The 267,159-nt window shown below is 41.9% G+C and overlaps 5 protein-coding genes and 1 long non-coding RNA gene across 13 annotated transcripts; 2 read left to right on the forward strand and 4 right to left on the reverse strand.

Moving 5' to 3' along the window:
• Positions 1–122,275: 122,275 nt before the first annotated feature.
• On the reverse strand, positions 122,276–130,033 carry TDP2 (tyrosyl-DNA phosphodiesterase 2). The gene is made up of 7 exons (XM_072852851.1): positions 129,416–130,033; positions 129,241–129,335; positions 126,330–126,497; positions 124,897–124,988; positions 124,297–124,415; positions 123,746–123,916; positions 122,276–122,907 (listed from the first exon to the last, which is right to left on the reverse strand). The coding sequence occupies exons 1-7, from the start codon at positions 130,016–130,018 to the stop codon at positions 122,626–122,628; spliced, it is 1,530 nt and encodes a 509-aa protein (XP_072708952.1). The 5' UTR covers positions 130,019–130,033; the 3' UTR covers positions 122,276–122,625.
• ACOT13 (acyl-CoA thioesterase 13) lies at positions 129,741–136,173 on the forward strand. 3 transcript variants are annotated; one of them, XM_072852853.1, is made up of 4 exons: positions 129,741–129,815; positions 132,709–132,771; positions 133,029–133,213; positions 135,445–136,173. In XM_072852853.1, exons 3-4 carry the CDS (start codon positions 133,029–133,031, stop codon positions 135,599–135,601), a joined length of 342 nt encoding a protein of 113 aa, XP_072708954.1. In that variant the 5' UTR covers positions 129,741–129,815; positions 132,709–132,771; the 3' UTR covers positions 135,602–136,173. The 3 variants fall into 3 exon arrangements, with proteins under 3 accessions (XP_072708954.1, XP_072708955.1, XP_072708956.1); XM_072852854.1 differs by lacking the exons at positions 129,741–129,815; positions 132,709–132,771 and adding an exon at positions 130,171–131,991; XM_072852855.1 differs by lacking the exons at positions 129,741–129,815; positions 132,709–132,771 and adding an exon at positions 132,029–132,522.
• Positions 136,174–143,584: 7,411 nt separating this feature from the next.
• Positions 143,585–150,689, reverse strand: C2H6orf62 (chromosome 2 C6orf62 homolog). The gene is made up of 5 exons (XM_072852852.1): positions 149,283–150,689; positions 147,138–147,314; positions 146,436–146,558; positions 145,425–145,559; positions 143,585–144,870 (listed from the first exon to the last, which is right to left on the reverse strand). Exons 1-5 carry the CDS (start codon positions 149,409–149,411, stop codon positions 144,745–144,747), a joined length of 690 nt encoding a protein of 229 aa, XP_072708953.1. The 5' UTR covers positions 149,412–150,689; the 3' UTR covers positions 143,585–144,744.
• A 3,540-nt stretch (positions 150,690–154,229) lies between these two features.
• Positions 154,230–161,276, reverse strand: LOC140647808 (uncharacterized). Its single transcript, XR_012040963.1, has 3 exons — positions 161,182–161,276; positions 156,965–157,038; positions 154,230–154,909 (listed from the first exon to the last, which is right to left on the reverse strand). It is a non-coding gene; the product is annotated as an uncharacterized lncRNA (long non-coding RNA).
• Positions 161,277–161,395: 119 nt separating this feature from the next.
• Positions 161,396–170,310, forward strand: GMNN (geminin DNA replication inhibitor). 3 transcript variants are annotated; one of them, XM_072852859.1, is made up of 7 exons: positions 161,396–161,529; positions 162,063–162,126; positions 163,932–164,030; positions 164,413–164,548; positions 165,258–165,340; positions 165,416–165,526; positions 167,157–170,310. In XM_072852859.1, the coding sequence occupies exons 2-7, from the start codon at positions 162,070–162,072 to the stop codon at positions 167,358–167,360; spliced, it is 690 nt and encodes a 229-aa protein (XP_072708960.1). In that variant the 5' UTR covers positions 161,396–161,529; positions 162,063–162,069; the 3' UTR covers positions 167,361–170,310. The 3 variants fall into 3 exon arrangements, with proteins under 3 accessions (XP_072708960.1, XP_072708958.1, XP_072708959.1); XM_072852857.1 differs by having other exon boundaries at positions 164,410–164,548; positions 167,157–170,304; XM_072852858.1 differs by lacking the exon at positions 161,396–161,529 and adding an exon at positions 161,706–161,985 and having other exon boundaries at positions 164,410–164,548; positions 167,157–170,306.
• Positions 170,311–173,359: 3,049 nt separating this feature from the next.
• RIPOR2 (RHO family interacting cell polarization regulator 2) lies at positions 173,360–242,938 on the reverse strand. Of its 4 annotated transcripts, XM_072852860.1 has the most exons (22): positions 242,829–242,938; positions 208,394–208,520; positions 206,990–207,145; positions 206,281–206,359; positions 206,039–206,062; positions 204,943–204,996; positions 201,863–202,012; positions 200,833–200,896; positions 196,442–196,485; positions 194,916–195,041; positions 193,512–193,660; positions 192,207–192,336; positions 189,494–190,180; positions 186,659–186,843; positions 184,656–184,824; positions 183,055–183,190; positions 182,026–182,187; positions 180,883–181,041; positions 179,638–179,840; positions 178,019–178,102; positions 176,425–176,515; positions 173,360–174,954 (listed from the first exon to the last, which is right to left on the reverse strand). In XM_072852860.1, the coding sequence occupies exons 1-22, from the start codon at positions 242,887–242,889 to the stop codon at positions 174,854–174,856; spliced, it is 3,141 nt and encodes a 1,046-aa protein (XP_072708961.1). In that variant the 5' UTR covers positions 242,890–242,938; the 3' UTR covers positions 173,360–174,853. The 4 variants fall into 4 exon arrangements, with proteins under 4 accessions (XP_072708961.1, XP_072708962.1, XP_072708963.1 ...); XM_072852861.1 differs by lacking the exons at positions 173,360–174,954; positions 176,425–176,515; positions 178,019–178,102; ... (4 more) ...; positions 184,656–184,824; positions 186,659–186,843 and adding an exon at positions 187,073–188,356; XM_072852862.1 differs by lacking the exons at positions 173,360–174,954; positions 176,425–176,515; positions 178,019–178,102; ... (4 more) ...; positions 184,656–184,824; positions 186,659–186,843 and adding an exon at positions 187,073–188,429.
• Positions 242,939–267,159: the final 24,221 nt, after the last annotated feature.

The following is a 267,159-nucleotide window of genomic DNA, read 5'->3' on the forward strand; positions in this document are numbered from 1 at the left end:
TTACCACCAAGACTTAAGCACTTCCGAGATTAAGCAGGTGCCTGTGTATCTTTTAAAGAGTATGGCAGCATTTGACTTTTTCACTGTGATCTATGGGAGCTGAAGTAAAGAGCCTGACCTCATCTTCCATGTTTATGCCAGGCACACAAATCTCTAGTCTTTTGAGGATTTTAGTAGCTAGCAGACATTTCAACAGGATAAGATAGTTCTTTTGAATTGATTTGAGGCAGTGGAGAAATGAAAGGAAGGATTGCACTTTACTGCATGTACCAGAGTCTACAGATCTGGGATTTTTGGAAGCCACAGAACAGGGATTTGTAGGAATGAAAAAATCAGAAGTGTTGATGTGGGGAATGATTTTATCACAGTGAAATCTGGACAGTGATAGGCACAATAATATGGAGACTGGCAGGTAAGCTCACAATAGAGGAAATATGGGTAGTGAAAGAAAAGTATAAACTCTGAATGAAGTGTAAGAAGAAAGTAAAATGTTATTATTCATAGAAATGATTGACATTGCATAAAGGATAACAGCAGATTTAATGATGTATATGCAGGTATTGCATCTGATCTGTGAAAACTCAAGATACAATTCTTAGAATTTCAGGGGCAATGTTATTTATGTACTCATAATCTTCATTGGTAATATCTTAGGGCCAAATGGAAACATTCAGAAACGTAGAAAGTGGAAGAAAACGTTTTTGTTGGATGCTACTAGTTGGAGTGAACTGAATAGAGATCACTATATACTCAAAGTTTAAAAATTTTTGTTGTCCAAATACATGGACACATATTACCTTGCTACTCATTAAAAAAAAAAAAAAAAAAAAAAAGGGGGTAATTTAATCAGAGAAAATCTGTGTCCATGATCATTTGAAATTGTTTTTCCTGGCAAAATTCCTCATGTAGTGGGATTTCTCTCCAACAAGAATAAACTGATATCTTTAAAGCCAACATTACAAAAAAACCTAGTGCCTCTTATGCTCTTGCTTGCTCACTCATTTGATGGTTATCAAACTCCTGCTAAAAATGAATTATTTCCATTTTAAGGTGATGTAGTGTTCTGAACACATGCATCTGAAAGTCTTGATGCTCAAATCACTTCTTGGACAAAATGACATACAGCTGTGAAGCACAATAAACTTTTTTATTCAAATCATGGATTCTGGCAAGAGACAACCTGCCTGAAACCAGTAGGGCATCACATAGCATAATCAAGCTATACTCCCACTACTGGATTGCTCCCTGCGTTTTAACGTTGTTTCACAGAAGATTTATAACATCTTCTCAGAAAACTCTTTCACAGAAAAAACAGAACTCACCATTACTATATTTTTTCTGTGTACATGAGAGTAAGCTTGCCATTCCTGCACTTGGTAACTATGTAACTCAAGTTACCTCTGTCTAACATCTTTTCCTCAACTTAATTTATTATTCTTTTGTTTATAGGAAGTCCGAAAGTGCAAATATCTGTGGTATGTTTGCACTGTGAAGGATGATTAAAAACATTGATGAATGTCACAGCAACTCAGCTATAGCTGAGCTGTCATGGTGCTTCAGCATCTATGGAAAGAAAGCAAGAACTAGGTGTGCTGCTTCTGAATGCTGCTTGCCAGCTAGTTTACTCACTGTAGGATGAGGTATTGGCATCCCCTAAATCTAGCCTAATTTCATTGTAGCCTGGAATATCAGGAGGGCTTTCAACAGGGGACAAAATATTCTCAGAATGTTGCTGCATGCTACTCCCCCTGTGAGGGGATTTATCAAATTGGTTGTATTAGGTCATTTCATATAGTCAAAAGCAAAATACATGCAGTGTCATGACATAAAACTGCATGATTGTCAAGTCATTATGTCCATCTTGTACAACCATGATAAATTGGAAATGAGCTGATAAGGTTTGAACAGGAGCAGTAAATTGTATAATCTTTTGTTGAAAATTATTTTTTACTCATTATCTTCCAAGGTTGTTATCTCACTCTGCAACTAATCCTTATTTTATATTTCTGCCAAAGCCAACAGTTAGAACCTTTAAATGTATCCTGTATACTCTAAAATAGGTTTTATGTCTTGAAAGTAAAGGATAATAATAATATGCATAAAAGGCGTGACCAATAACCTCTTTTAGGACTATTCCTTAAATATGGGCTTTTCAAAGAAACATGTGAGTTCAGTCAATTCACCAGAACTTTTTTGCTAGACACTGACCATGATGCTTTCATTGTGAATGACATTTGATTGGGATACAGAGACATATATGAAGGGATACATATATTCTATTAAGCATTCAAATGAATATTCAAACAGAAATGAAGAACTTCCTTCGTGCTGCTAGATGAACGCCATTAGCCACCTTTTTGACAGTATGTTCTTATTTATTAACTACCACTCTATATCTCTGTGGAACTATAAGAGACTTTCTGTCAAAGTCAAAAAGACTTAAATTAATTTGGAGTGGCTACAAAACACCCTAAGGATTAGATCCTGACTGGGACACTAAGGGAATATTAATCCAGTTGGGGACACCTGCTGTGGTATTTACCATGTTAAGTTCAGAAACTACAACACATGCTTCCTCATTTGAATTAGGTGTGCTGGGCTCCCTTCATATCCAGAGGAGGAAAAATGGGCTGTTTTATGGCATTCATCTGATTAATTCTAAACGTTAAACTTAAGATTACATGAACTGTGTTCTAATGTTCCTCTTTCTGTCCTCCCCTATAGAAGAAGCATAAAGTAGGTAGTTTAGAAGTAGGTGATCATATCTATAGATAATGACAGCTGGTCAGATAAATAAAACCCCTTTTGCCTGGTTGTGGACAATACCTATCTCTGAAAAATATCAAGATAGATCAATTTTTATGAAAAAAATATTTAAAAAAAAAAGATTCTGCTGGGACAGGGGAAAATATGTCTATGATTATGTTATTAGAGCAGTACCATTATAGAATGTTAGCTTTAATTATTTGTAATTAAAATAAAATTAATGTAAATCTGTCCTCCTTTCCTTTCTACTGACTGATTAAACAGGTCAGCTAAACTGAACACAGTCATTGGAAAGGAAAGGCAAATGGTCATTCTTTCATATAAGAGATTTGATGAGCAGAAATAATTGCAATATTTCTCTATTATTCCAATGATATGTTTTACCTCAACATTGTTATACACATAAAATCTAACTTTCTTGCCCGCTGCAGGTGATTTACTATTAAGGTACAAATTTTTTTGCACAGCAGCTGATAAAGTGAATGCAATCAAATTTTGTATGCATAAATAACACAACCTCCTTTTTCTTGATACCATTCAAAAGAAATTGCTCAATAGCCTTTTCACTGTAGAACTATTTTTCTACTGTGATCCACTTCATGGATTAAGGGGTGCTCATGGAATAGAATAGATCCTCATGAAACAAATTGTCTCATTATTAGTTTTTCTTGAAAAGTGTCCGTATCTGTCTATTTATCTGTCTCTCTCTCACACTTACTCCAGAAAAAAGCTCCTTTCTTAGAAATGTTTCTTGGGCATCAAGGATGGACTTAGACGAAAGTGAGGCTTTCAGCTTCATTTCAAGAAAAGCTAGAAGTGTAAATGTCTGTGTGTGTATGTGTCCGTAGTCTGTACTCTTTCTGTGTGTTTTGTCTTCATGTTCAGATCCCAAGAGAGTCAAAGTGCTACTTCCCTTGAATAATAAAATCATGACCTGAGTTAGAAGAGTTACAAGAGAAACACTTGAAATTGGTTAACTCTGTATGCATTTTGCATTATTTTCTGTGGTTAAAAACACTTAGACTAGAAAAAATAGTAATATGCATATCAATCTAAATATTTAAATATTTTCCCATGCACTTATAAATGCACTGTGGGTATACAATATGAGATCATTAAAGCTGGAGAGTGACTTCCAATGATATTTGTTCCTAAACTAGCAGATACTCTCTAAACTACTACAGTGGGAAAACAGAGTGAGGAAATTCTGTCTAGACTTGGATGTGCAACACCATCACTCTCTGGAGGACCAGATTCAGTACAACTAAAATCCTGTAATTATTTTCCTGCAGAGTGATATTAAGTACCTCACAGAAGGCATCACTGCTGCTGGTAGTAACAAGCATGTAGCAAGTACCGTGGCAGGGACCATTTTTCAGGGACAAGTTCCTACCTCTGCACAGTCAGGTGTAACTGCTTCCCGGAGTTCTAAAATTAAAAAGAGAGTATATGGGATACTTTCAGCACTGAGTCAGCCTGAGAAATTAGCAAGCTGGTTCAACTTCCACGTTGTTTCGCATTCTTTGGAAAAGTGAAAATTTCCTTTATTCTTTAGGGAACTACAGCTAGTACCTCCCAGGACTCTTAGAATTGTCCCAATAATGTGACATTGTATGAACAGGCAGAAAAAAACCAGTAACAGGAAAGGGCTTCTGCTGCTTTCCACTGAGGAAACTAATCTTTTTCCAACTGCACTGTAGGAGAAATGTTAGGAAGTAGAAAAAAGAAAATTCCATGGTAACTGCTGTCAGAGCTGCAAGGATTGAGAAAGAGTAAGAAATAGTCTCAAGAATGAATCTCGTTTGCCTCCATTAGCCTTTCTGAAGGCCTGGTCTTGGTTTCCCAGGCAGAAGCTACTCAGGTAACACCACCAGTGATGAGAGAGGCACTAACAGCTTTCAGCCTCTTTGGCTTAAGAACCCATTTCTCTTCACTTTCTTCATCCTCCTACCTTACCACCATAAGGCAATTGGCCAACTGTATGGTGCGTATTTGCTCTGCCCTTACTGAATGAGAACTCCACGTCAGAGCTTCCTGACTCTGCCTCCAGATGTGTTTACTCTTGACTGTCTACCCAAATGTTGAAAGGCTGGGTTTGTCTGCCAAGTAAGCCAGTACTTCTTTGAATATAAATATATATGGACACAAAAAAACCTTACCTCTTTTGCTTTATTCTTAAGGAAACTGACAGCCTACAGGTTAAAAATATCTCTTTCCTTCAATGGTTTTATCTTCGATGTCACAAACTTGTAAATATTTTTCAGCAATAGAGTATCTACCAGGATCTGTTTTATCATACTTTAATTATTATTATTTTATGGACAGTCATACTTTTTGTTTTTCTTATAACCACAGCATGGTTCACTTGCTTTTATAGGACTAGCCTTTGGGTGGCTGTAAGCAGTTCAGATTTCTCTTAATTCAATGTTTTAATTTGTCCTGTTTCCAATTACATTTGGAACTATTTTATTGACTAAAGTGTAATTCCTTTAAAGTGTTTTTTTCTAATTAATATAAATAGAGGGTAAGTAATTCAATAAGTAATTCAATTTTTTAGAGATTTCTTATTTTCACTTGTGGCTGTAAACTGAGCACTGAGGGTAACAGATTCTAATTTTGAAAATAAAGAAAAATAAAACTCCTATTCAGATTTTAGTTTTTAATCTAACTGGAACCACAGCTATTACAAAATCTCAGTTTACTAAACGAAATAGTCTATGCTTGTCTTTATTTCTTTTATTTTAATTTTTAAGTAAGATTGACTCAATTAACTTTGACCCTGTCTGGTGGTTTGTATCTTTCTTTATGGGCAGCCTAAACTCATCCTAGGGTAACTTACTGATTGAAATGGAGTTCTGACAGAGATTAATGTAGTCCAGTACTTCTCACATGAAATTATCTTTTTAGTGCTGACGGATTTTCAATAAGCTCTTGAATATCAGAGTTTCTTGCCTTTAAAAAAATCCTCAACTTGCCTTCTGATGCTACGCAGCCTGTTTTTATTTCTTAGGCGGCGGGAGCAAACCTGATTGTTTGACGGATATCATCAGCTGCCTTGAAGAGTGGTCCTGCTGCCCCACTCCTAACTGTATTCCTTCGGGTGCTAAAAGACATGGGAATAGTGACTTTTTCTTACAGTGTGCTAATTTGTTTTTGTGAACTTAAGCATGTAAAATCTTTCTTTCCTTCTCTAGTCAACCATGCACACACAATAACTCCTGCAATCATTTGAGGTCCAGATTTCCATAAGTGTTCCTGATACTTAAGTATGCCAATCACTTAAGTATTTTTTAAAGTCACTAAACAGGTTACATCCAGTGGGATTTAGGCAGCAGATTTTGCCCTCAGTGGGATTTAGGGTCCTAACTTTCTGACAAGAATTTACAAATCCAGAAGGAAACATAGTTTTATTTTGAACCAAAAGCCTTCGGGTATTTGATCTTTAATGTCTGTGTGTCTTTTTCTAATGTTTATACCTTTTCTTCAAGACTTCATCCTACTGATCAAAGTCTTGTGGCTGCTACTGTGGCTGCAAGTCAGCCTTTAGATTTTACCTTTTACCTTTGTGGCACTTGAGAATAGTGGTGTTTCTGTGTGAGTCTAGTTTGAGAAAAATATTCATGTTCTAAAAAAAACCCCAGAGGATGTTTTGCAGAACCAAGTCTTGAACCAGTTGACTAATCAGGACGATAACAGATTAACCATTCCGAAGTGCTCATTACTGAAAAAGTCATATGATCAATGTGATAGCTACAAATTACTTTATCCTTTAGTCTGACTAAATAATTCTGACACATATTTTCCTTGAAAATGTTGCATTTAATTTCCCCATCAAAGTACATATATATATATTTTATATATCTATGTATATATATGTATAAATAAAATTATTGAGTTAAATGAAGACATAAGCATGAGTTGGGGTCAAGTCGAGAACCAAAGTTCACTTCTATAGTAGTCACTCCTAGTAAGGAATAGCTAATGACCAGCTTGGTAGTCAGAATCAAGTGGATGTCTCCTAATATCTAATACAAATATGATGTGTTTCATAAACATTTTGATCCTCGGAGCCTGAAAATAAAAGGCCGTATTTAACATGAGAAATACATAAGAAAATGCTGAAATATATGATATATACTCAAACTAGTCAGAGGTATGAAGGTAGGTATGGGTGGCTATGCAAAAAAAATCTGCTTCACATTCTGTCTCTGGATTCACATTTGTTCTAACAAAGAGTAAAAATTACAAGCTGGATAGACTACCGGATCTGTTGACATCTCATATCTTACAGTTATTAATGCTTTCATCTATGATAGTGATTTTAAAATTTATACAGAAATGTAAGTAGAATGGATTTTGAAACTTAGCCAGAAGTCTTCTCTTATATGGCAAAGCTGAGAAGTTTTTCGTTTTTCTTTCCTGAGGAATACATAGATCTGGTGAATCTTAAGCTGTATGTTTATACATGAAGTGGAAATCTGAGGAATTATTGTTGTCTCAGTAGAATACTTTGATACTCTAGGTTTTTTTAAATTTAAATTCATAGTAGAATATAAGCCTCTCAGATGTTTATATAAATATTCAACAAGTGATACTAAATGCAAGCATTATATTTAAATAGGCTTACTTTCAAGATTAAAGAGATTTTCTTCGGTATTAATTTTTCCCCATGGTATTTTATTTTATATGCAAAGTCTTAATGAGTGAGGTTGAAATGGTAGGATATCACTGGGAAAGGAGATTCACAAATTCTTGCAGATTTTCTTGCCAATATTCTAATCATTTCAGAATCCAAATTTTCTAGTCTTCTTTCAGAACTCCATGTCAGTAAATGAAAAATTATTTTTAAAGTTTAAAAAGAATTTTAAAAATACAATAAAGTAGATCCTTTTATGATTGAGATGTGCTTAACTCCTTAGAAAATGAAAAATGTACTGTGGTCTATTATTCTTCCTGTCCAAACAGAGTGGCTTTACATGAAGTAGTAAATAATAATAGCATAATTATTTAATAATGGCATAATGATATTATATGTACCAGTAAATAGCTATTAATAATAGGGTAACTATTTTGTTATTGCCAAGGAAGTTATCAGGCAATCTCAGGTAACAGGGATAAGTAATGGAGGAAAATAATTCATTTTATCAGTAGAAGTTAAGCAGTTCTACTGCAAGGAAAACTTAACGTCATTTATAAAATGCATTTTAGAGGAGCGAAATATGAATGAAGGGTAGTATAGCTCACTGCTTTGTAAATCTCTTCACTAAGTGCAACTCATGATTTATTATATACTCGTGACATACTCATGATATACTCATGACTTATTTATACTCATGACAACATATCTTAAAAAAGAAGGTCAGTTTTTAACTCAAATAATTGTATGTTCATACATGGACCTCACTTATTGGTATACTGTGACATAACTACAATGATAATTATGTCCTCTAAATTGTGCCTACACAAATGAAAGCTATAAGAAAGCAACTTGAAAAATGTGGCTGCAACTAATCCTGTGTGTAGCTCCCCCGTTACTCAGTGACAGCTCAGAGGTTCACTCCGGTTCTTTTGGTGGGGAAACTCAAACGCAGAGAAATGGCTGCTGAGAAGTTGTATTCTGCCATCTGATGGATGCTCATCATAGTCCTCTGAAGGTATCCCATCAACCCTATACTTCTGTAGCTTCCCTTGAAATCAAAACCCAAGCAATCCCTGCTTTGCCATCCCCTATCTAAAAAGCATCAAAGTAGCCCACCCATTATTTGTATAAATCCTCTACCGGTCTGTGTGCTGGTGGTCCAGCTGGGCCTTTGCTAAGGAAATCTTATCAGTATATTTAAAGGGTAGTTTAGGGGTAAATTTGTGGTAATGCATGGTTATCTCACCAGAGGTGGCTTCACTGATTTTGGAAAGAAGTTCAAGTTATAGTTGAAAAACTTGATGGTGGCCCACTAGAACTGTAAAATGCTTTGCTAATGTAAAGATTGCAGTGAGATTTATAGAGGCTGTCACCTATGTTCTGGTAATCCATGACAGTTTCTGGTCAGAATTGGCAGTCTGTCCTCACCCTTTGACATTGTTGTGTTAAGCCTCATTATCCACAGCCTCAGCCAGGGGAAGCTGAGGAAATAAGAGAAGGACTTTTCTCACAGGTCACACCACTGGTAACATGAAAGGCCCACCCTATGCTGTTGTACAGCTGCCAGCATCTCAGGATCCATTGAAGGGGCTTTTTATGTCTGATATTACACCAGCAACTGCAGGAGCAGAAATCTGTTGGGAACCTGGGAATCAAAGTTTAGGGGTTGGGAGCACACAAGCTCTGCTTGCGGGGCGCATGGGGAAGGGTAGAGGTGTGTGGGAAGTCCTAGGTACACCCTCTTTCCCTCCTCCTGCTCTGTCCCTCTCACAGAGAGACATGGGAATCTCATCCTCACCACAAACATCATCAGATGTGCTGTGTAGGCACAGCAACAGCCAGATACGTCAGGCTAGAAACTCAGCAGGACAGCAAAGCATATCCCAGCCTGGGCCAGCACAGCCTGAGCACAGCACGTACGACCTCCTCACTGTGCAGCCTACCTGCCTCTTGAAGAAATTACACTTTGACAGATATCTGACACAAGACACCATTCCCAGCCAGAGCCACGCAGACCAGCTGTTGAGGTGGCTATGATAAAGTAAGAGCTGAGCTGCATTTGAGAAGGAACAGAAGAGGAACTGACCTGGGTCTGATATCAAAAGCTGGCCAGTAAAGTATGACTAGGAATGAGATAAATCCCTATTTCTCTGGGACTTTCTGAGGCGTAAGGGGAATCTTTGCTTTTATACAAGAGTTGAGGGGGTTTTGTTTGTTTATTTGTTGTTTTTTTGTTTAATTTTGGCTGTATGTGAATTCTTCCTATTTCTCTAGCAAAAAATCTGGCTGTTTAATTACAGATTATAGCAAGAAATATCATTGCTACAGGCCATTTTACTCCATCATAAATATCCAGCCTCTCAGACAGGCTAGCTAAAATGCCTTGTATTACAGGACTGCACTAGGCATCAAGGAAACACATGGTCTAGTTGGTCTAATTGTCTTACAGAGGATGTAGGTAGAGCTTGGGCATCTCACTAACTGTAGTCATCACCTCTGAATGTAGGTGACAGCTAAAGCTGAGAAACTGTGACAAAAACCTGCTGAGCAGCTTGGTTGCATAGAGAAGAGGGTGGCAAAAAGGGAATGATAGGAGGCTGTTGGACAAGGCTTCTGGGCAGCCAGATGTGTGGGACAGTTAGGTCAACCCGAACCATCCACCTAGGCCCTGGGTGCTGTTGTCTGGAGACAGGTGTGTGTGTTCTGTGGGAATAGTGACTTCCCATTTGTGGACACTGAAACTGTTAGGGACCAGCTGTATCAGCTGAATGTTCACAGTCCATGGGGCCTGATGGGATTTATCCCAGAGTACTGAAGGAACTAGCAGATGTTATGGCAGGACCCATCTCAAACATCTACCAAAGGTCTTGGGAGTCTGGAGAGGTTCCCACTGATGGGAAGCTAGCCAACGTTATTCCAATTTACAAGAAGGGCATGAGGGAAGACCCAGGAAACTACAGACTAACTGAAGTTAATCTAACCTCAGTTCCTGGAAAAATTATGGAGAAGATTATACCGGGTACTATTGAAAGGCATTTAAAGGACAACGCAACCATCAGGCACAGTCAACATGGGTTCACAAAGGGAAAGTCCCGTTTAAATTATTTGATAGCCTTCTAAGATAAGGTCACCCGCCTTGTGGATGAAGGGAAGGTAGTGGATATAGTTTTTCTGGATTTTAGTAAGGCTTTTGATACTGTTCCTCACAGCATCCTTCTGGACAAGTTGTCCAACTGTGGGATGAGTGGGTTCATACTGCGCTGGGTGAAGAACTGGCTGAAGGGCAGAGCTCAAAGGGTTGTAGTGAATGGGGCTACATATGGCTGGTGGCTGGTCACCAGTGGTGTTCCTCAGGGTTCAATTCTAGGGCCAGTTCTGCACAATATATTTATCAATGATCTGGATGCAGGAGTTGAATGCACCTTTAGCAAATTTGCTGATGAGACCAAACTGGGAGGTGCTGTTGACTGTCTTAAGGGACAAAATGCCTCGCAGAGGGATCTAGATAGATTGGAGCACTGGGCAATGATTAATGGGATGAAATTTAACAAGTCCAAATGCTGGATCCTGCACCTAGGACAGAGTAATACTGGGCACAAGTACAAATTGGGAGAGGAGTGACTGGAGAGCAGCCCTGCAGAAAGGGATCTGGGGGTGCTGGTCGGCAGCAGGCTCAGTGTGAGTCAGCAGTGTGCCCTGGCAGCCAAGAGGGCAAACCGCATCCTGGGGTGCATCAAACACAGCATAACCAGCCCGTCAAAAAAGGTGATTATCCAGCTGTATTCAGCATTGGTGTGGCCTCACCTTGAGCACTGTGTGCAGTTCTGGGCCCCACGATTTAAGAAGGATGTGAAGGTACTTGAACGCATCCAGAGGAGGGCAACAAAGCTGGTGACAGGGCTGGAAGGCATGTCCTATTAGGAGCAGCTAATGACTCTGGGCTTGTCTAGTTTGGAGAAAAGGAGGCTGAGGGGCGACCTCATTGCTCTCTACAGCTTCCTGAGGAGGGGAAGTGGAGAGGGAGGTGCTGAGCTCTTCTCCCTGGTATCCAGTGACAGGACACGTGGGAATGGTTCAAAGGTGCACCAGGGGAGGTTTAGACTGGACATTAGGTAGCATTTCTTTACTGAGAGGGTGGTCAAACACTGGAACAGGCATCCTAGAGAGATGGTCAATGCCCCAAACCTGTCAGTGTTGAAGAGACATTTGCACAATGCTCCTAATAACGTGCTTTAATTTTTGTTCAGCCCTGAAGTGGTCAGGGAGTTGGACTAGGTGATTGTTGTAGGTCCCTTTCAACTGAAAATATTCTGTTCTGTTATTCTATTCTATTCTATTCTATTCTATTCTATTCTATTCTATTCTATTCTATTCTTGGCTGGGGCATCTGGAGCGTACCTCAGTGCTGCAACTGTAGAAGCTGGGGGTGTCATTGCAGTTTCTCAGGAATATGTGATGTCTCTTTTCCTTCGTTGCTCATTCTTGTACTGGCATAAAGAAGATTCCAGTCTCTGCTTAAAGCAACAATAATAAGAATGATGTAAAATATCATTAGAAGAAAAGCATGGCTAAGCTGGTCATATCTTCAAAGGCAATTCATGCTCAGCTGGTGCAGGCAATTTCCTGTCAACTTGATCTTCAGCAATATGGCTGTCATTAATTATGCTTATAATGAAAGTTAACGTATGACAGACTTTAATACTAGGACACTGTCTTCAACATAAAAATCGAAGAATATGAATAATTTGCTAGATTTTTAAGGTCAGAGTTGTAATTACGCTGCATTAATGTAATTACTCAAATTTAATCTTTTAGACCTGCTTCTTATCGTGTTTTAGTCTGTGTGACTCATGAACCATGAGCACGCTAGAACACTGAAAAAGTTATGCCATACACTGTAAGTGGAGGCAAATTAAATTTTGGGGAATTATTTGAAAGTAAATGATGTGTGGGCATGTAAAAGTAACTCATTCCTCTGATAACCTGCTATGCAGTAGAATTTACTGCATTTATCCTTAACAGATAGAAAAAGTTTTACAGTTATGGAAAAGTAAAATAATTTATTTCAGGTTACATATAAAAAAATAACCTTTGTATTGTATTTTAAGTTTTGTCTAGTTGGGATATTATTTTTGCCCTTTGCTTTTTTTTCCCCTGTACTTTCTAAATTCACTTCCTAAGTTTTTTTGCTGTATTTGGTTTCTCCTTTAATTTGTTAGTGTAAATTACAAACTTTCTGTTCTGAGATCAGGAAAGATTCAAAACAATGAGCATGATCCAAAGATAGACTTTCCATACAAAGTCCCGGTCCCCATAAAGGGAAATAAAGGGTAAAATTCCCTTGAAAGAGGCCACAGTTTCATGATCAGCTATTACCTTCTGTCGCATACTCTGATCTTTTTTTTTCTTTCAACCCTTTCAGTCCTTGAGAAGCTTGTAACTGAAAACTGAGCAGACTGCCCGCCCCCTCCCCCCCCCCCCAGGTACATCATTATCGAGCCAGTCTCAGCAAGCTGATCTGACCTAGTACGCATGTAAAGGACTTCACAGGACAACTGAGAAAGAAAAGGAGACCGAGCAGACCTCAGTGTTGGTTGAGCTCATCATGAAATGACAGTCTCATTAACTTCACAAACATACAGGCAGCTTTTGGATTGTATGATCCTGTGAGAAATTGTGCTGGTTTTGGCTGGGGTAGAGTTAATTTTCTTCACAGTAGCTAGTATGGGGCTGTGTTTTGGATTTGTGCTGGGAACAGTGTTGATAACACAGGGCTGTTTTCGTTACTGCTGAGCAGCGCTTACACAGAGTCAAGGCCTTTTCTGCTTCTCACCCCACCCCACCAGCGAGTAGGCTGGGGGTGCACAAGAGGCTGGGAGGGGACACGGCTGGGACAGCTGACCCCAAGTGACCAAAGGGCTATTCCATACCATATGGTGTCATGCTCAGCATATAGAGCTGGGGGAAAGAGAAGGAAGGGGGGGACGTTCAGAGCGATGGCATTTGTCTTCCCAAGTAACCATTACGCGTGATGGAGCCCTGCTTTCCTGGAGATGGCTGAACACCTGCCTGCCCATGGGAAGCAGTGAATGAATTCCTTGTTTTGCTTTACTTGTGCGCACGGCTTTTGCTTTCCCTATTAAACTGTCTTTATCGCAACTCACGAGTTTTCTCACTTTTAGCCTTCCAATTCTCTCCCCCATCCCACCGGGGGGGGAGTGAGCGAGCAGCTGTGTGGGGCTTAGTTGCCAGCTGGGGTTAAACTATGACAGCAATGAAAGTAGGACTTCTAAATAAAATCCTGAAAAGTAATCAAAATGTTAATGCCCCCCAAACCTGTTTGTTTACTAAAATATGTAATTAAAGCCAGATTGAGCAGGTAGGAAAAAAGTGCTTAATGTAATGACAAAAGTATTTGGATAGTTATCAAAGCTTTTTTTTTAATGGATAACCTCTTCAATTAAAACATTTCCTTTTAAAAAACATATACATTTAGAATTAATACAGTTTTACCCTATCATTGTCTGATGTTATGCATGAATCTTTCCAGAAGCAAATTAAGGTCTTTTATTCTGATATATATCTTCCCCTGGAATTACCACTGTGTATCATTTTTTAAGACATTATAACCTTTTTTTGAGGGACATTTTACAAAAGTCAGGCAATTAGTTACAGAAAAAAGTTGACTTGATCTTCCTTGACAACGGTCTAGATGATTGAATACAAGTGTATCCCATGATCTTCCTCACTGCCCCAGGAGATTTCATATCATTATTCTGTTACTTGCTCTGAAGCTAACTGAATGTAACATAAGGACACTGGAGATATTACAAATCCACAATGCATTATCTCTAATTTATTAAAGTTAATCCACTACGGAGATATTCTGCTGAATGTCTTGGTGATTTTTATCAAGGAGAACATTGAAGTTTCTAGGTCTGTAAGTATGCCAGTAAATAATTTGCACGTATGACTATTCAGCCCTTCTTATCCCAGACTAATAGGCTCCTCAGTTCAGTGGAAGAGAGCATATGGCTAATGTCAGAAGTTCCATAATCCTATCAAATGAAATGCATCTCTCTTCTGGTCCTTTCAGTGGATGTCACTCTGTGGAAGGAAGTTACTACTGGTTTCATGCAGAACAATTATACATTTTAAAGGGCTTCAGCACTGGTTTGGTTTTTAATCTATTTTTTCACAAAATAACATTTGATTACTTTGGCTGTAATTATGGGAAAATAAATGAGCATAAATTTTAAAGGTTTTGGAATAATAGATGACATGTAGAAGTATCTAACTGTTGCCTGTTGTGCATCTTCCAAGCCAGCCTGATCAATCATGTTAGAAGTTTGAAAATGCTTTTATAAGGGCTATAATGTAATAAGCTTTCATATTACTTAAGAAGGGAAAATTGGTTTTGTTTCTTTAGATAAGGTTTGCTGGATTTACCTTCTTATCAGTTATGAAACTTACCTAGAAAATCACATCCAAAAGCATTGTTTCAGAGCTTTGTGGGTAATAATTTTTTAGGCAGCAACGCAATTATTATTTGGAATGTTTAACATGTTTTATACCTGGAGAAAACAGACCAACGAATTTTCCCTTCACTACAGATTGTCATCAAGGATTTGAATTTTTCCCATGGTTTCTTCAGGCTATTCCTAATAATGTGTTCTTATTGTGTAGTAACATCCCAAACAGGTTTCTTTTGCATGGAATGAGCAAAGCACCCTGCTAATCTTTTTCTTACAGGCAATGGACAATATTTATTTTCCTTATGATAATTCCTCATGCACCTAAAAATTTAGAATTTTTAAAATATCATATTTATACTGCTTTTGTAGTCTTCAGTAAGTCTTCCTTGAATCTTTCCTTGAGGATGTGGTCAAATGTGACATCCCTTGACAAAACACTAGGTAACTACCCAACTCCAGTACCCCTTACTTTTCTAAAATTGTAGCTCAGTGTATATAAAAGAAAGACTATACAGCCAATGTCATTAAAGAAGAAATACCCATCCCTTTTACACAGAGAAAGCCAACCCCAGCAAGTTAGGGAAGGATAATAAAGGAGTATCCATATCACAGTGAATTGGGGAATTATTCTTTTTCCATTTCCCCGTGAAAATCCCTAGATAACCTGAATTTTACCATGAAATGGAATAATAATGATCTAGCTATGTGTGGCAGACTTGGATGCTCCAATAATCCTATGTTCTGCTGTTAAATTTTTGTTCCAAAATTGAAGTCAGAAGTCACTTAAGTAAGGAAATGTGACATAACAATGTACATATGTATAACAACTCTTCTATAGATATAGTTTGTAGTACAAAAAATTGCATACCTATAAAGGGCATGGTTAACAACATTCATTTTACTTGTAAACTAGATTCTTGATTTTTGAAACTAGAAAAACTCATACCCAGTCCTGCACAAGGGTCTTCATAGCATATTCCTGTTCTTCTAAGGATTTACAGGTCTGCCTAGAGAAGAGTCCATTAATGAATGGGGGCCTTAATAACAAATTAGTATGTATAGTTTTACAGTTGAAGTTACTTCTTTCTAAGGGTTACAATTCCTTTAGTAACCTGCGAGTAAGCAGTAAGAGAAAGATGATGCAGCAAGTGATCTAAGGCATCTTAATAATTTAAAGGCATGCAGCAATGAGGAAGTCTTCGATGATAAAAACATTTTGATTTTAAAGTTCCCAAATTCTTCACGCCAGAGTGAAAATTTTCTGGGGCATTTTCTCTGTTGCTTCTGCCCTTTCATGCACAAGTTTGCTTGAACTCACTTAGGTGAGTTCCTCCCTTATCACCTTAGGAAAGACAGACTGACAAACATTTGAGTGCAAGATGTGAACATAGCAGGCTCTACTCCTTAGCTGACACAAAACTCATAGGAGACACTGCATAACATAAATGAGAACAGTGAGGTTTAGGACAGCCTTAAAAATCAGGTGCCAAATCTAAGATGAGAAAATGAGCCAATATTCATTGACGGGACCACTTGTTTGAGTTTAGTGATAAGGTAATAATTACAGCGTTTACAAAATTACATATTGCTGATCTTTAGCATCTTCCAAGCACTACTAAGCCTTAAGAAAATTCATTGGCAAGGTCAAACCTTTGACATGAAGTTGCTAAGTACTAAAACAAAGCAATAACAAGCTGAATATTTTGACTGTGCTACTCAAAACTAACTCCCGCTATAAAAATGTAAAGCTGTCCCAAACTGGGTTAGAGCATATGTTTTTTCTAACATGTAAAAGATCATCAGCATCCTCTGATGTGTAGGGGAATGGCATATTACCAGTGAGCTTATCATTCTAAGCCATTCCTACATCTATTTTCAAAAGAAAAACAACAAATGCCTAGTTCACCCTGTATATGTAAAGTAAATTTCCATTATTGTTGTTGCAGTTTCAGCTGCTGCTATGCAAAGTAAAAAAAAAGTATTTTATTAGACAAAACCAGTACATAAAAAATGAATATTCTTTCCGGAGGGTTGTTGATTTATAGTGAGTGAGAATTAGTGTCCACAAAGGATTTTAATTCAGCTAAAAATGTTTCAAATCTATTGTGAAGGAGAACTAATACTGAGTAAAATCTTCCCAGCACAACTGCAATGATGCATGCATTTAGAGATTTCCCAAACTTACCGATTGTTATGATTTTCTATCTTATTACTGACTTACCTAATAACAGCTATATAAATAATGGCATTGATTCATTCTTTTTTTTTATTCAGCAAGTATGTTGCTTCAGGGGATTATTGCTTTTCTGGATTTGTGATTCATGAAAAATTTTTATGATTCATTTTTATGCCGTAGTATTTACTCACATACTAAGGTGATTATTAACAAGTGATTCTAAAGTTATACCTTAATAGCATTTATATTTGCTGTAAGAGGAAATTACGTCTTTAAATGCTTGTCACTCAAAGTTTCTTGAATATATCTCATGAGAAAATAGCAATTTAAACTGAAGATTGCTGTATGAAATATTTTGGTCTTCCCAAAACAAACTTTTGCTTCCATGCGATGACATTGAAAGCAAACTGGATAAACTGGCTGTGATGTCCCCTGTGATTTGCCTAAGCCAGCCAACAGGAAGCAACGTATATTTTGTGTGGCAGAGGGCAAGTGTTGGCATACCATCAGAACAAGACTTCATGTTCTGAAACATTTTGCGCCTTCCTGTTCACTTGCTTCTGGAAGCATGATACAATAGGAGGAAAAATTGTGCCTTTTTTTGGTGGTGTTTTTATGCTTTTCTTTTGGTGGTGTTTTAGCAATTTAAGTTGCTTGTAATTTTTTATTATTATTTGGAAAATAACATAAAACAGTTCTTCAGCTGCTTGCCACTTACGTCTGTGCTAGCAAAGTTGTTTAAGTGGTGTTTTGCTAAATGATGCAAAAAACATTAGTAATGGTGTTAATTTAAACTACTCTTCAGCAATTAAATGTAATTTTGTGTCTGCGAAATGAAATACATAGCTTTTAGATGAATAGCAAAACTGACCTGATACATCACCAACTGTATTAGCACACACAGTTCCATGAGGGAAACCGTTTGAGAATTAGCAATATGATATGCATTTTTTCTCAGGTACAAACAAAATATTTGAAATAATTTTTTTTTATGACACTGATATGAGAAAGCTTTCCAAAATGTTTCCCCTTCATCAGATTCTCACTGTAGTTAAAGCATTCTCCAAATCCCATGATTTTTCATAACTGGTGTTCAGTGAAGTTATCAAAGCCTACAGATACCTTTTAGTAATGAATATTGTAACTTAATTTCATGTCCTTAGTTGTTTAGCTACACTTGCAGGCTGTAGCAGCACAGATAAGATAAATGGTATGTCCATTTCCTACAAGAAGAGTTAGAAAAGTTTCCCGTGTACTAAAGCTTACACTCACAGAAGGTGATTGCTGTACAAAACTATTGCTCTGGTGGATTGAAGCCACATAAGTCATCATTTGGAAGAGTGATTTTTGATCATGCTTTATACACATTAAAATTGATGGGAAATAAATGAGTGTAACAGAGAATGTAGTTTGCCCTAAGTAGTACTCCGCAGTAACTGTAGTTACTGACAACTTAAAACCAAATGATAGCAAGGCTTCAAATTACTCGAAATTCACCAAGATTACAAAGGCCAGCTATGAGAATTAAGACTGCTGAGGAGGAATTACAAAGTCTTTTTAACCATCAGACAGCAATTCAATAGGCAATTTACATGGTCCTTGAAATTTGAAAGTATTAAGCTCTTAAAGTAACCACTTGCAATTAAATAACCATGGTTGTACAGCACTTTACAAGACTTGCTAGCATTTCAGTGTTTTCACAGTAGAAAAATATTCCCTATATAAGGATAAAGACTTTGTCAGAAAATTCTGGTGAAATGTTTTTCATTTGCTTGATGACTCATAAGACAATCATACTTTTAAAATAGAAATTATTTTATTATTCCTTGAATCTACCTTTTCATTTCAGGGCAAAAAGCTTCTAGTTTCTCTTGCTAGGGTTAAATCCCTTCATTTGGTGTCTTAGTATTAGATTTTCAATTTTCAATATATAGTAAACCTTTCCAGTGTAAACAAATACATTAATTAACAATTTAGAGTCTATTCAGTTAAGAAATTCTCTTGACTTAGGTAAAGGGAGAATGATTATGCCAAGCCCCTGTGCACTCCTAAATTGCAGTTGTGGCAGGGAATACGATAATATCATATAGTAAGTAAAACAACGGAAGCAGAAAGCAAGGCAACCTAAGGCAAGGGAAACCAAAACGGCAGAAATATTTTTTCAGGAAAGAAATCCTATTCTGTAATCTGGCATCCTGGCAACATGTAAGAAAAATTATTGAAAATTGTCTGCAAGAGAGGTCTAGGAGAAGAAACTGGGTACAACTACACAGTTTGTAATGGTTAGACATGAAGTTAATTACACACCATTTTGAAAACTACACACAACGTAACTTATTTAATAAGGGTTGAATAAAATGGAGTTTTACATCTCTTATGTCTTAATGGAAACATTGTGTGTTCTATCAGTTAATACACTTAGGGTGTCCAAGCAATTATAGCAGCAATAACAGCAGATGTTGTTCTAAACTAAAAACATTGATGCCCAAAATGTATTTTCGTACCAGTAAAATGGAGATATACATGTTTCATGTATGCGTTACCTGCTTAACAGGCCTTTTGCCTTCAGTTTAGTACAATGTATTTTTTTATGATAGATATCATATAAACACAACTCTAAGAATTTTAAAGCTGCAAACAGGTTCAATGGTACCAATCCCATCTTGGTGCTTATATGCAAGCTGACATACATGTCTTGAATTATGTTATTATTTAGTATTTTTTTCCTAAGAATTGTTGCCTTATTCAATGTATGGAATAGATCATAATATTCCATATCTTGTTTTTATTTGTTTTTAACAATTTCTTCTTTTTTTTCAGCTTATTCAAGCCTTACTCTAAAGGGATAATTATTCACTTCTCCATAGGCATTATTCTGCCTTTTATCAGATGTCTAGGGACATCTTACTTCATGGGCATCTTATCTTATTGTATCAAAACCCCCAAAATCATGCCTAGGGTGGCTGTGGAGCGCTCATCATTGGAATTTTTTAAGAACAGCGTGTACCATGTCTGCCAGGAATGGTTCAGATACAGTGATCCTGCTTTGGGGGCATGGGCTGAAAATCTTGAGCCTGTTCCAAAGCTAATTTCTCTGGTTTCTCTTGTTAAAAAAACAACTCTGAAAAATGCTTGGGAAGAGATAAGCAGATGTGATCCAATGAAGACACAGTTGAGAAGACCTCAAGTTTCTCAGTATTTAGTATTTGCACGTGGTCAAGTTGCACAGACACATTCTGACCTTGTTCTAGTTTCCTGTTGTGACAGTTATGTCTTGTACCTCCACATGGGTTTTTGTTCCTATTTTCATTTTCAACTCATAATCTACTGTCTAAAACTGTCCTGCTGAAAATCAGCCTCGTAACCCAGCTGGACTCTGTTTTCCCTTGGGGCTGCTTGTCTTTTCTCTCTGCTTCCAGTCCTTTTTCTCCTCTGGTTCAAAAATCTTAATCTTGCAACCAGAGCCTAATCTTATAATGGATTGTGCTGGGAACTTTAACTAGGAGAGAAACCTGAGCTCTACTTGTGAGAAATTAGACCACACTGTGGAATTTTTATTTCTCTGCCTGATAATTCCATGGAAAAATAATTATTTTCTTTTATGATTTACTGGGGCTCGTATCCTGTAAGTATTTTAATTACTGAAGTAGCTTATTGTCCATTTGCAATGCTTTTACTACCCTTGACATTAAGTGATTGTTGGGAAGGGGACAACACTGTCCTACTCTCAGAGGAAGCATGACAGGCAAAAAAATAATTGAAATATTTTTCCTTGCTTTAGCACCTTATTTCAGTCAGCTTTGTAATTCTCAAGGTCTCTCAGTTCAGAGGTCCCCATTCTATGTAGTGCCCATCAGTAAAAAGCTGGGATGAATTACTAAGGGGTGTCAAGTTAGAACAGTCAACACAGATGTTGTTATTCAGAAGTACAGTGATCTGTGCTTCAGCTCAGCAGACTACACATGAAGCTTAGTCTTACATTATGTTAGTTCACTCCTATTATAACATTGATTTTATTTAAAAACAAACAGTGGTCTTTCAAGTAACAAGCTACTGCAGTTCTCCCCAGGAGCCTTACTTCTAGTTGCTACTCTGTTGTTTTAGGCTTCGCTACTGAAGAACCCAATTACACTTTCAGCAGGTCACTCCCACAAGGGAGCTACAGTGTGCGGCTGCTGCCTCTTTTCCATCTTATCCACAGTTGATCATTAGATCTTCTCTAATGTGCTTGTCTGTCTATAATAATCCATTTTGTACTAGGTAGCAGAGCCTGGTTTAAGTAACTGTAGTGTATACCAGGGCACCGCAGGGATGGTGGCTCCCCGGGGCTGGAATGCCCCTAGAAGTGGGGGGTCCCCGTGGGGCTGCGGCCCAGCCAGGGCCCATCCCACTGCCCCAGCCAGGAGCTGGCAGCCGGGGGGCACTGGGCCAGCCCCAGCCCCGGGCATCATGCACCTCCCTGGGGATGGGGATGGGCTGAGGCTGGGCCAGGACGTGAGCCCGCAGGTGGGCCTGGCTCGGCGGGGCCCATGGCCGGGCAGGGCAGGGCTGTGGGGAGCTGGAGATGGGCCCTGCTGCAGCGTCACTGGGGCAGGGGCTGATGGCCCTGGGGGGCTGAGATGGGGTCCTGGGCCCTGGGCAGGAGCAGGAAGTGCTCGCCTGGGAGTCCCTGGCTCTCCCACAGCTGGGAGAGCCAGATGTGCCCAGCACCCTGCCTGGCCCTGCAAGAGGCAGTCATGGCTCCAGCACTAGCAGGGAGCCAGTGGGCACAGCCAGACCCCCCGGGAGACAGGCCCCAAACACAGCCAGGAGCTGCCCCAGAAGCCCGGGGAAGCAGGGCAGGGCAAGGCAGAGGGACACCAGCAAGCCCGAAAGAAACCCAAGAGACTCTCAGAGACCTCACAACACTGGCAACAGTGGTCAGTGGGTCCCAAGGCCATAGCAAGGGCCACAGCATGAGAAGAGGGGATGAGGAGGAGGAGGCACCAGCATTGCTCATCTGGAGGTGACAGGGCCCCCAGCCCAGGAAGTGGGAGGGAGGCAAATTTTTTCTTCAGGTGATGCCTGAGTTTTAATAAAGCTGTTTCGCCTTGAGAACAAACTGTCATTATTATTCACGTGGCCAGGAGTGCTTCATGCAGGGCTGGTGAATGGGGTGTAACTGGCGGGGCTTTGGGAGTGGGAATGGGTTGCAGGGTGGCCTGTGCCGGAGGAAGACACGGACTGCCCTGTGCTGCTCACAGATGGTTCTGGCAGTGGACAAAACAGACCCACCACATGCCAAAACTGAATCAATGAGAAGAGCATATAGCACCTCTGAGATAACAGGTGAGGGAAAAAAAAAAAAAAAAAACAGAAAAAAAAATCCCAGATCACCAGCTGTTGTAATTCTGGAGCATGAGGACAAAAACATGCACACACGCCAGAGGTCCTGCTCTCTGATCAGTAAATTCGAATACAGTGAGAGAGACTGGGCATTTTCAACCTTTCCCTTTCAGACAATCCTCCTGTCGCCCACACCAGCATCACTGCAGCTGTCAAGGGTGCACACCCAGCAGAAGACACCAGCCTGTGCTCCACGCAGCATCAAGGGGGAGGAAGAGGCACCTCCCAGTGGTGTCGGGCACCTCTGCCAGAGCCCTGTTTCCCACAGTCCAGGCCCAGCCAGATGGCTTTTACGTTGGAGAATCGCACTCATGGTTACGGCTTGGGGAGGGAATGAGAAGAGGAGAGTGAAACGAGCCCTGCAACCTGTGGGTCATGTACGAAACAGGGGACTGCCATAGCTAGGGGTCAGAAAGGCCTCCCCTTTGGAAATGTTCTTCTGCACCTCTGTTAACCATGACATGTTGTGAATAAGTCCTGAGATGCACGTACAGTATGACTAACAGCAGTAAGATGGATAAAATATTATACAATATCTTTTTACCAAACAACCCTAAATTTTCAAATATGTTTTCAAACCAGCTCCACGAATGCCAATTATCGGGCTGTTTTGCTTTGGCTGCCTCTTTTTTAATGTGCTCACTCCAAACATAAATAATTTCAGAATTGTCTGGGATATGGGTACAACATTCTTTTCCAAATAAGGCACAAACTCTATCCTTATAGGTAAATATAAAGCCAAGTGCTAACCTGTTTTGAGGCGTGACTGTACGGATAGCAGTCATTTCAGTCGCTAATTAGTCAAAAGAATCTGCAATGTCATTACTAATTTGCTCTAAAATAATAGCTAATAAAATAATTTCTTTCATGGGGAACATAGCAGCCACAAATCTTTCACGCTCCGAGATAGCTCGCCTTTCCCGATAACATTCGGCAGGAAGAGACGACAAATGTCAGATAGCTGGGATTATACGTGACCCAAACCAATCCCATGGGAGTCACGGGTGTGCAAATGCACCACAAATTAAATATGCTCCTAAGGAAGTATGTGGAGAAGATGATGTGAACTCACAATTTTGTGAGTTATCAAAGAAACATCTAGTATTATTCTGACAATTAATGGTTTTGGTACAGTTACAGTGCCCCAAAGTTCCATTTGCTGTCAAGTAACAAGTGTTCCCAGGGGCCCCCAATCCCAGATGGAGAGCAGGAGCTGGAGCTTCACATATATCGGTATCAGATGAACTTGGATCAGTTCCAATTTATTGTCATCAGGGATAATCTTGAATTTCTGCCCTCTGGGGATTTTCTGCCCTCTGGGGACTGGTCTTTTTACCTACCAATTATATGCCATAGGATGCATGGGGACACCTTTACTAGAGTGAGGAGGTAGATGGGAACACACACAACATTGTGAACCATTTAAGGCTTCAGCATAACGGTAGGCCAATTAAGTAAAGGTATTTTTATGGTTTATGTGATGATATAAAGACCTTTGACTTTTGGAGGACACGGTGTCTTTATGTGTTCTGTTTTGTTGATCTGGTGTTATCTGTGTATTACTTGGCCAGAACAAAATGACCCAGACTAGTGCCGTTGAAAATAACTAGAGAACGACTAAGCCATGCCCATCTTAGAAACCAGGAGTTAGTTTCTTTTCTGGAGGGCATAGCAACTTTGTTGTGGCATGTTTTCTTTGTTCTGTTCACTGGTAAGTGCTTAATCTTCTACTGGACTCAAATCTTGTTTTTCAAGAATTGACTGATTTTTTTTCTGGATTGGAGTTTTCAGTCAGGGCAAACAGCAGTGGGTTGGAGTTTAATGGAGTCGGCAAAGTTCTATAGTGGGAAGCAGGTATCCAAGTTAAAAGGTCTTGACATGTAACAGCTGTGTGAGTAGTCATAGTGATTTGATAAGGTCATTTGGTCCGTTCCATCTAGGCTGGAGTGCTCTTTTTTCTGCTTCCCGCCCCCCGCCCCAGTTGCACCTTGATACAGACCCAGTCTGCAGGTTCCCAAGAGCGGCACAGTTCAGAGGCAGGTTCTGGAGAAGCCTTTTCTACCTGTGAGTGAATAGTGCTCAGACATCTTATTAGAGCCTTGCAATAATTTAACATATCATCATAAGTTATACATAAATTGGATTGATGCAGAAGCTTTGGTGGGGTATTCAGTAACTTTATGGGTCTATCCATTAGAATTTCATATGGGGATGGTCTGTGTTTTTTATTCGCAGTGCTCTTGATATACATGAGGACCAATGGTAAAGTATCTGGCCATTTAGGGCCATTTTTGTCACAAATTTTGGCTAGTTGAGTTTTTAAATCAGAATTCTTCCTTCCAACAGCTCTGCTGGACTGTGGATGCTATGCACAGTCTAAATGCTGTTGGATTGTCCTGGAACCAGACAATAAAAACTAAAACCCTGTGCCTTCTCTTTAAGTGAAATAAAGCTATTATAATTCTGCAGAAAAGTATGCACATGATGCTTTAATGCATGTCAGCTTTGCACCTCTAACATTTGCTATTTGTAAGTTTGAATTCTAAATGCAGTCCTTTGCACATTTAATAAACCTCTGTTTTTTATGTGACAATTCCCACTTGATTTTAATTTGTCCAAACTGCTTGAAAATCAACTTTGTCTTTTTCAGATGTAAGAGAATGTGAGAGTGAAGAAGGTGCAAAAATGGTATTTTACTTTTATAACAAGTATTTATTTGTTAAATATTTTTAAATATTTGTGTAAAAAGCTTTGCTGCAATTACATGAAGAATCTTCAGCTTTAGTGTGTTTCCTATACTGTATTAACAGTCTTAACTGTCTCAACTAAATGAATTGATTATTGGCTTACAGCTTGAACGGAGCTACATCCACTTACATGAAAGATCCTTTCGAACTTATTTCTGGGAAGACTAATAGGAGATAAAATTCATCAAGGAGTATTTGTCTTCTGCTCAAAATGCAGAAACTTCACTTTGTGTTAAAACATGAGGCAATCTCATCTTCTTCTCTGGGATTACTTTCTTCAGACCAACTTCTGAGGATTTTTTTTTATCTTGCACTGTTTTTTTTTTTTCCCTTAGAGAACTCTTTTCCTTTGCTAGGGCTTAGTCCAGAAGGCCATTCCCTTGGGCCTTCTTGATTTTGGCAGGAAAGTTTATTTATTGCTCACTGTATCTGATCTGTCTTACAGGCATGTTTCATTTTTATAAAATTGTGACTCTTTTTCACATGAAATAAATACTTAGAAAACACAGCGTACTCATAACTGTACATGCCACAAGCTAGCATAAATATAGATACTAGCATATATCAATATCATTATTTCAGTGTATCCTAGAGTTGTGAATTCCATGATCTTTCATAGAAGATTATGATCTTTCTGCTTCTCATATATGCTCCTTCATCTGTGCTTAACTTCAAGCCACTGAGCAGGCAAATTAATTGATGAATGCTGTAGTAGTACCTTGGTGGGCAGAGGTATTTGTGTGACTGAAGAAAAATTATTATTTTTCATGAATGATATGAAAAAGTGTGATGAGAAGATGTGAAGTCTGAACTTTATTTATGTTCACTGGGAGTTTGAGCTGGTACAGATTCAATCAATTTAATTTTATCATTAACTTCAATGGGAAGAAAATTGAACCCTAGCAGAAAAGAGAAAATAGGGAAAGGGGAAAAAAGGCAATTAAAGAAAATAAATCTAAATCACTAAAGTATTAATTCAACTCTTTTTTGGCTTTTGATTGGCAACAAGAAGGGCCAGGTTCAAATTTTAGGAATCCCTATAAAACAACTGCTCAGCCAGCTACTTGGGGGACATTATCCAACCCTCCCAACTTGCGGACATGTTGGTTAGATACGCAAGGGGGAAAAAGCAAAACCAGCAGGGTAGATAAACAGGCAGTACAATACCTGTGCACCTGTCTCGGCTTGGGTGCCCTAGGGAGGCGAGAGCTGAGCCAGGTCTGAGCAATGCCTCTTTCACAGTTTGGGGTTAACCCACCACGGATATTTATACGCATCTCCAGCTGGTCTTCATATTGGAGGTGTTAGAATACTTACTATTTTCGGATGTTCATGGTATGTAATGATACCTCCCGCTTAACAAAGTACAGTAATGTGTGTGCAGAGGGTCAAATGTGTCTGCTGAGAAACTGCTTCTGCAGTCTTTTTGTTTTCCAGAAGATGTCATGGGGTCTTCCAGCATGAGTGCTTCATTTCACTGAGGACCAAAAATGAAATTGGTATATGTCCATTTTCAAGAAGGTGAAAAAAGGACAGCCTGTTTCTTCCTGAAAATTGGAGAGATTTTGCTTTAATTTGTTCAAAGCAATGGATTACTTCATACATGTTGCGGAAGACTATGGTAATACAGGAAGATAAGGACTATGAAAAAGGCCATAGTGGATCTCACAGAAGGTGTAACCTAATGGCCTCTCACTGATAACTGGAAAAATAAGGAGCCTAGTGAAGGAAGTTCTTTAAAAAAAAGGGGAAAAGCAGTGTTTTAAAAAATAATTACTTGAATACTTTTCCAGCTGTCCTGGTTTCAGCTGAGATAAGAGTTAATTTTCTTTATAGTGGCTGGTATGGGGCTATGTTTTGGATTTGTGCTGAAAACAGTGTTGATGATAATACAGAGATGTTTTAGTTGTTGCTGCACTGGTCAAGGACTTTTCAGCTTCCCATGCTCTGCCAGGTGCAGAAGAAGCTGGGAGGGGACACAGCCAGAATAGTTGACCCAAACTGGCCAAAGGGCTATTCCATACCACATGATGTCATGCTCAGTATATAAAGCTGGGGAAGAAGAAGGAAGGGGGGGACATTTGGAGTGATGGCGTTTGTCTTCCCAAGTAACCATTACGCGTGATGGAGCCCTGCTTTCCTGGAGATGGCTGAACACCTGCCTGCCCATGGGAAGCAGTGAATGAATTCCTTGCTTTGCTTCGCTTGTGTGCACGGATTTTGCTTTACCTATTAAACTGTTTTTATCTCAGCCCTCGAGTTTTCTTACTTTTGCTCTTCCGATTCTCTCTCCCATCCCACCGGGGGGGAGTGAGCGAGTGGCTGCGTGGTGCTTAGTTGCCGGCTGGGGCTAAACCACGGCACCAGCCTTCACCCCTCTGTGGCTAAAGAGAGGCTTTTACTTAGACAAAAGTGTCTGTTTAAGGACATAAAGTGAAAAGCTGTTACTTACGTAAGGGGAGAAATAAACATTTTGGCTTTTGGAAAGCTGGAAATGGTAAACAAACAAAAAGATGCACAGTTTCGTTCTGGATTAAGTTTTGCTTCAATATTGTATTCCTCTTCAAGCCTGAACTGGGGTTAATGGTTTTGTTCAGATTCATGCTGCTATCATGTCCAGGCAGATAATTCTAGATTACATGCTCAAGTGGTAGTGCTTGACAAAGATTAGCTGAGGTTGTGAGATCCTGACACATTGATTGGAAAAAAACCTCATAAAAGAAAAGCTGTTCCCTTGAGATTTCTGCTCTTTCAATGCACACTTTGCCAGGACTGGGAAAGACATGCACCTCAATTTTTTTTTTAAGTCCATGATGCTCTTCTCTCAAAAAAATGAGGCAGAGAAGACAGTACTTCTCTTTCAGAACTATCTATCTGGTTATATCTATGTTCAATTATAAACAATAATTTTTGTCTCTGATTTATACAGATTCTTTCACCTCTATAGTGATTCTTTTCCAAGAAGTGATATTTTAAATTCCTCATATTTAAAACCTATTTCTGTGTTTTACTTTAGCACGAAAATTAAAAGAGCATATATACACATTCAGAAGCAAGTAATTAATGTTATCTTATTTTAAAATGGCAAGTAGCACTATCTCTATAGCTTATATTTTTCCATAATTACATGCCAAAAGATCTACTAGAAAATAATGTAATTAATTTCTGAGAAAGATCAGTATCAGTGCTGATGTGGAATATGATGTTTCTCAGCACTCTAGCTGCAAAAAGGGGGTTTCATTTTTTTTTTCTCCTATGTTGTGGATAGTTGATTCAAGCAACCTTAGTCTTAAAATCTCTAGTAGGGAAACATGGCTTTTTCAATGTAATTTAATCCAAATCCAATTTAAAAGGCAATTATTTAATTTAAAAATACTAAAAAAAATCATTCCTTGTTTGATTTAATTCTGTAAAACCTAACAGGACCCTCTAAAATTCAGAAATTTTCCCAAAATGGACAACTTCAGGAAAAAAATGCACCAAGATTGCCAGCAGAAAGATTAATTACTTCTTGAAAGCCTTCTTTATGTATTGCATGTTGTACAAAGAGTAGAAATGTATAGCTTTGGGAATTAATGTATACATACTTTATAGTCTGGGGGACAGAGAAGACTCCAAACATTATCTTTAAAAGCTGTATTTCCATTTAAATTGTGAATACTGCTGTAGGGTAGTTCATAACAAGTTAATATCCTCTAAATACCATTGTGGTGAAGGAGAACTGCTTATGAGTGCATCTGATTGCACAAAGATTGTCTTCATGTACTCAGTGTTCTGAAATGCCTGAAAAAAAAAAATCTGGTAATTTTATTTGCATAATTAACAAAATGTTAAATAACGTAAGGGATTTGGAGGGGATGACTCCAAAGCGAAGACCTTGAGGTTTCAAAATTGTGAAGTAGTAGTAACTGACACAATGTTACAAATGTACAAATAATCATTTTTTAGAAAGCACTTTTTTTCTGCCCTGACATTAGAAAGAACAGAGGAACTGTTTATTCTTGCAAAGAAAAGGGACTACAAATAGCTCCAATGAGATAATGCTTACTTGAAAAATGAAGAGACAATCAGAGTTCCCAGAGAAAAACAGCATTGCAGTCTGTGAAAGGAAATGCTAGAGGCAACATCCAAATGTGAGACATGATGAATGCATGATGTAACAGTATCTGAAATACATTGGCTTTCGGTTTTCCTTAAAAAAAAAGCCATAACCCCTCCAAAAAAACAATTCTGTGACATTCCTAAAAAGCCCTTCAACCTCCCCTCCTTCCTCAAAGCTCCAAAACATTAAATGTTATAGACAAAACTTCCTGCAACAAAATATGTTTAAGTTGCAAATGCAAATTATCAACATTTTTATGTTAATTATTTATGCATTTGCAGGGACTGTGTGACCTTACCTGTATCTGTATTGTCCTTTGATAGTGTTTGACATTTTAACCCAGTCTATTTTATTGCTTTACTCTATATCACTCCTGACTTATTTTGTGCAGCATCTAGGCTCTGTCTCATGGGATTCATGCTCTGATTGGAAATAGATACAAACCAGAATCAGGACGTAAAATAGATGGAATATATTTTAGAAAACATATCTGCAATGTGCTCTGTTGGTAAACAAAGTTCCCATCAGATTTATCTTTGCAAGATCTTACTAGTGGTTATTGTCAGTGGGAAAAACAGTCAAAAAATATGTTATAGATAAATACCTAAACAGCCCTATTTCATTGTGACATAAGCAATGTTCACAGTACCAAGATAAAGAGATGCCAGTAAGTAATATCCTTATTTTTATTTTTTTGAAGATGGATCTGATATTAAAAACTCTCTGCAGTTCTGTTAGGGTACCCTTGATGTTACTGAGAAATAGAAATTTTTATAGCAGGTCATTCATTCCATGATTCAACTCTATCAAGGTTTCAGAGTGCATAAGGCAATATGGTTCATTTCACGTGTACTGTTTCCTCTTTATCTGAAGATTGAACTTCTTGTAATTCTCTCAGTAACTCATCTTACCACCTGAGAATAATAAGTTCATAGAAAACTAGGGTTGTATTCTGAAACATTATTTATTCAGTAACATCAGTGTCAGCCAGTGTCCATATGTCTTGTCTCTTCACTGAGAAACTAAGGGTTTTCAAATGCAACAACTTGCCGGATTAGTATACATGCCTTCTGAATCACTAGCTTCAAATTAATGTAAGTTGGAATAGCTTGACTGTTTCTCATCACCATGCTATGCCAGCATAGCATAACCCAGTGACTTAAGGAGTCGGAACTCTAGTAGTCTTGTGGTTTACCTTCCCAGTCAAGTCTCAAGATTTGGTAAGGCTTAGTTGTTTCCCAATGGATACTGCAGTTTACTTTCTGGTATTTTGTACAAGACTTTTTGTCTGGTAGTTGTTTCAGTATTTACAGGAAAATGCTGAAGTATTGTATTTTTAAAAGAAAAGTAAGAAGTACATGATCTTTATAATTACTTATTTTATTCTACCAGTGCCATGGTTCTTGCATTTTCAAGCAAAGGAAAATTTTGACTGTCCACTGAAATTCTTAATTTTGGTTCTGAAAACGAGATGCGTTGAAGAAATCTCTGTTACATCGCCCAGCTCTGCCAAGCATTCTCTACTTGAAGAACCCCAAGAATCAAGAATGAAGTTTGTTTCTCTTTTCCTAAGATATATATTGGCTTCAAATGCATAAATTTTGCTCAGCATGGAAACCTACATCTTGTTAATCCAATAAAGTAAGTAACCAAAGAAGTATAAACAGTAGTACAAATTAAGTAAATGGCTGATTTAAAGCATTTATATGTACACTACTGTTGCTCTTAAAAATACTGTAAAAATTGGCTGAGTTTTTTGTTGTAGAGATTAGCACTAATATAGTTTGAAAAAGTGTGAAAATGTATTAAGCTGGTTAAAAAATTAAAATAATAATAGTTTTCCTCAGTATCATTATTATTATTAAATCATATAATTGAATTTAAGAGAATGCATTTCTAAATACATCTGGATGAAAGCCACTGGCTTGCTGGAGCATACTTATATTTATCCTGTGATTCAGCCTTAGCATATCTGTGTTCACTTTATTATGCAAGGTAAAGATATTTTAAAAAATCTGAAATCTAGCTAGTTCAGGCCAATAATTATGAAATTCATGTTCATAGCTCACCAAGAATGGTATGGTATTGATGTAGATACTCACACAAAAAATGTGTGTAGATAATAAATGTGTGTAGATGTGTGTAAAAATGTGTGTAGATAAATGTGTGTAGATTTTTGTGTAGATAAGACACAAAAAATCCTACTGTCAGTGCAATTGCCTCATATAATAAGATTCACAAACTTACTGAAATCCTTTCTAAGAGTAAGGAGGAAATGTGTTTCTCTCCTCCTACTGGGAAACTGTTTTAGGCCCTCACTGCATGATGATTGGAAAGTATTTTCTAATCTCTAGCCTAAATTCAGTCGCAGCCAGTTTCTGCCCATTGTTCTGCTGCTAGCATCATCTTTTAGTTTAAACATCCCTTTTCTATCTCTTTGGAAAATATAATGACAAAAAAGCAGCAAGATAAAAAAGCAAAACCTTCCTCTGGTTTTGGGAGAGCATCGTGAAAATCAACATTGGAGATCTTTAATCTCTACTGTGAGGGGAGAAATCTTCTGAAAACCCTGTTAGGAAACTGCAGTTTAGAAGGGAAATGAATATTGGAGTGACTGGACACTAAGGTGTTTTAATATCTCGCTTTGCTGGGATAGAAGATTGCTGGATCTGGTTGTTCTTCCTTTGGAATAAGCTTCTCAATTGCTGTAAAGCTGTACTACCTTACTAGAGCTGTAGGCAGAGGCCTTCTGACCAAATCTTGTGCTGTGCCTCCGATCAGCACTGCTCAGTTTTAGAAGCAGAAAAGACATTCGTGCTTTTAATGTACTACCTTAAAAATGTAAACATGTATATCTCAGTAGAGAATTCAGTTAGATACAAGAAACATTAAGTCCTAAAGACAAGACTGAAAAGCCGGTTAAGGGGTTTGGCATCAGCCAGCAAAAAATGCTCATGAGGTTGCGGAGAGGCTCAAAGTAGCTGGTGTTGATTAGGTGAAACGTGGGCATGGGAGGAGGCTAGCATCCTCTGGGAATAGTTGCCTCTACAAGTGCACCTGCATCAACAATTTAGTGCACAGATAGGTTCCTTTGGGCTCTGCAGTCTTCTTGTGTCTGTACTTGATGTGCTGTGCAGCCCACGTCTTTGCACCACCGATGCTGAGATAAGGGTTTTCATGTTTCTCATTAGAGCAAATGCCGGTCAGTATGTGCTGAGAGACTGGTAGAGAGAGGCAATGTTTCTAGAAGGTTATAAAGAGCTTGATTCAGACAAACCTGGATTAATGAGGTCCTTCTGTATAAATTCTTCAAACAAGGCAATTAGACTGAAAAATTTCTTAACTAAAACTCATTAGCCTGCCCAGTCTGCGTTGTCAAGCAGCTGAGCCATGTACCCGCTGCTCTGAAACTATGTATAGCTGGTGGGGGGAGGAGGCGTGGGGAGGAACGCTTTGTCTTTTGTTTCAAAATCGCCTCATCAGGGTTTAACTAATTGCACCATGTTATCTGCAATTTCAGGCTGTGTAGCCTAAATTGGTTTCGCATTGGAGAAGGAAAACAGGCTCATGAAAATAATCTGCCTGTGGTGTTGAACTACTTTTTTTCTAACTTATTAAAAATATCCACCTTCTTTATACATATATTCATATGTCAAAGTAGAGGATTTGAAGTTAATAATAAATCGTATTATTACAGCATAGCATTAAGTTTTACTCAAGTCATTTCAGGTCCTTTTGTCTAACTTGTTATTAGAAACTGCTTGACCTCACAGTCTATGCAGTCAACTCTGGTGCTAAAAATTCTCAATATTATAAAACTTTTCTTAGTGTCTAACCTAAGTATCCCATCTCCAAATTTAATTCCTTTGCTTCTTTCTTTTGTACTTTGGACATGGGGGGGATTTTTCTAACAAACAAGCCTTCCACTTAGTTGTCAAATTCTGGAGCGTCTTTCAGTTTTTCAGCTCTGAAGAGTCTCAATTGTGTTTCAGCCTTCTTTTGTGGATCCTTCTTATGGGCCTGTAATTATTCTTTTTGCTGTCGTTTTGCAATCTCTTCACTATCAATTACTTGAAATGTGGTACTCACAGCTGGATATAATGCACCATCTTCTTGGTGCTATCTGCTTTATATCAGGAGTCCATTGGATGGCCTAAAGCTCTGCCACTTCTTCCACTTGACAGTATGATCATGGAGGGACACGATGATGTCGACGCATGTTCAGCTTGCAAGTTACTAGAATCAACAACCCCTCTGCCACAGAACACCCCCCATGGCCAGCCGTTCTCCATTCTGCCTTTGTGCAGATGATTGTTCCTTCTTTAATGCAGAAGCCTGTACATGTCCTAAGTCGAAGCTAATTCCTTCAGTTCATAAAAATCCACTTGACGCTGTTCATCAGTGGAATTGCAGCACCTCCCAGTTCAGAGTTTTGCACCCACCCTGTATTCCTACCTTCGTGAGATCTAAAAGCTTACTTATGAGACACTGTCAGAGAAGATCTGATTAAATGTTAAAGGCCTGATTCAGAGTTTGGATATGCATATCTGCAGCTTTTAATCCATCCTCAGGAGGAGATTTGATTGATTTGATGTTATTAGGAGAGTTTTTTGTCAAGTACCTTCTTTTTGATACTACTCTCTATTTTTTCTTCCATACCTTTACAAATAGTGCATCGGGTAATTTTTGCAGATATTGTAGCATAATATATAGCATCTTCTGGATCTCCCTTATTCCCTTTTAAAGACAGACATTATTTTCAGCTCTGCAAACCCTATACTTCACAAGTTCTCTGAGGTCACTTCAGCTAATTCTTTAAGCTTACTCGCATCAACTTTATCAACTCTATTCTTTACCTTCTTACCATCTTTCCCCTTCTCTAACATATTTTGATGGGTTTAATTCTCTTAACTCTGCTTATTCCTTTCAGTGAAGAATGAAATGAAAGAAGTGCTGCAGTTATCACAGTCATTTCTCATGACCTGTCACTTCTCAGGTCATTTTCCAGTAGATTTTCATCTTACAAAATCAGCAGAGTAAGTCTTTTCTTGGTTCTTTCCCTATCCTAACATGCAGGGAGAACAAATTGTGCCTCCTCAAGTTTGTTGAAGACAGGCCATGAATCAGTAGTTCTCGGACAATTAGAATCCCTCCAGGGTGAAAATTTTGTTATCTATGTGATGCGGGTTTCATTGCTGTCTCATCAAGAAGCATTGCTATGTAACAGTGCTAACCAACAATGCTGCAAAGAAAAAAGCTTTCTTCTGTGCCATTTTTTATAATAAGAACTTCTGAAATTCCATCATGTGAAAGCTAAACAAATACATTCTCAAAATGAGAAAGATTACAATCACTACTAAAGTTATTGATTGCTATTCTACATGGTGGAACTGATGAAACCTACTATTCATGTAAAAGATTAGAGGAAAAACAGACGACTAATAATTCTAACCAATAACACACGTTTAATAAAAACAAACTAAACAAATTACTAGGCAAAAAACTCCTAAACCCACAAAGTTGCAGTAGAGTATGAGTGCAGTTCACGCTGAAACAAGCAGGAAAAACATCCTGAATTACAAAAGTATGGCACAGAGTGTGAAAGCAGCATGACGGCATATAGTTGCCAAGAACCCTCTTGGTCCACAGGCAAGTGTACCCTCACTGACCTCTTAATGTAGTGCCTATTCACGGGAACCTGTGAACTTTACAACAGGATCTCACACAACCATTATAACCAATAAGTTACTGTTGTGGGAAACCCATTCTACATGGCAACGGCCATAATATGATGCAGAATGAGCAAGTAGTAGCTTTTTATATGACGTAATAGTACATAGGAGCAAAATGCTTCTAATGCTTTCCTTCCTTTTTTGTTTACTGAGCTGTTTTGTGGAAGACAAATTTCTCTATGACAAAATTTTCTTATTGCCTCACAGTTACATTTTTTTCTTGGGTGTTCTGCATGGTTTTGTTGTTATTATTAGATTTAGGTGGAAAATGAAACCAAAATCTCATTTCCAAAGAGATGTGAATTTGGGGAAAGGTCACATCCATGCTTCACAACTCAGACCCATCTGTAAATTCATAATCAATAGCATGCTTTCTTCATTTCTGATCTTTCCTACTTTTTGGATTATATTAGTGTTCATCTTGTCTCCTTTCTTCAACATTGTCTTCCATTAAGACTGCCCTAGTGAGTCCTCAGATTGGTTCTATAACTAGGGCTGAAGCAAGAATTTACATCTTTTTCTGAATTTTTCATATTGTAGGACCATGCATTAATTTTACCTGCTACAGAACTTAGACCTATCAGAATATTATTTGGCAAACTCCAGAAGAAGTATTGGAAAATAAGATCAATATTTTTATAACATCTCTTATTAATTTTTATGTTGGCTTCTATGAATCATTATAAATAAATTTACGCACAAAGCAACATAATGGGATTAGGTTGTTAGTGAACCTATGTATATCCAGATTTCAAATGTAGCCCTCAGATACACAAAGGTTGTGTATGCAATGTAAAAGAGCTGCAAATGTAAATGCAAAGAGCTGCAATGTAATTTATAACTACATTTTTCAGAACAATGAAGGCTTATTTCAAACCATTTATTTATGTGCTATATAATACATATATATTTACAATGTGTACGTTAAAAATAATATAAATATGCCTGAATTATGATGTGTTGTATATTTTTGTTTATGTTTATGTTTATTTATTAAGGTTTTTACAAAATTCCTTCCCACCACAGCATAGTTCCTGTATTTATACTGTGCAACAGTTTCTTACAGTATTTTTGTTGCTGCCAGTGTAGATTCAGAATAGAATACAGTGAATATAGTATCTATGTGCATTGTTTTGCATAACAATGAATAAATTAAAATTAGCTTAGCTATGACTTTAAAGAAAAAGGGCTCTATCTTCAAACCAGAACAGTTTTTTCTGATGGGATTATCATCTCCTTTTATTAATTCTTATGATAATTAAATCATAATGTTCTTGTGCATCAACATTTTAAAATTCTTTTTTAGGACATGAGGAGGTTTTCATGAGTAGCTTTTTTTCTCTGTTGTGACTTCACTGAGCCAACCAAAGGGAGCTGGTTTTAATTGTTGCATTCTCAAAAGCTATAGAAATACCATCCCTTTTATGTTTAAACACAACTGCACTGTTGAAATAAACAGCTCTATTACTGACAGCTGTTTTTCAAATATCACTCAGGGACTTAGTGAAACGTTTGCAAAGTGCTGTGTTACATAGAGGGCATTTTGTGAAAACAGCATGGGACTGTAGTGTTTCTTGGTCTCATATAAATACAGCTGCACTTGGTAGAATACAATCCAAACTATATGCAGTGTTTTAGACCCTATAGTCATACTTGGGTTCTCCTCCTATTTGCTGTTTCAGACTGGGCACTTGAAATCCATGCCAGAAGATGACAGTGACATGAGTCTGGTTGTGTGATCAGTCAGATATATTTCAGGCCTTCACTGTGAACAACACTGTCTGCAGTTACGGCTCCATTAAAAAACCCCAGAGAATTAGCAGTAAAATTGTTTTTAAGCAAGAATTGGATTTTTAAGCCTAGATGTGGTGGGAGTTGTTTTATGTTCTAAAGCGATAAAAAGCATATGGCCAGCAACTCGCAGATTTGTTTATCCCTGTTTCTTATGTTGAGGCCAATTGCATGATTTGAGTTATCCTGTATTAACAAAAAATTGCTTTGTAGCACAGAAGGATCAGGCATTCCCTCAGCCTGGTTTGTGTGAATTCTACTAAAATTCTATGGCTGATTTGCAGTTTGTGTAGAAATACATCAAAAGACATGCAGGAAGAATACGTAGCTTATCAAATACTTTACGGTATTTTTTAGACCATCGTGGGGCAGATCCTAATACAAACTTCCAAAAGAGTTTCACACCAATTCAAAAATTACTGCACACTGTGTGGTATCTCAGGGCAATTTATTTGCCTTCATATACAATCATGATATAAATTTTGGGAATGTTACTAGAAGTGGTTACATGATTTCAGGAATCTCTCAGCAGCAGAAGAATAAAATGCAAAACTTCCTATTACAAAGTAATAGTGCCTATGCAAAGTTGGTTTGCATCATGAGATACATTTGCTATAGCTTATATAAATGCAATTGAAAAAAAAGAGAAAAAAATAAATGTCCTGGAATTTGTACATGTAACTGAAGTACTTTATGTTGAGCAACCCAATAGTCTTATGACTCTCTTACATCATACATAGTTGTCATTCTTCAAAAATGATTTTGCCATCTATGTTGTATGTCTTAATTAGTCATTATAATCCTAGTGCTAACTACCTTTTCTGTAACATTATCTGAATATCCCCTTTTTAATGCAGGGATAGCTTAGGCAATTTCAGAGATATATTCTACTTGTGATAACTTTCTCTATTAATTATTAAAATTTAATCAAATAAGTTTTTATTTGAAAATTGAATGTCAGCATTTTTCTGCCTATAGAATACTGCAACAAAATAATCTGAGAACAATGTTTTGAACTTAACTATAGAGGATGTGAAATGAGCCACACAATAATGCTACTATTCACTATAGCGTTATACATGTGCTCTGCTTGCAAAGATTTTTAGCATCTCACAATTTTAATTTTGTGTGTTCATGTCTTTACTGTCAAAACACAGATTGCAATATATGGAAAAAACATATTAAAGTCAAAATTGTATTCACATTCAGTATAAAACCATCTTTGCTTTTAAAACATGACCTCCTGGAGGAAACCACCAGCCTTACTGCTTCTCCCTGTATTAAAATTATCCACTGCTAAACAGGCTAGACAAATAAATAAATAGTATAAGGAAAAAAGGCTGGTTTTCCAAATGTAGGAAAAAAAATCAGAATAAACGATGATAAGAAGCTGGAAACAACATGTCAAATTACAGAAATGTAAAAGGAAGAAGGTACAATTTAGAACTGTGGAAAAAAGAAGAGGAATAGCAAAGACAAGAGCTAAATAATTCACTTTCAAAAACAATCTTACAAGTACTTCCAAGATCATGCAGAGAGAGAATGAAACTCAATTTGTAAATACTTTCCCTGGCTAGAGGAAGTTGTTCAAGCATACAAATCTCTCAGGCAATTTTTGGTTCCTACGAAGTTTTCCTACAGCCAAGAAGAGCTTCCATTTTGTTCTTATCTTATTGAATATTTCAAATATTGTCTCATCTTTATTTAAAAAAAAAATACTTTAAACAGGCAAACAATATAAACCTTAATATTCTTTATAGCCATTTATGTGTTTGATTAAATCTCGTGTGACTCCAGTGCTTTGGCTTTCTAGAGGAGTCAACAGGAAGCTTCCTTAGCTCACGGTGTCACAGCTGAAGAGAAACATGGCATACAGTGCAGAAATAATTCACTGGGCAGGTCAGTGTAAGCAATGGCTGGTACTTTTCATAAGTGAGATGATAGAGTCAGTACATTCTTGCGTGGAAAGCATAGATAATAAAGTGAAGAGGGAGTCTGAGAGATCACCTACTTTACCCCACCTCATCTAATACGCCCATCATTTCTCGTAGCATTCTAACCTCCACGTACAGCACTTAACCTTTCTTATCATTGAAACATACTACATCAGATTGTGATACAACATGTTCTTCAGATTCATTTTTGTAGAAATACTGTCTGCTTGATCATTCCCCAATTTATACCTGTGTTGCTGATTATTTCTACTTATTTGTGGGAATCATGCTAGTTCCTATTGAGTTGAAAGGATATTCAGGTGATTCCAACTCTAATCTTATCCTCAAAAATACTAATCTGTCACTTTTTTGTGACATCTGTAGGTTTATAAGCATGTCTTTTATCATCCAATTTTGACGCAGAGAAAGTACTAGGGAAGAAAGAACATAGTACAATTGAGGAAAGACAAAAAAATCCCAGCAACCTTTGTCCTAGTCTGCCTTGCTAAGAGAATGACAAACTTTAAATCCTTTTTTTTTCATGAAGAAGAAGATCTATTTTTTTGTTGAGGGAAACAAATAACTTGTTTGAAAAACCTAGTGAGATGTAGACCTGGATAGCTCAGGCTGGGCCCAGATTTATGTGTAGATACAGAAATCCTACTAACCTCAGTTCCTTTACAGACTGAACCCTGGGTGCCAGTGCGCCTCAGATAAGCACTACACCTGCAGTAAGAGAGTTTCTTTAAATCTCTGCCATACCCAGACTTCCTTTTCTGTGTCTTTGGAATAGAATAACAGAATCTTTAGGTGTCTCTCAGCTTCACAAGAGCATATTTAATACAGAGGATTCGTTTATTCTTCTGTAGGAGTTTCAGGCAGTGAAGGATGAGAAATATCTATTTAGGTAGTAGTATATTTTACTTTTCCAATGGTGCAACAGAAAAGTTTCCACTAAGCCTTCTGGCTTAGAAAATAAGATGTTAAAAACTGTGGCCCTTTTTCATCAAAGTGAAATACAGTTTTATATAAGGTTCATTTCTAAAAAACTGATACAGGGAAAAGACAGTAGAGCTGTCTCTCTCAGTAGTCTTCCATTAATTCTAAGTCATCTGAATTCACTTAAATTTTGTATCAAAGTTTTATATCAATAAATTCTAAATCCTCTCTTTTTGATTTATCAGTATTAGAGCTTTGGAAACTCATTTATTCGCTCAGTTAAACACATGAATATACACATACATGTGCAGTGTCACTCGGCCTTAAGGAAAATAAGGAACTTATTTTCTTTATTACAGTCAGCAGTGTGTGACTACACAGAGAAGCAAGTCACATGAAAAAGACAGCATTTTTACATGATTATTGAAGTAAAATTCCTCTTTAGGTATCCAATCCAAAGCTCTCCACAGTCCTTATTCACTTTACAAGGTTTCAGATCTGGCCTAAGAACGCAAAGGAGACTTTCTCTTCACTTTTTTTTTAAGAAGAATATATAACTTACCCTTTTTAATACAACATTTTATGTGAATTAACCTTTCGCAGCTACATTCCTTAACAGATTCAACAATAAGACTTTTATTAATGATGAATTTAGCAATTTTTATAATACATGTTTTCATAATCTGGTACACTTTATGGTATTATATCTTTTGAAATCTTTAAAATATGCCAAAATTCTGAGGTGTTTCATCAATTTTTGAACCCTCTGTGCTTTTATAACAGATATGTTTTATGACACACAGCAAAAAGGACTCTAGAGTTTCAGAGTTTAGTTATGCGAATTTATCTTAAAATTGAAAAGAGAAAAGGGTATTAAAATTAACATAACCATCAGGTTCTTGCTCTTCAAAAACTCTACTTTTAGGAGTAAGCCATGCATTAGACGGATAACAGGAAATTTCTTTGGTCTCCTTAATTCTAAAAAATTGGTCATTATATTTACAAACATGACAGGCATAAATACTGCTAAAGGATAATGAAAGGCAAAAGATTTTATGCTGCAGTGTTTTGTGTGATACAGAGAAAGGCTCATTGGTTTTGAAGAGATGAGGATCTGGGCCCAAACAAAAATCCATCAAAATGCCAGTGGACCTCAAAGGGAGGGAATAACAGGCTGTCAAATTAGAAACATGATGAAAATGCTGTTGTCACACCTGCTTCACTTCTGGCTATTGCACTGCATATTCTTCTACCACTTTTTGAAGACTGAACAAAACCACAAAAGGAAGGAAGGTACCCCAAAGTGTTTGCAGTAGCAAGGTCTAATAGGCTTGGGATTTCGTAAGAAGATTCATTTCGTACAGAGTACCCAGAGGTTTTGGTTGAATAACCCTCCATTTTTGGAGGATTGAAGTTGGTAAGCTTTGCAGAAGCATGCCAGCTCCCCAAAGAAAGATGTATTCAAAGGAAAGCAAGCTTTTTATTTCCAAAGAACCAGGAGTGACATCTTTGTCTCTACTTCCAGCAAACCTTCCCATATGAAATTAACTCTGGACAAACAAAAATAAGCACATTTCTGTGACAGCTTCTTATAGTTATATACAATCTTATGATTGAGTTTTCACCCAAGACTGAAAATTAACACCTGCAATGTGGTTTTAAGAGCCTCACAAAAGTAAGAAGACAGACATGGATGTGGTTTTGGAGCAACGTTCTTCCAAGTCATTAACCCTAAGCATCTCCTAACCCACCTGTGTTTGCAGATAGTAATTTCCCGACTGAGGGATGGTCTTTCTGTGGTCCTTGTACAATGCTGAGCATATGGCCAGGCAAAGACATTCCCTTAAGTGCATAAAAAATTTCTTTGATGTTAAAACTAAGCTGGGTTTCCTGCCATTAGGTAATTTATGGAAAAAATGGACAACTCACATTATCTTTTGAGGGAAAAAGATGAAACATTTCAGTTCCTTTAAGGGAAGAAGCTAAAATGATTTTGCAGTAAAGAAAAACTTGTGCTACTTACAAGGCACAATCAAATTACTTACACTGAAGCAAAAATTTGAAGTAAACTTTAGTATTTATGTGAGTCTCTTACTATAATCATATCCTTTTTTGCTATCTGTGGCATTGGCATGTAGTTTATTATTCTGATAAAATCTGTTGTGAAGAGATTTCATTGCCAAAAATGATGGAAATACCAGGGAAAATGTTTTTATTTTGTATCAATAAGATTGTGCTCTTGCTCTTTTTGAAACCGTATCAGAGAACGCTGAGATTGATGCATCACTGTAACAACACTCAGAAAAAGTCAGTGGAAACACAGAGGCAAAGGTTGAATCCCATTATTCATTTTTACCTACATGAATTCCTATAAGCCTTGTCTATGGCTCTGTGCAAGTCATGAGACAATACATTGCTTGATGTGATACATGACCTTGGTATCCTGCAAGGAAGACTGTAAAGGTTATGCAAGAATATCTTTCCATGCTGGTACAAAGCAACAAATGGGAAAAAATACATTTTAACCAAGAACTTTTAAATATCTATATAACATTTCATAAAAGGGATAGGTCTGAGGGAGGGATGAGAAACTTCAATTTTTTTCTGCTAAACATACTCCAAGATAAATTTATATTTAATAGGTGCAATGGTAACACACTGAATTTATGTTAAGAGATTTTGAGGGTCGTATCTCTTAATGGTTATTTTGTAGTGGATAATTATGGGGACCAAAGTTAAGCATGAAAGACTGCAAATCCAAAATGACAAATTTTGGCAGAGAAGATGATGTATCAGATCTTTGATGGACTTGTGAATGTCAACAGGAAAAAAATAATGCATCTTCTACTAATACGTAACCATGTTGGAATGTCACCAAGAAGACTATGGGGGAATATAAACATTCAAGGTTAATAATATGGAGCCAGTACTAGTCTTCTGCCTTAGTTACAGTGCTGATTGAAGAAAGTAGAAAGAAATAAGCCTTGACTTAGTGGAGCTGTGCTTGGGATCAGAGCCTGGCATGAATCCTGCTTCGGACTTGCCAGGAGACCCCGTGACTTCCAGAGGAGAGCGCAAGGCAAGCCCAGGCCACAGGGACCTCTCAGCATGTCTCGTGCCCTGTCAGGTTGCTGTGAGCCCTGAACTGTGCAATTGCTCTCTTTCCAAAGAGAGGTCATACCAAGGCCTATTTTCTTCTTGCTTGAGGATGTTTTTCCTTGGTATTTGGTATTAATAAAAACATTCCAACTGTGTGGGCTTCTCTTGTGGTTTTAATTTCCTTTTGTTTTCTCCTGTTCCTAAACCCAGTACTTTGAAGCGATTGTTTTACTCTCACTTATCTGAAACTCATTCTTGGGTGAAATAGAGCATATTTTAGATGTAAGGTTAGATTAGAAAATGTACTTTTAGATGAAAATTTCTATGTTAATCACAGTCTTTATTTCACTGCCTAAATGCTTGTCAGTGCGGCTTATCTCCCAGGACAGCTATCTCCCTCTCGTGTTAACTTGTGTTTGGTTTGATTTGGGTAGAGACTTCTCTCCTGCCAGGACAGTAGTGAAGACCAGATCACTGGCAAGGCAGTGTCTTGCCAAAAGCAGGTTGCAGAGGTAGAACCAGGGGCCTTGAAACAGAGCTTGATCTAGTATATGCAAGCAAAGAAACCTGGCACTTAAAGGCTGTAGTAGTTACTGGTTAAAATGTAAAATAAAGCTGGTGTGACACTGCTCCCATTTGATTTTAAAGGAATGTAGAAATTTTGACCACCGATGCACCTCTGTTTACCAGTGCTGTCACTTAATTTTTCACGTTTATTTTAAATAAATAAATCCACGTTTTGGATAATATGCCATCGTAACACCTAGCAACGTCTTATCATAGAAACAATGTGGTTGTGTTGATGCTATAATTAATAGGAGTGGAGCAGCCTCAGTTAAACTTGCTATATAGAAAGCAAGAAAACTCTTACAGACCCGATTTAAACCTAAAGGGCATATTAGAATATGCTAGAAGTTCTTTGAAAATATATATGATCTCCTTCAGTACGTTATGTCTCAATACCTTTCTTCTGCGTTTCCTTTCTTTCTTCTTTTTTTCTCCTTCAGTTCAAAGTATTTCAGAGCATCGGAGGATTGTCTTGTATCTCACTAGCTGAAGCTTTTAAGCAGGCTGTGCACTGCGTGTGTTGGGGCTAGAGGGCACCTGGGGGTGCTTGGAGGTGCGCAGGCTGCCAGGGTAGTAGTGGAGGGTGCAGTCACATCCACCATGCTCTAGGTAAGCACTTGCTGCAGTAAATTGTGTCTCCAAAACTGTTTCCAGGCTTTTCTGGAGAGAAAGGTTGTAGGAACATTACAAAGCAGAGCCAGGGAACAAGTGGCATGTCTAACCAGGACCTAGTCCTCACGTTTGTTCCCTGGCCCTCTCCAGTTAAGTGTAGCATACCCAGTAAGACTTACTATATAGCGAGTTCAGTGATAGTCTGAAGACTCTAAGACTAAAAAATCACCTTCAAACTTGATTCAGCATAATGGCTATGAGTCTGCGCACTCACGTGTGTATGTGTATGTGCAATCTGACCTGAAGCCAAAAGAAAACATTAATGTCTTGGAACAGGCTCATAAATCACCTGGAAATTGAATCATTTATTCCACCTCTACTCTTTTCTATACATGGGAGAACATTAGAAAAAATAGTGATTGAGCCTTCAGGGTGAATTCAAGGTATAACATCTCAATTCTTTCATTTAACTAGTTGTGTCTCTCTCATAACAGACCAGTGGGGACTTTCAGTTACAAGAAGTGAATCTGTACTTTCTTTTGTGCAGCCTGTTTTGTGGCAATGTTACCGAAATACCTACTGATGTTTCGGGATGCCTGTCAGGTCTTTTTTTTTTTTCATTACGCTGCCCCTCAAACACTGGTTTATCACAAAGTTGAATTATCTTGTCTCCAATATTTGTATATTAGGTAAAGGAAATAACTGAAAACGAGCCCCAGGCTGGTATACGTCAGCAGAACAGCAAGTATACGTCAGTGCAAGCAGTGCAGTGCGGAGACGACAGTGGGACTACACATCCAAACCTCTTGTTTCCTGTACGTGACCAGAATCAAGAGCATTCAGAACCCTGTAGGTTTGCCATCTGCGTTAGAAAAGTTATGAGAAGCACATTCTTTGTGTCCCAAAATGTACTTTGTGGTATGAGAAATTCCTCTCATGCATTTTCTTCCTCTGTCACAATATTGCATGAGACATGTGCGTGTAATGAATCAGCGGGAAGACAAAAACTTTTTAAAGCTTTGCCAGGTATGTCCTGAGCTCCTTTTTCTCTGGATGGGATAAGTGGCCCTGCTGTGAAACACTAGGAAAGGAATAAAAGGAAAACAAATTTTTTAAAAATGCCATTTTTTAGACTACTAGAAAGGTATTTGTACTATAGCAACAAAGGGCATAGCTCTAGTCAACATCTGGAAATTAAAACAAAAAATCGCTTTGAGACAGCAACACCAATTTTACTACTGTTGACATTAAATATGTAATTTAATTTTCACGTATTGTGTCATTTTGTTGATCTCCTGATTTCTCTTCATCGTCCAGTAGTCAATGCTTTAAAGTGGTGTTTCTCAAGTAGCTTATTGAGTCAGCTTACTTAACGTGTTGTACAAAGTTGTACAAAAATGTACAACATTCCAATAATGTTACATTTCATGATTGCATTTCAAATAAAAATAATATTCTTAACTACTTTTGCTTCTATTTATTTGGTGACAGTCGGAAAAAATATACTCATTTGTACATTTTCCTGTATTTCTTTGCTTCAGATCAGCAGGGTGTATATAAAGGCATTAGGAATGAAAGGGAAACTTGGGGAAATTCAAGCTTGCATAATTTGAGAATTTGAGAATTCCAAATTATTTAGGATTTTTTTTATTCGTTTATAACCTTCTAACTACCTAAGAGAAAAAAAGTCTATTATTAAATTGATTCCTTTTGTTTCAAAGCAAATCTGCTTTTCTGCCTTATAACACTTAGCCAATTAAGTTCTCCCTTTCCTCTGTGAGAGTCTGAGGCTTCTTCAATTGAAATTCTCATTTCAGTTCCTACTCCTTTTTCTTGCCCTCCATTAATCAAGATAATAACCATTAATGATAGCAGGGGAAAAAAAATAGACCTATTTCTTCGATAGAATTTTTTATTACTGTTATTCAATCAAAAATCATCAAAACACTGTTTCTGTTACAGTATAAAGATATTTAAACTTTTCATTTACATAATCAAGCTTATCAAGTTTCTGCTAAATCTTCTAAGGAAAAATATTCCAAAAAGTAACCAAATTAAAAGACAGGTGACATCTTTTCAGAAATACAAGACACACACACAGGCAAGCAAATCTCAGTCATCACTGTATAGTAATTTGGAAAAAAAAATCCTAACAAGTTTACATTTGCTGCTGTTGTTGTCCAGGTTAGTTACACATGATAGTTCTTTGAGGCCTTCTGCATTTCTGCATATATTACTGTGTATGCCAAGGAAAAGAAATAATAGATCCTCCCTAAGAGGAGACTCCATGCTAACAATAAGATGCTATAAATAAGAAAAATGGACAGTAAACATTGAAAAATCACAGTAACAGTCAAAAGAAATCACCATTCATTTCAGGGAGGTGGATATCACTGACTTTTCGGAAAAAATGTTTTTATATTCACAAGTGGCAATGGTGTCTTTGGTTCTGACCATGTAGTTCTAAGAGAAACGTTTACTTGCTTTCATCAGAGTACCATAAATGTTCTGAAATCAAGACAGAGCTGTGAGGAGAAATAATATCTTGCGTTAGACCAACAAATAGAGCTGGAAAAATCAAAGATCTTTAGAGCATGCAAAACATTGATCAAGCTTAAATCTCAGAAACACTGAAATTTAAAAGGTTTTTGCTTGAAAAGGGGATCTCCATGCCAATCAGGGCAAATCCTGTTTGTTCAGAAACAGGCAGAAGACTAAATGGTAACTATGCAATTTTTACTTACCTGCTGAAATCCAGGGTTTTCTTCCCATTATTCTATACTGGTTATGTGCTGGAGTAATCTGTGGTTCACATACAGCCTGAATGCTCAGGATTTCATACAATGGAAAGCAAATAGCAAGAGGGTTGCTGGGTGGCTGAATCTTCCTCCAAGATATAGATTACACTGGGGCATACATCCCAGGCCTTTTTTTTTTTCCCCTAAATATGCTGATGAGAATATAACAGGGAGTTCTGCCTGAGCCTGTAAAGTCAGAAGCACTGCCACGCTCATCAGTGTAACTGTGCAGTAGGAGAGAAATCTTATGTGAATCAACAGCCCTTCGATTCCCTCGTGTAAAATTTCCCTGTAGTATTTCAGTAGACAAAGGTGATGCAGTACAACCACTTCTGGTCCTGGTGTTGCCTGCCTGGGCTTCACTTCAGACATTTTGAGGTTGGTCGGATCATCAAAGGAGAGAACTGAGATTGTTCTCCTACCTTACTGAAGCAGGCATAACTCCTGTTGACTTAAATAACCATTATATTCCTTGATGGATGCTAAAATATAGTATAATGAATTTAAAACCTATTTAAAAGATTAGAACCTCAGAGTCAATATATACATGTTATATGCCACTAAATAAGAAAAAATTATAAAAAAAGGAACTATTCATTTTGCTCAGTTGTTTGGTGAACAGTTTTCCATCACTCTATGGCAAGGTGCCTTCAGTTTTAAATCACAGCAACACTGTTTAAACAATGTCCATCTGACAGCTTAAGTGAACAGCTAAATTTGCAGATAACCTGAAAAAAAGAGACAGACAGACAGACAGAAAACAAGCAAGCAAGCAAGCAAGCAAGAAATGTTTGAAAGCACAATAGAGAATTAAATTTATTTTGCCACATGAAAGATTAAAATCCCACTGGAAAGAAATATGATAAACTACTCAGACATTTATGAGTTTTCAACAGGCTACATCCATTAGCAAAAACAAATATGGCATTTACTTTTGACAGCTCAATAAAACAACCCAAAGAATGAAGCAAACAGAACTATATCTTTAAGGAAAGAATAAAAGGAGCACCAAAAATGTTAGAGTGACATATAGGTCAAGTTCTTAATTCTCATTGCCTGTTTCCAGAAAGATATCATAAAATTATTAGAGATGTAGGAAAGGCAAATTTCTAAATATCATCACGTCTCAGTTTTGAGAGAACAAAGATCTGAGATGGAAATGGCACGAGGTCACTGCAGAGAAGATAAAGACATTTCCACATCAGAGCCCTTCTTTGCAGGGCACTCTTTAGAGGCTTTATCTCAACTTAAACTGATGTAAGAAGAGGTTATGGAGCAATTTAACAAAACCAGTGGTAAAAAATTGCCTGGGCCAAACTGATTTTACCTGGGAGTCTGAGGACAACTCAAGGATGAAGAACCTGAATTGCTAATGCAGGTGGCTTATCTCTTCTTAGAGCTGCCTTAGTACCTGCAGCCTGAAGGGTGCTCTGTGCACCCTTGTACATTGCCAAAACAGCTTCCAGTGCTCATCTAAGAAATTACAATCCCACAAGCCTGATATCTGTACTAGGAAAATTAGAAGAAACTATAGTGGAAAGTAAGATTAATAGATACCTGAAAAACACGATCCTAAACGCGAGCCACTGGAAGAGTCAACATGGGGGTTTTGTTGTTTTTTGAGTGTGTGTGGTGTTTTGTTTTGTGGGTTTTGGTTTGGTTTGGTTTTTTTGTAAGCAGTCCTGTAAGTCTGTTGGATATATTTGCGATTCAGAGTAAAGAACCACATGGGTTAAGAGTGAGTTTGGTTGAGGCAGGTTTATAAAAAAGTTCCGGGCAAAGACTGGCCACAACAGCTTTAAGGAAACTGAGTATCCATAGCAGAAAAGGGAGAGCTCTTGCACAGATAAATAGTTGGCTAAAAGTTAAGTCACAGAGAGTGATATGGAAGGGACAGCACTCCCAAGAGTTTATCAGTGAAATGTCACAGACATCCCTCCTGAGATATCTGCTGCTTAACAGCTGTGAAAACAGCAGTGAAAGACTTGGGGAATGGGATGAGCAGTGAAGTAAAAACATTTTATTATGATGCACAGTTATCCAGGATCATAAGGGCAATAAAGAATTTGAGATGGACTTTAGAAGACTAAATCACGGGGCAATAAAATGGCTTAAAATTCATTGCGGATAAATGTGAAGTATATGAGAAAGAAAAAACAACCTTCCCAACTCTGTGTGCCAAACAACGGGCTCTGAGTTGACTATTAATTTTTTGGAGTAAGGATTTGCAAGAAAAGGTCAGCTCAGTGTTTGACAGGGGTCAAAGAGGCAAATAAAATATCAGTAATTCTCAGGTAGAGAAAAGATAACAAAACAAGGGCATGATGCCACCGTTTGGATCCACGGTTTGCCCACATCTTGAGAGTGCAGTTCTGGTCCCCTCAGTCGGTGTAGCAAAACTGAGAAGAGTTGAAAGAAAAGCAACCTGAAATAACCTGCCGACATTGACCCTGGCGCTTGTCTGACCACTGAGGGAGCCCGCTCAACTTGCCAACCCAGCCGGAGAACTAACCCAGCAAAACTAAATGAATGTCATTGAGCCATGTAGGAGGGAAGGGGCAGGAGACTCATGCTTTCAATACAATTAATGGGTGGTCTATGTAGAATTTAAGGAATAAATTAGACATCCCTCTTTATTTTCACAAAGACATTTAAAACTAATAAAAACATATGAAAATTTAAAATAACACTACTTACCTACAGTAGTCTTTCCTACAAGATAGCTGAGGCTAGGTAGCATCAAATTTTCATATAACATAGATTATTTTACACCCCTACAGCAGTGTAAAAGGGATTGAAAAGCAGATGTAAATTATATTGGCACACACATTAAGGTACTGTTGGGGTAATGTCAAGTGCCTTCAATGTAAATGAAATATTTGTTTCTGCTGTGGCTAATAAGTGTGTCCAATTACATTAGTCAGTACCACATTAAATGGACACGGAATATAAACTTTCAGACCTCATGGAATAAGCCAATCACTCATTAAGGAGGCTTGAAAAAAATTGGTTTGAACAATTGACTGTTGGCTGTGTTTTGAAGGCTATACATTTCTTCTGATTTCTTTTTTTTGTTACATTTTTAGATAAACTTATGGGTTTTTTCTGGGATACTGGACTAGGTGTAATGATTCTGTAGGGCAATTCTGCAATTCTGTGTGGTAGAATTTGGTGAACAATCATTAAGTAGAGTAATATTTTTCAAATTTTGGAGAAAGTCATTAACTCTTTTTTCCACTTTAGGAAACCTTTCACTGAATCCTATCTTGCTCATGTTGACAGACTCTTATCAAGCCATAAATTGAGTAGGAATTAAGTTGCTTCAAATTATTTTTTCTGAAACTTTGCTTTCCTCTTTTCTGTATAATTCATTAACCTGCTTAGGAAAAATATTAATCAGACATTTTACTTATGAGTTAAATTTATAAGACTTTAAACTTTCCAGAATTAATTATTTGCATAATAAAGTAATTAGAAAATACACTGTTTGCTGATCAATGTGCTATCTCAAACAATAATAATATCTGGGTAGTATAGATGAACAAATCACAGCAAGATATATAACAGTAAAAATAATACATAGCTAGGCATCAAATGAATTCTTGGTACCGTACAAGCAAATCAACTAAAATGTATCCATAAATCTTTTTAGTGCTCTAAGCCATTATATTTTTCAAAAGGAAACCCTGAAGTGGCCCTAGAAGGCAAAAATCCCACAGCAAAAATCCCATTTTATTATAAGTGGGAACTACAATAATTGGTTTCCTGGCTTTACAGAAGGAAATACTTTTTTTCTGGACATGACCCAGCTAGCTCATTATTACTACATGCCCAGTTCTGAATGACTGCTCCCCTATATACATGCATACTTATATATATACACAAGGGTGCTGCTACTATACTATATACTGCATATATAGTGCTTGTCTATGGTCAAGGGTAGGTAAAATCTGACAGCCTGTATGCTCTGACCCATATATTTTTTTTCTGGTCAAGAACAGATTGGATCAAGCTATGCCCTTGACATATATAATGGAATTATTTTTTTTCATTATGGAAGGTACTGTAGAGAGGCAGGAACTATAGCAGTTTCCATTGGTTTTTGTTCTCTGGTGTCTATAGTGCTTGTTTCCAGTCTTAACTCCTGCCTGGATCCCATAGTCAAAGCAAGGTGTATTGTATATTACAGTTTATGGTAGAGCACTACCGTGCATGCTAGGGTCTTTTTCTTTATTTTTGTATGGAGGTTCTCTGCATACCGATAAGAGTTAAGGTTATGGGACTGATCTGTAAGACTTCATAAATCCTGGAGGGGATTCCAGGATTTATGGACTTCATAAATCATGCTGTTAGATTCAAGCCTAAATTTAACAATTATTAAGCTAGTAAACCTAATGTTAGTAGAGGGGGGGAAAGGACGGCAGATAACGCATCAGTCTGTCTTAGGACTCTGACAGTTTTGTCATTAAGCTAAAACAAGCAGACACATACAGCAGACCTTGCAGTGACCCAGTCCAGGCCTTTTGCCCAGATTCATCTCACTAATTTTAGATGTCTAAAAATTAGGTGTCTGATCTAAGCTAGCTGTCTAAGCTTCCTCAGTATTCAGCAGAGAGAAAGGCACTTCTTGAGGGTGATTCATCTGGCTTATTTTACAGAAGTGTTTATTACACGCATATGTTGGTTTAGCTTAATAACCGAGCTGCTAGGGTTTAAATAAGCAACTTCCTAGTAAACATGGCAGGGGGTCATTCAAATTCTCAGTGCTTTTCATGGCCAATTCACAATATTGAAAGCAATTACGATCAAATCAAGTAGAAGTAATTTTTGAACAAACTATGTAGTTTTCATGCATGACTACAGAAATAAGGAAGCCTAGTTTCCCACAGATCTCTGTCTGACGATGCACGAACGCTGGCTGGAGCGCTGCTCACAGCTGTGGCAAGTGTAGTGCCATATAGATCTTCTGGGGCAGGAGATTATAATGGCAGTCACCCCTGCAGTTAGCTTTTCTTGGCTGTTGATTTTTTCATTAATTTATTGGCAATCTGGGGGTATCTTACCCCTGGCAAACTGAGGAGAAACTGAACTATACGTTCAAATATTAGTGGGGATATGGAGGAAGGAAAGCTAGATGCACACGCACACAAATAAATGCTTGTCATGATCACGTAAACCTCATTTTCATAAGAGCCCATGCTAAAAAACCAAACAATACTTCTCCAAGAAAAATGAGGTGCTCTAAAACCACAGCCTCATGTTTAATCTTCTCACTCCACCATGCTATTTAAAAATGCTTTGGCTGGCCTACTTTCAACTTCAAGTAAGGCTGATGTTAAATAGCAGCTGTCATAATCTTATCCACAAGATCACCAACACTATTCAAATGGAAAAATTTGTACACTGATACCAAAAGCTGTGAGTTATATGCAGAGGATGACAGAAAATTGATAAGAGAAGTAAAAAAAATTACAAATCAGAAGCATTAAGGACAGTACAAAGAAACTTTTAATGATTAAGAAAAAAACAGTGGACTGGTAGTGTTGGCTGTTCATTAGGTAGGCATTGTGGAGATCTCAAGAATAATTCAGAGATGCTCAGATTTTTCAGTGGAGTTTATGTTCTGCATTTGGGAAAAAACGAACAAACAGATGATGTATTCCTGTCGAAGAAAAATGATGAATAAATACGTGCTAACTAAACTGTCACTCAGAACAGGGTAATCAATGAAAATAGAGGCTTCTAAACCAGCAGCTCCAGAGGGCTTCATCCAGCAGCTGGCCAAGAAGCTCCCTGAGCTGGCAGAACACTAGCATTGCACCGCTAATCAACAAAATTGAATAAGATAACGTAAAAGGTGATTAGTCTATCAGCTGTGGCATTGATCCTGGACAAAGTGATAGAATTGCTTCTGCAGGAGTCAGGAAAGATGGGGCTGAGAGGTCTGAGGAGCAGCAACTTCACAAGCTGACTTTGCTGGCAAAGGAAACATGATAAAAGAACAGTCTCTATGTGCTTTCACAGTTTTGAAGACTTTTTTTCTCTGCTGCTAGTGGAGTCATTTCTTGATGAGATTGCAAGTTTGGTTGATAAAGAAAACATTTTTGATGTAGCAGACTTGTTCCTGTAAGGAATTTGACCTAGTGTTGCATGACATCTTGATCAATTATCCAGAGTGGTACAGTATCTACATGGCACTAATGAATTTAGGACAGATTAAATGACAAGTCCCAACAGTAATTATAAATAAGGAATCATTACTGAGTGATTGTGTTTCTTGTGAGACTCTGCAGAGATCAGTTCTTCGGCCTCTGATGCTTAATGATTTTATCCATGTTCTGAAAGAAAGTTGAGTATCAGTGATGAAGTTTGCAGTTAAGCTGGAAAATTAAATGTTGAATTAGAGGGGTTTTGGTTATGAAGGGAACATGTATTCACAACAGGTCTGTTTCTGCAAGTGCTGTGGAATGCAGCTAAAAACAGCTAAAATCAGAGCAGTGGGTTGCTCTCTGCAGATCTATAAAGGACGGTTTAAAATTAGATTTCTGGTATGGTTGAGACGAAACTGTGGGTATTGTGCTTGAAGCTCTGAAGCTCATTTCAATTCTTTTTCCAACTCTAAGCACTGTTAAGTCTAGCTACAAAGAATAATGAATTGCTTTCTGATTAGTTAATGATCTGATATGGCTCACTGCAGGCTGATGAGTGCTGGAGCCAGCATGAAGAGGGCAGGGGTTCTGGCAGGTTTTCTGTGAAATAATGGCAGAGAAAAGGGGCTCTGGGGAGGGCAAAAACCACAGCAGCTCCTGTGAAACTGTCTCTCTCCAGAAGGTTCCTCAAAACCATATCCACAATATAAAACTTATAACCTCATGATTCCATTTTGTTTACTTGTGGGAATGAATGCATGCAATAAATGCATGCAGAACTAACCCAGCTCTCACTTGAAAGCAAAGTCGAGACCATGGGCTCAGTCTGGAGTGCAAGTGCAAATATGGCACAGCGGCCTCCTACACAGTCTATCAGAGGATGCTAGCAAGGTTTCAAGAGGTGTCTTCAGTGCCTAGAAATTTCTGTTTGTTCCCCCTTTTGCAGCTGAGTAGCTCTGCTAGCTGGCGTTGGCGGGGGGCAGAGACCTGTCGCGTTGAATCAAGGCACGCACGGTCACAACCTGCTTACACGACATTCCTCAGGGCACCTGTTTTTTCCCTTGTACAGGGCTACAGTTGAGCATATGGCCTGAGATAAAGCTAAAGGAGCTTGATTACGATCCCGTTTAGAAGGCAATCTCACTTAATTTTTTTAAATTGTTCCATTTTCACACCAATTCAACTATGTTGGCTTCATTGGAGCTATTCCCTGAGAAAAGAGACTGTGTGAAAGGTGGTTCTATCCCTCACTGATAAGGTAATATGGCCTATTAGTTAGAGCTACATGGCATGCTTTCTTTTGCAGAAAAGTCATTTTTAGAGATTCCTAATTTTCCTGCTGTACCTGCTGTTATACTCTTTTGCTGTTCTTCATTTGCACCAGTTCTACTGGTTTTTGTACTGAAGACTGGTGAAAAGACTGGGTGAAAATATCCCTTTTCCTTTTGAGGATTGATTACTTTAATGGAGATCATCGCAATGACAGTGTGTTCCACAAAAGGTTGTACTGGCACGTCTGATAGGGAAAGGGCTTCTGCAGGAGTCAGGAAAGATGGGGCTGAGAGGACTGAGGAGCAGCAACTTCATAAGCTGACTTTGCTGGCAAAGGAAACATGATAAAAGGACAGTCTCTATGTGTTTTCACAGTTTTAAAGACATTTTGTCCATTACTTTCATGACATGTCTGGTTAGTAATAGTGTAAGGGCTTTTGTGTGTTAAGATTAATATTTTAGCTGTTATAAATGGTCTGCATGCTTATCATATCCTTCTGCTTTAAAGTAGAAACGTTACCCGCTTCAAAGCAGGAACATGCTCTCTCTTAGATAAATCACTTGCAAGGTACTTTCAATATAGACTTAATTTCAGACTAGATCAGTACAGAATACACGTACTGATCTGTGTGACTTTCAGTTGGAGAATACACAACTAATTTAGCGCACAGAGACATTTCAAACTAAGCCCCCTCACTATGATATTTTAATTATACCAATTAGTGAAGTAAAACTTCAATGTATCAGGATGACAACATTTCTAAGTGATAAATAAGTAAGATCGCTATGATCTAACTGGCAAATAGTTCTCTGTGTGGAGAATGTATCTAATGCTATGTGGTTTCACAAAGAGGTATGGAAATTTTTTCTGACTGCTTATAATATGGCAAAATATTTACACTTTCTGAATGAGAAAGACTGAAGATAAATGGCATGTGTCTTCTTCAAAGATAAATAACGTGTATTAATAAAGTTGAATCTATCTCGGCAACGGATAGAAGATGATAATTTCCTTTTTTTCTTCTTGCCACTTGTCCTTTGGACTTGCCTTAGTAACTTAGTAGTGACTGGGGAGATAAGGGACAATTGTTAAAATCAATATTTAGTATGTTCAAAAAGTAAAAAGTGTCATAGCAGAGCAAAGACTTAGAGCAATTTTCAGTATCACGGAACATAAGTTTTCCCTGCTTCCTTTTATATATATATCTCTTTATTCACAAAGAAACAACAATATGGATATTCTGTCATCTAGATTTTAAAACAATATGAGAAAGATCAGGTTTACAGACTCTTAAAACACCCTGGATAGGTAACAACAACTACAAACACATTTTTGTAACTAAAGCACAAACAGAAATCACAACATTTATATTTGTATCGTCGCACTTTTACTGAATTACAGGTGTGCAGGTGGAAGCCTGAGCTTAGGAATCATTATGTATTTCTAGGGCAAGATTCTCACAGTATTGGACCTTTTGATATATTGTTTATTTTTGTTTATTTTGCTTTCATTTTATATTTCAGCTGTGCCAAATACATTGCCAAATGAAAATCTTTCTTTACTCGGAACTGATCCTAAAGGGTGTAGGACAGTCCTTTCAAAGGTAGGAAATATTAACCAGAAGACTCATAGGCTAAAGTCCTGCACTGTGCAACCACATCTCAACCATGAGCTAGGCTGGTCTAAGCTTCCAGCTTGCTCCTTTTGAAAGAGGTGGTTCTGCCCACTCCTCTCCGTCTCCTTCTCCTTCTCCTTCTCCTTCTCCTTCTCCTTCTCCTTCTCCTTCTCCTTCTCCTTCTCCTTCTCCTTCTCCTTCTCCTTCTCCTTCTCCTCTCCTTTCTATTTCTCCATTTGTCCCAGGTGTGCAGTCCCATCCTTTCCTAAAAGGTATCCGGTGGGCAGGGAGCAGATCCAGCTTGCCACCCTGGCAGGTGTGTTTATTTTCTGGCATCCTTGAACTAAGCACAAAACTTCTTGCTTGTATTTTATGTTTGAGACGTAAGATGGTAAGGGTCCAGCCATGCTTTACAACACTTCTTTATCTGGTGTGAATAATCCTTTGATGCTTAATGAGCTAATTTGAAATAAAGTGATAAGACAATGGAGAAATATTTATTCTCAGAGGAATGTTCACAGAAGTCCGTGACTATAAATCTGTACCAAATAAAGTCTATAATTTCTGATATTAAAAATGAAAGCAAAGAACCGAAAGCAAGCACGTGATGGTTATACAAGCAGTAAACATGCCCCACTGGGATTACAAATGCCTAGTACAGCCAGCTTGCTCTTTTGTTTTGCAGTGACAAAAAGGGAACTGAAGCTTTAGAACTTGATTTCAAATAACAACACTTTGTGGTGACTAATATGTCACTATAATAGAAGTAATTAAACGGTATTTCCAAGCCCAAATATGTATAAATTACTTTATTATTAACGTAAAAAATGAGTAAGAAATCTAGTTAGTTTTTATAGAAAGCATTAATCAGCATTATTATAGACAAATTACTCAAAGTATGAATCTATGACTTTTTTTGTCATTGGAACAATAAAAGTTGCCAATGGTAACCTAGTATTTGTTTATTCCCTACTAACTTAACTCCTAATGTAACTCGTTACATCCATGCCTTCTTCTCCTACAATCATGCTTAAGCAAACATAGATACAACTAATGGAAAGCTGTTTTAATTCAAGAACTAGCTATGCATTAGCCCTGAAAGAGGAAATACTGAACCTGATCTTGCATTGCTTGCTTCTTTTATCTGTGTGGGCACTTGCACAGACTATAGCTAGATGTCCTCACAACTATTAAAATGGCTACACAGAAGGCAGGACTCTCCTGACTCTGTATCCAGTGCCGTCAGATTGACATAAATTCAGGCGTAATCTTCCTTGATGCTATTTACTGTCTTTGTTTCTTGGTCTGGCATGTAATTGCAAGAATGGCCAGTTTCCAAATGTTCCACAAATAGCTATCCAAATGATACTGTAATTCTTTGTAGGTAAATGTACAATTACCTACTCTTCCTATAAGCTAACCATACCAATGCTTATGGATGTTGCTATGTCAGAGGTGTCTTTTTTTTTTTTTTTCCCAACGTAATTTCTGAAGTTCTTAAACTCTGCAAATAAAAAATATCAGCAGGGATACACTTACCAAAATTGACATAAAATAAACATACTGTTGTTTTTCCCACCCATCAGTAGTCACATATCTACTGTCCCACTAGTTCCCATTTCTGGCAATAACAGACCATGCTGGAGAAATCAACATGCGTAATACATAACTGAAAAATATCCTAGCCCTGTGATAACTGCACATGTACGATGTGTTTGTATGACTCAAATGGACTTTCAGACTTGGCCCCAAAGTTGCCTGCATCTAACCAAGTGATAACAGCATATCTGGTTATTTGAATTGCAGCCAAAGACAGCCGGAGTTTCTCTTGAGTTGTTAGCTACAAAAAAACCCTTTAATGCCATCGAACAAATAACTGGCCTTGGCTTGAAAAAGGTGGTTTCTGCAAAAAGGGAGAATGGCAAATTTGAAACTCACTCCTGGACTTCGCTGCTAAAAACTTATTCAGATTACGTGCAGGAGAATAACACATTGTGCCATTGCAGCTCTCCTAATGCTTTCACATTTCACATTTTGAATGCTGTTCTCTTAGGAGTTAGACACGTGAAGAAAAAACCCATAGCAGGAATCAAAATAAAAAGGTTAGAGAGCAAATTAAGTAGTCCTAGCCTCTAAACATCTTAAAACAAAATTATAGAGAACTACAGCGTGTGGCCAAGAGAAAGGCAAGGGCTGTTACCCTGCCCCGAGGATTAGCTGGTGGGGAAGCAGAAAGAAAGGGCTGCATGCAGGCTGCCTCATTAAAAAGAGCTGGGGCAATACAGAAGAATAATACCAGCCGCTAATTTTGTTCACATCTATTGGCAGAGATAGGCAAAACGACATGGATGGGGCCAGCTTAGTCCTTAACATCAATCATACGCTCCCCCAGTAATCAGAAGAAATTCTGGTGAAGTCAGCCAGGAGTCCTGCTGCAACCCTCGTGGCTCACACGACTCGTCTCAAACAGCCGTCTGCACTTAGACCTTCTCTGCTTGCCCTCACATCCTTTCCCCAATAACACGCTTCACGTCTTGTAAGTGTTCATCCAGAAGCAACTACCTGCCATGCCCACAACGGACTTTATCAGGGACAGCCTTTTCCCTGCTCTTTTTGATCTCCTTTAAGACAGCATCCAGAGGAGTCCCTTTCCCAATTCTTTTTGATCTCTTTGAAGACAGCATCCGGAGGGGTTCCATGGGTCTGAGGACAGATATGCACAGAGCTTTTAGCTGTTGTCCTCTGGTTCACAGAAGGTACGTGGTGACCCTCTCCAGAAGGCTCTCTGTTTCTCAGCTGGAGTGGGTGGGAATGACCAACACACTTGGCAGGACCAGTCTGGGGGAGAATTTACTGGCATTACAGCAGCAGTAACAGAATTTGCCCTCCAAAGATCTGTCAAATTATGTTCTTATGAAAGACATTTGTCCTGATGTGTGGCGCAGGCACTGCAGCTGAATGATTGGCCCATGGGACGGGTTTGTTTTTTGTTTTCAGCTTGGTTGTATGCTTTCTCCATCTATTATTGTGATATTCCTGAGCACAGGTTCTTCCTACAACTGCCTTCGGTTTCCAGTTTCTGCAGTCTTCTGCCACATTTTCCAGGATAATTTGCACTGCAAAACCAGAACCACATGAGACCTGAATTTCAATTCACAGTCTGTTCAATACTCCTAAATTATTTTAGGGGAAACCTAAGGTGATTTCACTGATGAAATCCAGGGTGGAAGGAATTTGAGGGGTGGAAGAGATGAAAAGGCAGTTTTGCATGGCAAGAAAAAAAAGAATTAAATTTGATGCAGCGAACTGCTGGGAGGAAGAGCAAATATGTAAAAGTGAAGTGTTTGAACCAAACATCAGACTTTGAGTTTCATTTTACATAGTTTAAATGCTAGCTGCAGTTGAAAACCACCAGGTAGTAACCCTTTTACTAAACGAACCAGAACTGGAGGTAGCAATCTAGTCCCACTATCCCTTCCAGCCAGCCTAAGGGCATGGTACCACCAAAAGGGGGGAAGGAGATGCTGGTGTCCCCACCCACACTTCATCCTGTGTTCCCTCACTTAGTCTTCTATCCATTAAAGAACTCAACGTAGCTGAGCAATAACTGGAAGCAAACTTTATATAAAAAAAAAGGATTTGTGTTCAGTCAGATTAATAAACTGGTCAAACTCATGAGACTGGGCCATTATATGGGAATATACAGTCATGGCAGGGGAAGTGTGAGATCTTTGGCAGCAACATGGTTTTAGACCAGCTTAGATTGGCTGAAAAACATGTCTCATGCTCATACGCAGAGTGTGATGCATAGAGGACATAGAAAGAAACTTAAATTTCACAGTGATGGTGATTTTCATCTGAAAAGGAGTATTACCACATTATTTTCCAAAGCACATGAGTAATCTGCAGCAGAGCAATGTCTCCGCTGGGTCACTGATCATTAGCGCATCCTTCTTCTGAACTGCAGCCTGGGAGAGTTGCTTTCATCACCGAGCCTGGGAAGAAGAGCCTCCCGGTCCAGCACCTCACTCCGTACACCAGGACAAGTGGAACTGGTTGGGAGTGAAAACTGGGGAAAGGGACTGGCTTTTTTTGCTGGGGCAGGCAACCAGCAAATCTTTATTTCCACGGGATAATAGGAATAGATAGCAGTGTAAGACCCAAGTCTCCAGTATATAAAGTCACTGAATCTATTTATTTATTCAAAACTTTATGCAAATAGCTGTTCCTTATTTGTCTCTTTGATTGTAACTTCAAAGTGAATAAATCTGGGTCTCTGGGATAACAGATGAATGAGGGCAAATTTCTTATCTCCTCTGTGTATTTTAAAAACTTGTAGTATGAATATTAAATTCAGCAATTACGTATATGGAATCTTATTGTCCTTTTTATATTCACCATAGAATTGGAATAGCGAAAGCAGCTTCAGCAGTGTGACAGGGTAACAATCCCTGTTCCCAGATGTGTGTCTCCAAATTTATGAAAAATAAATGACAAGCTGGAACAGGCAAGACTGAACATGGGGAAAGCCCCAATCCAATGGCTTTATTTTTATTAAAACAAATGCTTTGTGAAAAGTAACTCGCTCTGACTTATGCATCTCATCGATTAACTTTATGACTAGTTTTTTATTTGATTCTTGTTGGTCATTATGATTCGTTTTGGATGTGTTTTGAGCTTGGATATGCTCTGATTCTGTTTTTCTGTTTGTTTCTGTTTCGTTTAGGCAGAGACCAAAGTCCCTACAAATTAATTTTCCTTCTTGTTCCTTTTGTGGGTTTGTTATTCAATTTTGAGTTACCTTTTAGAGCTCTTTATCTTTTTATGTATTTTTACTTGTATATTTACTTTACAAACATTTTGCTTGTACAAAAATATTTTCCTAAGGCTAGCACTACCTCATGTTAACTTTTATTGAGTTTTGGGCTCCTTTTTTGCAATAACTATACATAGACTTGGTATTTAAGGCCTACGAGGAGAAAGAAACTGTCCAGGAAAGCCCAGGCAAGGAGGAGCATTGTGCTGATATACAGAGGAAAGAAAAAGGAGGGACAAAAGAAGGAGTGCTGCACTCTGTGCTTTTTCATATAGGATGGTATTTCTGTAGAAAGGTAGTGAGCGTACCATAGAGGGAAAGAAGTGCAGAGTTAAGATCATGTAGGGAAGTCCGGGTAAACAGAGGTGAACATTTGAAGCAGACGGTCACCCTAACCTAAGGCAAGAGCTTACAACCTTGCACAAATCAGGAGCGTAGGAGACAAAAAGGAAAAGAGAATTTGTATAAAAAGTTTTATTTAGGCAGCAAAGAGTTTGATGGTTCTCTGTACTGCACACTCTTTCTAAATAGTGGAAATCACAAGCAGAAAAGAAGGGGTAACTGGAGAGGAGCAGCTATCTACATGTGAGCTAGCAGAGCCAGCTGGGCAACTTTTTTTTTGCTTAAAACTAGTTTGTAGGAGTAGATGGTGGTAGTTCACTCTTCTATGTCAGAGGAAGGTCTTCAGGAGGTTGTTCCCATTGCCTGGTGCCTGATTTCAGACATCTAAATCAGCATTTTCAAACTTAATTTTAGAAGTTCATGGAAAGAATTAGAATTTTTGAGATACTGAGAAAGAGAAGGGATTTTCAGAAGAGTTGGTTCCCACCACTACTAGTTATTTTTTAAGTTCTGAATGTTGAAAAGAATCAAGCCTTTAGATATTTCTTGTTTGACTCCCAAAAAAAGGAGACCTCCCTTCTGTCAGTTTGTCTTAGGTTTACCCCCCTCCCAACTCCATTCTGTGCATGTCATTACTGTGTTTGAATTTGAGTAAAATAACCTAAGGAGGAATAAAGTCTCTGGAAAACCGAGGAGAGCGAGGAGATTATTTTAATCCCATTCTCAGCAGCAGCTGCATTTGGGTTGCTATCATTCACAAAACTGGGAAAGAAAGCCTGGCTTCTGCCTCCATCGTTGTCAGTTTGTTTCTGCTGGAGGACTCAAAGGTTTGAAATTATGAACAGAGTTCAAGGAAGTGATGTGGAAATGGCTGAAGACTGTGTAACTACTTATAAATACCATGCCTAACACCTTTGGCATTTATATGAGATGTGAGTTTCTTGGCTCAGATGCCTCCCAGGGGCAGCTTTGTAAAATGGACTCATCTATGTTTTGATCCAACCCTGGATTATCTGTCATTTTAGGAGAGATACTGGAACTGGAATTTTATGGCTCACCTTTATCATTTACTGGCTGAGAAAGATCCAAGTTTGATGTCTGTGACAATTCATAGTCACCCCTTTCCTTCATTTGCTCCAAAAATCATAAACACCAAACAACTGGGACTGATGTTGCTTAATCTTGTTGACATCATCTACAAAAAGAGGTCCAGGAAAGGCAAACAAGCGCCGTATGTAGCCCCTGTGTTTCTGACTGCACTCAGCAAGGAGGATCTGGGAAAACCAGCAGCAGCAGCCACCACGAGAAGCAGGTCAAGTTTCACTGGAGTGTCGCAGTGTGTTGAAAACAGCAGTGAACCATGAAGGCATTTTGAGATTTTAGTCCCACGTCAGCTGTATCCAGATAGCAGAAGTGCTCTTACCAGAGTTAGTCATCGTGAGGCACCTGGCAACCACCTACATGTGAAATTATTGCATGAGAGAAACCTTTATTTGCTAAAGAGTGGTGAACATCAAAAGGTGAGGTTAGCCCGCCAAAGATATTTCCCCATGGTGCTGCTGCAGCTGCCAATGCCAAGACACGAAGGTGGCAGCAGCAGCACCATCGCCCCGCTAGCCCCATAGGGCATCCTTCCTGGAGAACACTCAACACTAACAGGGACACTGGTAATGTGAAGAGCTCAGCTGGGTGAATGGTAACCTGCTGCCACCGTTGTGGAGCCTGCTGCTATCACCATGACAAGCGACCGCGTGCTTTTGCTGTAGTTCCGTTTTCTTTCCTCTTGCACCACCACGTTCATTCGCAGCTAGTAAAGCACAAGGCTGTGTTTGAAAATCCCATTCCCGCACTGATGATGTGGTCCCAGCGTAATCAGATTAGCGATCCACACATTACTATTTCCCAAGAAGTGCTCAGCATGCTACATGCTGAGGGGTAAAATGATGGTCTTTTTCCTGAGCAGGTTATATATTGACTTTAGGCTGCCCAGAGGCTGTAAATTCCTGCTGAGGGTGACATCTATTTGGGAGTTTTCAAAGCTCTCAGGCATTGCCATGTGTCACACATGCCTGTCTCTCTTGGATAGCCAGCTGGACTTGCTTCTGCTCTTACAGTGCTTCCTCCTACTCTGATTACCTCTACGGTCAAATTCAGTCATTAGTCCTAACTAAGGGTGGTCCTTAGTCCCTATATTCACCTGCAGCTTGACTAAAATATTTGTTATCAAGTATGCATTAATAAGGGGAATTATCCACGTCATGGGAAATATAAAAATTTATGATGCGGTGCTTTGCTTATGCCTAAAGTCTTACTATCATCAGTATCATCCATGTCCTGGTTTGGCTGGGATAGAGTTAATTTTCTTCCTAGTAGCTGGTATAGTGCGGTGCTTTGGATTTTAGTATGAGAATGATATTGATAACACGCTGATGTTTTGGCTGTCGCTAAGCGGTATTTACATTGGTCAAGGACTTTTTTTTTTTCTTCAGCTCCCCATGCTCTGCCAGGTGCCCAAGAAATGGGAGGGGGCACAGCCAGGATAGTTGATCCAAACTGACCAAAGGGCTATTCCATACCATATGATGTCATGCCCAGTATATAAACTGGGGGAGTTGGCCGGGGGGTAGCGATCGCTGCTCGGGGACTGGCTGGGCGTCAGTCGGCGGGTGGTGAGCAGTTGTATAATTATTTTTTTTTCCTCCCTTGGGTTTTGTTCCTCTCTCTCTCTCTCGCTCTCGTTGTTTTCCTTCTCATTATAATTCATTATTATTATTATTATTATTATTATTATTATTATTTTGTTCCAATTATTAAACTGTTCTTATCTCAACCCACGAGTTTTCTTACTTTTGCTCTTCCGATTCTCTCCCCCATCCCACCGGGGGGGAGTGAGAGAGCAGCTGCGTGGTGCTTAGTTGCCGGCTGGGGCTAAACCACGACAATCCAGAACAAGAATCCTAATTTGTGGTATAGTGGGCACACTAAATAGGGTCAGTTCTCCTCCTATTTTACATTTTGGTGTTTTTTCTTTCAATAACTACAACTAATCTATTGAATCCTACTGCTTGTTTTAACAATGAAAATAAGAAAATTCTTTGGCTTGTCCTTTGTGTTCCTGGACATTTTTACACCTGGATGACGCAGCTAACCACTGTCAATTCCAATTATATGGATATTTCATAGCAGCACCTGCTACAGAAATGAGCATAAACTGAAATGCCACGTTTTGTTGCCATACCAGCTGATCAAGCAAATGTTGGCTATTTATCAGATAGCTGGAGAATGACAGAGATAAAGCTAATCAACCAGCAGTGAGGATCCTGCATATGCTCTATCATGCTGCTCAAGGACTATAAAATTTCTGTGAATTCTCCCCTGTTATCAATTATATATATATATACATTATAATTTATAAATTATCTCCTTCAGTGTCTATAACAGAACTCCAAAGTTAATTTCCTGGAACCGGGAAAGAAAAACCTGGATGAGGTCCTGACTTTTCTTGGCTCTTCAGTGTTCGGCTCTATAAAGCTTAACAGTGTCAAAGTGCTCTCTTAACAGTGTCAAAGTGGTGCTCTGCAATGCTACGTCACATCCTGACGTGCTGCATCGTGTCTGAAGTGACAGTCTGTGCCACGTGATGGATCTAACAACGCACCAGCAAAACAACCTGAAGACATTAAGAGCTTGCACTAGGGTTGTTTTTACGTACTGGGTGTGTTTTTTAGAATTTGTTGTGATAGTGATTGTTTCCTCCCCTCTCCAAATGATGCTCAATTTTCAGTCATTTCTGTCAAGGCAGGTATTCCGTTTTCCTTTCTTATACAGCTCCAACATGTAAAACAATGTTTAGGAATGATAGATATCTGCAGTTTTGCAGTGCTGCTTCCTGTTTAAAGAAAGCAACAGGAGGAAGGGGAGGGGGGAGACTTCCAGAAGAGAGAAAGGAGGTTAACAGAAGTAAACATATTGCATATGTTTTCAATCATTTATGTTTCACTGAAAATCCATCCACTAACCACTAAACTAAAGCCAGCTTCCCTTTTTCCCAGCATAGCACTTCTGCTTTAAGCCTGCAGTAAGAAGGGTGCAACTATTTGCTGGTTTGTTCAGAAGCAAGAAGCAGAGGCATGACTGGGTACAACTTAGCAGTGCTTAGGCTTTTTCCTCTACCTAATGGAAGATAATGGCCTGTGAAGTGAATTAAGAGCACTCTGAAAGGCCTGTCTCACACAGGGGATACTGAAATGTGCTCTGGGCTCAGAAAGCATGCTGTAAAAATATGAGCTACTTACAGGCTGTTCAGAGGTGTGAGCTATTTGATCAATCCAGATATGGTTAATATTTTTTTCATATGCTTTGCCTATTTCTTAGTCATATGCTTTGTTAATAATCTGTTATCATATCTACAAAGAGCATAGTATTTTATTTCGTCTCCAAGGAGTATGTAGACCTTCCAGCATTCCTGAAAGCCTCCGAGTTTATCTTGCTGATAGAGTTGTGGGTGGTGAATAGAGTCGCAGCAAAATGTTCAACGTCTGACTGTACTCACATCGACAAAAGGTATATTCCATTGCAATGGTAATAGCGAGACATCCAGCGATGCCACAAGGGAAATTATTTACATGCTTTGCTCTGTTATCTCACAGAGTAGCTTTTGGAGCAGAACAATGCGCATAGTTGTTGTTTGATATGAACACGGTATCTGTTTTCCTCTTCTAGCGATGGAGAAGTCAGACTCCCACCCAGCCACAGCGCTGAGGCTCTGCCTCCGGCCACAGCTCCCTAACCGGCCTCGCACAGAGAAGAGCCCCTCACGCTGCTCCGGCTTTGCTACTGCTTCTCGTCTGTGTGAGACACACTCCATCAGCACCATTGCTACAGATTGATTTATTGACAAAATTCCTTCAAAATACTGCCTCCTTTTTGATGCAAACCTTAGCCCTTGCATCAGAGCCTTTTACACCTTCACCTGGAGCTGCATTGCTGTCATGGCAGTGACTATACGTCTCGGAGAAGAAGATCCCAAAGAGCTCCCTATGCTATACCCCCCCGGAAAGGTGTTGCCCGAAGAGGGATCACACTGGTGCTCCCACAGCCCCGGTGGTCTCAGCCTGGTCAGGGCAGGTGAGTGTCAGAGAGGGAGTTCACAGAGAAGGGGCTGGGAAATTTCTGAAGTATGAGCTGATTGCCGGGGAAGCTGCGGAGGGATGCTCCTGCTGGCCACAAGTTACACCAGCTGTTTAATCAGCCAGTCCTTAATTAGGTTCATCTTTCGAAGCAGTCACATGAAACTGGGCAAAATCATTTCAGGAATTACTGTACAGTAAAAACAGCAAGATACATTTTAACATTGCTTCTTACAACACTGCAGCTATAGGTTTGTTAGAACTTTATGGTGATAAGGTTATCCTAACAGTTGCATACCATGCTTAGAGTCTACCTAGCTTTGTGGAAAATGGACCAAATGGACAACAGCTACCTGCTCTTAGCAAAAGAGCCATTCCTTCATCAGAATAAACTGCTCCAAGTTGCAGTTTTTAACCCATAAACCATCCAATTCACTTATCTATGTACAAAGAATTGTTTTTTACCAAATGAAACACAGAACATATCTTATTCTATTGAAAAAATTGCACGTAAATCTTCCTTATAATGTCATCAGGATCACAGCATCATTGAATATTAACTTTGAAGGCACCTTTAAATGTCTATAAGGACCCTCGGTGTTGAAACAGGTTCATTACCTGGTTTGCATGTATTTCAAACCTAACACAAATACCCAGCAGTGTAATGCTGTTGTTATGCTATTAACATGAATCATATAACCTTTCTCTTTATATACCTAATCTACATACGTAATATATTGATAGAGACTTACCTCTTTCTCACATTCAAGATTCCAAATACTCTTATATCTGTTATTACAAGCCACCAAGCTAATCCTCTCAAATCCTAAAATCTATTTCCATATCCATTGTGACAAAAGGCTTTGAAAATGACAACAAATGTCATAGTACTGTCATCTGTATTATTTTAACTTCCATGTTGTCTGCACTTTAAGAACTGACATGTGACAACTTCAGAAAGTAGAAAAGCCAGAGCTTCTTTCCCAGGGATATGTTAATAAAGTTTCTGGCTGCTGTTTAAATCCATTCCCATGCCTATTTTCATGCACCAATGTAATCAGTCTCTACACAGCGTGCAGGCTGAAGCAGTGTTAGTCAACATGCTGCTGGCTGTTGTTGTTATGGCATGATTAAACATATTATTCAGGATGGAGGATGAATTTTTATAGCAGCAGGCAGTTAGCATCCACTTGCGTCTGTGGAGTCTTTCTAGAATGTAAATTCTAAGTAAACCTCCGTATTAACCCTCATCTATTTTAAACAGTGAACTTTTCTATTAAAATAAATGCTAGGAGGAATATATATGTGTGTGTGTATACATATACACACACGCCATGAACTAGAAAAAGCAGATGGGGAGGGCCATAAATTTTAGGCAAATATTGTCACAGGCTAAAGACATCCCACCTTGTGCTGCAAGTGAAACAGGGAAGACTGGAGACCTTCCTGATGAAGGGAAGACCCATCTTTCTTGGTGCAGTTTATGTTTTTTAAGCAGTAGCTTAGTGGCAAGATCTGGTGTCTGCTTTCTGGGTTTTCAAATGGACAGCATAAACTGAAATTTAAATTTCTTGGTGAAAAACTTAAAAATGGAGCAGATATGGCAGCTGCAAGTAGCTGTTGTGAAGTGTCCTCAGAAGAAAAGGTGGTTTCCCATCAGACTCTCGTAATCTTCTGAATCCACAGAGATGACCAGCCAGAGGAGTGAGCTTCAGATCTTTTTCAGATGGACCACAATCTGTAGACACACACCACCCCCTGTACATGCATAAGCAGAAACATTTAATTTTACTGAAATGGAAGATCAAATTCACATAGGTATGGGATGGAAAAATGTGCAACTATATATTCTAATAATATTAACCAGGGAATACCTAGTCTACACACAGGGTCAGGCAGTAATGAAAGGGAGAAGTCCAGGTCAGATTAAACTGAATAAACAGTATGAGAAGACCAGAAGGGCAGGTTTGTTGGATGAGCTCTCCAAACCGTGGCAGGAGTCTGGAAGGAGTAGCAGACTCTGGACAAGTAATGATCTACTGAACAAGACTGAGAAACACAGCAGGTGCCTATCTGAATGGGGTGTGCATTATTGCTCCTTTGCTGCACTGAAGGTTTGCTGTGGAGCTCCCACAAAATTTTGAGACCCATAAAACCAGATACTTGCATATGGGGAAATATTAGTAAGCTCTGGGATGAACATTAGAAAATGAGAAAAAGTCTGGATCTTATTTTGTATACAAGCGGGAAACATAGTTTGAACTCTTTCTCTTGGAGAGTGCACTTACAAGACTACCTATCCATGACCAAAGATTCACATTTGCCCTGTTCCCTGAAAAATTGTCTTATAGTCACAGGAATTATAAAGAGAACAATAACTTCACTACCACTAAAAATTGGACATCCATGTAAATAAACATCACATTAAAGAGAATTAGTTGTAGTAAGTCTTATTAACCTGAAATGCACTGGGGAGAAACAAGAACAGTGTCAAACTTGTTTTCCTGCCAATCTTTCTTTTGTGGTTTTGTTCATATTGTAAAAAGCTACCAGCTGTTGATGAATGCCACTGTATTGTAACATATCATAACAAAGCATAAACAAAATAGGTACTTACAGAACACACAACCTATTCCACCTATTTAGAATCTGAAAAATTTAATGCAATATAGATATGTACTTTTTCAACAAATAATGTATCACAAAATTCTCCCATATTTGTTCTTGGCAATACATGCTGAACTTGTTTATCAAAGCCGTGTGTTATTTACATATAAAATATGATTTTGGATTGTCAAGGGACATTGGTATTCCCTGGCACTGTGGGGTTCAAATGACGAGTTAATACTGCCCTCTGCAGCTATTCCAGATTCAAAAATCTCCTTCTACTGCTCTTACAGCGTTGGTAGCAATGCTGTGGTTACTATGATGGTCTAAGGATATAGGGAAAACATTTTTTTGATTAAATTATTGTAGCTTGGGAAAAAAACACAGATGAGGTCTGGGGAGGGGAGTACAAGTTGTTCTGGTCTAAAACAGAAGCAGAAAACGTCTTTTTCAGGCTGGGAGAAAGGCTGATATGCTGAAAGCTCCTCTGTTTCTTCCAACCCATATGACTAAAATTTATTAAAGATATCACCACTCCCTACAAACATTTCTTACCTAAGCAACTGGAAGCATACACAGATTGTGTATAAGGTAAATGTGCAAGGACGTCCAGCTCTGCTGTGTAGTTTTTTGAGAGAGCTCTGAGACCGTCTGAATAGCTCGCCTAAAATCTCTCTTCTTAATGTGAAAACTGGAAATGGAGGAGAATTTACTATATCCCCATGGTCATTTACCCTCACTGCACAAACGTACATCTTCTTATCTACAGTTGGGCAGAGGAAAAATGCTTCTAGGTTTATCTAACTTCTGTTTTCTCTTACCTGTCAGCCTCCCCTGACTTCAGGGCCATAGAATTCACCTACAGCATAAGAAAGCCAGTCGCAGGACAGCAGTTGAAACCCTGCTCACCTCTAGCAGAAAACCTTTGACGTGCTTATTGTCCAGGCTGCACTGTATGCTTTAACGATTTGGTAACAAGGAGTCCTCATCCCTTGCTTTCTTACCTTTCCACGGCACTTAATTTTAAGATTTGGCCTAGACCATTATTGTTCCCTGCTGAGTTTAAAGATCTGGTGAAAGGATATTGCCTTGTAAAATGCATGTGATAACTTGGAGCAGTTGGTTGTTTCCACCTGTTGGGTAGGAGGCATTGCAAGGATAAAGAGTAACTCAGACATGGAAGACTGAACTCTCTCCTCCAAGAAAAAAAATAAAAATTAAGGGGGAAAAGTAAACTTTAAGATCATTTTACAAGGAAGATGCATGTTTTACAAAGTGGAGGAAGAAAAAGACAAAGGCAGGCATGTTGATGTTAATTTGACCGCAAAAGGAACTATTGCTCCTCACCCCTGTCACTTAGATCTGCAGCCTTCTACAAATGTAGATTTATAACCATACATCTATTGATTGAAATTAAATCTTAGGCAATATTTGAAGCAGAAATCGTGTTTTCAGTTGGGCTACTAAGAAGCATTGCTACAAAGAGATTTCTGGAGACCACATTGCCCTTGTTTGATGTGACCCCTTTTTGAGTGTCCTTTATTTTCCATGCCAGTTTTCCTGCACTTCATAAATGGAGCCAAACTGCGTCTCCTCTTTGTTACTTACTATGACCATTTTCTTTCCGTTTTGTTTTTCCTAACTCATTACCATGACTGGGCACAATGAATCCAAATACACATTTCATTACATTTCTATTTCCACATTCCAGGTTTATATTTTGTTATTCATGATGCATTAAAACCCTGTTAACAATTTTCATTCTACTACTCTGAAGACACTGCTGGATCTGTTAGGAGGACGTAACAAGAAGATATTAAAAACGGTAAATGTAGGCAGCCTTCAACATAGCATGCAGCTAGTAAGCCAAATTCTACTCTGATTAATAGTGATAAATCCCTAATAATTCTACTGAAATCCCACTTTCTACACCCTCTTGCCCTGGTCAATGAAAGTAGAATTCAGTCTGTTGGTTTTGAAACACAACCAGAACTTCGCCATTGTCTCAGATAAGGGCAGGCATTTACCCAATTTCAGTTTTACTTCCATCATAATAGGTAGACTCCCTTTCTGATATCAAATTCACTTGATTTATTCCTTAATGAATCCAGTCATTCATTTTAATATTAATTTTATTCTTTACCTTTCTTTGCAACAAATGCAGACAACATTATGATGAAACACCTAATGAAAAGATTTCATTAAACCCATAATGAATCACAGAATATTTAAGACAAGAGCAATCTAGGCTATATTACATCATTCCAGTGCACTGCGGCAATGATATCGTGCATCTTTCCATTAAAGGTTTTGCATCCTTCATTGTTAAGATGTGGCTTTACTGATACAGCTAGTTGGAGCTCTTTCTATCTGATACTTTAGTCATCCTAATATAATGCCTAAAGTCTATTACATGAAGGTAAATATTCCTAACGGAGATAAATAGAAGCATTAAAGTTTCTAAAATCAATATTAGAGAAATTTAAAAAGATAACCATATGATCTAATAACTTTTGAATTATTTGCAATGTACAATACCAAAAAATACTCTGTAAACTTTATCTAAATGAAATATATTCACTCTCCCAACAAGACTAAAAATGAATGCTTCTTTTGTGCACTATCTTGTTAACACGTGCAGAACACTAAATCATACCTTGCCTCTTGCAAAAACTGATTCTCTGATTTCTGTTCAGCTTATAGCTTCAGGACAGCTCTAGATAACGTTGCTGTGATCATTTTTTTATTACTCTTTGCATTGTTTCTAAGCTGTGAGAAGGAAGTCCTGGCATACCTGTAGCACATCCCATTCTTGAAGAAAAGACTAGGGCCACCATTTGCTTTATACAACCCTGAATGCAGGCCCATGCAGGAACACTTAAGAACATGTCTGTTCTGTGTAAGGCACTTTGAAATTAAATTCTTTTCCCACATAGCAGAGATAGTGCAAAACAGTGGTTAAAAGGATTTGTCATTTTTTGAGATCATTAATCAGGAAATATTTAATCCAAATTTGCTGTCTTTCATGCTCATTTTTCTAGTCTGTTTGATTCTAGTATCTTAGCGAGTTAGCTAGAACTTACTTTAATAGCTTGTAAACATTTTCTAAAGTGGCCACATTCACATCTATAATGCTATACTGGATAATAGGTTTTAATAGTGAATATTTGGTATCCAAATAATGTATTGACCTGTTTTGCAAAAGTACATCATATGGAGAGAACTACCTATCATGAAGCAGATGTAAATTTACAGATATATAACATATCATTTCACTGCTAGTTTTTGGAAATGGACGTATATTTATGCTGTTAATGGTATGAGTAAGAAAAAGTGAATTAAAGTGTGTAAACAAAAAGCTGTTCTCCTTATTTGGATGTTCAGTGACTCCCAAGTTCTTGGGAAGAAATGTCCTTCTTAACAAAATACAGAATAATTGAGAGAGATGTTATTAGACATAATTTAAGACTATAGATATGGTGATATGACTATTATCCAATTTTTCTGAGTGACTGTCACTTAGAAAATCAAACAAAGAAGAGGCCAGACAGCAGCACATGCATAACAATGCTTGAAGTAGAAAAATTACACAGATGCTTTTTCAACATAATGAAAGCTGATAGAGCTCTGAATTCAAGTAATAGTACATGAATTAGCCTGGGCTAGGCTGAAACCTTGCATTTGAGAAAAAGTAATCTTCAAAAAAATAACTTCCAAACTTAAAGCAAAGCATAAAACATTGCTGTCTCTTGCCTCTCCTTGGCCTCTTAATTGTTAAGAAAACTTCTTTCTTTGCCAAGAAAGCTCTTCCCACAAGCAGAAATACCTGTGCAGTGGGTACTGTTTGACTAGTGTCATGCCCCTGCAAACCCACTGATTCATATCCTACTTTGTTGCTTTCAAATGAGGCTTTCAGCTTCAGTTTATATGCTGAATCAAAATAAATCTAATTTCTCTTCTCTTGCACGAACCACCCCCTAATACAGACAATCTTTTCAAGATACTAAAATCTACAGAGCTACAAGTCAAACTTTAAGTAAGCCTGAGGATGCAGAGGCTTTTTGTAAGTAATAATAAATAATTGCTCACTAAAGGCAGAGCTTAAGCCAGGCCTCCCGCTTTTGAGGGGAGCTCAAGCCCCTGAGCCGGGGCTGGGGCTGGGAGGCTTACTAAGTCCTTCAGGACGAAAAAAGCCTTGGCTTGAGGCTGGGCTCTGCCGAGGGTCCCAGTCATCACCTGGCTTTTGAGGGTACATGCCACCAAGCTTCAAATTCCCTGGAGAGCTGCTGGATGAGTGCAGCATCAGCCTTGTGAGCATTGGCCACAGCAAGATTCAGGGAGGGCCAGAAGGGCTGGTCCCCTGCTTTAACTGGGGTTTGCTGCATTTGGGATAAATTTGACGTGAATCACGTGGAGGAAGGACTGGATCTGCAGCGCACACCTAGCTCAGCCGCAGCTAACTCAGGAGCTGAAGTGAAGAAATGCTGACGGTACCTGGTGCCACACACAGCTGAGACATCTGAGGGATCCTTTCAGAATGGGGGACGTTAGAAAAATCCAGCCTCGCAAACTTTAACTGAGCAGCATCCAGTTTTATACCCACACCCTCTCCCCCTTGCCAAACTCTACCATTTAGTGTATTAGATTTAAATTGCTGGGTGTGCACAAAATTACTGAAATTTTGCAACCTTATCATAAGCTTTCATCACCTTTTCATATAGTTGACTTATTTAGCTATCGTTACTCTTCAGAACTAAAATGCAAGCATCTGTTGGATTATAATGTAATAGAATTACACTTTTTGTATTTTATTCTTCTAACATTCAAGAGTAATTATGATAATGCACTATAATATTACCTGAAGTTAAGTGTCTTTTATTTTTACCATTTGATAATAATCTTCAGGTATCATTTTCCTTTTACCTAAGCTCAAGCCAGGCAACACAGGCATTTGGTCCACTTTCTAGCCAGCAATTTTTGCTACTTACAATCTATTATCATTGTGTCATTCTACGGTACTCACAGTGATGTCAAAAGTATTTAAGTGCCTCAGATCTGACAGTATGTCAGAAGTGAGCCAGTAAATGTGCACTGAACACCATGCAAACTTCATCCTTACGTTTGGTCTACCCGTATATGTATCTCTAGGAGATACCTTTTTCTCTATTTTCTATGAGGAATAATGCAATTTTAAGCAAGAAAGTCATTGATGCTGGTATAAAAATTCACACCAAAGGTCTAGAAAAGAACTGCGTGGTTTTTAGGCACTTCAAATTACACCTCAGTGGTAACACAAAACTTACAGCTGCCTTTCTGCCAATCCACCACGCTGTCACGGTACCCAGCCACATGGGAAGCAGGATGATGGTGGAGCAGTCATGGGACCAAAGGAGGCAAGAGTTCTAAAGCAGAGACCTTCATCTGTGGGGTGCAGGCACTTTTCCTTCAGAAACACGTCCCACATCTGTACTCCTCCTTTCAGGTAGAAGGCAGAGGATTATTTAAATTATGCCTGATGGTTATTTCATTTCTATTTGTTCTGCAAAATTACTGTTTCATGAAGTATTTCTGTGTGGTTGCACTCTCCAGTATACCTGCTCTCTTGTGTTTCAGCGAGTGCTGCATATGTATTTGGGAACAGTAATTGGTTGTGAGTTTCCATTTGGTGAAGGAATTGCAATAACCGAATATAAAAAATTATTTTTTGAAATACAGAACTCATCAGAAATCCTGACAGCAGTAATCTGGTCTGGCATGCAGTTTCAGCAACAGTCTTCAATTTCTCTGAAATGAAAAGTGGATGTGACCAGGGGCGGGGGATGCGGGGAGGGTTTAACCAGCACAGGGTAGTGTTGTTCCTAAGTTGGTGGTCCTGTTAGTGAGAGGGATAGAATGGCTCCTGATGCTATGGCACACAATGAAGCACACAGGAGACAAACCCATTAAGAGATTTGGGTGTAATTCTTGATAAAAGCGTCTATTTGTCACAATGCAGAGCCAGACAGAGATAATACAGCTCTTACAGACTGCCTAGTGTAAGGGTCCGATGTACCCTGACTCTCTGACTTATTTCCAAATCTGGGACTTGTCCTTAAGGAAGGCATAAAGGCAATCAAGGTCTGGATTGGGTTTTCACTCTGACTTGGGAGCTGAGAACTGCTGCTGCATCTAATTGGTCCTAAAATATTATAAAGTTGTATGTGATGTGTGATCTAGCCATCGAGTATTTATTATAAACTCTGAATTTATTTTTACTACAAAACTTTTTTAAACATCTACTTTTGCTGAAGCAACACTTTGCAACTTTTTCAATGTCATATTTTTATCTGTAGTAAATGAGTTGTGATGGTTGTGCCTAAGCTTAGCTAGTGATGCGTAAGCAAGACCTGAAATGTTAGGTACCGCTCTAGAAATTCTCAAGCTTCAAAGTCCATGAGCACTAAAAGTAGGGTTTAACAGGCTCTCTTTGAAGGTTGAGAATACTGCTGGAGTTGTACCTAGCATACCAACAGCTGCTTGGTTGTCATACCAATTACACCCACTTGGTGGCTTTCTCTTTTTAACTTAATTTGAAATAAAACCCATTTATTTATGAGTAAAAGCATCTTACATCTTCCTAGGAAGAAGCAAGTTAGGGTTACTTTAGCATGCACCTGTGGCATTAGTAGCTTGGAAAAGGTGTATATCTCATATGGGTTTAGTCAGCCTGCTGGCCAGCTCTCTGCATGCTGGGATTGCCTTGGTTTACTTCTGCCTGAGTCTGTGATAGAAGATCCTTCCTTGTCCCAGCTTCATCAAGGAACCTATGTTCATATTGGTACATTCATTTAAACAACAAAACTGTTTATTTGTTTGGCTTATTTGAAATCTGTTGTCCTGGGAGCTTGCTGTATTTTACACAGTTTAAAAGTGGTCTTTCTAAAGACTTAACTTGGACCAGTTCAGGAGAGAATATTAGCATTGCATTGTTGAAATACCCAAATCCAGAGAAATTACTGAAAGATTTGTTTCCACAGTTGTACATGCAGGTAAAATGAGAGACTTTATTGCTTAATAGAAAACAATTGGGATAAAAGAATGAAAATAAAAGATAACAAAAATAAGTGTGTCTGAGGATTCTGGTTACAAGCCCAGGATTCCCATTTGTATTACTTGCAAGCTAGAAGACAGTCAGAAGGAGCAGAGTTGATGACAAGGAAAAAGGACTGCAGTTAGCCTTGATGGACAGCACGCTCCTAGAGTGGCGATGGACACCAGCTCCCATCATTTTCCTGTGTTTTGATCAACACTGCTCAGTAACTGATCCAGCCTGAAACAGAAGCGTCATTGCCATAGAAGTGTACCTTGAAATAGAAGCTTGTAAGCAGTCTCATAAAATCAAAGGCATGATGTCAAATATAAAACGCTTGTCGTCCCTTTCGGGTCTTCTCTTGGCTCTGTTCTCACTTCACCCTCTCTGTTGTTTGTCATCATAAAATAGTTAATTCCCATCAGTGGTGACAGCTTCATCAGCTACTTGTCTTTCTATAAAAATTTACAGAAAAAGTACATCTTCCTTCTAATAAGCTCCTTCACTTAAAAGAAAATTTACAACCTCTGTAGGTGATGTAGACAAAGTGGGGGAAATGGAAGTGAAATGATTTATGAAGAGCCATGCAGTCAGGTCAGGATTAGAAGGAGATGACAATTCAGGTTTGAGGCCCTGTGCCCTGCTGTGTTTGCATTGCTTTCACAACAAGCACTGTTCTGCAGCAGGCTTGCGTGGCACTTTATGATGTATTCTTTAGGGGACATTTTGTTTCCTAGTCTGACAAATTCCAAGTATCAGTTGACTATTAATACTTATATTTTTGCTTTGAGCATATATTATACAGCTAATATAACCTCACGAGTTTCTGAAAACATCAGTCTGCTTTGATGTCACTTCACAGAAAAAAAATATTGCAAGATTTACTGTGCCAGATCCAGTCCTACACTGTGCTTTCCTTGAACCACAGATGCAACGCTAAGAAAATTGAAAGCCACAGGTGGCATTAAGGTGGTAAAAAAGGAAAGGCTGCCTCAAAGTTATTAAAAATCCTTTTCGCATGTCCTAGATGCTATTTGATAACTTGCCTTGTCTGAAGTCCCAGATAATCCCCCCTCTTTCCTTACCTCTAAACCTGCTTTGCTGCTTTAATTAGGTAGGCAAATGTGGAGAACAAATTCTTTGCTTGGGAGAGTGTAGATGATATGAGTCAGCTTTACTTCAATTTCTTGAGCAGAGTGAAAGCAAAGATAAAAATGAAGTGGCTCAAGAGAAATATTTATCTGCAGCAATTTAGCATGCACTGTGAAAATTGCTTTCAGAAAAGGAAAATGGAAATCGTTTTGAAGGACATACATCAATGAGTTTCAGACCCACTTGCTTGTACTTTCCTTAATAAAAATCTTCTTCCAGTACAAGCACCCATGCACCAAGTGTGCAAATGGCTGGTTTGGATGAACTGTTAAGCAGAAACCTTCAATCCCTTCAGATTTCTGGCCAATCTAACTCTGATTTCTACACCTGACATGACTTCCCACATAATTTTTGTGTCATTGTTATAAATATTTATTTCATCTGGGAGTGTGAGGGGAAGGATGAGAAAGAAGCATTCCCTTGGCAGGTTCTTGTTTATGAATATCAAAATACTGTAATTGTTAACTCCAGTATGTATGAAATGTAAAAAAGCTACACATGCTCATAACCAGAAAATAAGTGTGAATTAAACTCTTCTCACCTCATTATCTTAGTTCACTGCTTTATGAACACGACTCTGCAAGGTCAAAGAAAGCATCCAAGGCAAGATGGGAAAACATGATTATTTAAATTGGGCTTTTTCACCTCTAAATTAACTACAGATTGCTAAAAGTGAAAGTGGAAAAGAGTTTTCCTAACTTTCTGTAGCACTACTGTGAATGTGGTTTAAGGGGAATATGTTTTGTCACTTATCACTGATGCAAGGTCATTTAAGGGAAAGAATAGAGTGCTAGGAAGGTAATAACATCGATATTTAGTGTTCCTCACATCTAGTATAGATTTCAGGAATCGGCGCTCTAAAAAAAACCCTAGGGGGTATTTTGGAAAGTTATTAAATTAAGGGAGAAGCTGAAAGCTTATGTTAAAACCTCTTAGATTTTGATAGGTTGTTTCTTATTCACTCCAACTTCTTTAAATGAAGGTCAGTCAAAGAAAAATGAGGTAAGCACCGTAAGATTAAAATCCGAAGTTCTGGGTTCAGTCCCAAACACTAATTCAGATTGCTTCATTTGGTGCTGCCAAGTTCAAGCTTCAAAATAACTAGTCAGACCCACAATATCACAAGTCACCTAAAAATGCTGAGATGCCAGAATATAGCAGAGGCATATTCTAGCTATATTCTATAGCAGAATATAGCTATTAATAGCCAGAATATTGCCTTTTAGCTTTACTTAAACCTTTCTTTGGGAGACGTTTTTCAAACCCTTCTCTGCACTCCCCTAGGTCAGAACCTTCTTTAAACAATCAAAAGTGTGTTGCTCTAAAATATTTGATCTGTACAAAGAAAACGTGAGAATCTGTTTTTAAACACTAAAAATGGCAACCATCACTACCTGACTTCTTTCTAACTGGTTGTGAGTAAGGACTGAGTTTTCAGGTACATAAACTGTCTGTTTCTACCTTTCTCTTCACTTTTTTAGTTTCATTCAGTTCTTACACATAATCTTCAGAGCATGCTAGGAGGCTCCCTCAGTCTTGAGTTTGTGTCCAGAGCCTTCCAAGGTGGGTTTGAGGCTCCTTATGAAACCAAGGAACAGATTTTTAGAAGAGATCCTAGACATGACCCTGGAATTGATATAGGAATATGAAATTAGGAGTTGGCATTCCAGTCTCTAACACTAAATCCGTATACAACCCTGGGCTCCATCCGTTTCTGTGGTCAGTCTGGCCTCTCAGCTAGGCATTTCAGGACATCAGACTGTCATGAGACTGTACTTCTCTTCTATAGCATTCAGTGTGTCCCATTTAGCACTGACAAAATATAAGTAGTGCTAAAACCATCATAATTACTTACAGGTTATACATGGTACGAACATTTTATTCCTGCTGTCATCATATGAAAAGTGTTATTGTTTTAATATATGTTGAGCGTTAATCTAAACTATTCCTCCTTAAAGTAAAAAAAAGAGCTTTGTTTAAACAAAGTACATGCTCTTTCACTGCAAATCTGAGAAAATGGTTTCTTTATTAGGAAAATGTTTTCTTTATTTCTATTTCTTCATAGTTCTCTTAGGATTCTGTTAAAGCTCGATGGAATAGCTGGGGAAACAGAATGTAAATTGCTTAAGATGAGCAAATAGCACTAAGGTACCAGCATGTGCAAGCAAGAAGATTAGTTTGCCCATGGGAGTTTCACAAAGCCTGTATCAGCCCTCCTCAGCTTCAAGAGCCAAGGCAGTACAAGTGGAACCATTTAACCAAAATGCCACATTTACAAAACACAACGCTGTATTCTTGTAGGCATGCTTGAGGAATTTGATTTGATGTGTACTAGAGCATTTAATAAGAGCCATCACCATAAATATCTGTAATTTCTTCCCAAGTGTGTACCGCAAACGCTTTGCTTTCAGTTATGACTCTGCCATTGCATTACTCTTCAGGCAATGATGCGGTGCTTGATTCTGCCTAACAGGCACGGCATGCCCTCCAGCTTGCTGTTGCTGAAAGCATCTCGCTTTCATGATGTGCCTCTCTTTCCCCCTACCCTTGTGCTGTGCTCATATTACTGTGTGGGTCTTCACCTTCAAACCCTAAACTCCGGCTCTGAAGGAGGAACTAAGAGTCTGCCTATTTCCTTACTGACTGGGCTGGTGTATTCTTGACTATACTTGAATTTCCAATAAAAATAATAATACCTAGGTGTTTAATAGAGAAGGCTGGAGTTTCTATGTGTTACAAGATGGTTAAAAACATCTGAGAATACTTCCCTTATTATAGAACTAGATTCAAAGGTAGGTGTTAGCTGTTAATTCCCACAGGGTTTCAAGGTGACCTCTGCTGCCCTTCCACATAATCCATTTTTTTAGATAAAAATGAAATTGTATAGGAGTCATATCAAATGCATAGGAGTCATACCAAATGCACCTACCAGTGGACTTGCTCCACTATATCAATGTTTTTCTTGGTCTGGGGAGCTGAAACTGGAGACAGTACTTCAGAGGTGGCCTCAAATGCCTAATACAGAGGAAGAACCACTTTCCCTCTTAGGAAGTGATAGCAAAGGCTAGAAGCAAGCTAGCAAGCAACAAGGGCTATGCTCTTGCTGACATAGCCCAGGATGCAGCCAGCTTTCATTGCTGCACGGGCACACTTGGCTCATGTTCAACTTGCTGTCAGCCAGGACCTCTCCTGTGAAATTGCTTTCCAGCCAGCTGCCCCCAGCCTGTTCTGTTGCATGGGATTAGTCTATCCCAGATGCAGGACCATGCATTAGCTTTTGAGATTTCTCACTAAATTTGTCTCTTTATACATCAGCCTTGCTCTCTTGCCTATCAACTGCTGCCTGCAGTTTGGTATCCGTGAATATGCTGAGGTTGTGCTACATGCCATTGTCCAGGTTCTTAATAAAGATTTTTAAAGTACTGGTGCCAGTATTAACCCCTGAGGGATGCCACTAGGGACTCGCTGCCGGTGGGACTTCACACCACTGGCTGCAACGCTTGGAGCCTGGCAGGCCAGCCAATTGTCCATCCACCTAGCAAAACTGTATTTCAGCGATTTGGTTGTAAGGTTACTGTGTGAATCTGTAAAAAGCATTGGTATAGTCAAGGGGAGAAAACAGCCACTCCTGTCCTCTAGTCAACAGAACCAGTCACATCTTCATAGAAGGTCATCAGGTTGGTTAGATCCAACTTACCTTTAGTAAATGCAAGCTGGATATTCCCAATTATTTTATTTTTCTTCTTGTGTTTGTACATGGCTTCCAGGAGGATTTTCTCCATAACCTTCCTGGGAACCAGAACTGGTCTGTAGGTCCCTGCATCCTCACAAAAGGAGAGCTTCCTTTTCCTGTTCATAAGGCACTAAAGGAAACTTCAGCTATTATTCACCTGTTACATTAGCAGCAAACGCATAAGAAACCATATTGTTTTACTACGTGCTCCAGCCACTCTGCATGGAGGCACACTGCAGTGGATAACATATGTATATGTTCACCCCTGGGAACAAGGGCTTAACGCTCTGGCTCTGTATTTGCCGAGATTGCGGCCTGACTCTGTCCTTTCCTGATGCCAGGTCTGCTGGAGCTGAACTTCGCTCTGCCTGAAAACAGCCCAACAGGTCTGAATCTGGACTTCAGCGGTCTCTTCTGTTGTAGAGCAGTGCTATATGTAAATTATTAGACCAAGATCTTGTGCTGCTGTAGAGCTTACATTAGTTCTTCTAAATACGTGGGTGAACACTTAATTTTTTTTCCCTTGCTGCAATCTTGTTGTACTCATTTCTTTCTTAAGCAGCTGTGTAAGAGGGGGCAATGCCCTCACTGTCATCTAAGCTGCCACCTTACACATGGAGCAGCTCTCTTCGTGCCAGAGCCACAGGGCCACACGCAGTTGCATTGCAGGTGGTTTCAAGTTAAACCAGTCACCATCATCTTCTGACCCTGAATCATTTAAATTTGGGCTTACTTTAAAAATTGTGATTAATTAATTACAGATTGTCATAGGCATAGGGTGCACACTCATCTTCCACCAGATCATCCTCACCCGTTGGTAACAGTTTTGGGACCTGAAGCTTTTAAACTTTTGAAATTGGGCTCTCCAGGGGCTCCTCATGATTTTGCACAAGTCTCTAATGCCTTGTATCATCCTCATTGCAGTTCAGTACTGTGGTAGGCATTCAAGAGGATTTGGAGAGGGAAATTGGGCCTTTCAGTCATTTTTCCAAAGATGATGAAGATGTATTCAGCTCCTGGCAGCTGAAGTACAGGGGAAGGATTTGGAATTATTCTGAATACATTTTTCTTTTTCCCTCAGAAACAAGGTCAAGAGAGATTATTGTTTTATTAAATTGTTCCTAACTCATCCTTGAAGTAATCTCAAGTCATCACAACGGGAACTCGACTGAGTTCAGAGAACAGAGAAAGAGGAGGAGAAGCAATCAGGGAAGAACTTGCTAGGATTTCACCATGGTAATTTCACAAATGCTGCTTTACAATTCATCTATTGTCCTCAAAATAGCTCTAATGTACTCTATAGTTCGCACAGCAAGCAGGGGAAAAATGTATTAATCGCAATGCAATGAATTGCTGGCTCCTAGATTAAAAAAATAGAAACTAGAGACTTTGAAAGACGATCAGGCAGAAACTGACCTTCAGAAATACTGAAAGTGGTATTAAAATAATGTATTACTTTTAATCAAGTAAGATCCGAAAGTCCCAATCGAACTCAATTCTTTCTTGTGTAAAGCACTGAGAAGATGCACACAAGGAGACAGGCCATAGTGTCAGTGAAACACACAGAGGCAGGTGCCATTGACGTTTTGACACACCAGATACAGTATTTTGAACTTAGTAATGCATATGCGACTCAGGAACTTCTACAGTAAGCAAGAGGCCATAAATACAGCAGGCAGTGTCTGCTGGAAAGAATCTGTCCATGTTCCTGTGCTCTCTCATATGGGATTTGTAGTCACACTAAACCTCAAGCCATACCAGTGATCTCCAAAATGTGATGCTGCTGCCTACATAGATACACAGATACCGTCTTTGCAGTTGCCATCTGGTGTCAAGTTCTGAAGCTTCGTATCTTCAATTTTCTCTGCAACCACAGTATGATAGACTTTTTTCAAAAGGAGAAGCTAACACTTTTACTGTGTTACAGTTCCACTTTATGGGGTCCGAGAGAATGCCAAATACAAGATTTCTAATGAAATGGAGAATTAGCAACACAAACATGAAAATAGAAAAGCTTTCCTCTGTACCTCAGTTTATGCAACTGCAGACACAGATAACATTTGCTCAAATGGTTAAGTTTCCTCATTGCTCTGGGCTGCAATTAAACTAGCTTTAACTAGCATTGGCTTAAAAATGCCTTAGCTCAAGCTTGAACTGACAGCACAAATATCTGCTCTCCAGTCTGAGACAGAACAGATTTTAATATCTCCTTAGTCAAGTAGTAAATACATAGCATTGCATGTCTTTTTAGATGGCCTTTAATAAGGCATTTAAATACAAATCTTTTTATTTGCATTTTAGTTTCATTTAGGATTTAAAAAAACAAACAAACAACCTGTGAATAGGTGCTAAAAAAAAGGTCAGGTACAAGCTGTATATTAGCATCAAAGTGATGTTAATGAATGTTTACTCCTTAAGTGGTAAAATAGTGAAAGGTAGCTGTAGGAAAACCACAGCCAGTCTGGAGAGGAAACAGCGGCTCTCTATCCATGAAAAACTGTGAGACTACTGCCATCTTCTGGGACATGAAACAAAGGCACTGTGTCAATATGAAACTAAATACTTTCACTTGCAAGAACAGAAGAGGTTTAGGTTTTGAGATATAGAATAAGCAGAATTCTTGAGGGCTGACTCATTTCCCCATGGTTCCTTGTACATATTGTATTCCAGTTCCTCACCATTTATGTTTGACTCCTAAAAATTAGGTTAACGTCATTTCATAAGCACAGCAAAATTATACTCCTTTAAGTTGTGGGGAAGATAGCTGTAATCACTTGTTGCATTCTACTTCTGAGAAGGTTCTCACAGTGATTGCATGGGAATAGTGTAATTTTTTTCATTTATATCATACTGATTGGAATGGCTTGTCATGGTTCATGATCAAGGCTTACTGAAGTACTGTTATATGTTATACAAGCATATAATTCAGTAGATGTATGTGTGTGTGTGATGCATTTTGCAGGAACGTTATTGCATATTTCAGGCTTTTTCTGCTTTGGGAAGGACTCCAAGCAGTGAGAGAGTTGGATTCATTTATTCTTTTTTTTTTTTTTAACTTACAGTGTGTTCCATGTGCTTATTTATCCCGTAGACTGATTGTGAGGAGAAAAGTTTGTCATAGGAGTTCAACACTCAGTATATAAACTATGAGTGGTTTTGTTATGGCTGAGAACAAAGAACTGTTTGGTATTTCATCATAGGAGCATAGTTCATGATCAGGAGGCAGGTAAAAAGAAATCGCATAGCACCAGGCTCCTCAGGGACAGGTTAGACTTTAGAACCACAGATAATAAACGCTTAATAATAAATAGATAATAAATAAATAATACATGATACATAATTACATACATACATAATACTTAATATAAAAACAAATAAATAAACAGGGCTCTCAATTCTCCCTGAGTGGTACATCACTCCCTTTCGAAACAAACAGCAACTCCTGCCCAACCTTAAGGTCTTGAACAGCCACCTACTAGATGAGGCTGTTGAATGCATACCCCTGATATTGAAGGAATATAACACTTCTACCTACCATCTTAAATATTGGCCTGTGGCATAACTAAACTTGGGATGTTTTTAGTTGTTTTACCAGTTTCTCCCCAGTCTCTCTCCAATTCATGTTGGATGTCTCCCAGCCTGAAATTACAATTGACTCCTGGGCTTTTATTTGCAGGACAACACAAGCAAATGAAGACAAAATGTTACCTGTTCAAAAACTCTGCCCTCTTGGGGTGTGTGGCAGGAGGAAAACTGCAGCTGTCTGCCCATAGCCCAGCAAGACATGGGATCTCGGGTGGTCTTTGGGATGGGGCTACCAAATGTCTGTCATGCAAGTTGTATAATATTTGGCACCCTGCCTTGGGTTTACCTTTGCTGTTAATACTGGCCATCAACCCTGTTCCTCCTGAGGCTGACTGCTCCTATACGAAACCGCTTCACTTCTGCCCACTCATTGCCTCTCACTCGTAAAAGACAATTTTATACTCTCGGTGCAGCTAAGAGTATCAGCCTGTTGGCTCAGCAGAAATAACCCCATGTCTTGAAGAAGTCCCCCATGTTCAGGTGACACAGCAGAGGAAAGCTGTAACACAGTCTACAAGTAATCTGGGGGTAAGTTTATGATAATTGGCAAGTGAAATACACCACTCTAATAAAAATTAAAAAAAAAAACATCTGGGACAAGATCTGTGCAACATTTAACTGTTAAAAATCCCAGTACATTTCTTCACTTTATGATACCAACTAAAATGAGACACAACCTGGCCGTTCTGAGCGAGGTAGTTTATTAGTTACATTATGTAGGTTCTCTAATATAAAAGTCTTTTTTGTGATATCCCTTACTACGACAATCCACAGAAAACAAAATCTGTGTTCCGTGCTTGTCCTTTTGGCACGTAATTGAGTAGAAATTTTGTTTAATATTTATAATACTACATTTATACTACTTGCTCCATTTTTAACTATGTTGAACTGGATGGATGGGAGAATGGATATAATAGGGTTTTTCAGACTTGCATATGTGATAAGTTTCCAACCAAGATATTTGTTTTGAACAAGGTATTTTGAAATAAGCTAAATACTCCATTTAGGAGATGTGGAATACTTTAACTAAAGTTCTTTTTTATTATTAATAAATTCAACATAAACTTTTATTTGACTCTAAATGTAGATTTTTTTTAAAAGTGAGGGAAATTCTAACAATATCTATTTTGATACTTCTGGAAAAAAACATTAATGAGGCATTATATTCACAAGCCATTCTAAATATAGAATCATAGAATACTTTGGGTTGGAAGGCACCTTTAAAGGACATCCAGTCCAACTCCCCTGCAATGAGCTGGGACATCTTCAACTAGATCAGGTTGCTCAGAGCCCCGTCCAGCCTGACCTTGAATGTTTCCAGGGATGGGGCATCTACCACCTCTCTGGGCAACCCGTGCCAGTGTTTCACCACCCTCAAAGTAAAAAATTTCTTCCTTATATCTAGTCTGAATCTACCCTCTTTCAGTTTAAAACCATTACCCCTTGTCCTATCACAACAGGCCCTACTAAAAAGTTTGTCCCCATCTTTCTTATAAGCCCCCTTTAAGTACTGAAAGGCTGCAATAAGGTCTCCCAGGAGCCTTCTCATCTCCAGGCTCAACAACCCCAACTCTCTCAGCCTGTCCTCATAGAAGAGGCGTTCCATCCCTCTGATCATTTTCGTGGCCCTCCTCTGCACCCACTCCAACAGGTCCATGTCTTTCCTGTGCTGAGGGCTCCAGAGCTGGACGCAGTACTGCAGGTGGGGTCTCACCAGAGCAGAGCAGAGGGGCAGAATCACCTCCCTCGACCTGCTGGCCACGCTTCTTTTGATGCAGCCCAGGATACGGTTGGCTTTCTGGGCTGTGAGTGCACATTGCCGGGTCATGTCCAGCTTTTCATCCACCAGTACCGTCAAGTCCTTCTCCGCATATGAAGCTATTCTCTTTCAAGTTATGTGACAAAAGCTCCTGTGCATACCCACAAAGGAGTACGGAGACACAATGTCAGGTGGGAAAGCCTGAATAATACCTTGCCCTGGCTGCTCCCAGGCCCATCATAGGAGCCATCACCCACCTCCACAAGCCCAGAGGAGCACAGGGACACAAGGCAGGCAGGAACCCAAATCAAGGACTCGGAGGACTCGCAGGGCTGTCGCAGGACAGCCTCAGCCCCAGGGGTGACACCCATCACCGTGGGGCAAACCTGGAGCACCTTCTGGATGAAGGGGGCTGCTGCCTAGGGGTGTGGGACACTTGATGGGATGCAGGGGAAGAGCATTTTGGAAGAGCATAAGCATAGGACTTATTATGGGATGTTTAGGGAAGAAACCAAAGGGGGGAGAAAGGAGTGATTTAGGTGATTTGTGGAGGGAAAAATAGAGGGGCAAGGGGATTAAAAGGGCTGGTCATGTGTCAATAGTTGGCCGGTCAGTACACTTGTGCGGCCATGCCCTGTGCCTGATCAGCGCAGTCTGCCCTGTCTTTTCCTTCACTGCTCTCTTGACCACATTACATGAAAAAGCAGTGATCTGTTTAGAGTGCTGAAGGATTACCAGATCGGTTAAAAAAATTAAATTAGATTTTGTGGTTTCCAAAGAAATTGAAGCCCTCTGATCTTTCTCCACTAGAGGTGGAGGGAGGTGCAGGGAGGACCAAGAAACTTCTCACTCTAAGAACACGTCCTTTATCCTCAGCAGATCCTGATTGCACTACTTTTTAACCCTGTTAATTTTAGCGAAGTTACTGGTGACTTGAATGGGATTTACTGGGGAATCTCCCTTTCTCAGACCTGTGCAGCTGCATTTGTTTGTGTGAAGTCTCTGAAGGCTTGCTATGTGTGACAAATACCTGACGTACACGCTCTGACTTCATGCACACATATTCAGATAACTAAGCCTTAAGGTCTGCTTAAAAGAGATCGTTATAAGGTCAAATATGGGCAATGAACAGCAACGAGCTCCTGCAGACTCCAGGAAGATGGAATTACCTTTTATTGCAGAACTGTAATTTAGATTTCCTATTTATTATTGTATGCAAATATTCCATTTCTGTTTTAATTTCCAGAACTTCAAATTTTACCAAATTCTCTAGTCTGTCTCTCAAATTCAAGACTGCTAAGTAAGCAGCAGAAACATGTTCTACATAAGTGGGACATATCAATGCTTTAAGCATAAACAGAGGAAAAAGTACTTGAGCAAATTTTCTGAGGGATAAGTCATTTGCAAAAACTCTTTGGCTCTGTTTAAACCAGAATACCGTTGTGCTGACTTTGCACATGGCTAAAGCCTGTGTGCATGTGAACTACCCCGTGCCATCTCTCTGCTGTCTTGGTTTCCACTGGAGGGAAGGCTGGATGTCTAGGCTGAGGATGGATGGACCTTGGGAGCCCTGAGGGAGACGGTGGAGCTGGAGTATATCCAGTGATGAGGTCTGATGTAGCTTTTGACACTTCTGAGGCAACTGCAGAGAAGAGAAGAAGAAAAAATCCTTTCTAATATAGCATCAGTCTAATTACTGTTGTGGAGGATTTGGGTAGCAAGTGAAGAGGCTAGGTACGGGGACACAACCTCCTGTGGAGTTTGTGACTACAGAACAGCTCAAAAATAAACAAGTCCTCACGCAGATGCTTTTTTTGAACCTCAAGAGCTGGTACTTTATGAGCAGGGTCTTCTGGAAGAGAGAATGTGACCAGAATACAGTGATACAAGACCTGGGGCTGAAGGGTTTCTGAGCACTGTAAATGAGCTATATTCTTCTAACCCAGGGAAGAATGAAAAGATACTTTTCTAGCTGGCCAGACTTCTCTGCTACCTCTGTTTCAGAGCTTGCAGTTTCAGGTTTCAAATCAGTAGGATATTTTGAATTACCGTGAAGCACTTGTTCTACCATGACAGTAGGTGTTCAAGGTGCTTGATGACTTCCAGCATCCCTTCAGTTTTGTACAGAAGAAATCCATCGCGTTTCACTTGCCAACAAGGACTGTAAAAGTGCATATACGTATGAAGTATATGCATAAATGAAGTATATGCAGAAATGAAGACATATACTTCATTTCTGTAGTTGCAGAAGTCTTACCTTTACCAAATGTCTAAATGCTACTTATACATTCTGGAAAGTTTAGGTATAATTTGTTCTCACTAGAGTTGGGAAATGTAACTTGGGTCTCGTGCCAGCAAGGCTTTTTTGGATTGCAGGGGAACTCATCCTGAGTGTAAACTAATAATGTCCCTCAGGACATCAGCTGGGTTAAAAGAGCTCCATGGAATATGTAGTTGTAGGGTCCTGGGTGCTTCCAGTGACCTCTACTGTATCCCCAGATCAGTCTGACTAGCAAAAGCCTAGGCTGAAGGCTAGGCATAAATCAAAATTTGCCTGAGGTAGGTTCCTCCAGTTTTATTATTGTCATAACTCCAAGTGAAATGGTAATTATGAGTATTTTACAGTGATCATCAAGAGAAATCTGACCATCTCTTACTGTCAGTACATTTATTAATATATTGCCTAAAACAATAAATGACAGCCATTGCTGTCCTCAAAATCAAGCTGAGCCACACTGAATTTAATACAATTGCAAAGACAATTAAAAGTGTAAGTTGTGTTACTATTAAATGATGAAGTGTTTTATGCTCTGATTCAGCAAGGTATTTAAACCTAATTCTAACTAAAGGTGATTGCTTTGTTCTATTGCATACCCACAGGTTTAAAGTAAACAGTTATCCTGAAATGAAGCCACTGAGCTGTATCCATGCACTTGAAAATGTAGCCGTTTTTGCAAATAATAGCAAATTGCTCTGAAGATATAGAAGTTGTGTTACATCGCTATATCTGCTAATTTTGAAATATCTTATTTAGAAGAATTATGCAATATCTGATGTAGAGAAAAAATCTTCCTGTGGCAATATGCAGCATTTCTCCATTTTAAACATGTATATTCATATTACCCTTTATATGTGCATGCACCACATCTTTCTTCTCATTAATGAAGTTTGACAATTTGTGACAGCAAGGAAAGGGAATTCATTATATTTAGCAAGAGAAAACTCATTTCTCATTTTTCTAGTGCCAAGCAGCTGCAATGAAATTGCCTAAACCAGTATATCACAATTCCTTACCATTGTGGTTCTTCAGGTCACCCTCAAGGGTCTTCAATTTCCTTATGTTCACAGCTTGGCACCTGGTAATTTTCAGAATTAGGAAATATAAGGAAGCTATATATTTTTATTCTGAGAAGGATTTTTCTTTATTTAAGAAGAAAGAAATGTCAGGTTGAAAATATTAAAAATCAGAAGCTTGACTGTAATAATCACAGCAATGTCAATGCCAATTTTGTTTAGCAAACTTTGGAATGAAAATTTTCTGCATGACAAAGAAACCTCCCCTCTCCCTGAAAGAAATTGTCCATGTGCAGGGGAAATTGAATTTTTAGTTCAATAATCAATGGAGTTTAAGAAGAAGTTATGGTAATAAGGCTGAAAGGCACCCAGCATTATTTTTCCTTAAAAAGTTACTCAGTATTCTTGCTGCTGCCAACTTCAGGGGGCTATGTTGGCTAAAATAAAATAAGATTAAGTAATTTTCTCTATATATAAAATGGTCATATTATATTTTATTAATAATTGAGGAAATGCTACAATAAGCAATAGTACAGAATTCATTCTATTTCCCTAAGAATGACTTCAGATTCTTGCTTTGGGCTCTGCAATGAGGTGAAAGAAGGGTTTCCTTTTTATCTAACTTTATTTCCACTGAACATATATTTCCCAATTCTTTTTCAATGTATGACCTGAAATAAAGTACAACAATTTTTTTCTGTGCCAGTTAGAATTTTGCTATTAGTGGAAATAGAAGGTTTCTGAATATGAAGACAGGAATTACAAGCAGTAAAAACATTAGATAAAGAGCATGTTGAAAATCAAACTACTTCATATTTATTCACTTTACTACCCAAACCCTCCAAAGTTTGCCACAACCATATGTTCTCAAATGAATTTGTTTTATCATCATGGTAAATGTAGGCAATGCAAATCCACAAATGTAGCTGTTAGTACTGCCATGGTGTCATAAGAGCATCGGTTTTGTGCTCTGCTGTGTCCTTTCCTGGGCAGCCTAACCAGCTCAGCCCTGCTGGGACTTGCCTTCCCCCAAATTTTCTGGCTCTGGCTCTGGGTCAGCACCTTCAGAGCCTCAAAGCTCTTGCAGGGGAGGGCAGGAGAGGATCTCTGCTCCTCCTTCCACCCCTCAATGACACGTTTCAGCAGGGAGAGCAGTGGCTTTACAGAGGATGTTATACACCTTAGGATTACTTCATTAATGAGGAAGACAGCAAGACCAAAAGGCGAACTGCCTTGAGTAGGGCTTTGTGCTGTCATCCATCATCTGCTGTTACTTTCCCAGAAAAATCAGATCTTCTGAGGAATATTTGTATCAGTGAGGGAGGTGAGAGGACGCCACCTAAAAGCATCACACAGCATAACAAGTCTAAGATTACGTAGGGCAGGACTGATCCCTGTCGAAGTCAAAGCAGATTTAGAATTTCCATACTATATTGGATTTACCATTATAAGCTATTCTTTAAAAAGCCCTTTCTGAGTTTGGGTTTTGTTCTAGTATGAATGGGTGGGTTTCAGTCCAGAACTGGGGATGCGATTTCTTAACATGGTTTGAACAGATTTTTTAACCCCTCTGGATGTGCCCTGTGACTCTGAGAATTGCTTATATTGGTGTTTGCCTGTAACGTACACACAGAGCTTCAGCCCAGACAGTTACCAGTTCGGTGCAAACACAGTCATGAAAAGCTGTATGTTATCAGCAGGCTTTTTTCCAAGTTGAAGTTGAGCAGGAGAAATCCAGTCTGCCAGGGGCTAATAATATGAACTACAGAGATATCCTCCCATGCACACACATACAAAAGCCTAAATCAGAAGCTACATGCACGTGGGGGTTTTCTTTGTTATACATCTCATTGAAGGGAGCAACCTCATTGATCAACTCCTATTTCCCCCACAATGCAAGTGCATTTTTGACCATATCCTTCTGAGATAATCCTTCTGGATCAATCATGGAACAAGATTTTACGGGACACGTTAATCATACTGCTAGTACAGCAGGAAAGTGTATGCTCACCTACAGATTTACTAGTGCATCTGGTTTTAGCCCCTGCATTACAAAACAACAGACAAGTGTATATAAGCAAATGTATGTCTTCTTGAACTTTCTCTATGGCTATGAAAATATATAGGTCCTTTTTAAACCAACATCTTTTATAATATATTTTTTGTTGTAAGTGTTTAACTGGTTGACTGTTTTCCTTAATTATTTTAATATTTTAACATCTATTTTATATAACTTTATTTTATTTTTAAAAATATGAATGTGATATTTTGATATGTCTGAAAATGGTATAAACTGAGGTGTTAATGGTTTCACGTCTTTGTTACTGATATTTGTTTTATATTAGCGAAATCTGGCATTTTTGTCTCTGAGTGACATGGAGTTCAAGAACAAAGACTATTGCATGTCATGGATCATTACTGTATTTGAGGTTTTTATAGTTACAGATTTCCAGTGTTTCTCTGATAGAACCTAGTTCAGGGGAGTTACAATGCTGAATAACAGATTTTCATCAGTCTGAGGCATAATAAATCATGCTTTCAGAAGAATATTTTGAAAAGTATTTTAAAAACAATTTTAAAAGAACTATCACTGTATTTCAGAGATGCTGCTATGCTGAGCAGTTGTGTAGTTCAATGGAAAGCTCTTGAGATTAAATGTATCAGGATTTTAATGGCTACTCTGCAAGAGTTGTGTAAGTGGTCATTAATGTCAGTAAAATACAGACTGGGAGATGGCATAGCTATAGATGGGAAGTGTAGCAAAAATCACTAATTCTATGTACCATTTAATTTCAAAAAGCTTGATTTGAATATTAAGTGGTTAAATGGCTGCTGTTGTTTTGGATGTTGTCTTAGCAAAACCCCAAGACTACTACTTTATAGCAAAGCATACCTGCCATGCTGTCCTGGTTTCAGCTGGGATAGAGTTAATTTTCTTCTTAGGAGCTGGTATAGCACTGTGGTTTGGGTTTAGGATGAGAATAATGTTGATAACACACTGATGTTTTGGCTGTTGCTAAGTAGTGCTTACACTGGTCAAGGACTTTTCAGCTTCCCATGCTCTGCCAGGCGCACAAGAAGCTGGGAGGGGGCACAGCCAGGACAGCTGACCCCAACTGGCCAAAGGGCTATTCCATACCATATGGTGCCATGCTCAGTACAGAAACTGGGGGAGTTGGCCGGGGGGTAGCGATCACTGCTTGGGGACTGACTGGGCATTGGTCCAGCGGGTGGTGAGCAGTTGCATCATTTGCTTTTTTCCTGGGTTTTATTCCTCTCTGTCTCTCGTTGCTTTTCTTTTCATTTTTATATTATTATTATTATTATTATTATTATTATTATTATTATTATTATTATTATTATTATATTTCAATTATTAAACTGTTCTTCTCTCAACCCATGAGTTTTCTTACTTTTGCTCTTCAGATTCTCTCCCCATCCCACCGGAGGGGAGGGTGAGCCATCTGTGTGGTGCTTCATTGCCAGCTGGGGTTAAACCAGGACACCCCCTCTTCACTACTCTTCAAAAAAATCCTGTAACTTGCATGCTGGCTGGCTCAGCTGTGCGAGGAAACAGCTAAGCATGTAAATACATATCAGATCACTAGATGTCCTCCTCCCACAAATTTTCTTCTCATTCTCAGTTAACAAACTGATAATATTCTCCTAAAAAAGAACTACAACCATGTACAGCACTAAAAGATTGCCAGCGCAAATTTGTGGAGTCACAAATGACCTGCGCCCAGAAAACAGCCTCAAGGTAGGTCAGAGCTCTGCACTTAGGAAATGTTTTTTATTACGCTCAGATTAGGACCTTAAGGGATACAGAGGAATTTTCTGTCGCAGCAAGTGTTGCAAAAGGAGGGCTCCTGGGAAGCTATCCCCTTGTTGGTGACGTATAAAAATCTGGAGGGCATAGATATCCAAGACTGACTGAGAGCAATATTTTTCATTACCTCTGTGCATTGGTTATATGGTGGTTTCTGTGCACAGATGCATAAACTCTCAAGATAATTCTTTACTTGAGTGTTACATGGCCACTTTCCCTTCTGTTTTTTTTCTTGCCGAGGAAATGCAGGCTTTTGGTTTATTAAAATTTCCCAGAATGTACTGTCTGAATACAGCCATATTCCTATAGAATACGAATCCCCGCCACTAGAAACGGATAAATATCCATAGTTAGCTAATGAAGGCAATCTATAGGCCCTGCTGCAGGCACAGTAGCTGGGACAGCTTTCCTGCTGCAATCCAGCAAGCCCAGTTGGGACTGGTGGCTGGAGGCACCTCTGGTAACTGGAAGGGGTAAGGCGTAGAACGGGGAAGGGAGTGATGCCTGAGGGAAGCCAGTGAGGGGGAAAGGAGGATGAATATTCATTTTCTTTTTCCCAGGACCTACAACAGTTCTTGACTCACTTCTCATGAGTCATTGAAATTATGCATGCTTCTTGCACACTGTATTACTCACAAATGGTTTTAAATGCTGATGGTACTAAAGAGTACCAACGTAATAATTGTGGTATGTACTAGTAGTTGAAAAGTATAACTTGAGAAATTGAGGCGTGCCATGGAGCTGGAAGAACAATATTTTAAATGTTTTTTTGTTATTTCTGGAACGCTGTTATTTCTGGTACCAAGGGCTGGGACCCTGCGCTGGGGCACCGTGTAAACAGGGTGTCCCAAGAGTTTACAGCTTAGGCTGAGAAGCAAGGAAAGTCAAGATGGAAGGAAGATAGCTACAGTTTAAAATAGGCTACAGGCTTTTTGAGTGTCACTGATAAAAAGATACAGTAGGGAGATTTTTTTATGGCAATGAGACCCATATAATTATCTAGCTGTAGTGGCTCTTTTTAAGATTTCAGGAAGTTTCAGTTGACGTTGAGTTTCCTATAAAAACCATAAGATTTTACAGGGATTTGCTGGGTTGTGATTTTCAGATGGCTATGTATAGTTTCATTAAACATCTTAACATACATCTTCATAGTTCATAACTGTCTGCAACAGGTACGTAGGCAATATCCAGGTTTATTTTAGGATGAGACTTATTCTGAACAGATTAAACAGCTTAGGGTCTATAAAAGAATGAAACAAGATAAAAACATCAGCCGTGATTCAGGAATTTCAGGAAAAAGTAACAACCAGTGTTGAGAGAGTATAAACTGTTATAGAATTGCAGAACCTGAAGGTGGCTTTTATTCAAGGATCACTCTACTGATCTAAGAATAAAAGGGAATAGAGATGCTCGACAGGAAAATGTCCCACAAGAATCTTGAAAAGACAAACCAGTAGAAAAGCCAGGTGGGCAAGCAACAGGAATTGATCCTAGAAGGAAAGGGAAAGAATGGGAAGAAATCTGTGTAAATTTGGGGATGAGAGATAAAATTAATTTGAAGAATCACAAAGCTTTTAGTTAAAGAAATTAGAATTTTGGTGATTCATCTTTTGGGGCATAGGCTTTTAAGAGACGGTCTATGAAGTCTGACCTTAAGTAAACTCTATAAAAATGAGTCTTCTTACCCCAAATATAGTACTAGTTCCTGAATTGTTACTTGCTAATATCCTATGAAATCCATGCAATGAAATGTAGCTCCTGCAGTGTATATGAAAATCTCCCCAGCCAATCCAATGAACCTGCTATGGAGTGGAGATGAGCCATGAGAAGGTCTATTCAAAAGCACATTGTAATAAATCTGTGTACTGTCACAGATTTTAGTTTTGAATCACTTTTTTTTAAATTATATTTTTATTATTTCAATCAATTCAACAGCTTGTATCTTACCATGTCCTTCATGGACAGATTTAGGGATTCACACGCTGATGTTTTGTCAACACTGAATGTTGGTCATTGCTCTGCAGCATTAATCACTCATTTATTTGTTATAATTAGAGTGAGGAATAAAATCTACAATAAAAAAGTACTTTAGCTTCTTCATCCACTTGTGTCTTTTCAGCCTTTATGAGTAATTAATCACACAGTAGCCATGGTCTTAGCATGGCCTCTAGTTTCTTTGCTTTTCCCGATAGCTGCCAGGTTCTTAGATATTTCTTAACGCTCCCTAACAGCTCTTAATGCTCTTAATGCTCTTAACGCTCCCTAACAGCTAAAACAAGAACTTGGTTTCCACCTGCCTGCTCTTTATGTTTTAGAACAAAGTTTGTTACCAGAATGAAATTGTTTCTAGCACTAAAGTCTTCCAACTACGTCATCTCAGCCACCATTTCTAAACCGGCCAGGTAATTTTCTTGGCTTCTATTTGTTCCTGTTTAGCAGAATCATGGAGCAGAATTACAAAATGTCACGTCTGTAGTGCAATGGTTCTCAACAGCCAGTTTACTGAAAATACACAGCACCACTGAGAAACACATCGCTAAATCATGTATGTGGTTGTGTGATTTGTTTCACTGGTTTTATCCTGTTGTGGTATGACAGGATATTTAGAAAGTCAAGGTTCATTTTCTTTGCAAGGAAGTAGAGCATTCTTTGCATTAAAATCCTTTAAGTGAAACACTGCACTGTTTTTTATATCAAAGATGACTTTTATTTTCTGATCATGTTTCTTATTTGAATTCATTAGTGTTCTAAGAATAAAACTACCTGCATATTTGTTACTTGGGTTGGTGGTACAGCTTGGAGTTGGGCAGAAATGTGTGGATAACAGTTTCTTTACCAAAAGAAATAAATATTTTGAGGAAATGGAAAACTGTTGAAAAATTTTTATCAAAGTGGAAATACTTCCAGCTGAAGTAGAAAATATTTTGTTTGACTTTTAAATATAACTTTAAAAAAATTACATTGTATATCTTTGTTGCTAAAATAAGTGAAGGGAATAAGTCAAAACCAACTAAAACTTTTCATATTGGGTTGAATAACATACATTGGCTGACAGACTTTTCTTGCTCCAAAAGGATAAATATTATCTGATAATTGATTTAAATTGACTCTCCCCTTCTGTGTTTTGATTTTTTAATTTGGTCTACTACACAGGCAGTACTAATTAATGCTAGATACTGTGCTATGCTGGGACCTCATAGGAGCCTCAGTGTTGTATTTCATATTTCCTAGACTTTACTGGTCTGATGTTCATGCTTTTATTCAGGCGAGAGTTCCCTCTGAAGTCAAAAGAGATATTTCTCAAAGTAAAGGATGCATGGTAGGTACCAGTCTGTCACAAATGACCTAAAGCTTCCCTGAATGGGAAGGTGACCAACATAATCTTGTAGCCAAAGAGTGTGCACTGGAATACAGGTGCTGGTGTAACGCCTCCAGGTAAATACTCTGTTTTCAGATAAGCATGAGAGGGGTTGTTTGCTTGTTTTAGAATGCAAACTTCCCCTTAGAGGGATAATATCTGTACTTAGATATAATTCATGTGTGGAAACCATACATATGAACTCATTTAACGAAGGGGAGATCCAGCAGATAGTGACTTGAAAGTATAAAAGATAATAAATCAAAATGGTATTGATGCAGTGGGGATCCAGAATGTGCTTTACATTTCATGTGAATGTTTGGGTGGAAAACACGACATTCTGATGGGTAAGTAAAGCCTTGTCTTAAATAAAGCAAGCTTCTGATTTCTAAGATTCATTTCAAAGTTAGATTTATTTTTGCTGACTTCAAGCCTCCAGGGTACCCATGCAGTAGTACCGTACTGGCTGAGAACAGGCAGATGGTGTTCACCAGCCCTTCCAGGCAGACTCATGTTTTATCATGCCAGTTTTGTCATCAATTATTTCAGTGTATTAAAATAGTGATGGATCTCATTTGACTGACTAAGGCCTAAGACTGGAATCATCTGTGTGCTAGCTATTTAGTGACGAGAATTTTTTAATTGGGAAATGATGAACAGATCATAAACTTCAATGTGGAAAGTGAGGTTACTACATTCATGCACCAAAAGCTTACCAAAAGTATCAAGTTGCGCCAGCATACCAACAATCAAAGCTTGCATGGTCAAAATGATCAAGTGTAGCAGAGCTTTATGACTTTTCTTACCTGGAAAATTATGCAAGACATCATGCAGAGTGAAGGGTATACTTTGACCGTAACTGACTACATGCTTCACTTTATTGGCTTTCTAGAAGAAAAGCTGTTGTACAGACAGGTCAAAGTCTGCCCTTGATTTTTCCTTCTATCACTCTGTCTACTTCCGTGGATGATCATACCTATGGCAAAATTTTACTCCTCACTTTGCATAAAGGGTTTCTTTTAGTAAAATGATGTTGGGGAAAAGAAAAATATGAACGTAAGACTTTTTTTTTTCTAGAAACAATGTTTCCCATATTTACACAACTGAGACATTAATGGATGTTAGATATGTGGACAAAAATATTTGAATACATTTTTATTGTAATTTCGCAAAGGCATGCTTTGCAGAATCAAAGAAACTTTGCAAGCTCACAGATACTTGTAGCATAGATTTTTCTTCTTATTTCAAGCTAACAGAAATGCAAAATCTCAGATTTTTTCAACCATACCTATTACCATTACCATTCTAACCATTAGCTGACAAGTAAAACTCTGTCTTGAAGCCACTGGGAAGATCCTGTTTTGCAGTTACTGCTACCACAAACCACATTATCATTAAATGCCAAAGTCTACCTATAGGTCAAGGCCAGGCCACGATGATGACTGGGGAAGAAGGGAACTTTCATGAGCAGTCAGAGTACTCATTTGCATTATATCATCAGAGAAATCAAGTTGAAGGAAGGAACTAAAAAAACCCCATAAACTGTAATGGTCATGTGTAACGAAGGACTCTCACTTCTAATCAAGTGAACTTTCTATTAATGCTTAATAATTGGAAAAATTGCAATCCGGTCTTCTCTCCATTCACTGGGACGTATCTTACACAGCAGCACCACTTTGATGAAATTGCACCTCTTGTACCGGACCTTGTGTAAGCAGAAGACGTTTCACAAAACAGACTGCATATGGTGTTTTATAGATGGCATAAAGCCTGCTCCGTTTTCACTTCAGAAGACAGCAATTCAGGATGTAATTGTCCCTAGGCATAGTGTTCACCCATAAAGAAGAACCATTTGAGATAATAGGAAAGGGATCAAGGAACTCAGTGACTCCAAGTCCATGGTTGTATGGTTAGTGTACTTTTTCCAGATATTGGTGTCCTGATGTTAACTCTGACCTTGTTCAGTGCGAACAAACATTGGTGGACAAACAGAAATGCTTCCATGTAGCATCTTTCCATAACAAAGCCCTGTGCTATAAATGTTTGTGGAACCACAAGAAACTTAAGCTGTGGGAGTAGCACTTGCAGAGGGGCTATCAGCAAATGACTCATTGAAAATTTAATTCTTTGAATGCATCATGTGGTTTAGGAGGGCAACATATTCTAGAGCAATCCCCCTTCCTTATGTCATTTCTCCTGGAAGACAGCACTTCAAGCTCTAGGGCTGCCTTTGTTCTGAATGCTGCTGAGCCTAAGGTTATGAGGATGGTGTTACGAGGACAAGAGCCCTTGGCAGGAGTAAGATGTACAAAAAAAGTGGAATGATTGGCAGGTACTTTAAGCTTGTAAGGATAAGAAGCAGCAAAACTGGCTTATATGTAAAAGCACAAATAACATGAAACTTTACTTCACATGTACAAAATAGGTAGGTGTTTTAATATTATACCAGAAATCCCAATTAATGTTCTACAAAACTGTCACACAAAGCACAGATGTGGGTCCATATTAATAAACACAACCAAAAAGGCAAAAAACTCAACACTGTTAAAAAGCAGCACTGTTATGTAAGTCATACACTTCTGTAAGTAACCAAATTGACACTTGCGAAAAGTAAGGAGCCAGAGTAGCAAAACCAGCAGAAGTACAAGGAGCATGGAGTAGTAGCTTAGGTTTAACCCATGCAAAGAACCTGTGGTTTGGAAAGTAGCTGGGATTTATATCCAGTGGGCACTTCTCGTGTTTAAAATTGTCATCAACACTGTTCACTAGTGGAACTTGACATGACAGGTTTCATGATATCCCACTTTCCTGCTAGGAATGTGGTTGGTGCCACCACATAAAAATCAGGTAATAATTTTCTGATTGTTATCAACAACATGAGGTTTCTTTCTGTTTTTTCTTTTAAGTCTTTCTGAATCTTGTTGTGTCTCCTCTTTAGCGGAGCTCCTTGTGACAGACACTAGGATTTATGATCAGTGGCTACTAATGCAAATTAGGACTTGGGAATTGTAGAACAATGAGGGAGGATAATAACGTGGGTTCATAAAGTCTGTATTATAAACAACCCAGTTTTTTAATGTTGGCAATTATTTCTGAATGAGCAGGGAGAGGAGAGAACATTATTTAGAGAGTGGACAGCTGTATACCAAAACTGAGCAGTTTGGAGCAAGAGCTGTAAGGGACAATGCCTTTACAAAATAGAGAAGTTATGCAGTGTATTAAGTATTGTCAGACTAGGTATCTTGTGTTTCTTTTAAAATGTGTTTTCTCTGCAATTGCAAGTTCTTGTAGGCATTTTTGAAATTAAACTTCTCATCTCTGCTTGAAGCATACAAATTTAAACCAAAATGGATCTGAAAGAGCATCAGCAGTCAAGCCATCATAAAACCAGGGACAACTCAAGATTTAAACCTTTGATTGGGTCATGTAGAGAAACAGAATTTGAATTTTGTTGTCATGTCATATCTTTTGTACTACAAAAGTTAAATGGAAGCATTGTCCTTATGCTTACTACTTCTGCACTTTTTTTTTCAATTAATAGGTTCCCCTTCTAATTATAGTAACATTCATGTGCAGATCACAATTCGGCAATATAGGGGTTTTTAGGTAGCTATTCTGGGGACAGTAACGCTTCAGATAGATACAAGCAATCAGCTCATGAAGCATCTCACAGCGTCATGGTTTTTTCTTATCCTAGCCACTAGAGGGCAAAAGACATAGAAATAACTCGGACGTGGTATTCTTTTATATGGTTTTATGTCATAGGTATTGCAAGCAATAGGAAGAAGGCCGAGCTGAAGTAGTATCTACAAATTTTCTTTCCTAGATGGACTTAGACGGACTTCAGATGTCTTGTATGGGACACAAGTTTGCTATCTTCTCACAAACTGAAAAGAGAAAGAAATAAAACATTTTGGGCACGCTGAACTACGTTTATAGATGATTATGCGTTCAACATTGTGGGTGAAAGTGAAGTTGTCATTAACTCAAGAGTAATCTCCTTCAGGGACGTGAACAGGTTTTTCAGACTCTTCTTTGCTAACTGCCTTGTGAGGGGTGTGTGATACCGACCAGCTCCACGTGGCTGCCCTGCTGCCATGAGAAACCTGAAAAGCAACTGCAACAACCCCAGCTAATTTTGAGCAATTGATTAGCAAACAGGTTTTGAGTTCAGCTTATCCAGTGATAACACATAAAGACTCTGCAGGTCACTAAATACAGCAGTGGAGAATATGGCTTTGAACTCTCCAAGCAGTTTAGAACAATCTTTCATCTGCTAATATAACCAACTTGATGATGAAACATTTGCTTCCTATGCAGCCCATTATTTATTCTCTTGTAGGTATGCAAACTTCAGGTGACAGCTTTCCATTCAAGCTTTAAAGTACTCCCCTTTAGTTTTCTCGAATTACAGTGGAGCCTTTGGAAGAGAGAAACCTTGAGGTTCTGCAGAAAATCTGCATTACAATGATCTGCTCCCTAAAGTCAGGAGAGGAGACTCCAGAATATTTTTTTTTTGGAAGAACAATGCTCCTTTAGTCATTGCTACTGTGCATCAGCATCACCTCCCGAATTTCATTTTGCTCTCTTTTCAATCATGGTGTAGTGGTGGTCTTGGTAGTGTTAGGTTTATGGTTGGACTTGATGATCTTAAAGGTCTTTTCCAACCTATACGATTAAATATCACTGAAAGATCAAAGAACCACAACTACCCAAATAGAGAAGTCCTGAGGTACCTTGTGTTCAGTTTAAAAAGACCACTGTGAGGTATCATTCTTACAAGGATACTTCTAATGAATGGGTCTTCTTTCTCTTCTTCTGCCCAGTAGACAGGACTTTACTTTGTGAACAAAATCATTTTTCTATTTACTATCTAATATATTGTTTAAAAGATTCAGCAATAAAGCTTCATATTTACATTCCTGATTAATAGTTAAAGCCTTTGAAAGTTTCTGTAAGTTTGTGAAAACCAGAACGTAGCTACACACCCTGGAGGCAGCGCTCCGAGACCCAAGGAAACTTTATATACGTTGGGAAATGGAGAAGACCAGAGTGCTCGTTCACTGTGTAAACTCACACACTTTGTCCATTATGTGAATGAGATGTGAATAATACTTTCCTGCATCTCCAAGGCCCTAAACCCTGGAAAACAGTAGTAGTGATGTTGCCCACCTCCTGACTTTCAGTGTGGCTTGTCCTGAGCCATTGCACTGTAAGCATGCAGAGAAGACAGAGTAGTTGAATATCAATTAAAAAAATGTATATATCTATCTGACTGGCAGACTTTAACAAGCCTTTGTTGTATATTACATTTTAAGCTATATCTTCTAGTCTTCAAAATTATAATGACTAATTAGAGGTATGTGAACAGTGTAATTAACTTCTGGCAATAAATTGCAATACATATTCATAGTTACATGGATTTCATCTTCTGTGAAATGGTCCTTATAAAAACAGTAACAGTTGGTATGTCCTTAAAGCATATCAGCAATTAAGCCTCAAAATGCTCAATGGAGAGAATGTCCTTTTCCCTCTGTCTCTGGTTTATTTATGTGTTCCCATTAATTATGCCTCATTTTCTGTTGGCACTTTTCTTCTTAATGCAATTCAGTTTTAGCAGATGTTTCCAAAGACTTCCTAGTAGGTAGGATCATTTATATTGTATAGCACAAATGTTTTATAATCCACTAATCTTGATAAAAAGGCAATGCCTTACCAATAAAAAAATACATGAGGACTAATGATTCCCTGCTAGTAACTTATTAGGTCAGATCACTCAGTTTGAAGCCTCTGTCACACTTTAATTTTATCAGGTTTCTTCCTTTGGAAGCTGCTACTCTCTATCTTTTACTGAGACTATTTTTATCCCGACAACTGGATCCCTTGCCAAAACCAGCTGTGCAGTGGTAGGACAAAGAACGGACACAAGTTGCAGCAAGAGAAATTCCACCTGGATTAAGCTAGAATTTATCCATGTTAAGAGTGATTACACAGTAGAACAATTTGCCCAGGGAGACTGGAAGCTCAGTCCTATTCAAAACAGCTGGAGAAGTCTCTGATCCAGCTCTGAAGAGAGCCCTGCTTGTGTGGCTGATAATGAGCCAAGTTTGCTCAGAAAAAGAGGTGATGCAGGGCAGGTATGAGGAGACAAGGCTATGGTCAGAATATGAAAGTACTTTAAGCAAAAAGCTCTAATTCTCCTGCCTTTTACACCGTTGTCATACCAGTTCCCCCCAGCACATTCCAGTGCATTTACACATAGCCAAAAGGAGCTCCAGCTGAGACCATAGCGGTGTCACATAATTTGTAAGTGTTTAATTTTCAAATTTGCAGAGCTTGTGCTAGGAAACTGGTAACGTTGCTGTACCTTACACAAGCAGTGTTTAATCAAATTTAAGAACAAAACAAGCAGTGATCATAATCAGATGGTAGAAAATGAAAAGATAAAGTTAAACTTACTTCTACTCACCCTCAATTCTTGTCTGGTTAATCATTGATCTTAAGATAAATTTGGGTCAAGATTGTAGCAACAGGTAAATTGTTGATTTCTAGATAATGCTGTGATAAAAATTCTTAGATTTTGCTTTCTGGTTGGAGCAGGTCAGATAAAAACTGATGTGGGCAGACACTCCTGCTGCACCCTAGGTGAAGTAAAAGCCCTTTTTTCGTGTTTGCAGCATCAGCAGCTTCAGGCTGAGGTAATTGCTTTTCTGTTAAATAGAAGCTGTGGTATAAAAATAGACACTGGTATTTATTGGAAGCTTAAGCCTGCTGAAGTTTTACAGATTTAGAAAGTTTGCTAATTGCTATCAATTAAAAAGGCTGCCTCATTCTTGCATAAATTAATCAGAATGATGCACTCCACTGCAGAGCCTGCTCAAAATATTTATTTTGAAAAAGCGTTACCAGATTTAGTCCAAGAGTGGTACTTATAGTAACAGTCAAAGCTTTTAAACTGCTACAATTACAAGCATTTTTCTAAATATCTTATAAACCTGGCAAGACCGTTTTACCAGTGTCTTAGCATCTGGTAACTATTGAGCAGGTTCTGAAAGGCAAGAATGGAAAAACAATACTTAAAACTTACTTTGAATGCCTGGAAGACTGGAAGTATACGACGTTCCCATGAGACTTTCTTACATTAAAGATTATGACCGAGAACAAAAGTATTCATTCCACATTTCTGTGAGAGAGAGTAACACAGCTCTTACCCAGTATCCTGTTCCTGCAATTGCTTGGACATAAAGACAATCTCCTGGATTTGAATCTCCGTGTAGATTTATGCCAATGGCAAGGCTTCTGTTAAGTTATGTATTATCAGGTTTTCATATTTTGCACTCCTAACATCCAGAATATTTTCAAGAAGAGAAGCTGCATGCTTTAGTTCTGTACAGGTGACAGTGATTTCATACAGAGCGCTACAGAGATGCGTATAACTTCCTCTTCAAATCTGTAATGTCTGACTTTGTGGGTTCCCATAACTTATTGCAAAGGCTTCTTAAAAACTGTTGAAGACAGGTGGTCTATGCGTTCGTCTTAGTGCACTGTGTTAAAGCAGAGACAGCGCACAAAGGCTTACAAGCTGATTTAGTGAAAGTCAGAACTGATTGACTTTTCTTGGAGATTTATTTAAAGCAATCCTTTGAGGATGGATGTCATGGTGTACCAAGGTGAAAGTGGTGCTACCTTTGGTTACAGCGCTGAGTCGAGCTAGGGAATTTGGATACTGCTGTTTCCTTACTCTTCAACTACAAATATCCTGACCCCTCTAAAATGGCTCTTTGAGGGGAAATAGAATTGATAGATGCATTCAGCAAAGATAGTTAAAGGCTGATGAAGGCTTTCTATTAGAAAATATTCTGCAATATATACATAAAGATAAAAAGTTATTTTTATGACACAAAACCACACAAGAGAGTGTTTCAAGAATTTTCTTCATAGAAGGTATGATAGAAATATCTTATTACCTCTTCCATTTCCATACTGTCTTATATCAGACACTTTTCCCTGAGTAACTGAGAAGTTATCCTCTGTAAAGTACATTTAGAAATACATGTATCGAATTTACCTGTCCTTTAATGAACATAACTTAAAGTTTTCTTACTTCCATCACTATTTCCTTACTTGTGTTACGAGCACAAAAAGAGTCTTTTGTGGTAACTGTATCTGTAGCAGGAAAGGAAAGGAAAGTTAACAGACATGAAGCATCAAGTAAGAACATTTCACCGTCTCTTTATGTGCTTTGTAATTAGTTTTTGTAAATAAAAAATTTTTTTCTTTCTTTTCTCAACACACAGTCGAGAATGAGCTCCTGGGATCAGCACAAACAGATGTAACACGGAGTTGTTTTATTCAATGCGAAATAATACAAACAAATGAAAATATCTGAGATACCGTGAATAGAGAGAGCATGGGCTTACTATTAAGATAAAGTTGATATTTTGATTTAATGAAAAATATCTTTCCTAGTGATTGTGATAATAAAGCGCATGTGGTATATGTGAATTTCTAGCTCAGAATACCGGTGTTAAAATATGCCTTTCACTAATAGGCATTTATTAAGTTATAAGTATGTTGTTTTCACTGTTGAAATAACCAGTAACCAATCAGAATTTGGATAGACTTTCAAGTGGAAGCATCTCAAATCTCTAAGGGCTTCAGCTTTTCTGATATCTCCAAGGTGTTTTAAGGAGCAGACAGTACTAGTAACCTTTGGCACATGGTAGTGACCAAGCAATAACTTCTTAAAAAAATTCAAGTTTCAATGCTGTTTTCTTGTAAGTAGTAAAATAAAAAACATATTGAATAGTTCCAGTTTATATGTTTACACTATGCTTAACATAACTATGCTGGTAAGTGATGTAAAAATTCCTCTCTTTCACTCAAACCAGCTTCTCTCTCCATTCTCTGAAGAGAGTGTAAAAGTGCTATCAAATCAAACCAGCAATGTTTATACCTGCACTGCCCTCCTTTGTAGGGAGGGCAATGGAAAATCAACGCCTGAGCTTGCTAGTGAAAAAGGTAGGATTGAAACTCTCACTATGCCTCAATCTTAGCAAAATGCACATGCGAGGCAAACCTCCTGCTTGCTGACTGTGAGTCTGGAGCCAAGAACCTGCAGTCTTCATCAGAATGAGCATTCCTCGGTATCAGCTCCACAGCATGTGCCGTCACTTGCCTGTGGTTTTAAACACATGGAAAGTCTTGCAGGGCTGTACTTAATAGGGCTCTATAAGAAATGATCTAAACATATATAACACTAAAAGTGAAATCTCCATGTATTTGTAATTAACCCATGTGTATATCCAAATTAAAATCTATTAGATTTACAGAAAAATGTGCTTTCTATGAAATTGTATGGGATTTGTCTGTGAAGAAGCAAGAGGCAGATCCTACTATCCTTGCATTAGAAGTGTTTCTTTGTTTTTCAGTTTCAGGTAAAGTATGGCTTGGAGACACACGTAGGGGAATATCATGTTTACTGTCAAATGTTTTTATATTCTGGGAAGCTCATGGGTAGCTGATTTGTGTATTCAAAATAACTTTTTTCAGTGAGGCTCAAAGAAAGCATGTTATTCTCCCATATTTTTTAAATGTCTTCCTTGAAATCAGTAGGCTACACTGCTTTTAAATTTTTTTCATCACCACCATAAACCAAGTGTTAACCTTAGCAATTGTGCCACATTAGTAGTGAAGAGAAATATTTTGTAATTTTTACCTGAACAGTGTAGTATTAAAGTACTTGCATGGGAGTGTTATTCCACACATTCCACAAATATTATTCCACACGTAAATGAAATTGTGGTCTGCCCTATTGCACTGTATGTTGTATTTTATCAAGAGGAACAGAACAAGTAAGACAGGAGATGATAAGACTGCAGCAATTCATTCTTGAGTTACATCAACATATACCTCTCTGAGACAGAAATATGGGTTACTGCTCGCATGGTGTTTCATATCTGCAATAAGATTAATAAATACTGACAGTTGTACTCAACTGGAATTTTGTTCAAAGCTACTGGATTCTTTCACTGGAAATATTCTAGCTGGGGAGTTGTGTCTTCCAATGGAGTGCAAATTAGAGTGTCTCTGTGTGGCCAGAGGCTCCTTCCCAATGATCCTACCACAGAATTGTTTTTCATTTTCAAATGAGCTGAAGAATACCGGATTTGTTAATGTATTGGATCTGGCTGAGATGGAGCTAATTTTCCCCATAGCAGCCCTCATAGTGCTGTGCTTATTGGTAGCTAGAAACGTGTTGTTAACACACCAGTGTTTTGGCTACTGCTGAGCAGTGCTTGCACAGCATCAAGGCTGTCTCTCCAACATTCCCCCCCACACCCAGTAGTCTGGGGGTGGGCAAGATCTTGGGAGGGGACATAGCCAGGACAGCTGACCCAAACTGACCAAAGGGATTTTCCATACCATAGGACATCTGCTCAGCAATAAAAGCTAAGAGAAAGGGGAGGGGGCATTCATTATTACGTTCGTCTTCCAGAGCAACCGCTACGTGTACTGAAGCCCTGCTTCCCGGGAAGTGGCTGGACATTGCCTGCTGATGGGAAGTAGAGAAGAAATCTTTTGTTTTCTTTTGCTTCTGCGTGCGGCCTTTGCTTTTGCTTTATTAAACTGCTTTTATCTTGACCCACAAGCTCTTTTCTGTCTTATTTTCTGCCCCCTTGTCCTGCTGAGGAGGGGAGTGATAGAGCAGCTTGGTGGGCACCTGGCGTCCAGCCAAGGTCAACCCACCACAGTTAAGAATGATATTCTTCAAATTGTCACTGGTAATGATCTGAAAAGTCTACCCAGCATAATTTACTCTGTAGAAATCATCCTTCAGTGTACTCTGGTGTCGTAATCTCCCCTTACTCTTACTCTTCAGTTCCAGAGACTTCAGCTTTAAATCAAACTAGCTTGGCACATTGTGGTGCACTGTATCACTAATAGTCGTCTTTCACCATTATACACATAAGAGACGTAATTCTGAACTTGTCAAAGAAATGTTAAAAACACAACATTACTGTAATCTTGTATAGGCAAATGGAATGAATTAAAAACATTGATTTTGTGAGTTGATTAACCAAAAATATGTTGATTTATAGGTTTTATGACTCTCTGGAAATACACTAAAAGCATTGTATGATCCCTTGTATAACTGATTTATGAAGTCTTTCATTCAATACAAGATATTAGGCACATACTATTGATAGCTCCTAGCATAAAACAGTGCATATTGGTGCTTTCATTCAATATAACAAACGACATACCCACTAAGTGCAAAAAGGGATGGTTTCTTCCTAGCAAAAGGAGCCGGAAACTAATTTATATAGAGAGTAAAGGGTAGTAAATATTTATATTTTAATATTTTTACTTAGAATGTTTATTTGTAAAATCAGTGATATAAAAGACAGTCATCCTACACTGTATCTGAAGTATCGTGGGCTTATACAGATAATGCATGCAATTAATATAATTATCAAAGTGGGTGCTATACTGTTTGTTTATCTTACTGCAGAAAATAATATTTTAGAACAAATATTTAGTGGAACACTACTAAATTCTCCAACCACCTGGAAAATATTCATAAAAGCTGTACCACATTAACTGTGCCTTAAAACGATACTCATCTGTGTCTTAGCTGTGCATTGAATACGTCCATGGCAGTGGTTTAGTATTCTCAAAGCTCACCATCCAGTTCTTCTTTTACCATCCACTTTTTCACAAGTTAGTGAAAGCATCACCCATTACGATAAAAGAAGAAGGACGTGCCTGTATTTCTGTAGTCTAATGATAAAGTAGTAACCTAACATTAATTATAAGCCATATAGCAAATTATGAAAAATAGCAATGCCCTGAAGTATTTATCACAGAATAACATCCCACAAAGGAATAATATACTATCTAATTGCATCTGGCAGACCCCCCACCCTCACCCCAAACTTGTTGCAACCTCTCTGCTCCTTGGATCCTCTGTCCTACTTCCTCTTTGCTTTTTGTCAGCGGCCCTTTTTCAAGTTCTGACTTTTCATTTTTTTAGGACTATAAAAAAACCCTGTCTGGTGGCTCTGTTTGGAGCTTATACCTAGTTTCATAACAATGAACACAACAACTTCTCTTTCTGAGTGCCATCTTTTCTCAAGAATGCATTTCGGTTACCTAAACAGATAATTCTTATTCACTAAAAGTGAAATATTAACATATTAAAAAAGGCCATTGATGCCTGTTTATTCTCAACATTTTTTTCTCATTTCAGACATAGTTTTTGATTGTCATAAGTTTTCAATTTGTAGTAATTTAAAACCTTGTCCCTCTTTGCAGCAGAATAAAATTCGGCTTTAATGATTGTCTCACTGTGATCAGTGCTGCCCAGATTTTTCTTTCCAAATGCCACACCCTGCTGGTGCTTTTTTATTTGCCCTGTGCTTAGACTAATAAAACAAAATTAAACTGAAAGGTTCAGGCTAAAATTATTCCATATTTTTTTGAAGTTGAATTGCATATTTCTTGAAAGTGACTAATTTGCTGGCAAAGCACAATAGTGCTAAAGAGCCACAAACAACTTTACTGAATCATCAGGTTGCTTGGAAGTCTTTACAATATTGTCAAAATTAAACTCAGGGAAATGAAAAACATTCCTTTTAAAAAAATCTGAGTGTTTGTGGAAAAATATTCTGATTGCTAGAAAAGGTAGACTGTGCATTTCCTCTGGCTGATATATTTCTTAACTGATAGGAAGGGCAAATAGGCCCCAGTGGTAGCCTTACTGAAAAGGGCTGGCTAAGCAAGATGGCCTCATCTAATATTTTTACAACCGTCTTGTACAGGTTGCCAAGGACAGTACCTGTCCCATTGTTGCCATAAAGCTGATTGAACAAATCCTTAGAGATTAATCTCAAAGGATTTTTTTTTTCCAGAAAACTGTGGTCGTGTGGGAGACAACATAATATAAAATATAACCTTTTAATCTATTTTCCCTCCCCTGAGAAGGATGAATAAGAAAATTCTCCAAATGTCACTTTCAGACTTTTTGTGATGTATGTATGCATTTTAGAGATAGACATTAAACCAGATATGTGCGCATTTTCTGGTTTGTTCAAGGAAACCAACATAGTTTTCTGACTTCCATCATTTTTTTATAATATATGTCCCCATTTCTGTTCTGGAGTTCACTGCTGAGATTTGGACAGAAAGTGAAATACTATCTTTAAAAAGTTCATTTTGTAGGAGTCTTCAGCTACAGCCAAATGTGTTAATACATCTATGAACTTTTTTTCCAGTCTGGAATTTTGCTCAAAATATTATCTCTTTATCAGTGTAAGCGTATACAAAAAGCAGTCCTTTTGCTATACGTTAGACTACATAATTCTCTGCGGTAGTGTTATCACAGATAATTTCAGCTGGGTGGACATTCTTCAACCAAATCTCCACATTATGTAAGGGAAAACTTAAACTTCACTAGGTTGAAAGCACTGCAGTAATAATAATACATGGGAAGATCTACATAATTTAAAACTTATGGGGCTATAATGATATTAAAATATTTATAACATTCTAGTAAGATGAAAATATTTGTTTTCTGCAATTTTAAAATTGTAAATAGTTCATAGTTAGACATCTTTTCCACCTTCCAATGTGTGACTCCTTCAGCTGCCATAAAATGTACCTTTGTTTAATCTGAAGACAACATCCTTGTAATTTCTAAAGAGATACATTCTGCAAAACCAGTTTTGTAGTAGCTAATTGATGGAGTTCTGAATAAGTGTAAAAATAACATGGTTACTTTTAGGATTAGGCTAGAGGATTTGATAATGTAATTTATGTTATCATTGCGTGAAGAAGTGATTTTTTTCCTCCTACTTCAGATTTGTAAGCAGTAACATTTTTAAAATCTGTGCTGTGCTCTGAAAACCTATTCTTCCAAGAACCACCAACGAAGCCAAAATTGCTGTCATGTGTATACAGATGCTCACCTCACATACACTAAGGTGAAGCTATATGAATTGCAGAACACTGAAAAGAAATAAAATATCTCTGCTCTGCAGGTCTAGGGTGGGGAAAAATACGAGATCACTGTGTTTTATGTACCGTTTGCCACACGTACAGGCTGCTGCCTGGAAAGCTAACAGCTCGTAGAGAATGTTTGTTTTTCCTTCACAGCCAGCAGTTGCCTTTGATCAAATAAGCCCAGAAATGTTTGTAATAAAGTAGAAATACCCTCCAAGAACTTACTGAGGGATACGCAGTAAATCTTTCAGTCAAGCTTCAACAGCAGCCACAAAAGGTGCTAGCAGATTCTTCTTCAGCAGGAAGAAATGTAAGTTTTGATACAGCCCTTTCTTAAAAAATTCTGAGTAAAGCAGTCTTAAGAGAAGATTCACGGTTATGGATTACCTATAAAAAGAATATGAGAGATTAACACTGAAGGTGTTTCATGGCTATAAACAAATAATTTGTGAGCACATTGTGCTCAGAGCACAAATAGGACCAGGAATTCAAAGTGCCCCTAGCAGACCAGCACATACATTTATCATTGGTCTGGTGTAATGAAGATAACCTGATAAAGGTCACGTTATGACAGTTTTTCTTTTGCATTGGCTGCTGAATGGACAGAAAGTGTTTTCTGCAGCCAGCCAACTATTGATCCAACTCCCTTCTGCCAGCGGTACAGTTAATGGGAATTCCACAGGCAAATCAAAGCTACATTTTGTCTTCATTTTCATCTGAAATACGAGTTGGTCTTTTGTACTCTAGACAGTCATTTACTACTTATGTTCCTTTATTGATGTTTATGAACTGAAGCATAAAATAATTCTCACATGTAGTTTAGCTGAGGCAACAGTTGACATTGTGACCATGACTACCGCTGCACCATCAGCTGCCTTAAGTCCATGAATCAAGGTTTGCTTTTCATTCATCTTTGAGGCAGCATACGGTAGAAAGTATCTTTAAAATGCAACTGTGCTGTAGTTGAAGAAAGGTGTCAATTTGCCTGCATAGGGACTGAGGGGGAAAAAAGTGCCCAAAGTCCTTAGCAAACAGCAACAGAGCAGTAAAGTATTTCTTATTACTTTACATTCAAAGGCTTTTCCCCACACCGTGTCTTAGAAATAATTTGTAAAATGGTTTTTCTTATATGCTTTTTAATATTTTTCTCATTGAATTATTAGTAACAAAATGCATAGAAGGAAGAGCTGCTATACCCAGCAAGAAGGAAAGCCAAGGCACTCGATTAATTTGTAAAATGGTAAAGGACAATCAATACTGTGGGCAAGTATTTTTTTATATGCAGCTATTAACTCATAAGGTACAGTATATCTCATCTCATTTCAACAAGAGCTTATGTCTCTATTTCCCCCTGGAAACACCTGCAGGTCCCGTTATAAGAATCATAAATAATATGTGCCAATGACATACGGATTGATTACATTGGAAAAGTTGACATTTTCATCCATCATTCTAACTGATGTTTAACAATGGATTACCAGCCAGTAATTCGTCTGATATGAGATTAAATAAAATAGCAGGCTGTTTCAGCAGGCTAGTCCAAGGAGATGGCAATAAATCTGCTCAATTATTGTACTACCAATCTGGTTTTCACTGCTAAGGGTATTATTATTTCATTTAGACTTGTTCATGCATCATAGATTATTTTATTTCAGTCAGTCAATGGGAGAAACTGCAGTATTTTATTCTCAGAGCTGCAAAGAACAGAGCTTTGGGAGAGTACAGTACATGCAGCTCAGTAGGCCTCAAGCAAAAAGCTACCAAGCTCCTATCAGACCAAAAATACATTGTGAAATCCACATTTTAGAAAGTAGCATTTTGTTTTCAACCTAGTTTACTTATCTGAAAAGTCTCAACCAAAGGATACTGTCTGAGAAGCTGATCCATTGAAACAGAATTATTGGATCCTGTACAATGATTTGTACTTCACCTTGGTCCTGTAGTATATCAAGAATTAGGTCATTCAGCCAATTGTTTGGCCTGGCAAATTAGATTGCAAATAACTGTAACAAAAAGGATCCCTTTTTTTCTCTCCCTCACGCTCAGGAGAGGAGAAAGCATGCAAAGTTTATTAACAGAAGGCTGTCACAGAAAGTTATTTTCTTTGCCAGTCTGATCTTACAGTCCTGATAAACTCCCCTTCCTTGCAATGAAATCAAAAACGTTGCACTTCGCTCATTGTCCATGTTCTCCTCAGAATGTTTCGTAACAGCAGATAATATTACATTATGAAGCATGTCTAGTGCCCAGCTAAGCCACCCCGACGCAAGGGAACTTTCAGATAGATGGGTAAGCTTTAACCATCTATCCCAGACTGCAAATCAGTGGAGCAGGTGGTCTGTGGAAAACATATCGCACATGTAGTGTGAATGATCCCTGTTACTTTACCAGTTAGTTTTCTGTAAAAGAAGGAAAGATGAGAATAATGGTTCCTCCACTTTCCAAACACCAGAAAAGCAACAGCCTTGCAGTGGCAAGTTGTAATCCATTCCTTGCAGAAGGGCATTTGTCCAACCCCGATGCAAAAGCTGTTTCCCGGGTTTTCACAGACCTAACCCTTTCCCTGTGCTTATGGGCATCCCCAAAAGAAAGATGTCAATAAGGCAGGATTTTCCTCAAAAGCAAAAGCACAAGATCACTTATACTCTAGTTGTGGAAACTCTGTACTGAAATGCAGTAGCTAGATGAAGAGGAGAGATGTGTGGAACACAGATTTTATTTCTTTCCCATTTTTATCACTCAGGTGTCAGCCAAGAAGTGAAAGCTGCTGAGGTGCAGTGGAAAATATACTCCAGTAAAAAGTTTCCTCCCTGACTTGTTCTTGTTTCTCAGCCCGTCAGATAAGCTTTTATCTGATAGACCGAGGCAAGGACACGTTGCAGAATAGTGTCCCCATGGAATCATGACCTAAGTATGCAGTGCTGGACTAACTTAGCACTAAGGAAGGCGACATGGGAGTCAGTGTGGATAGGTCTTCGAAAAAAAATCAGTTTGATTCTCATCATTAGTCAAAAAGGCAAAGAGAATTGTTAGGAGTTATTGGGACAGGAGTGGAAGTAAAATAAAAATGTCGTTATGTCACTGCATCGGCTAACATCACCCGTTCAAAAAGGGTATAGCAGAATTAAGGAATGCAATGAAATCAAGCGTTGAGCTAGGCCTAACCTATTGAATAAATATTTCAAAAATTTTATCACCAGCACAGCCAGATTCCAGCTGCTGCTAAGACTTGAAAAACCTCATCCTGTTAACAGACCAGCAGCTAACTGCTAATTTTAAAAAGACAATAAATACGTCAGTGATGTCTCACTTAAAGGATGCACAGCACCGCAGATTTTCATTTTGGGCACCTTGACAGTGTTTACTCTGTACAGATTTCTAAATGTATTCATGTTATTGATCTCCTAGATGTTGACAGTCAAAACAATCACTCCGAACTCTGAAGACAATCCCAAAAGCCAGATAACTCAGTTAAAGGACAAATTCCACACGCCATATCCAAAGCCATGTACAGAAACCACCCACACCTGGGCACGCTTCTGACAAGGATGCTGCTGGGGCACAGACTCGCGAGGCTGGTCTCGCGGTTTAACGTCTCTTTCCAGGCCCTGGCACAAGGAGCACAGCACCCAAGGACGATGCATCCTGCTGACTACCGTGAAGGGAGGGTACAGGATTTTTGCCACCATGCTCTGTCTTGCTTGTCAGAACAGCTTTGTCTGGAAGGTGCATAACGGAGTACGTCAGCACAGACCTAGGAGCAGAGCCATGTAATTGCTGTGACAGAACAAGTGGAGGGTATAAAAATATTATAATACTTGCAATAAACAGTGGGTATTTCATTAAAGTTATTAGCAAAAATGGTTTAAAGACGTTCATATTTTCCTAACCTATACAACAATATATACCTATATATATTCAAAGTGTTATTGGTACCACACTGACCAAACCAATCCCAGAATTGGGGTCAGTCTCAATCCCTCCCTTAAGTGGCCCCAGAGAGAGTCTCACTTCAACGATGATCTGCACCACGGAGTCTGGAGTCAGCCCGATGTCCCCAGCGAGGCTCCAGTCTGTCTGGGAGATTTTGTAGACAAGAGTTCATGCATGGGAAGTTCTCAGAAAGAGAAGCTCCATTTTGAGTTTAAAATAAGTCATTTTTATATTGCAGGGACATAAGAGCATGTAGGACAACACCACAGGACACCACCACTTTGAGCAGGCAATAGATGCTGTTAATTTCTGGTTTTCACCTGAGGCAGCTAATAGATGATGATGGTTTCTATTCTCTCAGACCCATTTTCACTTTTCCAGACTGTTTTCCTGTTCTTCCAGGTAGAACAGCCAATAGCAGTTGCCAATTCCTATATTCTCAGGATTATTTCCCCCTTTTCCAGACTCTTTTTCACCTTTCTAGACAATAAATTGCCATTACAGTTCCTTGGTTTTGCACTTATTGGTAGCTCAGGATGTCTCCAGTTTCCCAGTACCCAGCCACACTTCAAAGATGCCAGCTGCGCTTCTCAAGGATGCTCCTGGTTCCCAGGCTGGCAGGCATTTTCTCTGTCAGTATTTCAGCAGGCATCTTCTTCTGTTCTGTATTTTTCCCTTTATAACCAGGTTGCCTTTATGGTTGTTCCCATCAGTTGCTGAGTTCTGCTTAGTCTCTAATAAATTGACAATGCTTGACGCAGGAAAATGGTATTTTGCAGGTGCTACAGGATGACTGGAAAAAAAGGTCTTCTGAAGATATAAAAATGCCATCTCTTCAGCATACAAGTTTTTACCTCCTCTTTTTACTTTTCTTCTGATTCCCACCTTACCAATTCTTTTAACAATAGGCTGTATGACATTTCCTGAAGCTACTCAAATCTCCCTTGGTACAAGGAGCCAGTAACTCATGTACTTGGTCTGTAAAGCAAGGAATTCAATCTCTGAACTGTAATACTGGATTTCTTGGGGACATATATGAAGGAGCCTAAAGGAATTGTCTGTTTACATTTTTTAAAATATTTTTTCATGCTATATTGTTATGTCAGTTTTGATTCCTCAGTTTCTGTGATGTCCATGTTTAGGCCAGACTTACGGAGGCTGAAGTCTGCTTATTTGATGTAAAAACAATTCTTCTAATAACGACACAAAAGGATCAATGAGAAGACTGTTCTATTTTTTCTGATGTTGACCAAGACTGCTTGGCTTTGAAAAGGAAGTGTGTGCAGAAAGAGGAAGCCTGGCTATCTTCCCTTTGCAAGGCAGCCCCATTTCTCATGCCTTGGAGCCTTCCTGGCAGCCCCGAGGGTTGATTTACAGACCCAGTGGGGGAAGATGATTGTCCTCCCATGCTTTGCATGGTTGTGAGTTCCTAATTTTACTGACTGTAAAAGCACCAGATATAGCTGCACAATTTTTTTTATTTCTTCTGCAGGAAAGAATATTCACTTGTAAACTCAATGCTAGCACTTTTTGAACCATCTGTGCGAGTATGCAAAAGGCTCTTCAGTGCAGCACAGGCTTAGGGAGATAAGCCCTCTGCTCGTGCTGTTAGGAGGTACCTCCCACCGTCTTAGTGAAAGCAGGGGGGAAAGGATGAGAGCAGCAACTGTCCCTGTTTGCTTTCTCTGCACGGCAGGAGCTAGTCCCGTGCCCTTGACTTTCTTGCACGCAGACTTCCTTCTCCGTTGCGCAAACAGGATACAGCTAGTCCCATGCAAACACAAAGGCGTCAGAGCCAACAGCTCCCACTTGAGAAACCCAGCAGCAGCACCTATTGCCTACTCACTGTCTGCGAACTCCAGAAACGCTATGAAATGGAGGAACAGACCGAGAAAGCAGGATTATTGCAGATGGCTGAGGCTAAGATGGTATTTTCTTGCTGAGCCAGTTCTTGCCTTTCATAACATTGATGAGCTACTAGGCTTCACACTGATGAAATAATAGGCTGAGTGTGCTGTAATGCTACCTAAAGACAACTAAAGCTTCAAAATGTAGTCTACTAGGTAAATGTTGATTTACCTAGTAGGTCCTTTCCACAGTACGTGCATTCAGTTGGTCAAACAAAAGCCCTGTGAAGCTGTCATCAGCCAGGACAGCTAACGCACTGCCAGACAACCAGAGGTAGTTTGGATACCTCTGACAAGCAGCCTCCCCATCACCACCAAATGGCCCTTCTGCCACCCACTTGGTGCTGGTGGCAGCAAAGCCCTGACTCGAGGCATGGCATTACTGCAGCCTGCAGGGAGGTTCCTCCCATTGCAGAGGGGTGGCACAGCCGCCCGGGCACCCTGCACCCTGCTCTCCCTCCCCCTCTCACCTAGCTTGCTCACAGCTAAACTAGCTGCTTTGAAGTTTTTCACATGACATCTATTCCAAAGAGGTCTGGGAGATGCACTGGTTTGGTTACCAATACTTACCTTTGTTAGACTGTGTTGTGCTTTTTCAAAAATACCCTTTTTCCCCACTTCCCATCTTAAATGTGCAAAAAACTTTATTTGTTTCTGTTCAAGGAAGTCTCTGCCAACACTGAAAAAGAGGGTAGTATTCACCTTCAAGGCATCTGAGACAGATTTTTTTCTGATTCTTCAATAATTGGGAGAATTTTTGAAAGCCACAGAGAGGTGAGTTCCCTTTCTCGGCCGTATTTGTCCAGCATTGTCAGCTGTACTCGCATGTAGTATCTACTACCACGTCCAGGTAAAGCTTCTGCCTCAACAAGTTATTTCTGAGTAGATTTTCATTATCTTCTCTGCCCCACCAGTAACAGTCTCAGGAAATCTAATAGTGCAAAAGGTTAGAATGACCTTCTGTAATCCTTCCTTTCTTTCTTTCATTTAAGTATGTTATCCTTCTTCAAGGCAGACAAATACTCTCATCTTTTTCCTTGGTCAAAACTGTAGATCTACTATATCTCCTTGTGTTAGTAGGTCAATTTCTTGTCAGATGTGCATGAATACATAAATAAAGATAACACTAGTGATTTTACCTGTGTCTCCTGTTTAAGCCTCCTGTTTTCTCAGCTGTTACCGAAATGGCGGCATTACACTGATGGCTTCTCAGTTGCTGGGATTCTCTTTTCCCTGAGCTGATGTTACACAACAAGCCTTATCTCCAAGAAATAAAAAGATGCTATTTATGAATCTTAATTAATGAGTCTTTATTATACTCTTAGTTAACACAAAACCTGGGAAATTTACCCTAATTAAGTTAACCCCTGTAACTCCTGTGTGGGGTTTACCTGCACTAGGTATTTCAAGACAGCATCCACATGCAGGTCGAGGGAGGTGATTCTGCCCCTCTGCTCTGCTCTGGTGAGACCCCACCTGCAGTACTGCGTCCAGCTCTGGAGCCCTCAGCACAGGAGAGACATGGACCTGTTGGAGTAGGTCCAGAGGAGGGCCACGAAAATGATCTGAGGGATGGAACGCCTCTTCTATGAGGACAGGCTGAGAGAGTTGGGGTTGTTGAGCCTGGAGACAAGAAGGCTCTGGGAACAACTTATTGTGGCCTTTCAGTACTTAAAGGGGGCTTATAAGAAAGACGGAGACAGATGTTTTAGTAGGGCCTGGGTAATGGTTTTAAAGAAGAAATTTTTTACAATGAGGGTGGTGAAACACTGGCACAGGTTGCCCAGAGAGGTGGTAGATGCCCCATCCCTGGAAACATTCAAGGTCAGGTTGGACGGGGCTCTGAGCAACCTGATCTAGTTGAAGACATCCCTGCTCTTTGCAGGGGGGTTGGACTGGATGACCTGTAAAGGTCCCTTCCAAACCAAACTATTCTATGATTCTACGCACTGTGTCTGCAGGATGATTTTGTACCGGATTGCCTGCCACAGTAAAACCACACTAAGATATGCAGAAGTGATAACACAACCTTTGTGGAGTTTTTCAACCATGCTGAGCTGATACAACTGAAAATCATGCCATCTGCTCATCAAAACACAGCCCATCTGTTTCTGTGTAATTATTCTCATCTTTTATTTTGTACAGCAACCATAACAATTGGCTCTGCAGGTGTTGCCATAATACAGGTTATCATGTTTGTATTTTGATCTAGTAATTTTGGATATGCCTTGTCTGTTCTTGTATCAAATTGACTTCCAAACCTGTATATGATGTGTGATGTTTATAGCTTTAATCTTCCATGCACTTCCTCTTTGTAAAACAAATTTTTACTAGTTATGGTTTCAGATTACTCCCTACAGTCAAGAGCACACATATTCTTTAGGTATATACTTTTAATCATGACAACATTGTTTTCTGCTGTTACTGTGGTTTTGCCAGCTACTATTTTTTTCCATTTTTTTTAATCCATCTATTTATTATTTACCTCCCTAGATGTTTAACATTTCTTTATTTTGTTCTATGGATATCTCTTCTCTTTTAGTAAGTTCAAGCTCTTTTGATGTAGAAATGTTTAAAACTGGCTGGATCCTCAGAAGAAATTGCTTCTCTTGATATCTGAATCAAATTATTAATAAAATAATGCCTCCAATAGTACATTATTTCCACAAGGTCCATTGTTGCTGTTGATTATTAATAGGAGAGAACTATTGCATTTTCTCACATTCATATGTTTGTATAAGTCCTTTGGGATGTATGCCATATTATGTTACTGAATCAGGAAAAGAAATCAAATTACAAGCTGTAGCCCAATAAATCTTTTGCTTAGTTTAACTGTTGTTTCTATCCCTTTAAGTTTTAATTGCCATATTCAGCAGATATTTTACCTTTTACATCACTGATTAAATTAAGAGGCAAATTAATTGAAGGGCTCTGACTGCTCTTGATTGTCAGCAATTTGGATGCTTATTAAGTGGTGTAAAGTATATTTAATTAAAGATGTATTGCTTCACATCCACTAGTCAGTAAAACATTTAGCATTTATGTCTTCTTAAATTTATTTAAGTATTATCACTTTTTCTGTAGTTCAAGAAGAGTTTTAAAGGCTGTATGCATAATTTCCTCATTCTGAAAGAATGACTAACCACTAATTGCACTGAATATAACCTTCCTCTTGCCTATCTTTTATAATTAGAAAAATGAATTGGCCCTTACAAAGTGTTATGTCTTTGCTTGTTCCTAATAAAAAATATTATGTTGCCACTCCCTATCTGTGTCAAAGATTAAGAGAGACTGTGGATCTGAGGAGGGATCAGTTAGTAAATGCTACAAATGCGTCTGGAGTTTAGGCATTGAGTTGCACACTGCTCCGAACCCTTTTTTCTCTCTTCTTTCTTCCCCAAATTAAAAACCTATCCTAGAACAACAGCAGTCAGCCTTTTGCATACCTTCCAAAATAGCCCAGAAGGTGTAGCCCCATAAACAAAAATACCCATAATACAGGAGGCCACGTAAAGTGGTGTTTCTTGTGATGAAGCATGAGTTTATTGTGCTTTCCCCTTCTCCAGCGTCTTTAGGAAAGCTAAACCATCATCCCCTGCCTTCACCTTCCCCACAAATCCTTTGGCTGTAACTACCGGGGGTGGGGGGAAGGCATAAGTGGTGAAAGCAAACCCCAGGACATTGCTTCGAAGGGTCTTGGTGAGGAAGAAGAGAGCATGCAGCAAGTCAGAAGGTGTGACTGTGCCAGCCCCATTTAAAACCCGGGAGGAAAATCCTGGCAGTTGTAGGTATTTTTCACTTTTTTTATAGGACTATTTATGTGGGAATAGAAGGAAGAGATCACAGGCCCAACATGAGTTAAGAAAAGTACTAGTGACCTCCCTGCTCGTTTCTGAAGCTGAGTAATTACAAAATAATGGGATATGCTGAGTGTGATCAGGACACAAGGATTTGGACATCCTTCCCAAAACAGGCCAGCCTCTTTTACCTTTAGTAAAAGGAATTCAGGGTTTAATGTCTAAAGAAGCAAAAGCAGAACTGGAGATTTCTGCAGCTGATTTCTATGGAGATGAATTAACCTCCTGGGGTTTATTTGCTTGTTTAGTAAGGTCACCTAGGCCTCCTGTTGAATCAACAGAAAACCACATTTACCTCAGGCCTCCCTGTTCGCGGGACGAGGAGGAGCTGGTCGAGGATCCTGACTATTTCAGGGTAGGGATGAACAAATTTGTCTTCTGCTGCCTGGTATCGCACCAAGCCCCACTCACTGTGTTTTCAGGGTGCAAGACAGAGGCGGGAAGGGCAATGTTTGGACATACTTCTTCCCCTGCGCTTGGCTGGTCGGAGCATGCAGGCAGATGTTAGGCTAAGCAATAATGGAGTCAGTGGGGTTTTCCTTGCTGGGCAGGAAGGGCTGCAGGGGGGTGCCACCACCGTTGGCCTGTGTGAGAAGATGCTTTTCTTTTTTTTAAGGTTGCAGTGGGTGCAGGTGCGGGCAGTGGGGGCTGCAGGGTGGCCTCTGTGAGGAGAGGCCGGGGCTGCCCTGTGCCAGACACAGCTGGTGCCAGCCAGCTCCAGTGGAGCCACCGCAGGGCAGGGATGGGCCCCTCAGCCAAGATGGTGGTGCCCCTGGGAAAGCGTGTAGGAAAGGGTAGAAAATGCTGGGCAGGCAGAGGAGGTGAAAAAGAAGAGTTGAGAAACAGCAGAGGAAACACCAAGGTCAGAGGAGGAGGAGGTGCTCCATGGCAGAGCACATACTGCCTGAGCCTGTGCCACCCTGGAGCAGAGGAAAAGTGGGAGAGGGAGGGCAGGGCCAAGAGGCATGGTTGTGTGCCGACCGTAACCCCCTCCTGTGCCGCTCCTTACCTTGCTGAAGGGACAGAGTGTGACCTGCGGAGATAACAAGGGGGAGGAGAGGAGCCTGGAGTGACACTGAGCCAGGGAAAGGGGAGAGAAAAGGTGTGTTTTAATAGTCACCTTCTTGCTTCCCAATACCCAAATCGGTAACTAAGTATCTATATTAATTGGCCATAAATTACTTTCCCCAAATCAAGTCTGTTTTGCCCATGAGGGTAATTAGTAAGCAATCTCCCCGTCTTTACCTCGACCCATGAGCTTTCTTGTTCCTATTTTTCCTATTTCCTCCTCCCATATCACTGAGGAAGGGGGGACTGAGCAAGCAGCTGGCTGGGAGCTTGGCTACCAGCCAGGCCCAACCCACCACAGAAGTCCAGCAAAACGTAAGTTGTTTGTAAGCTTTGGACTTAAGACCAAAGACAAACAACAACAACAAAAAGAAGTAAAGGAATTTAGGCTGTCAGTCTCTGTGTTCATTCTGCATCATTGACATGGGTTGTCTGTGTTTCCTCTCCATGCCTGTGCACTGATCTTTATGTCAGAAAGTCAGGAGATTTCCTGTTTTAAATCAGCTTAGTACTTTGCACATCTATAAAACAACAGCTTCTATGAGATTGATTACACAGTTATTTGAGTAAGAAAGCCTGTTTGATCTTTTGCAAAGTCAGTGAGACCTTCAGCTGCTCAGGCTTTGCACAGCAGTTGAGAGCATTGTTTCCAGAAGCTCACTGGAAAGATAATGCATTTTAATCTGCAACTCGTATCTGGGTTAATAAACATAAAGTAAGGCATACACCATCCCAAGTGAACAACTTCCATGCATCTGCCTATATCCTTTTCTTGTCAAATAGAAGGCATATCATTCTTAAATCTGTTCAATACTAGTTTAATTCTTACTTAAGAAACCCTTATTCTGTGAGAATCTAGTCATTCTTTCCTCAACTCCTTCATTGTCTTGCCTGAAGGCGTACATATGTACAACACAAACTTCAGAAGCTAATACAAAACACCCTACAAAAGACAGTTGTAAAGGATGATGGAAATGATTACAAAAGAACAAAGCAGGCATAACAAAAGTATTCTTAAAATAAAAAAGCATCATTTATTACGAGATTATAATACATGCCAAAATAAAAGTATATTTTAAACCACCAAGTATGTTTATGAATTGTATTTACAGATTTTTCCTCCCATTTTAAAACTAGAATTTGTTTTTTTATTTGCATACACTGTTAAAAATAAATATTTAAAAAAACGTGATTCAAGGACAGATGCATATAATGAGGAAAAGGGAACCCCAGCTTGAAATGAAACCATTCCAGCATACGTCAAGAGCAGAGAACGTGTTAAGGTTGAAAATTTAAATACCTCCTACTTAAACTGAGAGGGTAAAATTTTGTAAAAAGAAGAACAGATCACCTAAAAACTAACAATGCAAGCCTTTTTTCCATTTTACAATATCACATCAAAGTTACACAGAAGACCCCAGTGATCACTAGGGAATCTGCCACAGTCTAGTTTTTCCAATCCAATTAAGTCCATACTTCGTGGAATAATATGTCCCCCGTCTGCTGCAGGCCGAAAGTAAATGCGGTCAAACCTCATCTTGCACTTGTACTCTGCATCCAGGTTGGTATTGGAGTGAGTGTCCCAAGTATAGCGGCAGTGTTGAGGTTTGCCCAAAAACTCCCAGATATCCGTAATGTTGCTAGGTAAGCTACCTAGTTTAGTAACCTGAAAGTAGAAGGGGGGAAAAAAAAAATCCAGAAGATACTGAATTCACAAATTTTACCTTCAAAAACAGAACTGAGCTGTCACAATATCACTTTTTTCTGCAAAACATGAGTTCTTAAAAACAAAGATATTGGAGACGTTTCTAAATTGTGGTATTTCTCAGGATACTCTAAAGCATGACGAATTCCTATAGTACTTTCTAAATCCAAAACACGTTACAAAATAAATGTTCAGCTCTGAAATTTTGAGGTATGGGGGTCAACACCATGTTCTCTGAAACAACGTCATTCCAGTTCACTGCAATAGAATTTCTTGATAGGGCAAGATGAATCAGTGACCTTTTAGTAAGAATGCACAAATTTCACTTTTAATATCAGCAGCCAAAAATTACTTCTAATTTTCAGTGTCTCTATGATGGGGGATTAAACTCCCAAGATCTATTTCTCGAGATCACCCTCTTCTTTCATTGATTCTACAAGCATTAACTCTCTGAGAATCAGAGTTGAGTAAATAAAGATCATTCTCAAAATGAGAAGATGCTTTTGAAGTCGAAACTTCACCGACTATCCCTGCATCTTCTCAGATATAAATATTGCCAATAAAGCATTATGTTATGGGTCAGGGGGCGGCTCTTCATATACATCACCTCAACTATAACAATGCCTCAGCATAGCAATGCCTCAGCTTCTACTTAGTCACGCTTCTACTTTTTAAGAATAAATGTTGCACATCTCTGTTCTGCCTAAGCAGGTCATTTCTCATAAAGACAACAGAAAAGCCTGAGAAGATTTTGTCAGAATACCTTCTCAAAGTAACAAGGTTGCTTGTTTCTATTTACCTCACTGTCTCTGAGGTTTGTATCCCCTCCAAATATAACAGTGGTGGACTCGGACTCCTTCTGCATCTTGTTTAACACTATTTGCAGTTGCTTCATACGCTCCTTAGAGTGATTTTTAGTGCTCTCTAGATGAGAGGTCATAAGGCAAAGTTCATTACCAGATATGCTCACCTGTGCATGAAACAAAGAGGCAATGTTACTATCCACACCATGATAAGAAGTTCAAAGATAAAATCTAATCACAAAGTAAATTACTGAATGACAGAGCTCTGGTTAATATTAGTTTCACATTGAAGAAAACTGGCTTACAAGAGGATAACAGGCTTTTAGTTTTGTTTTCAGAGGTTATGAGACTTGAAAATAAAGTACGGCCAGTAACTTGCATAAAAGATTTAAGTTTGTTAGTATCAAACGCAACTGGGTTTGTATGTTTGGAGAAGAAGTTTTTCTGCTGTTTGAGACTGTCACAGAGTAAAGCCAGTCCAGCCTTTCCTGGGATTTTTGTTTTGAAGGCAGAAATACAACTGTTTAGTACATACTGACTCACTCACATGCACAACCAAAAGGTTCCTCATCATGGAGGTTGTTGGAAAAGGTATTATCTCATGTTTCAGTAGCTTCACTCTTGATTTCTTCAACATTATGGCAGTGAAATAGCCATCTATGTTACCTAAAGAGGAACCGGGAAAGAAATGGTCAAGGATATCTTCTGCCATGCCATAAAGAAGTTAAGGTTCTGAAAGAGACCTTTTTACCATGATCTGGGAGAATCACGTTAATTTGTAAGATGTACAAAGTCATTAGTTAAAAGTTTCATAACAGTGGTGCAAATTTTTCAGATTTTTTTTTAAATGCAAATATTTAAGAAATGACTTATCTATGGCACTTTTTTGGCTACCCTTGCTATCAGTCTTTCAAAATGCAGAAAAAATACAATGGAAACCACCAGGCAAGTAAACTTTTCACATGCATAATTTGCACCAAACTATATCCTGATAGCAAAACACAGAAAGTAATTTTAGTGCTTCCTTCTTCACTTCACTTTACTTTTCATTCCTACAAATGGTCAGAGATTTTGGCAAGGGAGACAGAATAAAACCGAACTTACTTTTTCCGGTTTCTGTCTTTAGAAACTGAGGGTTATTTCCTACCTGGAATAATAGTGTAACTGCCTGCTCTCATCTGTAGAAGACAGAGATGTGGTGGGATGACCTCTTGTAAAAACACAACATCTGGACTGTACCTGAAATCGGCAAGACGAGATTTTAAATTAACTACTGAAAGATAGTACTGTTACACTCTGAAGACAAATGGAACAGGGTCAGGGATTTCACGTGCACCTTGTCCTCGTCTTCCGAGATACTGTAAGAATCTGTTTTTTAAAAAAAGAAAAAACTCTCTCCATCATATTTAGTAGCATGTAGACACATCACCATTGTTAAAAGGGAAGAAACAATGACTATTATGGACATGAAACCAACATGGTAATAAAAAGCATTACTTCCTTATACCTTGATCTTACAAACATTTACACAGGTTTCACGTACTACATACATGAGGAATTCAACTTAAGCAGCTGCAAAGCAGCTTTGGAAACATGTTCTGCAACATCTAAGTTCTTCAGGAGATTCCAACTGCCACCTCATCCCCTTACAACACATCCCCTCAGGTAACCTGCTATTCATTTTCTCCAGTCTAATCGATGCCAAGCTCTTTTATTTCTTAGAACTATGCAATCAGGAATAGTTCATGTGGGGCAGCAGTCCTGAAAATGTTGATTGAGACATGACTTTACAGCTGTCCCTATTTTTGCTACACTGCTGAATAGCCCTGCTCTAAGCAGGTGAAGGACAAACCTAAGGCCTTATTACAGAAGAAAAATATCGTCACCCCAGATTAACAAAATCAAGTGAAAGTTGATTTAGTTAAGGGGTTTCTGCTGTTTTAAGAGGAATTTAAATTACCACTTGCTTAAATCATTTAATTTACACTGATAAGTTACTGTATTAAGATAAATCAATTTATGTAATTGTTAAATTGCTCATAAATATATTCATGGGAGGCTTCCACTGGTGGAACTATAAAAGGTAATCACAGATACTATTGCTTTTATCTTACCTTGCATATTTTCTTTTTTGATAGACAAGTAACAGTAATGGCAAGAAAGCCACTTCACACATTTCACTAAAAAGTCTTTTTTGTTGTTTCAAACAGTTTGCTCTAGCGTGAAGTTATTCATACTACTGGAATGAGACAAACAAGTTTCTTGCAGTTTTACCCTTCTCTCATATGCAGGATGGAAGTATGAAGTATGCTCTTGATGTACGACTGCAACTTGAACAATATTCTTCATTATAAAAAGTTTTTTTAAGTAGCCATCGCAAAATATTTAACCTTTGGAATGCTGCATAGGTTCACGCCTCTTCCAACCAGGATATCAACTTTTATTCAGCTATTTAGAATTTATAAAGTGATTGTATTGTTGCATCTAACATTAAGATAATTTGGGCATGAAGATTTCGTACACATCTAAAACAAGAAGCTTGCTTTTTCCTTTACAATACAAAGATGAAGCTATACTTACAATGCCAGGTAAGAACAGATTCCTCTAGCTCGTTCTTTTAGATTTCCTAGATCCAGCCCATCAATGTTCCAGGTTATCAGTGAGAAGTTGCTGTCATCTTCTTGTTGCCTCGAGTCTGCACTGTCAACACTGGCATTACTAGTAGTTGCATCTGCAGTGAGGTCAATACTAAAGAGAGAGTTTACTTGTTTGTCAACATGCATAATACTATTCTTCCTGCAATTACCTCCCTCATCTTCTAAAGGAAAATGTTTTAGACCCATCACAACTTACAGGAGGCCATCTAAAACTTTCCCAACAAATAAGTTAACATGTACTGAACATAATTTAAAAGTGCAATAACTAAAACATACAGATCTCAGTCATACAGAGCCTTAGCACACAGGTGAAGTAAGTGGTTTTTCCTCCTCCTTACAGACACAAGATAACATTTACCATTCTGATTTAAGTTAATCAGATGGCAATCAATGTAATCCAAAGCACTTGAGTAATTCAGCTCTTTCCCCATGCTGGAGGCAGGCTGTGTATATTAGTTTTTCAAACACTTTCCAGCATATTAGAAACAAAGAACTGCAGCCAAGACTTGCTTTTATGTGCCCATCCTTGTAGTACAGCTGAGATTCTTCCAATTGCCAAACCCCCTGGGGAGGCACATGTGCAAACTCACTCTGTGACAAATTGATAAGTCCTTTTCCTTGGGAATACTCACCGCAAATCCCACCTCAGAAACACAAGCCCTGTCTACCCTGTTGATTTGATAAAGGCTAAACAACACTGGCAAAGTTTGAGTGCCTAGTCTAGTAACTGTTTGCGGACTGCGTTGCTAAAGGGAACCAGACTCTACCTGCTAACGCATGGTTGTACTGGTTTTGGCTGGGATAGAGTTAATTTTCTTCATAGCAGCTCCTATGGTGCTGTGTTTTGGACTTGTGACCAAAATAGTGTTGATATCACAGGGATGTGTTAGCTGTTGCTGAGCAGTGCTTACACAGTGTCAAGGCCTTCTCTGCTTCTCCTGCTGCCCCACCAGCGAGTGGGCTGGGGGTGGGCAAGAGGCTGGGAGGGGACACAGCTGGGACAGCTGACCCCAACTGACCAAAGGGATATCCCATACCATATGACATCATGCTCAGCAATAAAAGCTGGGGAAAGGAGGCGGAAGGGGCAATGTTCAGGGTTACACTGTTTGTCATCCCACATAACCATTACATGTAATGGGGCCCTGCTTGCCTGGAGATGGCTGAAAACCTGCCTGCCCATGGGAAGGAGTGAATGAATTCCTTGTTTTGCTTTGCTTGCACGCGCGGCTTTTGCTTTACCTATTAAACTGTCTTTATCTCAACCCAGGAGTTTTCTCCCTTTTACCCTCCCGATTCTCTCCCGCACCTCACTGGTGAGAAGTGAGTAAGTGGCTGTGTGGGGCTGAGCTGCCCACCAGGGTTAAACCACGACACTGATCCAATGTAAATTCCTTGAGTAAAGGGAAAGTCTGTAATAAAACACATTAAACAGTATAGCTAAGACTAGACAAACGGTATTTTGGCAAAGTTGGGATATTAGAGGTTTTTTTTTAAACACAGAATTTGTATGCACACATTAAAATAAGGCCTGGAACCAAAACAAATCTATTCCCTAGGACTTAGTACTGGTTTTGTACTTGGTGCTGCACAAACAATGTAAGGTTCCTCTACCATGCACATGTAATCTAAATTGAACAGAAAAAGGAAAGCAGACAAAGGAGAGGAAGCTAAGGGATATTGAAGTAGGTAAATAACATGGTATATGCCTCCAATATTTCCATGATGACTTTTTATATTTATACTGTAACCTGAAGGACTATGAGATGAAATATCAAAGTCTGTGTGGTCTGCAGTGATCTTCCCCTGACTGGGAGGTCTCCAAATAGTCCTCCCTCCCAACACATCCTGTATGCCCCAGCTCAAGACAGAACCCACTGTGCAAAGACAGACAGAGGCTGGAAAAGAAAATGGTGCTGTCAATTTGATACAGATGTATTCTGACTCATCAGGGACTACCTAGAGACCAATGCTAATGTTCAGTAGGCTTGCATTTTTTCAGACATCTGTATCAAGCAAAAACAGGTATGCTGTTATCAAATACAGCTTATTCATAACTATAAAGATCACAAGGCCTCTTCTATATAACACGCAAGTCTGTAATAAATAAATCTATAGGAAAAAAGCTTCCCTCAGGACTGTAAATGGCAGGGATCTGTAAAAGTTCAATTCCACATGCAGTTCAATACCCTTGGTATGCCTTACGGGTATGCTGTGAGATCGTCAGTGTTTGTAAGACACAGATCTTTGATCCTAACTTCCACAGGTACATTTAACAAGGTGTGCATGTACATGTCAATTTTATTTATGGACATATAAATATGCATACATCTAGTATATGACATAGATGCACCGTTTACAGATACACAAATGTGTACAGTAAGATCTGCATATGTATTGCTGCACAAGACAAGAAAATTACCTTGTCCCTTCTCCGAAAGGCTCACAATCTACTAGCCCAGAGGAAGGTGGCTGAAGCATCCACAGAGGGAAAGTGCAGACCGCAAGTCTGACAGCCTCTCAAGAGGCACTGGCTATTCCCCTCGAAGGGGGCCGCCTTGGGAAACAACGAGAACTAGCGTGGAAATACAAACGTGAGGAACGGAAACCACCTGCCTGGCCACACGTCAGCACAGGTGCGAAGTCAGGCGGAGAGGAGCGCTGCTCCCGGGGGGACGCTAGGAGCCGGGACATGGCTCTCCCCGGCTGTGGGGGTCCCTGCAACTTCCAGCGGAGGGCGGAGGCACCGCTCCCCTCGCCCCCGCCCCGCCGAGCCGGGCGCCCCCGATCCGCCTCCTCCTGTCACAGCCCCCTCCGCCCCGGGGGTCACCTACCAGCTCCCGGGCCCCGCGCAGGTCGGCGGCACCCCGCCTGCCGCCTCCGCCTCCTCCTTCTCCAGCGGCGGCTCGAAATAGGCGTTCAGCGCCCTCTGAAACAGAGGCAGATGGCAGGGAAGGGGCCGCCGCCGCCGGGGCAGCCCCGCGCCCCCGACGCCGCCCCCGGGCGTACCTGCACGTCCCAGTCGTTGCCGGCCAAGAAGCTGCGCGCCACCGCCGCGTCGCTGCTGGTGATGGCAGCGAACTCGGAGCACAGCACCCTCCTCCGCTTGGCGAGGTGTAACGCCTCCTCCTCCGCCGCCGCCAGCAGCGGCTCCTCCACCTCGGCCTGGGCCTGGGCCTGGGCCGCCTCCTCCCGCTGCCTGTCCGCCGCCGCCGCCTCCATGGCTCCCCTGCGGCGGGGCGCTGCAGACGGAAGCCGGGGGGAAGCCCCGCCCGCCGGGGTTGCCGTTCCGGGGCGCGGGCGGGTGGCCGTCGGCGGGGCGGGCAGCATGGGGTTCACAGTGGAGAGCCTGAGGGAGGTCATGAAGTGCATGGTGGAGTCGCAGGGCTTCGACCGGGTGCTCCGCAAGGTACGGGCGGGCCGCAGGGAGAGGGCTGCGGGCGGCGCGGCCCCCAGGAGGGGCTGCTCGTTTAAGAGCCAGTTTTTCCCCTCCCAGAATAAAAGGCCGCGGCAGGACGAGTGCGTCTCCTTAGGCGCAGTCTCGCAGTTACAGCCTCGGCCGAGGTCTGGCGAAGCCGTGCCGTCCTGCCGGGGCAGTGCCCGCCTCGTCATACCCGCCTCATCCGCGCCTCAGGCGCTGGCTAACGGTGCCCGCGGGCCTCAGGGGCTAGGCCGCCCGAGCTGGAGGGGGCCGAGGCCTGCGGTGGGTGAGCCGAATCCCGACCGCGCTGGCGTGGCTGCGGGCGCTTCAGGAGCCCGGTGGTGCAGCCCTGCCGTTGTTTTCCCTGGATTCAAGGTGTCCCAACAGGGGTGTGTGGCCGTGATGGTGACACACGGTAGAAAACACAATTGTTATTAAATAACTGAAATACTAGAGCTGCCCTCTGGTACCTCTCTGGAGACAAGGATTGTGCTGAATAGCTTTCCGTGGGCTATTTAGTAACTAGTGTTCATCCATTCCTAGTACGTAAGACTAAGCTAACTTTCCGGACTGTGAAATTATGAAATCAATTATTACTCTTCTCTGTTTAAAAAAAAAAAAGTAGCTAATTATAACATCTGACATTTTGTGTTGAAGTCAGACTGAAAACACAAGCACTTAAGTGCTCTCTGAGCTTCTGACAAGGCTCAGTATAAAAAAATGCATTTGACTGGTAGGGCTCTGCATTATGATAAAAAAAAAAAGTTGAAATGATGTTACTGTGTCTTCTTAAATTCCGTAGTGTGTAGCTGATGTGTTCCGGTGATCCTGTGATGCAGTTCCAGTGTTCTCATTAAGTTTTGCAACGCTAGAATTCTGCATTTGATTGCTATTTATTTATGTAACCGTGACATGGAGAGAAGCAGTAAATATATCTAAGAAAACCAACCATTTTAAACTTTATGTGTTTTGCATTGTAGAGGAGCAAGTGGTGCTTTCATTTATAGCTCCATGATCCATTACATTTAATAGAAAGTAACTGTTTGCAAAACAACTCTTATTGTTTCCCCAAGACATTTTGGTCTTGCATATAAAAAGTATAAAGCTTTAAGTTTATGAAGTTCACTTATTTATAAAGAGTCCAATTAGTTCTTAGTCACCTCTTTACTGTGATAACTTTACTCTCCTTTACTTTAAAGTCCTACAAAGTGGAGAACAAATGCAGTATTTCAGATCATAAAGGTAACAGGCTGGAAGTAAGCCCTGGAAGACAGGCTCCTTACCTTGCTCTGGAATACTTTTTGACTTTTTCTGCAATCTTCTTCTAGAAGTATGATGCTATGAACATAATCATAATAACAATAAAAGTACGGTTTTGTTTAAATGTAAAGTATCTGCTATTTTTCTGGGAGATACCTGAAGCCTTTCTTACTGTAACTAAATATGACTCAACATTTTTCCTGTTCTGGACAGATTTTAGTCTGAAACTTTTCAGCCCCGGCATCAGACTTACTTTCTGGTTTAATTCCAATGTGGTATCTACATAGGGCTTAACAACTGTGGGATTTAAAGCCCATTCTCCAAAGAAGTAGTGCATAGCAGTAGTGGCTGGAAGCCAAAGCAGCATTCTGCTCACTGAGACAGACGCGTGGGAGGACAGGCACAGAAGGGCCAGAGAAGAGAAGTACAAACCAGCAGCTCTGGCTGTGTAAGTCCTGGAAGTGTTCAAATACTGAACTATTTTCGTCAAGGAGAGCAGGCAGCTAGTGCCAGATCAGAGCAATGACAAATGAAACCAGACACTTTCCTTGCCTTGCTGATGGATTGGAGCACTCCCTGACGGTAGTGGAAGCCATCTGCTCCCAGTGTCAAGCGTCAGTAAAGTCCTCATTAGAAATTCTGTCAGAAACTTAGGCCTCCAGTCAGAGCAAGGCAGCATGCCTGGTTTAGGACTTGGCATTTTCATTGATAAAGGTGCTATTTCTATTATTAGGACACTGCCTCAATTATTTCCCCTCTGCTTAATTCCAGCTTTTTCCATTCGTAGATGAACTGTGTACTACATTGTCATTTATCTTAGTATCATTTCTCTGCAAAATTGGATAAACTTTGGCCTATCAGAAAGGGACGTTGGCTGAAACTGAGCTCTTACACTGCGTTACAAGTAAGGAATAGTGAAACTGGAGACATTTCAATCTTAATTCCTTTTAAGATTAAAAAGATTTAAGTTAACTCAGCTGATACAGTATGGAAACATGTAAGTTAAAAAAAAAAACAACTTCGTAAGAAAATTAGTAGGAATTATAGTAAATATTATGCCCACATTTCACTTGTGACAATCTAAAGGTACTTCAGAGTCTTAGTTGTAGGTGTAAATATATATGCTGAACTTACCCCAGTTTTGCATCTGCTTTCAGATTTTGAATATATTTCAGATTTTGAATATAGTGCTACTAACTGAAGAAACTTGAAAAAAAGATTTTAAAATACTGAATTGCAGTAACTTCTTGGTCTCAAAAATCCAGCTTCTTGTGTTGGTTACAGGGGAAAGCATGGTACCATAGATATACTGTATTTTTTCTATTTAACACCTATGGGCTGGAATAAAAGAGTATATGCAAGCCATGATGCTGTAATACAGTGTGATACACCCTTGGAAACTTCTACCCAGGAGTATGAATCTCAGTTCAGGGAGGTCAATCTGATGAGCATTTCCAGTGCTCATTTCAAAATACTGATTTTTTTACTGAGGTTGCTGTAGTATAATGATTAATGAATTACTGTCAGTCTCGCTTCCATTTTGTGAGCTAACAAATACACCTTCACAACTATGGTACACACAGTCAGAGCAGTTTTGTGTTCCCTCTAATCCGCTTTTCAGTCACAGATTAAAGCAAAAGGAAAATCGAAGAATGTTGTCTCCTAAGGAATTCCTGAGAGCATAGTAAGTATTGAAGTTTTGTTAAGCTGTCAGTTTAAATATTTATCTGCACTAGAAATACAAATTTTTCTAAGGCAACAATCTTCTGCTCAAAATTTATGGAAACACATAATGTGACAATTGAATTACTATGTTTTCCATCTTTTAATTTGTCTCAGGAGTCCAGAATTAAATAAGATTTACTTTCAGTTTGACTCAGGGCAGTATCGGGTGTTGGTACTGTTGTCAGTAAGCTTTCTATTCCTTTTTTGGTTATACAGATGAAACTTCTTTCTGCAGCTCCTGGAAAAATTGTTTGTGAAATGAAAGTAGAGGAGGAGCATACAAACAGAGGTGGCACGTTACATGGAGGTTTGACAGCCACCCTTGTGGATGTGGTGTCAACAACAGCGTTGCTGTACACAGAAAGAGCAGCGCCTGGGGTCAGTGTGGACATGAACATCACGTAGGTATCATCCACCATGTTTACCAGAACATGATAACTTTTCTTCCCCTAAGACAGTATTGACTCCATTGTACGTCATTTCTATGCTGTAGTACTTACTTAAAAAAGGTGTTTTCTTTGGTTTCAGAAGTCTGGTTTTGATAAATTAAGGGGAGGGTTTGTATTTGGGGATTTTGCCATTGGATGGCAAAATTCAAGTTGGGCTTTCTTAAGCTTTTATTTGTTATGTGTGTTTAAGAGACAGTACCCATTCATTCATAGAATGTAAAGTGATGTTGATATGTGGTAAATTTTAGTCTTATGAAATTGGCTCAACTTATGTCTTTGCTTGTGAAGATATGTTAGAGTGTGTCCTCAAACACCAAAATCTAGGGTAAGCAGCTTTCTATAAACCCTTTTTGAGTGTTAGTCCATAAAATACTGAAACAGGAAAAATATTAAAACAGGAAACAGTTTAGTTCTGTTGTATGTCACATAGAAGGTGAATTACAGATTGAATCAGAATTTCTCACTGGAGGAAGATTCCTTTGCTCTAGGTCATTTAAAAGTAGTTTTATACTGAGAATAGTTTTTCCTGTAATGCAAATTTAAAGCACAGTATCTTTAAAAAAAAAAAGTTGTTCTGAAACCTTTGATCATGCTATTATAGCTTGTCAGCTTTGCTTCATTACTTTTAATGAAGAGATTATGAGTGATTGGAACTAAAGTAATCCTACTTGGAATAACTAACACAGAGCATTAAAAATCTTGGAAAAGTAACCCCTCATCAAAACTGTCTTAAAAAAAAAAAAGCTTTAAAAGTGCGTGGGGAGTGATCTGTATCTTTACAAGGTTCCCTCCTTTCCCCCCCAGCACCCTCTGATTTCTCCACTGGGTGGGTGGGACTGGAGCATCTATTTAAGCTTTATACTACCATTGTGATGACCAGGAAATTACTGGAAGTGAAAGCCTGAAACTCTCCTATGATTATTGTTTTTTCCCTACAGTAGTATAACAAGAGGCCAACATCCAAATTATTTACACTATCAAGCATGCCTACCCAATTACATAAGGGCTAAAATCTTGAGAAAGTGCTCTCTCTGGAGATGATCCAAAATGATTGAGTAGCATAACCCTTAGGAAATGTTATCTGAAGAAATATTAATAGCTTTGCTTAACCCAGACTACTGCTTTCATCGAACAAGTGATATTGGATATTGAATATTGCTATCATACAGCTTTTTCCTTTTTGGGAAGGAGCTTTTTAAAGGGTTGTCATGAGAAAGCTATTTCAGTAATGGAAAGAACAGAGGGAAACAGAGAAGCTTTTTTTTTTTTTTTAAAATCACAAGAGGATCAGCAGCAGCCTCTGAGAATGAAACAAGACTGAAACCCTGCCCGCAGTCAACTAATGGGGCTTGCACTACATCAGCATTAGGTGTGACTGACATACTTCTGACATGGTGTCATGTATAAAAATGGAGTGGTTGATGAAATTTATCTCAATAAGATTTATATCCAGCAATTATAGATTCTCCTCCAATTCTAATGTTTGAATATTGTTCCCTTACTTCAGATCATGGTTGGATCATGTTCCTCCTAATTCTCTCCAGGCATTTTGTGGGGGAATTTTTCCTATTCCCTGTAGAGTGTGTTTTAAAAGCACAGCCTCCTACTCATGTAAATAAAAACAAAGAGTTATCTAATGAATGGAAACAGCGTTAAACCTGGGAAGTTTGAAGGCCTCCCAGATTTCCATGACTTTTCTCTGACCGGGGTATGGGAAGCAGTTAACCTATGCTTAGGCTCCATACAGAAATGACCTTCTGGAGCTTTTGTAACAGAGACATTTTGCAGCTGAACCAGACAGACTGGTTTAGAAAGGCTGTAGGGAGCCAACAGTGGCTGGAATAGGACTTTAAGCTGAACTTTTAACTGAGCTCTTTGATACCCACTTGTTTCTGTTTCAAAATGGAACAGAACTTGGTTCCTCAGAACCAAGCCAATAGGTTTCTCTCTATCCTTCATTTTCTCAGAGAACTCTCATCCTGAATACCACTGCAGTACTTAGAGGAACTCAAGGTCTTCTAAGTAGTGGGGATTTGCAAGCAGGCAGTTAGAGAGATGTGTCTTTATTACTCTAATTTTTTTTTTTTTTGCTAATTCCTTTCACAATAATCTAAAATGCAGGAATATTCTTGGATTTGTGTTCTGTACAGCCTCTTACCTGTTAATTTTGTTCTTCATTGAAGATATACTTCTGCTGCTAAGATTGGAGAAGAGATACTGATTACAGCTCAGATTCTGAAGCAAGGAAGAAATATTGCATTTGCCAGCGTGGATTTAACAAATAAGGCGACAGGAAAGTTAATTGCACAAGGTAGACATACAAAGTATCTAGGAAATTAATATAAGAAAGTAATTTTAAAAGTAACAATGTTGGGCTTAAGAATCTCATATAGAATGATTTTTCTCATTTATGCAATAAGACATCATCTGCACAAAGTTGTGATAGTCTATATAAAGTGAATTTGTCTCACTCCCATAATAAATGAACAAATTTCTTAATTACCACCAGAATTACTACAAACCTAAAATTAGTGCCTACTTTGGGACGAACAACAGAGTGTGATAGCATGGGGATGCATCTGGCTTTTTTTGGTCAAGATAGCAGAAGGGAAGAGCCTTTGGACCAGCCATATGGTTTACCAGCATGACAGTGTTTTAAGAGATCTCCGTTTTCTTTGCCTGTGGTGTTGTCATGTGACAAAGCAACCCTGTCTTCAGGCCCGTCACAATCACATTCAAACAACACTATATATACACAACAAAACTAAACTACTTGCTCTGTAAGGTGGTAGTACAGAGTTCCTAGAACATAGTGTGACACTGGTTGGAAAGCGTAGAGCAGGCTAATACAAAATGTAATTTCCTGATGCTGTAACAAATTCAAAAGTATTCAATAAAGCTTTCTGCAACTACCTTTTTAAAGATTATTTAATAGTTTTGTAATCTCTTTGCACTGAGTAAAAGCTTGCCAGCATGGAGTGGTTGAGAGAGGGTGTGGTAGAATCCTTGTACACAAATTCACCGGAGATTTCATCATCTCCCTGTGATTCCTTAAAGTGTAGTTACATCATCAGGGCTTTTCACCTCTACCTACCTGAAGTTGTGGCTATATTTGTTTAAAAATCATCAGCTGAGAGTTAGGGGTGTATCAAAATAAATTTGGTGAGCCTTTCATCAGGCTGAGGCTGTAGATTGTCTGACTGGGGTTTAATGTGGTAGAGTTAAGCTGCTATTCATCAGCTGAAGACTTATCTCCTCATGCACTGTTGTGAACAGGTTTAACTGCTTTCTTCAAATCGATGACAAACAATGCTTGGCAAGGCTATCACACTGTAATAAAAACAGCGATGCCACATATGCAGTGCAAGTTTACATAAACCATGACCTTAGTTTTTCTTCTCTAGTGGGAGATTTGAAAAAGTTAATCTACACTAGTAAAGGGCATGCATAATTCTTTTTGTCATGGAAGTTGACTCATTCTATTCAGTGTTTTGAATTTTGTGATTAAATGTGCAGTTAGGGCTTTTTTGTGCATTCCTAAACCTAAAGAAATAATTTCCAATGAGTTAAGTGACCTGTTCATGCAGATGGATTTTCAATATGAAGTTGAACAAGTTTATTAATATATCAGCAATCTTTCCAAAATTACTTTCAAACAAGTGATATAGCTGATAACTTACCCTTCAATGGAAGTTCTCTTAAAAAATACCTATAGTGGGCTCAGGCTATCAGCATGTATTTTTGCTGCAAGTTTAGAACAGTTGTTCATGGTATATACATTCTCAACAAAAGCTTTTTCTCCGAGGCTGTCTCAGAAGTGTATGTAGCTTACATGCCTGCGAACATTTAATGGTAGCATCCTCTCTTCAGCAGTACATTCATAATTATTTTTTCCCCAGTACTTGCACTCATGCTCAGAATCATCCCTGAATCCCATTTATAGAAACATAGTGCTTTGCTAAAGCAGTTCTGTGAAGATACATATTACAGGAGCAACCTGTTTTGTTTTAAATCTCTGCTCAGCAGAACTATATACTTCACTGTATTAAATTGTTTCTCACTTCACAGCTTCCTCTGCCTGGAGCTCTAATCTAGTCTTAAGCATCTCCAGCTCCTCTACAATTACTAGGATAAGCAGACAGAGAGGATCCATCACAGCACGTGGACACACCTAGTGGGTTTAGCAATTGCTGTTCTGGTTGACTTCCTATTAACATGTTCCGGCATCTCCAGTCATCTTTTTTCTCATTCTTAAGTTTACCATTTTCTTCCATGTAGTAGAGTGCAAGGAAATAGAAGTGAGGATTAAAACTGCTCCCCCAACTACTATAAACCCACCACCCTCACTGGAACACAAGAGTGATTTTGACTATTACCTGAATTAAAAGGCAGAGGGTGAGAATGAAGGAGGTGCTGAATTCAATACGTGCCAGAAGATTCAGAATGCTCTCAGCTCTGTGTACTGGGACAACTCTGTCCTCGTGCGACTGTCCCACTGCAACTTAACATGACTTCCCTCAATCAAAGCTGGCTGCCTCAGGAACCTACCATAGTTAAGTGGTCTCATTCTATCGCTTAGCATTCATCATATCTACATAATTACAATTGAAAAGTGTCCAGGCAAATTAAGAGTGGCAAACCTCAACATGGAAACAACAGTATCCTGTTCCCACTCAAGCCTGGCAAGGACTGCTGCAGGCTGAGAGGAAGACAGAAAAAAACCCCTTCCTGAAGTGACAAGTGAATTCTCTTCTCCCTTGTAACAGACTATTCACCACAGTATTTTAGTGCTGCCTAATTAATAAAAGGGACATCATTAATATGCAGGCCAGTTATTTTAGAAGCAGTTCATTAAACTGATTATTTTAAGACAACCTTGTCTGTTATCCCTCCACCAGCAGCAGCACATTGACCTCAATTTATTTCACAACTTAACTTAGGCTTGGAGATGATCTTAGAAGGAATTGTCACCATTGAGCTTGCTTAGCTTTGGGAGTAAACTGTCAAACATCAGACTTAATATTTGGAAGTGTTCTTTACTGATTTCACCCTAACCTACATGTTGAAAAATCTGTATCTTATCTAAGGTAAGTCTCAAAGGAATGGAAAAAAATTACCGTAATAAGGACAAATGGTACATGGTTCCACCTGGCATGAGAACAAACAGATCTCCTGTGGGGTTGCCCTGGTTCCATCACTGCAGATTTAGGCATAATTCCCTCACAAGCGAGCAAATAAAGTGACTTGATGAGATCATCTTGTGAGTCTCACTAGTATACCAGATTACATATCCAATAACTGACAGACATCTGCAACTCCTTATCTTACAGCTGCAAATGAGACTGTCCCTCCCATATTGTGCTGTTTGGTTTTTTATATTTTTTTCAAACATACCAAACACCTACACCATAATCCCTGATGTCTAGAGGTCTGTCCTTATGGAGGGCCACACTTTTCACACAGCGGTATGTGACATGTTGTGGAACAGTTTGTCGCTATCAGTGAAAGTAACTGCAGCTTCCCCCTTCATGTAATATATTGGTCAGCCAAGTGTTTCACACATGCATTCAGACTGACACCCAGGTGTTCCCACCATGGTAGAGCTGTGCATTACAGATCCCTTGAGAAAACGAGGAATCGGAACAGAATCGTTCCCACTGGCGTTTAAAACAAAGAGTCCAGATACTAGTCAGGGCAAATACTGATCACAGGTTAAGGTGATGTGAGGAGGGATTTAGTCATTAAGGATTCCAGCTCTCAGGAAGAAGCAACTTGTCAGTGACAGACTGGGAAGAGGAGAGAGGAAGGAAGGACATCACTGCTGAAACAAGCATTAAACTAGCAGGACTCCTTGTTAGTCTGTCAGGTCGAGCCACCTGTCACAGGGGTCTCATGGCTGAGCTGCTTCACCTAGGTTAATCTGCCAATTTAACTACCAGCTACCTGGTTTACAGTTCTCAAATTGGCAAGCATTACCACCTAAAGGGGACAGGGGGCCAGGGAGAATTAGACTGTTAAGTAACTGTTCTCAATAACAGTTCAATTCTGTTCAGCTTCATTGACTGGCTCTGAGCCACTGCCAGGGCATACAGAACAATTTCCAACTGTGTTTTATCACTAACCATTTTAGAATTTTCTATCTTCAGAAACCATTTAGCCAGTAGAAAGAAACCCCAAAACCTCTCTCTTACCTCACTGTCCATGGGAACAAAGGAAAAAAAGCACTTTGATTCCTATTTTGCTACTTAAAGAGTTCAGGGACAACACGATGACAGTCATTACCTTTGTGATTCTGTAATGCATTCACTGAACAGCTGCTGTTACCAGATCCCCTGGTCCCAAGCTGCCATGGCTGTGGGACACTGCAGCATATACAGTTCTCACCTAAGCCAGAGCAAGTTACCTGCAAGCTGTCTTCAAACAAGACACATTGGCTATCCTCCATAAAAAAACCCAACAAACAACTTTTGTTCACCAAAACAGTACCTGGGGCTGTACCACTGTAGTAACATTCTGGATCTTTGATTTCTTTTGCTTAAAAGCAGTAGCTGCTTGAATAGGTTGCAAGAGTCCAGAAAAGCAGCTTGTTGAGTGGGTGGTCTAACATACAGTAATTGTGCTCAAACGAAGGGACCTTTCCATATGTAAATCCTTTCCAAGCAGAACTAGGTCACAGATATCGTCAGCCATGGGGAAAAGAAATTATGCTTGCTTTTCACTTAGCTTGCTTCAGTTAACCTGTAGAGCTGATGCACCCTTCCACAGCATCAGTGCTGTACAGTCAGCCTTGTGAACTCCCAGCTGTGGTGCACAGATCAGAAAGCAGTACCTACTACTGTAGATGGAACTGTGGCTTCCTCCTTAGTATTCCTGACAGCAGAGTTCATCTCTACTCCATTCATCTGTACTCCAACACCACCACAACAAGGAAGATTTAAACACCAAATTCATACAAAGCACCCAGCCTCTGTGCGCTACAGCAGGGAAAGAGCTACGGGAACTTCCAGTTCTAATGTGAGAAGCTCTATGTCTGAACCTTTTAACTCGCAGTCATGCTGAACTCCTGCAGCAAAGTGACGTAGCCTAGCAGGTACAGAAGACATCTACAAGCTGAGGCCTTGCTCTCACAACACCAGCATGGCATCAAGTAGTACAGGTGCAAACAAAGGCCAAACCCACACACAGGAATGTCCTTTTTTGTGCTAGTGATGCTAAGGGACAAGTAATAACATTGGCCTTATGGTTTGGGCAAGAGTGGTTTGTACATAAAGATTACTAAAATGAAAAAGTAGATTTGTTCCACAAAAGGAATTCTAGAATAAACACCACTCAGGCTAGTACCATCCCTCAAACATGCATGCTAGACTTTTTTTCCTTTTGTAAAACACTATTAAAGCCCTTTATCTCATTATTTTTTTCCAGAAAGCTGTTCCAGAATCTGTAGGCTTATAAAGCTTCTGAATTTGCTGCTGCAATAAATGCAAAAGTAAAAACAAGAGAAGCTTTTCCAGGCTAATAAAAGAAAATAGCAATTAAGTAAACTCACACCACATGTCTATCTGCTTAGTGGATGTAAATGTAGTCTAGTAATTCTTGACTTTAACAACTATTATGCAAGTGGCAGGAACCTTAATGTAATCTTAAATGAAGCCTGTAACAGTCCATTAGAATAATCTCACACTTAAGGAGCAAAAAAACCCTTAACTGACCATTCTCACTGTTCATCCTCCCAAGATCCAGATTTAACATGAGGTGGCATTCGTTAACTGCAAGTAACCTAATGACTCAGCACACAAGTGCAAGAAAATGCAGTGTTCTCCCAGCAGCAAAACAGAAATGGACAGGGAAGGATGCCTGTAGAGCTCACAAGCTGGGAGTACATACAAGGAACAGGAGTTTATGGCACTTGTATCAGGTTTTAAAGTAATTTTAAAACTAATACATTGTGCCTTAATGTGTCAACAAAAAGATGTGGTCATTCACAAGGACCAGAGCACCCACCTGTAGTGAAGACTGATCCTCTGCTTGTTTTGTATTTTGTAAATACAGATTAAGTAGGTCTTTCAGTGACTTAATTTTTTAAAAAGTCTAGAAAATTGAAACTGGCAAAATTACCATCTTTCCACCAGCTTTGTTTCTAATAGGCTTAACATTTTGCTATACAAAAAAAAATCAACTTGTAGCAAGAGATCAGTACCTTGATCTAAAGCTTTCAATGCTCAAAGATTAGTTCTAGTTTGAGTAACATTTTTTCTTTTTTTAAGAGAAACACTGAATAATCCCAATGTTTCTAGTACCTGATGTATCACTTAAGACAGCAATTTTAGTGCTTCTCAAAAGCTATTTTGTTACAATTTTTATGCTTTGAGGCAGATGTGACAAAGGGCAAACTAGCTACAGGCCTATTACATTTGGGCAATGCTTGTACAAGCAGTTCTGTCCATCTTACCATATTTTTGATAAACACTTGTGCAGCTGAAGAAGCTTGAAAAGTAAAGGGAAACTATACAGCCAGGTACAGGCTATGACATTTAAGAAGTTTCTCCTCGTCATCTGGGAAGCACCCCACACAAGCTTCCCTTCACCAGGCACTTTATTTAGATGCAAGAGATTTAATGGGCCTCTGTCTACTTAATTTTGCTGCCTCCACATCAATCCCTGCCCCAGTCGCACTTGCCAAGTTCACATGGCAAATCCTCAAGCAATAGCCTGGTAAAACTCCCATATTCGGGTGAGATATTGAGCGTATTTCAATTCTTGGTACTAGCACATCCAAAGGAGCCACACAAGCAGTTGACAGCAGGTAGTAACCAAAATTCTTGTCATATAAGAGAGCCCTTTTTGTATTTACAAACAGCTCCACTGAACAAACTAGTTAGGTTTACAGAATTGTAAACTGGGCTTTGTAAACATTAGGTTTTATCTCACAAAACTACACTCTGAAGTTAAGAAAGCCTACCAAAAAGCCACCAAGCTGAAATAAAGAGCACCCGAAACCCAAAGCTAGATACTGTGAACTGCTTCCATTCACTTCTGAAGGGCATTTTGCTGAAGTAACTTAACAGAAGAGTATTCTGAGATTGAACTAGAAGCTCCATTGAGAAGGACTGGGACAATTTCAAGTTTAGTCTTTTCCCTCAACAGTCATCCTGTTTAAGTGGAGAAAGAGACACCTTTCAAAGATGCCAAGTGATTTACGAACAAACTCTCATACACTCCCTGAGATTTTCATGCTCTGAAGCCTGTTGTTCCCCTTTACCTTTTTTCACAACTTACACAATGCAGATGGCTATCCACTCAATCTGGTAGCACAGCAAAAGCATAACATTTGTTAGCTGGGTAGAACAGACTACATTTAACAAAATCAGTATTTTACAACTATGTTCTCCCAAGAAAGCACAGTATTAATTTAACTCTGGGATCACCGCCTCAAAGAACAAATGAGTAGCCTGTGCATCTTACATATCCCATACAAAACTAAAAAAAGCAAATAAACTGAACAGGTTGTTCCCTGTAATACAGAGAATTAAAGTTAAGGATGATACCATTGCTGACACTTAAAAAGCATTGTACACAGCCACTCAGGCCAACATCTTGAGGCTTCTTCTAAGAGAAACCAGAATGAAGAAAACCAAAATTCCTAATACAAGAACTACTAAGTCATTTGCTTTGCTAACAAAGATAACTATGGCCATATTCTCACTGCTGTGGGATGATGTCCAAAATAACAAATTAAGAAGAAACAAAGGGATTGCACTTCGGAAGCAAAATCCAAGCTCGTGAAACTTCAACGTTCAAGACCCTATAAAACCCATCTCAAGCTTCATGCGGACACTTGGTAATATGTCTTACAGGCCATTCAAAGAAGGGGCACTTAAAGCTGGGAAATTTTAAGTACTATTAGTAGGTATGGTGGTTACTAAATATTCTAGAAAGTTCTAGCATTCTGCGGAGCAGCATTTTCAATATGTTTCTTTGTAACTTAAGGCATTTATTAATGTGAAGTTGCAGCTATCAGGTGGTGTTTTTCTAGGGTGCTCCAGTTTAACCTGTAGGACCTTATGACCAAAAAACTAAAAAATAACCATGTACCAATACAATAGTATGCTACAATAGTATGCTATGCACTTCGATTATTTCTGACAGCTACTTTTCAAAACAAAACACATTGCCCACATATGTAAGAACACCTTTGCCACTGATCTTTGTTAATCTTAACACCATTTTACAGTCTGTACATTTTCAGTGTTTGTAGTGGGTAACACTGTCAAGATTAAGACACTACTAAAATTCAACTCATAGGATTTCCATAAATAAAACCAGTCATCTTTCACCTAATTTATTTAAGTTCCAATTTTTTCCAATTCCAAACAAAAGCTAAATACAAGTTTTAAACAGGTAAGCACTAGTTTTATCCAAAGGGAGCAGGCTTATGCAGTTTTACTCCAGTAAAGTACTCAACCCTTAAGCAGAGCCTTCTTTGTCATCAAAACTATACAGTAGTCTTCCTTTTATCATTGCACAACCTTAAAATGTTCTGTCAGAACCAACTTTTGACACTCCAAACGCTATTTTACATTGTTTTATAATGTCTATTCCAAAAGAAAAAAAACCTCAATGGGTTTTCCATAAGAAATGTTTTAGAAACCAGTATTTCCTGCACAGTTCACCTGCAAGTTTACAAGTCTCAACTCTCAAGAAAAAATAATCCTCTACCAACATTGTTTCTGCAGCTATTATTTTACTTTATTTTTAGCTGCTTTAGCAACTTCAGACTCCAGGTCTGCCTCATCTGTATAAATGCATCCAACTCAAAAGAATACTTTCATACAGTTATACAGCAACTTGGGGAAAGAGATCCAAAACGAAAGTGCCAGTAAACTTAGACATGGCCCAGCAAAATAAAAGAGGCAGAAAATGCCTACACATTAAATGAGATGCTTTTTTTCTTTAAAGAAAGATTTCTTTCCCGCATTTACTTTCTATTGTAATAGCCACTTTTCTGTTCATTAAAATGAATGATAGTGCTCTTTGATACAATCATTAACAGCAAAGCTATAAGGCTTTTATACCCGTTACATTCACTTCTCACCCTCCAAATACTGATGGTTAACATTACAGATGTTAGGGGGAATGACCAGCACAAATGGGAACACCACCACAAATGATCACCTTGTGCTTTCGGATACATTTGTTTCAGTGTACAGTCCCTCCACTTCACATTTTAGTAAGATACTGATGCAGTGCAGAAGCGTGCAGAGCATCCTCTCTTTCACAAGGTCCATGCAGAAAACATCTAAAAAAAATTGTAAAGTTCTGAGACACAAATGATAAAAAAAATCCAGGATGATCAAGTTTCACAATGTATAGTGTTCTGAACATGAGTCCATTTTCTTCTAAATTCTGAAAGAATAAAAGTGGTGAGGAAAGTGAAAAATCCACTGCTGCATTCTGTGATCTTCCCCATTTTGCTGGCCAGTACCTTACTCTGGCATGTAAGGACGGAGGTGATCCTCTATGGTACCAACCGTCCAGTGAGTGAGCTGCTCCTGTGGCAGGTACAGGCAGATGCTGCATAACTTGAAGATTGTAGCTTTGTTTTTTGGAGTCTAGAGGCAAAGAAAACCCAAAGAACAGCAATTAAACATGGAAGTTAACTCAAGACTAACAGGCAGACCCCCACAGCAGATCCAGCCCAATTATTAGCTTGCTGCTGGTTGTGGAGGAACACCACAGACTTTTAAAAGCCACTATTTCATCCGTATAAACAGCCTGAACTCAAAATTAGTCTGCGACTTCTAAAGCCTAAAATATTTTCACTATTCTGTTCATTCTTCACTTGAATAATTTCTGTAGTATCACCCAAATTAAGCCAATGTTTAATTCTTCCACAACACTGTTATGTCTGTTTTAGAACTTATTTAATTTTTAATACAAGAACATTAAATTAATTCTATGTGAACACATCTGTGGTCCATAGCTAGTTTTTGCAGGTATGAATCCTATTTATAGCATAAGTTTCCTCTGAAACTGCTGAAATGCAAGCATGAATGCATGATCAATTTTTCTACTTGAGTATTTTGCAGTAAAATCACTGATATTTCTAAGAAAAGGCATTTTATGATTAAAACACCCTCGTTAAAGAGGGACAAAATAAGCTCACCTGCAAGTGCTGTCTGTCAATGAAGAGAAACACTGACTGGTTAGGGTTGTTGACAACAATTCCAGTCTTGTCCTTTCGGCTCAGAACATGCAGAAACTGTTTTTCATAGTCACCGTGATGAAATTCAAACTTGGCCTGCATTGTGTGAGGGAGGGGAATAAAATATTTATTAAGCTAAAGCTCACATTTAACCAATTAATTTCCTTCAATATGGGGCTTTACAACCACTTTTCTTTCCTTTTCTTATCTCTGAAAAGCAGAAATTGGGGACCACAGTGACGACACACTTGAGTCTTGGCACAATTTAAAGTATTCCCTGGTTTCATTCTGCCAACACTGACATTAGTCATTGCAATGACATTATTAACAATTCAAAGGTACAACCTTAACTGCATTTATAAAACCAGATTTAGCTTGTTGTGGCAGAACATCCCTGTTCATCAGCAATACACCACATTTCTTCCAGTAACTTGTTATTGCAGAACCAACACAGAAAACATATATAACATTGTTCAAAAATCTGAATGTAAACAGCTAAAGCTGGCTACTGAAAAAAAATAGTCCAGAGTGTTTGAAATTTATTTCAAGGTAAAATTATAATGCAAAAATTCCATTAATCTCAGACCGTCTTTCATCTAACAAAATACAGCAACTTGGGATACTCACAGAACCTTAATGACACCATCATATTTAGACAAAGATTCAGTTGTACCAAGAGTCACATCTAATCCACTTCTGATAATACTAACATGATATATGTATTTATACAGACATGTCATTTGCAAAGATCCTTCAGACACTTAAATTTTGGAAGTGCTAATATAACTGCATAAAGATAGGAAGCAGAATTTGGCATTCAAAACATTGACTGCTTTATAAATAAAAACAGACAGCATACTTTAACATCCACAGAAGTCACATACCATATCAACTTACTGGTTAAGAAGAGAGTACTTATCCTCCCCTCCAGGTGTAAGTTACTTATTGAAGTTAAAAAACAAAAACAAATACCTGAACAGGCCTAAAGGGTTCATCAGATCCCTTCCACCGAGAAAACAGGAGACAGACTATCTTCTCAATATCATTACGAGGCCAGAGAATGAAGTCCATCTCCTGGGTACAGCCAATCACATCCTGCAAAGTAGTACAGTTCTGTACTTACATTCCTTCCATTAGTCCAAGATACAGATGAGCAATTTATCTACACAGGCACATAATTTAAAGTTGGTACTTATTACCATGTTTGTGTAATTTTCCATTTGTATTACTCATAGCACAACTAAAGTCTTCCTTGCCTTCCATTGAGTGTTAATATCAGTATCCAGTTAATATGAATTCCAACTTTAAGAAAACATTAGCAAAGACTGTCTATCTTCCAATATTCATAAAAAACCCACTTAATTCTTGCAACAACTCTTGCTGTACAACTAACACATGCCTACAAAAGGACAAGGATGGCAAGAAGATATAATTCCCAAGGCATATTTCAATAAGACAGATAAAAAGTAAAGTTTGAGCACTACATATTTAAACAGAATTTCAGAATACATATGCTGTTACCCTTCAGACTAGACCCCATAAACACATGCCTGCAGAACCCTCATCCAGCAGAAAAGCCAAGAAAATAAAAAAGCAGGATTAACCTTAAGATTCCCAAAGAACAGCACAAGTGTAGAAAAACTAAAATTCAGCAAGTGTAACAAGGAACTTTACCCTGCGCATAGACTGGTAGCGGGGTGCATGAAGCTGTACTACATCCTTCTGCAGAAGCTCTAAGGAACTTTCCAAAGAATAGCTGGAATCCCGCACACCTTTCAGGATATTTTCTTCATAATTATTGGTCATGACTGGTATCACTTCAGACACTTCAAAAAGCGCTGACTTTTTCTTCTAAAAAAAGCACAGGTTACATTAAGATTACAATCCTTTCTAGGCAATTATAGATAATAGTTTATTTCAAAGTTTGTGATTTTCTGTTAGCATTCATATGTAAAGTGCACATCATGTAAGTTAGGACTTTTGACACAAACCACACTGAAATTTATATGCAAAATTTTATATATTAAACAGAATCAGTCCAACAACTGTTTATAGAAAAAAGTTGAACATGTTTTTGTAGTCTCCAGAGATGCAGATTTACACACCAATCTTGCAAACATTAAAGCTGTATCTAAACATTAACAGAACTGCCCTTTCATCATGTAGAATACATGACTTTGGGCTGACCAAGAGCCCTCTGCAAGCTTCTCTTTGCAAATCAAGTAACACTTGGTTTTCCCTTTGCAATACTTTAAAGTTGGCCTTTTATGAAAAGTGAAGTCTTTCAATGCCACAGTTGGTAACAGTGGGTGATCGAGATCCAATCTGAAGTTAGCTACAAGTCATAGCCTTCTCAAAGAAGGACTATTTTAATTTGGTAAGTAACTTTTATACCCACTACAAACATTTTAGGATCTCTCAAGTGAGGCCAAAACATTACGGGGAATTTGGAAGAACAGTTTTTGCTGTATGTAAAATTGCTTAAAGTTGTATGTCTGCTTCTAACAGCTTTCATATCTCATGGGAAGTCTTGACCTATTTAAGAATATGATGGACAAAGCATATTTTATCAAATAACCCTCCACACCCCCAGCCAGAACATACAAAACAGGCAACTATTTGCTGACCAAGCTAGGCTGAGCTAGACTCCTACTTTAAGCAAACTGGTACTGGATGGACATCTTCAGTTCACTGTGACATAAGCAAATTGTATAGAATTTAAAACAGGCATTTGCGATGAATTTCTACAAAGCAACCAAAAAGCAGTATGAACGCTCCAACTAAAACCAGTGAAGTCATATCATCTAAGAAAATCTAATACCACTGCTTAAACATTCAAATTCCTCTTTATTACTATGAGACAGTACCAATAAATTAGATCCAATTATATCCATCTCTGTTTGCACTGGAACTGATGAACAAAAGCAAATTGAACTTAGGAATTTTAAGGGAACTTCTGAATTAAAAAAGTTCAAAGAACAGAGTCTTCATTAAAACCCACATAACTATTACAGTGAATGCAAAAACTATACATTTGAGGGGATTAAACTATTTCAGTGCTTATCTACACGCACTGCCTGCATATGTACTCTGTTGCCATTTGCTTCCATCTTCACTTCCTCATCATTTGTTCAGCACATTCACTTACTATAAGCACCTACTGTTCTTCACCTTCTGTGGACGGAAACTCTCCTACAATTCTGGGTCTATAGTTAGCTGTAGAAATATCACGAGGCTCCCCACTCTGGCCCAGACACACAGCATCCAGCAGCAGCAGACAAGGCAGCCAAGCAAATGAAGGCTTCCTCTTTTCCCTCCCCACTCCCTTTCAAAATGGTAGCAGCAGTTTCACATATGCCTGCATGCTTGGGCCACTTCAATATGGCATTGTGCGACTCCTCCCTTCAACTGCCAGGTTCTCCCTTCTGCTTTAACCAGATAAACGCAGTAACTTCAGCAATCACTCCAGCCAGGTCTCCCTTTTCAACTCAACTATTCACAGCCAACAATTATGCAATTCAGACCCCAATTAGGCTTAACGAATTACAGTATTAACTTCAAAAAATATCTACCCAATACAGAAGTTACCAAGTAACCATTTAGTGAGGCACTGGCACCCTCTGCATTACAAAACTAGAAACAGATGAAACTAAGTAAATATTATAGCAATTAGCAATTAAAAGAAAAATGTTAAAAAGTCAATGGAATCTATTAAGGATAAACCATAAGATGCAATCAGGCAGCAAGACTTCGCACAGCGTAGTTAACATGCATTGCAACAGACAACACAATAAGAGAGAAACATTAAAACCAAGTTACCTTGTCTTTGAACACAAAGGCAATGTACATCTTGAAGTCAAACTGGTCAGCTAAAGATTCTTTTTTCTTTCTAAGCTGAGCACGAAGTCTGTTCAGAGCTTGTTTCTTCCGGGAGTTTGGGTCCCCCATTTTGTAAAACAGGTGGTACTAAAGCCTTTGGAAACTGTCGCTAAACTATGGGCACCTTTTCATAAGACTCAAGTACAACAGAAACAAGTCGCTTTATTCCTGCTCATACGACTGAATAGATAAAACGCAAATGTAACCCAAAACCGCACCTCAGGCGATTATTTTACGAGAATGTCGTATCAGAGGGGTCAAGAAACAACGTAAGTAGTTGTCCAGCCATGGCTGGACAAGAGGTTTTACAATAAACCAAGAAAAAAAACCCTAAAAATTTTGAAGACAAAAATTTGAACAGTTTAGCTGCAGGAATAAGTGGGTAAGAATGAAAAGAAAAAAAAAAATCACAATTTATGGGTACAATAAAAAGCAACTGGCACAAGCCCAATCCATGGGGGGAAGGGAGGATGGGATATTTTTGCTCTGCTTACAAAAAAAAAAATGAAGCTGAAATTACAAATTGCGTTTTACCCCAGCCAGATTCATGACTCTACTGATTATTATTCTCAGCTTTCCACTACTGTTATGTTGCCCGTCTTTTTTTTTTCTTTAGAATTATTACACTTGGTGGAGAGCAGAGAAAAGGGTGCAAAGGAGGAGTGCACATCCTGGGAGGTATGACATTTCTCTGCCAACAACAACAAAATCAACTACAGACAACACAGTGCTGGTTTGCAGGGGAGCAAAGAGAAAAAACAGCGGAGTCATTTCTAACTTCATCCTGCTCATCATCAGGCACATCATTGCCCTGAGGCTACTGCTGCTAAAGAGAAGAGGGATCATGATGGCCGTAGACGAGGGGCGGGCAGGGGTTCAAGGGACAGTATTATCTCACCTAGAGACTAAAACCCAAATCAGTGCCCCAAACCCCGGCTCCTTACCAGTGGGAGAGCCCTACATCCCCCAAAGCCTCACACGCTCCCTGGGCTGCTGATCCCCCGGGAATCCTTCTCTCTCTGCTGCTGCACTCCACAGCAAGCACGGTTAGCCGAGGCTGTGCATGGCCAATGCTTTTCGCTTCTCCTTAGGCCTCCCTCTACACCAGACGGCAGAGGCTGCAGCGGGCGGCCTGTGCCCAGGGCAGCGGGACACCCACAGTAGCTCGGCGTCTCCCCTCTCACTTCATGGTCACAACTTGGAAAACATGGAGAGTTTTGCTCCTGCTTTTCTCGCAAAACAGGTTTTTGGTGTCAAAAATTTTGCGAGGTTTTTTTAATTGCAAGTCTAGATTGCAATTTTAAACCTCTAAAACACCCTCCCCCCAAAAAGCAAATCCCCAATTATCAGGTTATTTTCTTCCTCTCTCCAGACATTTTCCCCCCCCAGGTGTTTGATTAGCCGGGGCTAAAAGTTTTTAGGTTAGCAGATCTGTCGGACTAGGTTAAGAAGAGGGGAAACAGTATTCCCCCCTCCTCTCTCGACAAAAATAAAAAAAGAAAGGAAAACAAAAACAAAAAAGGAACCCCTCCCAAAACTTCCCCCCCACTTAAGCAAGAGACTGAGAGACTCAGACAAGAGACCGAGACCGTGGCCCGCTCGCTACCCGCAGCCGGCGGGCGCAGGAGGAGCAGTAGAGGCGGCGGCGCTGCTAGCAGCACGGAGAGGAGCCATGTCAAGATAAAGCCACGAAGCCGCGGAGCCCCCCCATCCCTGCCGCAGTGGACACGGTGACCGGGCCGCCCGCTCTGCCGCTGCTCAGCCCCAACCTGGTCCCCATAGTCTAGCTCAGCGCCCCGGTGCCGGGGAGTGGGGAAATGGTGGCGGAGAGAGGAAGAGGAGAAGGAGGAAGAGGCGACGGCGGTGGCAGCAACGGAAGGAGGAGGAGACGGCGGCAGGTCCCTGCGCTAGTGGCTCCTACGGAGGGCGACGGGCATAGAGATCCCGGAGCGACGGCGGAAGACGGCCGGGAGAAGGATGAAAGGGCTGAGGAGAGCCTCTCTTCGCCCAGGCGGTCCCGGGACGTCCTCGAAGGCGACGGCAGGAGCGAGCGGAAGCGCCTCGGTCTGCGCCTGTGCCTCGGCACGGGAGCGAGCTCGGAGACGAGCTACGCGGCCAGTACCGACCACTCAAAATGGCAGCGCCTGAGTCACACAGGCGCCGCCCTGCCCGCACTGCGCAAGCGCGCTCTGCCGGCGCGTACCAAGCGCTCGGGTCCCCGGGGGGGACAGAATATTTTGCTCCAGGCAGGAAGGCTCGGCCGTAGCTTCGCTAGCCACGCACACTCCCCTTTTGGCGAGGATGAGAGGGGAGTACGACAGCGGCAGAGCATCTCCGAGCCGCCGCCACGCCAAGAATCCGGGTCGCACTTCCCTGCTCCTCCTCCCCCTGCGCTGTCACTCCTCGTGTCACCACCCCGTTGCCCCACGTGATGCCGAGTCGGGCATAGCCCGCGGGACAAGGACCCGGATGGAGTTGCTCAACGCCGTTCTCAGGAGGGGGGGCAGGGAGGAAGGCAAAGGGGGAGGAAGGGAACGCCGCCCCCCTCCCCTGCCTGAGGTGGTATCTGCCCGGGCAGCCCCCCCGCCTCCGCGACCCCCGTCCCCTGCCGCGGCCCGTCGTACCTGACCGGAATCCTTGCTTCAGCCTTAAGCGTTGTGGTGTTATTGTGTTATACAGATTTCAAGTCTTGTAGAGGCACGTTTTGTTTAATTTCGTTCGTTGGGGTTTGTATTCAACCCGGCATACATATGTGAAGTAAACTGTAAATAATAAAGAAATAATCCAGCATTTGACTAAAAGATTGCCGGGCGATGGCCCGCCTGCAGTACTGATCTTGCAACGGGAACCAGCGGGCGGCCCCTCTGTAACAATGTGTGTTCCTCGGCCGTGCTCGTCACGCTTCTTGAGGAGACTGGCTAATTTTTACACTTACTTAATTTTTAAGTAATTGCTATTCCAGAGACGCAAACCTAATCCTGGGAGAAAAGTAAGCATTTTTATTCCTATGCCAAAATAAAAGGCTCGTGCCTCCCGCCTTCACCTTCCCTGCAGTGACAGAGAAGCGAGGACACGGCTGGCTTGGAGCTGGGTTCTTTACACTGGGAGGCCCGAGGCGAGGAGGGAGAATCGCCATCTTCAGCGCTGGGCGCAGGCGTTCGATGGCCCACCCCTCGTGCCTCCCTCCGGCGTGCCAGGGAAAGCCTCGCCATCCAAAATTACCCAGACTGGAGGTGCTGCTAAAACGCCCGGCAGCGCAGGTTCGCCTTGTGCTGCATCGGAGCGCGCCGAGGGGATGGTGACTCGCTGGTTTGTGCTACAGCAAGACACAGGCCGCGGGGTGGGTGAAGGCATCTCTCCCACCGCCCCTCTGGAAGCTGGCGCCTGTGACTCACAGGAACAGCAACGATATTAAAAAGATTACAAGCGGAAGACAAGCGCGGGCATCGACTGTCTCATTGGCTTGTGTTTCAAAGCCCATGGTGATGACACTCTCCAATAACCTCCAGCAGATTTCAGTCTTTTTTTCCTCTGGTCTCTGCTCTTACTTGTCTCTGCTGGTTTCCCTGGTTCTCTCCTGACCTTCATATTAGTTATTTCCCTTTAGCGCACCTTTCCTTTATGTGCTTTCCCTTGGACACCTTGTTGACATTCCTCCTGCCTGTCGTCGTAGGCAGCTGCCATGGCTGAGCCCTTAGACCTCGTTGATCTCACCCCATGTTAGTCAGGCCCTCTGATGCAAACACTCCATCTTGCCTTCCCTGTCACGGGCATTTCCCAGAACACTCCCCTGTTGTTGAACAGGAACAGAGCAGAAACAGATTAATTTTTACCCACTTACAGACTGCTGTTCACTTCTAATGGCAATGCCTCTTGAAAATAACCCTCTGTTTGGAGGCAAAAAGCAAGGCATCTAAATAGGAGTATGACATTAGTGCTGCACTGCTGGGACTATTTCAGAATGCCAACATTTTTTAACTGTAATATCAGTCTGGCCTTAACAAGAGCTGTTTTTAAATACACGCTTTTTCAGTCAAAGCGGTTTTGTTTGCCGTGCTGCCCTGTACGGCATTTTGTGCTGCAGTCTGAAATTCCCTCTTGCGCCCGCTGCTATTTTAAGCCGTGACTCACACTTGGCCTGTGACCCTCTTTGTGCCGGCACAGCCGAGGCAAAGGAGGCCCGGCGCAGCAGCACTGCTTGACGCAGGGATTGCCCCGGCACAGAAGGCCCTTCGAGGGAACTGGTGCCTTGCCTGCCTGCAGAGAAGAAAGGAAGGAGTTTTCTTCCAGCCCAGTAAGTCCAGCTGCCCTCTCGAGTGTCACAAGGGATCGGGCAGCTGCCCAGCCCCAGGTTGAGGAATGCATCCAAAAAATTTTGTCAAAAAAATGCATCAAAAAAATAGTGCTGGCACCAGAACAGTTTTTCTTCTGGAGGACTTTCTAGAAGAGCTATGAGGAGAGGAATATATATACTTAGAAGAAATATATATCTACTTAGAGGAAACGGGCGATCGAGTACAGAGTATTACGTGTTAAGCCGCCACCAGCTGTCTTCTGCAAACTCAGGCTGCTCAAATCCTTTCACAACATTGCAGAAGGGGATGGGGAACTGAAATCACTCCAGGTTCCTTGTGTATAGATTGCTGCTCCTCCTTATATAGGAAACTACCTCCCTTACCAAACTCGGATAAGATTTTTTTCTTTTCACTCATTGGCTAGTAAAGATACCCTGACAACATTTACACAAATGAGTAGACCAACCAACCAAAGTATCTTTATTATACATATATGTACAGAAATATCTGCACTATTAAAGCCGTGAGTAATAGCTGAGTCTTGTCCTACTTTTATACAATTGTATTTCTTTTCCTCCATAGTGCACGATGATGAAGCTCATATAGTAGAAAAATGGTATATATCAGCATCTTAGTTAAAATACTATTATTAAGTAGCAGCTCTTACTGAGTGAAGGGGGAGTTAAGACTTAGCAAAATAAATGTTTATATGCTATTGATCGATAATTCTCTTGACCAGATAATTGTATATTATTGTTATGCTTCTTACTGGTTATGCAATGTGGTATCATTTATAAGAGAGGCTTGTCTGCCTGAAAGCTGGTGTGTGTTTTACAACTATATCACTTGCTCTAATGACAGACTGCCTCTCTTCAAATCTAGTTTAAATCGGTACAAACTTTATCATTAAGGAGAAACAAATGTGGGTGGTATACAAAACAAACCCAACAAGTAGGTTGTGTCAGTATATGCAAAATACGTAATAGTTCTTTTTTTAGGCTTCAATCCCTTTAGCACAGCAAAAATAGTGTTTCTTGTGCACATTAGATCCACGCTAAGCAAAACAGTCAGCAGAGTCAGTCAGCTTCTGCTTGGTTAACATAGCACAGATAAATAAGCTGGTGTCCTTTAGTCTTTGTCCCACTCAAGGCAAGGAAGATTTTGTACTTTACTGTGTAGCTGCAGTCCTGCAGTCTTTGGGGAATCAAACGCATGCACATCCCTAGGGACTTTGGTCCCTGCAGCAGGGGGTGACACTGTTCAGCCGTCATCCTGGAGAAATACAGAATCAGGCAGCGTGGGCAATAGCCCATGCGAAGGTAGGAAAGACTTTGTCACAAAAAGATATTCCAAAATATTCTCTCCTGGGAGAGAAAGTGTTTGAGTAATGTAGTTTTGAGAAGCACTGCAAGTTTGGAATGTCTGGTTGCTTGTCTATTTTTTCCTTTTCTGCTCTGAATAACTTGTATTTTCTATTCACCATTTTATTGTTTCTTTGCTGTTTTCAGTGAAATTAATCACTGTAGTTTTTTTCACATTTTGGTTGCATAATAAGTTGTGGGTTTTTCTGTAAATTAAAAAGGTTTGATAACTTTATAGAAACACCTTGTTGTTTTTTTTCCCCCCCCAAATTTATGTGATTTCAGAGTCTAACTCCTGTTTTTGGAATTAAATGTTTATTCATAAGCATGTGGGCAAGATTGTACTGTAATGCCTCTGCTCTTAATTTCCAGCTTAATAATTAGTTACTTAATAAGTTCTAGTTAATAATTAGTTTTTAACAGATTGTAGCAAATTGATACATATGTTATAGCCATAGTTAGGAAGAGAAGAGATGGAGTCTGTTATCTTTACGTTTATACTTTCCATGCATACTGTACTGGCTGTATATGTTAGAATTAGTATCAGCCCTGAAGCTACTTGCTTCAAAAACAGAACTACGATTAATTCAGTGCCAAATGTTTATGCATCAGACAAAAATAAATCAGTATTCCTTTCTGAATTCAAACAAGACAAATTAGGTGGCAATTAAAACTCTTTCATGCACTTCAGAGTATACTGTGATTCACTCTTTCTGCCTTTAGAGCAAACATTAGTTTCCAAGGCATAAGAGGAATGCTTTTGTGTAGAGAAATGGCAACGTTTAATGCAGAAAACATTCCTTACATCATGCTGTGGACAACTATACATCCAGTGCACAGCTATTGCTGCAATATTAAGCTTCTTTCATCACTTCCCTATGTCCTCCCTTCTAGTTGTAGGGCTGTGGCCATAAAACAGACCATACATTCTTTGGCACAGGAGGTATTGATCTTCCACTTTGGCTGAACTACACCTACTATCTTGCTGGGTTTGTTCCATCTTAATAATTTTTGTATATATATATTTAAATACACTTGATTATATGTGTTCTCATTTTTTGCTTGTCCAGTTTGTGCTTTCCTGACTCGTTTAGGACTGCTGAGTATGTGCAGTTATGGTGTCAAAAATAACTAAAGGTTCTCAGTGCCTTCGCTGAGAAGATAGCTTCCCCAAACACTGACACCCAATCACTTGCCTCTTTGAGTATGGTAGTCATGATTTGTTAAACACCTTGGCCCTTTGTTTTGTCTAACAAGTGCACATCCTGCCTCTAAAACTTTGCATTTATCCTGAAAATGTCTGAAATGCACATTGCCTGCAATTTGTACGTAAACCTGCAATTCAAATTCCATTGGACAAAGTGTTTTGGTATCTGAACGACTATTGACTCTTTGTCACTGTGCTGCCGCTTCATCTTTAACTTATGTTCTCAGTTAATGCTGTCCAAATGCATTGGTCTTTATTAGACTTGTCTGATCTATCAAAACCAGAGACAGACATGTTCCAATGTAGGTTTTGTGTTTGCTCAGCAGGTGCTTGCAAGAATAAAATTTGAAACAACTTGTTTTATTTATTCGGTCTGCAAATAATATTCTAAATACTTGTAGGCAAGAGAATTGGAAGTAGCTTTAGATTAGCAATTCCTAGCCTTTACAGAGAATGTTTCGTTTTTAAATCTAAAAGCACTACACAAATTATGTTGTTTTCAAGGCAAATCCGTAGCTGAGAAGGTTAGGACCTAACTGGTTTAAGGGATGTCTTAATGACTCACACAGTACTTAACTAGGGAAAAAATCAGAAGCCGAGATGTAGATTTTTCTTTTAACCTTTCACCTCTGAAGCACTAAGGATCACTATTCACAGGACAATCTTTTATTCTAATATACGAAAATTGCAGACTCTCTGGAGAGACTTAATTAATAGCAGTGGCCATCATTGAAAACCGGCTTGCATTATGAATTGTACCTGGATCGTGCTGTGTATATAATCCGTTCTTTGGACAGAGTTTCATTCGCATGCAGCCTTCCGTGCTGATTAACCTAGGGAAAAGAAGACAAATCACGAACTTCTTGTCGGTAACACACAAAACACTCTTCTGTACAACGTAATACCCCAGAAACAAGACGCTGAGGGAGGGGAAGCGTTAGGCAACGTGATGCCACGCTGCCACCTAGCGTCACCCGGCGGATTGCGGGGAGCTGTTTCATCCCTTAAATGGCCTTTTTATTAGATAGAAGGGCCGAGAGAACAGCAGCGAGGGATCCTGAGAGGCACAGTTCCTGTTCACTGATTCAGAGATCCCAAACCCAGCCTCGGGGCTTCCTTCCCGGGACCCTTTTGCAAGGCTTGCACCCAGAGGAGGACTGAGGTAAGACATTCACGTGCTTCAGAAGCACAACGCCGTACTCAGTCCTTTGACCCTCTCCGCAGTAGTTCTCTGCTTCTAAAACAGTTACAGTAGTTCCTTACATTAAATACTAATACTCAGAAAAGCATTTATGATATTTACATAATAATGTCATTTACAAAATACAAAGTAACAATGTAATTTACCTGCACTTAATGTAGCAGATAGAAATAAAGAGTTCTAAGCACCCCAGAGCTAGATAATTAGCTATGGATTACAATAAAGGCCTTGACAAAAGGCACAGTGAGACTGTCAAGTAGAAATACCGTTTTGCCAGTACTTGATGCAGATAGCCAAGTCCAAACCCGCTCTGTATAATGCTTAGGAAGTTTACACACACAGGAGTCTAAGCAAGACAGGACCCCAGAGTCATTGGAGACCTGGTAGTGCCTTCCCACCTATTCCCACATTCCCAGGCATGTGAAGTCCTCCAAGAAGCTTTTCCGTTGTCATTTGCTGTCCTCGTGGTTTAACCCCAGTTGGCAACCAAGCACCACGCAGCCACTCGCTCCCCCTCCCACCCCCATGGGATGGGGGAGAGAATTGGAAAAGCACAAGTAAGAAAACTCGTGGGTTGAGATAAGAACAGTTTAATAATTGAAATAAAAATAATAATTATTAATAATAATAAAAATGGTAATGAAAAGGAAAATAACGAGAGAGAGAGAGGAACAAAACCCAGGGAAAAACAAAAAAACAAGTGATACAACCGCTCACCACCCACCCATTGATGCCCAGCCCGTCCCCGAGCAGCGATCGCTGCCCCCGGCCAACTCCCCCCAGTTTCTATACTGAGCATGGCATCATATGGTATGGAATAGCCCTTTGGCCAGTTTGGATCAACTATCTTGGCTGTGCCCCCTCCCAGCTTCTTGTGCACCTGGCAGGGCATGGGAAGCTGAAAAGTCCTTGACCAGTGTAAGCACCACTTAGCAACAACCAAAACATCAGTGTGTTATCAACATTATTCTCATCCTAAATCCAAAACACAGCACTATACCAGCTCCTAGGAAGAAAATTAACTCTATCCCAGCTGAAACCAGGACAGCTGTAAAAACTGGTAACATTTACCAATAGCAATGGAGTATAAAAGCTCTAAAAAGTACACATTCTCTACTGCCATGAATAATCTAACAAATGGGCTGAGCTCCATGGGAAACATTGGCGTGTTTGCTTAGGCTCACTTGAAGTGCAAATAGTCATAAGTATTCATGACAGAAAGTTTTGTTTTTTATTAAACAAACAAGCTGAAATGCATTATTTTGCACTCAATCTGAAGACATAGATTCTGCTAGTAGTGGGTTGACAGATTTTTACATGTAAAAAGGCCATAACCCCTGTTTACATTTAACCTTCAGCCACAAAAATGGGAATTATTACAATAAAGTAACCTGAAACCTTTTTGTGAGATTTTTATATAATTATACTGGTTTCCCACAGTTAAGACTATGAATAAGCTTCTGATAATAAGCTCTCAGTGTTCTTTCTGACATGGTGAAGGGATTCTTTACAAACCTTTCCAACTAAAGAAACTGAACCAAAGGAAAACTCTGAGACATGGTGCTTCATAACAGGACATGTTCTTCAGCTGGATAAATTGAAGGAGTGGCACCTTTGTAATAAAACTCCAGATCATATGCCTCCAGCAAGGAACAAATTAAAAGGAAAAACAAACAGAACTGTCACATCAGAACCATCTCCCATTGCCTCAGGCCCTTTACAATTATAAATGTTTCCAATGCAGTTGTTCCACTTCTGAACTGTAAATCTACCTGAAAATTTTTTATAAATTAAAACTGAATTTTGAAAAGGTAATTTTTGAAAGTTTCACTTGAAAACATTAATATTACAAAAAATTGTATCACAGCCATAAAATACACACATTGCTTTTTATGTATATAAATCTATGCATGCATATAATTTAAATGTTTTTTACAATGTATTTTTATATTGCATATTTATATTGCTATATAACAATACATAAAACATAAAAATAGGAATGTTTTGACATTGTTTTTATGTACACATTAGATCTTTCTGAAAGGAGATTTAATGCTGGTAAGATTTATGTGTGTGTTTGATCAGAGTTTAGCATATCTGCTAGTGTTTTGTAATGCAGAAATTTCAACTTTTCTTCTAGAATCAACAAGAACTAACTTAAAAGCATGAACAATTTTTTTTTTACTACTGTAACAGAACAATAGTAATTTAGATAGACATTTCTGCCCATGTTATTTTTATTTTCTTGATAGAAGACAAAGCTTACTGATGTGACAGCCTGCTGATGACACTATATTATTCGAGATAATAGAAAGAGAGCTGACGGAAAAACTGCAGAAGGGCATTACAGAATTGAGTAACTGGCGAATACAGCAGTCAATGAAAATCAGTGTAGATAAAAGAACATACATAGGAAAAAAATCTTAATTTCACATACCAAATAACAGACACTGAACTGACCATCATTCAAGAATAAGATCTCAGAGTTATGACAGACATTTCCACAAAAATGTCAGCCCGATATTCAGCAGTGGTTAAAAAGGCAAATCAAGCGGCATGCAGTTCACAAATGAGCAGAAAGATGGAACAGCTTTCATGTAAGGGGTGGCTAAGTAGACCTGGGAGAGAGAACTCGAGGGGAATCTGTGTAACAGTGGCCTAGATGAGGACCAACTGTTTGTTGCCTCTTCCAGTACAAGAACTGGAGACATCAGATGAAGCTATAGGAATCGGGTTCAAAAGAAAAAAAAAGAAGGAGGGGTTTCTTCAGACAATGGCTATTTGAGCTCTAGAAGTACTTGCCAAAGGATGTTGTGGACAATGAAAGTTTAAGTGGGTCAATGGGAGACTGAACAAGTTTATGCAAGAGAGATCGGCTTTATTTCCTTATCCTTGTTTAAAGATTTCCTAATTCATCATTTTTTTATGTTCTGCCTTTCATCGGACCATGACATTCCCCTTAAGACACTCTCATACATGCCATACAGTTTATTTCCAAACAGAGGACTGACAGAGTGGCATGCTAAACAAATACTTCTCTCTGTAATTATCCTAATTTCTAATAGCTCCATCACATTGCCTGGAAAAAATGTTGATAGCTGCTCTAAGCTATCTATGAGAACTTCATTGCAAGGAAGATGTCCTTAACTCTATAAGAGTTTACTCACAAGTCAGCAGAAGATGCTATTAGCATAAATAAAGATAAATGTGCAAATATTTGCAAGAACATAATTGTAAAGTGGCCTCTAACAAACTTAACAGCATACCTTATGCATAATTAATGTAGAGCTGTATTCTATATCATATGTAAAATTATTGTTGTGCATCACTTGTTGTGGCTTAACCATGTGGCTTAACCATGTTAATTTTCTTCCCTGGTTTTGCAGGTTGTACTGTATTTAGATAGGCATGATGACAATAAAGTGGATATGTGACTTAAATTTGTTTGGGTACAATGTCCTTATAAAATACAACAAATAATGGGAGTGAGAAAACAGTCAGAGAGGCCTTATGTCTAGTTTCAAGCTACAGGGAGATTTTGAATATGGAACCAGAAAACTTCCAACACAACGTTGCAATAGCCAAGATGAGCACCAGGCAATCCTTGGGTGCTCCATTTCCTACAGCTTCAGTTCAGGTGACTCCAGCTCAGGGGCAGATTGTACCAGACAGGCCCGTGCCCGCCCCCCCCCCCCCCGCCCCGAGGCAGGGGATGTGTAGTTCATAGCTGAGGTGTCTCATATCCCAGTGCTGTACTCTTAAGTTTTCCTCTCACCTTCCTCAAGATGGAAAGCTCTGCCCGAACCGCGTGCAGAGGCACTTACTCTGCCCTACGTCCTCAGGGTCTCAATCCCCTCAGGCCTCCTCAGGCCGCCCGCCCCGCCCCTCCCGCGGGGCGTGGCTCCGCCGGCGGGATGGAGGAACGCGGCCTGCGATTGGCTCGGTGAGCGGCCGGCGGATCACGTGACTGTGCCCCCGCCCCACCCCCACCCCCCCCGCGCTCCCTATAGCCGCACGCCGGGCGGGAGGGGCGGCTGGTTGGCTGCGGGCGCTGAGGGGCCTGTGCGGGAGCGGCTTGGTAGTGAGCGGGGCCGGCGGCGGCGGCGTTCGCGGGACGCGTGTGGTGAGCTTGGGGGGGGCTCTCTGTCTCGCTTGAGCCGTTGGGGGCGACGGGGCCCGCAGGCTTTCATGGCCGCGTTTGGGTCTTGGCGGGCTCCTGTCTCGCTTCCCCATTGGCTGCGCGGTGAGCGAGGAGGGGCGGTGCGGGCTCGGCTGGCGGGAGCGGGCCGTACCCCCCCCCCCCGCCATCTTGGGTGTGGGTCTGTGACACCCCCCACCATCCCTGTGGAAAGGCTTAACAGGGCTGTAATGCGTGGTGGCGTCTGTCGCGGGCTAGTGTGGCAGCGCGGGTGTCGGCGACACGGGGTGTCTCATCAGGGCTTTGCGTTTGTAGCGAGCTTGCAGCTCATATCTCGGGAGGAACCCCAGGAGGAGCTCCAGGGGTTCTGGAAGAGCGTGCTGACCACGCGATTCATGACTGAATTTTTAATGCTGTCATAAAAGTTGATAAACTGAAATGGTAATATTCTGTAACTAGTGTCCCTGAACTTCAGTTGCAGCTGGATGCTACTAATGTTTTTATCTTTTTTTTCGTAGTGATCGTATGAATTCCAAAATGAAGCAGAAACCGAATGCAGAAAAATCATCAGGATCTTTGCAGGTATAGGCTTTAAAGTCTTGAAGCTACAATATGGGAGCAAATAAGCGATAGAAAATAGATGAAATTTACCAAGAGTATCTCAAACACAGAATTTGCTTTGTTCCGAGGCTTGCGCTCAGTTCTCTGGGATGTGGTCCCTCTGTCTGACACAAGTTTTATATCCACTGAAGGAATACAAAGGGATCTGTTGTAATGTGCTTCCACCTGGCTTATGTCCTGTTGGCTTGAGTAACCTCCTGGCAGGCTGTGTGGCTTGGGAACACTATCCTGCTTGGGCATATGTGCTTATGACTACTGTTTTTCTTATTGCTCAGCAAGTCCTTTTTATTTTGACACTGAGCTTGCTGGTTTTTATGTGATTTTTTTTTTTAGGTGCTGGCTACCTGCCTTAGTTCAGTTACTGAATCAGGCTGGCTACTAAGGGGTTGTAGAGTATGTTCTGTAGTCTGTCCTTTATAGGGATGAACTTACTAAGAGTTAAATATGTCTGACTCGAGCATGCTTTAACTGAAGTATTTGTGCAGGCAGTTCTGTTTCTAAAATCACCTTAATGAACCATAGCTGCCTTGGAATTGGTGGAAATGCTTAAAGGATGTAGGTTTTTAAGAGGTGACTGATAAATTACAAAAGTTTATACCTATTCCAGTCTTGTTACAGGACTCTTGTTAAACCTTTTAATGTAGGCCCTAATTGGAATTGTACAAATACCATATAAAATAGAGGCTATCAGGAGGGATAGAGTGATTGTAATGAAAATTTCTAGTATTAATGAAAATTGCCAATTGATAAGTCTGACTTGTACACATGGTAATCTTGTCCTATAGTGACTCTAGGGTATGAACTTCTCAGTGTGGCTTTTTGCATTTTCAATGGATTAACTCAAGTATTAGTCAATAATTTCTTGGCAGGGTATACTTAACTCTAACCCTCAATAGCAGCAAGCAGTGTCTGACACATGGTGTGATTCTTGTTCCCACAGCAGTTAGTGTTTGTCCGTTAGTTCAACAGTAGGATAATTGGTGGCAGAAACTACCGTGGGAAAGGCGAACTCTTGTCATATGAAGTACAGTGTGAATCTGTAACTTTCTCACGCTGGTGTGGCATTGTATTCTGGCTATTCTTGCTTGGTTGTCTGCCATTGTTTGCTATCCCATGGTGGTAATGTAACCAACCCAATCAGAAAGCTTTAATGCAGGAAATAGGTATTTATGCATGACAGAAAGGTGATAAACATACTGTTTATACAAAACAATAGCCTGTCTGGATCGAAGCAAGGAAGCTTTAGATCCATTTTAATGGATAATCGAAGCAATGCATCTATTTAAATGAACACCACTTCAGAGTGTGTTCACAGGTAATAAACAGGTACTGCCTGAAGTGATGTGTGTGACTTTGCAATTGCAAGTTTGTGGTAGTCACTTCTGTTTCTGTCCCCCAAAGTCTAATACTGCTGTTCTCACAACTTTGAGAGCTTCAGCTAAAGTTTACATGTGTCACTGCACTGTAATTGCCCTTGAAGTCTAGTCAGAATATTTCCGCTGTAAGACCTGTTTGAGTTCCTTTATGAAGGATGAGGGTTTTCTAAGAGGCAGGGACTGAGCATAGCTTCATGTGATTAAGATCCATCTCTGCTACAAATAACTAGATCCCCTTCTTTACACAAGCCTGAATATAGACTAAAGTATCATCTTTTTGTCTTGAAAAGATGAGCCATGGGTTACTTTAATGGAAGCATGACAAATTCCTAAGTTTCAATTTATGTAGAGAAGAGTGGCAACCGTTTGAAGCTGTATTTGTCTTTTTAGAAGTACCTCACAGACACCACATGCAGTGCTGCCCAAAGACAGACTCTTAAAATGATTCAGCCTTCAGCAACAGGTTGCCTGGTTGGCAGACGTAATGAGGTATGAATTAAAAGATAACCTGTAGATGTGTAATTCTTTCTACTCATAGTGAAATGCTTTTGAGCTTTTAACTGAAAACTAATATATTTGAAAAAATATATAATCCGCTAACTAGTGTGACACAACTTAAGCTTATTATTCTTTAAGTAATAAACACTATTAAAAACTAGCAATTTCTGAGTCCTTCAGGAAAATGTTTGAGATTTTTCTTTTGTTAAACCTATGGATATTAAGATGTCCATAAACTAGAACTATAATGTGAAGAAAGCAGGGCTTATAAAGACTTATTTGGAGTAATGAGTGAGCAGACTTACAAGTTTGTATCTTTAAAAAAGCTGAAATGTTGCTCTGAAGTTAAACCTGCCTGTGTTTTATGCAGAAGAAATCTTCAGTGAAAAGGAAACTCTGGAATAACAAGTTCACCTCAAAAGCTTGTAAAGCTGGTGTGTCTGTGGACAAGGAGCAAGAAAATGAGAATACAAATGATGTCATTCAGGCTGTAGATCTCATGATAAAAGGTATGTGGTAATTATTCCTGAAGTGTTTTCTTGCACTTAAAATGCTATGTTCCCATTGGAATATAACTTGAAACACTGTTCCTTTGTCAGTCAGACAGGGGCTTTGTGGTTTTTTGTAATTCCTAGCAGGAGTTAATGACACTTATCCTCTATAGTATAGGATAAGTATAAGTAAATACAGTACAAATATCTAATGTTGAAGAATGAGTTTATAGTAACCAGTAGCTGAGAACCATTGTGTGCAGCAGTGTTAAGAAGTCTTGTAGTTTGTTACTTTGGCTTGGCTATGGGCTTTCAGGTGACTAATAATCAAGTTGAAATGAAAGCGTCTTTTGGCATAGTGTGCTGTGTGCGCAGTTTATCAGAACCATTAAGCTCAATGTGGACAGTGACTTGGGAATAAGACTTCTGCCTTCTACAAAGTACACATTAAGACTGACATTTGCAAATGTGACCATCTTGCAAAGCCTGCTGCCATGCTTGAGGCACCTTCCTGAAGAGTCTGCTTGTATAGCCATTAATACAGTGTAGGAGCTCTGTTTTCTGTAAGCTTATGTCTCTAGTTGTAAATTTACAACTAGTCTCAGGGAAAACACTATGGAGTGAGCTCTTATCACAGTTTTTAGAACACTTGTATACAAGTTAAATATCTTAAAGTGATCTCAAGAATTCAGTCTTAGCACAGACTTACTGTAGCTTCTTACTTCAGGAAGTCCTTCATCTCAATATTGGAAAGAAGTGGCTGAAGAAAGGAGGAAGGCTCTGTATGAAGTGCTTCAAGAAAATGAAAAGGTAGCTAGTAAAAGATAACCAACTTTACCACTGGCTATTGTCTTCCTGTTTTAACATTTTGTTATTTGAATGCAGTTGCACAAAGAAATTGAACAGAAAGATGGTGAAATTGCCCGCCTAAAAGAAGAAAATGAAGAGCTAATGTCCCTTGCTGAACATGTGCATTATATGACCAGCATGATTGAGGTACTTTAAAGAATTTTCAGTTAAAGTTGTAGAATGAAAAATTGAGAAAACAGCAAATATTTTTAATGAATTGTGACTTCTGTTTTGCGTGCACACACAACTCTTTAAATTACTGTCTGACCTGTTTCTTGCAGGATTGCTCTAATCCAGGGGCATAAATCCCTTTCTAGGCCATGAGTTTTTTCCACCTTAGAACCCACAGGAGTGACGAGATAAGAGCGATGTTTTCTGAAGGGGAGATTCAACCTGTTGTCTTAACAGAACAGGCTTTGCATGTTAGAGATGATAAGGGAAGGAAGGGTTCATTTTCACTTTTCTGAGATGACTTAAATTCAAATGCTTAGGGTGTGTGAGGCTGCTGGCTAAATGAAGTGTTTCTACTGGCTGTGTTCTTTTGAGGAACTAAACCTGAAATGGGGACACACAAAGTGGAGCAGTGAGAGGGAGAAGGGAGCACCTATGCTCTTTAAAGTCAAGGTTTCACTGAGGAATTGCCAGTTTTGTGGCCCAAAAAGGGCTAATGCACAAAGTCTGTAGGGTTTGTAAACTTGTAAATTTCAAAACTGCTTCCTCTGAGAATTCCTTGGGGACAGGTAGTTGTGTCACTGATTCCATGACTCCTACCAGGAGTAGATTGTCTGTAACAGCCTCTGAAGCTGTGATAAATATATAGCCATAGAACCTTGATAGTAAAATTACCAGCAAGGTGGTTTTGGTAGGGATTGAGCTCTCAACTGGGATATGAAGCTGAGTGCCTGGCAAATATTTTGATTCTGTGATTAGACTGGGGAGGTGGAAACAAAATGGAAGATTATTGCAAGCAACTTGATTAATCAAGAAGCAAACTTGATCAAGTTAATTTTCAGTTAGTGCAATTATTTAGGTCAGTCTTGGAAGACTCCACTAATTTGCTACACTTGAATTTTTTTGGTATTCAGGGAGTGCTGCTTGTTAGTGATAAACCCACAGGCAGAAATTAAGCTACTTAAGGACTTAAAAGAACTAATGTAGTTGGAAACTTCTCTGCAGTTCCTCAACAGTTAAGTTCACTTACTAGTTGTAAGCTGCTCACATTTGAGGCTTTAATGAGCCTTAAGTGATACATCAAACAACCAGAAGCCTCAAAAGCAGCCTCTTAGTCCTGTTTTTCTTCCTTGGGTTAGGTGAGGAACTCTTAGTTTGATCATCAACTGCTAGAAACTGCTGGGTCTTCTAGTTCATCTAGACTTAATGTAGCTTTGTCTCTGAAAAATTATTAACTTAATCTGTTCTATAGTAATTTTTCTAAAATTAAACCTATATAGTACTATAGTAATATTTAACTTGGGAAGCTGTTTCCCATGGTTTACGTTGCCTAAGATAAAACCTGTCCTACTGAAGAACTTAAGACTGTTGACAGACTTAACAGTCAACAAAGCAGATGTGGTCCTTGAGTTAGAGGTAGCATTTTGAGTTGAACTCAAGTGTCTTAAGATTTTTGTGACTGAGGAATGTTTTAATTATATCAACAATCTCTAAATGAAGATAATTAGTTTGCTTAATTCAATAAGACTGGCTTAATAGCTAGTCTTATTTCACTGACTATTAAGTAGAAAAAGGATTAAGTTCATTGTCTTCTGTTTCTTTCTAGAGGCTAACTGGGCAAGCACCTGACAGTCCTGAGACACTGCAGAGTCTGGCTTTAGAGGAATCCAAACTAGAAAATGAAGAGCTTAACTGTGGAGATGATGCAGACAGCACTTATGAAGAAGGGTCATCGCAAGTGTCATGTGGCTTGAGGGAGAGTATATCAGATCTTGCTTCAAAGGAAGCAAATAATTTGCAGCTGGAATGACAACCTTTAAATAGGCTTATGTATGTGGCTTTTAAATGCAGACTTCCTCTTGAAAGGATATACTAAAACTTCTCAGGTATAGAAACTCTTGTGGAAGCATTACAGATGTTGGTTTTTAACTGGAATTAGGTAGCAATGGGCATATCTGGGTACTGCGTAGAAAACTTACTACAGGCTGCACTTAATTGCTTGTATAAAATGCAAATACTGTGTATTTCAAACTTGTGTAAATATCTTATCAGTTGGTCTGACATGATACCTGAAAATTGATAAATAAATCTTTGCCTTACAAAAACAGCCTCTTATTTGAATGGGGAATAGCTAGTTCTAGGTTTAAGTCAATTGTGACTACTGTAGATGGAAGCTTTCAAACTTTTTAGGGGGTACCTGGGCAGTTTTTAATGCCTTAGATTTGCAGAATTTTGGAGAACAGAGTGGTTTTGGTGGATAAGGAAAGCAAAATAAAACTTGTGTGCTGTTGGTGAGGCTTCAGAAAGTCAAGAATGAGTAATAAGAGTCAAGATGTAAAGTTTAGTTAGATTTATGCTTTTCAGGGTGTTAAACAATTGCCTCTGTCTTCTAAGGGAGCTTTTTCCAAGAGATATAAATGAGAGCTTAAGTAAGTGGAAAGTATTAGACAGTCTTAGAAATACATTTATTGGCTTATAAAGAAAAGATGGTGTGTTCTTGCTTCTAATAGCAGCTGTACTGAAAATTAGATGGAGACAAAGCAGGCTATTCTTCAGAGCTGTTCTGAAAAGAAGCTCCATGTCTGCCTTCAAAGTACTGCTCTGGTATTTACCAAGAGATGAGGCACCTTTTTACCAAGATAGTAATGTTTTGAAGGGTTTACAGGAATAAAAAGCACTCTTTAAAACTTTGAGTACCTTATCTGGCATCCATATGGGGGGGAAATGCAGTTGAAAGCACTGAGGTAGAAGGGGTTTTCCAGTCCTGAGTGAACTTGGCTGTTCTGTAAGTAACAAGGTCTTCCAAGGATAGGCTTTAAAAGATGGTGGCCATTGCAATATCTTGTGAAGAGCTTAAAGTTGAGTGGCTTTCAGGAGGCAGAGATCATCAGAGGGATTCTGGTTTATGGATATATTGGGCCTTGCCAAAATGGGTGCTTCAGGATATGTGTGAACACATCTGTGGAGCTATCAGATTGGCACCTTTAAATTCCTTCCACATCTCTGTCTCTCCCTGTGGGTGTCAGTAAGTTAATAGATGTTTCACAAGTGATTTCAGTTGACATTCAGGGAATGTCAGAACCATTGTAGGAAGTAGTATGCCTTCTGGCTTCTGTCTCACCTTGAATCTGGTAACCACAAGGTGAGGCATCATATTTTCCTGGGAACTTTGTAAATGAAAGATTACACCTTCCAATTTGCGTTCTGGAGCATGCTTAGACATAATCCTTTCCATCACAGTGCAGAAATGGTGACAAAGGTGTGTCCTTTAACTTGCACTGATGCTGTGTTTAAGAAAAAACAAACAACTGGGTGCTGGATAAACTGCTTTGTAGAGTGACCTTGGTTTTCTGTTCAAAAGAAATAGATAATACTGTCAAGTGACTTAAATCTCTCCTATCTCAGATTCTAAGCAATTTTCATGTCAAAGTAGTTCTTCAACAGTAAATAAGGAAACACAAAATTTAACTTGTTATAATAGTCTTTATGCAGTGCAATTTAGTTTGTCATTCATAGTTAACAGCAATTTTTCAGAGGTGGCTTTGTTTTTAAACAGCAGGAATACTTTGCGCTTGCAGAGACTGTAGAAGGGAAGAAAGCACTGTTGCACAATTGCTGGCCAGGCAGACCAATCCAACTGGGACAGCAAGTGCAACTTTTCCACCACCTCACCTCCTCTGTGAACTGCTGTAATACAGGTGCTGTTCTTAGAACAAAGAACTGCCAGAAAGTAACAAATCCAGAATTTGCATGCATTATGTGCATCTGGCTCTTCCTTATTTTCATTGAGATGGTCAAGAACAATGCTTATTAGATTTAAATCTTGTGCCTTTTCTTGATTGATTTTGTTTAAATGACAAAGACAAGACAGTCCCTTGAGTAGTTGAATCCTTACTTCTGTTGAAATGGATTATGTACAACATGTACAATTGTGTACATGTACAACAAATGGATTGTATAAATCATGCAAGTTCTTCATGTAGGCTGATGCATGTATTGCAGCATTTGGCCCACCTGTAATAGAACTGTTTACATCAAAAAGATGTGGGCCACTTAGTAATACATACACTTGCACCAGAAGTCTTCAAGGCTATGATGGTTTTGTTAACTTAATTCATTAGCAGAGAGAATAGTTCACTGTATAAACTCTTGAAAAAACATGCTGCAGGAGAAGACCAGGTGTGAGAGCTGAGTTATGGCAAAGGAATAAACATGCTCTATCTGGCATGAATGTATTGGGCTTTGGTCAAATAATCTCCCTATGCTTATATCAGAAATACTAATGTATGAAAGTGTCAGAAGTTTTGTGATGCTGCATTAATTGCTGTTTAAAAATGTTCTAAAAGGGTCAAGTTTCATTTATTCTTCTGAAAACTCCTGGATATTTTTTAAAACATGGATGCAGTAGAACTATCTTATGTGGTAAGTATAGGAACTTTGTATGCATGTGTGAAAGGCTTGTCAAATGTGTAGAAATTATACAGAGACTTGTAATTAGTTCTTACAACCATCTGACCTTTTATTTTTTGTTACAGGAAGTATATAGGGAAACTCATTTACCACTGAAACATAGCTACGTAACAGCTGAAAATCAACATCACTAAAGACAAAGAAATTTCATATCCAGCAAAATTACAGAGAACATTCTGTCTAGCAGAATAAAATTATCAATACTGGAACCTAACTGCAGAATGTGATTCTTTCCAAGAATTCAGGAATGCTTTTGTGCACCAGCGTGACTGGTGTGCTGACTCCTTTTCATTGCAGAGGCTATGGCCACAATCTCGTCTTTCACTGAAGTGTCCGAAGGCTGCTCAGAAGTGCAATGCACCTCCTGTGTCCTAGCACTTCTCCCATAAAATGCGTGTGTCCCAACAGGACAATTTCAGATATGTAGGACTAAAGTGTTGGGAGATGGGCCATTTGCAGGTATCAGATCTTGCAAGAAGAAACAGCTGTCCAGAGACTAGCAGAGGCAAGCAGACTGTGGGGAGGGTGGATGGTTTGTGTGAGGAAGAACTTGTAATTGGTTTAGCAAAAATACCAGTTTTAGTGTAAACACCCATTGTATTTAAGACAATGTGTGGAGGAGAAGTGAATTATACCACAACTACTTGACTGGGCAACTGAAATCACTTGGTGTTTGGCATTGGAGGTGCCCACATAAGCAATACAGCATTGTCATGTGTTGCAGCTTTTGTAACCTGTGCATAAGTAATGAAGTTGGTCAGCAGTTTTTGCAAGGAAGCACACTGCATATTCATTTACTTTTCCTTAAGGGCCATCTGAAATTGAGATTGTTTTCTTTTCAGAACTGGATTTGAGATTTTGAGCAGAAGATCTGAAAATCTGCCAAGGCTGTGGGTTTCCAGTGCTCTGTTGTTCTTGAGACTGAAGTGCACTGTTTTCATCAACATTTTCTTCAGCAGAAAATGTTTATTGTGTATTGTTAATTTCTCTTGCAATTCTTGTAATAACACAAGTAGTTCAGTGAATGATAATGGTGTTCTGAGAAACTAATTTGCTGCTGCTTTGTTGATCTGCCAACAACTGCTTGTAATGAAATGTGATCAGCCATGTTCAAGGTCAAACCCTTGGGTATGATGACACCTCTGTCTTACCCTTGGGGATACTGCAGCAATTTGAAGGGAGGTGCTGTGGATCCTGTCATCAGGATAATTCCATTGCAAATCAGCAAAGCAGGGGTCCAGACTTAAGATATATAGTCTGGCAGTGGTATTGACTCCTAGTTTTGAATGCTTAAAGTCAGCAATAATCAATAATAAACAGACCGCAGCATAAGGTAAAGCTATAGTAGATACCTTTTCTGAAGGTATGTGGGGTACAGGAGGAGTCTTACCCATAGCACTGTGAAACTCTGGGCAGCCGAACTTAAGCTGCTGCTGTGGCTAGAGTAGTACAGAGACAGTGTGGGTTTATATCCACCAGGCAGAACGCAGAGAGATAATAGCATGGTGGGGTGGTGAAAACCACTGTAGTTCATGAAAAGCATGAGGTAAGAATAAGTCACCAACAAAACCAGCAGGCAAACCCTTTTCCTGGCGAAATCCCTCTCTCTTCAGTCTCCACCGCTGCTGAGTTATTTTGCTACAGGAACTTTTCCCTAACACACTTTTTCTGGGGTGGCCTAGACCTTTCAATTTGTTCCAGTCACCCTGCTGCAGCCCTAAGAATCACTGCCTGCTGGTTCCTTCTTTGCTAGCTGGTAAGCATCTGTCTTGTTACATCTACCTCTATGCGTCTGGTTTTTCCTACTCCACAAAGGAGAGCTCTTGCATTAACATGGTAGGAAAGGGCAGTGTTGTCAGCTCTGCAAGCATAAAAACATGTAAGTTATGAGACAAATACATGGTTTGTTCCTTTTTATTTGCCTTCTGGCTTTGGATAGCTATAAGTAGATATAAGCTCCATGTGATGTGGTACCTGTATATGTGAGTAGCCCTATGCTCTCCGCAGCTTTGGCTCTCTGCTCGGTAGGCAGTTCTATGTTCCTCAGGTCTGTGCTATAAGCCTGAATGTTTGTAAGAGGAAAAGGAGTGTCTTCTGAGATGAGTCTGTCTTCACAGAAGGGAAGAAGTAATCGGTGAAGGTTTGGTAACAGTCCTGGAGCCTCTTCAGCATATTTTCTCCTAGTCCTTGTGGAGCCTTTCTTGATAACTATCTTGAATGATACACAAAGCTGGTTTGCTCTGAACTTTAGGAGTAGCTACCACAGTAGGGTACTAGTGCTTGCTTGAAAGTAAACTCTCACTCGTTCCTAAGCGACAGTTCAGAATGTAGCACCTACAATCCAATGACATCATAGCTTTTGCTTTAACAAAATTGTGTTCTGCGCTGCAATACGTGAGCTACAAGCAAGCTTTTGACAGATAGTATGTACTACAGGTAGGAGCTTTTGACGGATATAGGAATATAAGAATATTCTCATATTTTTAAATAGTGTATGCCTCTTTCTGATGCTCTGGGGTGGGAGCAAGGGCCTGCACACACACATCGAAGCAACTGGAGAATGAACACTGAGGGGGCACAGTCCTCCCCTTGCTTCCAAAATAACATTTTATTTTAAAACTGTCTTTTTTAAAATGTGCTTTAGTTCACCTCACAGAGGTACAACTAAGAGCAGTGGCTTTCGCTATAGTTTCATCCCTTCTCTACTTTTCCTACTTTTGTGGTTTGTATTTATTTCAATTACTAAAATAGTTTGCCACTTTACCCCGTGCCCCCCCTTGGCCAGCAGAAAGATGAAAATGCAAGTTGTGCATATTAAAACACAAGCTAGTATTGCACCATTTCTCCCCCTGCAAAAGAAGTTGCAGTTCTCTGTCCACCCTCAGGCAGTAGTCCTTGCTACTTGTATTGTTCATTTGCTCTAATTTAGATGGTTTTGTAAGATATTAAAATAATGTTCTTCTAAGTCTTAACAAAGTTGATATGGTATGACACACAAATTTTTACACTGTAAGAAATCTCACAGATGACTTCATATAATTTAGCTAAACCTTTTTGAGATTGCCGTCAAGTCTTGTCCTGGTGACTAGGCTTGAAAAGATGACAAATATTCCCTTAATATGATTAAAGAACTCCCTAATGGTTTGCCCCAAATCCAGCTGCAAGTACGTGGCTCTTACTGAGCCACTTATGGTACTGGGAGCTGACCTGCATGATGTTTGAAGGTTGTATGAGCCTCACAGTGGAGAGGCTGCTGCTGGAAAGAGTGACTATACATATGGACTGATGTGCTTAGTAATTAAAAAATAATCTTTATTATAACTTAAATGTGATAGGGCATATGGTGAGTACAAATGACACAAAACTAAAAGCAAAAAAAAGATTTAAAAAAAAAAAGCAGAAGTCAGTACAAAAGGACACCTTGGAAGAATTCAGCTGATGGGATAGGCATGGTATAAAAACTGTAACATGATTATTTCACTTTCTGCAAAAGAGTCTATATCCTTCAGTAAACAAATAAGCATTTTGAACTGTACAAAATGTACTTTTTTAATTAAAGGAAGAATATATATATTTATAAATATACAGATATGTACATTGTTGTAACATTCACAGTAAAAAAACCCCAAAACAAAATGACCCCTGCCTGCCAATGTGTTTGGCGCATGAGGCTTCCTTTTGATGTGAATTGTTTGCAATCTTTTCTATGTAATCTATGCAAATTTGGATACTTTAATTGACATCTAAATAGCATTTCATGCATAATGAACACAGTACAAGAACACTCTTCTGTTAAATTCTATTCACCTCCTCTGTTAACTTAAGGCTCGTAATCAACAGCTTGAAGCACTCGCTGTCTTTCATCCTTGCAGTGAGGGGGGAATGCATTCACTTCACCCTCTGTTTATTCCTGCCTCCGAGGTCTGCTTTAGTTTGTTCTAGTTCTTTATATTGAAATCACCCTATAGAAGCTATGATCCACTAATTAGAGTGTATGAAATCCAATCCTGCCTGCAACTTACAGGACCAAATGGCTTTGGGGACTCGCACAATTACCTGTATTCACTCCTCCTTCTCGGAATAAATAAATGCACTTTACCTTTTCATTTACTTTTCGGAAACCTACGTGATTGTTTGATCCCCCTCAAATCTCTGGATTAATGATGGTTCATTGCTGGAGGGCAAGAGAAAGGAAATAAAAGACTAGCAGAGGCATTTAGAATGAGTCACCAAAGTGAGACCTCCCAGGGTTTACATCATGCTGTTTCTGGAGGCAAAACTTGAAGAAATTTGCTCTATATTTTATTACTGAGACAAAACTGAGAAAGCCGAGTGGTGTTCCCTGCCACTGGAGTGTTGCTGGGGTCACTGCATGGCAGGAGATGCTTAGCTTGGGCTTGAAGAGAAAGCTTCTTTGCAGTCCTGCTCAGCTGGCCTCCTACTTGTCCTTGTTAGATACAGTATCGCATGTCTCAAGCTTTCATGACAACTTCAAGGAAGTAAACATAATAATAAAATACATGAAGATGCCAAATTCTAAAAACTCACAGAAGTTTGTTGAGGCTGAATAACTGCAATTACGTTATTTGTCACAAACCAGTCAAAGAAGTATTATTCCTCAGCATCCAACTGTTCCATCATGAGCTGCAAAGAGGAGCCAATAGGAACTCTTAAGCTGGATTTTAGATTTTGCTTTTCCTTAAGAAGTCTGTAAATTGCTACATTTTGGGACTTTCTCATAGAATTCTTCAAAGTCTTCCTTCTGCTCCCCACACTGAAGTGCAGCTCCATCCTACTTTAATGACTGTTAAATGCAGGCAGGTTCTTTTCCACCTAAAAAGCTGTGGCAGCTTCAGTTCCACGGCGGCTTCCAACTTTAACAAATTCCCGGGGAAATTTGTCCAGCTGTTCGTATGCCAGTCTCCCATCTTCACCTGAAGGCAAAATGTTAAAGCATAATAACGTATTATATCATTGCCCTACAACATTTAAATACTGGATTCTCTGCTGTTAGAAAGTACTGATCTGGTGGTAACTTCTTTCCCTTCTTAAAATTTCTTATGTTCTTGAAGGCAAATTCAGAAATTACTTGGAAAAATTAAGCATGCTGTGAATGTTCACATTATTTTTTAAATTTGCTCTTGTAGTTTGCTTGTTTTATCTTGAGCAAAACAGAAGCAGACGTGGCTTGTGTGATTAGATGACAGTACCAGTACACTTGTCTTACTAAATGACCTATGGTGCTTGTCAAGGTCTCAGCTGCAGCTCTGATACACTCAAGGCAGATGATGTTTATCCACTTCTCCTCTGGACCATATAAAGTTTACCCACTTCTCACTTCCTGGCACTTTAAAGAAGTGAGTGTAGCCACATCTTTACTTATATACCGCTGAAAAAGAGGAAGCAGTATGTTTGCTAAATTTAGCTATTTGTGCCTCTCAAACCCTTTTCTCTTAGGTACTGTCACCGTATATACGCACCTGAAGACAGCATTGAACCTAGTGTGTTGAATTGACCATTAGGAATGAAAATGTTCTCTGTATGTCATCTAGAAGATTGGCAGTACAATCTCCCAGCATTTTCAAAAGTGTCCCTGGGCTAGTTGTTTTGTAACCTGAGCAGAGCAGAATATCTAGCAGCAGAGCGAATTCCTGCTGAACCAGTGAATGAAAGAGATTATGTTTGAAGAGTTTGCCTAACTACAATTACAGACGGACACACACCCATGGAGTGGAAATGCATGCTTAGCCTAAAGGCCAGATAAATACAATTTTTCTGTGCCACTGGAGTATTGGGGCCCTGAAACTGTGCAACCACACTTGCAGTCACGCGCTGCTACGCAGCCAGATTACAGGCTAAGGAACAGGGTCTGTCTTGTCTCAAGGACAAACAAAGGTCAATGCAAGGTGCCTGAGGTACTGTGTGAAGGAGGACTTGCAGGCTAGGGTCTGTCCAAATAAGCATATAAAGATGATTTAGGTTCAGTGAACACTTGGCAGTGCTAATGGCACTCGAGAGTGTGATAATGGCACTACAGGGATGCTAGGAGGGGATCCCCAAGAGGAGGGCGTATGATACGCAGCAGGCCGTGTGCCCGTCCTGCCTCCTCAAGCCTGCTTGGTGTTCAAATTCATTATGAATTATTTCTGTTTGTCAACTTCTCCTTTGCTATTTTTCCTTTTCTACTTCCCCCTCCAGACTCACACAATTCAGTTTCTCTTTGGTCCATTTTCATCATTTTCAAAATGAATCATTTCTAAGAATATATATTTTCTAGAGTGTTTGAGTCTCTAGGTATAAAGTTTTGTTTCAGTTAAGAGTCTCACATTTGTATAACTCAGGTGTCTTACATGCTGCTCTATTAAAAAAGAAAATTAAATATTGCTCTGAAACAGGCAACTCACCAAGTGAGAGCAGGGTTTCGGACGCCACTTTTCTGATCTCTTCGTTGTCAGACTGGCAGAGTGTGACCAGCATTTTAATGCTCTCAGCAGCCTGGGAAGTGCAGAAAGAACCGCATTAGCACCGCACAGTACACCATGGTTTTATTTCACAGCCTTGCGTGGAAACAGTGACCCTCCTCTGCATTGCCCTTCTTACTCCCCACCTACTGCACTTGGTGGGGACATGGGGAATGGGGTTTCTCTGAGGGGGGCATCTAGGAGAAGGCATATTTTCTGCTCTCAGCGTGGACCCTTCCTAATTTTCCTACCCTGTGTGCTACATGCATAAATCTGGCTGACCAGCTACGTCTGCCACTTCTGACCGTAGGCTGGGTGATGGGGCCATGGGACAAGGTCAGAAGCATGCCAAGGCAGGGCTACGGCAGGGAGAAGAACAGGAGAGAGGCGGCAAGGGAAGGAGTTTCACACTGAGTGTGTCCAACCTGGTAGGTGTGAGAAGGCTGTTCTTGCCAGCCGAACTGTGTCTACAGGGGCACGTTGGCTGGCCGGCCCAGTCACTTCACTGCCGGCTCCTCACTGACACCTGCACTCATCAACATTTCCACATTTTTGCCTTGCCTCTCCTATTTTGGGAAGAAAGCAAGGAATAATCCTGTTCTCTGCTACAAAAATGCCAGGCCTTTGGGGAGAGCAGCTGTCATAGTGTCTCTGGCAGGCTATTCAAGACGATAAGAGAGATGAGTGAAAGGAAGGGCAGGTACTGCCCCGCTGTGACACATGGAAGATGCTCTGAGCCACAGAGCCAGGATTTGTATAAGCCTTGTCACTCTGAAGGGCACAGGTCTGGTCTGCAGTGTTCTGAATCAGGGCTTAGCTACTGCAGCCATTAAACCTCACCACCCCGTCTCGAACGTGGTTGCTTGTGCTTGACTCGGGGCAAGTCTGCAGTGGGTACATACTGGTGACTACAGCTCGAACACTGACGTGAGCGATGGGCCACAGCAACACAGATGCAGAGCGGGACCTGGTGCAGCCAGCGTGGTTTGATGTGGATGAGACTGCCATGGGGTTAGCTCATCCACAGTCACCTATCAGTTGGAGCATTCCCATCCTTGAAATAATATCTGCCAGAAAGGCTTCAGCTTTTTATTTGAAGGTCCCAAATGACGGAGGTCCTTTCTCTCAGTAGGTTTTTTTTTTCCCCAGCAATTGCCATTCTTACTGTTGAAGAGGCATCGGAGCCACACTGCTCAAGTTAAATGTGTCTAGTGCCAGTTCCAACCACTGGTTCCTCGTCTGCCTTTTCCTGAGAGATCAAAAACCCCACTGTGCCCTGCAGGCAGCAGAGGTGTAATGCCCCTCAGGGGAGGAAAAGGTAAACTTTGTCATCATCGCAGAGCCCGGCTGTTTTTGAAACAAAGCTCCTAAACCATTCCCAAACAGCACGGTATCTGTAAAAGGATGCAGTGCAGCAATGCAAAACAAAAGCACTGCTGCTGCTGCAATTGCAATTTCTATTTTGTTGTTTGTACCTCTCAGATGTCCTTTCTTTAAAGTAAAGCCAAGTGCCACAACTGAATTCCTTGCCTCTTACCTTGAGGTATCTTAGAGCCAAGCAAGCTGCTTTCTGCAGCTGGAGGTTGGGCTGGGTTAGTGCTTCACAGTAATAAATCAAGGCCTGAAAACAGACAAAGAAGAGTAGCAATGAAAATGTCTGTGCCTGTGTGGAGCAGAAGGGTGAGTGTGGAGGCATTGCTACCCTACTAAAGAGAGAGGGATTGCAGTCCGCCTCCCTGACATTGAGCTCGTGGGACAGAGAGGCACAGCCCCTGCTACAGGTAATGTGGTGGGATAATTCCCTACAGCAGATCCAGGGCAGGCCACGAGTTACAGCTCAGTGGGAGTCTGTAGTCTCAGGCCAGCTTTTGGTGAGGAAAAGTTCACGTTAAAGTGAGAAGCGCAATCCGGCACCCTTGAAGGCCTTTCTGCATAAATCGCCAAAGAGCTTTAAATGGGCCTTAGAGTCTAAATAGCGCAAGGGCTGACCCTTGAGATGGTCTCTCTAATGTGGGGATAGTAATGAACAGGCTGGGATGGACCCCAGAGGGACTGCAAATAACTACTACAAGGTTAGCGTGAGCTGGTAGCCCGTTTACTGCTTGGTCCTAGAAATCAGTAGCTATTAATGAGCAAACAAAAGCAGCGTGAGCAGCAAATCTCAGCGGCAGTCGGCTGCGCAATGAACTCATCTGCAGCGTAAGGGTGCGTAATGCCCTCATCCAAGGCACCCTGTGGTCCTTCCTGCAGGCAGTGAACCAGGCGTCAGCCACACACACCTGTTCCAGGAGGAGCTTATGTTTCCCCTGAGATGCTGCCTCCGTGAAGCTGGGGAGGGGGAAGGATGGTATGAGATACCAAGAGGCTGCAAAATGGAAGATGAAGCGATAGGGCGAGCAAAGAGGGGTCTGGAGCGACAGAGAAGAACAGAAAAGAGTGAGCTCCTTTTTCCTCCTCCCTCTGCCTGCCTTCCTCCACTCTTCCTCTTCCAGCTGCCTTTTCTTTCACTCTTTCCTGACAGGGAACAAGAAGGATAGAAGGGAAAGGTCTGCCATGAAAGGGTAGAAGACAAACCCTAATTTCTTCTTATTCCTCTTCTCCCTTCTCTTTAATTTCTGTGTTTAATCTGGCCCTGCTTCTTGCCTTTGGTATCTGTGATTGATCTGGATCTGAGATCCAATCTTAGATCTCACAGCTGAGCTGTGTTCGCCCAAGGCAGTCCATCCCCTCCAGAGATGGTGGGAGGTCCCATAGGTGCCAGCCTCCTTTGGGAAAAAAATAAAAATCTCAGACCTACGTCTTTGCGCGTTGATGATGCTGGGGACTGTTGCCTTGAAGCCTTGGACTGAAGCCAAGCCTGAGACAGGCCAGCAGAAATGCTGAAGTGTGGAAGATAGCTGGAGAGCACAGCAGTCAGTATTTGCAGAGTTTTGGTTAGTACCTGTTTAGTGTAACGACAGGTAGAAGCAGACTGGCAAAACGACACAAACAGACCTGGATATTTGCAGAAAAATTAGACAGGAAATCCCTCTGGATCAGTTTAAATCAAGCTTGGAGCAATTATTTTATACATGTAGACATTCGAGACACACAGGCAGAAAAAAATGCCATGATGATACAGGTCTCTTACGCGATAGGTGATTTTCTGCCACTTACCTTCTCCCTGAAGTGCCTGTTTTCTGCGGTAGCTGTCAGAAGTGATGCCACAGTCTCACTGACTTCATTTTTATTTTCACTGAGAAGTAAAGCCAAAGCTCTCAGAACTTCTTGCTGTGGTGGAAGGTTATTGGAGTTTATTTTGGCCACATTTTGCTGCAGTTTTCCATCTTTCACTGACTGCAGCACCTGAACCACAGAGGCTAGAAGTGCAAGAGGAAGGTCCTTGTTACTTATTTTATCCTCTCGATATTTCAGATTGCTCCTTTCTCTGCTAGCAATCTTCAATTTTTACTATACACACAAAGGACATGAAAAACCCCCATTTGAGCAATTGCTATGGATCCATATTGTGGTGTGTCTGCATGGGGAATTGTCTGGGCTTTAAGTTGAGCCAGCTTCTCAGATGTTCTACCAAAGGAGATGAGTAGATGGGCTAGTTGGGACACTGCGGCACTTATGCCTACCCCGAGTTAAGGGCCTACCTGTCAAAACTTCACTTTCTGCTGGAAGATGTAAATCCTCCCTATGACAAGTGAAACCCAATATCGTCAGTGTATTGCCTTCCAGGGCATTTTTGTGAGAGCTTTTCCTAGGTAGATTGATGTCTGCCATCAAGAGCAAGGGCTAATGTGTTTCTGAGGTGGGCTGAAATGCCTTTTTCCTTCCAGGTTTTTGAGCAAAAGCTCCCCAGTATGCCCAAATAAAAATGAAAACTAGGCAAGGTTCCTCAAACTCCCTCTCAAACAGAGAAGAAAACTTGGCTTTCTAGGGATTGCTAGGGTCTGTGGAGCATCTGCTTCTCTCTTTAACCCTTGGTGGCAGACCCTGCCAAACACTGAGGTGCTGCGATCCCTTGGCTCCTGAGAAGATCTCAGCACTTCAGAAGGTCTCTCCGTAAAGGATGGTGAAAGACCGGAACGTCATCCAAGCTGCGGGCACAGAAAACTTCCCAGACCTTGGGCCCAGCCCACCACCATCAGCCATTTCCTAAAAGCTAACACTTTCAACACATTTTTTTCCCATTCAAATATGGAAATAGAAATGACTGAGGGTGTATCTGCCTCAGCTCCTTTTCCTTGATATGTACAACTGTTCAGGTGCGTTCAGACTTAGTATCCAAGGTACTTCCTTGTCTCCTTTCCCCTGCTCTTTTGTAAAATCAGCCTCAAGGCTGAACTGTTTTGTGCTGAGCTCAGGACACTGATATACTCCCCCGTTAGCCACCAGAATTTGTATACCTACCTTCTTTTGCAAGCTGCAGCAAATAGCTTCCAAGGTCATTAACACTGTGGCTGGCAAAATAGTTGTAATACTGAAAGACAGTGATGATCTCGGAGGACATGCTGGAGTAGAGGACGGGCTCCGTCCGGTCCAGGATCTGAGACACCAGGATCCTGAAGACTGCAGGCAGCCGCAGACAAAGGGACGCGTTAGTGAGAGCAAAAGCTGCTGGCAAAATGCCGCAGTCCACTTCAAAGCCAGAAAGAAAGAAACGTATTTGCAAAGCCAGATACTTCCCAACGTTTCTAACCTCAGCTGTGGTTAGGTTAGAAGCTAGACGGACCTTCTCCCTGTCTAGACCTCATCACCAGAGGGTATCTTTGTAAGGACGAACCTCTGCCAGTTTACGGATGGCTAGTGCAGCTTCCTATCCAATACAGCATCCTTTCTACCCAAATGACATCCTGGATCACTAAACACATATCCACATGCACAGCCAGTTACATCTCCGCCATGCCACTGAACGAGAAGCAGAATTTGGCTTTGCTTGTTTTTATGTTCCTGTGTGAGCATGTGGCATGCAGAAAGCTAGTTTGAGGCACTGTCTGTGAGAGCTGTAGCATGGAGCAGGAAGAAAAACACTGCCCTGGGTAGGCATCTGCAATGCAGGTGCCTACATCTGAGCAAGTCAGCCTACATCCCCGTTCTAGCCCAGGGAGAGCTTGTCAATGGGGTACATCTCACTCCAAATAGGAACCTCTATTCAGACAGGCTCACTTGGATGCATATTAATTCCACCCCAGTGAACTGTAATGGGACATGGACATTATACAGACACATAAAATTAAGTGAGAGGATTCCTGCTTCACTGAATCACTTACAAACCTGTATTTGGGAATAGACTTACTTTCTGATTAGCTCATAAACCTTAAAACAGTATTTTCTTTTCTGCTGACCTCACCTTTTTCTCCTACTCTGATCTGATTATTTTGGGCCAAAACTGTTTCAAGAGTTGCAGCGTTAGTTTTCAAATGAGATCTTGGAGCCATGGCCAAACAGACCTCCAAGGGGTTGGAAAACAAAGCAATGAAGGCTGAGTAAAGCCCAGTACACAACTGTTCTCCATTTTGATGACCGACACATTTTTTTTGCAGCAGTTGGTACCTGTTTCTGCAAGTCCTGGACATTCCTCATTCACAGTAGTGGCAAAATTGATATCCAGCTGCTTCATCATCTTGTCTGCAGATGTGTGATACACTCCTGAAGGGCCAGTACACTTCATCCAGAAAGCCAGCAGTGACAGCTTCTTGTGGAACTCTGGAATTGCTGGAGGAGAAAACAAAATGAATGATGAAACAAAGCCGTGCTGGAATCATCAACTTCCAGAAGAGAAAAGATGGCAAGAGTGGAGGAGATCTTGCCCCAGCCCACTGATGGACAGTTACTGTTTGGTGGGTCGCCCTGTGCCCGTCACAGAGCATGAGCATGTGCTCACCCCAAGCTTGTAACATGTTTTTTCCATTACCCATGGTAGATGTGAGAAAATTTGCTCCTGATTCAGTTCTGGGCACTGATGTCTCATCCTTTTAAATACCATGAAATACTAGGGGAATACTGCAAATGGTCTGCACAAGACTGGGCCCTGTCCTAGCACTGCTCTGTGGCCTTGGGTAAGTCACTCAATTTTGCCTCAATTTTCTGATAAACAAAGTAAACACACCATGGTATATTTACCTATCATGCCAGAGTGTTCACAAGGGTGAGTAACTAAGTGTTTGTCAAACTCTTCCAAGGTAAACCATTCGAGGGGATGTATTATGCCTCTGATAGTATAAGGCAGATCCTGTATTTCCTCAGGAAAGAGAGGTAGAAGATTTTGGCTCTTCAGAGGTGGCAGCATCCCCATCCCACCGCAGCAACGACCTTTGTGCATCTTCTGCACATCAAGCAGGATAAGGATAAATCCTTTCTCTTTTCACCTGCTTATTTCTGGATACCAACGCTGGAGATGATAGATAGAATAAGGCCCCTGACCAACTCTGGTGACTGCTACATCTGCTGGTAGCTGTGAGTCGACCTTACTACGGTGGCATCTCCTGCAGTGACGGTGAGCTCTGCACAGTGATTTTTTCAGCAGGCACGCATGCCCAAACAAACCCTTTTCAGAAGGAAACCCCCTAACTTGTCTCTTACCATCAGTAAGGGAGGTGATGTTTCCCAAGTTCTCAGTGCTGATCTCCGCGATATTCTCCATCACGAGGATCTGCCTGGATAGCTTATCCAGGAGGTCTCTTGCCACGAATGGTGTTTTACTGGAGAACACAATTTGCTGGTGAAGACAAATGGGAAGAGAGGAAAAGGAGTCATTGAACCAAATAAAAAACTCAGAAGAAAACAAAAACCTCCAAAACGCCTGGCACCTGAAGAAGTGCAATGGCAAATTTCATTGCCTGGAACCATGGGATCTCCTTAACTTCAAAAGTTTTTTGCCTCTGGGATATTTTGTGGTCATGGTTGATATGCATTGTTGCTTGTATCTTTAACATCTACATCCAGATCCATGCACTTGAGTATCCAAGCAGCCATTTGCATAAGTAACTTCTGATTTATACACTCTGCAAAGCTAAAGGAATCCCTCATCATAAGCATTAAAGCCAGAAAAGAATATTAGTCTGACTTTTGCGTAACATAGGCCATGGACTTTCAGGACATACCTGCCTGGAGGCAGACCACAGGTCACTTTTTCTCCACTCCATTTCAGCTCTGAACAACTACTCAGGTGTCTGTCTTTATTAATTTGGTGCCTTTTCCTTGATAATACTCCCTGATGCTGACATCTGCATTTTCTTCAGCAGTCCACATAAATACTGTTCATATCAAATCTGCTCTGTGTGTGGACATAGTTTGAGCTCACCTCCCCCAGCTGCATATTTACTGTGTACTCTTGTATTTAAGCCAAAACCCTCCCTTTTTCTCATACTTGTGAGTCAGCAAAGTGTCCAGCTCAGCACTAAGGGTGCTGGCATCAGACTTGCTCTGTATTGCTTCAGCTTGGGAAAAGAAAGCTAATTATATCTAAGATGGAAGGGTCAACTAATTGCTAAGAGGAAGCTGCAGTATGTTTTGATTCGTCAGGAAAACCCTGATAACCTCACTTGCTAGAGTGGCTTGCTGGAGGTTTAAAATCACATGTGCTGTGCTTGGGCCCTGAAAAAAACCCTCTAAAAGGTTGTGCTAGTTAGTTGAGAGCACGAACAGACAAGTTCGATGTTCCGGGGGGCTGTCATGCGCTGCCATCACTCTGTGTTTTGCAGACAATCTCTCCAGCTCACATGCAGAAATTCGTTTCTGCTCTTGAACATCGCAGCCTTGTCTGGGGCTCAGTTAAACAGTGGGGCCACGGGCTTCTGTTTTAGCTCTGAAGACATGGGCTGCCTTAACCAGGGACTGATCTCACTGAGGACCTCCCAGCGAAGCCAGTGGTTGTTTGTAACCCAGAGCAGGGGCTGCCCCGTCATCTGCTGCACTGCCCGTCTGTCCTGCTGGGCAGCACCTGCAAAGTGCCCCGTAGTTCGCACATCAGGTCTGCTCCGAGATGGGCCAGGATGGAAATGATGGAGACTTTTCCGGTGTCACCTTCACCCCAGCACGGCGGCTGTCCCACCCCTGCGCTCCCACTGCCTCCCACGAGCAGCGCTGACCTTGCCAGCCTGCTCGTACCCCACGTTGCGGGCACACCGATGCTTGCAGGGAAGATTTTAAAATATATACCCTAAATGAGCTGGGCCCAGTACCTGAATGAGCTGCGTGCAATACTGCAAGTGCTTAACTATGGTTATATCGAGGCTGTCGTTCCCTGTGGTCAGGGGCAGAGGGCTGCCGGCCACGCTGGTGCCCACACCCGTGTCCTCGGTGAGAGCTTCGCTCAGGTGGCCTCTGGCTTCTGGGTGCTCTGTCCTGTAACTGGGGAGGGATGAGGGAGGGAGGTCAGTGCAGGGCTGACTGCTGCCGTGGCACACACACACACACGCTCACTCAGGGCGACGAGCAACGAGCACGGCAGAAGAGCTAAAAGCAGCCAGAAACCTCGCGATGAATACATCATATCGCAAAGGAGCACTGCTGCCCTGGCCGGGCACGGAAGGGCTGTACCCACCGAGGGGACAGCTCTCTGTCGCCTGACGGGTTTGCCTTGAGGGATGCAATGCCCTCACCAGCAAGTCTTTTAACCCCCCGTTACTGTCACTTGGTGATGACAGTGTTTTCTCCCATCTCTTGGTAAATCATCTCCCCAGTTGCTCCGCATTAAGCACCATTACCATTTGTGCCATCCCAAGCACCGAGCTGCTAAGAACAGCTCTGTGCTTTCGGTGTCCTCCTGCTGCCAAATTTAATGCAGAAGGAAAGGAAAACCACTGCTGGAGTAACAGACATGATGTTTTCATATGCTGGTTTAGGCACAATGTGTACAGCTTGCTTCGCCAATTGTTTCTGTAAGAGCGTAAAGCTAGTCTCACTGTGTTTTAAATCATTATTTCCAACATTGTCTTGTTGTCCAAATGGTCCTCCCTGTGTTTAAATGCAAAGCCCGAGGTCAGTCCCCAGACGGCAAGTGTATTTGTCTGCAAGTTCAGAAGTTTCAACGATTGCAATCTTTACACTGAGTCACACATGCATCTAAAAATGGAAGTGGGAATCTACACTGTCCGGGCATGAGCCAGAGGGGAAAAAATGAAATTTTAACTTCTACTTTAACTTAAAAGATTTTAGTTGCTTTCTAAGTTAGCTTATAACTAACTAAAAATTTTGCTGCTTAAGTTAAATTTATGCAAAAGTGCCTGGTTAAAGCCAGATCCTTAAATCAATGCAGACTGAACTGGGCTCAGAGTGCCAATTTAGCAAGCAACACAATTTTCCAAGTTTTTCTTCTCACCAAGTCTTATTCTGTAAAGAGGATATGCAGTGAGATGATGGGAACTGCATGGTGGTTGCTTGTTTGCACTCAAAATTGTTTTAAACAGACCACAATAAGCTGCGAGAAGTATAGCTCCCTGGTTGGAAAGCGTGGGGTGCGAGGGAACCACGTTCTTTTCTTTTTTCCCAGCTCTAGTGCTGCTTCGGTGCCTGCTGGGCATCGTGTCAGCTCTAGGATGCAAACATGCTTTTAGGATCTAATGATTGAAACACAGCATCTAAAGGTCACACGACCACAACAATGGCAGGCCACGGCACAAACACCACAGCTTTTTTTTTTTATTTATTTTTTTTTTTCCTCAGAAAGACCAAAAGTGATGAAAGAAGGGCAGGTAACACGCAGGGCCATGAACAGAGTACCAGTCATCACTCTTACATTCCAAAGGAAACCTACACCATGCTGCTTAAATCTGGCCCTGTGTTATTGTTACTGACAAGCTTAATCCACTGCAAAGACTCATTCGGCTAGAGAGAAAAGACAAAGGGAGGGGGGAAAAACCACAGAGGAATTAGTAATTACATCCAAGGAAAGCCAGGTCCAAACCTATGTCAAGGAAGAGGTTCTGCCAGTATTGATGTCAGCTTAATTTAATTTACCCTTCTCCTTTGGAGGACAGATTGCGTATATCTGAACAGGAAAAAAATGATCCTGGAAGCTAAAGATTTTGTATGCAGCAGCCATGGGGAACCCTCTGACCCTATAAACTCATCAAGGATTAGTCAGTCTTCCTTGAATAATGTGTGCACCGGGATCCCCTGTTAGCAACAAAGAGCTAGGGTATCAGTTTGGCGTAAGCACAGCTGGCAGTTACTACAAACTTACCTATTCTTCTCAATCTCGGTATCTGAAAATACTGAGTCTGCACCTCCTCCACCATTACAAACCTCCACACCACCACCATCCTCATCATCAAAGTCAGAGGTGTTCAGGAAATCAAAGCTTTCTAAAGCACTTTCAACTGTTAGACTTAAACTGGAGGACCTGCTTCGGCTTACTGCTGGCTTGCACTGCAAAGGCAGAATGAACCAATGAAAACCCCAGATATTAGCTACTACTGAAAGAAAAGAAAAAAAAAGGATAAAGCTTAAAACTTTCAAATTCTTCATTTTATTTTTAAAACTTCATTTTATTGGCTGTTTCATTTCAAACCTTCATATTCATAGCATATACAATCAAAGCCTGAGAATGGGAAAAACCCTTCCCTTCCTCCTCCCCTCCCCATCTTACCCCCTCTCTTCCCCAAAGGAAAACCCTCAAAGGCAAAATTTGATGTATTTTATAGAAACGAGAAGCACATCTTGAATCCAAGTGACACAGCTTTTGGCATCCTCCAAAAGGAGAGACGGCAATTAATGCGCTGGAAGTTGAAAGGGGAAGGCACGTTCCGTAATTGCTGTTCTAGCTACAGAAGCCAATTTATACATATCCAATGGCACTATCGGATTTATTCCAGATGTAACTCCAACAGATCTTAGCCGGGAATGAATTTGGTCCCATATCTGCAGATTTATTCATGGGATGAGAGGACTTTCGTGGCCTTTGAAGCCACATGGCTTATCAAGGAAAAGCCAATCAGGCATCAGATTCCTAGGTGACAGAGAAAGGCAGTATTGTAACTCGGAAATTAAGAGTGCTAGAGAGGGGGGAAGCCATCCTGTCTCACTGCTGGGAAAAAATGCAACTGAAGCCCTGCTGTTGCTGTAGGAAGGATCAAAGGCCCCGGTCCCATGTGGCGATTCAGCCAGACGTGCCCACAGAGTTGCTTCCAGGGTCACCTTGTAGGATCAGATGTAACTTGAGGGATCACCTCTGTTGCTTTGTGCAATGACTTCAACACCTTCAGCACTATGTCATTATTTGACCAGAAACAGCCAGGAGCCACTGGTGCCGTTCCACAAGCCACATCCTCCAGTCCCAGGCGGGAGCCAGGACTTTGTCTCGGTTTGCAGAAAGAAATGCATTGGCCTCCAGGTTCAGACTCAGCACCAGCTCCTCTAGAGCTGAGGAGGCTTAGAGTTTTGTTTCCAGTTCATTTGCACACAATATTAATGCTATAATGGTCATATGGTAGCACTTATGATGCTCGACACCTTAAACTGATGGTACAGTCATTAGCTGATCAAACACACTTCCCAACACCTCGGTGACACAGGCAGGCGCTGCATCTCGCTTTCTCTGCAGCGCTGATGGTTTTAGCTACCATTTCTTTCAGGGCTGGTAGTGCAGCTTCTTCAGGCAAAAGCAAACAGCAATATGTGGGCTTCTCCTTTTCTCTGCCCATCTGATATTGCCAAGAGAGAGTTCTTCAGCCACAGCTGGATTCCAGCTCAACCTTTTTGCATGGGTAGCCCAGCATGGCTGCTGGCGAAGCTGAGTGTTGGTCTGCAAGCTGATCAGTAGGCAGGACGCAGACATAAAGCAGATCTGGAAAAGGCATCCTTCTCCAGTGTGCAGGAATCCTGTCTGCACATGTCCGTCCTCTCTCTTCCTCCCCATCCCATGTCTGTCCCTTTGTAACTTCTGATAAAAGGAGCGTAAATAAACAGTCTCCATTGTCCCTCTGCTCTTTGGATAGTTGACCTCTTTGTACAAGCTGCAGAGCAGCCAAGACGTTAAAAAATAATATTAATGGTAGCTTTGCCTGCTTGAACCTTCTTGGGAAATAGTGCAAGAAACAGGGGCTGCAGGCTGTCAGAAAGCACTTAATTTGGGAAAGTACCATGCAGCTGCAAACACCAATGGAAACAAAGATGTTAACAAAGTTTCTTTGTAAAAAGATAATGTTGAAGGATAAATGCTTCCCTCCTTCCTCCTCAGCCATGTTTTTAAATGATGAGGCTTAAACAACTAGCAGACCAACTTGCGTATGAATATGAAGCATTTGAAATGATTATTTCCCATATAATACTCTTTGCACAGCAATGCGTCAGGAGTTATTGTTCATGGGGGAGATATGAGTCACAGTGATCAGCAGTAAACGTATTAACACCACACATGCAAAACCCTTTTCTTCTTTCTAATTTTCAACGTTACGTCCATCCTGGTGTAATGACAGGATGTCTCTCATTTTACAAATGGATGGGGGAAAAGGAAAAGGCTTGGAAAAAGCCTAGGCGATGTGGGGATGGCAACCTTCAGTGAGGCTTATGCTTCTAAATCTCTTTGGCAATTTAGGAAATTCAGCTTCTATGGCTACAAGGCCTGATCCTCAGCTGGTGTGGTTTTGCACAGCGCCACGGAGTTCACGGGTAGTATGCTAAAGTACACCCACTGAGGATGTGACCCATAGATTTTAAAGACAGAAGGTTGGATATAATCTGATCTCCAGTATGGCACAAGCAACGGGTTCACAAGTGGTTTCTTCACAGAAGGGTATAATTTCATTACCCCCCTGCCATTGCACCTTTTTCTCTTTCCCTCAGGTTTCGAGTAGATTAAAAGATCCATTGCTTGAGGATACAAGGCTGTGGTAAGCACATTGCCAACAAGTTTAAAAATGCAACACTGTGAAAGGATGCTCCAAGCAGGAGCAAATCTACTGCTACTAAGGAATTTTACTGATCTCCAAAAACCCTACGTTGATGTTTGCAAGGCAGGGGAGGAGATTCTACCCGCTCAGATTTTCTTTAGGGTACTATTTTCCGAAAACGTACTCACTTTTAGGATGTCATCCAGATGCATCACTTCTTGGTCCAGGTCCTGAAACTCTTTATATTGCTCTTTATGTGGCTCAAGAGCCAAGAGAAGCCCTTGCAAGGCTTCTTCAATGCTTCCATCAAGATAAGACTTATATCCTTCTGATTCCCCACTAATGGACCCCTCACACGGCAGCCTCTCTGGGGTCATGGGTGCCTCTGCTGACGTAAGCCTTTTTACCAGCTGCTTCGTGATGTTGCCCTCATAGGTATCCAGCTCCACGGGCTTGAGCTCTGAACCTTCATCTGTGTCCTGCAGGAGAGACACCGGGACGCTTGTCTCTATAAAGACACGATCGCTCCCAGCATCAGAGTTTTTTTGGCAAACTTCAGGAGCTGCCCTTGGGGTGGCCCTGTTCTCAACCACTGCTCCCTCTCCCTGGGACGGCAGGTCCTTCGGCTCACTGACAGAGTCCCTGCGGGAGTCACTGCTGCTACAGTCCAGGCTTGAGCTCTTGGAGGACTTGAGAGCTCGGTGCTGGGTGGGGGTCGCAATGTCAGGGCTGGAGCTGACGTGAGCAGAAGAGGACTCTGCTGCGTTGGCAGGGAGCATGCGGTCTTCGTAAGGCAGGTCGCCAAAAGTGAAAGAAAGAGGTCGCTTCTCAGTGGTTGCCATTCCATTTTCAAAGACGTCATCTGGCAAATTCGACTGAAAAGATAGTAGAGAAAGAGAGAAAATGTTTTTCATGTAGCACTGGAAAGAGAAAAAAAATACAGTATGTGCCCAGGAAAGAAAAATGCAAGGAAAAAGATTAAAGAAGCATTCAAGACTTGAGAGATGGGGAAAAATATTTCAAATCCAACTTCTGCTTTCATCTGGCATGGCTCCTGATTTCAGCAGGAAAACTGCTGGAAAACTTGGGCTCAGCATCTCTCGGGTAAGCAGAGAGCTCTAGGAAGCGAGTCCCAGAACAGAGACTCGAATTCTGCTTGTCCTACCAGACTTCCTCAGGCAGCATTTCCACTGCACTGCTCTAGTTCCTGCGGCATGTCTCTTTTTAATGGGGTTGTATTTAAGCCACCTTGGTTGCATTTTTGTACCCATTAGATTTCCATTGTATTTATTTTCTGACTTCTAAAATATCAATCCCTAAAATTTAACACAGTTTGCTCCAAAAGTTTCGCTAGTGTCATGGCACTTTAATGGTGATATTACTATACTATTTCTTTTCTGTTGAAAGTATGTTCTGTGTGTGGCATGGATATCTCTAATAATTGTTGAACATGAGTTACATAGGAGTCCTGTTCAACATGAGTTTCTGCCAAAACGAAGCAGAAGAATTTGTGTGGTGGTGTATTGACTAGGACATTGATCATTTAGGAAGCAAAACCAGCGTATACAGACCTAAAAATGACCACAACATATACATATGTTCATCTCTCTGACTGACCTATGAGGAAAAATCATTATAGGAGTCACAGCCTGCCTATCTGACCTACAAATCTTGCTTTGTTATGTGGCCAACGCACGGAAATGCACAGCACAGATGAAAGGCAACTACTATTTTGCTGACAATTTGCTGGAAAGAACTACAGGCATTCACAAGTTAGTAAGGTGCATAAGGTTAAAGTGTCCAAAACTTGCATCTTTTTTTCCCTAAACATAATTATACTGAAAGGTTCATTTCTTCTTTTCCCCGACATGGGTATACTTTTAGCATCTGAAAGTCATGTTACTAGGCAAATGTATAATATCAATCAGTGTAGCAGGCCATTTTTAAGAATACCATGTTGGCTTGTATTCCTGCCCTGCTCTCCACCCACAGATAGTTGGCTTCTGATCATTATCCCTGTAGAAACCAAGAGGAACTTTGATTTAATGTGAGCAGCATGGGCTCTCCCAGTCGTGTTCTCCCCTCTAATCAGTCAGCAAAATGAGTGAGTTGCAACAGAGAGCAACACATGAAGCATGCGTGGGAATGGATGTGCCACACGGGGACTGAAAAAATCCCTCACCAAACGAAAACCAGGACTCACATATAGCTCTAGCCCTGCTTTTGGGCTTAGCCTGAGCGATGGCAGGTCACTAAAAGAGCGACTGCGACGAAGCTTGTCAAAGAAAGTGTCTTGCAGAGCATCTAAGATTGTCAACTTTGGCCTGTCTTGCAGGGGATGCAGCCATTTCTTCAACAGTTGAAGCAAACAGGGTGTGAGGAAGGGCAAGTTAAAGGAATGCCTTGTAGCAAAGTACTAAATTACAGGCATGGGATGCAGCACTTGTAAAATTCCTATCTGTACAGATGGCCTATTCAGCTTAATACACAGTCCTGATTAAGCATTCAGAATTTGATTCATCCAAAATGTAAGAGCACCCTGTGAATATCTTCGATACAGGGGCAAATTTGACCATGGGATGCATTAAAAATAATAGTGCTGTAATGGTTGTTACTGTTACGAAATTAACACACATTTCATAAAGATTATTCAAGTATTATAGCAGTCAGGCAAGAAGAATAGGTATGCAATAATTGGCCACATAGTTTCAAAGATGCCAGGATCATAGTCACTTCTTAGGATTAGCAGCTAGGAATGCACTTGCTTTATAAGTATTTGTAAGGGTAACCTGCTGGAACCAGGGAAAAAAAGCTTAGACGTGTAAAGCAACGAAGAGTTTTCAGTGTTTGAGCTGCCCTAGTGCTTCTCATTACATAAACATGAAGCCAAACAGAGCTTACAAAGAATGAGTGGTCCTTGAAGGTTGGTGTTTCTGGAGTGCCTTGGCTGTACATGGACATTCTCCTCTGGAGAGCAGATGCCTTGCTCACATTTCCTGTGGACGGGGTCAAGTCTTCAACATCAAAGGGGCTATGGACACACAAGCAGAAAAAAAATGGTTGTTAGGCTGAGTGAGAAGGAATTTCAGGTCCATGGAAAGGATTTTTGAAAAGGTGGTTTATTAGCACATCAAAACCCAGAGGTAACAAGTTTTTTAACAGAAGTGTTTAAAAGAAAATGTTAATTAGACAGCAGGCTCAGAAGTGTGGGTTTCGGTTCTGGTAGAAGTATTCCACTCTCAGAAATCATTTATCCTACTCTCACAAATCATTTATGTAGTGTAGTCTGATGTTATTCTTCTCACATGAAAAGTATTCTTGGATTTGAGCTGACAAATGTCACACATACTAATGAGAAAGGTGCTCTACTATTAATAGAGCTGTTGCGTTATAAAGGAAACCAGTAGCTGTTATTGCTGGCTTCATGTTTATTGCATTACAAGAAACAGCATTACATGACTGTAAAAGCTAAAAGCATCAATGCTTCTTTAGAAATGACAGTTACCAATTTTATTAAAGTGCCATGAGAATTGGGTTTGAATCCTGACACCATCAGCTTACCTATGCTGACCAATGCAGATAGAATCATAGAATCATTTAGGTTGGAAAAGACACTTAAAATCGTCGAGTCCAACCATAAACCTAACATTGCCAAGTCCACCACTAAACATGTCCCTAAGCACCACGTCTACAATGGACAATACTAGATTTCCCACCACCCTCATGGTGTACGAAGACCTTAAAAGCCAGCTTTTAAAGATGGGCCAACTCCTGAACTTGGCTATGCTAAGAGTAAATCCAGAGCAACCCCACTGAACTTTACACTAATATTAAAAAAATTTAATGAATATACAAGGACTCAGTTATGCCCCTTTCTTAAGCTTGGGGAAGAAGTATACTCTTTAGGCAATTCTATGATCTCTCATCCCTATCCGTTTCACGTGCCTCGTAATGTCAGTACTCACCACATCTACTGTAACAGCTGAAACTAGGCACAGCTAAGAACCTAGGCACAAACCCACTTGCCACAGGTAATGTGTGGCTGACCACGAACTACTTCTCATCTCCCAAACTTGGGCCACAATTCCTTCCCCATCTGCCTCAGCAGGGAGCAAAAAGGAGAGAAGGGACCACAGAGACATTTTTCTCTTTGGTTGCATTCTTACAACTGCTTGACCCAGTGACCAACCAGCCAGCTCTACTTACTACCAGGTGATTTCAAGGTTCAGCTTTATTGTGCCAAGGTCGTTAATGTCTACTGCAACCACCTGAGGCCGAGCTGCAAACAGGTCTTTTGTCTCACAGGTAACGCTTCCCACAAGGATGTGAGTAGCAAGTCCTTTAACTTCTGTGACCTGGAAGAGACAAGAACAGGATATCTAGGACCACACAAGGCATTGCAATCCTTAATTACAAGGCAATGGTTTTGATTTTCTGGCCTGGACCCCTTCCTAAAAGGCTTCTAAAATATGACTCTGTTATGTCTTCATAACTTAGGGGAAAATTCAGATTATTTTTTTTTTAATAAATGCATAGTTGCATATGATCATGCTTCTATGGTTTTTAATGTTTTTTTGGGTGTCAGAAGAGAACAACCGTACTGGCTCAGACGCAGGGGCTATCCGATCTTGTATTTGGTCTTTTGCAGTGACCATAAGCGGAGCCCAAGGGAAGAGTAGGAACAGGGAGAGCATATTGGATGTTTTCCTGTCTAATATTCCCTCAGCAACTGACAATTTTCATGTCAGGCAATCTCCTGATGTAGCTGGCCTACTTAGTAATTCCCAAAGGAGCCCTATTCTATGTATTTGTCTCCTGTAACTCCGGGGCAATGAGGGGATGGAGCAGTGATGGAAAGACTCCAGTTTAGGAGGAAAAGTCGCTGCTGATTGCTAGGAGTTGCAAAAATTGTTCTTTCCCTGGGGAACAGGGCATGGAGTCAGAGGGACTTTCATTAAGAATTTTTGGGAGCTGCTGTGCTCTAGGAAGCTGCCAAAAGGTCGGAGGGGTTTTTCTACACATCCCCATCTCACTGTGAGCAGAAACCTCACAGCGCTGCTACCTCACAGTGTAGCACCGCTGTTCTGCACAGGGTGGCGAGAATGGACCTCAGGACTGCTCCAGCTTATGCCCAACTGGCCCTGTGTGTGTTCAAATGAGAGCCCTCTGCATTTCTCCAGATCAGCAGATACTGCTCTCTTATCTGAGCAGTATTAAAAAACTCATCAGTAGTGAGATTTTTAGGTTTGGGGTTTTTCATTGCTGTTGTTTTCCTGAACACTTAGCAAACAGGTTTCTAGCGTTCCCTTGCTTTGGTGCAAATAATCTGAGTTGCTGGAGAGGCAAGGGACGTGTTAGTACGGCTGTGACACCAGTCTGGGGAGAGTTAAGCCAACCTCTCCCACAGGACTCCCAAACTGATTACAGTCTTGTAGCATCTAGATTGGACAATACTATAGCACTTCACTCCAGTAGGTGTGCTGGAAATACTAATGATGGCTCATTTCCAAAGAGTTTAATGACCTGCTGCTGCGTTTTTGCTGATAGTGTACGAGAAGGCAGCTTCTCGACTCCTGCCTTGCTTTCAGGCAAAGGAGCTAGCATGCGTACCTTAATGGAGATCAGTCCCACAATGAGAGGGAGGAAAACCATTTCTTCTCCATCCCAGCTTTGCTTGCCATTCACTTCTATTTTGCCTTTCAGTTTCCATCGCTGGCGACCATAACGCATGAAAATCTGAAGAAGAAAAATCCTCTTATTTGCTTGAGAAATCTGCTCTCGTGATGCACAAATATCAGAAACAGAACTGGGGAAAGGGTCTGAAGTAGGTTGGAAGAGTTAGTGGTGTAGGTGCTGCCCTTCTGCTCCCCATCGAGCCAGAAGGGAAAGGTCTATCCTGCAGGAGCTCTGCCTCCCAGCTCTCCTAATCGCTCCTTTTGGTAAGGCACCCCTCACCCCAGCTTTCACCTTCATATAACTAGATGACTCATAACAAAGAAGCTGCAGGAGTTTTAACTCTATTTACAGGGAAAGCGGCAGCGGAGGAGGGGGAGATTTGGGAGGGCAGGATGAAAGCCCCCGTGGCCTTTCCTAACACCTGCACCTTGGCAGATCTACTGCTTTCCCAGGCAGGGGAGAGGGTAGGTGAGCTTTTGGCCATCCCCGCTCAGCAACCTCCCCAGCTCCGAGACTTTGGCTGGCTGGTGATGGAAATGAATGAGCCCCACAGTGCAGCAACACAGTCTGAAGCGGTAGGAACAGCAAGCCCATTTTGGGCTGTGGGGCTGGCTGGGAGAGACCTGCACCAACTAATCGGCCCCGCAGAGGACGCACATGCTGCTTGCAGGCGTGAAAGCGGCAGAAGAGATTTGTCACCGGGAACGAGAGTGGGAACAAATGAATTGATGATCAAGACAGCTGGGAAGTACAGGCTGGGGGGATGCATTACCAAGCTGCTGTGAATTTCTTGCGGGGTTAGCTCTGTTCTGGATGGAGCTGGAGGCTTTTATTTAAATCCATCTCCAATTAACCTGCCCTCGATGTTCTCCACTGGAATGTTGCAGTGACCAGAGATCCTGACACAGCCTCACAGCAGGTAACATCTGGGTCTCAAGAAATGGTTATTCTGTGTCTTTCTGCTACTCTGCGTTATGGTGAAGTAAAGTCTAAACATTCAGTACAGGACGCTTGCAAGGACTTGTTCAATTTGCTCTGCGTGCATGGGATGGGGCATATGCTTTTTTCCAGGGGAATTAGAAATGTTTGTCATGAATAAGACAGTGAGAAGCACACCCTCATTCCGGGAGACACTTAAAAAATAAGGGAGTTTTGCTTGTGGGTTTAGTTTTTATTAATTTAAATTTTAAAAATAATTTTTAAAAGTGCTTGTAGTTCTTCGACTAGCCATCACCCAGTGCTCTGAATATACTTTTCAGGTCTTCTGACAGGTGCCCTGACATAGGCAGACATAAAGAGAACTGCAAGGTTTTTCAGAGCATATACAGGAAAAATAATAGCTATTTCTCAGGGTGCTGATGTGAAAAGGCTTTATTCATTGCGATGTAAAAAGCAGCAGCAATCTGCCTTCCTTTTGACTCTTTTGCTATTCAACAAACCATAAACCAACACAGACGTACCTCGTATTGATCTCCTGGGCAGAGCCGAGCGAAGCCAGCCAGACCTGAGAAGGAAAGACACGGCGGGGCTGCGGGAGGGCCTGGGCAGCCGCGTGCGGCGGTGCCCGGCCGCGGGGTACCCCGGGGCCGCTGCCCCGCTTCAGGGGGAGATGCCAGCAGCCCCCCGGCAGCTGCTCTGCCAGCAGCTGTTTTTAACCCCCCTCTCACTGCTGCCTTAGCGCCCTCCAAACCAAGACTACCCGCCCCCCCGAATATTAATTTTCTTTCTTTTCCTTTTCTTTTGGTATACAATTCATTGGGTTGTGATTTCTTGCATATCAAAGATAGGCACTTTCCAGCTTTTTTTCCTACAACAGCTCAAATTATTCTATAATAATTATAGAAAAAGGAGAAGCAGCTTCCTGACGTCATCTGGCTTCAGGAACCGAGCTTAGCACCCGTACTACCATGATGCGTAGGCGAGCTGCTGATTACCATGTAGTGCTTGCTGCTTAACACTAATCAAACCGAGCTATATGTTTTAACACAGATTCCTTTTCAGTTCTTTAATAGAAACACGAGGGGCTCCTTCTGTTTGGCGTTTCCATAACATTATAATTCCCGTACAATCCGAGTATCTTTCAATAGCAAGTACAGCAAGAAACATGACTGACGACTGTAATACAAGGTTTATCTCATCTTTCCCCAGAGGGGGAGAAGTAGTGCAGCAAAGCACTTGTGGCATATCTTGGCTTGATTTTTTTTTTTCAAATTTTTTTTAAAGGTAGGGCATGATGATGCTATTTCTGTATTGGCACTGTGCATATGAAATGGAAATTTTCCTGAGGTTTGTGACCATCCTGAAATCCCAAGGACGTTATCATCCCTCTCCTGGCCTTGTGACCTGTTCTTCTACCGGATGCAACTGGTTCGTTTTCATTAATCTAATCCTCTGCCTCCACAGAGGGAACCTCTCCTTTCTCACAGATCTCCTCAGTAGTTAACTATTGCACTTGTTTTGGTATAAAAATTTACCCAGCTTTGCCTGGGTAAGCCTAAAACTATGTCTCTAGTGTTGCAACTAACACCAAAAAAACCAGTTTGAGGACACATACAAAGCCTGTGGCAGAGAAAGGAATGAAAACAAACTTTCTGGGGTCTCTGCGCTGCATTTGTCCTAAAATGCCGTGGTTGAATATATATCAGTGTGTTAAAATCAAGGCAAGGAAGACAAACCCTAATGTTGGCTTTATTTACTGGGCTGAATTAGTCCTGCTGCTGGACTGTGGGAGCAACCAGACCCCTGCATGCAGTCATGGCCTGTCCCTGTGATCCGCTGATTCTCCTCTTCCATTTCTTTGACCAGAAAAGAGTTTTCTTCACTCATCTTACTGTTTAGCAGAGCAGAGAAGCCCTTGCTCAGAGCTCATATTACCAATTCCTTTCTAATTTATTTACTGTTTATAAATAATTTAAGCTTACTAGCACTCCACTGCTGCTTCTCGCTCCCCAGGCATGCTTTTGTAAGTGAATTTGATCTCTGCTGGGACATCACTGAAAGCATCTGAGGAAAATAAAAGGCCCTTTCTTTGCTCAGTGGATGGGGTGGGAGGGGGAATACAGCTTAAAACGCCACATGGACCTTGTCCGGAGTCAAGGTCTGTGAGCAGTGACTAGCCCAACCAGGCACTGCTTTGGGCCGAGGGACACGGAAGGAAGTGGCAGGAGAGGTGAACCTGGAGCTGAGCTGCTGCAGCAGAAGACACTGGTCAAGTCTCTCCAGCCTGATGAAGAGGGGGCTAAGTGCTGACTTGATTACGGGGGATAGGCACTTTCAGAGGAAACAACTTTTTGGTAACTGAACGGCTCTTGGGGACTAAATGTATGGCAGGAGCCAATGGCTCTATCGTACCATTTCAAATGTCACACCTTTGTAAAAGCACTGTCCTGGGCTTCTAATGCAGGTCGGGTGGGAGGTTGCTCCTGGGGTGTCAGCATACGTAATTAAGGGATAGGGTCATTACGTGGCTGTGGTAAGGTGGCAGGACATGAGTGTCCTTCATTGGCAGGGCCACTGAAGTCCATGCAGCATGTACACCTCTGCTCGTGTGCAGGATGCTGGACATGTGGACTGTGGCTGCTGGTGCTGGGCTCCGTGCTGCAGAGCCCCTGGTGCATCAGGCCAGCATATTGCTCTCCCTGAGTAAAACAGCTCAGCGTTTTACCTCCTGCTGTCCTGGCACTTCCAACAGAATCACAGAATCACAGAATCGTATAGGTTGGAAAAGATCTTTAAGATCATCAAGTCCAACCGTAAACCTAACACTACCAAGACCACCACTACACCATGTCCCTAAGCACCACGTATAGGGGCATTTCCCTATACATCATAAGAGGACACGCAAATTCCATACAGGGACTTCTAAACTTCCACACTGCGTTTCCCTGTTTCATTTCAACAGCTGATTAATCCTGAGCGTTAATCAAAGCCTGCTGCCAAGTTTACTATCTATATTTTGAAAAATGATTAGGCTTTTTTTTAAAAATATCAGTCATAAAAACACAGTGTGGGTCCCCTGCTTCCTGACAGCGCTGTGTAGGTTGGCTTGCTTTCAGTGTAAGTGACAGAGGGCACAAAATAAAAATAACTTTCACTGGAATGGCTAGGAACAGATAAGCTTTGGGGAGAGGAATGCTTTGATTTTAAATTAGATCCTAAAGTTAGCTGGATATGCTGCAGTATAACGTAAGGGGGAAGCTTGCTGCGTGATCTGTAGGCTTTTGTGCTAGAGCTGTTGTGAGCTTTAGCAATAGCAATGGCTGGATTGTCCTGTTGGATTCCTATTCCTAGGGAAAACTATCTAGATAGAAATCTTAGCTGTCCTAATTAGAGAATACTTAATGATACACCATTCCTCTTGGCAATTTTCTAACTTGGGCTTCTTTATGTTATGAGAACTGTGTTCAGAAGTAGCTGTTTGTGGTTTGTGCTCTGCTCCTGCATGTGAGCGCAGCACCTGGCTCCTCAAGAGCCCTTGGGCTTTGCTGGAGGATTTGGACGTACAAAAGAGAAGGGGCCAGACCTTTTCAGCCCAGTCACTTGCGATGCCATGACACCTTCCTGCAACATATCCTGCTGTCAGGAACTGTACATTGCAGTGCATTTACAGCAAGGAAGGAAACGCTCTGAGGGACCTGGCCTGATGCAATTCCCCTTCTACACTGCGTGACCTTGTGTTTCCTTCAGCATGTCCATGCTGCGGTTCTGCTGTGGGTTTTTGTATAGAAGTATCTGGCTCAGGCTCTGTGTGTCCATCTTGTAACTTTACATCTGTGCATCTTTGACTGCCTTTCCAGTACTGAAGAGTGGGGGCTTTAAAACCTGAGGTTTGGTGCTGTGGGATGGAGCTAGGGGAACTCTAACAGCTGCTGCACTTGTTTTCTCTAATATGGGAGCACAGATTAACTATTTTAACTTAATCTAAGCTAGATCATGTTTTATGCAGGGCAACCATGGGATGCAACTAACTCACAACTGTGACAAGCCAGGCAGAACCAAAACCCTGTATGAGATTTGTGAGCTCTAAAAACTCCACCAGCAATACTGTGGATTTTTCAAATGGCAAGATTTCAAGTGAAGAATTAAGAGTGCATGAATATTTAGATGCTGATTTTGTTTTATAGAACTATTTTCATCCCAGTGATTTAAGATCCAAAAAAGATATCCCCCCACAATCTCTTCTTTAAGACATTTAGTCTTAAAGGGATAACAGCATTAGCAATACCTGGTGATTCACTGAGGCTTCAGGTAAAACTGATTCCATTGTATTCAAACCCATAAAGTCCCCTGTCGTAAAGACAAGGAATAAAACAGAAAGGTGAATGCCACCACTGAGTTATCTAGGTGTTTAAATGGTAAACTATCCCCGGCTCTTTGCTTTTTTACATTTGTTCAAAAATAGCAGTAGTCAGAATCAGCACAAGTAAAGGACTTAGAAACAGCTGATGTCAAATTAAGAAAGTCTTTTGAACTTCAGCTCCATGGGCATTCACATAATTTCCCAGTTATCATCTTAAAGGATTATGGAAATAGAGGCAAAAGGTACAGCAGCCTTCAAAACTGAATTGCTTTGGCTGTTAGGAGGAGTGTTTGAGGGAGATAACTAGCCTTGAAAACAAGAAGCAGCATCTCAGAAAGTCTCTCTGTAAGCTTTGATGTTCCTGACTCTGTGATCCTTTCCACTGGGCAGGGGTGTAAGTTGGGGGTTTGAAGGCTCAGCAATGGCTGTGGTGGGGGAAAACTACACCTACCATAAATACACGTCACACTAGCATGTCTCGATGCCCTCGCTAACGTGCACAGCGACTGCTGCTGTTTTGGAGAAAGAAGGGAAAGGTGAAAAGGCAATTACCTTTCATCTTGATGCAAAACTCCCCCAATAGGTTTTCCAGCTCTGCTTCTATGGTACACATGTTCTGTGTTCGAAAAGAGAACAGTGAGGTCAGATAAACCCTCCTTCTGCCTTTTTTTTCTTTTCTTTTTTTGGTTTTTCTTTCTTTTTTAAGGTCTATTTGGAAGGGAAGATTCTGTTATGCAGATGAAAGATATTTTGCAATAAAATCAATCTGCCAGAGCCCTCCTTCCTGTTAGCTAGGTCTGGCCCTAAAAATGGGAGCTGAGCTACGCCTGCTGACGCCGAAGCTGAATGTAACCCCGTGCTCTTCTTCTTTGCGCTCTAATCCTCCCGTTGACAGAGGGCAGTTGTGGCCCTTGAATCATAACCCGGTCACTGTCCCAGTCCTCTCCAGCCAGCACATGTGCCAGCAGCAGCTCTGTGCCAAAGTGGCTCCCAGTATGTTTTTAATCTCTCAAGAAACATGGACTGCATTAAGAAAAAAAAAGACTGTTGGAGATGGGTACCGGACCCTCTCCAGTTCTTCCTTCAGATTTTGGAAGGCTGTCACAGCTTGTGTGCTGGGATGTTTGCAACATTATTAGACCTTTCTTCATCTACTGCCTGTTTAATAACATAGATGCTGATCACAACAAGTAAAACTGGATAGGATGCAGCAGATGTCTGTATACACGTGAATTCCAGCCAACCTGCCATCCCAAAATCTGCGGGGTGGGAAAGACATAGTTCGAATATATGTAGGTTTGGGGCAGATTTATGCTTTTTTCATGTGCAGCAGTTCCTGGGTATAACCCTGCTCTTGTGGAACATAAACATTATTATTTCAAGGAACTCTTTGGGCCCATGTAACCTGTCTTTGTAAGTCATCAGGTATTCACCTGAAGACAAACAAATAAATAATAACTCTTCTTTGCTGAATTTGCTTTTCGTTCTTTTATCTGGATGACATTCTCCCTGAAATCAGTGGCAAAGTTCCCATGGCCTTCAAAGAGCGTGAGAGCGAAAGACTAAACTGAGGAGGATGTACCTCTGTGTACTCCTTGTAACTCCTGTTGATTTCGGTTAAACTCTCTCGAGCTGCTTTGCTGGCAGGAGACATTGCAAAGGCTTGCTTCATTTTGCTGGCACCATCACAGAGACGTCTTTGGATACAATAGGCTTCATAAAGCTCATCCACCTAGTGGGAACAATGAGGGTGCATTGAAGAAAACCTGAGAAAACCCAACAAAATAAAACCAACAAACAATGCCGTCATTTGCATTACAAGGAAACTAAGCCATTGGAAGGGGTGAGCAAATGAAGCTGTGATCCTGTTACAGTCTATGAAAAAGAAATACAAGATAAAAATAACTTCTGCTATAAAAATCTCAGTACAGCAACACCAGATGCTGCCAGCAATTCACCTGCCTGCCCTGCATGCCTTTAACCATTGCTACTCCCTTTCCCCCCTGTCTGGGCTACGTACAGTCATAACGGTAGGGCAGGCACGCAGCAAGCTTCTCAAATATATCAGTGTGGAAGAGCTCTTTCGAAGGCAACTGCAACATCCACACTGCCAAAGGGGACTGGACGTGTTAAATGGCACGTTTAACAGGGCCAGCAATGTCTCCTGTATTGCTAACGCCAGCCATGGATCGAGGCTGTTGCAATATTTGACTAATAGGTAATATTGGAAGCAGGGAGTGATTTTTTTTTTGAAATCTCACTGCCTGTCCTCCAGAAACTGGGAGTCATAGTCAAAATCAGCACAAGTAAAGGACTTAGAAACAGCTGATGTCAAATTAAGAAAGTTTTGAACTTCAGCTCCACAGGCATTCACATAATTTCCTAGTCATCTTCTTAAAGTCCTTTGGCATGACTTAGGCACGCAACATTGCGTAAGCACTCTGGCAGTTTTGCAAAACCTACTCACACACAGTTTAAAGCCTCACCTGGACCTAGCTTCAGAGTGCAATGGATTTACGTGTGTCTCATGCTTTGGTTTCCCTTTTCCCTCTGATCCCTGCACTGAATGTATAAATTTGCTCCATCTGAGCTGTTCGGTGGGAGTCTACAGTGGTATAGCTGCTGTGTGTGTGTATATATATATATATATATGTATATATATATATATATACACACACACACCAGCTATATATAGTGGTATATATAGTGGTATAAATTTATATAAACTTAATCTGCCAGATACAGATGTAGGTTTTCTAATCTGACTTTATCAGGGTGAGGAGAAGGAAAGAGGAAGCTGTCTCTTTTTTCTGCTTCTAATGTCCCTGCTAAGATAGGATCATATTTGTTTTTTACCTAGAATAACTTTTTTCCTTTGTTGTCTCTGACATCAAGCAATTGCCCTGTGCCCCATGGTGCTTGTTGCTCGGTACTGGATTTTCACAGCAGAGTTTCCCTCTATGAAAGCTTCCAGCACCTTGGCTTCCTCACTCTAAGACTTGTGTTGCTGCATTAGAGATGAGCCTGATGTGACAATCCAGGCGTGTTCCAAATCCCATTTTCCAAGCCTGCTTAACCTCTAACAAAATGCTTGTTGTTGCTTATTTGTTTGGAGCAGGACTGTTCTTCCTGACAGCTTCAAAGCGTTAGGTCAACTTTTACAAGGCTAGCTTGGATACACAGTGGCCAAAGCCTCTGACTAGAGGGATTCCTAACCAAAACAGGGACTGCTTTGCAAAGTGAGAGTTCAGCAAAGGGTATTGCAGGCACAGGTAGCATTTTGACATTTCAAAATTACAAAAAAAGCTTCTTGGAGTCATACCCACTCCTATTTCGCTTGCAAGTCAGCAAGCTAAAGACAGCTACTATAAATAGCTGTCACTTGGTATTTACTTCTGTCACCCGGGTGGAGCGTTAGCCCAGGGTTGATGTCCTGCCCCTGCCCATGCGAGCGCAGCTAGGGCACGCTCCTCTGCCCCCCTAAATACGTGGGGTCTGCTGCTGCGCATCCCGTTTTCCTCGCTCTGCTTCCTCTACAGAGTGGCAGCGGATAGATGGCAGAAGGCATCGCTGCGGCCCTGATTCGGTACAGCTGAAACAGACCTTCTCTATCATTAGAAACAAAAATGTTTCTTTACCTGCCCAAGCCCGTTTGTTTTAACGCAGCACAGCTTGGTTCCTTTTTTCTCTGTTGCTGTGGGTTACGGAAAGTGAACTAATGTACTCGGCAAGCTTGAGTAATACTGACCAGCATTACCTCTTGTGTTCAGTGCTTTTCAGTCCTATTATAAGTCCTGAAACCATTAGCTCTGAGCAGGCTAGAGTGGGAAGGACTTGAATGGAAATGTTCTTTAAGCACTAATTTTGCCATTCATGATGCCAGCAAGAGAGAGGGTCATTTGGGGAACAAAATTTCAGTCTATCGCCCGATGATTTATATTTTTTTTTGGCTCCAGGAGTAAGAGAAGACTGAAATTAAAAGGTTTGGATGGGTTGTCATAATTGGAGCACTTCAAGCTGTGTGAACACTTTTCAAATGACTCTCAAAAGACATTTCATCCGTCAAAAATAATTCATTCTTTTGTCAGGCTCAGAAAAGCAACTAATCGCTAGCAGATATGTTTATAAGTAAGAGAATACATGCCATGGATTTTGTCCAGCTCTAAAATGTATTAGTATAAATCACAAGTACCTCTACTGACTATTCTCACCAATGTAATCAAGTGGATGTGGGCCCCAAACCATGCAGCAAGAGCATTAGCAGTGAAATCCAGGAATAAATCCAATCTAGCTGCTGCGTACAGTAGAGACAACTGCCGAATTAAATGACTTTCAGATGCAATTCTCTCTCTACCTATAGTTTAACAATAAGCATGCAATGAGAGAGATGTTTCCCAGCGAGCGCCTGACCCTGTGTTCTCTCTGTACCTAAAAGCCAGGTGGGAGTGCCTCGGGGCACAGCTGGACCTCGGGGGCTATGAACCACGTGGAAACCCTTTCTTTGGCTCCGACCACCAGCCCATCGCAGTAAAAATACTGAATCTGGGAGAGGCTTCGTCAAGGCGGCCTCCCTGGAGTGGAGGGGTAGCAGGAGGCCAAGGGTTTGTTTTCCTAATAACATAGGAGCAGATGCAGAAGAAAGACGATAGGAGCGCTCATTACCTTGCTAATGTGGAACTCCAGCCTCCTCATGTATCTTTCGACCGCTTTGATTTGCTGAAGGAAAGGAAGAGGCAGAGGGTGAGGCACATGTAAATAAATCAGTAAGTCATCACCACGCTAGCTCTGCTCGGGTCTTCAGGTCCCCATGAGGCTGAGAAACTCCTCCTTAAAACATGCACGGTTTGGTTGCCCATGAATCTGGAGTTAGCTGTCCCACCTTACCACCATTAATCTGCAGCTGACAATGGAGCTCACTGACTTCTGTACCTAATGTATTTTTGAACAAAAAAAAGTTTTTCTTTCATGGGATTGCCCTAGTTTTTTGAATTCTTAAAAAAAAAAAAAGGATCTGAGCTTTTTTAGTTCAAAATACAGTATTCTCAGTACTTTGAAAACCTGTATTAAAATTGATGGGGTTTTGCATTTCAAAATCCATCCTCTTCCTCAGCAAACTGTTTTTGAAAGCAAAACCAAGCTTTGCATTTTGACTGAAAAAAAAGCCAGACTTGTTCAGGAAATGTTTTTGAAAGCTTTCCTTTTGTTTCACCCAAATTTTCCTGCGGGGAAAAAATTTTCAATTTTCAATCTTTTCTTCCCCAGGACTGGCAGGAGCAGGGACGAGCTGGGACTTGAGCTGGCTCCCACAGTGGCATGCCCCTGCCAGCCTCCCACCCGCCTGCAGCTGGCAGGGCGAAGTCGCACAAGGCGATGAATTCAATGGCGGGCAGCGGACAGAAATAGGAGGTCTCGCTCCTCCGCCTCCCTCCTCCCCTGGCAGGGCTCTGCCTCCTTCCCTGTGCCTGTCCCGGAGCCAGTTTAACTTGACAGACCCTGAGGAAGGGCTGATGGGGTAAGTTCGGTGCTGGGTTAGTGAGCACAGCTGGCTGCTGGAGGCACCGGGCGATACCAGAGCCCCTGGGAAGAGGAGGGGAGCGGGACTTCTTCCTTCGCAAGTGCAAATTGTCAGGTAACTTCTCCCTCGATGGTGTTGGCCTGGGCAGTAGATCCGGCTGAGAGAGGTTTCCCATGCCAGCTATGTACACCGTACCAATACTAACGCTTCCTTGCAAAACCAGTGTCAAAGAGGGTAACGTACCTTATCTAAATCGTACAGAACTCCCTGCAACAGAGAAGATAGAACTGTGATTAATTTTGCAACATAACAGCACCACGAGAAAGTAATGTTTGCCAGTCAATAGAAATCACAAGCAAGACCAGGGCTGGAAGGGAAGAAGAGCATCAATGCAAATTCCCTGTATCCCACTCCCACCCCATGTCTGCTCCGGCACCTCGAGAAGGTTACTGTGCATCCGCACGATGAAAAAGCGTGACACGTACCAGGCGTGAGTTTCTTTTCATGTCTTTTAACTGAGTAGTCAACTTATCCAGCTCTGTCTGGTGAACTTCCAGATACTCGCTGTAAACACAAACCAGAGAAGGGATGCATGAGCTCTGCAGCACATACCGAGCTGGCTGCTGACCATCCTAAAAGAAAATCTGTGCAACAAATGGCTTTCCTCATTGGATCCGTTTTCAGACAAAAACTCCTTTACATTGATCTGTCCTAAAAGCAGCTCCCTGCTGCCTTTTTGGGAATAAAGAGGAGCCACTTATTTAGCTGCATATAAGAGCTCGGTGTTCTCCTTACACTGAACAACCAGTTTCAAGGAAGCTAATCTGTTGCTTAGTTTACGGGCTGGTGCCTTCCAGTCGCTGCTCCTGTATCTGGCTGGTAAAAGCCCCGTTATCGTCTGGGACGTTATCTTAAGGTTGATACAAGCCTCTGACAGGACTCTAGGAAATTCGGAGCAAAAAAATTCTAATGCTGAAATCCCAGCCTTTGGGAGCTTTCCTAGCAATGGGAGTGGAAATGGGATTTTGCCCCATTTCCCATACAAATATGTCAGATCCTAAGTGTTACAATCCAGGCTCCAAGAGGTCTATTTTCCTCTCCTATGATTAAGGATCCTTGTTCCTGTGATATGTTTCTCTAGGCTCTAAAATGTCACAGAAAGCTTCAATCAACAAGCAGGATAAAGGCTCTTACTCCAGGCCATTCTTCAGGGCTCGGTAGACCTCTTCCATCCTTTTAGGTTGGGGCTCTTTGGGCGTGGTGCTGTTCTTATGGCCCAAATTATGCGTTTTCTTCACCTTTGCTTGGGGCTTCTTGAGTGCAGAGGAATTTTCAATAAAGGAGTTACACCTGCAAAACGAACATTAAAGAGGAGGAAACCCCTATAAATCATAAAGATCTCAAAGGAGAATAGCTTGAAGAAACCTTCTGATATTATCTCTGCTAGCAGAAACGAATCTGCTTCTGTGCCTGCCAGTTAAAGGACTGCGTTTGTTTACAGGTTAAGAGGTCTGAGCAGCCTGGGACACGTGCTGTCAGCTTTTGATGTGCCAGTTGCCTTGCTGAGATACGAACGCTGGTCTGGAAACACCAGGCCGAGTCTGAGGCTCATCAGACGTTTCCTTGTCTTATACCATGCCTGTCCTGCCTCACATCGCTCAGCCACAGCTATAAAAGGGCTGAGCTACATCCAGGTGTTAAAAACAAAAGGGAGCCCAGATAATCTCAGGCGTAAAGCCTGGGGGCTCCTAAGGGAGTTTGGGGCTCGGTTAAGAGTGTGTCTGGAGGACAGCACCACGCCGCTGGTCCTGAGCATGGACCATAGGTAGCTCTGTATGGCAAAGGGAGGATAGCTGTGCCACATATAGGTGCCTCTTTGGCACCTATGGGGGTAGGTCAGCATCTAACAACCATCACTGACTTGAGGGGACGATGGGAGGCGACCCTTTGCCTGCCGTTCCTCCTCCATTGCTACCTGGTGGTCTGGCACTCGGAGACTTTACACAAAATAAAATTAATTGTAAAGTAGCCTCTGGGGGCATCAGGGACTGGATGACTTGGTCAGTGCCTGACTCAAAGCCCTAAGTCCTGTCTAGCTAAAGGGCGGTGCAAGGAAAGGCTCTGCAGCCAAGTTCTGCCCCGTTTCCAGCAGGACACGAAGGCGGCCCCGCAAGGGAAACAGAGTTGTTTTGAATTCATAGCAGCGTGGCAATGAGAAAACTGTCTTGTAGGTAGCAATGGTCTTAAACTGGGGACGGTGGGAAGTGTATCATGTTCCTGCACATTTCACAGGTTGAAAAGATCACTGCATAAGTTAGTAAATTAAAATGATTCTCTGAAATTCTCTCACAGCTCTAAGGCATGTGAGGAAGCCCTGCATTAATGGGGGAGAGGCAAACAGGCACTTGGTAGCTAAGGCAGAGGGTAACAGCTTAGTTATACGAACAATATATAGAGATATTTCAGCCTAGAAGGCTTTCTTTGGCAAGTCAGAGAGAAGGCAGTCCTCTCTCACTTCTTTTCCACCTTCACCCCCTAAACCCCAGGGCTCCCATAGGGCCTGATTTGGAAATTCCCCTCAGACAGCACGGCACTTGCCTGGAGCGTCTCTCCTGAAGCCCGCTGAAGCCAGCGAAGGACTGGCTTCTAATAATCCCATTAGGACCTCCTGGAGAGTATGAATGTGATCCTATTGACATGATTTCGGGAAGCCTGGAAGATATTCCTGAAAAACAACAGAAAGCAGGTCAGTGACGATGGAGGGTAAGAGGCAGACACTGAGGCCGGGACTGCCTGGTGCCCATCAGACATGGTAAGGGGTAACTGAACCCCACGAGGGGCTGCAAGCCAGGGCACGAATCTGTTTGCATTGCCAAATCGTCCCACCTCAAAAATGAAATGGTCCTATTTTCGCTTCTGACTTACGGCCCAGAGTCTACTGAACATGTGCCGGAGACACAAAGAGGGTCTGGATGGGGGACTAGAAACCAGATGCTTCAGCATGCTAATCCCAACGCCATCCCCAATTTCTGCTGTGCCCAGCATGCTTCTCCCCCAGGCCTGCCGTCCCAATCTGCTACATCAGGGTGTCCTGGAGATTATTTTGGGAGTGTGCAGAGCTCTTAGGGGTCTCTCACCATCACCGTGAAGTGTTATTACATATATTAAAATTAAAAAAAAGAGGGTTCATTCAGCATGAATCAAGTCCTGCAGCTCCCCTTTGATCCTTGCTCATTTTCCCCGTGGCTGTTCCCGCCTGGCTGCTGAGAAGGAAGATGCGGTGGGCGTACACGCAGCCACGGCATGCCGTGATGAGAGAGGGATGCTCTCCACCACGACGAGTAAACAAGCTCCAGGCACCATATGCTCTGCATTTCATGTGTTCGAGGGGGCTCAGCACACTTGCTCTGTGTGTGCTCATTTCCAATGCCCAGCTCGGCAACTGCACCAAACTAAAGTGGTTTCAATCCGCCCGTACAGAAACAGCAAACAAGTGCCGTGGTTCACAACAGCTCCATCAGCTTGCTGCTGCCACAGGGGGAGAGGGGGATGCCTCCCTCTTCCCTTCCTCCTTGCTCCACTGTTTTCGGTATCCCGACCCCGGTGCCCACTGCCCTCGGCAGACAACGAAGCAGATTTTTAAGCTGCCTTGGTTTTGTGCTGCTCTGGTGAGATGAATGGCCTCACCGAGCCGTCTGAGCAGCGTTAGGGCCAGCTGAGGCCAGGCGGCAGAGCAGGGAGCGGGAGGGGAAGCGGGATGCTGGAGAAGAGGGCACTGGTCCTCAGGTGCTGCCAGGGGCCGGCTCCCCCATCCCGCAGCACCCGGCTTCTCACTGCCTCCTCCTTCCCGGGGTGCCAGCGTGGCTGCTAATGCCGCTGCACTGTGAAACGGGTTGAGAAACTAGGCTAGCTTAAAAATAACCTGACAAAAAAATGAAAAAGAGAGTTTTTAATACTTTTTTTCCCATTTATTTTAAAAGCTGGACCCAGCATGCTCCATACCGCCAGTTCATTTCACTCCAACAGCTGGGCTGAGGGGTGAGTTTGGTGCTGAGGCAGAACGGCATGGCAAGGGCTGGAGCTGCCCGCAGGCAATGGAGCTAATGCTCTGTGAAACTGCGACCTACGGGGCCGAGGGGATGACAGCGAGTTTAAATCACCCTCTCATCCCCACAGATGAGGAATGATCATGAGCACCCAAAAAAGCAGCCACTTGTGAAGGCCACAGATTTACAACATAAGCCTTCTCAACCGAACGTATTTATTAAAGATAAGCACCAGAGCTACATGGTGCCTGCACGGCAAACACTCACTGGAGAAAGCAAATACATGGGGAAACGTGTGCCATCCAGTTATGTTTAATTTGTAGCACTAAGCTGGGTAAATACTCTTTGAGGTGGCAGTAGATGTCATGGCGAGCTACTGTTTCTCTGTGGGGAGGACTGCATTGCCCGAGGAGCTCCTTTGTCAGGAGTATGTCTGCAAGAGCTCCACCAGAAATACTTCTTCCAGTCTCAGCATTGCCAGCACTACTGGTAATGTGAAGTTTTCTCTATTGCACAACCAAAACAGTGTAAATCTTTCTGTTTTGGAAGCGAGAGCTGCCCCCTGTGACAGGACATCCCTCAGAGATACCACCTGGGCTGCAGTTAAGGCCAGTTTTCTCCCCGCTGTGGCCAGCAGATAACGGTGCTCCACCGTTCGTGTCCCCGGCTGAGCCCGGACGCAGCGCATCCAGCTCAGGGCTGAGCCAGCTTGTCCACAGCGAGGATAAACCCTTGGGACAAAGAAGGTGCTCTCAGGCAGACTAGGGCCGTGAGCACCCGTGCTGGGCCGAAACCCACGGCCAGGAAAGATGGGAGAAAGGGAGAGGGTGGGAGCAGAAAGGGCTCGGGAGCAGCCGCTCCTTGCAGGCTCAGGAGAAACCACAGTGAGGATGCTTTGGCTAACTCGCACAGGGATAAACATGCTTCAACCACAGCTGGAGATACTTGAGTCTTCACTCAATGAGACCCCAAATTTGTCCCTACGCTCACCCCTAGCTCCTTAAAGCTCTCAGCACACCTCTGCAGGGCTGAGCTCTGCTCAGGCTTGCCGATACCCAGCTCTTGGCAGAAGTCACTTTGCAGCTTCCAGGGTGAAACCTCGCATCCCTATAGACGGCACAGCGCCTGCCTAAGCCAGCTGACATCTAACAGTTCAAACCCCACTGAGAACCAGCTCCTGAGAGACAAAGTGGAAACCACCTGATCACAGTACTCTGGGGGTCTGCACAGCAAGTTCCCTTTGGTTTTGCAAATAACCTTAAGACGGTTACGCTGCGTGCTGTATGCTCCCATTTGCATACAAGGATTTGCATTAAAAGTTGGCTCCAGAGTGCCAAGGAGCAGAAAATCCCTTGCAAGTGTTCAGCACTTGCCCTCATTAACACCCTCACCAACAGCATCTGGAGACCCATGAGGGTAGAAGCTAAACAACACTAACAGTCAAAGGAGATTTAACTGCATAAACATCAGCCATTCCTCAAAACATAAGAGGAATAAAACCAAACTTTAAGTTGGGTCCTAGTCATGACCACATTGGCTATAAAAACATAATTACTTTAGATTCAAAACTCTTGTCAAAATGCTAACAACTTCTACAGAATTAATATCTTCTGTATTAATGTGAATGAAAGGTGAACGGGTTCCACTCCAAACGAAATCTTTATGTCCATGTGTGACCATGTGCACACATACTGGAAGTGTTTAGGTTTTCTTTTGCTTTGGGGAAACTTAAAAAAATAGTAATTTTGGAAAAGGAATTTACTTATTTGTTTTGCTCAAGCACTCGGATGGCTTTGCAATGCTTTAGTAGCTAAGACTTTCCTCAAGATACCAGAAGGAAATGTGGAAGTGCAATCGAAATGCAAATTGAAGACCTGCCTGGAGCTACTTTTGCTCTGCTTTTGCATAAAATGGTCAGAATTCAGAGCCCAGATAGGCTTGTGCTCTCTCTATATATATTATATATAATCTTGGTGATTAATGTATGTTTCATTTCTGTACAGAAGAAAACTGTGATAAAAGGAGGTAACAGAGTCAGAACTGATGAAATCTCCCAGTTCTGTTCAATTACTTTTCAGTTTGTCAGGTCAGAGGTTGACTCTATTGTACAAACACAGGCTGTTCTTAAGATTTAAACTTACATTGCTGACATCTCAGATACTTCCAACTGACCTCACAAAATCACACCGACTGCCTACTAGCAGCAGCCCCTTAGCCCAGATTCACGTAGACAGTGGCTGCGTATGGGCACCACGTCAACGGATTATTTATGATATCTACAACTAGGAAATACATTTTGAGTGATGAGTATTTCTCACATTGTAATATACTTTGCGGAGGGGGATTTATTTTCCTGTCTCTCAAACCATTCACAGACCTCTGTGCTACCTATTAAATAAACCTACTTCTGAATTTAATAATACAGTTGTATTCTGATTCTACGCATAGATATAGTCACTAGTATAATTTCAGTAAGGCTTAGCCCACAAGGATTTATCCAGATCTCTTGTTGACCTGACCAGTATCCCTACAGATGAACACTACCAAGGGGATTTTGGTGCTACTCCAATGCAGTGACCAAGTTTCTAAGTCTGCATTTAGTAGTTATCTGATATAATGCTGCTTGTCTTCTAGATACAGTGTGCATTTTGCTCTCAATATAAAGCATATTGCACATCTAAAATGGTATTAAATGCTTTTGAGATTCGAGAGATCCACCTCAGCAGTGGATGCAATGAGTACGCTTACATTTTTAAATTTATATAGCTAATGAACCACTGATGTTTCCTTTTAAAAAGTCACCAGTCTGCTTAATGCTAATATAAGCATGCACTGTGTAGGAGCATAATTAATATAATTAGTATTGCCCGTGCTAAGTGCACGGCAGTTGAATGATGAGCCCATCAGCAGAGTCGAGGGATAAGGTGAAATCCTATCAGTACTCGTTCTCTGCCCTATTCACTGACAGCTTGCAGCAGGGAATGGCAGATAATTGATGATGTCTCTGTCCCTGGGGAAATAAAAGTCCCCTCTCCCAGCTCTCTTTTCAGTCTGGAAACAGGGAAACAGCTGAGCCTGAGCTAATGAGAGGGGAAGGGACCATCGAGCCCATCACTTCCACAGGGATGCCCTCTCTTCATCACCCTCAGCGTGGACCTCCACCACCCATAACGCTGAAATATTTGATAAACAGTGTGGACATCAATCCAAGCTGAGAGAGAGGAAATTCAGTCAGAAAGACATTTGCTAAATCTAGACTGACTTTCACACAGTCCCTTTTTGTTTGCTTTTTCCCCATGACGAATCTGGAGACAATATTTTTTGTTCACCACATGATGAAGGGAAGTTGTTTTTGCTACACACGTGCTAGCAACTATGTAAAGCTGCAATAAATATACCAGTGGTGATGGTGCCCTTGATTCCTCCTGTTCTCTCCTTGTAGCAGCTACGGCTCTGGGTCTAGGGCTTGCTGTAGGGTGTTCGGGAGCTGTCTGCAGCTGAGAGTTCGTGGAATAGAGGCTTCGAGGACGCTTTGGGATTATGTATAATCCTTGATTAAATGGGAATGGGCGGTAGGACTCAATGACTGAAGGGACCTTTGATAATCCTTTGTTCCTATATTATTTTTTTGTGTGACACATGTTTCAAGGTCCTTTCTGGATCTAAGGAGCTGCAATCCCTACAGTGAGATAGTTTGTATGTTGTTCCTTCTGCTGATCTGTGGTCTGCAGGCTGTCTGTTAAAAATTGGTGATAATCATTTAGGTTAAGTTAAGCTGAGGGGGTCCACTAAACTGATGCGAGTGGATGGCTACAGAAGTCAACTGATTCTGTTTTGCATGCTAGGAACATTTCTTACCTGCAAACCTGGGGTATGTCTAACAAATGAACTGGTATCTTCTTGAATAATGAAAGAAAAGAATATGTTCATCTATGTCAAGGTCTATATTCTGCTTATCAGACTATCTGGCAAGCTTACAAAGGTAAAAACTTTTTATTGCAATAAGATCCCATTTAGGAGCATGCATCTCCAAAAGAATAAATCCAGTAAGGGAAGAAACTGATTATACACTAGAATACTACACACTGTCCTCCTCCCAGCCAGCCAATTCTTTCTGCTTTGCACTCATAAATCCAAAGAGCACAATTCAATTCTAAACTTACTAAGGCTCAGTTCAATTCTAAGCTCATTCAGTACACCTTCAGCTGGTGTTGCTTGCTTTTGTAGCCTAAAGTCTAGTCATTTCTAATATTCATTTTCCAACTTCTTTCTGATTTAATTGAATCACCCTGGCAGTATGAGGCCAGCATGGCCAGTAGCCCAAATAACCACCTGGAATTTATGCTTTCTATGTTCCCTAGACTCCTAGAAGGCACAGAGGCATGCATCTTGGATGATAATGTAGACATTCTTGTGGATGGTTTTTTAATATAAAAATTTGACAATAATATATGGGTAAGAGTGCTCAGGAGCATTATAAAAACTCTCACAAAAAAATTTAATTCTTTCACAAGAGTTTTTACACTTCTAGGACAAAAATTCAGGCTCATAATTCATGAATGTGCCAGGAACATTTCTGTGGGATGGGATCTCCTGGAAGCACCTGTAGAAGGGTGTCTTCTGTTGGTCACTGGATTACATGAATTATGACTTTAATGGCACATTTTATGCTCACAGTGATTAGGCTGCTCCTTCCTTGTGCAGGGTAGCATTTGCCAGAGTTGTACAGACATGTGAGCTCCATCTGAAGAACTATTCTTGGTTGCCAGAACTAAATCATGTGCATTTGTTCCATCAAAGTCCAAGGCTATGAGATATTCCTAAATAGCAGCATATGGCTATACTGACAAGCACACTTCCCAAGCCTACATCAGACGGTGAAAGGCCAGCAGATCTGTGAGCTTCGAACGTTAATTTTAGCGTACAGAAAAAGAGCCACGTGGGCTTACCACCATGGCTGCGGAGAGCAGTATTGCACTGAGAAGGAGCTATAGCCGAGATGGCTCCCCCTCTCTCAAATGAGAGATGTGGGAGGACCCAAGTCACGCCTGGGTGGGCATCAAAGCCACTGGTACCCACGTATTCCTGCCCCAGCACAAGGAGGCAAACTTCTGCCCCATCTCTTGCAGCAGCAAGAATCTTAGTTTAACCCACTGGAGCCCGTGCTGCCCTCACGGGCAGACTGAGGTGGGTCTCTTCCCACCACAGACATCCAAGCCTCGCCTCTCACGCCGCCGACTCTCCAGCAGGATCTCTCTGAAGGCTCGTGCTCCCTTTTCACTGACGGCTTTATCTGCATTAGTGATGCCTGCAGTGATTCTTTTTTTAATTAGTCGTATTTCAATACCTTCAGTTTGGGTGGATTCAGCTTTTACAATGCACAAGGAAGTGTTTATGTAACTCATGCATCTTTTATAGCTCTACTTAAGCCCATAGCTGGGAGCTTTACTTTGTCACGCAGAAACCCCCGTGAGTGAGTACAAGGCACCATTACCTGTTTCTAATAAACGAAAATATTAGCTTTGGGTACTTCGGTACCAAATTTTAGCTTTTGTTTCAAATAATATTTTTACCAAGACTTGATACTAATAGCAAGACTTGTACTTTATGGTCTCATTTCCGTAAAAACATTTTTTATGTTGTATGTAAGGACATTTTCAACTCAAATGCTACAGTATTTGCTAGCTCATCACTAGACACCCTGAGCAGAAACACAAGTTGTCTACCATCTGGAATAGCTCATGCTGTTTGTTCTGCTCCTCCTACCCAAACTGCATGAAGTACATAAACCAAAAGGCAATAATAATAGTAATAAGAAAAAAGCTAACAATCCAGGTCAATAGCAAAATGGTAAAGGAATCTGTGGCTGTAAATGTATAGGATGATCTTGATGATATACTTGATGATCCCACCACAATATAGCTCCACAAATTCAGTAAGCATCGGTCGTCTTTCACACCAGTTTAGGTGCCAAAGTCAGGGTGGGGACTTTTACCTTCATCTTTTATTTTTACTGTAAAACGTGCCTTTGGCTCTAACTCTCATCGCCTCGCTAGCACAGAAATACTGACTGACAGTGGCTAAGGCAAAAGCAGCACCCTTCTGTCTTGTACTACAATTAGCTTTCTTCCTGCCCTTTTTGTAGCTACTCTTTCACCAGAGCTCTTGGTACATGCCCTGTTTCCCCAGCTGGGGGGTCACAAACTGCCCTTTCCTCTGCTCAACCTCCCCTCAGAGAAACACCTACAGCACCGCTCCTTACCCTTAGTATAGCACGTGCCGAAAACATAAGGAGAGGGAAATGCAAATGAGTTATTTCGCTGTAATAAACCCAAGGAAAATAAATTCGATCCTAAATGGCTCCTGCGCACAATAGATGGGTTCGTGGTAGCTGACCTCATTTTTTTCAGTTCCACCATTTGTTTCGCTCTGGCAGCTGGAGTGAGTGTGCGCACGAACCCCACGCGGTGCCCTCCCTAATGCCATTCCCTTACAGCACTCGGAACACAGAGCAATCATATTCAGCTGGTATTAGTGCAGATAAGCAAAATTTGGTCTGTAACAGTACGTATGAGTGTGGCTGATGGATCAGAATCTGGCCATCTAATTAGATTTGACGTTCATTCATTTCAAACCCACCCCAGTATGCAGAATTATCTTTGATTAGAAGTCAACTCCAATTCTACTCATCATTGATTATTCTTTATGTCAATTAAAGCATTAATTAAAACCAAAGCCCTCCTGCCGTTCAAGTGCCAGCAAATAATCTAAAGAAAAAGCATTTCTGAGAATCAACTGAGAATGATCGTCTCGTGCTTTAAACACGCTGTGCACCGAACCCGTAACAGCGGTTTGGCGTGAGTGACCTGCACACGTAATGAATCACGCTGTCATTTCAGCAGCGCTACGCGGGAGTAAACGTGGAATACTACGCAGCTCTTGTTGTCTATCCCTATATTAGGAGATAAACTACAAGGAGCGATCTCGTGAGAAGTAGTAAGATTAGCACGATGCAAAACGGGCTGTGGGAACTATTCTGTCTAGCAGCAGCCTGGCTACTTCTCTACCTCTTTTGGCATACGCCGCTGAACACTGCCCTGTTGACCAAACACATTGGGTGGAATTTCAATTTCTCAGCTCAGATCACAAAAAGTGATCAACCTATTCTGCACTTCTGCAAGCATTAGCAGTAGGGGAGGCCTAGGAAACCATGAGTGGTGCTGGTGGCGTCCCTTGTCCCTTACTGACCAACAGTAACATTTGGACGAGCCCATGAGTAAGATCTGAGAACTAGTGGGGTAAGTCAGCCCTGATCTCCATAGATGCAACTCCGGCGGGAGTCTTTTGGTAAAATCCATGATGACTCTGAGCAGTGACCTAAATTTGCGTGTCAAGCGTAAGCAGTAGAGCAGCTTCACTTTCTCAGACTGTGTAAGCAATGAACATAAAAAACTTCTCACTGGCAGGAGAGAAAAGCAACGACCCAGCAGTGTTTAATATAAAACCATCCTTAAGAGCACTGCTTTCTTTTATTACTTTGCACCAGTATTTCTGCTGTTTACAACCCTCATTTAACGCAGACGGCAGCAGCACAGGCAAGGACAGCAAGCCAAGGCTACTACCTCTTTGCACCTGCAGGAAAGTAAATGCATCAAGTAAACCCATGTAGGATGGTTTAGGTAACCAGTGGGCTGCTCTAGAGATTAGTTGTTTTGCTTCGGCCAAGACAGACAAACTGTAGCTGTACTCAGCATCCAGTCCAGGTATGCTCTAATATAAGCATGAGTGAGCTAAATTAAACAAATAAGACAGGCATTTCATCCCTGAAAGGAAAGTAAAACATCATTGTTGTCAAATCCTTTCAGTCGCTAATGAGATACAAACGCTTTGCTGTTCCTCTTTAAATATATGGGATTAGGGTGACTTAAAATGCCTTGGATGTTTATACGATCGTTCTATTTCAAGGGGTGTCTTAATGGCACATCGCTCACTAAAATATTGTTGAAGATGCATCGCTACATGTTTTAGGAGAGAACATCTTTAAAGCTGGACGCTCTTGTCCCAGATACGAGTATTGCAGCAACGGATTTATTTAATCTTTTCGACACCTCACAAGTGTGGCCATTTCAAGAGCATTGCCATAAAAGTCCTCCACTACTTCATTTATATTTGGCTATAGCACGTGTCTGAAGCTTTCTTCTAGTACGTCAAGTGGTTGAATACTGTCCATGCACAACCAAGAAAGGCTGTGTGCACTGATGCAACTCTTGTCTCTTGGCTTCGGTTCATTTAAATTCAAAACCTGAATCTTGTGCTAGAGAAGTTCTTACATATATGACTTCTAAAACTTTTATTTAAAGTTATGGCAGAGGTTATTATTCTTCTGGCTAAAATCTTTTCAATTTTAAAAATTCTCAAAGGCGTAGGAGACAACAGTGCACATCTAATACCACCGATAGCCTGAGCTTCCTCCAAACCACCACCATCTTCTCTAGCCAGGATCATTAAAGGAGCTGTGAAAACCAGCTGAAAGAGATTTGATGCAGGATAAAGGGGTAAGGAGGGGTCTGTGCTAGGTAGAGTCCCTGTTGGAAAAGCTTGCGTTAAAGATGCTGGTACTGGAGAAGAGATCCGACGAGCAATGGGGCAGCTGAGCAAAACAGTAAAGTTACTGCTATGCGCGGATGGCCGGGAGGCACGGGTCTCCCAGCTCCCTGTCCCCACGCTGCTGTTTTACATGGAGCAGTCGCAGACCACCAGCGAAAAAGCAGGACAGCTTCATAGACACACAAGTGTTTACAGAAACCGCTTGAAAAAATATGTAGAGCTTTATGGAGAACTGCTGTCCTTGCCGCTGCTTTCTGAGACCACATTTCATTTCAGTAGCTATCAAGTTTCTCAGTATGGAAAAGCTGTTCCCTCTTGAACCTGCAAGGGCTTTCTGCTCCTTGGGGCAAAGGAGGTTACACTGTTTGAGCAATCGCTGGCACAGATTTGGCTTGGGCCAGTTAGCACTCTCCCACACAATTACCAGGCATGGTTCGGGAAGCGGCGTGGGCCAAGGACCATTCCCAAAGCGGTCTTCACGTGCTTCCCTCTTTTGGAGGACAGGGGAGTTTAATGCCACGGCTACGGGCTGGTCTGGGCCTGTTGCCATTAGTGCCTGAGAACAATCCCAAATGCCCACATTTTACTGTCACAGACACAGCCGGTGCAAACCTGATGAAAACCTTAAATATAAGGTAAGTAGATCTAGTCAGGTTAAATTGGTAAATTAAATCTTAGGGAACATTAAAAAAAGAAATCTTGAGTTTAAAACGTCATACGCTCCAGCTGTGCTATAGGATTAGTTACCGTTTGAGTCTTTTAGACACAGAGACATTACGGATAAACTGAGCGTGGATTAAACAGATCTGACAGCGTTTATTGTTGCTGAACTACAAGGTAATTATCTTGCGTAACTTTTCATTGCACAAATTAAGGCTGCACGCATCTCGGAACAGCCCTGCTTTTCCACAGTCTGCCATTTAAAGGCAAAACCCACTGGGGCCATTGCAGGCTAATGAACAGCTTATAGGAATGACCCCGCAGTTTGTCCTCTGCTGCCCTCCCATTCTTTTCTCTTTTTCTTCTCTGTTGAGATTTCTGCATTTTCCAATTCACATCATAGTAATGGACCGTCATTCTGGGTATAGGAAAAGGAGGATATAAGGGTTTTATATGATGATGGAAAACTATTTTGTCCTTTTGCCAAGGGAAGCAATTGTCTTCCTCACCTGGTGGCAGCACGACATGCCCACAAGAAATACAGTGGCTGAAGAAAGCATGCATAAAGCGTTTGGTTTATGCTCACATAGGAGCTGTTACACTGGATCCACCAGTGCCTTCCTCTCTACTGGGAAGAAGGAGAATTATTTTCTTTTTAAGGGTAGAGCCAGGAAAGAATGGGGAAAAAGCGACCCCTTGTTGGATAACTGCAGATGTAAAGCCATCTAACCTTCAGGGAGCTTCTGCTTTCAGCATACGGCATGGAAATCAAATATATTGCAAGCACTTCCAGTCTAGCACCTGCGTGCATGGAAACAAGGCTTTGTGGTCCAGCTGCCATCTGGGGAGATGACGGCAACATCTCCCTCTGATTTCAAAGAAAGCAAAACCTTGGTATACACAGGCAGAATTTTAAGCTGATTATTCTCCAGCCTCAGCTGAAGTCTTAGCATTTTTAATATGGCTTCCGTTTGGTTTTGTGTAGCACAGATGACTTAGTGAGCATTTCCAGCTCTTGGTTTTATTAATCTGAACATCTAATAAACTAAACATTAATCTCTGTTTAATTTAGCAGATGTCTACTCTTATTAATAAGATTTTGTGTATATTTAAGTAGATGTGGCCTGCGACTGTTCCACTGAATTCAGGAAAATGCCTCATGGTTCAAAGAGCACCTCACAGCCCATTGCTTCCTATCCCACAATCATCTCTGTGCGAAAACCCAAGTCCTTCTTTGAACTAACAAAATGGTATTTTGCGGATGTACCAAACGAGACGAGGAAAAGGCAGTCAGTCATGCAGGACTTGACACATTATACACTTAACTGAGCAGTGGCATTTTTTCAACAGCATCATCACCCACAGACGTGCCTGTATGGTTGGGAAAGTGCACAGGGATAGCTGTTGCTACCAGAATCCAGCGATGCTTGCAGGGGTGAGTGGAGAAAAAGGTGTCTCCATACCCAAAGACTACTTGCGGGGACGTTATTGCACAAAGCTGTAACATTTGCCCCTACTTCTGCACCACAATTAGAGTTTTAAAACCAAACACTTTTAAATGAAACACCAACAGAGGACGGCAAGTTGCTTAATTAAGGAAAAGGCCCTTTCCCTCATGTTATACGATTAGAAAATGCCTGTCGGACTTTGAACACCGAGATACATCGACCATTGTACCTGTCTGCCTGAGGCAGTACCACGGACCAGCACCACCACCTCAGCCCCAAGCATTAGCTCCTCTCCCCAAGACTTCGGAGGCATCTTAAAGGGGTGCGTTCACTACGAGCCGTATTTTTCCTCTGTTTTGCCTCAGTCTTCTAGCATATGTAAAATAAATTTGACAAAGAGGAAAGACACCTCACTGAGGGACAAATAGAGCTGTTATGGCTGCTCAGACAGCGAGATGATAATTCGGAGAAAGAGAAAGGAAGCTGCGGTGCTCTACCTTGCCCCATCTGTTGAAACACAAACCGCCTGCAGCTATTTACAGGTGCTTATTTGCCTGTCTATCTCCGACAGATTTCACTATAAATGAGTTCCTTCCTTTGGTCAGCTCAAATAGAAAGGTTTAAATAGTAATAGATAGGGTGAGTCTAGCCTGGTCTTTTGTAGAGGTGAAGGCACAAGCTAAAACCTGCACCTCAGCGATGACTAGATAGATTTTCTCTACTGCAACTGCTTTTTGGAGTTGATGGATGGCTTGAAGTTTTCCTGTTGGTGATGTTTTCAGGACAAAATCAAGTCTGACAAATCTCTGGGTGTTGCAGCTAATTTTCTTTTTAATTAAAAAAGAAAAAAAAAGGTTTCTGGCAGAAGGGATTACTTGAAACAGATCTGGTGTCACTGAAGGGTTACCAGCAGGCTGCCTGACCTGGGAAGCTCTAGCTGCTGCAGCTAATCGGGCTGTTTGAGGGCCAGGAGAGAGGGCAGGCTGTGAGCAGTGGGACAGCAGTAATGAGGTGGCTGGCTCTGCCAGCCAAGGTCAGCTTACTGGAGGCATCACAGACCGGAGATCTTCTGATGCTTTAAAAGGGCTGGAAGATAAAATGTATTATTGTGACTACTTCATGTGTTGCGCTGGTTCCAGGGGACTGTCAGCTTCAATTTGTTCCTCCCATTGAAAAGAAGATGCTCGCATACTTCTATGCTAATCCCTCATTTCTTTTGTGCTGGTTAGGGGGTAAAAATTACAGGATACCCCTGTAACATAACCACACAACAGAAAAAGACAACTTTTGAAAAAAAAAACACAACACCCCATAGTTCTTGTGTCATGTTTAGAAGACTCGGTTCTTATTGAGGCCACCGGGTGCAGGGCTTGGATGCAAAGACCAAGGCAAGGTCTGTGCTTGCGGCTGCCAAAAAGTAATTCAAGAGCACCAAGGAACCTGCCCTTCTCCACACCTCCCAGGGAACAGGGCAGCGCGTACCGGGACCTGATTTTTGATCACGGCTGGGATACAAGTGGTTCCTGGAGCCTCACTGCTGCTTCCTAACTAACTTGGACCTGGTCGGAGAGGGGGGTCCTCTTTCTTCCCAACAGCACCAGACCCAGCAGCAAAGATACTTCAAAGCTAGAGTTGGAGAGCCAAAACTCAGAGGATTGAATCCAAATCCCCTGGATGCAGGCCTGTAGCGATAGGATAAGGGGTAATGGTTTAAACTGAAAGAGGGTAGATTCAGACTAGATATAAGGAAGACATTTTTTAGGATGAGGGTGGTGAAACACTGGAACAGGTTGCCCAGAGAGGCTATAGATGCCCCATCCCTGGAAACATTCAAAGTCAGGTTGAACAGAGCTCTCAGCAACCTGATATAATGGAAGAGGTCCCTGCTCATTGCAGAGGGGTTGGACTAGATGACCTAGATGACTAGGTCCCTTCCAACCCAAACTATTCTATGATTCTATGAAAGTTGAGATAAAACTGCTGCCCACTTGCAGCAAAACAAGAGCACAAGGTGCTCTGTGGAGCAAACAAGCAGTGCTCACTCACAGGAGGATGCTCAAGCATGTTTTGGCATGGCAGCTGTCTCTAAGTTGCCAAATGGGGGTAAAACTAGCCTCAGGAGATTATCACCCACTACCCGCTGCTTTCTTTCCCCTTGAAATACCTGCCCAAAGCAGCAGCCAGAGCACCAGCTTTGCGGGACAGGAGCGGGATCGAGCCAGCCCCAGCCCAGCCGCACAGCTCACCCGGGTGCAGGTAAGCGAGGGCAAGAGCAGCGCTCACCCTGAGGAGCAGAAATAAAGCTGCTGAGCAGCTGTGGCCAGGAAAATATGAAGTTTCTGCTTTGATTTGGGATATGCAGGGAAGGACGGTTGTGGGGCTCAACGTGAGCTGGCTGCCCAGCCTTAGCTAAGCCATTCCTGACATTAGGCAGAGATACATAATATGATCCAGTTTGTTGCATCCAGGGTTGGCTCCCACTGCCACTGTCCTCCCAGCCCTCTCATGGGGAGTTGGCAAAGCTCATCCCGCTGTTCCTCCTCCGGCCACCCAGCTGTTCTGCCCACAGACTGCCCTCCTGCTTTGCTCTGGCAAAACTAAATTGTCTGAAGGATAGCGAGGGAAACGAAGATGTTGGCAACTCTGCTACAGGGAGGAAACTAAATTCACATTTACACTGTTGCACATCCAAAGTGGAACTACCATGGTTTGTGAAGTCCCCCTAGGCAAAATTGCTTCTGCTGTCAAAAGACTTTAAATTTGATTTTATATTCACAGTGGGACCAATTCTTTCTCTCTGCCTTCTAAAAGGGCAAGCACATCTTGGAGTCAGTGACACGATCTGTGCAAAACTGGCAGGGAAAAAAAAAATAGTCAGTGCATGCTCCCGTTGATTAATTTTGAAAATCTCGTATGAGAAATTTCTTTAACAACCCCGCCACCAGAAGAGCAGCGAGCACTGGAAGCTGAGTGAACAAAACAGTGACCTCCAAGCTCCTGCTAAGTGGGAAAACAACCAGGTTTCTTCCCATTTTGTTAATAGAGTCATCCAGGAACCACGTAGCTTGGAAGTGATGTGACAGGCCCCTATCCGATACAAATTCACATCCTGGCCCTAACAAGCCCGTGCCAGGAGCGTGCATTCAGGCATCGCTCTCCTCACTTCCTTCCCTGTCTGCTTTCAGCTGATGCTCTGTGCTGCTTGAATGGCCTCAGACACAAGCCGCCTATCTCCCCCCTGCTTGCAGCTTAGCTTGACTGATGAAAACTACCCCACTAAGTGGGTTGTCCGTGAGCAGCTTGTCACTGCCATGTGTATAACATGAGGGGAAAAAAAAAAAAGTCAGACCAGCCATCCCTTTTTTGGCAAAAAACAATGCTGCCTTTAGTTCTCACTCCCACTTCTTCCCAGTGGGGAAGCAAGGAGCCTTCCCCCAGCACCGGACCTTTCCCAGCAGCGTGCTTTGTCTGGAAGTTACCTTTCTGCTTGCTCGTTTTTAAAAATATCAAAGAGCGAAAGGTAACCCTGCGTGGCATGTGAACGCGCTGCTGTGAGTTTTGAGGCCGTGCTTTGTACCGCTCTTATCCTGAGTGTTTGCTCTGTGATACAGGTGAATAAAATGGTCATGTGCCTTGAGACCACAAGGAGGTAAAGCAACCTTCTCACTTAGGGATGCTCCTTCACAAACCACACACTTCTTCCCTTACACATTCCCAAGTGTTTAAGAAATATTAATTCTGCTACAGAATTACTCTAAAGTGTAACTGTACTGTCACTCTAGAGAGGAGTCGAGAGACACGGAAAAGCTAATTGCTCTGTTCCTTAGGCAGGATCCTGGAAAGAAATTCAACCTGTTGCTTCTTAAAAAGAAAAACAAACCAACAAACCAACCCCAAAGCCCATACCTTGTCAAGAAGTGCAGCTTGGATGTCAAAAGTTAACCCAACATCAGGTTATGGATGCTGGGATTTTAATAGTCCCCATCGCACAGGTGCTTATCTGCACTTACAAGCAGCACGGACACCATCTTAAGTGACTGTCCTAGTGATTTGCTTACTGGCTGAGAAAACACTGAATTTACAGAAGGAAAGATAGATTTTGCTTCCTTTAGAGTCCCACCGTCTAATACATACCCACCCATACTTACTTAAACGTGGAGCAATCTGTCATGTTTGCCCATTATGGTTATAAAGCAGGGCTCCTAACCCGTCCCAGTGGATACCTTCCTCGAATCTGGCCACAATAAACCAGATCCCATTGTATCTCTTCCCAGTGTGTGAAGATCTGAGAGACGGCTGGGCAGCGAGCACAGGAATCTTCCAGGAAAGACACCTTCCTCTTGCCTCCTTCCTCAAGCCCCCTGTTTGGGTATGCTCCCACTTTTTGTTTATTCAGAAGGAGAAGGATGCTTGTGAAACCTAATGAGCCACTGGAGAAGATGAAGACAACGTTTCTGTTTGGGAGCGTGTTCCCTGCCCCGGGCTCCAGCTGCGTGACAGCAGCTCCAACACGGTAATTAAGATGAGCGTGGCAGAACGCATGGCCAGATTAATGAATGCAGAAATTACGCTGAAAATACGTTCAGCTCTTCCCAGCGAGATGTGTGAAAGGGTGAAAAGGCAGAATGGGCACATGCACGCAAACGCGCACATGCAGTTTCCAGAAAGCTTTTTGGAACTTTGAATGAGAGACAGCAAAATGCTCAGTTAACACAGCAACAGCAAGGTCAGTCATCGGATTAGCACGACCTTTTGTAACCAGGGCATTCAAAGGTAAACTGAAGCGCAATGCCAGTGTGTAATATGTTTGCATCAGTCCTTGGGAATGAGCCAGAGCCCGAAAGGAGAACTTAAGAGGGTCTAAGCTTTCCTCCAACCAGTAATACCATAAAAGCTCACTGGAAATAGAAAGACGAGACCTAAGGAAGCGCTGAGATTTTTTTTTTTTATGGAAACCACGGGAAGCACCTCCACGCGCTATGAGAAGACCTTAAACCAGTTGCCCCACGCAGCTTTCCATATCCCTCAGCGAACACCCACAACCGAGACTTTCTTCAAACACCCACAACCAAGACTTTCTTCACCTTCACAACCTAAAACCACACACCAGAAGCCCCACAGACGCCCGTTTACCCCGCCTCAAAACCCTGTCGCCGCCCGACCCCCGCGGCCGGCGGGGCGCGGGCAGAGGAGAGGGGACGGCAGCCGCTCCCGCCACAGCCGCTCTTCAGCCCTGCAGCCCTCGGGCTCGGCTCGGCCACGTCCCGCCTCGGGAGCAGGAAGCCCCCTTCCTTCCCACGCGGGTTTCTGCCCCCCGCCCCGAGCCCGCCCGGGTACCTGTTGCTGCCGGCGGGGCTGCCCGCGCCTCACAGCCCGCCCCGGGACGCCGCTCGCCCGCCGCCGCCGCCGCCGCCCAGCGCTCCTCGGGCACCGCGGTGCCCCATCCCCGGCGGCAGCGCCCGCAGCCGGAACACTAATAACACTTAAAAAATAATGATTTAAGATTTTAACATTAAAAAAAAAAAAAAGAGAGAGGAGGAGCAGCGGGGGCAGCCCGTCCCCGACCGCCGCGCACCGCCGCTCTGGCAGCGGGCGCTGCCGCTGCCGGCTTTTCCTTGTGGAGCTGCGGGAGGGGGGGGGAGGAGGAGGAGGAGGAGGAGGAGGAGGCGCTGCTGCTGCTGCTGCTGCTGCTGCTGCTGCTGCTGCGCGGCGCTGCGCGGCCGCGGCCCGCCCCCGCGGGCGGTGCGGTGCGAGGCGAGGCGGGGCGGAGGGGTGCGGAGCGGTGCGGAGCGGTGCGCGGCCCCCCGCGGGCGCCCCCCCAGCTGGCCCCGGCGGGACGCGGCGGAGCCGGCGCTGCCCGTGGCTCTGCACCTTTTTTGGGAGCGGCGGCGGCGGGGCTCTTCCATTTTTTCATTCGACGCTTTGTTGTCCCTCGGGCGGTTTGGCCAAAAGGTGGGACATCCGCAAAATACCCCTGATCCGTCCCCCGGGGAATGGCGGAGGGAACGGGCCCCCGCCGCCGCCGCTCCTCTTCCCCGTGGCCGGTGGGCTACTCGCTGGAGCCTCTGTTGCCTTCGGTAGCGTGTGCGAAAGCAGGCTCTGAATTTGGGTGTTGGGAGGGCTGAAGACAGCAGTTAAAGATGAATAGAAATGAAAGAACATTGCAATGAACATAGCTTACATTTCTTCCTTTGGGCATCTTTCCTGTATTACCCTGAGCAAGATAAAAAGGCAGGAAAGCTGTATTTTCCCAGGGATTGTGGGGTATTTTCTTCAAATTCAGTCTTCCTTCCAAAATATATGGTCCTAGCTATTATAAATACATCTCTCTATAGAGGGAAGGGCTCTGCATAGATTTATTGCTGGCCTTAGGACTTCTCCATGTCTCTTCTGCAGCTTTTTTTCATACTGGACTTTACTTCAGCCATCACCCACGTCGTATTTTCTATATGATTTGCTGTCCCTCTTCCAACATTTAAAGCTCCTTCAACAAGTTCTCCCTGGTGTCTCTTAAACAGCTGGAAGTGCTTCTTTTTGGGGGGCAGAGGGAACCCCTGGCAAGTCTATGGGTTTGGTAAATGGACACAATTTGGGAGGGGGCTTGAGGCAATACTGATAGTCTCCCTATATGTCTGTATCTTTCCCCGTTTTGGTCAGGATAGGAAGAGTCGCCCTTTCAAATGCAAATGTTTTTCATGGAGCACACAGACCTGTCACACAGAGGATGATACCTTATGGAGGAGTTTAGGAAATGACAACAAAGAATAAGAGTTGGGGGTTCCCAGAGCATTGCGCATGGAAAAAAACCCTCACTGAATAAAAAATCCAAGCTGCCAATTCCAGCTGACCTATCATCTCAAGTAATTTTCAGCAGTAATAATGAACATGTGTTATTTATATTGTATGCTGAAAATAAACAGCACCCGGTAGCCTTAAGGAGCAGAAATGAGCGAAAATGACTCCACATTCAGTAGAAGCAGAAAAGGATGCTCTTCACGCTGGCATGCAGACCTCTGGGGCCTAAGGGCTGTTTCCAAGCTTTCTGAGTTTAGATGGGCTCTACAGCAATCACGGCGGTGGCTTTTCCAGAGGCACCCCCTCCTCCACTGGAAACAGTGTAGGGGCCGCTGCTGACACAGTGCTAGTGCTGTAGCTGTGAGGCGAAATTTTTAGGGTGACCTTTCTATGTCTCTGACTGAATCGACTACGCCCCCGTTCCATGTGTTTCACATAGGACGTGAACGCTGAGGCCAAGGCGGAGAAGTTGCTTTCTGGAAAAAGCAGCTGCGCGCTTCAGGCTGTGGAATGCCAGGGGAAGAGGAGAGGGAATATTTGTGGCAATGCCGAAAGCTATAAATGTCTCATCATGCATACTTCATATGCTTTTGAGTCCATTTCAGCCTTTTAGGGGGTGGCAGCTCTCACTGTGGAAGCCTGGTTAATTTGTTAAAGGTTTTCAGTGCCATATACTAATTGCAGCATCTTACTTCAATCTTGAGCCTCCTACGGTAGTTCTTGGCAATTACTCTATGTGTAACCCATGTTACAAATTCCCTCTGGCCCTTTTGGCCTTATCTTGCAGAAGATTTTTTGAACTTATGGTTGCAGATGCAAATACCTCATTCATTTGCAGCCTCCTCTTTCAAGGAAATATTTTCTATCCTATGCAAATACATGCGCTAGGGATGTATGAGCTGTTTCTCTCGGTTTCTCAATATAGGTTTGCATAGCAAACGCAGAAAGCTAATTTCCTCCTCTCCGTCACCCCCAACCCTACACACATTCCCACTTCCCTGCTCTCAGCGCTGTAGCTTGCCAAAACTGCTGGGAGACTGAGTAGGTTTACGGATGCTCTAGATAAAATCTTTGCCCCACTTAGTCCTTCTGGACATGTATTCATCCTGACACACATGCTTTTGAAAGGCTCGGGTCGGTCGTTCCACGAGTGTCTTGTTTTGCTAATTCAGTGGAAAATGCCAGAGAGCTCTGCCTCCCTCCATAATCAGGCAGGAACCGAAGCTGCCATTGTATTGTGGCTGCGATCATGCTACTACTCCTATAAATTATTCACTGTATTGCAGTGTAGTCTGCTGTTATGTTAAAAATAGGTCAGCATGAATGTCCCCAGTGAAATTTCTAAGTGACAACAGCTGATTCTAGCTTTGTCTCCAGAAAACAGTGACCTTTCCAAACCAGTAAGTGCCAATTATGCTGCACTTCCATCTCCGTGCCAGCTCCAGCGCACCTTCACAAACACTAATTCCCAGCAATGCTAACGCCATGTTATACTTGAGACAACTAAGCCAGAGTTCCTAAATTACCTGCTGGGCTTTGCCAGAGCGCTTTGCTTTCTATTAGCCTTTGCTCCCTGGCCAAAGAGTAAATCAGGATTATCAGAGAAGAGATTATAGTCTGAGAATACCTAAATGCTCTGCTCCTCCCAGGCACCTGGAAAGCTTCTTGCAAGGGCTGAGCAGGATTTTCTGGCTGATATGCTTCAGTTACACATCGCTCTAGGGGGTGGATGTAATGAGAAGTACTTCACTTTTCCCATTGCCCCACAGGCCCCAGTCCAATGAATCCCCCGAATCAGCAGAGCAGGAGGACCCCCGGCTTTCAGGTCCATTGCAGACATGTCTAGAGAAACCTGGAAAGGGGGAGCAGGACCCAGTAGTCCAGACAGAGGTCTGGGGGAAACCCTCTTTCCCCCATAAGATACTCTGCGGGAGGATTCTGTGAGGACCCTCGTGAAAATATGGGATATTTCCCTGCTTACTGTGGGGATGTATGTCTGTTATGGAGATACAAAGACCTAGCACAGTTCCTGGGTGACTTTGTTCACCTGAAAGCAAGGGTGGGTAGCAATGCTCAGCAGACCATGCAGACAGCAATTCGCATGGAGGTCTCTTGTTAGCATGTTCGGATCAGCGAGAGGCCAAGGGAGGTGGGGGGACGGGTGGGCAGACCATGGCTTTGAGCTTGGGATGTCTGAGGTAGATCAGGCCTGCCCTAGCCTTTAAGGAAGACAATTTGTGTATGGGCTTTTTCTGTTGTAACTCCTCTTTGCTGTGTTTCTGTGTAACTCCCTTGCTCAGAAGGGGGTGCCTGGAAGCACACGGCATCTTCATATCGCTGATGGATGCCCCACGGGACGTCTCCAGCAGGTATCACACCCAGGCAAGCCTCCTGTGGGAACACAGGTAGCGAACCTGAGTGCTTTTCCCTCGGGACCTTTGTCCAAAAAAAGAGGTGAATGATCATATTTGAGAGTGGGGAGCACGGCAGGTGCCAGAACCATCACTTGGAAAGGCTTTCAGGGGAGAGGTAAAAGACAAGAGCCTGATCCCTGCCATGAGCAATCTGGGCAAGATGCGAGCTGTAACTTGCTGACCGTACACAAGTTCACCATTACTCTTTCCAGCTAAACATATTAAAGTGTTGCCACAACTCTCCTAGTCTTTGTACAACACCCTGCCCATGCTGCTCTTTGGGTTGACTCCATTCCGATATTTATACCTTCTCTGTCAGCTGAGCCTGCCCAGTACATCTGGCTTGCACTCATCGTCACCCTGTAACACTTCTTGCTCTCCTAAAAGCTTTTGATACCCACTTGTTTTTCACTGCTGACATCCTCTAACCACTGTGCAACCATTTCCCCCCTTTTACTTCCCATCACTGTGTTGCTGCTCCACCCTCAAGTTCCTCATTTCTCTTGATGTTGCTTTTGCAAAGCTTTCCACCTGCAGCTCTCGGCGCACTTTGTGGGAAAAAGTTACTTGAGCTGAACCTCTGCAGTGATTCAGGAACAGATTCAGTCTTCTGGGACTTCTGGCCAGATGCTCAGCACAGCTGGATCTTTGGGAATGACCGAAGTATAATGCAGTGGTTGTGCCCTGTGGCACAGTGGTCAGGACACACTTGGTATACCAAGGAACAGCTATGGGTGTGGACGGAGAGGGCTAGGGACAGAAAGGGGAGTTGCCTTTAGCTTTTAACTTACCACAAGAGATAACGCTTTCCATAGGTAATCCTTCTTTTATCTCTTCTTTGTCCACCTTGCTGCATTTGTGATGGTCTGAGATAGCTGCCTTCAGAGCAAGAACACTTCCCACCGATGGCCTGTGCCTCTGGCAGCATTGGAAGATAGCAGCTTGGCTTCAGGAAGCGTATGCACAAGCATACACCCTACCTGCCCTCACGTACATAACTTGGGGGAGCAGGACGAAGGAGCCACCGATTGCATTTTTTTCCCCTAGAACTGTCCCCGCTTCAAAATCGGCCCCGATGCCTCCTCTGGGCAGGTTTTGGGTGGCAATGTTCACGGAGGGTTGGAGGGAGCAGCACATTCCAGTTTCTCAGACTGCTTAGCAACCAGGGCTGGCTGAGCTGCTCTTAAGTGCACGCCAAGTGTGTGGATGGCATGTCTAGTACTGCAGCTCCAGCCTTATTTTTTTCCCCTCTTGTTTTTGAAAAGCATTCCTTGTTTTCTAATTAAGGCGCACAAAAACCTGCTGGAAACTTATTTTTGCTTTCCTGGACAGCTGGAAGTCAGCTACGCAATGCAATGATCAAAGCTATAGTAGTGATCAGAGATCTGAAGCGACAGGTACGGCACTGTCAGCCTGCTTTTTGGGAGCGTAGCTGTCAGACAACCTCTTCCATGCTGTTGGTGATGGGCTGGTGTCCTGCTGCTGGACGGCCTTGAAACCCTCTCTCCCACCTTGCCCGGAGGAATGCGGAGAGTGGGACGCAGTGCTTCCCACGGGTCTGCAGCACGTGAGATACCTGCTCGAGGCTGCCTTTCCCAGTACAACCAACATGTATAAGATCAAGAAGACCTGTTAGACCATCTCCAGGAAAGGATTTGGCTTTGTAGACAGAAAGTCAATCTGATCCCAGCTTTCTCATTGGGATCCTCTTGAATCTTTAAGTAATCTCTTGGCTCGCTCTTGTTTCTTGGCTCTCAAGTGCCCAGACCTGGTTCCCTGCCACAATCTTCACCTTTCACAGTGGGGGCTGAGCTCCCCACTGTGTTTAGGGGTCTCTTAGGGATTGATGCCATCGCTACCCACGTTACCAGGCAGTAATGCCTGCTGCTGAAACTTGCTGGCTACATCAGGACTGCAGTTAAAATGTGGACCCAGCCCCTGTTCACCTCCAGAGTCCCCTTGCAGCCTCACCTGCTTTTGAGAGGCAAATTTTGGGCAAGCTCTGAAGCACAGAGGAGGAGAAAGCCTTTCTTGGTACATGCCCAAGCACTCTGGTTAGCAGTCCCAGGCATGGCTGGGCCAGCCCCATCCTCGTCCGCCCCATGCTATGCAGCAGGTAATTGGCCTGGAAGGACCGAGGATCACAAAGGACAGTTATTATATGAGACACTGTGGGACATGTTAGCAACCACCAAAGGTATCCTAGGTCCCTGATTGAAAGAGCAGGTCGGGAGCACCCAGGGCGTTGGCCTGCCTTGCTGTGCCCTCCAGCAGCAGCGTAGAGACAGCCTCTGCCTTCCTCTTGCTCAGCAGGTCATGGCAAGAAGGGGAGGAGCTGCAGGGATGACGAGCATGGTCTGGGGAAAATGACGGACAGGTAGGAGAAGGATGCAAAGGCTGGGGTGGAGGGAAAGGAGCAGATAATGCCAGACAAGTTTCAAAATCGAGTGCCATGTACGAACCCTGCAGTGATGCGCACGTGTATTCCTGCATGTTCCTAACATGCGGTTTCATAATAGAAACCCAGGAAGAGTCCTCTGGGGCAAAGGCTCCAAGGAATTTCCATCCTCAGTTACGCTAGTATAAAACCAGAGTTGCCCTGAAATAATTTCCAGATGGACAGCAGTATGGGTGACCCAGCCGGGTCCTCAGCGCGGCTAGCTTTCCTTCTCCTGGGCCACAGTTCTGCACAGAGGATTGCAGCTTTGAGAAATGATTTTAATTCCCTTCCTGCCTCCAAGATACCACCATGGCCCTCTTTTCCTCATCAGCGCATATTTCTGTGGCTTAGATATAGCAAATATAAGACAAGTGCAGCGCACACAAAATGCCATTCGGGGGAGCGCAATGAACACGCTGCCTCTGTAACGTAACGAGCCCCAAGGGCATCTGCCAAATATTTGGACTGAGATTCCAAAGGAAAGGGGGGGTCCACAGCACAGAGAAGCTTGAGACCAAACTCTCAGGCCAGTACCCCTGTGCATCTTTTGGGGGGATACAGGTTGCTTGTTGCTCCAGCCTGCCTTTCACCTGGAGGTGTTCAACCACTCACAGCAGTCATTTCCTCTAGGAAAGGTGAAGAGCAGCTTTTCATGCCACGTCACTGGGGCTGTGAGTGGATTTGAATTAAAAAAATCACAAATGATATGTAATGTAAAGCAAAGAAATAGTGTTTCTTTAGGGGTGTGGCCTGGCTTTGTGGCTGAGGTTAAATGACACCAGTTAAACCACGCCAGTTTTTGAACATCTGACCCTGGGTACTATTTTCAGCGCAGTGATTTTTGAAGTGATTAATGACAACAGCTTGGCACTAATCAGTGGCTGGTTTTGCTGATTAAGCTCACTCTTCCCTGGCTCACAACAGGCATCAAGAATAGAAAGGGCAGGAAGCTCCCCAGAGCGACAGGAGAGGCGGAGCAGATCAGGACCTCCCGAGCTGCCTGCTTTTCCATGGGAAAATTAAAAAAAAGCTACAGCCATCCAACTCCAGGGCTGAGCCCCACAGTGCTGGAGGGCTCTGCTCCTCTGGAGGCTTCGTTCACTTTGAGACCATTTTTATATGAACCCTTTTCAACATTCCCTCCCCTCTCAATAAAAAAGGGCTTCACTTGTCAAATGTATGCTAGTATTGCTAGTGTGGCACTCCTTGCATGTGTTTGTAGGAGGATCTCAGAGACGCTGTCTAGCTTCAAACCTATCTACAGCTATAAAATCTCTCCTTTCTCCAAGACGCTTAAGAGAAGGAAATCTGTTAGTTCAGTGTGAAGGCTGCATGTTATGACCTGATCCATCAGTCCTGGTGTAACCCAAACTCCCCAAATCATTCAATTTACAAATCAGACAGATTCTCCAGGTGCCACCCCATGACTCAAGGAATCCCTAGAGGAAGCAGGCTGTGCTCTCTCTGCTCTTTACATCACCACCATTGAGAAACTGCAGTGACCTCTGGTCGGCGAGTAATATTTGAGACAGAAAAAGATCTCATTTGCTCAGTGCTACCTCTGTTAGCTCCATGACCTTATCTGGGCCCTGTCCTATCTTTTTCTTTTTCTTTCTCGAGTGAGAAAACCCAGCGAGCAGGACTCCGAGGCTTACAGGGAGCTCTCAGTTGGCTAACTGCACTTCTCCACCGTCACAACCACCCTGCTAAAATGAGCACGGTGCCTTGTAGGTCGCGTCCACGTTCACAGCAGAGCTCTTCCACTGCCCCAAGCTACCACAAAGTGAGGAGGATGCAAACGAAGCTCCATTTATGCCATGGAGCCTGAATGCTGGCCAGCCTCATCAGCCACCGGCATCTTAATCACAAACTTCAGAGAGCTGTAGGGCAAAGATGTAAGATTTTATAAGCTCATCTCCAAGACGGTCCTGCAGGAAACTTAATGTCTATGGTAATGCCAATATATTCACAGAGCTTTTAGCCATCCCGTCGAGCCCCTCAGAGAGGCTGTCCCTCTCTCTTCTGCTGTGGGCAGCTCTGACACCCCTCCAGGGAAGCTCCTGGATCGCTGCTCAGCCACCACCGTTCCCAAACCACAGGCTTGCTCCGCAGGGGAGCCTGGGGGGCTTCTCGCTCCGGTATGGCATGGCATGAAGAGAGGATCACTTACACAAAAACTTGTCACTGCGGGCGACTTCCCCTCGGGCCAGGCGTGGGGTGGGCAGGAAGGCAGGGCTGGCCCCGAGAGGAGCCTGGCATGATGAAAGGGGAGGTGTTGCAAGCCTCTGTGTGCGATGCTATGCGTGCCTCAGACAGTTTTGTCTGAGGTTTCGGGGCAGTTTTGGGTTTTGCTTCCCAGGGCGGTCATTTCACCTGGGTCAGGGAGGGGATTGTGGGCTTGAGTATTTGTGGGGCTGGGTATTTTCAGTGTCTTGTCTTCTCTGTGGGATGGGTTGTTATTGACTATAGGCAGGCTCATGCAATGCTGTGACATGGGCACTAAAGGCCAGGCGCTATCCTGGCACAGGTCTGGTGAGTGATGCTGCAGGAGCAGCCTGGGCACTGAGCTCCTCCACCACGGTGCCACAGGGCAGCACCAAGTGCAGGCAGTTTTCCCAGCAGTTAGTGGGGCAAAACTGAAAGCACCACTGGGCACTGGGGGAACGTAACCCTGGCCCGTTGTAGGCAGTACCCTAGCTACTGAGTCCCATTTAGAGGCAAAGGACAAGTAGAGCATCACTTTAATGGTAAGCGGTTGCTGCAGGGCTTCCTAGCTGGGACCCGCTATCACAAAAATGAGGCTACCTGGCTCTTGCAGTGGATCTGTCTCTCGTCACCCTGCCAGGGGACCAGCCACCCCTATGGACATGCACATTGCCATATGGGCACCAGCCACGCTTGTGCCCACTGCTGCCAGGCTAGCAGCAGGGGACTGCCACAGGCAGGGAAAGAGCCAGGCTCTTCCAGCCGGTAATTAAAGACAGGATCCCATTTCCATGCTCTGAGCTGGGACCTGGAGGGGCTTCTTGTTTCCATCGCCTGCCCTCCCTCCTTCTCACACACACAACACACACACTCACTATTGACTACAAGGGGAACTTAAGGAAGCCAGCTTGAGGACTTAGGACCCTAACTATCTGAGAAGGTTGGAATAGAGGTGATCTGAACTGCCCCAATTTGGGTGCAGCCAGATGTGTTTATCCCCTGCCATTTGTTCAGGCAGGGGCTGGGTCACAGTGGGACTTTCCCCAAAATCCCACTTTATTCTCTCTCTCTCTCTCTCTCTGTGGCTTCCTTTTTTCCACCTTGCTTTTTGTCTTTCCATCTTTTTGTCAACTATTTAAACTCTAGGCATCATTTCTAAGCTCTGGGACTCTGAACTTTCCAATTCCCAGGCTACTTGCAATTAAACCAGAGTAAGCCAATGTCAGCCCCCATAAGTTATGCAGCGTTAAGCCTATTGTGCTCAGGATTTCCATAGCTGTTTTGCTTCACCTGTTATCCAGTTGCCAAAGACACAGGAATATCAGTGCCTCTTCACAGCGTAAATGTTCTCCTGCACCCTCCCCACCCGATCTTTTTTGGGTGTGCAAATGCACACACACCCCTTGGCAGAAGGTCTGTAGGTTGAGCTGTGAATTTCAGCAGCGAGGAAGGATTGTTTAGGTGGCAGCCACAGTGGGACCACTCTTCAAACCATTTCCCTGCTCTCAGATGCCAGATCAAGACAATATGGCTTAAAATTCTGTGGGGCCTGACAACACCCCTTGTTCCCCAAGCGATGGTGAGATGTAGGAGAAATCCTACCATTGGGAAATCATCCCACCGTCGACTTTTTAGTGCCTCTGTGACACTGTCAAGTGCTTGACTACTCTCCCCTCTCTCTTTAATTCATGTTCTCAGACTGTTTTCACTCCTCGCCTTTTAACTCTGCACTTCCTGACCTGGTTGTTTTGTGACTGTCACACCCTTGACACACCAACCACAAGGCTTTGGTTTTAGCATCCAGGCGGGCGGAAGCTCATTTCAGAGGCGGCTGAGCCGTGCTTCGAATTGTTAAAGGGGTGAAGTTGTTTATGCCACAAGCTCATGCTAGCCAAGCGACATTTATTTTGTGCCTTTAATGATGGGACTGGATGACAAAAACCTTGTGTTTCATGGAGCTTAGTAAAGACACTGTCTTAAAAACAGAAGGGCGAGAAAGGGTGCAAAGGAAGGCAGTTTTGCTTCAGCCTTTGGTGAGACACTTGTTTTGAAAGCCTAGGAAGTGGCCTGAGCACACCTAATCAGTGGTTTCTCTCTGGCTTGTACATACCTTCCTCTTTTCTCTGAGGGCTGGTTAAATGCCACTTGTTTATTTGACCTGTTTTTTCCCTCGCTGTTGTTATTATTAGTGATCTAGAAATATTGTCAGCAAATACGAACCAAACATGTTGCCTTCAAGACACGGAGAAGGAAAAAACAAAAAGATCAAAGATCTTTAATTAAAAAGTAGGGAGACAACAAAGCAGAAAGTGTCTCTCATGTCAATCTTCTTTTAATTTCAGGCCTCATGGACTCAATCGTTTCTGCTTCAACTATGGAGCGCAATGCCCTGTTAAAAATAGCCCTCCAGCTGCCCGGGACAGCTGGAAGCGTCGGCGGGCCGGAGCAGTGTGGGTGGGTCGGTGTGGGGCACCCGGGGTGGGGACGGGCTCCTCACACTGCCTCCTCCGACCACAAAAAGCTCTCTCACCCCTCTGCATAACTCTGCATCTGCCCATGGACCACAACCAAAAAGAAGCAGCTGCGAGAGAAGCAGGTGAGCAAAGCATTTAGCATAAACAGGAATAAGCAAAAATGCTCCATAAGGAATAAGCAAAAATGCTCCATAAGAGAGCACCCTTTTCTGCGCTGTCCTTGTCCAGCATGCTGAGTGGATCTGCCCATGCTTTTGGAGAAAGGTGCTTCGATCTGAGTTTATAGGCCAAACACCTCTTACTACAATCTATCTGTCTGGTTGAAGCAGACACTGTCGCCTTGGCCATGAAGTGATGAGACTTCTCTTACTCTGGGCTGCCGCGAGTATGGCACATGCATTCTCCATCTCCGGGAATGCGAGATGAGCTGCAAGGACAGGTAGGGCTGGTGGGACCTGTAAAGGTTTCAGGACAATGATCCGTAGCCTCCCAGCAGCCAGGGAGGAGAAGCTCCCATGCTTAATACATTGCGAGGCTGCTCATCTTTACTACAGCCTTCGCAGATATTAGGCACTCGTATACTGGAAAAAGTAGACATGTTAAACTCTGTTTGGGGTGAAAACATAGGAAAAACGGTATCTCTGTATATCTCTGAGGTACACATCCGCTGGAATACCATACTGATATGTACACATGGATATCCTTAGCAGACGTAATTTGCTTAAAGTTGCATCAGTTTGATGCGCTCTGTGGGGAGGGGACATACATGAGCTGGCTCTCACCAAAGCGGGGCTGGCGGTGGCGGGTGAACAGCTGGCTAGCTACGGCATGGAAGGAAGCCTGGTCCAGTGGGTCACGCCCAAGCTGTGACACTGATCTCCCCATGTGACTTTCAGGCAAGTCACTGCAGCTGTATGTCCGAGGAAAGCATAGTGTCTTGCATTGCTTTAGGGGAAGAGAAAGGTTGCTTAACCTGAGCTGTTGCTGAAGAAAGAGCATGTCTCAACTTTAACTTTCAAGACTTTATCCTCATTTTTCTCTAACATCAGCAGCGATGTTAGATGTTACAATACACCAGGCGGTGCACATAACCATGAACAGCAGCTACCTTTCCTTTCAGCTAAGCCTCAAAGGTGATCCCAAACCCCAGAGCTAAAGCTCTTTTCTCTCTTAAAAACGGCAGGCAGGCTTTACAAGGATGTAAAGGCGTCTGGTACGTTTTTGAAGCATACCTTAAAAGTTTGATGCAGTTACTGTTCTGCTGGGAGCCTTGATGGGTAGCAGTGCTGGAGCGTGTCTGTCTGCCCTCGCAGCATGTCCGTCTTGGGCAAGGAGAGGGCCCTGGGACTCTGACACGGTGCAGTCCACCACCTAAAGCGGGGCTCTGGCCTACCGAACTGGAGCACGCACTTACTGAATGTTATGAAAAAGACAGCTTTGCTTTTTTCCCCCGTACTTTGGAAACACGGATGGGATTTTGTGTCGGCTCTGGCCTGAGAGGCAGGTCATGGTTACCATGGGCGCAACCAGAGGGCACATACAGGAGATGGGAGGTGGAGATGTGAGGAGAGGTTGGCGTGGAGCAGCTGTATGAAAAGATCTGCACTAAATCACAGTCTAACCTCTATTTCTCCTGTGCATTCTCAGTTCAGATATGTTGATCACTGCTAACGAAATGCCTGGACCCATATGCTTGCCACGTTTGCTGAGTGCTTGCAAACTCTGTGCGTGGATGTGTCTGCGTTGATCTAGGAGCTCCTGCTGTGCCAAGCCCCCGGCCCTGGTCCAAGGCTGTGCTGGGGCAGTAGCGTCATGCCTCTGTGTGAGTGCTCAGCTCTCCTCCCGGGGGAAGCCAGGGTCTGCCAAGAGAGCTGACTCGTGCCCAAATCTCCCTCCCTCCCTGGGGCTGGGAGCCGCAGGAGCCTTCCTGGCTCCTCAGCTTAGACAGACCCAAGAAAAACCCACGCCTGTTTGGCTGCAGTGATGAGGAGAAGCCTTGTGCTAATGGAAGTGATTTCTTTTTAATGAAATATAACATCAGAATCTCGGGCACTTAGAGTCACTAAAAATTAAAAAGCATCTTCCCCAAAGTTAGTGTTTTCACCTAACAAAGGTGTAAGACTAAACTGAAGTCACTTGCCTTGAATTAACATTGTGAGTAAGGCCATAAAAGAAACAAAACATATCACTGCCTGTACTTTCAAGAGGCTAAAATTGTTCCTTCTCTAAGCTTTTGCATACTACAGCTGTGCCCGGTTAAACAATGGCCACGATGGCCACGTTGCAGAGGAGAGGGAGTTGCGCTTCACTGAACTTAAGCACAGTAATTCGCAAAGGCTCTGCAGATCCTTTGAAGGAGATAACACAATGTAAGTAAGTGCAAGGTTGTTATTAGAAAACAAGAAAATTAACTAACAGATTTCCTTTGAGGATGAATGTTTTCAGGCTTTAAATAGCTATTGCAAGAGTCAGCCTGATTTTTCGTGAAGATATGTATACTCTAGCTTGTCACACCCGGCTCTGTGACTTGGGTTTTTAATGTACAACAAGGAAAAACAGTGCTATTGGGGCATAAGTAGATGAAAATGGTGGAATTATTAATAATGATGCAGAAAATGGACATTTTCAACAAATGTTTTTGTTTGCATGTGGGAAAATACCAGTGCCAGCTTAAGGTCTATATCAACGGGAAAATATTTTTTCCCTTTATCTTTCCCAAAGGAGGATTTTAAACTATAGCTTTGAAAAGAGCTATCCAAGGAGCTCTTCACTGATTTTTTAAAAAAACTTGAAGCACCAGAGGATTTCCCGAGAGCTATGAGTTAATGTTGTGTCGCTAACAGTGTGATAGCCTGGCAGTGGTCCTGGCCTCGTTACGGAATAGCTGATACAGGAGTCATATAAGCAAAATTAAAAGAGATGGAATACAATCAGTAGCACTCATTAGGGTTTTATAGAAAATAATTGTGTTGATAGTGTACTTGGACTTTTGTAAGAAATAAGACTTGGTACTGCATGAGATCTTGACTAAGAAACTTGAAATGGAGTAGATCAATTTGGGACATGCTGAATGAGTCCAAACCAAGTCCAAATGACAGATGTGACCCAGCTGAGGAATCATCAGGGATGCCAGTTTCTAGTGAGGACCTGCACAGATTGGTTCCGTCACTATGGGATTTAATTCTTTTTATGTCAGTGACCTGAAAGGGAACTTCAAATAGTGACTGACTGAATATGCAGATGGCACAATGTCTGGGGAAGTGGTAAATCACTCCGAGAACAGGCTACTTGAGAAAGTGAGCTGATTCATCTGGTTTTAGTACGGGCATAGCTGGGAGCAGAGGAGATGATAAGCCATAACTATGGGATAGTGTTGACCCTGCTCTGAGAAATTTTGTCACTGAAAGACTTGAGGATTATAGAGGAAAATCTGATGAAGAGGAGACCCTCATGTGATGCTGGGACCCAAAAGGACTCAAGCAGTCCTTGTACATATTAGCTGATCCTTGAACTGATCCTGATATATATATATATATATTTATAAAGTATGAGTGAACAGATCATATAACTTCTGGATTTGTTCCTGGTGTAACAGTTTTGGAGCGGTGGGCTCCATGCTGGTGTCCACATCTCCAAGGGGATGGTCCCAAGAAGAACCATGAAAATGCTTAAAAGTTTAAAACTCACACTTTACAAAGAAATACTGATTGATAACAGTCTGCTTGGCAAAGGGTAAGAAAGAGCGGTCTGAATACAGTCTGTGGATAGTTACATGAGACCTTTATATGTACAAGCAATAGTGAGTTCGTTGCTCTCCTGGACAAGAGGGCAACAAACTCCAAAAAACTAGGCAAATCAACACTAGAAGAAGTAAGATGCAGCTATCTTTATCTGTGACAGTAGCTAACCATTGGGACAAGTTAAAAAGGTGGATGGGAGATCTGCCATCACCGCTTTCCAAATCGAGCCGGATGTGGAAAACAAACCGAAAAAAGCCCACACCCTAAGAGCTGTGGTCTGTGCTGAGCTGGGAGTCGGAGTTCAGCACCTGACAAATGCCTCCATCTGGCCTGAAAATCTGCGACGGAGTTTTGGCTGGCATTGCCTAGGTCTCTGCAGCATGAGCAGGGTGGGGGCTGCCCTGTGACCGAAACAGGCACTGCTCCTCCCCGCTCCGATCCCACCCAGCCCCGGGGAGCACGCTGGGTTGTCCAGGGTCAACACTGCTCCAGAAATAGCAGCCAAAAAGTTGATGTTTCCCTGCTAACCCTTTCAAGAGGGAGGAGAGGGGGCTGAAGGGGAAGGCTAGCGCTGTGCCTATGTTGTTTGGACTTTCCAGCTGGCAGGTTTGGGAGCCAACAGACCCTCTGGCCGAGAGAGCAGCTGGGGTAGATTTGTTCCCGGTTACATGGAAAGGAATTGACGAGGCTGTCACCGACTCATAGGATAACTCAGGTGGGAAGGGACCTCAGGAGGTCATCTAGTCCAACCTCCTGCTCCAAGCAGGGTCAGGGAGAGGTTTTAAAAATGTTCCTGCCTTTGAAAAGCCAGCCTCCTCTAGCTGTTGCTGGATCAGCCCTGCCAGAAACAACTTAGCTGAGAGGCTGGAAAGGTTTCTTAAGCACTGTATCTTTCCCTTCAGATAATGCAATATAAACGTCAAATAACCTGCACGCATTCCTCTCCTTCCCTCCTACGTTTCTGATTAAGAACATAGGCTAGAGGTTTCAGAAACAGCAAGGAAGCCTAAATCCCACTGGCTCTTCAGAGCACTCAAAAATGTCCATATCGAGTCAGTTACCCTGAGAAGTAGCATCCACCTGTGTGAGGGCAGGATGCAGGGAACACAACAGGGTACTTTCAATGCCAGGTGATTTGCCCAGTGGCATCGGGTCTTCCCTGGACTATCGGGATTTTTTCCTGAACGTAAATGCTCTGACCTCTGCTTTCTGCAAATCCATTGCCCTTCTGAGCCCAGACTGGGACACGGGGTGAGGAGTGGGGGCATATATACATGAGAAATGTATTTGAATACAGACAGTACATCACTGGAGCTGCTTTCTTTCCTGTATTGATGCCTTTCACTGAGGCTCAGATAACTCGATTTGGCACTATTCACTGCTAAGTCTTCCATACCAACCGCAGCTGAGCTTTGTTTAAATGAGGTTTGCTGAAGCTGTGCTGAAAGTGAGTTTAAAGGTTCACGGTCTTTGGAGCGGATCCAGGCAGCTCTTTGTGCCTTCAACTCCCTTGGAAACTGCGGAGGGCTGGGGGCCGGGAGAAGATTTGCATGAGCCCCCGCTCGAGTGCGAAGGGGAGCAGTGAGCAACGGCAGAAATTAGACACCGTGGGCCAGATTCTTCCTCCTTCCCTGGGTCGTCTCATCTGCCTCTCTGCTATTTTGACCGGGTAGCGATCAGTACACATGTAAACAGCGGCACAGGATGCAAGCAGTGAGGAATCACGCTCCGGCAGAAAGTTTTAGGGATAAGAAGCTATGGCACTGCCTCTGTGCCCTGGCTTGTGGCGGTTGGAGAGGAGGAGGCTAATTTTGCTCAGATAATTTAAGTAGCACGTCGCCTTTAGCCCCTGTAAAGAGCACTACTACCTTAACGACAGCTGCACCTGCAGTGTTGAATGTCCAACACGCTACTTTGCATAGTGCAGTCACTGTAGCAAACACACTTGGTGTCCCCCCAGCTTTCTTCTTCTGCAGTAACCTCCTTGCTGAGGAAGCAAGCTGCTGAACCAGTGTGAAAGTTATTTTTATTGTATCTGGGGTGCTTTTGTTCTCCATTCTCTCAGGAGAAAAAGCATGTCTGGTCACCCTGTGACCTTGGAGCCCATAGACAACTGCAGATTTACCCAAGAAATACCACCCAAGCTAGAAACTGGTCTCTCGTCTGAGTAGGAGAAGGATTAGCTTAATAAAAGTTGACTTTACCTTCCCCAAAGGCATCATCTTCTTCTCCGGGTGCAGTCGGATCTTCTTGGGCGTGCTGCATCGTGGCGAGGACGCAGCTCGGGGAGCAGCCAGAGCCGAGTGCTTGAACTGGTTCCTACGCTACAGCTCGACTATTTCCTTTCACAGGTTTCCTAAACATTTTGGTGGTAACAGCTTCCGCATCTGCACTTACAAAAATAGTCTCATTCATATGAATACCGCTTCTTGTTTTTACAGACAGCCTTTGAGATGATTTTTGAGGTGGGGTGTCCTTACTGCTGAGAGAGAAGTTGATTTTGAGAGCAGAGGCAGGCAGGAGGGGCTCAAAATGCACCCTGCCCTGTCCGCTTGAATGCCGTGCAGGGGTTTTGCATATGAATGCGAATCCTTTCTGGTGGCAGAGGTAGAGCAGGGGTCTGCAGAGCAGCTCGCTTTCAGCCCAGGGACAGCTTGACCAGAGCAACCCCCTGGGCTCTCTCAGTGCCGTGTGTTCACAGGGCGTTATTTTTTGTTTAGCACAGCAGCAGTGGCAGCACGTTCTCACCCACGCTGGGGTGACCCACGACAACGGACATGTGGACAGGCTGGAAAGCCATAGGTGACACCAGTTGTCTCATGGGCAGATGCACTAGCAGGGACATGATTCTTGCAGTGAGGCTTTCCCGAGTCACCGTCTTTGGTGCGTTACCAAACCTAAGTACCTTCCCGATGATCAGGTGAACAATATAAGAACATCAAAGTAAAACTTGCTCTCTGTCAATAATAGGCATATTATTTTAGTATCCCTGTCACTACTGATTCTGCATCATACTGGTCCCTTCAGCAGCTGCATTTTCTGAATTTGATAAAGCAAGTTGACTCCCTCCTGCCAGGTCTCTCAGTTTATGAGAGGACCATGCCTACAGACAAACTTACTCTAGACTTGCACAAAAATACAGTTGGGCTTCAGGTAATGTCTGAGCCTTGCATAGTCCTGCTGACTCCATTAGACCACTCAGGTGATATTCACGTGCACATACAGGCGTGGGACCTAACGCCGGTAGTCCCTCACATCTCTGCTATCAGAAGTTAGTGTGTAATGACAGTAAGCCTGTACCGAGTTTTGATTACTCAGTCTAATAATTGCTTGTGTCGCCACACCCTTGAAAGCGAGACTCCCAGCACAGCAGCGGTGTTCACTACAGCTTCCGGTAGATGAGTCACAAGCAGATATAATGAGCTCATCTCTAATTATTATGCCTTTTTTTCTAAAGCTGTACCAGTGGGTTTCTGCAGGGCTAAAAATGGAGACAGCTGGTCTCCAGTGCACAACCTGAACTAGGGAAGATGGAGAAGTGCACAACTAGGCAGTGCACAACTTGAACTAGTCCAGATGGAGAAGACAGAAGATGGGATAGGTCCATTTGGACCTAACCCCAGCCCAGGCCTTAGAGCCATATTCATTAGCTCCTGTAGCAAATACTGTGGCAGCCATTTAGTCATCCTAGGAAGGTGAAAATCCCCTTCCCAGCTCAAGCACAGCCTTCCCCTGGGTGCAGGGTAAGGTGCCTCCCAGTCCCTGGAAAGTGGCACTGCGTCCCACAGAGCTCCTGCCTCTCCCTCGCTGTCACGTCGGGCGTCTGGGCTGTGCAACCTGGGGGCTGCTGCCTTGCCGGGGCTGGGAAGCTGTGTTTTCCTAGGTGGATGTGGCCGAAGCCAAGAGAATCCTCCTAGGACTGGTTTTTGGTGGGGTGGTGTGGCTTGACTGCCTGGTTGTTCCTCTGCCACAGCAGCAAGACTCCTTGAGGAACTCTGCTGCTAGGAGGCACCTCTCTTGCTTTGCTTTGCTTTAAAATTACACTTGCTTAAGTCCCTGCTGAGTAAAGACGACAGTTTGGCCCAACAGGTAAGAGAGAGGACTTTATTCTGGCCCTGCTGGACAGGCCTGGGGAAGTCACTTCTTTCTAGACTGCCCCTCTCACCCTTTTTCCTGCCCGTCTTATGTGAAGTGATTTCTTCAGGCAAGGACCATCTCTGACCAGGTGGCAGCTGCACCCTGTTGCACTCAATGGGAGAGTCCCTCTGCCTCAGTAAGGCCCTCCTGCCATGGTGGTGAGTAGATGAAGACAGTGGCAAAAAGAGAGTCACACCATTACGGGGTGATGAGGGGAAACAGAGCAGAGGAGGGGATCAGTAAGAAAAAGGAGAGAGGTGTGAGAAGAGGAATAACAAGATGGAGATGTGAAAGCTGCAGAGGAAAAGCACCGATCTGGAGGGAGGGGACGCCGACGCAGGGGGACGGCACCTCTCCGGGCGCTGCCTCCTGAAGCACACCCAGGGCCAGAGCTGGAAACCGCTGAGCTTGCAGAGCCTGGTGGGGGCAACACGTGAGAAGGTTGCCAGGGGTGAGGGAAGGGAGAAGTGCTGAAGGAAAGGCAGTCACAGGGTGTACCTCGCGTGAAAACTTCCCGGCAAGAGCGGCTCCTGGCAGTGGGCAGCCACTGCTGTATCGTTCCCTTGAGATAGCAGGAGGTGGATGGGAGAAATCTTGAGCCCCTTGTAAAGTCAATGGGTGCTGTGGAGCATGTCAGTCTCTGAGGACCGGCGTGGGCCAGAAGAGGCTTCGCTGTTCTTGCTGAGGAGGTTTTTTGGCCTTGATTAGAATAAGTTGTAAGATTAACAATGCTACACAGAGGCGAACGACTCAAAATACATAGCCAGCCTAGCAGGAAGAAACCTGGAGAGAACACCCTGCAACAGCAATGCTAACTTTCCTGTGTTGCCCCGCAATGGGAGCTCATTTGTAAATCAAGCATGGGAAGTTTTAGCCATTTACCGCTTCCTTCAGAAACACGAAGGAGCAAGCCACACTGTCCTGGTTATTGTGGCAGCTCCCTTTTGTGCTGCATTTCCCTGGGACTTGAAGTTTTTTCCTTACTCACTGTTTTCAGTCAGCCTCTCCGGATGCTTGTTACCTTTACAGCCCTTTTTTCTTTTATTTTTGGGAATTAAAAGGCATCAAAAGCTGTCCTCTCTCCCGAAAACAACTGTCACCAGAATGAACACACCAGCCGGGCTGGTGATGAATGGTAATGACTCAGCCTCCATTGCAGATGCACAAAGAGGAGTCGCTTTGATTCGTTCCCGTTTGCTACATCGTCCCTTGACGGCAGCCTCACCTACATCACCCGCAGCGTGAGACGTTCCTCCAGAAACCTGTCCCGCAGGGGAGCGCGGTGCGCTTTCCCTCGAGACCGGATAAGTTAACACGGACAAAAACGTCCCACCTCGCATGGATGCCCGGGTCCCCCTTCTCCCTGCCCCATCTTTGCATTTGGGGCAGCGTAATTTTGCCCTGCCAGTTTGCATGCCCGTGTCTGCTGTTTACTGATCCCAACCATCCAGCCTAACAAAGTGGCTTCCTCCCTACTTTATTTTGTAGCATCTCAGCTTTTTTTTTGCCCTCTGTACCCACAAGAAGTACTTTTATCTCGTTCTTGTTGAGCTGTTCCAAAACACGGTAACTTTTCACCTGTTGGCTAATGAAGCCCCACTCCACAGCAAAAAAAAACAACCCTGAATCAATTTTGCAGTCACTGCAAAGCTCTCATGTGTGTGTTTTTCATGTAACCACATCTGACGCTGCTCTCAGAAAAAGCCACCACCCATCCTCTAAGAACCTGTCAACAAAAAGAGGAGGGGGGGGAGACTGGGGAAATGTCAAAAACAAGGGTGGATCAAGCAAGAGGAGGCAGCTTTTAGAACACCTCCTTTAAATCACCCCAACCTTACTCTTCTTCCCCTGGAACTTACTTTATTAGAATTTCTGACCCAGGAGAAAAATCAAGTGTTCTGATGTTTTATCTTCAGCTACAGGACTAAAAGCCAAGACATTCTTTATAAAAAAGAAGTGTAAAAAATTGTGCCATTTAGCAGTGTTGGATGGGGTTGTTCTAATTCTTCCCTACCTTAAACTACCAACACCTCCACAAGCAGCAGGAGAGATGAGCTGGCCATTTTCTGCCCTGCTATGCTGGTGCAGAATGGAGGTGTCGTAAACAGCTTCTGCCCTATTCACGTCTCCTCCTGCTCCAGCACAAGGAGGATTCCCAAGATACAGAAAGCTGTGTGTCAGAAGGTTAGTTAGTGCCCTTCTTTGTTCTGGGGCTACTTTGGGGGTGAAGATTGCATTTGGGGGGATAACCTACATGGAAGACAAGGAGGAAAAACAAAGAGATAAAGGAAGGGCAGATGACCCTAAGGTGGAGACAGTATGAAGGAGGACATAGGAAAAGGTGGTTGACACTAGTTACTTGTCAGTTTGGGAAAGGGAGTGTTCACAGGGATTTAGAGTACCTTGTAAAAGTTTTGCTCTGCATATTGCTGCAGTTGCAGTTCTCCCAGTAAACATCCTCCTCAGAAACCTGAAGGATGGAGTTACAATAACTTGTCTAGCTGTTAACTCACGTGCAAGTTACAGGGACCCCAGGGACTTTAGATTGTGTTTATACAGTCTTGTGTCAGTGACTGACTGAGCTTAGTATAATTTTTTCTTTGCCAAACTCTTGAAACTTTTTGCACTTTTTTCCCCAAAAACTAGGCTCGTAGGAATATTCAGTTCCAGAGAAAACTTGGGAGAAATTCTCCGTTTTCTGTCCAGGAGGAGAGTCAGCAGGCCAGGACGGTAGAAGACATGACTCACTCCACGCAGCTTCACAGACGTTAGGAGCCCTGTGCGCAAATCTTTGTGAGGCTATAAAATACACACTGCATATTTTGGACAGCTGAAAAAAGGGCAGGCTCCAGGAACCGTTCACCCAGAGGAGAGGACAGTGGTTCCCGAGGACCCCTGTACTGCACTAGATGGTGGAGATGAGCTGGGTGTATGAGCTGGCCTCTGGGAAAACTGAACTCTTGTGCCAGGGAGGTTACGGTGCCAGTTTGGGATGTAGCTCAATGCACTTGAGCTATGCAAAAGCCATGGTGGGAAGAACCGCAGGCTGGCTTCTCTAGCCCACGGGCTAGCCGGTGCCCACGTCCATCTTGGACAGCTCAGTTTGGGGGCCTGGGGAGAGGTTTACATGTGGCCTTGCAGACGATGCCCCAGTGGACACACACATTGCGGTGAGCAGGAACCACAACACACGTGTTGTTGGTGCCGTCCTGTCTCCCTTCATGTTCCCTGCCATGTTGTGTGACATGAACCCATCACATGCCCTGGAGGTGAGTTATACCTGTGTCCATTCAGGTATGTCACTGCAATCCACAACACCTAGCATATCCCACCACGCCCATCAGAGGTGACTTTGGCTTTTTTCTGCTGCTCTTTTACACCATTTTTCATTCCAGTATCACTTGGCCTATGAAAGTAAATCATTATCTTCTCATAGCAAAATACTATTTCAACTCAAAGGGAGGAAGCAAACCAGCCTAGATGAAATCCCTACAGAATGAATATAATCTGGAAAATTGTACTCGGTAAGTAGTTCCCAATGGTTCATTATCAAAAGAGTTTTAGGTAGTCCTGCGAGGAGCAGGGAGTTGGTCTAGATGATCCTTATGGGTCCCTTCCAACTTGAGATATTCTGTGATTCTATGATGTGTGATTTTGCAGGGCTTAGCCTTGGATCTGGTGTTATTCAGTACATCCTTTAATATCCTAGATGGATACTATCACACTCGTTACATTTGCAGATATCAGGCTGCCCAGGAGTGTACGTACACTGGAGGACAGAATCAAAATTCAAGCTAATATTGACAAACTAGACAAGTGGTCTGGAAAAAATTAAATGCAGTTCAAGAGAGAGAGCTGTGAAGTACTATGCTCAAGCAAGAATAATCAACCTCATAAATGCAGGCTGAGGGATGGCCGCTTAAGTAGCACTTTTTTCAGAAAAGAGGCTGGAGGCAGCCAAACTTGAGTCAGCAGTAACACCTGAAAACTGCAGACAACATGCCATCAGGTGTGAACAAAGCAGAGACACAAGGTAATTCTCTCACTGTGGTGGGGTTAGCAAGGCCTCTGCCAAGGCAGGACACAGCTTTCAGGCATCTCAGTTCAAGGAGGATATAGACCGTTTGGTGACAGTCCTCAGAGGAGCGACAAGACTGCTCAGAGGGCTAGAAAACAGGAAATTAAGGAAAAGATAGGAGGAACCAGAACCACTTCACTTGAGGGAGAGAAGATCAAGACGGGACATAAAAGCAGTCCTCAAGCCCTCTTCTCCACCTCTGTGGTGCACAAGGAGTCATGGACTTAGGCTGCAGAATGGAGGAAGCAAATTAGGAAGCAAACTAAGTAGCAGAAACTAGGAAGAAGCAAGTTAGGAAAAAAACTTTCTAACAGTCAAGACTGAAGCAGCAGAAGTCAGTGCTTGGGTGAGTCAGTGCTGAGTGAATCAGAGTGCTGCTTTAACTTACAAAGCATCTGTAGAGCTTTTGAAGAACAGAGTAGACAAGTAGCTATTGGGAATAATATAAGAATAGATGGTTCTGCCTTAGGGAAGGGCAGTGGGAGGAGGGGATCTCTTGAGGTTAGGCTCAATGCTGTTTTGCTAGAGCAGCTATTGAGTAATGCTGGATTTCTACTTGTTGGATTTATTTCTTAGTGACACTTAGCTGAGTGCTAAGTTGTCCCACTTCTTGAGGGTTCAGCACATTCCAGTGGCTCTTGGCTGGGACGGGAATATCTTTGCTGTTTCAACCAATTTAAGTATCCCTACCGTCTCTGTCCTTCTGTAAGAAATCTTCATATCTGGTTGCTTTTGCCTTCATTCTTTCTTCCTAGTTATTTTCACACCTGTTCCTCTGTGATCCAGTGAGGTCATTGTCATCAGCAAAGAACAGATGATGGATTTTTCATCCTTTGATGATTAAATCCCATGGGTTTCTCTCAGAATTATTTCAGATTGTCTCCATAAATTGTTAAAGAGAAGCAGTCTGCATACCGTAACAACACGCAAACTAGCCAATGCTATCCCCAGCATAACCAACAAATATGCTCAATCCTGCTTCAGTCCTGCATCAAAACCTTATGTCTTACTAAGGGTTACACATCAATTACATAATCTTTTTACCAACTTGAACAAATTCTAAAATCAACAAAAGAGGTCTATACCATCTTCTAAGGCCTATGCCAAAGCCACAAGACCTCCCCAATTTTCTCTACCATAGCATTTGTTAATCAAACATTTTTTCCCCAATAGCAATTTTCTTGGGTGTTGGAGGAAATACAGGGAAGAAACTCATCTCATTGTTCAGCTGTATGTCTTCCATCCCAGGCAAAGTATATTGCAAGTTGATTCACAGCAATATTTCTGTAATATTCCATAAAGATACGAGTTCCCTTTCTTTCCCTCTAGGTAGACTATTAGAAATGGAGTGAAAGCTCGGAGCCATTTATTTTAGACTCCCAGGTCACACTGTCAGCCAAATGGTGTCTGTAGATGAATGCCTCTCCTTCACATTAAATTAATTCTGCTTGTAGACTATTCAGTTTTGGGGCCTTTACTGCTCTTCATTGTGTACACCGTTTCCAGTTTCTCCAGCTGCTGGAAGGAGTTCAGGAGTCAGCCTTCTCCCCTGGTCTTCTCTGCTTCTTCCAGCTCCAACCAGCACAGTGTTCGTTCTGCTGCTGTGAGATGGTTCTCGACAGTATTGACCCCAGGCATTTTGCAAGACAATGTGGGGTTTTTTCTCTGCCAAAGGAATTTTTGAAGCTGTTCTCCCATGTTCCCACAAACTATGGGTAAGATGGGCAGCTTCAGTTGTGAGATGGCTCAGACCTTGCCTGGGGCAGCTGCAAAAGGAGCAGGCGAGCATTTCTCTAAGACAGCCTGACTTAGCCGCTTCCATCACCAGGACACTGTCAAGTCTCAGCATTTCCCCCTCACCCACAATGCATTCTTTTCATCAGTCCCTAAAATGCTATAAATTACTGTTTAACACGATTCTGCAGTTCTCTTGCACTTAGCAGGGCCTGGCAGACATAAGGAATTGCTGCTGCAAATAATGTTCCAGGCAGAAATATGAAATTCAGGCCATGCCTCTGCTTCCAAACCACATTACAGAGAGGGTTCAAACACCACAGGTCCTCTCTGGCAGGGTTTCCTCTGCCAGCCTCTATATTTGCAAGAGCTGGAACAGCCCTAAACCTTGAACCGCCTCTGCGTTGTAGGAAGGCATCACTTCCGTCTAGCTCACACAGGTAGCTGCAAAGCCAATGTGACACCAGCTTCACCACAGGCTGGAGATGCCAGAGAGGTAGTTTGGTTTCCAGCCAAGTCCGGTTTCTGTGAAACCTTTGCTGATACCGGTCCTGACCTAGGTGCTCTCGCCCAGGCCATATGCCACTCACACCTGATACCAAAGTCCCAGGGGGTCTGAGCATTTAAGTCCAAACTTAGTGGCAATACCAACACTCAAGCTTTTGATCCTTCCCCAGTTGCTTTTTCCAACCCATGCACCGCGGGTGACCATGGCACAGTTAGTTGTGGGGTTGTACTAAAACCGGAGCATCTTGGTTATAGAAAAATAAACAAATGGTTCTGAAGGATGGAAAACCTCTCATATTGCTGGTTTTGCATGTCACAGCAGAGGAGAACTTTTTTGTTAAGGATGCAGAGCTGAGATGGGCCTATTCTGTTCTGGCTTTCAGGCAAAATTTCCAAAACATTTTCTGAAAAATGTCCCCGCTTTGTATTTGCAACCTCTTGGTACATCGATGCCACTCTGGGATCGAGTTCTCTGAATAATTGCAACAGCAGGATTTACTTCCCCTTCTTCTGAAGCCCTAGAATAAAAGCATAGCTGAGAACGGAACCTGCGGTAAAGGAAATCTCACTGCAAGGGATCCCCACCCTGCTTGCCTTCCTCCTTGAGCAAGCGATACAGGGCATGCGCGGGGGCTGGATGTGCACAGGGCTGGTAATAGCTCTCCTGGAGGGATTGCTTCATTTTTACTCCTACAAAGTAGGGCAGAAAAGAGGATTTTTTAATTTTTTATTTTCCTAGCACAGTGTCTCACTTTTTGCAATTTGTCGAAGTGATTAGCAGCTCAGAAACAGTGGAATGACCACAGCAGAACGATTTGGCATTTGTGGTTTTGGTTGCTTTTAACTGAAGAGTAACACTTCTCCGTACCCTGCAAAGCACAGGAGCTCAAAAGGAGGGATGTGGATTTGGGGCCCATCAAAAGTAAGAAGTGAAGAGCCACAATCATATCTTCCAGGAAGAAATTCTGGCAGCTGGGTGGACAAGCAATGATAATATTTGTAGAGTACCTTAGAATGAGAAAATCCCTGCAAACATGTACATGCATCTGCAATTCTCTACCCCACAAAGGTACAGTAGTTTAAGACAGGAAGTGAACAGCTTTCCCACCTTCAAATGATGGATCAGCATGTATGTAAACTGGCTGCTGTTGACCATGGTATCCTGAACAAATTTCACTTGTAAACTGTACCTAAAGCCTTCCACTGACTGTACACGGCGAGGATTTTGGTTCCCTCCTGCTGCATTGCTGCACTAATACTCAGCTGGCTCAGGAAAAGATCACCACCCACCGCATCAGTGTTTCTTCAGCAGCCTTGATTCTGTTAATCAGCCTGTCTTTCATCCTGGCCTTATTTGCGGAGAGAGCTACTTCAGAGAGAGCCTAACAACACAGAAAAATAAAAATAGCAACAAGAGTTTCAGCAAAATGTGGCACTCCGTGCTATTACTTTTTTTCCTGTTTGCATCTCCTGAACTTTCTTCTCTGGCAAGCTTAACTCCTGTGTAGAGACCGCACCCCACACACACACATTGAAGCTTTCATAAACAGTGGTGGAACATGGAGTTAGCTTCTCAAAGTAAACAAAAAATGGCTCAGTCTGAAGTACAAGTGTTAATGAGGTTTAGTATTTTACACAACAGGCAGTTCAGAAATAATATTCATGACTGATAGAAAATAAGATGAGCTGGCCAAAAGGAAAATCAGAAACAAACTAGCGTATCCCCGTGGGCAGACTCTTTGCTCTAGCATGGAACGGTGCTGTGGTTGATCTAACAGCCTCGGTACAGGCTTCGCTATTGCAGAAGGGACAAGAAATTGGTGATAGCAAAGTAGCGACTTACAGTGAGCAACAAAGCAGCTATTGTGGAAGACACACTGGCATGCCCTACTTCATGCTCTCTGCACGGAGAGTGCTACCGTCTGTGAAAAAGCTTGGGGGGGGTGCGGGGGAAGAGTATATTTTATCTCAAATTGCCTTCATGCTGCCCACCCAGTTCTGGAGACAGGCAGAGTGATGCTACTGCTCGGGGCGGGTGGCAGGGATGGAGGAGCCCGGGCGCGGGCTGGCTCGGTGGGCAGCAGCGGGCACTGCCCAGCACGCAGCAGCTCACCTTTGCCGTCGCTGGGGTGCAAGGCAGAGCCCAGGGGAGACTGTCTGCCCACCTCTCACTGGGTACCTGACTCCTGCCATGGCACCCTGCCCTCCCGTCAGACCCTGGGCTGGTGGGGGATGGGGATGGTACCCCTCCTCCCTGCTCCTCTGCAGGGGCTGGCCAGGATGGGGATAAAATACAGAGTCAAAAGAAAAAAGGTTTTGTGGATTTTTTCCATCATGCATCTTAGCAACAGCACCTACACGAAGATCTAAGTATAAGATCTTTTACCCCCCACCTTTCCAAGCAATTAGCATGCTGAAATACAGGCAAGAAACAGGATGGCGATGTCAAAACTGACACGTAGGAAGCCCGTTTCCTTTTTGCAAGGGTTTCACCATGTGGACCAAGCTGGCTGAGAACAATTTCTGAACCTTTCTCCTCCCCGTGGAGAATTGCCTCCGCAGCAGCTTTGGTAACTGTCCAAAACTGCCTGCTTTTGGTGACTGGCACTCTCCTGGTAGCTGATGCCCAGAAGGTCTCACATTTTCAAAGCAAGAAAACCCCAGCCCCCATGGACTGCTCTCCAGTGAAAATAGGTTGCTCAAAAACATCTGAGAAAGGTGGAAAATGAAGGCTGCCTGTTTGAAGTAGATAGACTGTCTCTTGGAGCAGAGCGGAGCAGAGAAGAAAGGCAGCTGGTGACATATTCAGTGCAGCGCTGGCTCCGTCTGAGCCTTCTTTCGTCGGCCAAATTTTAAATTAATCTCAATCTGGTCTCTGAATCTTGCTGGCAAGTTTGCCCATAAATTTAAGACTTAGAAGAGGCTAAAGAAAGATGCTAGGCAGACAAATTCATGTTAGGGTTTCCAGGTGTGGCCAGTGGTGCCTGGGAAGCTGTTTGTGAAACTGGAGGCGGCCGTGGGAGACGTGGGGTGCTCCCCTCCAGTGCCACATGCCTCCCGTGTGGGCTTACACCCGGGGTGAGCGGGCAAAGCCCCCCGGCTGAAACACATCCAGGCGTTCATAGCTGGCCATGAACCAAACCTGGTTACACTCATGAGCTGATATTCAGGGCTTGCATCGCGAATAAAGAATCAAGTGAGTTTTACAAAAAGCCCTCTGCTTTTGCTGTGTTTTCCTTCCTAAGAGCAAACGATGATGGTTTTTTTTTCTCTTAGCACCCAAGCAATGTTATTGCAATCCCAAAAGTTTGCTGTTCCAACTCGCAGCTGATGAATGGAGCAGGCAAGGCGAGGCATCGCTGTGCGGAGACGATATCGTTGGAGGCAGCAGGGAAGCTGGAGGTGGGAAGGAAACACCTGTGAGCCTCCTCACACAAAGGTTTAGGAAACTGAAATCTCCAAAGAGTTTTTATCTTCATTTCTTCACGTTTATTGAGATTTGCCCTCCAAGTGCCTTGTCTGACTGACAGCCTGACTCTTTTTCTTCTCTCTTTGCTCCACAAGGCTGGGACGCTGCCTAACGCCAACTCATCCAAACACCTCTTCCCAGAGTGCCCGCTTGTCCCTGCACCGAGTCTGGGGACTTGTGATCGATTAAAGCAAGGCAAACGGTCTTGTCTTGAAGGTTGTAATGAAATCCCCTCTAGTCCCCACTTACTTTAGCAGTTAGGTCAGCAATCCATCACTGCTGTGCTTGCAGGCCTAGCTCTGTAAGGATGCCTGAGTAAGTCTGTTTCCATTTTCAAGGCCAAACCTGAACTTTTGAGGCAGGCAATAAGCCTGCAATTAAGCCTTTAGAGTAGATTGCATTTTCGAAGGTGCAATAACTTGTGGAATGAATCACCAAATTTGAAGTTGCCAGATATTTTTTTCCTTAGTGGTCAAGGTTAAGTATGAGAAGAAAGTAACTCAGTGTAGGAGGATCACAAAATATGTTAACGGCATAACAGCACAGAAGGACTGACCTAGCCCTGTGAATTTATGGGTTTTACTTTCTTAATTGCTTTTCTCTCCCTCGGGAGCTACCAGAACAGCAATACACTGAGCTTTTAGCCCATGCTCTCCTCTTCCTTCATCTCAGTCTCACCCTCAGTCACAGCCAGACGACTCCGCCTGGCCCTAGCGAGCTTGAGCAAGCAAGGGTGAGCAACCCTTGCTTGCTCAAGCCCTGTTTTCTGAGAACAGGGAAGGCAGAGCAAAGCTGTGCTGCACAGGACAGCCTCTGCCTTTCAGACCTGACTGTGGGTGAGCTCTCACCCCTCTGTTGCTTGCTTCACTGCCCAATGAGCGGAGCAAAACCTGTCTGAGATAGGTTCCTCAGCGGCTGCCCCACGTTGGTGGAGAGGACTACTGCAAGAGCTGGCAAGCTTCCTTGACCCTGTCACCAGCCCAAACTGCTCTTCGTTAGCTGGCCTTTCCTCACACACCAAAGTATGATTACATTCATTTAAAAAGCCCTCACAGGCCAGAAGCGAACAGGTCACCAAAACAAAACACTCCACTGTACATGCTTGTCCCTTTGGGGACAGGAAAAGAGAATAAGGGAGCTATGGCAGATGCCAGCCATGCTGCCTGGCACGCCCCTGGAAGGGCACACTCGCCGTGGGCCCAAGCCCAGCCATGAACCTCAGCAGAAAATGGAATATAGCTCCTTGCAGGCTTGCACAGTGGTCACTTAACCTGAACTTGAGGAAAGCCCTTTGAGCAATGTGCTTTTCATAAGAGTATGAGCCCATCCTGAACATTAGGGTTTTCTTCCGTTATATAGCCAATGCTCAGAAGCTCTGGTACCGGGCATAATAGCACTGTCCGTGGGTAGCATCATCTCCTGAACTACTTGGAGGAAAGGCATCACAAGGCAGAGCTGTGCCTTCTCTTGCCTGAGCTGTGCTTAAGATGATACTTTCTGTGCTCTAAAAGGGAGAGGTTCTCAAGAGCACATAAATATATTATAAAGCAGCGGAACACTCAATAATTAATTTTCAGCAAGGAGAAGATTTTATTTCAACCAGAACAACATAAAAAAGCCTTTTGGATTTTCACAGTATGTAAGTGAAAAGCTGAGATGATTCAGTCCAAAGGCTGTTGTGAAAGAAGCTCAGCCAACATGAGCTGACCCCCGCGCAGTGACATCCTGACTCCATTTGGGAGCAAATGCAATTTTCAGTGCTATTTCTCAGTAACAGAAGTACCGACTCCACCAAGCAGCAGATCCCTCTTCAGTCCTTTCCTCCTCTTTTGCGATTAGAAATGGTCTGCCACAGTGTCAGAACTGCAGCAGCCCAGAGGATCATCCCACTCGTTTCCATCAGCAGTGAGCTCTTTGCTCATTTGTGGTGTCACTCCCTTCCCATATACAGCCAACCAGTAGTTGGGAGGTTGAGTATTTAAAGTGTATTAAGGCAGGAAGGGTTGATATATTATATTGTTGCTACTTTGCATGTATTGTGAACAGCTAAATAATTCCTTTGATGGATTACTGAAATACAAATAGAAGCTCATGAAGGACTCAGTCTTTGGACAAATAACTCAAATAACTCTAGCTGGGGACAAATAACTCTTTTCCTGAGCACTTTGGGTGGCAGACGGCAGCAAGGCAGTTAGTTACACTTGTGTCGGGAAGATAAGATGCCTATATGGCATAGCTAGTTTAAGAGATGAACCAATAAAAGAGGAGAGATTTTTCTAAAGGCACACAAAACCTTCATGAACAAGGAAAGTGCTACAAAGCTCGTTACTCTGCGTACTTTTCTGCATACAAAGGTGTATAGGATTCTGATTGAATGACCTATAAACCACCTATACTACATTTTACTCTTCATTTATTGTCTTTATTAATTTCAGTACTCAAAACCCAACAGCAGATAAATTAATAACCCTACGCAGCACATTAATGTAGTTTTCTTTTGCAGCTGGGTTTTTTTTTGTCATTTCTAGCAAACCCTGCCAAGGCAGTAGCTCAGCAGCGGGTTGAGCGGCGCAGCCCACATGGCAGCCTTTCCTTGTGCACGCAGCATCTCCTTGCAGCACCCTTCCTTGGCTCTGCCCCACCAGACCAGCCGTCGGCAGTACTTGCAGAGGGGCAGACCCACTTCTCATCTAAGGGGCTGGAGAGAGGCAAAAGAAAGTTGCAACAGCTGCGTAGCCCCCAGGCCACAATGTAAAACTGCCAATAAAAGGCAGGTGCACCAGCTCCTGGTGCCACTGCTGAGGTTGAAGCCAGGAAGATTTCACGTGAAGTTGGCATCTCCTCACTGGTTTATCCAGAGGGTGTGGAAATTAGAGATGGGGAGGTTCCCCTTTACTAAGAATAATTAAAATGTAGTAGTAAAGGGCCTAACTACTGCGTGACTGATGGCCAACAGCCGGGTTGCTGGCTCACAGCAAGGACTGAAGCGGCTGCAGGACCAGGGCGAACTCGTACCCATTGCCCAGTGAATCCACCGGCAGCGCCGGGAGCAAAGCAGCAGCCGAGGTGCTCTCGCAGTACCGGCTGGCTCTTACTCCTGCTGTTTCTGTGATAGTTATAATAGCTTTTTTCCATGTTGCTAATAGCCCGGCAATGTTTCTAGTGGGAAAAAGCCATCTCTATTTCATAGCAGCCTTCTGTGAATTTTTATGGCAGCTATTTTAGAACTCATCTCAGAGTTTCCTCAGATTTCCCCAGTCTGAAATGCTATGTGGTCCTGTAATAAGGATGCCACTCATTGCTAGGAGGCATTTTTCATACATTATTTATTCATTATTCTATGTGATGAATGTGGGAGGTGTTATGAATCCATGGTAGGAGATCTGGAGGAAGACTCATTTGCTTTTAGTACTATGTGATTAAAAAGAAACTCTCTGCTTGCGTAGGCTATGAAGGTATTGAATTTCTCTTATCACTGAGATGGTGAAAAACTTGCTTTCTTTCATTTCCTCCATCCAGGAAGCAATGACTGCCAGCACAAGCATACACTGTGATTTGTTCAGAAGATACGCAGTTGCTAGACTAGATCTGTTCTCATCACTTGCAAAACGAAGAGCCAGGAAGTATGCATTTAAGGGATAAAATCAAATATTTAGGAGATAAAATCTGCACAGAGTGTAAAATGAAAGATTTAATTTGAGCCTTACCTTAAAGACCTGTTTTGTTTTCCTGTCTACTATCTACTGCCCAAATCCAAATGTAATGTTAGAAGACATTACATTTGGGTACAGGCAATGCAGAGTTCAAAATCGTCTGGTTTGGAAACGGTCTCACTCAGGGTTTTGTTTCTGCGTGTGACAGAACTAATACACATCCACTATGCTTGAGAGTGAATGCAAATCCCGTGAAATCACCGTGTCCTGCTCTCACGGTTGGGAGTTTGGCAGAGCTTTGCTAATGCCCTGGCTATGCAGCCCTAGGAGCGACGGTACCTCGGATGGAGGCTATGAGCACTGCCGACAGCTCTGGCAGGCTCGTGGGCCAGGGGAGCATCCCAGCGGAAGAAAACCGTGAGCACAGCTTCTTATGTTAGTGCACTCTCGTTAGCCAAACACCAGCTCGTACTGGCTGTGCAATCACTTAATCTCATGATGGGTTGGAAACATGGCTGTCAAGAAGACAATTTATAATTTATAGATAAGTGATGGGGTTACAGAATGACACAAGGAGAGTGGGGAAGACCCATGCGTACCCTAGCTAAGCCGTGGGTACATCTGTGCCAGATTTTTCCCCTGAAGGAAAGGAGGAAGAGAAAAGGGACAAGGAAGGAAGGAATTTGGAGAACTAGTCACGTAGCATCAGCTAAATATAAAGCCCCTGGCCCAGCTGAGAGCTGGCAGCTGGGTAGAAGACCTCAGAGAGCCACTTCCTGCCAGAAAGAGATGCTGAAATCCTAAATGAAAGTTAAAGTTAACCTGAAGTTGAAAATCTCTTTCTTGGAGAAGATTCCCAGTAACTTTCTGACAGAAAATTTTGTATCTTGCAAAACCATCTCAGTGAAGTTAAGCAATTTCTGGTAGAGGCAGAAATGACCATCAGGTATAATTTCCACTCGATCTGAAAATTGTAGTAATGTCTGAAGTTGGTAGGGCCCATTTCACCAGCAAACACTTAGCAGCCACATAATGCTCTCATGAACATTTGAGAGTTGAGAAAACTCAGGCACAGACCAGGAAAATGTTTACCCACAGTCATCAGACAAATCTGTGGCAGCAAATGGAAGAGAATGATTCTTTGCTGAAGCTACTTGGCAAAATGTCCTTTCAGGGCAGAACCTGACTGTGGCCGAGTGTCATCTCTGGTAGCACAATTGCCAGGAGGTCCCTGTTTGAGAAGTCCTCTGCCTCATGGAAAACACTTTACTCCTCCTGACAGTAAGCAAGTCGGTCTTTAAAAAGCAGGAAAAATGTTGAAAGATGGATGACACAATAAAATAATTACAAATTATTGCAGCATGTGCTCAATTGCCTTATGCAAATCCCAGGCTGTGTTCTACATCATGTGCCCTCCCATCACAAAATAAACCCTCAGCTCTTTTCCTTGTCAGAGGATTTTTGGCAGCCAAGGAAGATAAAGTGCCACTAAAAGCTGACCATCTAATTCATGGAATAACTTACAAGTTGAACAGTTTGGTATTTGTGTTCATTTTTTAGCACAACAAATGCCTGATGATAAAAGCAGCCCAGCCAGGTGGTGAAATCACCGCTCGGTGCTGGCTGGGATGGGCTTCCAGGCTGCAATGCGTGGTGCAGAGCAGCCACGTCTCCCCAGCAGGAGATGGTGTTTCCGTGCCCATCGCCATCCCTGCGGCTCAGCGAGGAGGCGAGTGCCTGGGAGCTCCCCTCCCGGCTCCCCCTGCACCCCGCAGGGCACCCACCTCCCCCCTTAGCACCGGGCCAGGAGCCTCCCAACGCTGACTGGGGACATCAGTTAAGGACAGAGGTACAGAGGAAAAATCTAGAAGTGTAGAAAATTAATAGTGCTGGAAGAGACCTGCAGAAGTTCATTCTCCTGCCCCAAGGCAAGAGCACTCTAGACAGATATTGGCTAAATTGTTCCCTAAGACCTCGGGTGATGGGGATCTGAGCCTTCCCTGGCAGCCTGTCCCACTGCTCCGTGGTGTCCCCCCTAGAAAAGGTTGCCTAAAGTCTAACCCAGCTCTGTCCTGCTGCAGTTTAAGACCAAACGTCAATGCAACATTTACCTTTTAGCAAATACGTAGAGTTTATGTACACGTTAAAGGAAATATATTGATTAGGGATTTTTTCCTCACTTTTCTTGAGCAAGATATTTAGGAAGCCTTTATTTGCAATAATCTCAAGCCTTTCTCCTGAATTCCTTGTTGACAGTCACTTGTCAAAAAGATGACACGAGCAAAGATTGATTCAGGAAACAAAAATATTCACGTGCCAAAAAGAGTTACGGTTTTGAGTCTAACATCCCCTTTCTGAAGTGAAACAAATGCTGTGGTTTCATATCATACCCTCAACTTTACAATAGTAATGGGCTGCAGAACAGAAACAGCTGGGCTTATGCCGAGGGGTGGATGCAGTGGGTTGGCCGGCCGGGCTCGCTGCAGGGTGGCTGGCTCTAGGATCCCAACCGGGTGGGCTGCAGGATGATTCCTGTGGGTGAGCGGCCCCTTGCTGAAACCAAGGCGTGGCTGCTCCTGGTCCCCCAGCCTGGCACTGCCTGGCACCCCGCAAGCACCTCTCCCCATCCCCAGCACATCTCCATGCCCTGCCAGGGCCTCCTCCCGCACTGTCCTGCCCTGACCTCACAGCTGGGTTTGCACAAGAAGACTGAACCACACCTGATACTTGTTGCTGCCAGGAGGGGAGGTTTCGGGTGCTTAAGTGTTGCCGCAGTCCTCGTGCTTGGCACTGGTTCAGCTCTGCTTGTTGCTGGCCACTCGTGCTAGCGAGCATCTGATATTGCAGTGTACATGAGGTGTAACAGGGATACAAGCTGCTGGGAGGTACAGGGCAAAGCAGAGAGTGGCCGTGTCCAGGTGAAGCAGTTTTGAGTTTGTCATTGTGGGAAAACTCTTTTTGTAAATGACAAAGAGGTGCAAAACTTGTGTTATTTGTGGTGGGGAATGAATGGGTTGATTCAGCTGAACAGCATCACGCATCATCTGCCGCTGGTAGTTTTCTAAATAGCATCACGCATCATCTGCCGCTGGTAGTTTTCGCAAGCAAAGGAAATACTTTACGTAAGTAAAGGCTTATTAAAACCAGTAATAAAGAAAATGAAAAGCAGAGAGGTTCATATCTAAGTCAGTGCACATTCAGGAATGTGCAGTGCCCAGCTGCAAGCGCTAGAGCACTCCAACTAACAGTGCAAACAGATGATGCTATGTGGTATTGCTTTCATTAATTGCGCTTAGAAATGTCTCACTGAGAAAATCAAGGAAAGTCATAAAATAGCAGTGAGTTGTTTATTTGCATGACTGTCCCAGCAGGAGAACGCTGTTTTGCACAAGGTTTGAAATCCCAGGGAGGACAGGGTATAAACAAGGGAATGCTCACCCAAGATTGCAAAGTATGGTCCAGCAACCCCAGCAGCCCCCAGGGGAGAAAAAGTCTCCTAAATGAACATTTTTCTTGCCTCCTCAGTATCACACAGAGGTTTTGACACAGAGCCTTTCTGTGCATTATCAAGATTGTGGCTGATGTGAAATGTTTGTTAAAACTTTTTAAAAGCCATTCCTGGATGGCAATAAGAGGAAGGACTCAGAATGACTATGTGGACGTTTCTGCTGCTGCTTGCTTCACGAGGGTGTGATGCCCAGTTTTTGCGGGGGATGTGAATAGTTTTCCCTCACTAGCATGTGGTACGGTGGAGCTACAGATGTCCTACTGGGTATGAGTGTTTTCTTTAGCCTCTGGTTCAGTGTCTGGCTGAACATGCGGTTCTCATCTTGCCATGGCCAAGTCTTGTCAGCGCTCTGGAGCAGCAAGCTCAAATGCTTCCAGGGCAGATAAATGAAGCCTTCTGCTTCTCCTATGTGCTTTTTTTCTGGGACCTTAGCACCCCACATTCCTGCCCGCTCCATGGGAAGAGCCAAAGCTCTTCTCCTAAAGTCAGTTTTCCGTAGGTTTCTTGGTTATAGTCTCTGCCTCCATCCACCTCAACACATCTACGCAAGTGCACTGTGTGCATAATACATCACTTTGGTATGTGAAGTGTTTCATTGACCCGAGATATGCTATGGATGTTTCTGAACAACCATACTAGAAGGTATGCTTCCTATCAAGTATGCCAATTCCTGCATTTAACACAGGTTGTGAAAATACGTCTCTGAGTGCGTTAGTGCAAATGAATCCCTGGGTTACACGCCTGAGTCTCACCAGGATGACTATGCCTCCCAGTGCCACACAATGCTCTGTGCTGCTGCAGGAGTACCAGGCTGGGAGAGCCTGGATGTCCAAGAAAGAGGTCAGAACAGCAGGCAGTTCAGGGAAGATGTTTAAAAAAAAAATCATCAAATCTGAAATCATCTGAAAGTACACAAAGTTCGTTCCCATTAAGGAAGAACAGCCCCAGGACTGGCGTGAAGATTTGGGGTTTACATGCTGTTCTCCAGCTCTGAATGAATCCGTGTGCAAGGAGCAAAGGCAGCACGGCCGTGCCAGAGCTGCTGCTGGTGTTTCCAAGCCGTGCGGCTGGGAGGCACCAACAGAAGCCATCTTTAGCAGCGCAGCTGATGACTGACGGGCAAGTTTGTGTGAAGGGAGCACAAGCCATCAACGCCCTTGCTACGCATGGCAGGCATTTCAACAACTGCTGAAAAGCAGCTGCCGGGGGAATTCCCTCAGGACACCCTACCTCTACAGAACGCTTTCAGGAATCAGGAAGGGACATTTATTACCTATTTGTGTTATTTATAGAATCACAGAATCATAGAATAGTTTGGGTTGGAAGAGACCTTTAAAGGCCATCTAGTCCAAGCTCCCGTGCAATGGGCAGGGACACCTTTGACTAGATCAGGTTGCTCAGAGCCCCGTCCAACCTGACCTTGAATGTTTCCAGGGATGGGGCATCTACCACCTCTGTGGGCAACCTGTTCCAGGGACACTAGTCACAACTCAAAACTTCTTCATTTTTATACCTGTGCCAGCATGGCTCTATTGGCAGAACTTTGCAGCTTTTAGACTAGAAAAGTCTAGCAAACTTTAGTGAGATTTATACTCCAAACTAGCTGAAGTTAGAGGGGCCATCTAGACATGTAACACGTGGTCTGTTAAAGTTAGGTGAGCCAAATGCCAGCAGTTCAAACTGAAGGTAGAAGTCTGTACCTCTCCTCAAACTGAGTTACTGGAGCAGCCTGAGTAACTTTCTGCTCCATCTTCCTTAAATGTGGGACCTCCGGACTGCATGGCCTGTGTTGGCAGAGCCTGAGTGTAATTGTATGTAATTTTTTACGATCTTTAATGATAACATACACTAAGGAAACATAATGGAGATAAGAACAAAATAACTTCAAATTAGAACACTTGAAAACTTGGCAGAGAATTTGCTTAGGAAGTTTACATGGCAGGGAGGAGTGATCCCCCAAATGCTGGGGATTACATTTCCAAAATTACAGCAGGGATATGCAATAACAACTCCATAATATTTTGATTAGGAAGGAAGCAAATAACATACTTCCTGCAGGATGCTGCTGCCATAGCACACGCCTTGGCAACACCCTCTTTACAGAAAAAGAAAAAAAAAAGGAAAAAAAAGGCAGGGGGGAAAGGAAATCTTCCCATTGCTTAAAGATACATAAGGGTAGAATTCAATACTCGGAGACAAGCACTCCTTCCCTTACCACCATTTTCCTCCCTGAACCCATCAAACAACAATCTGTGTTTACAGAAACCCAGTTGTAGCCAAGTAGAAAAACTTCTCTTCAAGAATGTCACAGCCAGTGACGGTTTCTTTGGGATCTAACTAGTCTAACAGGCTTTCCTCCATTGCTTTTATGTAAATTCTCAATATTCTTCATTCCTGGTCAATCCTATTAATTCAGCACACACCTTTCACTGGCTCTAGGCTCTCAGACAGTGACATGCAGTGGCCTCTTCAAGTTTGGAGAGGACAACTTGGTTTTAATGATCCACTTCTGACAGTTTTGGGGTTGAGGACATTTGAGGCTGAGGTTTAAGATGCAGCCATAGCAGGAACTATTCTTGCTTTGTGGGCTGGCTTGTTCTTGAAACCAGGTTGCTGGGTGTTAGTTAGCACTATCAGTTCCTCTCTTGTGAGTGCCCACCACATCACTTAAAATAGAGAAGTGTCCCAAAGGCCTTGTGTCTGCCCAGGGCACAGAAGGAAGGTGGTGTGTTATTCTTTCCAACACTGCAATATCATCACTCTCTGCATTTGAGTTCTGCTTTCATCCTGCAGGGACTTTCTTGCTGCATGTCATGACATACCCTAAACCTAAAAAACTAAGGTAGGCCCACAAAATATTTCTGAAGACTAGACTGGGAACTAAAATTCATAACTCTACTAATATTAAAAAATAATAAATGCAACAGAGGAATTGATTTAATGGCACATAATAATTCTCCCACGTCTTATCCCAGCTAATGCCTTAATGTGATATCTACCTCTCTCTTGGTGTCTGCATGATGGGGGCTAATGACTTCATCACCCTTTTACTGTCTAGCACTCCCCATTACTCCACAGTTACAAGCCACCCTCTTCTCTTGAGATATCTAAATGATTAGCATTGTTAGGATAAACTCTGCAGTTTTCTGCAGCTGCTACTTAACTCCCAGTACACGTGACTTGGTATTCAAGTCTGCTGCTTCCAACCTGAAGAAGAGCTTCTGTGCCAAAAGCATGTCTTTGCATTTTCAGTTATATCTGTAGGTTGAACCAGAGAAGGTCCCCTTCGGTCTTGTCTCCCTGCAACTATTAATTTGTTACTTTCTCTCACTAACCTCAGAGGTTTTTGAACCTATTGACTAGCATCACTGCTAGTCATGAACAGTTTTAATGTGGAAACCGGTGAGTCAGTGTGTGTCCATACCTCCTGTGAGGAGTCTTATTTCAGACAGAGCAACTACCTCGCAGTGAGAGAACAGACTTAGAAGATGCTGAAATTCAGAAGAACTAGGTTATATTCCTGACCCCTTCATTATACATTTTACATAATTAGACCAAATGACAAAGTTAGTACTTCATATCTGGCATCCGGCCCTCCTACAGACTCCAATAACGTACTGCAGCTTCATAGCTTTTCCAGGTTCTCCTCACTAAGTATTCCTATTGCTAAATATTAAATGTCAGCAGTTAGCACAGAAAACCACTCACATATAAATGATATTCCAGCAGGATGCCTTCCAATCCAAAAGAAACCTTTGGTCTTATTCTTGACACCTTAAAACTGTCTTTTAGCAATAACTAATCTACTTGTAGTAGGTCACTAGAAGAACACAGGTTACGTTACACTATCTTTATACCATCCTCCAAAGAGAAAGAGGCTCCAAAGTTAATTTTACCAATCCTGCATCCCTCATGCCTATTGTTGCAATGCTAATGAAGTTGCAGAGGGAACGAAGAGGAAGGACAATATTTTCCAGAATTACAAGAGTTGTTGCAAACATAAGTTTAGACACATAAAAAGACAGTGAGTGAAGCACAGTGGAAACCTATCACAAAGAACTCAGAAAGCGTTGTGAAACCAGAATTTCACCTGCGTTCTGTGTGGTCCTGTGTGCTTGTGCATAATGGACAGGCTAAAAAAAAAACCAACTCCAAACCCAAACAAAAAAAGAACAAAGCATGTTTGCACCCACAGTGCAACTTTGGTGGAACCTGGCCACCTCAGTCCACCGGCGGCATGGAGGCCCAAACTAGCCAAAGCTCCTCAAAGGTCATAAGCATAAAAATTTTCACCAGTAAACACACAGCCCCAAAGGTTCACTACTGAATCCCAGAGGGGGTACCAAATATCTCAGCACCTCTCAGACCTGAGACCATTTTCAGTGCAGCAGCCCAGTGTCCCCAGGCAGCAGGAGGAGGCTCCTTCACAGGATAAAGCCATTTATATGGGCTTTGTGGTGGTCCCATCCACCCTGCTGTGGACACCAGCACTGATCTACTCCCACCATGAGCTCTTTAATGGAACTCAGTCAGGAAAACTTAACCTACAAAAAAATTCCCCTGAGCAGCTGGGTGTCCTGGGTGTGCTCGTGGTACTCCTAACATATGCACCAGCGTGTGGTTTGGCACAGCACAAAGCAGCTGTGTCACTTTATTTTTCAACATTTACCATTGTCAGGGATGCTGGCCACACCCAAGTCCTCTTGTAGCTCTGGGCTTTAATTAGTAACATGTACAAAATACTTTCAGTGCTTCTAGATGATAGCTATAGGTGCCTGCAGACAGTGTGGGATGGTGCCAGGCAGCCCCGTCTGTAAAGGGAAATGTAGCTGGGTGTTAATGAGTGTCACGGGTACTTAGCATTACTCAAACAAGCTAAAGAATTAATTCCTATCAACATCTCTATTTAGAGCATCTCTGGATATTTAACAAAGGAACAACAGTAGTAAGTTAATAACAAAACACAGGCAGGAAAAGGAGGTGTTTAGACCATTTAAAACTTGCCTGAAACTATTGTGGCTAATTAGCATGAAATCAGGAACTGAAGGTAGTGAGACCAAAGTCAGCTTCCTCCAGATCATGCCAAAGCTTGACCACAGGAATAAGGAGGCACAAATTGAACAAATGTGGAGGACCACTAAGTGGTGCAAATAACCCTCCAGCTGCATACCTCGGTGCACTTACTTTCCACCTTTGCAGAAAGCTCTTCCCTGTGCAGGATCAGGCCAGCGCTACCAGGAGAACAGTGACCCTTCCCTGGTACCCGGTGCTGTTCACTGCTCCAAGCAATCTACTTTGCTTCCCTCATGCTTTTTCTCCCTTTCTGCCTTCTGAAAATGGGTATTGCCCTTACACAAGCAGTCCCTGGGCGGTGAGTAGCTGCCTGCCTGCCTGCACGGGTACGGGGCCGGCACAGAGCATCCGCACTGCAGCTACCAGCAGAGCCGTG

Source organism: Ciconia boyciana, chromosome 2 (assembly GCF_034638445.1).
Source record: "Ciconia boyciana chromosome 2, ASM3463844v1, whole genome shotgun sequence".
Classification (NCBI taxonomy): Eukaryota; Metazoa; Chordata; class Aves; order Ciconiiformes; family Ciconiidae; genus Ciconia; species Ciconia boyciana.

Coding starts and splice junctions, on each gene's coding strand:
- TDP2 (XM_072852851.1), bottom strand. CDS start 130,018: ATGACGAGGCGGGCACTGCCCCGGCAGGACGGCACGGCTTCGCCAGAC. Junction 129,336..129,415: donor GCAACGACTGGGACGTGCAG/GTACGCCCGGGG, acceptor CCTCTGTTTCAG/AGGGCGCTGAACGCCTATTT. Junction 124,416..124,896: donor CAGTTACACTATTATTCCAG/GTAGGAAATAAC, acceptor GTTCCTCTTTAG/GTAACATAGATGGCTATTTC.
- ACOT13 (XM_072852855.1), top strand. CDS start 132,421: ATGGGCTGGAATAAAAGAGTATATGCAAGCCATGATGCTGTAATACAG. Junction 132,523..133,028: donor ATGAATCTCAGTTCAGGGAG/GTCAATCTGATG, acceptor TTGGTTATACAG/ATGAAACTTCTTTCTGCAGC. Junction 133,214..135,444: donor AGTGTGGACATGAACATCAC/GTAGGTATCATC, acceptor TCTTCATTGAAG/ATATACTTCTGCTGCTAAGA.
- C2H6orf62 (XM_072852852.1), bottom strand. CDS start 149,411: ATGGGGGACCCAAACTCCCGGAAGAAACAAGCTCTGAACAGACTTCGT. Junction 147,315..149,282: donor CCTTTGTGTTCAAAGACAAG/GTAACTTGGTTT, acceptor TGCTTTTTTTAG/AAGAAAAAGTCAGCGCTTTT. Junction 146,559..147,137: donor GCTACCAGTCTATGCGCAGG/GTAAAGTTCCTT, acceptor ACTACTTTGCAG/GATGTGATTGGCTGTACCCA.
- GMNN (XM_072852857.1), top strand. CDS start 162,070: ATGAATTCCAAAATGAAGCAGAAACCGAATGCAGAAAAATCATCAGGA. Junction 164,549..165,257: donor TGTAGATCTCATGATAAAAG/GTATGTGGTAAT, acceptor TTCTTACTTCAG/GAAGTCCTTCATCTCAATAT. Junction 165,341..165,415: donor TGCTTCAAGAAAATGAAAAG/GTAGCTAGTAAA, acceptor ATTTGAATGCAG/TTGCACAAAGAAATTGAACA.
- RIPOR2 (XM_072852860.1), bottom strand. CDS start 242,889: ATGCAGCACGCCCAAGAAGATCCGACTGCACCCGGAGAAGAAGATGAT. Junction 195,042..196,441: donor GCCCAGGAGATCAATACGAG/GTACGTCTGTGT, acceptor TTTCTTCTTCAG/ATTTTCATGCGTTATGGTCG. Junction 182,188..183,054: donor CATCACCTCCCTTACTGATG/GTAAGAGACAAG, acceptor TTTCTCCTCCAG/CAATTCCAGAGTTCCACAAG.